The sequence below is a fragment of the Polyodon spathula genome, chromosome 3 (genome assembly GCF_017654505.1).
Source record: "Polyodon spathula isolate WHYD16114869_AA chromosome 3, ASM1765450v1, whole genome shotgun sequence".
Taxonomy (NCBI): domain Eukaryota; kingdom Metazoa; phylum Chordata; class Actinopteri; order Acipenseriformes; family Polyodontidae; genus Polyodon; species Polyodon spathula.
Genome location: NC_054536.1, coordinates 53772420 through 54060777, shown reverse-complemented (window position 1 = coordinate 54060777; position 288358 = coordinate 53772420). Strand labels below are relative to the sequence as shown.

Sequence of the window (288358 nt, the reverse complement as noted above, 5' to 3'; positions counted from 1 at the left end):
ATTTGAGACTGGGTTGGAGGTTCACCTTCCAGCAGGACAATGACCCTAAGCATACTGCTAAAGCAACACTCGAGTGGTTTAAGGGGAAACATTTAAATGTCTTGGAATGGCCTAGTCAAAGCCCACACCTCAATCCAATTGAGAATCTGTGGTATGACTTAAAGATTGCTGTACATCAGCGGAACCCATCCAACTTGAAGGAGCTGGAGCAGTTTTGCCTTGAGGAATGGGCAAAAATCCCAGTGGCTAGATGTGCCAAGCTTATAGATACATATCCCAAGAGACTTGCAGCTGTAATTGCTGCAAAAGCTGGCTCTACAAAGTATTGACTTTGGGGGGGTGAATACTTATGCACACTCAAGTTTTCCGTTTTTTTGTCTTATTTCTTGTTTGTTTCACAATAAAAAATATTTTGCATCTTCAAAGTGGTAGGCATGTTGTGTAAATCAAATGATACAAACCCCCAAAAAATCAATTTTAATTCCAGGTTGTAAGGCAACAAAATAGGAAAAATGCCAAGGGGGGTCAATACTTTCGCAAGCCACTGTAATCAATTTTACTTACAGGAGTCTCCCCTTTAGGTTACAAGCTATCTGTGCCATCACTACCAAGACTCTTTCCAACAGATTCTCACAAAGGTTGTGAGTAGGAAGAATATTATCCTTACTAGTTTGGACAGCAAATGTGGTTTCAGTGACAAGCTGTGTAATGACTTAACATTGGTATGATAAAGTGACCAACATTTGGAGATGGGTAATGACAAGTTTATACTACCCTGTTTTTCCAAGAATTAAATCAATTACTGACTCTGTAAGAAGTTACAATATCATTGACAGCATCTGTCGTAATGTTTAAATAATACAAGGAATTAAAAAGGACTTCCTCTTTCGCCTTGGCTGCTTCTTAGTGGAGATTTCTGTTGTCGTTGTCAAGGTTGAGGATCCTTTAATTGGCCGTCCTCCGACACACCAAGCTATCCATCACAGTGTTCAGCTGTCATGGCTTTATGGTCAGAGGCAGAAGCTGGACTCCAAAGATGGCACTTGTGGGAGGTTTCGTAAAATTAATGATTTTCAAAACCACTAATAATGCCTCTGAGGTCATCGTTACTTGGATTTACAGGCATCATAAAGTTCTCTGAGGTAAATCCCTTACTGATGACTGCAGTAAGATTGGTTTATTTAAGCTGCTCTATAGGCATCAATTACTATTCTTTCTTATTGCAAATATGCCTGGTTGTTGCGTGCTCGGAGTGTTAAAAGCGAGCAAAGAAGATGTTAACATGTATTTATTAATTTCTAATGCCTTTCCTTTCCAGGGGGACTTCACGCTTCTACATTACTAGTGTGATCGCAGGTTATTGCATTTTAATTAAAAATAGTAACATTAACACAATTAAAACCAGTAGTTGGGATAGAATTTGAACCCAGGGTATATTGTTCTTTTGGAACTGGAGTGCTACAGTACAACACAGTCTAAATAGTATGAAGCTTGTATGTTCATGCAGTTTGCTCTTCTTTGCTTAAGTTCACCCCTTGAGAGTGACACACTCTAAATTGATCTATAGAGGCTCACTGGATAGGACAAGGGGTTAAAACAGATTGCAACAGCAACAAAAAATATATTTCTAGATAAAGTACTCCAGTAAGTTTTTGTTCATGAATCCAATCCAATTTGTTCTGTTAAAAAAAAAAAAAAAAAAAAAAAAAAAAAAAAAAACAAGTATCAAAAGGACAGTTTATTCTTTTGTATTTTTTTTTCATTCAATAGTACCATTTGTTTAAATGACATGGATCAATTAGACAGGTTCAATGATAACAGCATTGATAAAATCATGTGGTAAGCTAATCAGACCTTTTCTACATCACTGTGGAATGGCTTTTCCAAGTTACAATAGTCCTACATATGTGCTCATCGTTATGCCAAAATAAATCAGATCTAGTTAGGATTAAATTTTGAATGGCAGTTTAATCTAAAGTAATTCCTGTAACACAGAATGACTTTGCCCAGATACATTACCATTCTATGTAGTGTCTGGGAACAGGCAAATAATGTAACACTTTGTTATATATTATTGTCTAACATTAACACTTTAAAACTCAAAGAAAAATGAAATAGTTTTTTCAGAAATAACGGTTGGATTACTAAGTAAAGCATTTTGGCCAGCATTAGCCACAAATCACCTAACAAGTTATTCTTAATGTCTTGCTAAACTAAAATTGTTTTAAATATGCCAATCACTGCTTGAATGAATGTTTTTCATGATGTCATACTCAGATACTGCAAGAATCTCTTAGAGTTATAGAACTGGTGTTTTATTACGTCATATAACACCGTGTAACAATTTTTTTTTTTTTTTTTTTTTGTTCCTGGGTAGTAAGTGTTATTTCCCAATTGCTTATGCTTCAAAAGTATAGAAAATGGCTATTACTCCCCACAAACTTTGCTTTTGTGACCAGGACAGGTAAATTTCAAAATATCACTATTTCCAATGAGAAAATGGGTGCTTTTTTGTCTTTTCGTTCACATAAAGTCAGAAAAAAACTAAACAACAAATTAACATATTTATACTAAAGTAATACAAAAATGACTACAAGAGACTGTAAATTTACAGTATAAATGTAAATCTTGAAAAACTACTCACTTCTAAATCTTTTGTACTCATTTTTGTATTACTTTAGTATAAATACATGTTAATTTGGATTCATATGTTGTTTTTTTCTGACTTTATGTGAACAAAAAGACACACATTTGCCCGTTTTCCCATTGGAAATAGTGATATTTTGAAATATCACTGTCCTGGTCACAAAAGCAAAGTTTGTGGGGAATAATAGCCATTTTCTATACTTTTGAGGCATAAGCAATTAGGAAATAACACTTACTACCCAGGAACAAAAATTGTGTTGCATAGTGTAATCAATAAGGTACACTATGACATGTTCTGTGCTTGATATTATGTGAGCATTTTAAGGCTCAAGATAATGCCAGTAGCATTTAACTACCATTCAACCAGTAAGGCAACAACTTTACCCCTGCCACTATATGATTTACGTAAAACATATTCTAAAATAAATTATAATAGTATTATTTTCATGTAATATTTGACCACATAAAAGTACTCATGCACAGTGACTTACAGGAACAATATTCAGGTGTTTTCACTTTTCCTAATATCTGCTTGTATAACAAACACACTTAAAACATTTAAAACAATATTCTTGTCTAAAAAGTTAACATTCAGTTCTTGAAGAAGGTTCTGCTGCATTAAATCTAAAACCTTAAATTATTCAGCATAGAACGCTGCCTGTTTAGAATAAATCACAGTTTGCACATATCTCCTTTGACTTACAAATTAAAGGAAAAGTGATACTGCAGTGTATATTTCATCATGAATATAATTTAAACAACATTTCAAGTTTAATTTCTTCTATCACATTGTACAGCAGTTCTTCCTTAGGGCTTCTTTAGGGCTTTCATTTGACAGCTGACAAACTCAGACAATATCATTCTTATCACTATTTCTCAACTGTCACTGATTGGGCTTTTTTAAACTGAATATCCTTTTGAGGCTGAAAACGTTAATTTACCTACTGTAAACCTGGTTCCCTGAAAGAGAAGATGGCTAACAAACATCGATTATAGGATATACGCCTGCCCATTGGTAGGTGTCACTGAGCTGTTACTATCAGAGCTGCCGATAGGCCCCCTTCCCCCGATGACCTCCTCGGTCCTGCCTACCGAGAAAATAAAACAGTCATGCAGGAAAGGATCGACCTCTTTTCGCGACAAGATTGTCATGACGACTGACGCTACCTAGCGGTTGTGGCCATCTTCTTTTTCAGGGAACCAGGTTGACGGTAGGTAAACTAACGTTCCCTTTCAATTCGAAGATGGCCACCAAACATTGTTTTATGGGAAAACAAATACCACAGCCATCGCGAGGGAGGGAAGAAAGGCAGCACACGAGGGACGCCTTAGCCCTGCCTGACCAACGGTGTGAGCGTGCAACCTCAAGGACCCTTGTGCTCATTGAAGGCAATGAGGGATTGTGGCAAAGTGGTTGGTAAGGGGAACAGATGTCGCGGTGATGCGGTGCAGGAGTGATGAACAGACAACAGTGATTCAGTGAATAAGTGCTTTATTGCTCTTTTCCAGGTCTGGCGACCGTCAAAAATAATAAATCCCCGGCAATACACAACAATGTGTAAAGCACGGGGATAATGAAAACAAGGGCACAGTCCTGAACAAAAACAACGGTACGGTCACCAGTCCTGGGTGATCGAAAACGTGCAGGTGCTCAGTGCAGTGGTGCTCCGGATAGTGCTCTCCTTTCGACGCTCCGGAGATGTGCGTTAACTGTCTAGTGCTGAATACAAAAACAGACAGTTACACGGACAGACACAACAATACAAAACACGAACACAATCCACTCTGAGAGCTCCTCTCTCAGTCCTTCTCTCTCTCAAATCGTTTAACCCAAACGAAGGAGAAAATCAGCGTTACCCTGGCCCCCATATGTAATCCCGCATGATATCGAGATAAACGGTTGCAGCTGCCTTATTACTTGCAGCTGCCTCTCGTTTACCTTTCAAATCAATACGGTCTTACAACAGAGTTGCGCTTCCCTCCAGGCTGACCCACTTCCCTGACCCGGAAACGAACTGTCAGGCCAGCCCTTCCAGATACTTCTCCTCCCGTTCTTTAGTGCCCTCACAGGTCGGGAGGAAGATTCATCACCAGAACTCATCTTTCCATCAGAGGGATCTATAACATTAAGGTGGAGAAAGTATGCAGCGTAGCCCAGCTAGCCGCATCATAAATCTCAGCCATGGAAGGCACCTCTAAAGAGGGCCCATGACATAGCCACACCTTTCGTGGAATGTGTGGCTACCCGCCCAGGCACAGTCGAGACTCTGTCTGCAATCCAATACGACAGTCGCTGCTTCGAAAGGTGCTGTTCCAGGGTCGGTGTCCCGTGGCAGACAAAGAGCTGGTCAGAATTACGCAACGCTCTTGTCCTATCCACGTAGCATCTCAATGCCTAAACCGGGCAGAGGAAATTCTAATTCCTATCCTCCTCCGAAGTAAACAGTGGTGGATGAAAGGACTCCAGTTCCACAGACTGATTCATGTGGAAGGCTGTAACCACCTTGGGGAGGAAAGCAGGGTTTGCACACAGTGACACTCTGCTACCATCATCCCAAATAATGCAGGAGCTATGCACAGACAGCGCCTGCAGCTCACTAACCTGCCTCCAGTACAACCTCAAGGCTCCATTTGGGGAGAGTTTCCCTCCTAGGAGGGCACATCCGCCGAGCACCTCGGAAAAACCTGGTAGCCAAAAAATGCGTGCCCGGGGACACTGAGTCCATAGTGGCATGGCAAGCTGAAATCGCCACTAGATATACCTTCAGTGTGGAAAGTAATCTACCAGCCTCAAGCAGATCTTGCAGAAACTGTAAGATGACAGGCATGGGACAAGAGATTAAGTCATGACCGTTAGTACTGCACCAATCCTGGAAATATTTCCACTTATAGGCGTACAGCGACCTAGTGGAATACGCCGTAGCATTCTGCAAGGTACCCACAAACGCTTCCAACAGCATAAAGGCTTACCAGCTGTCCCTTTCAGGGGCCAGACCATAGCTGGAGCCTGCCCGGCTCCGGGTGCCAAAGCGTGCCTCTCGTCTGGAGAGCTAGGCAAAGCGAGATCTCTCAGGGCAGGCCGTTCAATAGCAGGCACAGGGTCGAGAACCAGATTCTCCTGGGCTACCTGGGGGCCACTAGGAGAACTGATGCCTTGTCTGACCGGACTTTTCCGATAAAGGCCGGGAGTAATGGCAGAGGCGAAAACGTGTAAAGGAGCGCTCTGGGACATATGTGGGCTAGGACGTTGACATCGAGTGGACTGCCTATACAGTGGAGGGAGTACCACAGGAGGCAATGTCTCATCTCCACCGAGGCGAAGAGATCGACCTGCACCTTCCCGAACCGTTCCCAAATGCACTCCACCACCTGAGGGAGGAGCCGCCACTCTGACGGGTGCGGACCCTCCCTCGAGAGGAGGTCCACTTCCCAATTGTCCACGTCCGGGACGTGCATCACCCGAAGGGAAAGCAAGTTCTTTTGAGCCCGTCAAAAGCCTGAAGGCAAGGCGATGCAACTCCGGGGACCAAAGGCCACCCTGGTGGCTGACATAAGCCACCACTGATGTGTTGTCCGTGCAGATCAACACATGCTTGTTGCGCACCATAGGTAGGAAGCGCTGGAGAGCAAGGAGAGCCGCCTGTAAATCCAGCATATTGATATTCAGGGACGTCCAGAGGCCTGACCAGGACCCGCTGACTCCTTTGCCTTCGCAGACTGCGCCCCAACCTGAGTTGGAGGCATCCATCATCACTTCCCAGCGATTGGAAACTACTCCCATTCGGATCCCTTGGCACAGGTAAGAGGTCGTCCTCCCCCAGTGCAGGGCCGCCAAGCACGCAAGATACACTGTCAGACAATGGTGTCTGTTGCGCTTGAGAGGCATATGAAACGCATTCTGCCACGCTTGCAGTGGGCGCATGCGCAGTAAGCCCAGCTTGATGGCTGATATCGATGCAGCCATCAGACCCAATATTTTCTGACACAAGACAAGAGGTACCCTCGATCCATGTCGAAACAGGGAGAGGTGGTGCTGGAGAGCTGCTACTCGCTCGTCCGACAGGTATGCGCGCATTGTAGTGGAGTCCAGCAGGAGCCCCACATACGTTGTGCACTGCACCGCCGTCAGTCGACTCTTGGCATCCTTGATGGTGAGGCCGAACCTCACCAGATGCTCTGTCACCAGCGCCGTGTGAGCTACCTCTCCCTCTGGCGACTGGGAACAGCTCACAGTCGTCGAGGTAGTTCATCACTTTGACCCCTTGCAGCTGAAAATACTGGAGTATCTGACGATTAGTCAGCATTTGGAACCTCCTCTGCCCAGCAAGGCTGCCACTTCGGTCTGAAGCACCGAGGACTGAATCAGATCCGTCGTGAATGTAGTCATGACGCTGCAAAAAGGAGGGGGTCCCAAGCGAAACTGAAGCCTGTAACCATATAGCACAGTTGAGAGACCCAAGCATCTGAGGGGCAAGCGTGCCAGTAGTGCAGCTGTTGTGCTGTAAACTGGGTCCGAGGCTGCAAGCCTTCAGAGGCCCTACTGGAGCTGCTGAGACAGGGCTAACTGAGGTGGCTGCCTAGGGTGATTGCCCTGAAACCACCTTCTAGGGTGCTGCTGAGTGGACGCCACGGCCTGCCCATCCTTCGCGTTGTGGGAGAACCCTGTCTCTTGCCTGTGGTGAGGCCTGTAGGTGACGCTTAAGGTCACCCAGCGGGGCTGTGGGGACTGGCACCGCAGCCTTATCCGCTTCAGACGCCCTCGCCTGTGACAGCCACAGCTGTCTGCGCGGGACCACTAGGCCAGCCAGGCTCCGGCCCAGGGCCTGTCCTTGCAGGCCAGAGATCTGGAGCAATGTGAGCAATAACAATTGCAACTCCATGGCCATCGGCTCTGGGAGCGGTGTGTCACACAAAATGCGATCCATAAAAATCAACTTGCCACCTAATTATTATTATTTATTATTATTTATTTCTTAGCAGAATTGTTACAAAATATCACAGTACAAAGTATCACATTACAAAATATCACATTGTAAAATATCACATAACAGATGAGGGCAGTTATAAAGGTACAATAAAATCAGTAGAAAATAAGTTAAAATTGGAGCAAAATAAAGAGTACAGTAAATAATTACATTTGAGAGTGAGTTCGGCTGAGAGCAGTTAACTTATAGTAAAATATTTGCTTATATGAGTAAAGTCCATTAAGAGCACATAGTAAGTACGATAAGTGGATGATGTACAAAAAACGTCAGTATGGATACCTATAAGAGTAAGATCAAATACAAGATATAGGTATACGGCAAGGTATGGAGCAGTTCAGTGCAAGTATGAGCTGATGCAAGTACTGGAACAATTAGGTGCCAATATAGTCTGGTTTAGTTGAGAGCTGTGACGTTTACAGATGCTCTCTGAACAGATGTGTCTTGAGGAGGTGCCAGAAGGTGGTCAAGGACTGAGCAGTCCTGATATCCATTTGTAGGTCGTTCCACTACTGAGGGGTAAGGGTGGAGAAGGAGCAGGCTCTGGAAGCGGGGGAGTGGAGGGTACAGCTAATCTGCCGGAGGTGGAGGAGCAGTGGAGGTGAGAGGGGGTGTAGGGAGAAATGATAGTCTGGAGAGATGAGGAAGCAGAAAGATCAAAACAGCGATAGGCGACTTGGAATTGGATCAGAGTGACAATAGGGAGCCAGTGGAGGGAGAAAAGACAAAGCGAGCAGGAGAGTTTTGGATGAGCTGGAGTGGACAGATAGCAGAGGCAGGAAGGCCAGCCAGGAGGGAGTTGCAGTAGTCAAGGCAGGACAGTACCAGGGCCTGAACTAGGAGTTGCATGGAGAAATCGGTGAAGAAGGGGTGAATTCTGCATATGTTGCTGAGGAATAAACGACAGGAGTGTTCCAGAGTAGAGGTGGGCTGAAAGTAGGAGAGGGAGGGGTCGAGGGTGACACTGAGGTTCTTGGTGGATGAGGAGGGAGAGAGGGTGGTTGAGATTGAGAGATCAATAGTGGGGGAGGAAGAGGGGTAAGAAAAGGAGGTCTGTTTTGGAGAGGTTGAGTTTGAGATGATGTGAGTGCATCCATGAAGAGATGGCTGAAAGGCATGTCGAGATATGGGAGGAAATGTCAGTCACGGGGGGGAAAGGAGAGGAAGATCTGGGCATCAAATTATATGAGAAGCCATGGGCGGAGATGAGGGGACCAAGGGAGCAGGTGTAGAGAGAAAACAGAAGGGGTCCCAGAACTGAGCCTTGGGGAACACCTGTCGAAAGACAGCAAGAGGCAGATGGTGAGCCACACCAGAACACCTGGTATATGTGATCAGAGAGGTAGGAGGAGAACCAGACAAGAGCAGTGCTGGAGAGTCCCAGGTCAACGAGGAAGGACAGGAGACTAGTGGTTGACTGTGTCAAAGGCTGCAGAGAGGTCGAAGAAAATTAGGATAGAGGGAGGCAGCACAGGCAGAGAGTAGAGTGTTAGTGACGGAGAGAAGAGCAGTTTCAGTGGAGTGTGCCAGCCGAAAACCAGATTGGAGGGGGTCGAGCAGAGAATATGTAGAATGTGCTCAAGGGTATGGTAGTTCTGGAGGGATGAGGGATCAAGGGAGGTTTTTTTAAGATTGGTGTGATGGAGACCTGTTTTAAGGCAGAGGGGAAACAGCCAGAGAGCAGAGATGTATTAAGGGGAGAGGAAATGAAAGGGAGTAGAGCAAGGGCAGCAGCCTGAAAGAAGTGAGTGGGAAGGAGGTCCAGAGCACATATGGTTGATTTATGGCTCTGGTGCAGGGAGCAAAGATCGGAGTCTGAGAGGGACGAGAAGGAAGAAAAGAAGGGTAGATTAGTAGGGGTTGCAGACGGTAATGGGGAGTGAGTGAGCAGAAGATGGGGTGGATAGGGAAGGAGGCAAGGTATTGAAGAGTTTACTTATGTCTGTGATTTTGGAAGAGAAGGAGGAGGCCAAGTCAGCCGAGACAGAGGAAGGTAGAAGAGGGGAGGAGGAAGGAGAAGACAGAGAAAAGTTTATGGGATTGTTAGTAGAAGACTGAATGATGGAGTGGAAGTTGGAGCATTTGGCAGAGGTGAGTATAGAGAAGGAAGTGAGGCGTGAGCGATAGAGGTTTTGATGGAAGAGGGGGTTGGCAGAGTAGAAAGGGATGGGAGCGACAGAGAAGGAGATAAATTAGTGATCAGAGGTATCGAGGAATGACCGAGAGCGTGGGGGAAACCAGTCCCTGATGAACAGTACTCAGATAAAAAGAAACTTATAAGAAAACAAATGCTACCCGTGATGATTTAACACCAGCACGATACTTGTTTTGTTACGTGTCTGTTTGGCCACTGCCGTTTTGTTACTAAAGTGTTTTTGTTTTGTTTAAACTTTTTGTTTTATAATTAAACATGCACCCTAGCACATCATACCCGTAGTATAGTGTGAGAGTCTATTAATTCTCTGGTCTGACGTCACCTGCATGCTATCCTGCCACACTTAGTGTCAGAACGTGGGATAACACACCTCCAGAGACTCAGGCCAGGAAAAGCACTGCGGGTACAATTGTTATTTTTTTTGTGAATTGTTTTTGGAAGGAGATGGAGAGGGAGAAAAGGGACAATGGAGAGGAGCCTGAGCGTCCAGCTCCCATAAGGGTGGAGCACAAAGAGCGAAGGTCCAAACAGAAGATGTGGGACTGGATGATGGACCCTGGGGTGAACTCTGAGGAGGCCCTCCAAATGGCGAGCAACCTGATGTGGGCCAGAGATGGGAAGCAGTGGCAAGACTGGGAGTGGCAGTATCGCCCAGCGTCTCTCCCAGACATAGCAGCCATGGTGTTAGATTACCTGGCTGCAGATATCGGAATCGACCTGCTGCTTCCACCTCCACAGTAGTAGACACATCCATGCCAGGGCCCAGAGAAGAGCCGCACCCATCCCCAGTGATCAAAGGAGAGCCGCACCAGTCCTCACGACTGAAGGTTGGTCGAGAGCTGTGTGCCTCAGACAATGGCTTGCAAATTACCCTAAATCAAGTCAGCCGTGCCCTACTGCAATTTGGCAAATTGTTAATTCAACACAACTCGCTCATGTTATAGCATTAACCTAGCAATAACTGAGCAATAACAATGATCATTCTAGTAACTCATCATCGACCTCCCTTCATGTAGCATTACTGTATACACAATCTTTGGCAATAAATCTCTCCAAATTAATGATTTTGTCCTGGACTCAGAAATAGATATCCTGACTTTAGTTGAGACATGGCTATATGAGACCACACTTTTAACTCTCTTGTTTAAATTAATCAACTAGTTTTGATTGACCTAGTTGGTAAGACAAAATCCACTACATATGCCTTAGACCCCATACCTACTAAACTGCTCACAGGCATTTATATCTAAAATGAATATACTGCCTTAAATATTATTAATAGCTTGCTTTCATCTGGCACTGTTCCTAATTCCTTCAAGGATGCTACAATATGACCACTGCTTAAAAAAAATATATCCTTGATCCCCAAACCTTGAACAACTGTAGGCCTATTTCAAATCTCCCCTTTCTATCTAAAGTCTTAGAGAGAGTGGTAGCTAACCAACTAAATTCCTTCTTAGCAGAACCTGACATATGTGAGAAATTTCATTTGGGTTCCTCCCTGGACACAGTACTGAAATAAGAGTGGTAAATGATCTGCTTCTATCTATAGATACAGACTCACCCTCAGTTCTTATTCTCTCAGACCTAAGTGTAGCATTTGATACTACTGACCATCCTATCCTGACTGAACATCTTGAGCATCTTGTTGGATTGTCAGGCATTGTATTGTCTTGTAATAAATCATATCTTTTGAATTGGCAACAATATGTTAAAATTTGGGAAGATACTTCCTGTCTATCCTAAGTTGCATGTGGGGTCCCACATGGTTCTGTTCTCGGACCAATTTTGTTTTCTTTATACATGCTGCCCCTGTTCTCCAGAATTCCAAAGTATGTTCTATCACGATTGCAGCTTGTACAAAATGCTGCAGCCAGGGTTCTAACTAGAACAAAAAATGTGAGCACATTACTCCTGTGTTAGCAGCCCTCCATTGGCTCCCGGTCCTTCTCACTACCTACAGTATAAAGCTTTAAATGGTTTGACTCCAGTCTGTTTGAAGGAAGATGCAGGGTTGCTGACTGTCACAAGGATTATAAAGCAAAAGACCCCCGGACCCTGGAATGCTCTCCCTTGCTCAGTGAGAGACGCACATACTTTGGCAGTTTTTAAAAGGAGATTAAAAACTCATTTTTCTAATACATCTTTCGCACTTTAAACCTGATCTGTTCTTTTTATTATTTTGTTTTACTGTTTTTGTTTACTGTTTTTATTGTACTTAATAGTTTATTGTACTTACGTTTTTCTTCTTTGTTACGCGCCTTGAGATGGATTGCCATGAAAGGCGCTCTATAAATACATTTTGATTTATTTATTTATTTTTATTTGATGACCTTCTTGATGTAGCTTTTCTTTTTCAACCTGCTGTACAGTTCCACAGAAATTATTTGCTTTCCTAATTCCTTAGCTTCTCTTGCTTGACCTGGAACAGGAATCTTTGCTGTCCTATTTACTCGAGCACACATTCCTGTGTATTATAATCTCCTGTGGCGGAGTGTCCCGCCCCAATATATAAATGGTTTTATTATTATTTGTATTATTTTGGTTAGTATTATTTGTAATATATATATTTGTGTTTTGTGCGGACGAACGGAAGCCGTCTGATATTATTATTTGTTGTGTGAGACCGGCGAAAAGCCGGTATCATAATAGTCACATGAATGGGGTTAAAAATCCCCACAATGGGCCTCAGGATCTCGTCACGGTATCTCTGTGCATTCAAATTGCCATCGATAAAATGCAACTGTGTTCGTTGTCTGTATCTTATGCCTGCCCATACCATAACCCCACTGCCACCATGGGGCACTCTGTTCACAATGTTGACATCGCAAACCGCTCCCCCACATGATGCCATACACGCTGTCTACCATCTGCCCGGTACAGTTGAAACCGGGATTCATCTGTGAAAAGCACACTTTTCCAGCGTGCCATGGCCATCAAAGGTGAGTATTTGCCCACTGAAGTCAGGTCAAGACCCTGGTGAGGACAACGAGCACGCAGATGAGCTTCCCTGAGACGGTTTCTGACAGTTTGTGCAGAAATTCTTCGGTTGTGCAAACCCACAGTTTCATCAGCTGTCTGGGTGGCTGGTCTTAGACAATCCCGCAGGTGAAGAAGCCGGATGTGGAGGTCCTGGGCTGGCGTGGTTACACGTGGTCTGCGGTTGTGAGGCCAGTTGGAAGTACTGCCAAATTCTCTAAAGTGACGTTGGAAGTGGCTTATGGTAGAGAAATGAACATTCAACTCTCTGGCAACAGCTCTGGTGGACATTCCTGCAGTCAGCATGCCAATTGCACACTCCCTCAAAACTTGAGATATCTGTCACGTTGTGTTATGTGACAAAACTTCACATTTTAGAGTAGCCTTTTATTGTCCCCAGCACAAGGTGCATCTGTGTAATGATCATGCTGTTTAATCAGCTTCTTGATATGCCACACCTGTCAGGTGGATGGATTATCTTGGCAAAGGAGAAATGCTCACTAACAGGGATGAAACAAATTTGTGCACAAAATTTGAGAGAAATACGTTTTTTGTGCGTATGGAAAAAAATCTTATTTCAGCTCAAGAAACATGAGACCAACACTTTACATGTTGCGTTTATATTTTTGTTCAGTGTGTGTGTGTGTGTATATATATATATATATATATATATATATATATATATATATATATATATATATATATATATATATATATATATATACACACATACACACACACACACACACACACACACACACACAGTACCAGTCAAAAGTTTGAGTACACCTGCTTGAAACCAGGTTTTTCATGACTATCTATGCTTTTAACTATAAACTTGTCTATAAACAATTCATGTTTTATTGTATGATACATGTACTTATATAAGCTGATAGTCATAAGTGAATTGCATTCAAAAATTGCATTTTTAACTGAAAATGTAAATCGTGTCAATTTCAATGAAATGGTCACCCAAAACAAGGGGATTTCAGTCTGAAGCCCAAGTCAGTTAAAAGTCTGAAATGTGTATAACACTGTGTTAGAACACTGGCCTAAGTATAAAAGTGTCTTTGTTAGATGTTCTCTGAGTTAACTTGCACGTTACCTAATTAACCTTTTGTCACCCATTATTGTTAACAGGTGAAGGTCCATGATTACTATAAATATAGGTAGCATAGGCACAAGTTTGTCATTCCTGAATGTAAGGGAGCAGAAAATGGCAAAATACGCTCAGTTAAGCAAAGAAAGAAATGTAGGTCAATCTTAAAGATGAATCGCAAGAACTTTGCAAGTGTCTGTAACTGCTGTGACCAAGACCATCAAACGATTTGAAGAAACTGTCACTCATGAGGACCGAACAAGGTTAGGCAGGCAAGGGTGACCTCAGAATCAGAGAAAAAGTTCATTTTAGTCACAAGTCTGCGAAACTGGCGATTAACTGTCCCTGAAATACAAGCTCAGCTAAATGCTACTAAAAGTACAGATGTTTGAACATCAACTGTTCAGAGGAGATTGCGTGAAGCTGGCCTAACTGGAAGAATTTCTGCAAAGAAACCATTGTTAAGAGTGCAGAATAAGAGGAAGAGACTTGCCCGGATGTTTGAGGAGTGGAAGTCGGTCTTATGGAACGAGGAGTCAAAATTTGAAATATTTGGGTCCAACCGCTGAGTATTTGTAAGACGCAGAGAGGGTGAGCTCATGTGTTTGGCATGTGTGGTTCCCACTGTCAAGCACGGAGGAGGCAGTGTCATGGTCTGGAGTTGCTTTGCTGGTAACAGAATTGGTGACCTTTACCAAGTCCATGGCAAGCTCAACCAGCATGGCTATCAAAGCATACTTCAGAGGCATGCCATTCCATCAGGATCACAGCTAGTTGGGCAGTCCTTCATTCTTCAGCTGATAATGACCCGAAACATACCTCAAAGTTGAGCAAGAACTATCTGAAAAAGAAGTGAAAGGCAACTAAATCTAATGACCTGGCCTGCCCAGTCTCCGGACCTCAATCTCATAGAACTTGTATGGGACGAACTGGACAAAAGAGACAAAGCACAACTACCTACAAGTGCCCTACATCTCTGTGGATTGCTGCAGAAGAGCTAGGAAGACATGTCGGGTGATTTCCTGCTGAAACTTGTTAACCGAATGCCTCGTGTTTGTGAGGCTGTTATTAAGGCAAAGGGTGGCTATTTTGAGGAATCCAAGATTTAGAGACAATTTTCAATTTTCTTGAACATTGCTTTGAAACTCCTTATATTTTGTTTTGTATATTGTAACATGTGTTTTCATTTTCAAGTATTTACAGAAACGTATATGACGTAAAACATTGTCAATTATGAAAAAAACTAATTTCTAGCAAGTGTACTCAAACTTTTGACTGGTACTGTGTGTGTGTGTGTGTGTGTGTGTGTGTGTGTGTGTGTGTGTGTGTGTGTTCATATATATATATATATATATATATATAATATATATATATATATATATATATGGATGCACACACAAACACACTCATGGGTTACCCAATGTCATAAATCATGAGTTTTTGCAATATCTTTAATAAATAAAAAAAAAATTCATAATTATTTGTATTTCATACAAAAAATAAATCACATTAATGAAACTGTACAGGTCTGCTGTGTGACTGCATGTACTATTCGTCATGCACACAGTGCTGTGCAGTGATTATATCATGTGCCTATGCAAGCTAAGCGTGAAATTAAAATACTACACACTGTAAACAAGAAAATGGATATCTCTAAAAAAGGCTAAAATTGTGTCTGCAGCAGATTGCATAATACAGTATCCAGCAGTAGTTTTACACAGTGATAGAGGTAAGCTTTTCTGTATGCACTGCAAAGTTACTGTAGATCACTACTGAAAATTGTCTATTGACAGGCATTTAGTGTTCACTGAAAGAGAACGGCAGAGCAGTATTATGACTGCTTTGGTTGCAAAGAAACAAAAAAATGAAGACTTCCGTGTTCCAAAAGTCCACTGAAAAGCTTGAAGCACGACCACATGTGAAATTATCTCAGTAATCAATCTAAAAAACATATACATATATTAATATAACATTCTGTCCACTACACCTCTATTTTAAAATATTTGAGTAGTATTACATTTACAGAGCTCTAAAGACACTACATATCACAAGAGACAAATGTAAGCTGTTATATTAATCATAATTCTGAAAATATTATATAAAGTTCAAAAAATGTAATTCTTTGAATTGTACAATTAATCTAGATCTGCGGTTCTCAAACTGTGGGGCGCGCGAGCTCTGTCTTTTTTTTTTTGAACAGTTTGGATGATTTAAAAAAATATATATACATATATTATATATTTTAAAATGTATTCTACTGAAAAATAAGTCCAGCTTTGCATCAAAGCCTCAATGTGTTGTATGCGGCCCTGTAAGCTACGCAGGCATCTTGAAACAAGACACCCTACCTTAGTATCTAAACCCGTAGAGTTTTTTCAGAGGAAGCTCAATGGGTTAACAGGACAAAAAAAAAGCTGCTGTAGTCTACAGCACTGTTAACATGAACGCTACGGAGGCTTCTTACTGGTGGTTTTATGCATTGCCAAAGCTGGTAAACCGCACAACATAGGTGAGAAACTACAACTTCCAGCTGCAAAGGATATGTGCGCGGTGATGATAGGAGAGAAAGCAGCATCACAGTTAGACATGATCCCACTTTCAAACAACACAGTTTCACACCATATTGAGGAGATGGCCACTGACGTAAAAGATCAACTCCTAGAAAGTGTTTTTCAGAGCCCGCATTTTTCAGTTCAGATAGATGAGTCTACCGATATATCCAATGCTGCACAGCTACTGGTGTATATTCGTTTTTCTACAAAAACAGAATTAAAAGAGTAATTTCTGTTTTGCCGTCCACTTCCAACACGAGCAACTGGTGAAGAACTTTTTAAACTACTGAATGGTTTTGTCCAAGACACTGGCCTTTATTGGGGACGTTGTTTTGAAATTTTCAGCGATGACGCAAGGTCTATGACAGGACGGCATAGCGGGCTTGTGACAAGGGTACAAGAAGTGGCCCCCACAGCAACCTGGAATCATTGTGTGATCCACAGACAGGCATTGGCTGCTAAGAAGATGCCGAAGGAGCTTAGCAATGTTCTTTCTGTTGCAGTGAAAACTGTAAACTTTATAAAGTCATGCCCAGTTAATTCAATGATTTTTGCCATTTTATGTGAAGAGATGGGGGCAAAATTCACAGTTGTTACACGCAGAAGTCCGTTGGCTGTCCAGGGACAAGGTGCTGACAAGACTGTGAACTGTGCAAGAACTATTGCAGACAATAACTCTCCACCTGTACAGCATGTCAGTGACACTTGTTGGATATCCTTGTTGTCATATCTGGCTGACATATTTGAGCGACTAAATTCTCTGAATGTGTCACTTCAGGGATGAGATGCAAATGTTTTCATTGCTAATGATCGGAGGGCAGCATTCATTAACACAGTATTTCAAACGCACTACATGCACATATATAAATAATATGATTAGTGTGTGTAGAAACTCCACTAAGAATAGACGGGATACATTTAAAAGGCACGTTTCTATTTGCAATCAGACGCACGATTGACAGCAGTGACATAGATGGTATGATTGGTCAAACGCCACAGGGTAGCTCAGATAGTGCAGACACTCACAGGGCTAGCATCGATACAATTCATGGTGGATCTGGTTCTGCAAATATGCTAGACCATTTAAATACATGGATTTGTAATATAGAAACAAATTAAAAACATGTGGAAGACATGACTTTTCATTGTACAGATTTAGTTTAAATTGGATTACATTTATACCATTTAAAAAAAAAAGCTTCATATTAATTATGTACATTCACATTACCTGCTTTTTCAGTGGCAATGCATTAATCCAATGTTCTTTCTTTACAAATTATTAATGTGTAAAGTGATATTACGCTTTTATTACCCCCAAGAAGTACTACAAAAATTATGGCATAATGGGTATAATTATAATTTTGTAATCAACAAATAAATGCCCATTAAAATGTGCTATAATATGTTACGTTTTTGTACATTATTAACAAAACCCATGCATTTAAAATGATGCCTAAGCATTTTTTTGCAGTACAGAATGTCTCAGTGCCACGTCCTCCTGACAGTCTTGGCAGAGTGACAGATGTGTTTTTAGGGGTAGGGTCTAGCGCAGTGGTCTTCAAAGTAATTTGGACATGGTTATAAAATGATCTTGGCTGTTTGCATAGGTTCTTATCTTAAACACTGCCTTCCCGAAGAAGAAAAATCTAAATCAAATCCATATTTGGTGTGACCACCCTTTGCCTTCAAAACAGCATCAATTCTTCTAGGTACACTTGCACAAAGTCAGGGATTTTGTAGGCATATAGTCAGGTGTATGATTAAACAATTATACCAAACAGGTGCTAATGATCATCACTTCAATACGTAGATTGAAACACGATCATTAACTGATACAGAAACAGCTCTGTAGGAGGAATAAAACTGGGCGAGGAACAGCCAAACTCAGCTAACAAGGTGAGGTTGCTGAAGACAGTTTACTGTCAAAATTCATACACCATGGCAAGACTGAGCACAGCAACAAGACACAAGGTAGTTATACTGCATCAGCAAGGTCTCTCCCAGGGAGAAATTTCAAGGCAGACAGGGGGTTTCCAGATGTGCTGTCCAAGCTCTTTTGAAGAAGCACAAAGAAACGGCAACGTTGAGGACCATAGACACAGTGGTCGGTCAAGGAAACTTACTGCAGCAGATGAAAGACACATCACGCTTACTTCCCTTCGCAATCGGAAGATGTCCAGCAATGCCATCAGCTCAAAATTGGCAGAAAACAGTGGGACCCTGGTACACCCATTTACTGTCTGGAGAAGTCTGGCCAGAAGCGGCCTTCATGGAAGACTTGTGGCCAAAAAGCCATACCTCCGATGTGGAAAAAAGGCCAAGCGACTCAACTATGCACAAAAACACAGGAACTGGGGTGCTGAAAAATGGCAGCAGGTGCTCTGGACTGATGAGTCAAAATTTGAAATATTTGGCTGTAGCAGAAGGCACTTTGTTCGCCGAAGGGCTGGAGAGCAGTACTCGAATGAGTGTCTGCAGGCAACAGTGAAGCATGGTGGAGGTTCCTTGCAAGTTTGGGGCTGCATTTCTGCAAATGGAGTTGGGGATTTGGTCAGAATTAATGGTCTCCTCAATGCTGAGAAGTACAGGCAGATACTAAATTACCAATTATTAAACTACCAAATACTACAGATAATAAATTTGGGGCCAATCAGATGTCTCCCTGATGGTATCACGCAATACCATCAGGGAGGCATCTGATTGGCCCCAAATTTATTCTGCAGCATGACAACGACCCCAAACATACAGCGAAGTCATTAAGAACTATCTTCAGCGTACAGAAAAACAAGGAGTCCTGGAAGTGATGGTATGGCCCCCACAGAGCCCTGATCTAACATCATTGAGTCTGTCTGGGATTACATGAAGAGAGAGAAGCAACTGAGGCTGCCTAAATCCACAGAAGAACTGTGGTTAGTTCTCCAAGATGTTTGGGCCAACCTACCTGCCGAGTTCCTTCAAAAACTGTGTGCAAGTGTACCTAAAAGAATTTATGCTATTTTGAAGGCAAAGGGTGGTCACACCAAATATTGATTTGATGTAGATTTTACTTCAGTTCACTCACGTTGCATTTTGTTAATTGATAAATATAAACTATTAACATGTCTATTTTTGAAAGCATTCTTACTTTACAGCATTTTTTCACACCTGCCTAAAACTTTTGCACAGTACTGTGTGTATATATATATATATATATATATATATATATATATATATATATATATATATATATATATATATATATATATATATATATAAGTTTTAGTGGCGTTGTTCTTGACTACTTGACTCAAGTCTCAGGCAGTAAATGTTCGTGCTGCGCTTATTCGAGTCTCAGCAGTAATTGTGCGTGCTGCGCTTATTCTTTAAATAATTTATATAAAATATACAATGTTATACCATGAATAAACTAAAATAAAAGAGCATAGATAGCATCTCGCTTTATTTCAATTTGGCAAATTTGTCAACATTACTCCTGTGTTAAAGGTCACTCATCTCCAGTAACTAAATATACTACGGTGTTTCCCTTGTCTGGTGAAATTAAAAAATATATATAGAGAAAATTAAATTCTAAATACCGAAATGTATTAATTTTCTCAATGACAGTCGACGAAATTCCATGCTTACCCGACAAAGTATTGACACACCGCCTCTGCTCACAAATGATTGGACAGCTGTCAGATCTTTTACATTCCCATTGGCTACTCACTCGCCTTCAATGTTTATGCAGAATACCAATGAACAGCCTCTGCTTGATTCTGATTGGACAGCTGGGTCAAACTTAGCAGATATTTGACTCTACTATTGGTTAAACTTACTGTCAGTACCTGCAACTGAAACACACAGGTTATGTCCCACCCAGCTAACTTATGAATGGGCTACAGCAGAGAAAATGTAGATGTTCATATTGATCGTATCGCAGAGGCCCATCAGGAAAAAATCATATGTCGAGTACTAAAAGCACAGCATAAGCGAGCAGCACTGTCAACAGACTGCTGCGACGCTTTTGTTAGAAAACGTGTTTAAAGTTTTTTTTTTCTTTTCCCACGCTGCGACCCACCAGAAATGTGTTAACGACACATCATTTAAGAACATCAGTTGCTGCCATAATTTAAGAATGGTCTGGCTTCGCGAGCACGAATTTGCCCGCGGCCACCACTTTGAGGACCACTGGTCTAGCGTAATAATAAAAAAAGATCTTTCAATTTAAAATAAACAACGTAGCTTATAATTATTTTTTTTTAAATGAAAAGTTCACATTTTTGTGACAAATCTTATTTTTGTTTTTTTATATTCTAAAAACTTAAAATCAGTAGAGTGCAAAACTTAAATCTAAAATAGTTCCTTTCCGGTGGCCTTAGTCGAATTTGGTGCATAAATTTTAGATATGTTTAAGTTAAGTAAAAACTATTAATAATAATCTATTTGGGATTTTGTTTGATGAAGTATAAAACAATGTTTGCCCACCCTACCTAAATGGCAACATGCATCTGATGTACTAGAACTGAAAGCTGACCTACAGGCTGTAAATTACAACATTGTTTCACAGGCTATTGTAAAGTGCTTGAATAACTTTGACATTGATTTTGATGATGTCAGTGCATTTCTCTATATTTGCTGTTTTAAAAAAAAAAGCATAATAATCTGTAGTGATAATTTATAAAATAATTCTGTGCACATTCTGGAAAATACGATAGTTTACCTGTGACACTGCCCTGAATGTTAAAGAAAATTTCCACAATTTTCACTGGGTCTTAGCTGTGTGTGTTGGATGAAAAACATTAAACACCGGAACACCTTTAAATAAGTTATGCACTTGTCTTTTTTCTTTGATAAATGAAAATATAGTTAGTTGCATGTTAAGTGCATGCACAAACTGAAGGACTAGCCTTGAAAAAGGCTAAAATCCCCAAGTTACCCAATATCAACAACAAAAAAAAAAGTACATTTTAATGAATTATATTCTTTCAGAAAAGGAAAGAAACCCCTCTCTGAAAAGGGTTTGATTCTGAGCCAAATTTTCTGTCTGACCTCCATACTCACTCATGCACCAGAGATTACATTAGTCCACTGTGTCAGAGACTGGGTCACACTGATCCCTCTTTCTTAGCCCATGGATTGGCGCTCAATCTGTAGACTTGAAATAGACAGTTAGTACTGCTTATTGGAGCCAGGAGCTGATTAAATACATTTTTGTACATATATCTTTTTCTCCAAATAACAAATAGCAAAATTACTATATTCCTCTTATGGCCATATTCATTACGAACGCTTGTTTGTATTCTGCACATCCTTAATAGTTTACCCCTAGTAAACTATTAAATGGGTTAGCATCATATTTTGCAGCAGTACTTTAAAATAAGGGCTGCAAATGTAATGTAAATGCAATTCAATTGCTGTAACATACATATATACATTCTCTAGTTATACAGATAACAACAACATGGCCACAGATTCATAATGCAGTACTGTACAGTTTAGTATACAGCTGCCTTATCCAAAGGATTGAAACCAAATTAGATTGCTCTTGTCATCCAAGGAATTGAAGGCATGGTTGACTGAAAAAACAAACAGAGCTGCAGTCCCCAAAGTAAATCAGCAAGGGGTCTGTATTGGTAATTCTGATTAGAGCATTTTAATGTATTTTAGGTGGTGTACAATAAAACCAGAATTCTAAAACTTGAGCGAAAAGATATTCCTAAATTATTACCAAGAAAAGTTAAAGAATATTGTCTCATTACTATCAGCTAACATATTCACAACAGAGATTATCACAGACAATGGCACAGTATGGTGGTAAATGGACATCAATAAGGGTGTGCCAATACTCAGAGTAATTCCTTTTAGGACATTTGTTAGCAGGTATTACATTAAACCAAACAACCCTATTCATTAATGTTAATTCCACAATAACAAAGGCCACCTTTTTCCTCACCTTTACAATAAAATACCAATTAATTGCAATTAACTTCTGAACTGAGTGATTAGAAAGCTGATTAGAAGTGAATTTTCCTTTTACCCGGGGAGCTGACATTTTTACTGCTGTACTGCGGCTGTAAACTGACAATGAAAATAGCAACCAATTAATCTCGTACATTCCGCAGACCCACCTTAAGAGCTGCCGCTGTGCATATTGGGAAATGAATTTCCTCGTCGAATCAGAAGTTCAGCCTTGCCCAGGACTGCTGTGCTATCCCAGTAATCACTGCAGAGTTCACTGTAAGGAAATGAGCAATGATCACAGAGAGAGAACAACATATATAAATTGTCTAAATTATTATCCAAATGCTTTAGCTTCCTTTTTTGTGGCACAGTAAGAGTTGTCAAATGTATTTTCAAAAATATAAATACAATCTCAAGGTGTTTTTTAACCCAAGGCAATTGAGTCCTCCAATGTGTCTTTCTGCTACTTTGCATGCTTCATGGGACATCATGGTGGCACCTGGGGGCTGTTTAAGGTGTGATAAATGTTCCAATTCAAACCTCTGACGTGAAAGTTCCTCATGAATAGATCACCTCATTAGAAGCAAAGACTTGCAAACAAAAGCTATTTGGCTCAACCTGTTTAAAGACTGTGCTCTTTATATTCTCCTTCTGTGTAATCTATATTAATGGTAATGGTTTTTACACTACAGAAATAACTGTGTCTTGAAATGATATAATTATTGAACACTAGGTTAGCTTTACCTACCATATTAAAATTAAATGCATTTAGTAGGAGAGCTAGGTATTTCTTAGTTTCAAGGTCTTTTTCTGCTTTAGCAAATGGAAGTAATCTATGTTCAATCTGTTCTCAAAATTAAAACTGGATTAATAAAAATTAAAGTTTGAAAACATATGGTTTGATATATAACCACAATTTAATTGTATGTCTGGATAATATTATTGGAGTAAATAAAAATTATTGATCTACATATTACTATTACAATCCTACGCCATCATGGTGGTACACTGTTAATTTATTACGGCTTTTCCTGCAAGAGGGCAGCGTCGCTGGTAAGGCTGGTTATCGGCAGGAGGGAGACTCAGAGACAGATCTACGGTTAAACACCAAAGCACACTTTTATAAAACCAAAATAAAAAAGGTTAAACAAAAAAATAAATAAGAAAAACAAAAGAAAAACTCACACCTAAGCATCGCTATCACGAGGCAGTAGCCAAGAGCACAGCCTGCTACTCCCAGCTCTTTTCCTAATTACCTCCACTAAACAAACCATTTGGCTTCCTTTATATACCATGTGGCTGGCTTGATTGATGACCAATTATTCAATCAAGGCCTAGCCACATTCCACATGTATATTTGGCAGGGATGCAATTAACACCATTTATATGTGCAGGGCTTCCACTCTGTCACTCTCCTATACCTGTATTATATCTCCTTTACAGAACCAAGTGCATACATTAACACAATCAATGTGTAAGCTTTTATTTAGTAGTAAGTGAGTGATCTGTATCATTCATACAGATCAGTGTGTCACTGACAGAGTTAATGCCGAAAGGAGCATTTTTACTGGACAACACTGGTAATGGAACTGCACTAAGAAAATAAAAAAAAAAACACATCAACGTATCAAACATATATTAAATGTTAACCTATTTGTGTGGTTCAGGGAGTGGTACTAGGCCTGTGCGCCCCATCATCTTCTTACACCAATTAAATCTATTCTATTAAACCTTAGTCACCTTCACCTAGTTGTCTTGTGTTTTTCCATTCAGGTGTAAACCAAAGCGGACTGCAAGACCCATTGATTCCGCTGTAACGAACAAAAGTATTACAATGGAATACTCACATCAACTTTCTTCAGACTCCGAGGACTCCCAGGATTTTTTGTCTGTAGCAGATCATTCTCCTCCTCAAATCAGGGTCAAATCACTCCTCCATTTCAGTCTGCGTTCAGTGGCTCTATGATATCCGAACAGCTGCCTCCCAACCAAGATTCTCTTGGTAGTCCAGCTTCCCAAGGAGCTAATCCTCGGGGTTCTAAATGACTCAGTGCTCAGGATGCACCTCCAGAGCAATTATACTGGAAGGACTGGACTTTAAATAAATTTATAAAGTCCCTTCTTGAAATGCGATTCCAGCAGGTAGCGATCAAGAATCTCTATCTCTAACTCCATCTCCGCAGAACCTGTCTTCCCTCCTAAAAAAGCACCCTAGCTACGCTCAGCTATTCAGCAGCCCCAACCAGACAGAAGGCAGTCAGCGTCAGAACAGCTCATCCCGACAGCCAGCACTTCAAAACAGCGGGAACCTGCTTCGGTCAGATCAATGCAACAAGAGCACTCCTTGATTTTTTAGGAGATTAAAACTTTTATGCAGCCATGCAGTTTTTTCCTCTATTCCTGCAGTTGCACCAGTCGCAGCTACAGTTACTTCCGGTTCAGCTCTAACATTGGTACCTTCAGAAGATCCTCCCATCTTCAACCTTGCCACTGCTTTAGCTTTTGTTTCCTCCTCCCCAACCACAGCCAACCAAATTCAATGTAATATAATTGAAGGCAAGGACATTAATATTGTTTCATTACTAATGGTGACATCTGAATTCCTAGATTACAGAGTAGTGGATTACAAAGATTTGTCAGTTACATTATAATCCAGAGATCCCAGATTAGTTAAAAATTTAACATCGGGGGAATTCATCCTTGCTTTCTCCATGTTTAGAGATGTGCTATGCTCCGTTTATCCTAACCGCAGAGCTGAATTAGACTCCTACGAGTATTATATCGTGGAATTGTCTGTTAGATACGGAGGGAATATTTTCTTTGAATATCATAAAGCGTTCTTGGCAAAAGCAGCAGCTACATTGGCATCTGATAATCATATAATCAATTGGGCTCAACCTGATCCAAATTTGTTTAACCAGATTTTCGGCGGCCTCAGAGCTAATGAATGTGGGGTCTGCGCTTCCACAGTTCACTCCACATCCCTCTGCCCTAAGGCTGCTACAGCATCAACTTCTAAAGCAGCACCTGGTACCACTTCTAATTATTCAAACAGATCCTACTTTCCCAGTCCAATACATTCCTCAGCTCTATCTAATCAATCCACAAGACAAGACAAATACGGCCGCAGAATTAGATTCACAGGAAGAAGACAAATTTGAAATAACTTCAACAACAGTTTCTTTTCAAACAGGCAATGTAATTTCAATTAACATGTGCAGCACATTTTTAAGAAATAAAAAATGGATTTATAGTTGGCCCATTTTTAGCTCCTCCTTTTCCAGTCTGTAGAATTAATCCTATTGGCATAGCAACTCGAAAATGTCGGGGGAAAAAGCATCTTATCATTGATTTATCAGCACCGCTGGGTTCAAGCATCAGCACTATCAACTGTTTATTCCTCAAGAACAATTTTCTCTTCATTACATTACTATTTCAAATGCAATTCACTTAATTAAATTAGCATGTCATGGTTCCTGGCTTGCTAAAGCAGATACATCAGATGCATTTAAAGTAATGCCAATCCATCCTTCTCTTCACCACCTGTTTGGTATAGGCTATGAAGGAAAGTTTTACTTTGCCACTCAATTAACTTTCATTTATTTGCATTTATTTGCAGAAAATGACAACTTGTCAAAATAACAAAAAAGATGCAGTGTTGTCAGACCTCGAATAAAGCGAAGAAAATAAGTTCATATTCATTTTTAAACAACACAATACTAATATTTTAACTTAGGAAGAGTTCAGAAATCAATATTTGGTGGAATAACCCTGATTTTCAAGCACAGCTTTCATGCATCTTGGCATGCTCTCCACCAGTCTTTCACATTGATGTTGGGTGACTTTATGCCACTCCTGGCGCAAAAATTCAAGCAGCTTGGCTTTGTTTGATGGCTTGTGACCATCCATCTTCCTCTTGATCACATTCCAGAGGTTTTCAATGGGGTTCAGGTCTGGAGATTGGGCTGGCCATGACAGGGTCTTGATCTGGTGGTCCTCCATCCACACCTTGATTGACCTGGCTGTGTGGCATGGAGCATTATCCTGCTGGAAAAACCAATCCTCAGAGTTGGGGAACATTGTCAGAGCAGAAGGAAGCAAGTTTTCTTCCAGGACAACCTTGTACTTGGCTTGATTCATGCCAAAGCTGCCCGATTCCAGCCTTGCTGAAGCACCCCAAGATCATCACTAATCCTCCACCACATTTCAAAGCAGATTTGTCTTTGTGAAGGATGCATGAATCAAGCCAAGTACAAGAGCAAAAAAGTGCAATTAAATTATAATTATCATCATTAATGAATTTGCACTTAAATGATTTTTTAAGCATTTGCAGTACTTATTTTGTTTAATTTACAATTGAGACAGAGATACTATTTTGTTTTTTTACAGAAGGGGAGACCTAGGGGCACAAAAGCAGGATTACTTTGTACATGACATTGCCAAGTAATTTGACAAGCAATTCCTTCTCACATCATCCATCATCATATTATTAGGGGATTTTTTAAAATTTTTTATCAGGGACTGAATTAAGAATTTGTGTGTGATCTGATATTTTATCAGAAAAGAGGCAGCTTTATGTTTTAGAAAAAGGCTTTGTGCAGAACCTCACGGCAGTGTATGTACTTGAAGGTAGGCTACATCAGCCTAAGAACAATAAGGCAAATGTTTCACTAAAATCTAATGAGTCTAATAGCCTGCCATAATCTATAAAAATCACTCATATTTTACCTGTGATTATTTGTATTACATTTCTAAAATCTGTTTTATTCAAAATCCAATAGATTTAAATGTATTGTAAAACATTGCTTTGCACTTGTTTAATTTAGACTCTAATAATAAAGTACTTTACATTTTATTGGTAGGTTGGAACTTATTGGAACTTCACTACTTGGGATGCTCATAAAAATTAGTATAGATTTTAGAAATCCTTTACCACTCTGTAAACAGCAACAAAATATTGTAGACTGCTTTTTCAAATCATCCACACTCTCAGTCAAATCAGTACATAAATAAATAGCACATTACTAAGGTACATGCTACTTTTATGAATGGGTCCCTTGTTACCCTTTGAGTGGGCAGTGAGATTTGTAATGTGAAGTGACTGCAAACACTTTTTAATGAATAGTCATTACTGACCTGCAGTTTTCTCTTTGAAAAAGCACCACACCCTTGTTCTTAAACAAATAACACTTGCACACATGCAATTCATCACTATTGTTTTAGATTTAGATTTGTCTACTTTTGGGATGTATTTGTTTTGCACCTTTAGTACTACATTTAAAAAAAAAAAAAACAGCCACCCTGTTTCCATGGATGTTTTCTCTATTTTATTCCAATCTACTTATGTTAGTCTCTGTTTCACACCTTCATAGTTTGCTTTTCTAAAATTGTAAACCTTATTTTTAGTCATTACTTTTTGGGTTTTAAAAAGCACTTCAACTGAGACCATGTTGTGGTCTGAGTTTGACAATGGTTCTCTGACCACTGTTTTAATCATTCTGTCTTTGTTATTTGAAGACTAAACCAAGCTCCCCTCTAGTCCATGCCTTGACAAATTGTGTTAGGAAGGAATTTGTCGTTTCCATTTCAATTTCGTTTGTATTGTTCCCCACCAGGTTTTCCCATTTTATATTGGAGAAGTTGAAATCCCCCATTAATAAGGCTTATCTAATTTCACTGTATAATAGATTATTTTGCTTGGTGCCTGAAGTTGGTGATCTATTGCATGCCCTTATTATTATCCCCTTTTAATTTTTGTCCAGTGTTCTAACCCTTATTGATTCTTTGTTGTTTTTTTTTTCTTCCAGAACCTGGGTGTGAGGCGAGAGTGTATTAAATGGAATGTCCAGACAGTAATTTATGTGTACAGAAATAAAATAATTTATTTTTATTTTCTATACACAACAAAAGGATTAAATAACAAACAAAAAAACAAAATGGTGTGAGGGAAGGAGTGCAGGGGTGAAATCCAAAACAAACTGATGACTCGTCTTTAATTTGTCTTCGTGGTGACCATAAACAAAAAAAAGACAAAAGAAATGTTAGTATTTCAAAAATCCCGCTGCACAAAACCAGTCTCTCCCTTCACCCGTTACTCCTCCTACTTTATTTTCGGACCAACCCCGAACACAGTAGTACGTTCCCTTTAGTATGTAATGTCCCGCCTCTGTAGTCAGTGGAACACCAATCCCCAACCGACACGTGTCCTTCTCCTTCACTTGACTCCAGTGGCTGGAAGTTACATACTCGTACTTCCGCCCCTCACCAAGGTGCCGCCCCTCAAAAGATGACTTTTGCCATGGTCACGAGATCTTGGTAAGGGAAGTCCCGAGTTGGTTTGATGCCATCTACTGTCGGGAGGCTGAATCACAGACTGAAAACCCTTTGACTCATCACACTGGGCTTCAAGAATATTTTTTATGCAAAGCGCTACCCCTCAGCCTCTTCTGTCCTGCCTGTCTTTCCAATACAGTGTATACCCACTAATATTATATTCGTCTCAATCACTCTCAGATAACCAGGTTTCTGTAACACCCATCACATCATAGTTACTGGTTAGTGCAATGACTTAAAGTTCTAACATTTTGTTTCTGATACTTCTAGCATTTAGATAAATACATTTAAAGGCTGTCTTACCTGATTTGTTACCCTTGTTTTGATGTAGACTCCCTTCTGTATTTTTGTTGGTTTCTCCCCCCTTCTTTTCTAGTTTAAATGCTTCTGAGCCTGCCCGAGGATCCTTTCTCAGAGTAGTTTGGTTCCCTTTTTATTTAAGTGCAGTCCATCCTGCTTATATAGATAGTCCTCGTGATAGAATGTGGTCCAATGTTCAAGGAAGATGAATCTTTCCTGTGTGCACCAAGATTTCAGCCATGCATTTAGATTATTTCCAGCTGTCCGTATGCTCCTTTGCAAGGAGCCGGCAGTATCCCAGAAAATACCACAGTTTTGGTCTTGTCTTTTAATTTCCTTCCTAGATCTCTGAATTTGTTTTGGTCTGTCTCTTCCAATGTTGTTTGTACCGATGTGGATGACTACTACCATTTCCTGTTCATTCAGCGATGTATGTGACAAAGACAACTGGAAGGCAGCACACTGTTGTGGTAAGGGGGTCCAGACTGAAAACTTGCTGTGCTTCTCAATATGGAGTCCCCAGCAATCATGACCTCTCTTCTTTTTGCTGTCTGGCCATCACTGTAGGTCTTTTCGTTTTTTGTTCATGAGACCTTGTGATACAAGATTCAAGCATAACGGCTATCATCTAAAAGCAGTGTTCAGGTTCCAGACAGTACTCTATGTTATTTAACTAATTTTGTATTTTTCAAAATGAAGGCTGTCCTACAAGCGACATTGTCTGCATAATGCCAATCGCTGACAGAAGACATCTCTGCTAAACCAGTTGGCACACTATTGACATCTCTTTGCCGTTGGTAAAGCCTTAGAAATATTTGCAACACAGTTGAACCTTTAAAAATAAACACATCTGAGTATATATTATTTTTTTTAGCTGACAGCCTAAAAGACAAAATAGGCCTCTCTAGTGAAGGAAGATCTGAGCATTTGTGCTTTAGATGTATCATCTGTAAAAGTAGAAATAGATACACTCTCACTCGAAAATCTTACATCAGGAGGTGATAGTTTTATAGCCCTGGGAAAGTCAAAAAGCTTCCAAGATTAATAATTCCCTTTTTATAAGCTGTCAAGTGCTAAGAAAATCTGATGTGTTAAATCATTATACTCATCTTGTATTTTACTCAACAGCTACCACCTTTTCATGTTACTCCTACTAGCGTTGATATTTGTCATAAGCCTTTTTCTAACTTCATCCCTTGACATGTCTAATGGAATTTTTTTTTTTTTGTTGTTGTTTAGACAAATACTTGACTCTAAATAAATCACTTTCCTACAAACATATTTTTAAATGTGTTGGGCTGCCATGTAATACAATTCAGTTTCTATTCAAAACCAAAGATACTTAGCTTTTATATATTTGTCTGCAAAGAGAAAATGCTGGAAAATTCTGTTTGTCTGATTTGTATATCCTGAAGAGACATTCTGGGGCTTCAGCATAGAATACATGTAAAACAGAATGTGTATTTAGTGGTTATACATTAATTTAATTGGCTCAACAAAATTTCAAGCAACACACTATTTGGATCTCTGAATGCTTTGTGGGATTAATAGCCAAATCATTTTAGAGAATAACACCATTAATCAGACACATACAAAATAAATACAATGAGATCAAATGAGTAGAAAGTAAATTATAGCCCACTTCTCAATTTTGTAGCCTCATTTGGCTTCCAATAAAAGAGAAGGAGTTCAAAAAACTACAAGCACAATACAAAACACTTTGAGATTCTTCTTAAATAGGGGGCCTGGGATTTTAATGAGACTGTTTCAAACTCAGTTGTGCTTTAATCCTGTTTCACATTGTATTAAGGAGGCCAAGTAAATTTGCCAGAGGGCTATTCAACAAACAGTGGCTGAGATGGAACCAGAAATCCCAGATTAGAAGAAAAACTTGATGTACTCAAAAGAAACAACTAAGATGTTTACAACTTTTAATCACATATAATTGCACTGATGTTATACAAAAAAAGAAAATTGGTAGAATCAGTAGTTTACATCATTGACTTTTTTCAAGCCAAATGTTCAAATGATTTTTCTCTTGCACAATCTTTAAAGCACAGTAAATTGTTTATTTTTTTACATATTCAAACAAATGTATTGTCCAAATAAACTTCTACAGAAATTACTTTATTTAAAAAAAAAAAAAAAATGTGAAGAATATAATTGTGATGGATTTGTGAAAAACAAAAAAAAAAGCTTTCCTAAAAACCTGGGGCCTGTTCCTTAAAAACAATTTGTGACTATTTGCAATCATAAGCACCTCATAAATAAAAAATTGGATTTCATAAAACTTTCACATTGTCTGAGACATCGCCAATCGACAGCCATACAGCAGCTGCAAGCATACATTTTCATTGTAGATCATACAATGGTGCTCATACTACTAGCTCATTGTCAAAATGGCAGAGAAATCCGAAGGGAAAGAGTATTTAGACCGGTCAAATCCTCTTAATATATATACAGACTCAGAATTAATATCAAAGTACCGATTGCCAAGAACGGAGATAACTATAACTAATCTTAGGGGAGTCCAATGTATTTTTTAGATTTAAACAGAAACAAATATAAATGGATTTTATTAATCTGTTTTAACCTAACTTAAAGATATTTGAAATGATTTTGAAAATTGAGTGTGACTTGTAACTCAAGTTAATCAACTGAAATTTTTACGCGTTACATGTAAAAAAATAAACTTTATTTGAATGAAAAATTATTATTATTATTAATACATACATATATATATTATATATATATATATATATATATATATAGATTATGTGTATATGTGATACACACATACATTATTATTATTATTATTAAAATAACATTTCAATTCAAATAAAAAAATGTACATGTGCCGCATTTTTAATTCATCTGAATTCTCCCAGAACTCCAGTTGATGGTAAAGGAGGTGTTTCCATGGTTTTCTAAGTACCAGAGTTATCACGCGAGTTGGGCAGGAAATACTTAAAAAATCTGGAATTGATCTGATGCAATCAGAAACCCAGAGGCAGTGTAAACTGTGCCTGCTACTGTAGTAGGACTGTTCTTTTTTTTTGTTAAACATTTTTCGTGCTTTTTTTTTTCCCCAAGGGTTTAATAAAGTAACAGCCAAAATTGTTTATGCCGGACTTGTTAGAAAGTCTGTAACCAAACGGTTGATTGTTATTGTCGATATGTTGAAGATATTACTAAAGACACCTACCATGCAGGTATCGCATTGTCCATAAACAAAACAAAACATTAAAATAAATGAGTTCTGCACCGTATAAAATGGAGCTGATTTACCAGTGCTTCCTAGTCTAATTGATTAGAAGGCCTTCTTTGTTGTTGTCCAAGTTGTAGATGCTAGTAAAACAAGTTACTGTAAATTAGGTACTATTTTAGAAGACAGATTTCATTAAGTAAACATTTATTGGAATCTTTTTGGAATTAAAAGTATAAATGCAAAACCATGTTACATTTTTCTTTGTGACTGTGCTATGTGAAAAACCGCTATTTTAAAACCATCAAAATGTCCCCAAGGTAGCAAATCCGTTTAATTTATTACCAGCCACAATGTCCCGTTATTGGTATGTTCCTACTCCATACAACATTTTTGATTGACATTTAGTGATATAATTTCCTCCCAGCCCATATTCAGACTTTAGAATTCAGGCAAGCCCTGATTTCAGGCCGGACCAGAAAATTGGGACTCCCCTCTGAATTGGGAGCCAACTGGAGTAATAAAAAAACACTGAAATGGAGGTGGGGGGCAGGGCAACTCGAGCACATACCCGGGTTATATGGTTCATGGAAATGTTGTATAACTTCAAGAAATTTGCCATAGATGGATCTCAAATACCAATTTTGTCCCCTGCTATGAATGACCACGTTGATGCAGGAAAGTTTTTAATTCCATTAATATTCAAGCCATCTCATATGCCAAAATGTCTGTGTTAGATGCTATCAGTTGATACCCTGGGAGTACAAAAGGCAGTTTCATTTGGGTAAATTGTAATATTGCCAGTGGAGATATTGGTGGTGAGTTTTTGGAAGACAGTGGGTAAGATAATAATAATGATGCATTTTATTGACAAGTTGTGGTAACATAACCATTTATCTATTTTCATTATTGCTTAGTTAGACGGATAACAAAATATGTGTTTACTTACGTTGGATTAAAGACTGCAGGAAGTTTTGTTGTCCGCTTTTCTTTTTTGCTTTTTCCAATCCTCTGCAATACCAGCAACAGTGACTTCACCCATTATATTTAGACAATGTTTTCCTTCTTATTAGGGGTCTTTTTCATCTCCCTTTGTTTTTCCTTCTTTTAATTTTATTCTAATTGCTAGGTCATTGGTCCTCAAAGTTGGTGCCTGCGAAGCCATGCCATCATGCCCACAGCAGCTGTTCCTAAATTATAGGTTGTGAACACATTTCTGGCAGGTCATTGCGTATTTGATGTCAATTGTTTAAAGAATAAGGGCAGCACACACAATTATTGCCTGAGGCTTGGCCTTATCAGAGTGAATCAAGAATAACCCCACGAAACTCATATATATATGTGTGTGTGTGTGTGTGTGTGTGTGTGTGTGTGTGTGTGTCGGGAAAAGGCAGTGTTTAAGATAAGAACCTATGCAATAGTCAGCTTGCCCGCAAACAGCCAAGTAAGATCTTTATGACCCTGCCAAAATTACTTTGAGGACCACTGTGCTAGATTGCTAGATCTAGCAATGTTTTTTCTTATTTCAGGTAACATTCTCAGCTTCACCCCTTCATTAGTTCAGGCAAATTGCCAAATAGAGCAGATTTGTGTTTGCCAACTATTTCTATATTGTATCAATTTCTTCTTTGTAAAAATAGTTTTTCCTTTGCACCCCTTCCATTATGTAATTACCTAATCAATCATTGGGCTTTAAAACAATGGCAAGTCATCCTGGATAATGGTCTCTGCTAAGAAATAAATATTATTATTAATATAATAATAATAATATAATAATAATAATAATAATAATAATAATAATGTGTATTACCGAGTGTGGAAGGGTGGTGGGCAATTCACTGACACACAGGAGACAGAACTTTACTTGAAACGCCACTCCAGCACACTGATTTTTGGCCTGCAGAGAGCGCCATTGTCTGTGGCCTCAGTACCGGCAACAGTTACCAACACAGGTAGACAGTCAGGTTGATTCGCGGGTGCTCAAAATAATAATGACAACAAAAGGCCAAATGAAAAGGGAAAATAAAACACAGTAATAAAACTACAAAATAAACCTCGTTGCGACCACATCGCAATCGCAGGACTATTATGAAATGGGTTCCTGGGCCTCTCAGTTTGGCTTAATGGTCCAATTACCTTTTTGGTTTGAAAAAAATATCTTGTTGTTAACTAACATGAAACATACAAAATATTATTATTATTCAATACCAAAAACTTTATTATATGAGCCGCAGGAAAGCTATTTTAGGTAAGTAAAAATAAATAAATTTAAAAAAAAAGGTTTCTTGATCAGATGTATCCTGCCTCTGGCCAAAAGAACTCCAACTGAAAGGTAGTTTCCCCCCAAAAATAATGACTTGTTCATCATCATGTTTTCACTTCACTTTTAAAGCTCAATAATTAATAGACTATTTCAAAATAAATCTAATTATGACATGATTATTTTCAAAATGGTCCATGAGGGGTGGAAATATTCAATACTTTTTAATCATGTAATGCAGTTTTAAATGGGCATAAAATCAATGCCAATATTATGAATAGACCACTTTACAATATTACAGGCTTTGATCTGCGTATCTTTCAATTCAGTAACCTAGCATAAAGTAACAGCAAAATAAAACTAAAAAAGTTTCAAAGAAAGTACAATGTCTCACTTACCAAGAAACTGTATGGGAACAGAAACAGAAGCTTTTCTTCATCTGTAGAACGAAAGCAGAGGTGCTCCAGAGCACCGACTTCTCCTTCATTCCAGTAAATAATCTATTCCTTTCAGGGGGTTTTGATGTGGTAGGCTTCCATATCTGCTCTGGGGTATTTTTCCTTTGGGAAGGTATTTGCCTCAAGGGAGAAGCAGACTGGAATTTAAGTTGAGTTTCAGTCAAGTCAGTACTAGGCATTGGTAGTGGCTGTGAATGAAATAAGAACTTATCCTGTGTTGCTTTAGTGTAAGAACTACAGGGAAAGTTACTCTTATAATTGCTATTCATTTATCTAGAGTGGTGGGAGGTGGGCAGGGTTCACAGCAGTGGTTATAATCCAGTGTGTTCTGCTGCTCTTACACATACAAACAATATATTATCTCTGTTAATCCAAAAGGTATTCTAGTTTGTATTGCAGCATATCATGTGGAAGTAACTTGCTAGCAGGTATTAGCTGTTTTCAGTTTACAAAATCTGCTTCTTATACATGCAGATAACCCTGAACAACCCCCTTAAACCAGCATATATATATGGGCTGACCAGCTGTAGCAGCATTACTTTCCTGAGGCTGTAAACATTTGAACAATTGCAAGATTTTTTTATTTCCGCATAAACAAAATCCATCAATTCTTGCTATAAAATGATGGCAAGTATTGAGATTTAGTTCTTACCCTGGGATGCTTAGTCTATCCACTGACATGCTGCAGGTGCTGTTGAACCTTTGAACACTTCAGAAGTGAGATTTTTAAAAATGTCACTCACTTTTGTTGGTTCACTTGGCATTGTTTTTCTTCCAGCAGGACAGTTAAAATTCTGAAAGATGGCTTAATATAATGTTGTGTAATATTAGAAGTCAATTATAAAGACATTGCTTATTCTCTACCAATGAAGCTTCATCAACTTACTTGTGGATGAGCCATGTACTCCAATAAAGCAGAATAGAACAATGTTCTTCTGTGTGTGTGAAAAGAAGCCTGCATTGTTTTGTTATTGATGTGTTTGCTTAAGTTTTTCACAAACATAATGACTGTAGAGATTTGCATTGGCTAATTTCTTGCTGTAAACAACAAAATGTATCCTTGGGAGGTTTAGCTAGAAACTCAAAAGTTTCATCACCATTGATTTATACATAGGGCTTCTGATTTTTGGTTTTAACTGATAAAAAAAAAACACGCCCAATACAAAAAAAAAAAAAAAAAAAAAAAGAAATCAGTACATATCTAATAAATACGTTGACATGACCCCTTTCCCTGTAAAAAAATGAATAAAAAATACCTACTAAAAAAATAAAACAAATTCAAATTCCCAGTGCAGTTCTGCAAAGTCCCGCCATCCTGACTTGTTTCAGATTGATTTGTTTGGAATACTTAAACCCAACCCAACTACTTGAGTGTCAGCAAATTCCTACATTTCTATTGGATTCTATAGATTTAAAACAAGATCTTCTTGCTCGAGAGATTTAAAGCTATATTACAGGATGATAGTACTTACACGCTTGTGGAATTGAAAACTGAATTGCAAATTGTGGCGAAATGTAAAAAAATGCCTAAATGCACAAAACCGCCAGAAAAATATGCCCGTAACCATACGGATTTCATTGTGGAAGACAGCAAATGAAAGAAGTATAATTGAAGTGTGCAAGTACTGTTGAGTTACTATACATATTGTTACAGAAAAAAAAAAAAACACTAAAGTAACCGAAAACAATAATTTTATACATTATATAAAAAGTGAAAGCCCCGAAGAAAGATGATTTACATATAATTTTAATTAATAAAAAACGAAAAACAGAAGCCCTAATTATAGATGAGTGCATGCGGAAATTCTGAAAAGTCCAGCAGCTGTGACATCACACAAATGATCTTAATGCAATCCACCACCTAAAGAATCTTAATGCAATCCAGTACCCAAATGAGAAAATAAATCTACCAGTAGGAACATGGTTTCAGTGAATCTCAAGTGCAGGTTTGCAATCAATGGCAGATGCAAAAGATTAGACGTGTCTGTCATCAGCTTTTTCCAAATATAGCCAATGAATTCCTGGAAGATACAGAACACACTGTTTTGCAGCACATCATCTTAGATACAGTATCTTGGTTCAGTCACCAATGATTAATGCAGAGCCAGAGAAACCATGGCAGCTCAAAATAGTTGAAATGCATTGACCTTGCCCCACCAGGAGACAGATAAAACCACAGGCTCTCTTTCTGACCACATAGGGATTTTTACAAGTATTTCAATTCATCCATGTCCTCTTTTTTTTTTAATTGATCTTCAAGTCATTAGTGAAATAGGGCAACTTAAAGGCACTAAAAAAGACTAATGTTGGTGTCCAGTTTCCAACCTATTGAAGCAGTCCATCATTGCGCAGAAACAGTAGCATTGTTAAATAATGGATTAAAGCTGTGATAAAAAAAAACAGTATAATGAATAACAGGAACAGTTGTATAATAGTATATCAATATAATTTACAGGGCTAATTGCTTTCAATATCCTTTATTTCTATAACTGAATTGCATAGCACATATTATTTTCCGAATAGCTTTTGCAGTTGAAATATGTAAACATAACTAAATAGTGTTTTTTTTTTGTTGCTTAAAACATATTTTTTCAGTTGTAGAAGTCTACCCAATTACACACAAATTGTTTTTCTTATGTATTTTAAGGCATATTTGTATAGAAAAAAATATTCTTTAGAAAGCACTCCATACATCAAACCCATTTCATACTGCTATTACAGTCATTACGGTACAATTGCATACACTCTGCAGTCAGCTTATCTCTCCAAGGGGGAAAAAGAATGAAGAAAACTAATTGGTAAAGAACTCTATTTTATTTTATTTCATGTAATTTTGTAATCCTGACAAATACAGTAAAATTATCGTTCCCTGAAATGTACCTTTTGTTATTTTTTTAAAATCTTGGTCCCTGTTTCTGGTTTCTGATTCCTGATTGCTAGGTTCTAACTTCCATGTACATTCAAGACTAACTACGAGATGACAGTTACCAATTTAAAAAAAAAAAAAAAAAAAAAAAAAAAAAATTGATATGCAGCCCAAAAAATGCTTGTGGAAACACACTTTTACTGCACTGAGGTTTTACTTATCGAATTTACCACTCTAGTTATGATGGAGCTGTATGGGAACAGTAAAATTGTCATTTTTTTTTCATGTCAGAAGACGTTAGTCTTTTGTAGTCAGTCAACCAGAGGTACAAACGAGTCAACTGACACGGAAAACCTTTTGAGGTTTTCCAACAGGTTCGAAGCAGTATATATATATATAGGTTCGAAGCAGATATTATATATATATATCTATATATATATATATATATATATATATAATTTAAATTCTATACGACACTTATAAATTCTAGGAATATGGTAATTAAATTGTGATATTATTGAATGCAGCATCAAGGCACTGGCTGTTATTATCAGATTTGATCAGTAGTCAAGTGGTTGCTTAGGTGAGTCTAGTCCAGACTGCCAGAGCTGTTCAAAAGCTGGAATCTGGGGATACACATAATGTAGCTCGTCAATTTTGTGTGAGCCCTTCTTGTTGTTTCCAGATTGTGGTCAAGTTACCAGACAACTTCTAAGACATTGTGTTTGTCAGTGTTGTAACCCTTCATCACAGAGCTTGGTGTTGCACTGACTGAAGAATGGGACAGGATGAATCAAGATGTCATCCACTGCCTGATCAGAAACATACCCCATTGTGATGGGCTGCCCACCCCTTTTATATATTTATGTATTATTATTATTATTATTATTATTATTATTATTATTATTATTATTATTATTATTATTTATAGTTTGGTGTATTTATTTGCATTATGTATTATTATTTTGAATTGTGTGCTGTGGCAAGGATGGGGTTAATCCAATTAAAAAAAAAAAAAAAAAAAAAAAAAACCTGGTGAAGAATGTGGCTGGAGCCTTAATGAGGTAATTGATTGATTGATGTGTAGTTAAGGATCCATCCACAGTAAAAAAGGACCCATTCAGGGCTCATTAGGTTGGTTGGAGAGACAGAGTGCCAAACAAACGACTGCTGCTATTTCTGTGAAATTGTTACAAAAATTGTTTGATCTTTTGTATTTAGTTTTGGCCTGTGTGCCCTTTCATTTTGTTTGTATTTTACTTATTATTTAATAAACACACGCCTGTGCCCGTTTCAGCCCCGTATACCTGGTTGTTGTGTGCTGCTTCCTGGATGGTGACGTCACCACCCACGCCACTCAAGCCATCTTTACCACACCCATCAATGTAGAGAGTGCATCAATGCTAGTGAAGACCGTACTCGATACTGACACATTCACATATACCATTCTCAATCTGTCTATACTTGGGGATTTCTGTTTTCCATGGGTCTTGTATTTAGATGCATGTCACCGATAATACAATAACAAAATACTGAAATTGTATTATCGTAGGTAATTGTGTTTTGGAAAATGTCAAGTCTGAAATGTTGCTCCTTACATTTCTTTGAGTAGTTTATATGTTATCTTACTGTGTTGACATGTACTGTACTTGTTTTAGTCGACTTACTAAGGCGTTTTTTACTTGGTACTAGTCTCTTTCCAACCCTAAAAACAGTTCTTTATTTGAACCCATATTGATTAATATTTGCAGCATGTGTGGTTGGTGTACAGGCACTTTTAATTTTGAAACTGTAATCTATCCAAGCGTTGAAAACATGATGCCATCTCATTTTAGATCTCTTCATGAAACTACTTACAAAAAAAAATCTGTTAATCAATAAATCCAGAACAAATTATAAAGAAGCCAACTGACATAAACTTAAACACTAATGTAACAATATCTGTAATTATAATTTGAACAAGTGATTTGGGATATTTAGTGCCCAATTTTTACCAGGTACAAGTATATTTTTTAATAGAAAATATAGGTTGTAATGAGTATTTGTTATATAAAGCATATAAGCTAATTTTTTCCTTTGGTAAAATGTATATAAAGATTTCTGTATATTACTGGTTGAAGAGGAAATTAAATGTTAAATTGTCAGCTTGCTATAACAAATACAGTGACATTCACCTGGTGTCTTGGCTTGTATTTTTGTTGGGTCCTCATTTTTTGAGTGACAAATGCTGCTTTTACACTGAAAGATTTGCAACAGTATCTACACATTAGTGAAATATACAATACCACAATGTAAACACTTACTGTATATAATAACATTAAAAGATGGGCAAGCATCTGTGTAAGGGTTATATTCAGTAAAACAGGTTTCTCTTTGGCATTCCTATATTCCCTCAAACACAAATGTTCATATCCTATACACAAAAAGGAATCCAGCTACAGCCCCATGATACTAGCCTATTGTCCTTATGCTTGACTCTGGGTGGCAAGTCCTTCAGATAAGGTCAGAATTACCAATGCCTGGTGACATAAAGAAAACACTTCACATGAACCCTTTGATTCATGCATGGGACCATGTTGATGGGAAACTCTGAGAGGAGACCACAACCTGACAGGAACAAATTCATGTTCTGTGAACATTAACCGACCACATACTATGCAGTTTATTTGGTAATCTTTTCTAGTCCCATACTGGCTAAAAGAAGAGTGTGTTTTCAAACTGTGCGTTCAAATTATTCTGGCAGACATCTGTAGTTTGATAAAATGCTGTGGCACTGGCAGCGTGAAGAACTCTTCCTACTCAGTTTCTGGTTTCCATAGAAACCAAAACACTGGCTCCACCCTTGCAAAGTCTAGCCAGTCCTTTCCTGAAAAAGTACATACTATGTGTGGCAGTGCAAAATGTACAAAAGGATTCAATTAACTGTTTGACATTCAAACAGGCCAAAGAGAATGCAGACTCAGCATGAATGGGGAGGGGGGCATATTAAAAATAAAAGAGTCTCAAATTTGATCATCTGCTGCAAAATGCTGCTAGGTGTGATTAGGGTGGCTGCCAATTGATCACAGCACTATGCATTTTTTGTGCTTTTTTCTGATGTATTTTTATATATCAAAATTATTTAAAATAACTGAAAAATCCATTGGCACAATTTGTATTCATGTATTCGTTAATGTTATGTGTTGTTAATGCAGTGAAAGTCAATTTTAAAAAAAATATAGCTTATACTGTACATTAGATGCTATGCCTTTTATTGTCAACAAGGTTCATTTTAATGTTAATCTGACTAGAAGACTGTGTATGTGCTAAAGGAGGGGGAGGTGGCTGGTAGTTCTGCAGCTATGCAAGCTGATACCATGTAGATCATCCCCTGATTGTTGAAACCTGGGAGAGACCCAGGCCTGTTTAATTGAATGGGTGTCTAGGATTGATTGCAGCAATGGAGTTTGATGAGGATCAAGGGGAGGCATGTTGGGGTAGAATAAAAAAGCACAGTATGAGACATGAACAAACAACAAACACTTCAATAAATTAATAATACTGTAGATATGGACTACTAACACTATTTTATGTAACAGTAGCTTATTTCATGGTACAATTTTCATAATTTTTTTTTGTTAAAGGAAAGGTAAATGTTGCACTTGAACTTGATATCAATATTATTGTTAATAATTTTCTTCTAAAGTCTGAATTAGATCTGAGCCTTTTGAGCTTTCCATACTCAGTAATTTACATTTTAGTATAGGTTCTAATATGACACTGGTAAATGCATTTTTGGTTTTGTAAAGCCATGTGCAAGTTACATGCCAAATATACTTGCAACTAATAAATCATGAGCTTGTCAACTTATATTTGCACTGCTTTGTGAAATTTGGCCTTAGTATTTTCTAATTGTATTTTGGACTAGCAACACACAATTGTGACATCAGTGATTGCAGCCCATTTCCAGTCTATTTCTGTTGGTTATTGTTCTCAATTTGTACTTGCACTCACTACTTTCATCCATAACGCTAAACTCTAAATGCAAACTTAGGGTATAATAAAGTATGTCTGGGCTGCAAGGCATTTCAATGTGTGATGGAATTGAACTGCACTTTATGATTTTTACATCATTTTGGGTACTTTTTGTTCTGTAAGATTTGTTCACAGTCAGTTAGAGACCTTTGGGTTTTCTTTACCCTCCTCGTTGAGACTCTCTCCCTGACAATATCAAAGCTATCCACTGAGGGCTGTTCACACTATAACGTTTATTCACGGTGTTTTTTGTGCCCGACATTTCGCTGCTATTTTTGTATTCAGACTTGTGCGTCAAATATCACAGGCAAGATGGGGGAATGTCTGATTCTAGCAGTGCAGAATATCTTGTTCTTTATGATAAGCAGCACAGGAAATAGCTTCATAAAAAATAAAGACAGAAATTATGGCAAAATATGAGGAAATTGGAAAGTAAGCACTATTGGTATGTTAAAATAAGCACAAAACAAAATCATGTATCTAATTGTATCCAGTAGAATACCCAGGTAAGTGGTATTGTATTTACAGCAAATTAAACTGTCTAAAATGGTTTTATGTGTAGTTTTTCCCCATAATGTAAAACACTGTCAGTGCTGTCTGACATTACTTCTGCATTGACAGTACCATCTACCTGCATTTACTGTATTGTTTATTAAAAAAAAAAAAAAAAAAAAAAAACACACAGGATGCAACCAAATGACTGATAGTCTTGTACTTCTACTTTTGTTGCCAATAACATTGTTGAGATTATTTTTTACCAATAAAGCAATTTGAGATTATAAAAAATATATACAGTATATGCCTGCTCTTGCACAAGATGCTGGTACTCCTCTAGGGTTTCCCATTACTCGTTATTATAGGGTGAATCCACATTCTTCTCTTTCTTTCTCTTCTCCTTTGGAGCAATAACCATGCAGCAGCTTGCACCCTATCCACATTGCTTTCAGATTAATGCAAATTTGACAAACCCAGGATGGAAAGACCAAAAAAGCTATCTAACAAGGATGAGCAATGCTTCAAGATAATGACTAGAAAGAAGACACGCATTGAATTGACAACTGGCAGAGGGCATCAACAGTCCATAGTCCAATTTCTGTGTTCTTGTGCACATTTTAGCCTTTTAGTCTTGTTCCCCTTTCTTAAAAGAGTCATTCTTACTGCAACACACCCTTTAAGTCCTGATGTCAAGAGTGACCTTCGTACTGTTGATTTGATGGACAACCGCCAAAGGGATGCTGGCAGATCCCCTTAACCCGCAGATCATGTGAGAAAATCTCTCAACCTGACGGCGTCTTCTGACATTTTTTTTTGTTTTGTTTGTTTTATTTTTTCAACAAGAAACTGCTGTTCCTGCTCTGGTCTGCATCTAGGAGGTGCTGGAAATCCCACGATGACACCACGTGTCACAAAGACGGCTGGAGTGGGGGACGTCAGACCAGAAACAGGAACCAGGAAATAAACAAAGAGATGGAGTTTTGGAGAAGCTGAGCACTTGCTTTCGCTTAGCATTTAATGAAAGAACAGAACAGTAAATAAAAAGGCTGTAACAAACAAAAACACAGGACACGGCACATTTGCCAAATTAAAGAGACGAAACAAAATGGACTAACACTAAACAAACACGGTGAGCTGATATTTTTAACAATTATTACTATTTTTATTATTATTACCTCCGTCTCCAGTCCCGTTCTCCACTCACCGAACACACAACTCCGAGTAAGTGAAAACATGCAGCTTTTATGCAGCTGTATCGAGACTCGATTGCTAATCAATCATTCAATTGGAGTCTCGGTACAACTGCACATGATTTAATAAAGTGCAATTCCCTGCGCTCATATATTATTACTAAATACAAATATACATTTTAAACACTCATGTTACACAGACCAGGTTTATGTACCGTGTACCAATGGCTATACACCAACATTAACACACAACATACAACACAAAATACACACAGGGGCGGGCACTTTGCCAAACAGCCGCTACAGACAGTTAATGGTATTACATGGCTGAAGCTGTGTCTTATTTTGAGAGCCACAGACAGGCCAGTCCTTCCTATAGCCTCAGTTGTGTTGTGCCGTTCAAAACAGTCCTTAACCACAGTGAATGGATGGATAGGGGCAGTGTTGAAACTCACCCTTCCATTGAAAGAATAGTGTCTGGCATGATATCAAGATAGAAAATGACACATAGATGTTAGTCCTGTTGTCATTTGTTAATCTAATTCAGGACCTAACTGTTACCACAGTCAATTATCTTGCCACTTTATTTCAATCACATTAACTCTAAGCAGTAGCCTATGTTTAAAAACCAGGGATCAGACATTAAACTGTTAGAATTTGAAGATTATCCCTTTTAGTTCTCTCAGACTTTTAAACAGAGTACTATATTGGCAAACTTATCAATGGCAGATATGTTTAGTACAACACCAGAGAAAGCTTATAAGTCCATGCTGTGAAATCAACCTCTAGTACTTTATTAATGCAGACAAAAGTGTGTTATTGCATTTATTACTATACAGTACATTGCACTGAACGCTGTCTACATTTTCTGGTGTTTTCAGCATCGCTGCATTTAAAAGCAAAAGGTAACGTTCAATAGTTTCAAGCCAATGTACTCCTGATGGTCTCTCCATTGGCATTGTAAATTGTACATTGTATATTTATATGTGCTCAGACTACTGTACACAGGTAAATTGATTTAAACTGCCGTGGTGTGCACAAAACTGTTGCCAGTTGTGCAACTTTCCAGAAATAAAGAAAAAAGCTATAACAATCGTTTCATTCAAGCATGCACTGAATTATCATACTGTTATATTCCCTGTGTGAAACACAACATGCAGATGTGCAAAATACATAACCATACGGAAAGGTACAGTATATTATTTTCATTTCTCATTTACAATTGATTTTGTATTATTGTCCTTGCTTTGAAGCACACTTTGATGGACAACCCACTGTTTTATCTGTCTATGGATCTTTTAATATACTTTCTCACAACTAGCCAGCACAACACAAGGCACTCTGTTCCTGTTATACAGCACCTCACAGATCGAGAGAGAGATTGTTGACTAGGATTGATTCGCTGTCTGTCACATATCCCCCCGCTCAGAGTGGAGCCGAAGGAACACTCAGCCGAATCTACTTTCTCCATTACACCCCCCCTTCCCGAAAAAGTAATCCGCATTTTAATGATCTTTCCCTGCAAGTGTGTCATAAAATACATGAAGTGTATATAAAAAACCATTGAGTTATCCTGGCGTTGCTATCTTTCATCATGCTTAACCATCTAAGTGGGGCGTGGTCAGTGACAAGATTGAATGAATGTCCCAATAGGTAGTAGCATTAGGTCTGAGTGGCCCATTTAATGACCATACATTCCTTCTCTACTCCATAGATCTGCTGGGACAAGACTGCCCCCAGACGGACATCCGAAACATCAGTGTGGTGTGATAAGGGTGGGGACTTGGTAGAGTCTTTGCTTAATAGTTGTAATGATCCCTTTTATATATTAATATTAGCTCTGCACCTTTAAGGTTTGGAGCTCTTGAGAGACTGATGTCAAACTCCACCTCCCAATGAAGGAGATGCAGTGTGTGTGCGTGTGTATGAAAAGAGAATTGAGCAAGTACAGCATGGCGGTTAATAGTTGTGCAGGGATATGGGAATAATATGCATATATTGTCTATCTGTGGTTTGTATACTCAGTTGTGAGGATGGAGTAACAAAGTATGTGATGGGAAATAAACTGAGGCCTTTACAAAAGTCTGGACTTCTGTGTATTCACTCAGGGACTCTTTCCTACACTGTTACTCTGGCAGAAACCTTATGTTATATCAAACGCCTCCTGACATTCCCCTGTCCATTTAATTATTTGGTGCACTCTTTTTAGTGAGATTCACTAGAGGGTTGACCACTCTGTGGTTCATACTCGGGGATAAATCGTCGGAAATAACTGGCCAACCCCAAGAGAGACCTCATCTGGGACTTGTTTTTCAAGATTACCGCATCCATTAAAGCCAGGGCTTTGGTGGCGACGGGTTTCACCTGCCCATGTCCCATAATAAATGCATAATATTGCATTTCAACTTAGGTAAATATTTCTATTTACCTATGTTGGCTGTCAGCCGGGCTACCCTCAGCGACTGCCGGACGATCGTGAGCTTAGTCAGATGCTCTCGCCAGGTGGAACTGTAGATAAGCACATCATCAATATACATTGCAGCATACTCACGATGCAGGCATAAGACCTAGTCTATTAGTAGCCCAAACCACATGGTTGTGAAATGAAACAGACCATCACCTTCCCCAGAAAGTGAAACAGAGCCGCACCGGTCCCCTGCAAGTGAGGGAGAGCCGCACCAGTCCCCTGTAATAATGGTAGACTACACGCCACTCCCACCTCTGCCGCCAGGAGAATACACACTGCTCCCACCTCCGCCACCAGGCGACTACACACCACTCCCACCTCCACTGCCAAGAGACTACACACCACTCCCACCTCCACCAGCAGGCGCAGAGCCTGAGCAGAGTTTATATAATATATATATATATATATATATATATTATATATATATATATATATAGTAACTAATCACTTTCTGTGCGGTAGGTCATGTGGCATCATACCAGCTAAACCATAGCATTTTCTTAGAATGATCTGCACATGTCAAAATGAAGTATAATATACAAGCAAAGAAGCACAATATTTTAAACAGAGAAACTGTGACAGGGCAGTGTCACTGCCCAGGATGTTATTGGCATGGAGAGAGACTCAGAACACAGAAAGCTGCAGTTTAAGCGCAAGGAGGCTGTGTGGTCCAGTGGTTAAAGAAAAGGGCTTGTAACCAGGAGGTCAAATCAAGGCTCACTCATTGTGTGACTCTGGCTGAGACGTTGTTGTAAATGACTCTGCAGCTGATGCATAGTTCGCATACCTTAGTAAGTTGCCTTGGATAAAGGTATCTGCTAAATAAACAAATAATAATGAATGCACACTTTATTTACAAAACAGAAGACACAAACAAGAACACATTAACAAAATAAAAAGGCATGAGACAACACGGACCTCCATGCCAACATGAACGCTACTAATTCCAATTACCACCTATGAATACTTATTTTATACACCCGTGGGGGCAGCCTGATTAATCACTTAATCATTTATTCCCTTGTCGGTTCCAGCCACATTCCTATGTATTTTGACAGGGAGAAATGTAACCCCCTCCCTGCCAACCCAACATTCCCCACAGCAACATATACACGTGCACTGGCAGGGCTTTCACACTGCCACACTCCCACAAGAACACAAGAACCAGTGACATTATTGCTAGAACAAACAAAGGTAAGAAGACAATTATATTAAATAGGACAATGTAAATTAGTATTGCTTTGTATCAGAAGCTATTATGTAAAATTGTCAGTAAATTGGCAGGTTATGTAATTGGTAGGTCACATTACATATATGTGTATGCAATGCAGAGGCCCCCTGTGCTTGTCAAATATACAGAGCACTAGTGTTTGCTTATTGTGCCTTTGGGATGGAGATATATCAAAGCCAAAACTCAGTGCAACAAAACATACTGCCAAACATGAACAAAAAGTGCAAGGCACCTGCATTTGGATGATCACGGACTTCAATTTTCAGATTGATTTTTCATGTTGCCTCAGGAGAGAGGGCCTCTTATTAATCAAAATATTGCGACTCAATTATATCTTAAGGAAGAAGGTACAATTTAGGATTAAAAGATTAAAAGGTTCATGTCATCATAACAAATGGTTGATTGGGATTTAAAATTATTAAAACGTGTGTAGAAATTGCTTTCAGAAACCAGAATATACAGCTGATGTTCATCAAATAGTTAATTATATTGCTAATTAGGTCAGCCCTCTGAAGGGATCAGCATGATTAAAATAATATCTGAAATACCTTCCCAATTAAAAATGAATACCTGCTAAATGAAAATGCGCAGTGAGGTATCGGCGTTTCAATGAATAATTTAGTTAATTAAGCATGGGTAGAAAAAAAATCTGAAACAAAGACATAATTCATAATACCCTGCCAGTTGTCATGTTGATCTATTTGGCACTTCCAATAAACAACTTTTTTGTTGAAGCACTACCCCATCTAAATGGATCAGGTCACCACATTTTATTATAGATGTTAGGTACCAATATGTTTAAACTTTTTGAAATACACTTGCTGTGAGGTCATGGGGTAAGGAGACATGTACGATAAAAACAAATTGTGGATATTAAACGTTGGCCCTGATACTTAGTGTACAGTGTGCTCTACGGCTGGCCCCAGCCAATCGTGGCTTTATCTATGTCCATGCTAGCCCTTGTGGTTTGTAAAAAGTGGTTGTGATACCAAAAAAAAATAAAAAATTGTAGGCTTGCTGTGCTTCTGTGATGGAGTGCCCAGCAGTTGTAAAACTGCATGGCTAATTTGAACACAAAAGCACATACCAACTACCGCTATAAAGCTCATGAATACATCCAAACTGCAGAATGATGCTGATCATCAGGGGATGAACAAATAACCTAAACTAGCAATCTTGCAATAAATTAACTGTTAAACACTAGTAAAACAGCTTTAGGTTTACAAATATCATATACAATGATGGAGATTGACTATGTATGTAGAATCTTCATGGATACACATTATCACAGAAATAATATGAGGCTGTGTGATCCAGTGGTTAAAGAAATAGGCTTATAAGTTCAAATCCCTAGTTCAAATCCCAGCTCAGCCACTGACTCACTGTGTGACCTTTAGCAAGTCACTTAACCTCCTTGTGCTCCGTCTTTCAGGTGAGATGTTGTTGTAAGTGACTCTGCAGCTGATGCATAGTTAACACACTATGTCTTGTATCTTGTAAAGCGCTTTGTGATGGTGGTCCACTATGAAAGGCGCTATATAAAAGTTATTATTACAATAATAATAGACTAGTGGGTAAATCATACAGACTTATAAGTATGTCAGTTTATGAATATTCTAAATAATTATTAGCAGTAAACTAAAGACATTAATACAGAATTTCAGTTGGCAGCCTTAAAGTAATTATAGCTATCAAAATAGTTCCATAACATTTCTATTCATTGTATAGGTCTCAAATGAGCAGTTTTTCACAGAAAAAGCTTGATATCTGGTATTACATTACTGTTTGTCTGTCTTTTACTTCCTGGGTCATTTCACCTGGAGAGTGAAATTGCCTCTACTCCTTCAATGGCTTCTTTCCTGTCAATAATTAATCAGCTGCATGACATACTTTGACCCATAAGACACTGCTGAAGTGAATTGACCCAGGGAGGACAAGTGGAAACAGATAACCCAATTATAAGGCATAGAAACTGAGGTTTTCCTTTAACCTAAAGTAGTTCCAGATATCGGCCTATATTCATAAAAGATGGTGGTAATTTCCGACCAGTAAAAAAAAATAACCAGGCAGTATTTAAAAAGTGATTAATAAAACTACGGGCTGGTTATTTTACTGGCCAGTAATGGTTTCAGATGTGATTTTTTCCATCACGGATAGTTACCAAGATATTTTATGTAACCAACTGTCAGCGGTATACAAATGAGCTGTGTCCCCTATTTAAGACGTCAATGGCATACACCGTCTGTTTACACTGTCATGTTATGGCTACGGAACATGTCTGGAGACGGGCAGGTTGTCTGAAATATTGAGATCTCAGATTTAAAAATAATAATAATTGCACACCCAGGTGCTGGATGTGAGAGAGAGGTTACGCTTTTTGATTTAAAAAAAAAATAAATAAAAATTGTTTAGCTTTGTGAGAGGGTGGTGAGTGGTGGCGGGTTGTGAATGAGTCACACAATAAAAAGGTTTGCTTCCAAACGTCTGTGTTTATTAATTTAAAAACAAAAACACAAAACAAAAGCAGGTCAGTTCCCATCAGTTGCTGTGCTGTGCTGTGCTGTGAAGTGGTGAATCGTGTGAGTGAGCTGGCTCTGTGGCTGCAGCTCCTGATCTCTGTTACTCCTCTGCAATGCAGTAAACAAAACACAACAAGACAAAACAAATGCAAAATTCAGGCTCTGGCTGTTTTGTACTGTCTCAGCGTAAAAGGAAGTACTCAGGTAGCAGCATCCCCTTTGCACTACCGAACTCCTCCTTGCAATCAGCCCAGCCCCAAGCTTTCTCCAATCGCTGCCTGCCCTGTAGCCGATCACAAGGGATTCGTTTCACATACGTGACACTATGCTCTTCCGCCAAGATGGCGACTTCTAGTTTCCACCTACCGTCGAATCGACTAGTCTATGGGGAAGCATACCATCTAACTTACGCCCATTCTGGTCGGGAGGGGGATTAGCAGCTCATATTTTTTCTCTTTGTCACAAGCTTATATGCACATACCTTCCTGAAAAATAACTGTATCCATCAAAAACATAATGTGCTGTTCCGGCTCATGATATTTAAGTATTGGCTGTGAAAAAAAGGATCCTTCATTTTAGCATAGGTTTCCTTTGCAGCTCACAAGAAAGTAGGGTTGGCAATGCTCCAGCTCCAGAGACCTGGAGCCAGCTCTGGGGCCTGGAGCTGGAGTGGAGCTTAGCCAATTTAGACAAAACAGGTTGTGATACGTATTTATCATTTTTGATTGACACAGACATTTTTTATATATTTGACCCATAATATTAATGTTATAGTTTATTACATATGATGTAACTACTGCTTGGAACTTTTTGTCTAAGCAAAATCTCCACAATGCACAAACAGCATCCCCAAAATGCTGTCAGGCTAAAATCTACAACCACATCGAAGTTGAATGTGTCAGAGTCTGCCTGCCTCACAAAATTCCATCAACTTTGAATATTACTAAGAGATGGTCAAAATTCAGTATTTAAAATATATGTATATTGGGATATAAATTTGTTAAGTTTGTTCATAGAATGATGTTTTCGCTTATGAGTTGTAACAATTTCATTTGTACTGTGTTTTTTTTTTTATAGAAACGTTTTTGTACTAACTTTTATACTTGATAACATTAATTTAAAAATCCAATTGATTTCTATGATTAATAAGTTTTAATATATTTTGTGATTAATTTGAAGCTATTAATATGTTTCAATATTAATTAAATTGAGTTATTAATCAAATTGATTCACCTTGTTACACAATTGATTTATTAATGTTTGGATATACTGTTACTTGATTGATTACGTTAGTGTATTATATATAAACCTGTGTCAGTGTTTAACATATATACACCTGTGATGTGTTTAATTAAGTTTATAAATAGAGGCTATTTTACTTTTTGTAATCTGTAGAGCCACTTTTACTTTTTGTGATATTAAAAAGACAAAAGTAGGGAAATGCGATGTTAGAGTTTTTGGTAACACTTTAGTTTAGGTGTTCATCAGGGGTGGCCACTTTCTGGAAAAAAAAAAAAAAAACTTGTTGCCCAAGTGACAAAATGCTAGAAAAATCTTGTCCTGTTTAAAATACTTGCCCTTCCCCATCGCACAAAACACACACAAAATAAGTAGACTATAACTTATATGGTTTTGGTTTAATTTAACAGTGAACACAATCAATCAGTTAGTGATTAACAGGGGCGGTCTAGCCTTGTAGCTTGATGGGTTAAATAGATTCTTCAAGATACACAAAAGGTTCCCTGTGACCACCACCTTACTTCAACAAATGTATAACATACTTTAAGGAAATGTTTCTTTCAGTGCAGTTAGGAACACATTTGCTAGTACAATTTTAGTAACATAGTAAGAGTACAACTATAATAAGCATGTGACAGGGTAGCCGAGTGGTGACGTCAGGCCAGAATGCAGGAAGAAAAACCAACACAGTACTGTAGGGCAAAAAGACACTGCGTAACTCTTTATTCTAGACACAAAAACAAATAAAACATTCAACAAAAAACACACAGAGCAAAACAAAACAAGCACATAAAAACAAAATCATGACCAAAAAATACCAATCACACAGGTCAGACTGGGCAGATTTTTAGACTATGGGGGCGGCCATGGTGGCAGGTCCTTCACCCCCCACTTCTTCGTGACTGGCAGCTCCCACTTCTGGGGCTTCAGCCACACAATCTCACGTAGCAAAACTGCTGCAGGGGGAGCTGGTCTCCTGACCTCCCCCCCCTTCTTCATGGCTGGCAGCTCCCCTCTGTTGGGCTCCAGCCATAGTATTTCCTGCTGCCATGCAGGACCGGCAGAGACCACTGGCGAAGCAGAGCAGGCAGCGACCCCAGGTGAAGCAGAGCCATCAGTGACTCCAGGCGAAGCAGAGCTGGCTGCAACCCCAGACAAAGCAAAGCTGGCAGTGACCCCGGGCGAAGCAGGACTGTCAGGTGAAGTGAGACTGTCAGCGACCCTAGGAGACACAACAGAAACAGCTCTCCTAGGCAAAGCGGCACAGCTTCAGGTGATGCGGACCAGTTGGCAACCCCAGGAGATGCGGAGCGGCAGTCAACCTAAGGCGATGTGGAGCAGCAAGCAACCCCGGGCGATGCGGATGTAGTATCCTTGAGCAGAGCGGGCGTTGCATCCTTGAGCAGAGCGGGTGTTGCATTCTTGAGCAGAGCGGGCTTGGCATCCTTGGACGTTGCAAGACAAGCATCCTTATGCATTCAAGGCAGGCATCCTTATATGGTGCTAGGCAGGCATCCTTGGCCGGTGACCCGAGGTGATGGTGGCAGCAGACCCTCAGAAGGCCATGGCAGAAGCAGAGCCCCTGGCCATGAAGGAGTCAGATGGGAGCTCCATTTCTCCTTGTGATGAAGCCAGGACTATTGGTGATGCTGGGGTTAGCCCTCTTCGCAGTAGCTGTGGCTGGGTGGTTTACTCTGTTCTCCCCTCAGCAACCTATGCAGAGGCTGTTGATGCTGCTTTTGCTGCTTTTTGCAGCTTTTCCTCCCCATCCTCTTCTTCCTCACTCCACAAAGTAATAATAAAAAAACAAAACAAAACCTGCAGTACCTGTTCTGGCCTGAGTCCAGGAGGTGCTGGTGATCTCAAGCTGGACACCAGGTTTGGAAGGGTAGCCGTGTGATGACATCAGGCCAGAATGCAAGCAGAAAACAAACACAGTACTGCAGGGCAGCGCCGTTTATTTAAATAACAAAACTAACATAAATTTTAAAACAAAACACTGTCACAGAGCAAAACAAAACAAGTACATGAAAAAAAAAAAACGAACACAAAATACCAAACACACAGGTCCGGCTGGGCAGAATGGTTTCACTGATCCTATGTTTCTTTTTTCTTTTTGTTTAGAACTGCCAGGCAGTTTTATGGCTTCAAAGCCCCAGTATCAGTACCCGTCTAAACGTGTTTAGTTCTCAATATGCCAAGTTTAAAATCAGCAACTTCAACAGTTCCACAGAAAAAGATTTTTTGTTTTTTCAAAAATGCATCAGGCGGTCATTGTGTTTAACGCACAAATGCCATTTTCGAAAATGTAGGAAACATAACCATTTTGACATATATATTGCGCTGTGACCGGAACGATGCCTACCAAGTTTGGAGTCTTTTGGTGAGACAGTTTTGAAATAAAAGCAGTCTGTTGTTAAGGTCGCACCGGTGAAATTTGTGGCAGCCATTTTACTATTGAATTGAATCACAGCAACTTCTGCTTTGCAAGCAGGTTTGGATGGTGACAATATATGCCAAGTATCGGATGAATCAGTTTCCAAAGAAGATTTTGTGAGGTTTCAAGAAGAATTGCATCTTACGGCCATTTCGGTTTATCACCAGTTTCTTAAAAGTCATTTGTATTGTTACAGTTTCAAGGATGATACTTGTGAAGTTTCGAGTTAGTCAAGTAAACCTTTTGTCAACTGAGGCAGCAGAAATTTCAGATGTAAACATACACCTGGCGGCCATCTTGTTTTATAAAACATAACCATGTTGACATATTTCTATTCCATTGTTACTGGGACAATAACTACCATGTTTGGAATTTGTTGGTCAAACGGTGTTCAAATAGTAGCAGTTTGCTGTTAATGGCGCGTTTCGATAAGATTTGTGGCAGCCATTTTGACATTAAAATTTATCATAGAAACTTCTGCTTCACAAACCTCATGCGGGTTTGGATGGTGATGATATATGCCAAGTTACAGATCAATCGCTTCATCGGTTCCCAAGAAGAAGATTTCAAAAAGTTTTATCAAAAAATGCGTCACGGCGCCAATTGCGAGGACACAGCAGCAACATTTTTCAGCATCTGACAGCCAATGTATCTAGCTTGTTAGCTGCCAAGTCAGAACCTGACCAGTCACACGGCCTCAAAGCAGCAGCAGTTTAAAGTTTTGGGAAGAAAAAAACAAAAAACAAAACAAAACTTTAACAATAACAATAGGTTTCCCAGCCTTTGGCTTGGAAGCCTAATAATACAACAAAACAAATACAACCTAATAAACTGCACAGGGTTGGAGGGGTACCCTGTTCTAACTCGCCCTGTTACAAAGCAATACTTGGGAGTTATTCAAAAATAGCTTCAATGAATTCAACTTCTGATGTACAGATGTTTTTGTTTTTTTGCATCACAGACACAAATTCATTGCCAACTATTACTGCTGCTTTGTGGAATTCTTATTTTCTTAATGTTCTACTGTAACTAGTTTTATAACTGCTGAACCCCAGATTTCTAAAGAACATGTGCATAACCTGTCAAGTTTCTCAATTTTTTATTTTTTACTGATTTTTTAAAAAAATCCACACAATTTTTACAGTATGCTCCATCAAATACTGCAGACATAAAATGTTTTGTTTTCTTTTGTTTATTTCTGTAATATTTATTTTACTTAATAGTACTATACTATACTATACTTATAATTATAAAACGGATTGTTAGAATGCTGCATACTGATTGGTCCATCAATGTTCCAAGCGATTACAATATCCAGCACAATGTCATGATTAGGAACTACTTAGGAACAAAGACAAAGACTAACCACGTATCACTACGCCATGAAAATCAAAGAAAACACCTGTCAAAATCCCTGCTGTCATGGAAGATACTGAAGACATGAAGGTGTCTTATCATATCTTACAGTTTATATTAATTTGCACTATGAACCAGTTTGCTATATAGAGTTTAAATATATAAAAAAAATATGTAAATATCATAAATAGTAAACTAGGTTAGCAAAACTAAAATCGAAAGAAAAAAATATTACATTTTTTGCCAGGGAAATTTGTCTTGGCAAAGTATAACGACAAAATGTATTGTCCCGGGCACCACCCCGGTCCATTGTAAGTGGTTATAAACAATCTATAAACACTTTATTAGCTATGATATTAACAATTCTAAATTATGAGTGGAAATAATAAGAATGTTATAGTACACTTTTGCCATTTTTTTTCTATAACACATTATAAAAATGTTCTAATATAGATTATAACAGTATTTATAATATACTATATAACATTTCATTTGCCCATGAGTAACAGTATCTTGTGAAAATGTCAGTCAACTTATAAAGCTATTATAAAGTATCTTATAAGACATGTTAATTACATATACTATAAGTATACAATTATGTAGGTTATTGTATGTTTTATAAATTGCCTTATTACAACTATATATAAATATATGAATCACCTCAAGTACCTAACCTCAGGTACCTTGGTTCCTTACCTTTATACAGTATATAAATTGTTCCCATAGCTGCCAATCTAACAAGGGCACTTAAAAGAACTATTGATTGATGATATCTATGAAAAATACAGCCTTATGTTTTCATGCTACTTTTTTCTGATTCAGTGTATGTTGATGTAAATTAAGTATTGCCATTAATAATAAATGTGTTTATTAGAACATAATCTTAGAATGACAATGACCAATTTTAACAACCCTTAGAACATATGCCATGGCAAGAAACAGTTGTACTTTATTATATGACACAAACATTTCACTGCTAATATTTTAAGTTATTTTCCATTTAACCATCCAGCCTTGCTAATATGACTCAAATTCTTAATCACACGTCATAGGGTTTGCAAAATATAGGGGTCTCTAATCTATAACATAACTATATATGTATGTAAAGTATATCAGAAATGCTGTCAAGTTCCCTGTTATACTGTTCACTCTATTAATAGACTAGTGTAAACTAAAGTGATAACTATTATAACTATTCTAATCTGTAACATAATTAGAAATGTATATAAAGTAGATTTTTTATAACTTATCAATAAACCATTTTCAGCACCAAATCTAAAGTCATGTATACCTTTATAATTATGGTAATGGCAAAACAATATTTTCTTAAGTGTAACTTGTTTTACAATTAAATGTTTTCTTTTGATGTTTTCAGCAAAGATGCTCCCAAAGTGACCATGGATTTAAATATGTAAACTATTATCTATGCAAACTTTCAGTTTGACCGTCAAAATGTATTCATTTTTAAGAAAGACAACCTGAATGTTTTTTTTTTTTTCTTTTATTCAACTGTTTTTTATTAGTAGTATTTAAAACAGTAATAAAACATCAGCTGGAAAATGAGTACTTATGTCAAGACTTTGAAACCTGAATAGCAAAATATGTTGTACTTACAACTTGAAAACGCACTCACTTATATACATCTTACATTGGCATCTTAACGTATATAATTACATGTAAGTATGGCTGCCTCCTAAATATTTTCCTCCTTGTTCCTATGTTACTTCCAGGTTTTCTTTAAGTTGGTTCTTTTGCCTTCTCATTCATTTTTTCCCTGAAAAAAAAAGAATACACAATACATGCATTAATATTATTATTATAATCTCCAAAGATGAATTCTATATATCCTAACATTGTTTCAAAAACATGATAGAAGGTTAATGACCACTACAGTTGAACTACAAAGATACATACTGTATGTGTGTATTCAGAATTGCCTCCCAAACCCAGTAAATGTAGTTAACCCTGCTTTAAGCCATTATCTAGCTTAGTCACTGTTTACATTGCTTGAGAGGTCAGTAACTTTATAATAACAAAACTGTTGTATGCCTGCTTATTAAGAGACCATGGATTGGCCTGATTTTCAAAGGGGCAAAATGAAAACTAGGTCTCAAAGTGATTTCCAAAACCTGATTTATGTAATTAAATCACATTCTTTATATTTTGGGTTTTGGATACATGACACATTTATCTAATCCCTTTGAATATACATATATATATATATATATATATATATATATATATATATATATATATATATATATATATATATATATTAATATATATGGAGGTTACACACAGTATTGTTTTACAAAGTTTCTTTGCATAAATAAAAAAACAAAACAAACAAAAAAAAAACCTTTGTATTACTATTATATTACAATATGACACTACAATTATCCTAAATAAGATAGAAGACAAGGCAAACCAACCACCAAGAAAACGCTAATACGCTCCAAAAGAAGAATTTACAATTTCTGTAGTGTCGTTGTAATATATAATAATAATAGTACTAAGTTGATTTTATGTGAAGAAACTTGTTCACGTTGTAAAATAGTACTGTATGTAAGAGCATTTATCAGATAAAATATGTTTATTTAGTGTTTACTTAATGTTTAAATTAGTGTAGACAATTAGGGATTTGGAGATTCAGGCTTCTACTATGTTGAACTGTTGGTCCCTTTCAATTTAAATGACAACCATTACCGAATGGGAAGAGCCTCTCTGACTGTCAATCCCTATCAGGGCCCTGCTGTGAGGGGGAATTCCCTCCCACCTCCTGTTGAAGAGGGAAGTCCTCATCGCCATTTAGCACATTGCCATTTTCTCTCTCATCACACTGAGATAGATCAGATTGCTTTTGCTTTCTTGAACCGAAATTGGCTGATTTGTTGGTTTTATCCGCAAATTAAAAACAAATTTTCCACGTTAAAATCACGCTTCAAGCGTGTCTAAGAGTGCTCTCATCAGTTTTTCAGACTAGAGCTGGTTTCGACCCCTCTTAATGGATTAGAGAGTGGCCATTGCTCTTTCACTACAAAAGGCCTTGTGTAGTTGATACATCGTGTGGAGAGCTGTTTTGGTGCTGTAAGAAGACCCCAGGAGCTTGTGGCGTCGTTCTCTACACCTATTTAATCGGTCACAGCGACCAATAAAAAAAAAAAAAAAAAAAAAAAAACAGCTTGGGCATAGCGATCCTGTCAATCCTCAGGCTTTCCTAACGCGGCTGCGTTTGCACTCGGCGAACACCTCGACTGAATCGGCTGCATACCCGGCATCGACCGCGTTTTTTCCCGCCAATCGCAAGGTTGAGAAAACAGCGCCTACCAGGTCCCGATTGACTCGGCACTGGTGTAAACATCTTCGGCGTTGCCTACAGATCAGCCCCGACTGTGCCTACCATTTGCACCAACCTTGGAACAGGTTGACTCGGCACCAACTGTTTTGGCATCGACAGCGCTTTTCTTGGTGCCGTTTCCGGCACTGATTGATTCGGCACAGGCAAACCTCTTCGAGGCCGTCTACAACCCGGCACCGACCGCGCTACATGTCGGCATCAACCTCTGCACCGATTGACTCTGCACCGACCTCTCGGCGCCGACAATGCTCTTTTTTGACGCCGATCCTAGTATCGATTGATTCGGCATCGGGAAATAGCTTCGGGGTGTCTATAGCCTGGCACCAAATGTACATACACATCAGCGCTGATTGACTCGGCACCGACTTGGCACCGACTCGGCACCGACAGCGCTCACCTTGATGCCAATCACGGCACTGATTAATTCGGCACCGATGAATCTCACAAAAGCGTCTACAGCCCGGCACCAAGCGCACTACTATTGCCACCAAGTGCAGCAGTTCATCTGCGAAACCTTGCCAGTCGAATCAATTGGGTCCTCCTCTGGGTTCCACCAGTGTGACCAATGCGTGGCGAAGCTACCAAGGCAGGACGAGCACTGGTCCTGCGCCAGATGCCTAGGGCCAGAACACGCGGCCAAAGCACTGACTGGTGAGCTGGACTACTCTCCATGTTAGAAGTTCTTTAGGAGAACTAAGCAACAGAGAGCAGCCCTATTGCCAGCAGAGTTTCTCTCCTCCAACCAGGGGAGAATGAGATCAGAGGTCATCCAGGACACCCCCTGCTACAGTGACTAGGGAGCTCTCACACTCATCTGGGTCACCCTCCCCGACCCCACCACTGGAACAGAGGTGCAGAACCTCTCAAGGGAGGCAAGATGGTCACCGCCGAGGTGGTACCACTTGAGGGGACGCTCACCAAGGGACAGGTGGTCGCTGCTCAGGCACCACTGACTGACCTAATAGGGGAGTTAGGTCAGGCATCAGGGAGGTCGTTGGAGGCGCTGGTGGCCACCCGCCGGCATTTGTGGTTGACACAAGCCAAGGTCGTGGAGACCAAGAAGGAGGCACTACTGGACGCCCCCATTACTTTTGGGGTGACCATTGATGTGAGCCTTGAGAGGTCCCACAAGGCCATGGAGGTCGTCTCCAAGTTTCCGCGCCTTCCGGCTTACCATCAGCACCAAAGGTGGCATGGGCAGACTACTAGGGTGAAAGGGTCTGAACATTGCCCTCCACCCAAGAATAGACCCAAGAATAGCAGGCAGAGGCAGAGGCAGGGTCAGCTGCAGGGGACCACCGCAGGCAGGGGATAACTGGTTCTCCGGCTAGAGACCGAGGCCAGGGCCTAAGAAAGACCTGCGCCCTCCCATGCCCAAGGGAGACTGCCCCTTAGTGGCCCCGTCTGCCACCAAACCCCCCCACAACCGGACTGACCAACGGCAATGACCCATGGCAAGGCTGCACCCAGGACTCCTGGGTGCTATCGACAATGAGACACAGATACGCTCTACAATTCCGCATAGGTCCGCCACCATTCAAGGGTGTGCTCCCCACCACCATTGAAACAGTGAGGGCAATACTCCTTCAACAGGAGATTGACAATCTTCAAAGGAAGAATGCTGTAAACTTGGTAAGCCCAAGCGATGCCCTCAGCGGCTTTTACTCCAGGTACTTCCTGGTGCCCAAAAGGGATGGCAGTTTCAGACCAATTATGGACGTCAGGGTCCTCAACTTGTTCCTCATACAGAGGAAGTTCAACATGTTAACAGCACAGCGTATCATCCAGTCCGTCCAACCGGGCAACTGGTTCACATCGATCGATGTGCAAGACGCCTATTTTCCCATCCCGATCCGTCCCGCGCACAGAAAATATCTGCGCTTAGCCTTTCAAGGCAATGTGTACGAATTCTGCATGCTGCCTTTTGGCCTCTTGCTGTCGCCTCGCAGTTTTTCAAAGTCCATGGATGCAGCACCGGCTCCACTCAGGCTGCGGAGTTTTCGAATCTTGAACTATCTGGACGATTGGCTAGTTTGCACGCATTCAAAAGCATGCACAGAGGCGCACACAAAACAGGTCATAGATCATGTGACAAAGTTAAGGCTCTCAATACATCAACGGAAGAGCAGCTTCGTACCATCTCAGTCCACAGTGTTCCTAGGGATCAAACTGAACTCTGATGCATGCTTGCCTCACTGTCGGAAGACAGGATTCTGTCATTGGTGTCCACACTCTCTCTATTCAGAGAGGACGCTCTCCTACAGGTCAGAATATATCTAAGGTTGTTGGGGCTGATGGCAGCTGCCTCGAAAATCATTCCACTAGGGCTGCTGAGAATGCGCCCACTTCAAACCTGGGTAAATACGCTCAACATGCACCCGGTCCGAGATCAGTACCGGCTGGTGCGAGTGTCCAGACAATGCCGGAAGACACTGGAGTGGTGGCTCCATCCCGGCAATCTACCCCTTGGTTCTCCCCTTGGGAAGGGAAGTGATCACTACAGACACCTCCAGTCTGGGCTGGGGAGCGGTCTGGAATGGGAAAGGAACAAGAGGTCATTGGAAGGGACATTGGCAAGAAGCGCACATAAATAAGCAAGAGCTCCAAGCAGTGAACATGGTGATATCTCATTTTCGCCAGCAGTTAGTGCACAAACACGTGCTGGTCCGGACGGACAATACCACAGTGGTAGCCTACAGAAACCATCAAGGCGGCCTGCGCTCACCAGGCCTTCACCACGCAATGCACAGACTCCTGTTCTGGATGCACAGAAACTTGCGTTCCATCAGGGCAGTTCACCTCCCTGTTGTGTAAAACAAGGCAGCAGACCTTGTGTCCGGAAGAGCTCCAGGCAGTTCAGAGTGGAGGCTGCATCCTCAAGTGGTGAAACAGATTTGGGAGAGGTTTTGACCGGCACGAGTCGACCTCTTTGCCACAGCCGAGTCCACTCATTGCCCCCCCTATGGTTCTCCATGGAGAGAGACGGGGGCCCCCTGGGAGTAGACGAGCTAGCTCACTCCTTGCCACAGGGGCTATTGTATGCGTTCGCTCAGCTATCATTATTACCCATGACACTAGAGAGAATCAGGGTGGAGAGAGCACAAGTTTTGCTGGTTGCATCCAGATGGCCGAGACGCCCCTGGTTTGCTCTCCTCTCTAACAAGTTGTCGGATCAGCCGTGGCAGCTCCCACTGTGCAATGACCTCCTGAGCCAAGTGGAGGGGCTATTATGGCACCCCAACCCAGCCCAGCTCCAACTCTGGGTCTCCACGGCTGAGCTGGGAGACTGTGCATACGGCAACAATAGCCCGGGTGCTTCACAAAACTGGCCTTTATGGGAGAGTGGCAAAAAGAAAGCCATTGTTGAAAAAAACTCACATCAAATCTCGGCTACAGTTTGCCAGAAGGCATGTGGGAGACTCTAAGACCAAGTGGAAGAAGATTCTATGGTCTGATGAGACCAAAATAGAGCTTTTTGGCCTAAATGCTGAGCACTATGTTTGGCGCAAGCCTAACACTGCACATCATCCTGAGAACACCACCACCATCCCTACCGTGAAGCATGGTGGTGGCAGCATCATGCTATGGGGATGCTTCTCTGCGTCAGGGCCTGGAAAGCTCATGAAGATAAAGGGCAAAATGGATGCAGCAAAGTACAGTGAAATCCTGAAGGAAAACTTGTCTGCAAGAGACCTGGATTCATCTTCCAGCAGGACAATGACCCCAAACATACAGCCAAAGCCACACTGGAGTGGCTTAAAAACAAAAAGTTCAATGTCGTGGAGTGGCTCAGTCAAAGCCCAGACTTCAATCCAACTGAGAATATGTGGAAAGAGTTGAAAATTGTTGTTCTCCAAAGGTCCCATCCAACTTGACGAAACTTGAGCAATTTTGCAAAGAAGAATGGGCAAAAATTGTAGTGTCCAGATGTGCAGAGCTGGCAGAGACTTATCCAAATAGACTCACGGCTGTAATTGCTGCCAAAGGTGCCTCTACCAAATATTGACTCAAAGGGGTGAATATTTATGCAATCAATTATTTTCTGTTTTGTATTTGTAATTAGAACATTTATAGATTTTATTTTTTACTTTGACATTATGGACTTTTTTTGTGTTGATCAGGGGCAAAAATTCCTAATTAAATCCATTTTGATTCCATGTTGTAACACAATAAAATGTGGAAAAGTCTAAGGGGGGTGAATACGTTTGAGAGCCATTGTATCCACCTGTTGAACTCAAAATATAAAGAATGTGATTTAATTACATAAATCAGGTTTCAGAAATCACTTTGAGATCTAGTTTTCATTTTGCTGCTTTGAAAATAAGACCCATGGTATCTTAATAGGTAGGCCTACAGCATTTTGCTACAATAAAGTTACTGACATCTCACCTAAAAGTAATGTAAACAGTGACTAGACTAGGTAATGGCTTTATAGCAGGGATAACTACATTTATAAGGTTTGTGAGGCAATTCTGAATACACACATACAATATGCAGTGGTTCCCCTACCATTCTACAGGCAAACCATTCAAAAAAGGCAGCCAGCAGGCCTAGAGGATTGGAAAGAAATATTCATAATTGTGCCAGTGAAGTTAGTTTTCAGGTCAGTTTTAACGGAACAGGCTCTGCAAGGCTCCTGCGCTGCCTTGCCTCCCCACCTCCTACGTAACGTGACGTATTTGGAGATCATATCATGTGAATGACCCTGTGATTGGACTGAAATATGATTGGCTGTGAAATTATGACCAATGCAAGAAGTGGCCAATTATCACATCGAAATATGATTAGGTGAGAAATGATACACAACACAAGAAGAGGCTTATCATTTACAGGCAAGTTTCATAACGATTTTTTCTCTCACCAACACAGTTACATTTTAAAATAATATATACATAGCTAGCACAAGTAGCCTAATTAGTTTGATTCCAGATCAAGCAATTACATTACAAAATATAATTTATAGCTTATTAATATTTTAACGTTTGCATCATCTACAGTGAAACTTTAATGATGACGTGAATATCGTGAGCTAATTAGTATAAAATGTTGGTTGGATCATGTTATTACCATTATCACCAATAGGTAGCTAACTAGATAAGTTACTAATTTTTGGGGAAATGTTGAAGCTACATCGCATACATACTATGTAATGATTCAATTTTATCGAAATTATTACATACTGACATTTAATCGGAATTAGGCCAGACTGTCTGAAAGTATTTAATGCTTGTCTTGCTTTCATACCCTTCGAATTCAGAATGTCACCCAAAAAACGGAACGCCGATGGTCAGTCAAAAATACTGTCCTTTTTCTCCTCGAAAGGGGAGAAAAGTGCAAGGGTTGATGGAGGGGGGGAGTAAGTAACTCTCCTGCAGCAGAGACCGCAAGTGGAACTGTCTCTGCTGAAGACATGCAGTCAACCAGCAGCTTTGGAGCTATTAGCTCAGAGGAGCAGTGCAGCAGTGGATCTGTTAGGTCAGCATGTGCGTCTGCTACTGTAAGGAGCGAGTCTCACAGTAAACATTGCCCCTCAGAATGGAATGAGGAATGGGTAAAAGACCCCAGTTACAGCCCCTGTCTGTACAACACTGACCATGGTATGTTTACAATCTGTAAAAAATAAATAATAGGTTGACAAATTTGTAAAGGAAATGCTTTGTGTAACTCACGATTATACAATGTGAATACCGTAAATTATCAATGAAGAAGTACAATGCTGTTAATAATCTATATGGGAGAGTATTTTCACTTATGTTGACACTTCCTCCAAATATCAATTTTCAATTTGCTTGCACAAATTAAGATTTGTGTGTTGAAGTATCAATGTAAAGCAAATCAAACTTGTTAAATATCAAAGACGTTTGTTTGAAACGCATCCTGGAGGTTTGACTTATGTTGTCACTTTTAGGAATGTTCTGCTGACTGTGCAGGCAGCACAGACAGCCAGTCAAAAGAGGCACATCTGAGAGACAATGTATTGAGGTTCCCTGTAGTAATTACAGGCAGGATGCTCTAAATACACACATGGAGTTAGACCACCACATAAGATGTGTCCGCATTCATACAGGCATGGTCTTTGGAACACTCTCCCCACTTTGGTGCTTGATGCTCCCACCTGCTCACTTTAGATCAACTCTCAAGAACCACGTGTTCACTTTTGCTTTCTATGCTCTTTAAGCCTGACATCTGCTATTAGCTGTTGTGTTGCTGCTACTGTTTCATGTATTATGTTACTATCATGTATTATGCATGTTCCACTGTATTTAATGTATTATGCTTTTTTTTTTTTTTTTTTTTACAGTATATCATGTATTATGCATTTCTCTGTATTTAAAGTATTATGGATTTTCCTGTTGTTACTGCATCTTTTAAAGTGCTTTGTGATGGTGGTCCATTATGAAAGGTGCTATATAAAATAAAGATTGATTGATTGATTGAAGGGTAAAAGGCCATGGCTTTTTTTTTTTCTCCAAGACACGAAAAACAAGTTACACAGATGACAGCTGTTAGAAGTTATAAAAATATACTTTATATACATTTATGATTATGTACTAAATTAGAATTGTACATCACTTTTAGTTTAGGGGTTGCAAAATATGTTATTCATAGCTTATAAATTGTTAATATAGTAAACAGTACTTTAATAGGTAACTTGACAGCATTTCTGATGTACTTTTATATACATGTTACATGTTAAAGATTAGAGACCCCTATATTTTGCAAACCCTATGACGTTTTCATAGGGGTTGCACAATATTGTATTACTATCTCATAAATGAAAGACTTTGTAATTAAAGGTTAATGGGAAAATATTTCACCAAAGAGGTTTGTAATGACAACAGAGAGGGTGACTGTCACCAGTGTGGTGAAGGGTAAACAAACTATGCGTTAAGAGTATTCATAAACTTTAAGATGACAACATAAGGTTCATTTTGAAGAAATTGTAAATGTGTGATTGTGACAAAGTGCCCGCCCCTGTGTGTATTATCTGTTATGTGTTGCGTGTGGTGTGTTTAAATGTTGGTGTATAGATATTGGTACACAGGATATAAACGGGTCTGTGTAACACAAGTGTTTAAAATGTATATTTGTATTTAGCCACGAGGATTGCACAGCACTTCACGTGCAAGTAAAGTAATATGTGAGCACGGGGAATTGCACTTTATTAATTCACGTGCAGTTGTACCGAGACTCCAATTGAATGATTGATTAGCAATCGAGTCTTGGTACAGCTACATAAAAGCAGCATGTTTTCACCCACTCGGGGTTGGGTGTTCGGTGAGTGGAGAATGGGAGAGAGAGTAGGAGCGTTATAATTTCAATTGTTATTGCGTTCTGGTGGGACCAGCACGATACTTGTATTTATCTGCTCACCGTGTTTGTTAGTGTGTCTGTCCATGCATCGTGTTTTGTTAAGTATAGTCCGTTTTTGTTTGTCTATTTATTTTGACGTAAAGTGCTGTGTCCTGTTTCTGTTTGTTTGTTAAACCCTTTTATTTTGCAATAAACCGGCGCAAGCAGGAGCCATCATCATTTCATTTCATCCTGTCTGTTGTGTATTTCGTTCCTTTTCCTGGTTCTGATGCCTCCCACTTCGACCGTCTCTGTGACAGTGATTAAGAATTTGAGTGATATTAGCAAAGCTGGATGGTTAATTGGAAAATAACTTAAAATATTAGCAGTGGAAATCTTTGTGTCGTATAATAAAGTAAAAATGTTTCTTGCCATGGCGTATGTACTAAGTGTTGCTAAAATTGGTCATTGTCATTCAAAGATTATGTTCTGATAAACACAATTATTGTTAATGGCAGTGCTTAATTTACATCAACAGACACAGAATCAGAACAAAGTAGTATGAAAACAGGCAACATAAGGCTATATTTTTTCATAGATATCATCAATCAATAATTCTTTTAAGCACCCTTTTCAGATTGGCAGCTATGGGAACAAATAATTTATAAAGGTAAGGAACAAGGTGCATTGTGGGATGCTTTAAAATGGTGAATGAAAAGTTCTTGAGGTGATTTATATATTTATATATAGTTGTAATGAAGTAATTTATAAAACATACAATAGTCTACAGAATACTTATAATATATGTAGTTAACAAATCTTATAAGGTACATTATAATAGCTCTATAAATTAACTGACATTTTCAGAAGATATTCTTATTAGTGTTATAATCTGTATTATAACATTTTCATAGCATGTTATAACAAAAAAAAAAGTCAAATGTGTATTTGTGGAAGGGTGGTGGGTAATTCACTGACACAGGAGACAGACAGGTGAATTTGGCAACACCGCACAGGTGCCCAGTTTTATTTCAGGGTGCTATTTTTTCTTTAATCCCGCAGATGGCGCTGTGGGTCCGTGGTCTGATTTACCAACGATGGTAAACAGAACCACGGGCATACCAAGCGATGGTACACAATACCGGCGCCCTTGCAGGTGCTTCGAAACAATAATTCAAAAAACAGAAGGCACAAAGAAACAGGGAAAATAAAACAGTAACAAAACTACAAAGAAAAGGTGCTGCACCGTGCAGCGATATCCCAGTTGCCGCTGGCCGTGCGACCCAGATCACCATCCTACGCTGCCGGCTAACTAGCCTGCTCTGATATACTAATCAGGGGTCTGCCCAAGGGTTCCCCGCCCTCAATGTCTCGCTCTGAACCTCCGTTTCTTTCTCTCCCACTGGTTCTCGGTTGTGGACCAGCGCTTCTTGCACTGCCGCCCTCTTCCTGCAGCCTTGTGAACGCGCCAGCAGAGTCAGCACAGATCTCTCCCTGTTACAGTATTATAACAGTCTTATCTCTAATCATACATTACACTGTTTAATAACATAGCTATTAACATGTTTATAGCTTGTTTATAATTAATTATAATGGATACCTAAACTAAAGTGTTACCTGGTTTTTAACCCTAACTCTGCATTCCCTCCCACCTCCTTACAAGCTGTGGAAGGGGCAAGGCAACACAAGCAACCACAGGCAGCCACCATCAGTTAAAACGAACAACATACAACTCTCTTCAGCCTATTTGCCTAGCTGATAATTAAAAAAAAATCGGTTCTACTGCTGTCGTGTAAAAGTCAAAAAGAGAGAATCAGCTTGGTGTTGTAGGGCCTTTACCAGGAGGTCAAAAGTCAAAGGTTTCCCACAATCCTTGTATATGCCTTAATCTACCTGTGATTCTCAATCTGATTTAGATTGGGACTTTGACTAGGCCATTCCAGAACCTTGATTTTATTCTTCTTAAACCATTCTGAAGTAGATTTTGATGTGTACTTTGGATCAATATTGTGTTGGAACATCCAGTTACACTTTAAATAAAGTTTTGCAGTGGAGGGTTTCAGATGATTGGCCAACATCTTTTGGTATACTATGAAAACCATTTTACCATGTGTTGAAACTAAACTTCCTATGCCATTATAGGAAAAACAGCCCCATAGAAGGGTATTACCACCTCTATACTTGACAGTCGGTATGGTGATGTTTTCTTTGTAAGTCTCACCAGACTTTCTCCAAAGTAACGACTATCAACGTGACCATATAGCTCAATTTTTGTTTCATCACTCCACAAAACCTTTGACCAGAACTCATATCCATCGTTCAAATACGGTTTTGCAAACTGTAAGTGATCGTCCTTGTGATGTTTTCCTAAGAGTGGCTTTTTCCTTGGCCTGCGACCATTGAGACCTTCACCATGCAATACTCGACCTGTGGTTGAAATGGGAACCCCAGTCCCACTTGCAGTCAATTCTCTTTGAATATCTTTGGCTGTCAATCTCAGATTGTTATCAACCTTCATCACAATTCTTCTACTTAGTGAAAGAACCTTCTTTCTTCCAGATCGTGGGTAGTTGAACAATAGTTGAAATTGGGAGACTCAAATGCTTGGAAATCTTCTTGTATCCTTCTCCAGCTTTATGACAAGAAATCATTTTTTGCCTAAGGTCTTCAGATAGCGCTTTACTTTTTCCCTTATTGGTAATGACAGCAATCATCCTATGCCTAACCCTTTTATACTCTCTACAAATGTTCACCTACAATCCAGCATTTTCTAGACTTTTCTAGAATTAGGTTCTGCATTATCATATTGAAATGTCTAGCACCTTGTAGACAATACTATCATAGCATCAAAGGGTATGAATACTTTTGACTTAGCATTTTTTTTTTTTAAATGCTGAAATAAATAATTGTAGACATCTATTTCTTGTAACATTTTTTTTCCTCATCCACAAAAGCAAAACTTTTGCTACAATTATTTTCCTAAAATGATTTGTTTTTGAGAAATGTCTAGAAATTATAAATTTTCATTGGGGTATGTAAACTTTTAAGTACAACTGTATATATTTTAAATTAATGTTTGGCAGATATGGGCTTTAAAAATCTCAACTCAGCCAAATCCATATGCAGAATGTGGCTGGATCGTAATTGATTCATTAATGATAAAGAATAGCCACATGCTTTAAAACAAAGCTTGTCAATCACGGTCCTGGGGACCCCCTGTGGCTGTTGGTTTTCGTTCCATCCGAGCTCTCAATTACTTAAGTAGACCGTTAATTGAACTGATAATTTGCTTAAACAGACCTTTTTACTTGTTTTCAGCTCTTGAACAGTTGCATATTTCCAGTTAGCTATAACATTTTATAAGTAACTTGAACTGTAACTTTTATCTGTTTGAATCTTTTATTTATTTTGTCATTTAAGAAACGTGCAAAAAATGCTGCAGTCTTGCACCTCTGCATCTGTGTGGCAAAGTGGTGAATACGTGCAGGTGAGTGCAGTGCAGAGCGGATTAATGACACAGACGAATGATTTACAGGTGCAAATGATTTTAATGTCCAGAGCCTTATAGCGAACCTACAAACACTAATAGTGTTGGAAGTGGTACAGCGGCGTGTATCACTTCTGATTATAATCCCAGGGGTTTGACCCGTAACCCCAAGTCCGGTTCTTTCACCCACACAAAACACAAAACACAAAACACAAAACACAGACACAATTCAGGCAATGCGTGATTTTAGTGCTAGTGGTGCAAAAAGACAGTTCCTGTAGTGGAAAGGTGAGTGGTGATGTCCGGGTTTTACGCTGGCCTGCGGCTGCAGCTCCGGATCGTGCTCAGTATTCTTGGTGAGAAATGACACACAAGACAAACAGTGTTAATACACAGACAAGCAAAACACTCATGGTTTTTAGTACACACAAGACAGGCTCCTTCTAGGTTATTTGGCTTAACCATATGCAAAGGAATAGATCTCTAAAGCCACGCCCCCCTATTTATACCCTCGCTCATGACCCCTAGGTTAACAAGCACATCCGCTCCTCCAATCCTCTGATGCCACGTCATCTTCCGTCCGGGTCAGTGAGCTTGGGTGCCGTAGTTCCTCCCCTTTCCAAAATGGCCGACTTCCACCTACTCTACGGAATAAATTGTCTTGCCATTTGCTTAAGGTTACTCTGTTCCTTCTTTCTAGTGTCCTCACAGGTCAGGAAGATCTCTGTCAAAGTTTGCTGTTCTAGCTGCTGGCCAGCCTTGACTGCAACGCTACCCTTGTTTTAGCTGAAAGTTCATACCAAATTTTTCTAACCATGCTATATGGCTTGTTACAATTGTAAATTGTAAAGCATTTTGTATGTATAAACAAACTAGGTGCAATTATATTAATCAGCTAGTATCTAGGACATCATTCCTGAAATTAATAGCATATAGTAGCTAGCCTACAGCATAATTGGAAAAAGGTTAAATAAACTTTGAATTTAAGTTTCTCTTAAATATGTTAATCAGCTAGGTATAATTTAGGTTACTGGCATCCACTGGCAATTAAAATGTTGGAATATAGAAAAATGCATTTAAACTGGTTAATAATAAAATGCCTGGTCAGCTGCAGAGAGGCTAATCCTTCTGAACTTGGCTACAGCAGAGAGGAAGGATTACATTGTGCTGACAGCAGCTCTCCAGCACAGCTGCTGCCAGCAGCCGGGGGCTGGACTTCTCAGTTCTCAGTTACATCATTGCATGTGTCAGGGGAGAAGGGCAGACCAACATCGTCCAGCATCACATCGACACTGCTGGCCCTCACCCGCAGGAAGCTGCTTAGAAGATTCTGCAACATTAAAAAGGGACCCACTGCAGCAATACCTGGTTGGCGGTGGGGTGTGGAGGTGGGGGGTGATGGAACGGATGGATGTCCTGGGCGAGTTCCCCACTTTCAATAAGGGGAACCAAATTGTACTTGTTGCAATGGTCTTTTTTGCCAACTGGATCCTGGGGAACGATATTATTATTATTCACTACAACAATCGTAGGAACTTTTTTTTTTAGTAACAATGCAGTATTGGTACAGTTTTAAAAAAAATAAATAAATAAATAAAATAAAATTCTGTTACATTTTTAATGTTCTGTCGACTTGGGCACAAGAAAGTATTTTTTACTGTTGTTTAATCCCACTGGAAATATGTATTATGCGCATGCAGGCCTTTTGTTATGTGTATTCTATCTGTAGCATACAGTAGTTCAAAATAACTTTACAGTTAAAATGAAAGGCAGTAGTTAATGCATGCCCCATGAATTAGCGTTAAAGTATGTACAGTATTTATTGAAAGTACTGATGACTTCAAGGTACTGTTACATTCTACTCACATAGAAGGTGTATTTTTAAAGCAACAACAATAGAGCTTCAATACATTTGCACTTATGACTGATTTAATTGAAACAGCAATTGATTTTTTGGTTCCTTAACATGCCAATTAGTCACATTTCAATAGTCTGGACTTCCATTTAACTGGAAAACTACGAGGCAGCGCACATGTCATTGCAACCTTGGGAAAAAAAAAGAAAGGAAAAAATACATTCATAGCCAACCAAGTTGAGCGTTTACTCGATTAGGTTTTAGCACATCAAACTGTTCTTTTCGACAAAAGGTCCAAAGCCACTGCTAAATTTAATGCAACCATAAAAAGGTCAAATAAAGAAGTCCAAAAAAGATTCTGGGACCTAATGCGCAGAGCAGCAGCTGTGATGCACAGTTCACACCACAGTCTCTGCCCAGATAACAAGCTAACCTTGGATTAACATTGAAACAATGTTGATAGTTTTATTGATTCAGCATTGACTGGCAATGTTGATTCAACACAATTTTTGCTCATTGAATCAATGTCAAATCAATGGTGTCTATATAAGTTTCAATGCTGAAATAACATTAGATCAACCAATAATTTGTGCTGAAACACTGTTGGATCAGTGTTTTGTAGTCACTTTTGATAAAAGCATCTGCAAAATGATTAAATAATAATAATAACAACAACAACAACAACAACAACAACAACAACAATAAATAATAATAATAATAATAATAATAATAATAATAATAATAATACAGCATGCCTATAGAAAAATAAACATCCTTAATTCACTTCAATATCACATTGTATTCTCTGATGCAATATTAATATTCATATTCTTCACATGCAATATTAGAACATCTCTGTATGTTTGTGAAAAATCATAATACAAATGTTAAACATTGTCATGTGTTCATTATATTCTAAACTTAGCTAGACTCAACTTAGAGGTCCATTTTTGAATTTTCTGAACAAGGTACTGTTGTCCACGATAAAGGAGTCATGGCATGAGCCAGAGTACTTGGCAGCTACATCAGTAATAATACATTGAACATCACATACAACTTGCACAGTTAAGGAATGATGATGTTTTCAGGTTTGGAAAGCAATTACATTCCTTGAGTGCAATCTATTACACCTAGTACATTTGGGAAGCCAGACAACTGATACAATTTGTGCTTGGTTCTATTCTGTTCCATATCCCCAATTTGAAATGTTATATACACCCTTACCCTACAGAAAAGTGCATCTGTGACATCAGTCAGATGCCGGATCTGTCCCCAGCTGTATGGAACACTGGCAGCTGGTGTGCACCGGCTGCTCAAAGGCAACTGGTGAAAAAATTCAGTTCAGCACCCCCTAAACAAAAGGGGGTGCTAACAAAGACTGGCCATTAACTAATTAAATGAAACCCTTTATAAATTGGCAGGGATGGGGTTAAATTCCCCTACCTGCCTGGGTTTATTGTGTTCAGGTGGCTGGTGTTGATTAGTTGATTAGCATAATTAACGATCAATCAGCGCCCAGCCACCTGACATAAAAGGAGTCCTCAACTTCCCATTAGAGAGAGGAGGGTGCTGAGGAAGCAAGTTGGTGGTTGTGTTTGCTGTTTTTTTGGTTTGGTGAATTTTTTGATCCAGTGAAGGCATCGCCCAGCCTGGAAATCTTTATTTTTGAAAGTTTTGTTTTGTGTTTTGTTATTTAAATTAATATATAAATATCTTTATTTTTGCCCTTGTGTCCTTTTATTTTGTGTTTATTTATAATTAAAGTATCATTTTTTTAAACTGCAGTCTGTCTCTGGGCCTCTATCCACTCGCCAGCCTGTCACACCACTTCGAAGGACTGTAAAGAAGAAATGCAAAACAAAGGGGGAGGTGGTACAGAGCACGCCACCCAGAGCCCCCTGGTCGACAAAGGACAACATGTCGCCAGCAGACGCCACATGGGCTTGCTCCAGATTAACGCGAGACCGGACCAGGGCCCTGAACATAGCTCTGCAGTCAATGAGACCCAGTATTAGTACTATTAGCAGTATTGTTGTTTTTGGAAAATGCATTATATTGATGCAGGGCAAGAGATAAGAAAGCAAACTACATTTCTGGCTCCTTTAAAAAGTATTCTTGGAATTAATGAATATCCTTGCCTTTTTATGCTCTTATATGTTTAATGTGGCCTCTGTGTTGTAGAAAACAGTGGTAGTGATTTTCAAAGAATTTTACTCCAAAAATGAAAGTGCAATCAAACATTCACTATTCAATAAAAAAACAAACAAAGAAACAAACAAACAAAAAAACTGGATCCATTGTACTGTAGTTAACCATTGAAAAGAATCATTTCCCAAAAAGGTTCTAGTTTGTGATGTCCTTTAGCATTCATACTGAACCTGGGACTTATTTCCAAGTGTCAGTTTTCATTTCACTGATACCTTTTCATGGAGACCCTAATGATTATTTGCAGTTTTGACATTAAGCTCTGTCTAGACTGCAATCAGTTGGTTGGCTGTCTCCTTTGTTCTGGCAGTCAGTAATCGCTCAATTCTGCTGGCTAAATGACCAACTATATACTTTCTGCTCACGTAATAATCTTTACACTTGCTAGCATAATGTAAAAATTGAAAATGTCATGTCCGAAGAAATCTTGCTGAAGGTGAGGGTCCCTTAGGGCATGATACAAACAGAACTATTTCTGTTTTAGCAAATATTGAACAGCTCTGTGCTGCACACTTTAATTATTTTAGTATTTTCTTCTGAGAATGCATATCACCAGCAACAAGGCTTTTTTTACCTGAGGCCTTTATTTTGATATTAGGACAAGGTCCCATCTTAATGGCTACATATACAATAAAAATAGAGGTATCACACTATGATTGTAGCACTGTTATTCCTGAAAAAAACTAAATTCTCCTTGACCCTGTCCTTTATTATTACAACAAACTTCACTGCACTAGTGGGTGTCATTTTATGGTAATTAAAGAGTGGCTATGGTCAGGGCCGGATTAACCCATCACGGGGCCCTAGGCAAACATTCAATTCTGGGCCCCTATCTTCTTATATGAATCACAACAAATACTGTATATATATATATATAATATATATATTATATATATATATATATATATATATATATATATATATTAGCTTAACTCACTCCCGTCTAAGATCTGTCAAGTCAATCACTTGTTACTGCATAAATTCCATCTAGGATATCCAGCATATTTCCAATAACAAAAAAAGCATTACAAGCTGGACGATGTCTCCTGAGCTCACTGTGCTTTGGCTACTTGGTTGAAGAACACATATGCCAATTTCAGCACAAATAGTGTTAATTTGTATTCTCCTTTTGATACTTTTCACTGCCATCACATAAGGTGTATGTATATGTAATTCAAGCTGATTGGGTAAGCTGCAAGCAATATGAAATATGCCAGATTTATTTTGGTTCAAAATGACTGGCATTTTTTTATTTATTTACGTTTTAGTGTTAAAATGCACTTTTTACTGACTGGCCTTAATCGACAGTTAGCAACCTGCAGTTTAACATGGCAAACTTTGTTTTGGGCCCCCCATGTCTTTGGGCCCTAGGCAGGTGCCTAGTTTGTCTATGCTTTAATCCAACCCTGGGTACGATAATATTTCATATAACACGCATCATACGAATACAGTTTGAAAGCAGGTTGACATCTGCAGAAGCTAAACTTAAACTTCCAAAAAGATAAAAAAAATAAAAAATTAACATGGCCTTCAAGCCACTAATCTATGGCACCTGCATGATGAAGGAAATCCAAGAAAACCCAGCGGAGCTAAACTAAGTATGTGTAAATTGCTGCAAGATCCAGGACTTGCTTCAATGAGTAAGTATGCTAGAAATGGAGATGCACGAAATGACAGCAACAGGAGTGTGAGGAGCTGACACACCCGAAATTCTTGGAAGTTTGCACCCCTAATAGACAGAAAGCCACCATGGAGATAGAAGAGGGTTGAAACAGCTGGATTCAGATAGGCAGAGACAGGGAAAGAAGGAAACATATCAAATACAATGAAGAAATCAAAATGTCAAACAAATTTGACCCACTTCAAAATTGAGATGATCAAAACCAGCTTCAGGAGAATAAAAGGAACAGCATACATGGATCCCATATACACTGCTGGCCAGGCAACCAAAAAAAGGGAGGTCATGATTGTTGGGGACTCCATATTGAGAAACACAGCAAGTTCAGTGTGCAGTCTGGACCCTCTTACCACAACAGTGTGCTGCCTTCCGGGAGCATTTGTCACGCACATCCCTGAGAACGTGGACAGGCTCTTAGAACAAACAGGAGATGACCTGGTAGTAGTTGTCCACATCAGTACAAACAACATTGGAAGAGACAGGCCAAAATCCTTGCAAAACAAGTTCAGAGAGCTAGAAATTAAATTAAAAGACAGACCAAAACTGTGGTATTTTCTGGGCTACTGTCGGCACCCTGCAAAGGACCATATGGACAGCTAGAAATAATTAATCTAAATGCATGGCTGAAGACGTGTTGCACATGGGAAGGCTTCGCCTATCTTGATCATTGGACCACATTCTACAGCAAGGACTATCTATATAGGCCGGACAGACTGCACTTAAATAAAAAGGGAACCAATCTACTCGGAGAAAGGATCCTTGAGGAGGTTTAGAAGCATTTAAACTAGAAAGTAAGGGGGAAGAAATTAACACAATAACAGAAGGGACACTAGATCAAAACAAGGGCAACAACTCAGGTAAAATAGCCATTAAATATATTTATCTAGATGCTAGAAGTCTCAAAAACAACTGCACTAATAAGTAACAAAGATATGATATGTGTTACAGAAACTTGCTTATCAGAGAGTGATGGAGACATATATAATATTAGTGGCTATACAGTATTTAGGAAAGACAGGCAGGAAAGAAGAGTCAGATGGGTAGCACTGTACAACGCTATACAAAAAAAAAACAATGCAGAATCAATATTGGTGAGAATAATGGACAAAAATTCAAAGGGAATAATAATAGGGCCATGCTATAGACCATCAAATTCAGATACCAAACAAAATAATCTGTTATACAATGACATTAGAAATGCTTGTATCAAAGGAGAAGCCATACTAATGGCAGATTTCATCTTCCCCTATATAAAATGGGAAAACCCGATGGGAAGCATGACAGTCGAAATTGAAATGGTAGAAATGACAAATGACTGCTTCCTTATGCAATTTATCAAGGCACTGACTAGAGGGGAAGCATGCCTTGATTTAGTCTTTTTGCATAACAAAAACAGAATAACTAAAGCAGAGGTCAGAGAACCATTGGCAAACTCAGATTACAACATGGTCTCATTTGAAGTGCTTTTTAGTGCATATTTATAAAACTGAAACGATAGCAATACATTTTTTACTTTCCAACAGCAATCAGTTTAGTATCAGATGAGCAAAAGCAACTGAACAATGTAGATAAATAAACTTTGAAAACAACATTTTACAGAAGTGCACAGCACAAGAAGTTATACAAAAAAGTAATTTCTTTTTTTTTCGACAAAAGGGTATTCCTTTACTTGGAGTCTAAGGCTGTTCACAATCAACACAGATAATGCGCTTCTCCATGCCTCCTTTCTGCACAGGGCACAGCTGTCCAAAGTTTTATTTTTATTGCACTTGCCAACCTGGCATTGGCGTCTCTACCAGCTCTCAATGGGGTGCCAGCTTCAGCAGTGGGTACAGGCTTGGCAGTCTCCCTCTGTTCCAAATGCTTCTTTAGAAGTTCTTGTGCTAACTGTAAAATAAATTCTCTCCTTGGTAAATTCTTCACCGTGCATTAGGCCGCCAGCCTTCAAAAGGCTGATTAAAAACAATAGACTGTCAGTCATTCACTCAGGCAGAGAGTAGAGACTAATCTGATTACAGCTAAACACATTGCGGATTGGTAAATAAAAATAATAAAGTAGAATACCATTTTGTATAATCAAAATACAATTGTTTTCTGTGGGGCAGTCAGTGTGACTCCCGGGGGCTTTAGGGTATAATGTAATATATCTCCTTTATTTCTGCACTCCCACATTTCATGCTTTGTGAGAATATTTAATACATATGAACAGAAAGGTACATGAACGTGCAACCCCATATGTGTTACCCGACTGGAGAAAATTACATTTTAAAACCAAAAACCACCAAAATGACCATTGCCGGGCTTCTAGCTCACCCTAGCAACTGAGACCTGCCATGCAAAGAGTTCCAATGATTTATAGCACAAAAGAGATGTTTTTATGTATTTTGGGTAAGGCAATAAGTGATCCCAGACAAGGAGAACTGTACAACGAAATTGTTACAGTGTATATTAACATGTGCAAGGCTGCGTGTTAGATAGGGTATAAAAGGAAGTGTGTGAATGTGCTTCCGAGTTCTGTGTTCGGAGTTCTGTGTTCTGTGTGTAACTGTGACTGAATAAACAGCATTTGATTTTGAACAGTCCTCCTTGTCTGGGCTCACTTATTTCTTTACCCAAAATGTGAGTTTTAATATAAACATATTTTTTGTGTACAGGATAAGGGAATCAATTTTGTTTGTTTGTTTTTTTAGAGGTTTTTCAATTGTTTTGAATTCATTTAACTTCTTACAAGAACAGGAACTTCAGTGACAGACTGAGAGTGCTAAAGAAGACCGGAACACAACCAATCAAAACGTTGAACTTCAGGAGAGGAGTTGGGACCAATGAAACATTTCTGATTGACAGGGTTGGATTGAAACCACCAATGTTGTGAATGCAGAAGACATTTTGACGGAATGATCCAATTCATAACGGCTGTGAAATAAAAATAACTGGTCAAAACTGATATGTTAAGAAGAATAACAAAACAGTTATGTTGAAAAAGATATTGCAGGAATACGTACAACAAAGCAGAAAGCTAGATAAAGCAATGCATTGTCTTTTAAACCCTACAGCCTACTGTGTGTGTAGACTTACATATGGGGCCCTCCTACTACACAGGTGAATACAAAATAAGTTTCACAACTTATGTGCCTCTATGTTACTTATCTACTGTATACAAGAGTTATTTTTTAAAAGATAGCTAGTTTCTCAAGGTTTCACCAATTCATGTCTGACTTTCTCATGATTTGCCCAGTTTATTTGATTGATGGATCATGTATTGTAAGGCTGCAATTGAACTGATATTGCATGAGATAATTACACAGTAGCTGACGGCTGAGCTTAATTTGTGTCATGGTGTAATTGAATCATGTTTGTTCATGCTCTGATTCGCTAAAATTAGTTTAAATGTTGTATAAAATATGATAACCATATCCAAATAAAGGGTATTAATATGCAGTTTAACAGCATGGTCAATGCTTGTTTACAATTGTTTACAACACAGTTCAAAAAAGACATGGCAATGACATCTTAAAAAAATGAAGTTAAGTAAAAAAAAAACACTGAAAACAGGAAAACACATCAATAGAGAAGCATTGGTTTTATACTGTAACACACACACACACCTTAATTGTGTGGTTACAATTTTTTCTACTATTGAAATAGAATGCTTTATTGTTTCCAAATCTGTACTGTCCCAGTGAAATATGAAATATATGTGGACTTGCCTACTGTATACATGAAATGACAATTGCAGGCATCTTTCAGTTATGGTGCAGCATATGCTTTTGTGTGCATCATTATCTGTACACAACAGTGAGTTTTTGGAAAGAAAGACATTGTACAAGGAGGTTAAGTGACTTGCTCAGTCACACAGTGAGTCAATGAGTGAGCTGGGATTTGAACCACTGGACCACACCACCTCCTCCGTGTTTTTGTTTTTATATTTGTTGAAGGGTTGATTTGTATAAAATCCAGTTTAAATCCAGTCAGACATTTAAAAAGAGGTGAAAACTTACAGTATAGGAACAGCAAATCTCACTAAACCCATTTAATATCAGAAGGTGACAAGTTTTTTTTTTTTTTTTTTTTTAAAGATTGCTCACTGATTCACCCACGAGACAACTCTAATAAAAAGGTAAAGTAACATTAACACCATAACTTTTAGAGGCATAACCTCCTAGAATTTTGTCTTCAGGCATTGTGACAAGCAGGCTGTAGTGGTGATGTCAGACCTGGAAGAAACACACAGAAATGTGAATTGCGCTATTGTGCAGTTTAATAAATGAACAAAATAAAAAGGTTTTAAACAGAAACAGCACAAAGCATTTGAGGCCAAAATAAATAGACAAACAAAACAGACTAAATGTTTGGAACTTGGCAAACAAGATAATCAGTTTACTAAATTTGTTAAATTAGAGATGAAATTGTAAGCATGCAGTAATAGCACCTGGTAGGTAAAAATAAACCTACTATAACAATGAAGTATTTTAATACTTTAAATGAGCTATGCACATTTCCACAGCAGAGACTGTGCTATTATATATATTTTCTATTGTTGTCTTACTGTCCCTTACCTGTTCATGATGTTTGAAATCATTGATTTATTGTTTGATGAATCTGTACTGAGGTCATTTGACTATGAGTTCAGGAGCTGATCTTCAGTCCAACTAATATGTGTGTGTGTTTTGGACACTAGCTCTATTTGTCAAAATCATCTGATTTGGTATGTTAACAGAATGCATATTTTGATGTGATTGCCATGGTCTGAGCATCGGCTTGTAGGGTTAACTCTGCGCTAACTGTATTGTTGATAAATCACTTATAGCAGCAAGCACAGAACGCAGCGTGTTGATTCTTTTAATCATTCACTTATCAGGAATGTAGCCATTCCAAAGGGTTTAGAATTTATATAACCTAAGGCATGTTATATATTGAACCCTGCAAGGTTAATCAGAGTTGTTTATTCAGAGTAAAATTATATTTAAATGTTTATTAAGAGTAAATGTGTGTGGCCTAGTGAAACTGTTCTAAAGCATGGTAGCTTGTTACTATCATTACTGCTGAAAAGCGTGGGGTAGAAAAAAGAAAGGATATTTAGTGATAATTTTAATAAATAGAATTTAAATGAATAGAATGTATTTTCTGTTTTCCAGTCTCTCTAAATACATTTTCAAAATGTGTATGTGTATGAATATTTTGAAAAAAGGAGAATAATCTGATGGGTTGTGCCATGCTGCTTTATTATTATTGGTATTATGTTACTAGTACTGTTAATACTGAGTTACTGAAAAACATTTTATGAACTTTAAAATAAAAGTGATGTTAAAAGAATGTTTTTATGCTGGTGCAAAACAATTATTCTGACAAAGATTTAACAATGATCATAAAGAAAAATGTAATAATTATACTACTGTTCATTTGTACAACTGTAAAATGATGTGCTAATGTACTGATGTAAAGAGAAAGCATGTAATTATGTTTTGTTTTGCTAAACTGGCTAGAGCTGTATTATTGATAAATCACTTATGGCAGCAAGCATAGAACACAGCATGTTAATTCTTCTACTCATTCCCTTTTAAGGAGTATATCATTTTGGAGGCTCTTCTGGGAGTGAGTGTACAGAGGATGACTTAATGCAAATGAAGGCTATCTCAATTAAACATTCATATCTGAAATGACCCAGTTAGCAGACTGTCGGGATCAGTTGTGCTCAGTGATTATCTAAGAATCTCAGGACCTAGGGCCAGACCAAATCAAACCCTGATAGCTCTTGTGAAAGAGTGTCTAAGCGATAATATCGCTAGTTTCCATATCACATTTTCTTTACCCTGAAACCAAAACTAGACATTTCCAATCCGCGAAAGGAGCAGAGACGGATATCACTTGTTTGGAAAGCAAAAGTAAGAAGGCACCAAACAGCAGCTGTCGACCAATCACAGCTTACATTCCGTGAAATAACTAATACACGCACAAAACCCTGGCGTGCATATATATAGTGATTATTTTAGAGGTAATGTTTTCTTACAGGCATTTATCTCTGCGTGTGTTTTATTTGTGTGTGTTTCCTATGCAGTTGTTTTCTGCTATGTGTTTTCTTTGTGTGTGTCTCCTATGCAGTTGTTTTCTCTGTGTTTTCTTTGTGTGTATTTCCTATGCAGTTGTTTTGTTTGTTGACGAGTTTGTATTCGAAAGTTGTTTACAAGATTGCTTATGTTTTGTGCAACTGAATGGGTTGTTTTGCAGATGTTTATTATTGTATAGGTTATATCTATGTGTACAAGACACCAATGAGAACAAAACCAACACATGAATACATATTTTCTGCAATCAGAATCAAGTGGCAATATTGTAAAGCTAGCATAACGTAAAATATGACCTTTGTTCATATGTTGTTGATGTTATTAGTAGTCGCAGTAGTGCAGCTAAAGAATTTATACAACAAGGCACTTTACATACAATACTTAATATATAGTACACCAGGCTGTAACAATAAAAGCAACCAGATTTGGGGTCCATTCCTATTATCCATTTCCAATTCAGTTTTATAAACAAATCCAATTCTAATACAACCAATTCCACACAGTTACAATTCCAATACAGCACTGGCTTAGTTTACTTATAAGTAGGAGTTTGAATAAAAAAAAATAAACTGGAATTGATCCCAACCCTGCAAGCAGCTGTGTTTTAACTGTAAATGGCTGCATTTCCAGAAAATCACTAAAACCATTTAATTATACAATCATATAGCATATAGTGGTACACACCCTATATGGAAAGTGCTGTTATTCTACCTTATTCAGCTGTTGTTAATGTAGAATACACCTCTTTTTTCCCAAGTGCAAAAGAAAACTCGAGTCCGGTTCAGCAGAGAGGACGAAGACATCATCATGGCAGAGGTAGTGAAGAGATGGGACGAGCTCTTTGGTATGCCGAGCCTTTCTCTCACTCGAGGTGCCAAGGCCCATATATGGCAAGACAGCAACACAGGTCTCGGCATCCTCGAGTGGTGTAAGAGATGGTGAGGACATCCGCAAAAAACTGACTTACATCAAACAGAGCTTAAGAACCAAAGTGGCTGCACAGCTCACGTTCACCGCACAGAACACCACACCGGAACTTACCCCCTCTGTAACAACGTTTGCTGTCCCTGATGGGCCACAAATAAGTGAGGGGTGTCGATGCTCCTGATGTTGGCTTGGTAAGTGTATAAAGGTGATTAGCAAATGTACTCATCACAATATGAGGATTTGATTTTAGTCTACACACACACACATGCATACATACAACTTACGTTTTGGGGAGTAACTATTCACGAGTATGCTGAGTGAAACGTGCATGCATTCCATATACATCAAAGCTGTGAATTACAACATTAATAAATACTAGCCTGACCTTTCACCTGTTTTTTAAAGGAGAAATAAAACTAACATGGCATGATCCCGGGACCTGTGGCATGACGCTGGTGATTTTGCAATCTGATGTTGTCATTTGCATGTTGATTAGATACGTATATGCATGTTCCCATGGATGGTGGGAAAGGTAGCTCTGAGAGGTCCATGCGGGTACATGTGAAGCCATCTTGAGGCAGGGAATGCAACTTAAAAGTTTAAAAAAGTGGTCAAAATGTAAAAAAAAAGAATTAATACACACACCTTACGTAAAAATTTGTAGCAACACATGGGAACCTGTAACACGATTAAATAAAAAGGCCCTTATGTGCTTCAAATGTCAGCAAAGCGGATCAGGGGAATGTTGTAACCATTGTTATAGATATGGCAGTATAAGGGGGATTAAGCCTTACAAAGTGGACTCTTTAAATGAGCAGCGGCACCCGTGGGACAGGGAGAAACTACCCACACTCTCCAGTCCCACCACTGTGACAGCTGTGGAGAAGAGAAGCAAGAGAAACTTTTTCAAAAGTTTGCCAAAATGCTCATTGGGGAACACACAAAAACACATGCAAATCTCTGCAACAAATCAGGACACAGGGTGTCTCATCAATTCTTCCTTGTCTTGAGCAATCCCAGGTAAATCAGTATCCCAAAGTAACTGCTTTAGTAGGGAGACAGTGTCTTGTTGAGTGTTATCTACAGGGACAGAAAACTCAAGCACTCTGGGACACTGGTTCTCAAGTGTGCATCATTGATGTGCTGTGGAAGGAAGAGCACCTACCTGGGGTAAGGCTGAAACACATTGAAGAGATAGTGGAGTCACAACACATACTCAAGATTATAGCTGCAAATGGAATGACAACGCCATATCAGGGATGGCTAGAGATGGCATTTAAATTGGCATCAGAGGACATCAGCGCTAACGGACTGACAGTATCAGTGCTGGTAATGAAAGGTGACACTTATGTCACCCCATTATATGCTTCAATGTCATAGAACAAATAGTCAAGGACTGTGAATCACAGACTGTGTGTTTGGGGGGGGGGGTTTGACTACATAACAGTAAACAAGACGGTGAGAGCTGCTTTTCCCAGTTTAAAGAGACACAAAATTTAGGCATCCGTAGACTTAATGAGATCGGAGGACACTCTACAGACACAGTCAAGAGTGGTGAAGACAATGTCAATATACCTAAAAAGACTGTCATCCAGATAGAGGTTAGGATTCAAACACAGCCTTCTAAGAGGGATACCACCCTGATTTTTGAGCCTGTCATAGAGCCCCAAAGGATAGATGGCCTTGAATTTTATGACACACGTGTGAAAATCCCAACAGGTGTAGTTCCACATATAACTATAGATGTAGAGGATATTACCAAGCATGACATTATCTTGAAAGGACGAACAGTGCTTGGCACTTTGCAGCTAGTAAAAACAGTACTTCATATTAATACACTGGAAAATGTCCCCATTATTGCTGCTGTTAATGTATTGTACTGTACAACCAGTAGCGACAACATAAATGGAGTAAATGACAGGCAGTGTAAAAAAACATAGGATCCGCCTGTTGAGATTAGCCACCTTACGAGCCAGCAGCAGATTGTCTGCAAAATGCTGATGGAGGAAGCTAGTGTCTTTTCCCAATCTGACGATGATACCAGTTTGTGACAGACAGCAAATGAATCCGAGTCAACAATCTCTCTCCCGACCTGTGAGGGCGTTGTATAACAGGAACTGTGTGCCCCGGACTGAATGGTTTGAAAGTTCATTCCAGGGGCAGTTGGAAGTCAGCCAAGGGGGCGGAGCCACAATACCAGAAATTATTGCCTTAATGCGGTGTGTCAGTCATGGATTGGAGGATACGTGATTGCACTCGCTACCTAAGGGGATATGATTGAGGTTATATCAGGGGATGTTTCTTAGCAATCTGTTCCTTTGTTATGGTTATGGACAGACCTTTAAAAGGAGCACGGAGATAAAATAACAGTGAGTGTTTCGTGCTTTGTTTGTTTGTTGTTTTAACTGTTATTGTTTATCATGGTTAGACGGCTAACACTAGACGGGAGTTGTTGATAAAGGCCAGCACTAACCCGGACAGCACTGCACTAATGTTCACTAATAAATTATATTTCACCACTTGCACCAAATCACTCACTTTGGACTTGTGGTTTAAACAGTGTAATACACATTGCTGTGTTTTGCCAGGGATTATTATTTATGGTTGCCAAACGACTGGGATTATAAAAACAAGTAAAGAATTGTTTGGACCGCGAACTTTGTTGTTTGTCATCTGTTTACACATTGCATCACCTCTACACCTGGGTGACTCCACACGCGGTGTCAGAACACGGGATTATGGACGTCACTGCACTATGCATGCTGTTACATGCACTGGATAATAGACAAGAGGCTGTGGAGAGAAAGGGAGAGGAGAGGTACGCAGTGCTGATAGAGAGAGTCAGCAGCAGGAAAGCACCCCATGAGGGCACGGTGGAGGATGACTCAGAGGGATACCTGATCGTCTTAGAGCGGTTGGCTTCCACAGCGTTATCACCTTGGGAGTACTGGGCTAGCCAGCTCAGCCGGTTTAACCACTTCAACACCATGACGTATGCACCTACTTCAAATGAAAACCCACTTACAGTATCATGCCGTACCTGTGTACTTCAAGTTTCCCATTCTATTCTATGATCAGTTTCTCAGTCTAGCGTTTCAGGTTTCATTCTCTAAGGCAGTACTGTGGAATGTGCAATGAAAGTCGGGGGAAGGTCAGATGGCATTTGTATCCAATTGTGTGTCATGTAGCGATTCCAATCTACCTGTGGGTGTTTAGAAGACTGAGATATATTGAAGGAAGCCATTCAACTTTTAAGTATATATAGATAGTGTTTTAAATTATTTTTGTTTGTTTTATTATTAGTTTTACTTGTAGTTTATATAGATTTTAGCAAAAGCTAAACATGGTAACATACGTGGTCTTTCTATAATGAGTAACGGCGGTGAAGTTGGTTTGGAGGATTTTGACCAGCAACAGTGATGCTGATTTATCACTCAGCGATGATGATGAAGAGGAGATGGAGCCAAGAACAATACAAACAAAAGAGCATGCAGCTACTTTAAAGGTAAGCCAGCTGCAAACGGGAAGCTGTTTGGTTTGAAATGGCAGTGCTGTGACGAAATACTGGATACAGGCAATGAAGCAGGCCTCTGTGGCAGCCAGATCCATCATGCACACACATTTGTGACTATCCCTTCAACACAAGGGAAGCAGAGACTGAAACAAAGGTGCAGGGTCTGCTACAAAAATGAAAACAAAAAAAAAGACACAAGAAAAATGTGCAGTGGTTGCAAAGGCAACACCGGGTTTTGTTGTACTAAACATTTCAATAAATGGCACATGTTTTGATGTCGTTTTTTTTTTATTGATAATTAGTCTTTAATGATTATTATTGTTATTAGCGTTATTAGCAACGTTTTTGTTTTCATAGTTCAAAAAAAAAGTTTAGATCATTTATTTATGTTCTAGTCATCATATTTTTACATTTTTTAGAAATTACAGGGTTGAAAACATTATTATTATTATTATTTTCAAAATCTGTTACCTGGGAAGAGGTTTCATTTTTATATCTGGAGTTGAAGTGGTCAATCGGGGAGGCCCAAACAGCCTGCTAAGCCATGACCAATGAAGAGGCCGGCCAATAAGACCTGGTCAAACAGCCAATCCTCCTGCGACTCAATATCATGGGGGAAACGCATCAAGTATGATTTAAGGAGTACCTCAGGACACCAGAGAACCGCCCTGGGGTGGATGCCCAGCAATTGTGGCTTAGCTCCCTCAGAAAGAGGGGGGTACAAATGGGTAAAGCCATTGTCCTGGAGCAATTATGCCATGTTGTCAGCGCCGAGACCCAGGCGTGGATACGGTGCCACAATCCAGCTACCCTCGAAGCTGCAGTCAAAATGGCAAAGGACTTTTAGGCTCCCTAATCTCCTCCAGGACCAGACTGCTGGCACCTCCCTCACCACCGGGCAGCATGGAGCTGACTCCACCTCCACCACAACCCTTTCCTCGCTCTGGAACCCAGTCCTCCCAGACCACCGAAACCCATGGGCAGCCTAACCTCCCTACCATGGAGGCAAGGGCTAATCTGCCTAATCTGGGCTAATCTGGAGCCCACTGCCTTATCAGCAGCAGGACAGATATGTAGCCTCAGTGCTTTCTGTCCCTCCTATCTGTTCCAGGTGCCAACGAACAGGACATGTGCTCCTCAGCAATGTAAGTGCAATGCGGCGACACGGGTAAGAGACGGGGAAATGGTCGGGAGGAGCCTTGTATTGTTGATGTGGTTGTCAGTAAGGTGAGTAACCGTGCATTAGTGGACTCAGGGGGCCCTACTCATAAAAATACTAGGCGACTACCATAATAAAACAAATTTCATTTAAAACTAACGAAAGTCGCCATTTGCTATTCATAAAATGATCTGAGCAAACAGGCGACTGTCGCAAAGCATTTTATGAATGGGTGTACAGTACAAAATTCAGGACATGTCATAATTAAAAAAAAAAAAGTCTTTTTTAAATAACTACTTTGTACTTTCGTAATGTTTGGCAATGCTGGTAAACACGTAAGATTTACATTCTTAACTACAGGACCAAAAAACTAAGAAAAGAAACTAAACAAAAAGCATTGCAGGAGGACGTTTGAATAATACTATAATTCTAATAATAATAATAATAATAATAATAATAATAATAATAAATAATAATAATAATAATAATAATTTTTGAAAAATGTTCTTCTTCTTCTTCTTCTTCTTCTTCTTCTTCTTCTTCTTCTTCTTCTTCTTCTTCTTCTTCTTAATCAATCCTGCTTAAAGCATGGAATCAGTCAGGATCGAGTTTATGTTTATGAATCAGTGAAAGTTTCATGCCGTATTGCACACTGTACATAAAATTGATTGTTTTGTGGTGCACGAAGTAAAAAAAAAGACTCCCTTTAAAACATTGATTGAGCCTCGACTGTCAGCCAAATGCAGCGGCAAAGAAATAATAATAAAGTATGGTAAAGGAATACTGCATCTTCCAGTCTCCGCTCTAACAGAGGAGTTTAAGTATGCCAAAGTATGACTGGAAATGACATTAGTATAGTAACGCGATAAATGCGCAAGGGAGGCAGCACCTGTGTTGAAAACTCGAAGAAGTGGGAGGCAAAGGAAGGCGTGGAAGATGCTAAAGCTGCCTTTCGAATCAGTGATATGTGACCAGTGTGGGGTCATTGCTCTGGCCCCACTCTAGGTCCGCACTTCGGTGCCACATGTCCAGTATATTGAGAGGGGCCAGAGTAACATCTGCCCTGGATGGCCCAGCAACCTTGCCCTCTTGGTCACACTGCATTCCCGACTCTCTCTCACCAAGCCCCAGCCTCGTCTCGTTGATGCACATGGAAGAAAACAAGTCAGCTTGTAAGGGGAAAATCTCACAAATCCTTTCCCCTCATTTGTCTGCCATGTTTACATGTGAGGTCGGGACTGTATTTTTAATTAATTGTTTATACTGTTGCCAGATATGTATGCTTTTAGTGTGGGGTATGCCACTGTTTCTCCATGAATACAGGAGCTGGCCACCTGACCTTGTGGCTGCCATGACACACTGTCCAAGAAAGCTGTCCAAATTAAGGTCTGCCCACACCCTGATTCCACTCTTACCTGCTTCCGATACCAAATAACATGCCTCCACATTGCACTTTATTTCAGGGGAGCGCAGACGGATATGTCCTGTGGGCTGGCACCTGGGATAGATAGGAGGGGCAGAAGGCACTGGAGTTACATATCTATCCCACTTCTGATAAGGCAGCGGTTCAGGACCATTGAATCTACCCCAGCTGGAGGCCAGCTGGAGCCTCTATGGCAGGAAGGTTGGGCTGCCCATTGGGGTCCTCCAAATCATCTGCCAGTCAGATCGCAACTTCCAGGGTGTCTGGACTGTGGCACCATAGCCAGGTTTGTGTCTTAGCGCCAACCAGAACTGTTCCATGTCGATGACTTTGCCCATTTGTACCCCCGTTTTCTTACAGGGGCAAACTCACTAAGCACTAAGTGGTTGCACAACCACCCTGTGGCAGGTCTTTGGTGTCCACAGGTACTCCCTGAAACGCACCCCATGCATTTCCCTCATGATGTGAAGATGCCAGAGGATGGTCTAATGACCAGGTCGTACTGGCCAGCTTCTTCATTGGTCATGGCCTGGTAGACTGCTTGGGCTTCATCAATTAAGTAGGAGCCTGGCTGGCTAGCCCAGTATTCCCGAAGCCATGATGCGGCAGTAGCCAGCTGTTAAAAGAAAACCAGGTATCCCTCCGGGCTGTCCTTCGTTACACCTGCGCTTTAGGGGGCGCCATCACAGGTCCTGTTGGTAGTAGGAGTGCGTTTCTGATTCCGATCCTCTTGATCAGAACTGCATACTTCTCCTCTCTCTTGCTCTCCGCCTCCTCTCATCTCTGGTCCAGTAACTTTCAGCAGCATGGACAGTGCTGTGACGTCCATAATCCCATTTCTGAAACCACCTGTGGCAAAGTGGCTTGCAGTGCACAGGTGTAGTTGGTGCAGTGCTCAGAAATAACACACACAATACAGTGACAGTTCAATAAAACAGCTCCTTTATTTAGCTGGGTTACGTGTCTACAACACTTAAATAATAAGCACGGGCTCTACTCAGCCATGTGTATCGATCCGTGCAAAACAAGGGTTTCAGTCCCGAAATAATATGACACTTTATAACTACACCAAACACAGACACGATCACTTTTCCAGACAGTGAATGCTCGAGTGCAGGTGGGGTGAACACCAACAGTTCTTGAAACAGTGGTGCAGTGTAGTCCAGGCTTTGGTGCTGGCTATTACTGACAGCTCCTGGTTTGTGCTAGTCATCTAACAGTGATATATGACAAACAGTTAGCACAATCAAACAAACAAAACACAGAACACTCACAATAATTAATTACTTCTGTTTCCTAAATGGGTCTTGTCAGTAACCATAACGAAGGAACAGATTACGTCGTCACACCACCATTATACCCTTAGTCACGCCCCTTGTAATAGCTAGTTCAATCAAGTTTCCTACAATCCATGACACATCGCATACCGCATTAGGGTGATGACTTCAGGCACTGTGACTCCCCCCCCTTCCTGGATGGTTGGCTTCCAACTGACCCTGGAATGAACTGCCAGATCACCCAGTACGAAGTACACTGTTCCTGTTATACAGCTCCCTCGTAGGTCGGGAGGGAGATTGTTGACTAGGATTCATTTGCTCTCTGTCACACAGCCCCTCATTTATTAGAGTTCCTCTACAGTGGAATCCGCAAGGGCTAACCACATGGACTGCTCAATTACAGCCCCATGTCTATCAGTCTCCTTTTGTTTATGGATGGTTTTAATGAGTACTCATGTACACTGTTAATAAGCAAGTATGGACTGTACTGGAGCATACAGTATGGACTATACTAATTAGTAATGGACTATGTTATGAGTAACAATGGACTGTTACTGTAGTAAATAAAAAATTAAATAAATACAAAAAAGGAGCTGTTGGAGATGGAGCGGAGTGTATATACATGGAAGCTGAAATATTGAACTGTAAGACAAAGAAAAGGACTACTTGAATCTCATTAGGTAACTGTAACAAAGTGCCCGCCCCTGTGTATATTATCTCTAATATGTTGCGTGTGGTTTGTTAAATGTTGGTGTATAGTCATTGGTACACGGGATATAAACTGGTCTGTGTAAAAATTTAAAATGTATATTTGTATTTAGGCACGGGATTGTACATCACTTCACGTACATTTAAAGTAGTTAATATGTGAGCACGAGGTTGCACATAATTAATTCACGTGCTGGGATTCAAGTGAATAATTAATTAGTAATTGAATCGCAGCACAATAGTATATATAGATGCACGTTTTACTCACTCGTGGTTGGGTGTTCGTGAGTGGAGAACGGGAGAGAGAGTAGGAGAGTTATCATTTCAATTGCTATTGCGTGCTGGTGGGACCAGCACGATACTTGTTTATTTAACTCACCGTGTTTGTTTGTCGATCTGCTCACTGTTTGTAAAGTGTTAGTCCGTTTTTGTTTGTATTTTTATTTTGGCATAGAGTGCCGTGTCCTGTTGTTTTCTGTTTGTTAAAACCTTTTATTTTCAATATACCGATCATTTCAATTCATCCGTCCTGTCTGCGTATTTCATTTGTTTTCCTGGTTCTGACGCCGCCCACTTCGGCCGTCTCTGTGACAGTAACACAAAGAATGTTTGCAATGTAATGCATTACATTTTCTTTGCAGGAAAAAAAATGAAATAGTACAGAAGTTTGCATGTATCATGCTTTAACTTTGACATTGTTACAGGATAAGACAAGTATAGATCTAATAGACACTTCCTAGAAGTTAATGTTGGGACAACACTTTAATTGCCGGGGAGAGTGTAAGGAATAGAAATACAGCTGTATGTTTAAAAATGCTTTTTTATAGAGTGCTTGAATAATATCTGTGAGTTTTGGATACTTGTTCTATTTGGCGAGATCATCTCATTAAGTCTGTGTATATTTTTATTAAGAGTAAATGTTCGTGGCCTAGTGAAACTGTTCTAAAGCAAGCCTACAGTTATGCTGATGGTAGTTTGTAACTATCATTATTGTTGAAAAGCATGGAGTAAAAAAAAGAAAGGATGTTTAGTAATAATTTAAATTAAAAGAATGTGTTTTCTGTTTTCCAGTCTCTCTAAGTGCATTTTCAAAATGTGTATGAAACGTAGGTTTACAAAAGGAAAATAATATGATGGGTTGTGCCATGCTGCCTTATTATTATTGGTATTATGTTACTAGTACTTGTAACACTGAGTTACTGAAAAACATTTTATGTACTTTAAAAGAAAAGGGCTGCTGTAGAATGTTATTATGCTGATGCAAAAGGATTATTCTAACTGAAAGATTTAACAATGAGCATAAAGAAAAATGTAATAATTATACTACTGTTAGTTTGTGTGACTGTAAAATGATGTGCTACTGTACTGATGTAATTGATTTGTGTTAGAGCTGTATTATTGATAAATCACTTATGGCAGTAAGCACAGAACACAGCATGCTGATTCTTCTAATCATTCCCTTTTCAGGGGTAAACACTTGCATCCAATTCAAAACTCTTGTACTTGCCTATCGCTTTCTTGACCTTTCTGCTCCCTCTTATCTCCAGACTATCATTTCTTCCTACACCCCCTCTCGCCCCGACTGCTCCTCCACCACCGGCAGATTAGCTGTACCTAAGGTGACCAGATTGTTAAGTCCTTAAACTGGGACTGTATGGAAATAATCACTTCCAATGTCCAAGCTAGGGGGAAGATCTCTGGTTTTTATTTTCACTTTGGCAATGTTTGATCTAATATCATATTGAAAGTGAATGCAGAGACTCATGGTGATAATCAGAGTGGAATATTTTGCTTTCAAAACCTTTTTTTATTTGTCTTTATAATGTCATTTCTACACAACAAGTATAGTTATTACATTACACAGTAATAGTGCTGTAACATGTTGTAAGCTGACAGGCATCACTTAAAACGGAGAGGAACCTGTTAATCAATGATCATGAAAAAGCATCTTCTGGTAATCTAAATAATAGAAAACGATGCATTTTGCCAAGTCTAACTTCTTTGTTGATCTTGGCTGAGTCAACAGAATAGGCTGAGACAGGGATGAATGTGTAATAAGATTAAATGGTATTCCTGTTCTGATCAAATGAAATGTTGCCACTTCTTTACTTGCGAAAGGAATACTATTTAATCTTCCTTAATATAAGCATAAGCATTAGCCTACTTAAAATGCGCAGAGAAGTTTTCAGATTGTCTGGAGACGCTTTCTCATTATCATTGACTGGTACTGAAAAACTGCACAGACAAGGCAAGAAATGCCATCATACAATCAACACGTTTTTAACAGGTACCTTTCTGTTTCAAGTGATATCTGCCAGCTTGAAACATGTTAAAAGGGAACTCTGGAAACTATTCGAGAAACTTAAAGGGATCCTCAATAATTCGAGCCCTGACATTTGCCTCTTTTGCTGAAGGACAACATATGTTTTTATCAATGTGTTGTTTTTCTTCTATTAAACTAACAGCTATGATGAAATAATACTTATAACATACCTTATATAGGTATCACACCTATGCAACAGACAGCATTCGTCTTAAATATGAGTACTTAATTGTTTCTATTTTTTCCTTAAACTTTGCAGGATATACGTCTTCTATAATACATTTAACACAGAAATACAAATAAGGGTCATCAAATTAAAGAGATGTATTCTGCCTCTATGACAGCTTATTTACATATTTGTTTTAAAGAAAGATCAAATGAAACTAGGACATGGTTCTTTTTTGTAACTGTTTTAAACTATTTGTATCATATTAAATACCTACTCTATCTCTATTTACTATCAATGTAAATATATTTTTTTAAAGAAAATAAATTGGCACCGGGCACCATTGTACTGTATTGTATTTAATTATTGCTATAAACAACATAACATGTATGCTTAAATAAAAATTGTTATGAAACTTGTACAATATTTTTACAATGCGAATTTCACAAATAAGAAAATAACTCGTTCATAAATTATTTTGTATTATTCACAAACATACGTTTCTGTGGTGAACTGAAAGTGAATATAGATTTATTTCAATAGAAAATATGTTTCCAAATACTTTTGTCATGTTTTTCAGCCCCTCCTATTGTTGTGGTGGTCTATTTTAATGCACAAAGTGTTCAAACCACAACCAACTTCAGTGCACTGCGTTGTAAACATGGCACGGTAATGTGACATTACAGCGTTGATTTCTGCAACTGTCACCTATGAAGAAAAGTGATTTGCACACAGATATACAAATATCATGGATGAAGAGATGAATTCCAACACAATACAATGGTATCTGTATGAGCCGTTATTGTTAGACTACATTAGTCTAGCCTCTTCACGCAGCGAGAGTGATGATTCAATCGAGGATAGTCGCCAGTTCGTTTTAGCAGCAGTCAGTGGATAAACTTACCCGCAATTCTCTGTGATTGCAAATATAAGAACGTTGACTGTTCAGTAATTCTCCAGATTTTCACACCTCTGTACAGCCACTTTTAATGCTACTGGTCTTTCAACCTTCTTTAGTCACACCCCCCCACCCCCCACCCCTCACTTCCACAGCCTGCTTCTCCACCCTTGCCCCTCAATGGTGGAACGACCTACCCACGGATATCAGGACTGCTCAGTCCCTGACCACCTTCCAGCATCTCAAGACACACCTGTTCAGATAGCATCTGTAAACCTCACAACTCTTGACTATACTCGACTATATGGCACCCAATTGTACCAGTAGTAACTTGCATCAACTTGTACTTGCCCTGAACTGCTTCATATGTTGCTGTATTCTACTACTGCTCTTAATTATAGCTACTTCCTGTAGCTTGTATTTGACTTACTCTTATAGGTATCTGTATCTTTATGTTTTTTGTAATTGTTCTTATTTGAAATCATTCTTATCCATTTATCCTACTTACTACTTGCTCATACTGGACTTCACTCATATAAGCAAAGATTTTAAATATAAGTGAACTGCTCTTAGCCAAACCCGCTCTTAAATGTAATTACTTACTGTATTCTCTATTGTTTGCTCTTATTTGAATTCAATCTTTTTGCTACTCCTTTTTTTGCACTTTACAACTGTGCTTATCTGTAATGTGATATTCTGTAATGTGATACTTTGTGCTGTGATATTCTGTGCTGTGATATTTTGTAACAATTGTAAGTCACCCTGGATAAGGGTGTCTGCTAAGAAATAAATAAATAAATAAATAAATAAATAAATAAATAAATAATAATTCAGCAACATGATTTCTGAAGGTCACAGAAGTATTTTATTATCAACATTCTTTTACAATGGGATGTTTGGTTCCTACTTTAGCCAGATATGATGTTCATCTTCCTATAAACTCTTATCTCACTTGCTTGCGCAAGTCAGAAAGGTGCAGCAAAGACAACACATTATGAATATTTAAAACGTCTGTATTGTTCTGTATAGGTGCCATGTTCTATTAGTCAGTGTAAAATATACAATTTGTTAGCTGCTTTGATTTCAAATTTAAATGCAACTGGATTACATTGAGTCAATGGCTCAGTTTACATGCAAAAATAAAAAAAATAAGTCTCACCTTTTTGTCGTGCTATTTTGATAGTACCTTTCGGTAATACCACTAATTAGCTCGTGAACATACGATATGGCTTTTGAACTTGCTGGCTGCTTTGTAACATGAGAAGGCGATTTACCCAATATTTTTAGCTATACCATGTTTTGGCATTTGCTGTAGGGTAAGGAACGTATGCAATATGTGCACGATAAGTCACATTCTTGCAGCAATATAGAGAGAATTTGGAGTTTCTTAACTGCATGTAATCCAAGCCAGTGTGAGCTGTTATTAAAGAAGGCATAAAGAAGGTATGTATGTATCACCTGAATCGTCAGTTTAAAATAAACAAAAATCGATAAATGAGGGAAATTTGAAACAAACTGAACAATAAATTGAAAGATTCCAGTCCAATTTAGTGACCTAATTTACTTTTTTACATTTTCCTATATATAGTTGTCAATTACCCAATCCACAGTCCCTAAAAATTTCTCGACCAGCAGAAAAATCCTTGTTAACCTCCTTAGACTAGGAGTTCAGAAGCTGATCTTCAGGTTAGCTGACAAGTTTAGTCCAACATGTAACTATTTCTTAAAGCAGCTCTGTGAAAGGAAAATTTTAATATATTGTAGCGATCTCAGTTAACGCAGGCACTTGCATCACACAGGCGGAGGGCGGGCCCGGACCCGAGACCTCTTGCACTAAAGCATAGCACCGATACCACTGTACAAAAGAGCCGGCTCCTTTGCAAGGAGCGTATATCGGGCTTTTGACACAGCAATATGTTTCCAAGTTCTTAAACTTGAATATCTGCTGTAACAATATAAACAACAGAAAGCATCAGCTATGAAGGCTTCATTTCTTCAACATGCACTTAAGGTCATAATGATATTTGAATATACTCTTATCAAAAAATAAATTCTTATTCAATACTTGTCTTCTGCCTCTTAAATTGATTTTTGGTTTTGTATTCACCATTATTCCTACATCCAGCTGATCACGTGCAAAGCAATGAGGCCAGGATCCCTGCAGAGAAGACGGGCAGATGAACCAATCAAAATGCTGAACTTGCCAGTGGAAACCCAGAGGAGGAACAAGTGAAATGTAGCTTAATAAAAGGTATTGACCTTGTAGGATGGGCAGTTTATTTAGACACAGCAGAGGATACTGTCACTGTCACAAGAAGACTCCACAGGAACAAAAAAGAGTTCTACATTATTCACGGAAGAGTTATGACCAATTTGTGTACAATAAAATATAAAAACAATCATGATTATACTGAAAAAGATAGCAGGAATACATGCAACACAGAAGGCAGTAAGAGAACATAATGTGTTTTATTGTAAACTTCAGCCTGTTCAGGAACAAATTCATTCACGTACAGAGGCACTGGAACAATTTGTAAAGTGGGGGTGCTGAAAGCCATTGAACAAAACTGTAACCCCTGTATACAATGGAAGTCATGCAAAGCCAGGGGGTGCTTCTGCACCCTCACCACCCCTAGTTCCAGCGCCCTTGTTCGCATATGGTATTAACCTCTAAAGTAAACCAGGCGTTTGCTGTGTTTTTTTTCTTTACTGTTCTTATTTAAAGATGATACAGGCAGATCTGTTTTTCTGAAAGTCTTTTCATACAGTAGTTACTTATTTAATGAGCACTTTGCAAAAACTGCGGGAAGATTGCACAGCCAATGCTATTATGTGCAGTAGTGTTTTATTAAAAACAGAATCGGAATATTTGTTTTGTGAAGAAAAAAAGTACATTCTCACATCTCAAGTTGTAAAAAAAGAAAAAAAGTATGGTATTTTTTGTCATTATTTACAATTTGAGGAGAGGGCTTTATCTTTCAAATGTGATGTTGCTGAGCAGTATGGAAACTTTTAATTTTACTTCAAGTAAGAAGCGGTAAAACAAATGAGCTGTTTTAATAATATGAAATTCATGTGAGGACTGGGTGGCTGGTGGAAAAGTGTACCACAAGAATATAACAGAATATATTGCAACCAATTAGAATTACAATTAAGGCATTAAATAACCAGAAATTACATTATTCAATTGTACGCAGAACAGATAAAGTGTATGATCATTTTAAACCATAGTACTTCAAATTTAGCCTGAAGTCTTTATTGTTAAACAAAGCAATGGAATGGCATTATACACCGAGTTCAATTAGCAGGTACAAACTCACCACATTAGCAGTATACATATTGGAAATCTTATCCATGAAGAAGAGAAAGGTTGCATTCATTAAGCATTTGTGAGCTTAGCTATCAGAATAATATGAATCAATATCCTTAAAGAGACCCAGGCCTTGCTCCATGAAGTTTGCAAACATATTATTTTTTACCCCAGAACTAAATCCCATAAACATCTGCTACATAAGCTCTGATTCGACGCTTGCCAGGTTTAAAGCTATTTTTAGAATGCTTAGCCTGGAGAGCTGGTATGCATTAACTGCTTTTTATCCATATTGGAGCTAGCTTATATCAGTGAGCTCATGGGAAGTTTTACATTACCTACAATAACCTGAAGATTGTGTTAGCCAGTGTCATAAACTACTATCAATTAGTCTATGGACTGCAGAAGTGGTATTGATGAATAAGACAGAGGCTTATGATTCTGTGTGGATTGCTGTAGACTAAATGAAGATTAAAGCTGCCTGCACTCCTTTTGGAGGAGTGATGACACATCCCTTAAACTGGTTCTCAACCTTCCATCTGTCCAGGGGTGACTGGCAGGTGTAAATAGCACAAAGACTGATTTTACTACAGTACATTCACTGCTATTCATTCTACAGTATGTAATTCACTTAAACCTTAGATCATGACCTGTTGAAATTGCTCATGACTGATCTTCAATGGACCACCAGTCTCATCTATCTAGATGATATCATTGTGCTTGGAAGGATGTTCTAAGAACTCAGCTAGATGAAGTTATGAAGACGTTACCAGGATACCATACTGAAGCTAAAACTAAGCAAGTGTGCACTGTTGGAACATAAGGTGAATTATTGAATTGCCACTAATATAAAAACCATTACAGGCACATTTTGAAGGTCCTCATAATCCTATAATAAGTGCATAGTAAGTGAAAGATTATAGTCAAATGCAATAGGTGGTTAGGAGTGCGTAATAAAATAAAAAGTTAGTTTGGTAAATATTGGTGTCAAAATCATAATTTCTGGGGCTCCCGAGTGGCGCATCCAGTAAAGGCTCTGCGTGAGTGCAGGATGTGCCCTATAGCCTGAATGCCGCCTGTTCGAGTCTGAGCTATACCACAGCCGACCATGGATGGGAGTTTCCAGGAGGCGGCGCTCAATTGGCTGAGCGTTGCCGGGGGGGGGGGGGGGGGGGGGGGGGGGTCTATGTCGGCCAGGGTGTCCTCGGCTCACCACGCACCAGTGACCCCTGTAGTCTGGCTGGGTGCCTGTGGGCTGCCCGTGAACTGTGTTGTCCTGCTATGCTGTAGCTCCTGGGTGACTGCATGGTGAATCCACAGTGTGTAAAGAAGCGGGCAGCTGACGGCACATGCTTCAGAGGACAGCGTGTGTTGATCTTCGCCGCTCCTGAGTCAGCGCAGGGGTGGTAGTGGTGAGCTGAGTCTAAATAATAATTGGGCATTTAAAATTGGCAGAAAATAACAAAAATAATTGGCAACTACATTTTAAAATACATAAATAAATAAATCAAGAGTTATCATCTACACCATGTACACAGACAGACATACTCGATCAGTGTACAAGGATCCCTGTTTTTTTTTTTTTTTTTCTTTTAGAAAAATGAACACTGTTCATTCATGGTATAAACCCTGAAAGTCTTCTGATGTCAAAGATTGCTTGGGGCTGGTATCTTATTATATAATTTGCAATGTTTAAGACATTTCCTTCACAAAATAAATACAAAGATCTGAAGCATTCAATATAGAGCACATGCTTTCAGTTTATATGCATAACATTGAAAAAAGGCATTTCTTTTTCTAAACACATATTTCTCAAAACACACAGTAAGTTTAATATCGCTACTGATGGATTCAGTGTAACTTAGCATCATTTGTTTGCCTAGCAGCATGGAGAAGCCCAAGTCACAATAGGTTAGGAAGAGGTTTTGGCGGGAATTGTATGACACGTTTCTTAAACAAACTTGTTTTGCCAGGGTCACCTCAGTGCAAACAATGTTCATGGTAGCTTGTTGCTAGAACTTGCTTTCCAAGTATAAGTAGCATGCAACATCTGGTGCAGAAGGGTAGTAATGTTGGAGTATTTGTGCATAAACAGAAGCAGCTAATGATGGACAAAAATCTATAAGAATTCCAGTGAGAAATGAGCACACAGGGTTTATTCTTTCCTTCTTCCAAATCAGAATCATTTATTCAAGGAGGCATGTTGCGTTCTGTTTAATGTCACTGAACAGCAAGGTTTCCCCTACTTTACTAACGAAGCCTTAGCTACAGATCACTAAACTTTGTTTTTTGTTCACTTGCCCTGGTTTCCATAGACACAGACTTCTGTATGGATTCGTCGGCAGTCTGCAAACCTAATGACATATGTGCTATGATGTAAAATGAGGAAAACCAGACTCTCTCAAATCTAATTCATACAAATCAATACTTTCAGCCCGCTAGATCATGTCTGATTACTAGGTCAAGGAATACACAACCAACACCATTTAATGCTGCCTTAGCTGGGATGTTTATCACAGTAGAAGAGAACCTCAAATAGAAGACTGTGTTGCAAGCTATAAATCAATCCACACGCAGGATCGCTTGGATAACAATGATCATTGCAGCTCTTAATATGCATTGGTGAAGTATGTTAGGTGTAAACTGCATTCAGTAATATCTACTGTAATTTCTTTAAAGAACAAAGCATTTGTAATGCAGTAAGTAAGACTCATGGCAATGGTGTTCTGAATGGTGTCTCTCTAGATGCACACCATTACAGGTAGAATATTAAATATGGTGCTGTACAATGCCAGCCGAGTGGCATTGTACTATAATGTTGAGTGAGTAAAAATTAGCACCCTATACTATATTTTTTATAATGTATAATTAAATAAGAACAATTCTACAAAATTGCTGTTTTTAATGTGTCAACATTTCTATCTGATACACACCATCTATAATTGTTTTATTCTTCTCTGAAAACTTGCCTTTTATAGTTTACGAATGTATAGTTGATAAAAAAGAAATAGCTAAGTGATTTACTTGACATGTAGGCTAATGACTGTATTGGTTACAAGTCCAGTATATTAAAATGGGTATATATTTTAAGATAATGTAGATATACTTGGGAGCATTCATAACCATAAAACAATCAATAGTGCTGAATTTAGAAATACTAAAATAAACTTACATAACAAATATAATAAAATACAATAGGTTTTTATATAGCGCCTTTCATAACAGAGTTATCACAAAGCACTGAACAATTAAAAATAAGTCAAATCAAAAAGGTAACTTTTTAACCTACTTTTAAAAATCAAAAGCGAATTCCAGAGTCTGAGACTGTGATCAACTAGTCTTTTTAAATGTTTAAAAAATAAATAAATAAATAAAGAAGTAAGGCTATAAAAACTTGCTAGTGAAAATAATGTACAGCCGCAGACAAAACCAACACTTAATATAATGCAAGAAAACATGTTAAATACAGGCATTAGTGAGCATTCGCCACAGACTAATATGATTAATTGCTGAGTAGAGGAAATAGGATTTTATTTGCACCAGTTTCAGCTAATGCATATTTTACATTTTGCATGATTCTATTGAACTTATATCACATAGTTTTGGCATGAAGGCACGCATTAGCCTCATATTATAAGCTCAGTAATTACAGCATGGGCCTGCTGCATTGAAGGGCACAAGCCTTGATATTGCCCTCACCAGATGCCAATCCCCTGGCCTCAGCCTGGTTATAATTTCTATTTCAGAGACTAATTAAGGGATTCAAAGGACTTTTTAGGATCCTGATTTTATGCAAAATCCACTGATGTATGGATCTTAGCATTTCAGGACTGTAAATTATGCCCCAAATTAGAGCACTATGCCAGTGATGTCTATTCTGTTGAAATGGCTGTTATCAATAAATCTTTTACAAAATCTTCACATTTAGCTGCTCTAATTACCAGTATTTTTAATTTGAAGTAGTTGCAGTAAATTCAAGGCTGATTATTTCAAACGTCAAAGAACAGTTTGAAAATGTTACTGCCATCAACAAATCAACTTCCTCTAACATGTTGTTTTTAAAAACTGGAATTAATATATGTTATATATCATTTTATATTATGATGACTTTTACATTGCCCTTTCGATATACAGTAGCACTCAATTTCAAACAAGTCTTTCACTTTTTTTTAGGATGGTTGTATAATTTACTTATGTTTAAATAATATAAAGCTTTTTTTGTCATCATTTTACACAGATTTGTGAATATACTGTGAGGAAGCTGTCGTTTTGGTACATGGTTATTTGTTCTTGTTAGAAAGAATCTCAGTTAGACAGCACATACCCTACGTTGAGTAGGGCAGCATGAGAGTTAGCAGTTCTACAATGCAAATAACTGCTTAATAATAATAATAATAATAATAATAATAATAATAATAATAATAATAATAAAGTCAAACAATATAAAAGAAAGGGATTATTGTTCAAATAACATTCATCTTTAATACTTTTCCATCACATTCCTTTACAGACACTTTAATGTTAAGTACTAACAAATATCTGCAAATAAAAAAAAATAACATTGTCATTTGTTTTTCTTAAAATTTTCCCATACAGAATATCTTATAGTGTTGTACCCATCATTGGAGTACAGTAGTTATTATTACAAATGTAATGTACAATAAATACAATTCATGGTGACCAAAGTACAGTATATATATATATATATATATATATATATATATATATATATATATATATATATATATATATATATAATATTATTGCATCATACTACAATCCCCTAAATGGGAGTGCCTAATAAGCAGCATTTCATATACATTAGTCAGTGCAATTCAGTTTACTTGCTGACTGCTCACGGTCATTTGACATAAAAATACAAAAATTCGCAATGTTTACATATTGTCTAATAAAATGAAAATACTGCTGTAACCAGCTAAGTATAAACTCATTACATTCAATTTAAAAGACCATTGTAAAGTTACATGCTGCATTTACATTTGACTTGACTTAATCCCAACCCTAACCCTGTTAAAACATCCTATGTGCCACAGTAAATTATATTCAATACTCTCTAATGCCTCTGTAATAGTCTGCTCTTTAAGTCTGTTTCAGTGCTTTGTGCCAATGCAAAGAGCAAAAACAAACATACATTTCCTGAAATACTTTTCTGAAATCCAAATGTATATCTGCCTTTATAACAAATATTTCAGTTTTATACACAGGGAAATCTATTTTGGGGAAAAAAAAAAAGTGTGTGTATGCTGTTTTTTTTTTTTTGCACGACTACAATTAATGCCAGTTTTAGTCAGTAAATCAATTTAGAGACTTCTGTCACTTTCTTATACAGCTCTGGCCAAAAGTTTAGCATCACCTAGAATTTTAGGATTAACATGCTTTATAAAAAAAAAAAAAAACAAACAAACAAACTATGTGAACATAACGGAGATATTTTATTTAACATCATGTAATCAAAGAGGCTCCAAAATGATATTGTTGCAAAAGTCTACTGGAAGCCATAATAGTAATACAATATTTCATGTTACATTTTGAAATGTCACATTTTTCAATTTTATCACTTTTTTAATTATACGGAAAACTACAAAGAAGTATGTAGTTCATAGCGATATGTGTTACCATAAGATTATTCAGCAGGTTTCATTCGACTTTATGAAGCAAATTAGTTCGTTCTATTGGGTGAGGCAAACCTTTTGGCCTTAGCCGTATATTCCTAAAAGGTGTGTGTGCACTCAAGTGCTGGGTCGAGAGTGGGGCTGCAAGTCGGGTCCTGGGAAAAGAGGATGAAGGCAAGGGTGTAGATAGAGAGCAGAAGCAGCAGCTGTCATAGCTGGGCTAGGAGATAGTAAGGTGGGAAGAAGGGAGCTGTGTTGCATTGGATGAAGGGCCAGATGGGCTGGGTGGAAGGAGGAAGCTGGAACAAAATGCAAGGGGTGACCTGTCAGCAGAGCAGCTGGGTGGGCAGGAATCATTGCTGGAGCAAATGGGGAAAGAGAAATGGGAGTGAAGTGTGGTTGAGGGAAAGGGTGAATGTGAGCCAAGGGCTGTAGGTTGCCATGGGGGTGCAGGGCAGATGTAAAGGCTGCCACTGCATGGTGGTGAATGAGTGCCTGGCGGATGCTTGTAATGGGGTTGGGTTGCTGAAGAGGGATTGATTGAAAGGCTGACGCAGGGCTGAAACTGGATACCTCAGCAGAAGATGGTAGTACCTTTACGTGCTTCCCCAGCAGCTGCTGTTGCATATGCTGCTGAGCCTGGAGCTGCAGCAATCTGTACTTGTCGATTTCATCTGGTGTGAAGGTTATAGGCAGTTCAGTTAGAGGTGGCAAAACACATTTTGAGTTCTCAAACTGAGGCTCAGTTTCTTCTACGTTCTGCATTTTAGTCTTTAAAGGATATTGTGTGGAGCCTTCCCTTGAAGCAAAGTTTATTCCGGTATTTTGTAACTGGGCTTTCTCCTCCTCAGTGGAATTAACAGAAAAGGAACATGCCTCAGGTAGTCCCTGAATACCTGGGTAGTAGTTCTGTACACTGAGTTCCTTTCCTTTAGTTTGTAGCAGTTGTCCTTCAATCAGTACCACCTCTGGGCTCTGAAGATTGCATTCTGTGACTTCCCCTTCAGGAAGACAAGTCTCAGTCTGTTTAAAACCAATGAGAGCTCCAATCTTATTGTTTTTAAGAACCTCCTCTTTATCTCTGCTTTTATTTCTATTGTGCTCCTCCTTTGTGGAATTTCTTTTGGCAGCAGGTAATTTTCCAATTAAGGGTAATGCTGGTGCATTGGTGAGTAGTGATGGGGTACTAGACTTAAAGCAAACCTGGGACTGATCCTTCAGTTTTACAATGCTTATATTCAATGCCTTTGATGGCTGTGTCTTCTCTTCATAAGGTTTTTTGGGCTGGAATTTCTCAAGAAGATTTTTATCTGCATTAATTTTATCAGTTGGAAACCTTCTCTTAGGACAATTAAGTTCATACTTTCTGCTGCTGCTTTGTGTAGGATCTCCTGTTTCAGTTTGGTGTTGTCTTCCAGTGTCCTTAACTATCTCTCTGTTCTTAGCTAATGGGGGGTTCGAGCAATACAACCTGTCTCTTGAAAATGACCTAGACCTCCTCTGACTTGACTTCCTGTCACTGTTGTTGTATGAATGTCTATATTTAGATCCAAATTTATCAGAACAATGACTTCTACTAGAACTGGAACTTAGATGGGAACATATTTTCCAGTCACTACTGTGACCAGAAGTGCTACTGTGTGAACTACTACTTCGGCTGTTTGTCCCATGCTCCCTGCTTCTTTTCCTTTTCCTGCTTCTGTTGTGTATGTAGTACTCATCATCATCATCATCATCATCATCATCATTAATCTTCTCAGATGAGGAATAGTTCTTCATTTTATGCAGATGGGTACTCTTGTAATCTTGATGGGACTTTCTGGCTGAACAATGATGTGAGTTTCTGCTTGTGCTATCATCACTGGATCTACAACTGGAGTAAGTTTTGCTACAGCTGGATGTATATGTTCTGGAGTAACTAGAACCTCTTTCTGAGGATGATCTGTTAGATGAATCAAAAGAGGATGAATATCTCCAAGTCTGAGAAAATCGTTCCTCGCTATCAGTATCAATTTCCAAATACCTGCTATAGGAACTTGACTTATCACTAACAGACTTTCTGTACATCTCCTTTTTAGAATCTCCAATATTAGACATAGAGTCCAAAAAATCATTCTTTGACTTGAACTGACTGCCAGTTTCAGGTGCTTCTTCATAAAAGTTTTGGCCCATATCCTCTGAAGGAGAAAATGGATTGTTATTTTTTTTACTTTGCTCTGCCACATCACTTTCATTTGAGCATTCATCATTTAGAGATCTCTTTCGTTTCTTAAAGTCAAACCTTTTTGCTTTCACACTTTCATTCTGTGTCGCATCACATTGTATATACTCTAACCCTCTTCCACCTTTAGATTTGATATTGTGCTTACAACTACTGCTTGCTTTGTTAGCAACTTCTAATTTTAGTTTCAGGGCTTGGCGTGCTTTGGAATGTTTCATCTTCTTTGGTTTGAAGAAATCTGACTGATTTGTTTCCTGATTGTGAGTTTGCCACTCAACAATAATTCCTTTGCTTTCTTCATCCGCAATGTCTATGTTACAGTAATCTATCTCTACTGACAGTGTGCCATCTTGTACAATATGTTTTTGTCTGGAGTGTTTAAAATCAAAATATAGTGGGTTGCAACTATATGAAATGCAGGGTTCAGTCTTAGTATGAAGTAACAGTTCAGTTGGCCATTTCAGCATCGTCGATCCATCTTTATTTAGAACATCAAGGAATGGCCCTACTGTTTTAGTCAGTCCACCTGAGTCCCCACAGGCCTGCTTTGAAGCACACTCATCATCTGCTACACTTTTATTGCCCAAGGATTCATCTGGCTTGATCTTTTCTGAATCAAAATTCATTTGTGTGCCTGGCTCAGTACAAAGGAACTCAGTGAGAAACTTTCTTTGTTGATCGCTTGAGTCTCCCTCAGCATGTGTGTCTTTACTGCTGTGATCTCTTGTTGCAAAACATCTGCATGAATTAGATTCATTACTGTCTAAATCTCCCTCAGGACCGTGGCTTGAGTCAGTATTTTCAAAAGATCCAGTGAAGACTATGAAGGGAAAATCTTCCTTGTCAGTTATGTTATGTGTGCTAGGACTTTGGTAGAATCCAGGGTCTTTCCCCTGTTTATTTTGTGTTTTGTTGTCCATTTGTTGCTCTTTTGGTTCTTTCTCAGGATGTCCTGATGTCCTGTCTGCAGGATGTCCTGGTGAAGGTATGTGAGCTCGAAATGTTTCAGCTGTTTGCTTTCTTTTCTGACTTTGTAGATCTTCTCTATCATTGGCCTCCTCTGTGGTGTCACTGAAAACTGATGCAGATGACTCTAGCTTCAGCTGGGTCTTTTTAGAAAAGCAAAATGAGACCCCCGCCCTTTGGTTGTTGTAATCTGCACCTAATTGTATACCAATCTTTTCAATTGATTTGTGCAATCGTTCTCTGGTGACAGGAAGTTCCTGTGGGTCCTGTGGATCTCTAGTAAGTAGGTAGCGATTCCCATTCCCATCATCCTTGTCTGTGAATGTTCTCTCTTGCTGCTTGTCTTCTGCGGCAACTGTGGTGGCTCTAAACATTGGACCACTTCCAGGACCACTGCAAAAAAGGAGTAAAACAGCAGTTGTTTCAACAATACAGAATGTGTTGTGTAGATATAATTTGAACATATGTTTTAATGTGTTTGGTAGTAAAAAAAAAAAAAAAAAAAAAAAAAAAAAGCCACAAAAAGAAAAATGCACTTTTCCTGAAACGAAATAGCTTGAAGAGAGACACAATAAAATCAGGGCCCTAATTATTACACATCTAGGAATTATGCTCATAATATTATTAACATATTTATTAGTAGTTCAAACAGAAGGGGAATATGTAATACTGCTTTGATGTATATATGGTTTGTATATTCATGCATTGGTTAAGAGAGATTGTAGACTGGAAAGCTCAAACATAGTTTTAGACAAAGACAGATTACTCAAATGTTTTATATAGATTTGGTTACAATAGTTCTGAACTTGAAAAGTGCCATTCTTGTGTGTAATGCCAACTCCTAAAATTGGTCATCACTATGGAATATTACAGTATAAACATATTTGATTTTACTTACTATTTTGAAGAGTGTCAGTTATATTGAACAGTTTTAAATATGGTGTATGGTAACATAGGCGGTGTACTATAAGCACCAAACACTGTTAGCTTGAGACAGAAACTTGATTGTAATTGGACACGTCATGAAGGCTCAGAGCAGCAACCTTAGATGTGCTATGGTTCATTGGGGCTTGTCACAATGGTGCAGCTATGTTCAGACCAACCTGAAAGGTTTATGTGGATGCAAGGAAAAAGAGTTGCCTTGAGTTGTCTGATAGTTATAAATAGGCTGAACAAGGCCACACAGTTTGATTGCTACATACACTTAAAACTCCATGAGTGAGAATCATCAGTACATGCTCAATAATTCAACTGTTTTTAAACAAATGAATACCCATAGATGTGTCGTGTAGTAGTTCATGGTAAATCATATTGATGGAAGCTTATTTTATTATGTTATCAGGATAAACAATAAAAACCTAAAAATTACTGATTTACTGAAGCATTAAGGTACGACAGGGGGTGAGTTAACATGAGATAACAGCACACTTTGAGCATTATAAGCCTTTAACCTCTCAGTGTGTGGTTATGTCATGTTAACCCACTCCGTGGAGTGCCTTAATGCTATTATGAATCAAATTTAAAATTACTATATGTACTTACTTTTTAAATTAACACAGCAAATAAAAAAAATAAAAAAACATATATGTTCAATAACGGTAAATATCACTATGTGCAAAAAAATAGTTCCAGTGTAAATTAAACAATTTGTTTAAACATGTATATTTTTATATATTAACATACGTTTAATTATACATATAGCATGCAGTTATTAAAATGTTAAGAACATTTCTGTATATCAAATACATTAACCTGTTATGCTAATTCATTAATGGCCATATATAACTTTGTAAATTACATAAATAAATCTGTTTTTAGCTTCTCCAGGTCTGCAGGTGTTATTGGGGGATAGTGTATTGCTTTGTCATTTCCACTTCATTTCAGTTTTTTTTAATTACTGCTACGAAATGCTGTACTGCTCTCCATCTTTATTTCTTATGGAAACATAAAATTCCCTAAGGAGACTGCTAAGTTCTTCCTGAGAAAGTACATTAAAGGTAACAGGTGTACCTTTTTTTTTTCTTCAAGCCAGTTTTGCATGATGTTCACAGCCCATTCGAAAGCTTTTATTGTGTTTATTTTTCTTTTTCGTTCAAGTTCGAGTTGATTTAGTGTGCCGTTTTTCTTTTAAAGTAAAGTTAATTGCTGGTACTGGTGTCACAGGAAATAAGTTAGCTGAGAAATAGGTTAGCTGGGAAATAAGTTAGCGTTTGCCTATTTGAGCCTTTCTATGCATGCGCGAATCTTAGAACTTAAAGGAAAGGTTCTCTGTGGAGAGTCATCTACAAATACAGAATGACTAAAATGTGTATTTTTTCTGAGAAAAGAAACAGGCATTGCATTGCAGTAATCTCTGTTTAACTATTTTTCCATCTTATTTATTGAAGTATATTGCAGACAGTATTTTTTTGTTTTGTTTAAAAAGATGACATTTATCGGAAAGTATATTTACATTTAGTTTTTATTATAAATACATTTTATCTTCAGGAAATTGCTTGCTGTATTTTGGTAATTTTCTTTTAAAGATAAATGAATATTTTAAAAGCATAATTTTGGCAGTATAATTTATGTCTATGCATAGTTAAAATCACTACTTGTCAAATGTGTATTTCCTTTAAAAAATGTTGACATTGACTCCAATAAACTCCATGTGAGAACTTGCTCTTAACGTTATTTGATTTGTTTTAATTATTATGTTTTACACCACATCTCATTAATCAAATATAAATATATCATGAATATAATATAGATATCATACAGCATTCATTGCATACCATACAGTAACTTATGTTTACATACACTTCTCAATAACAAAAATATTTAAAAAATACATTATTAAAAAAAACAAGACACAATACATGTACACAATTCAAAATATACAATACAAAACAACATATACAATAAAAACAGGTATTTAAGGATAGGTATGGGAAGGGAAGGATATATTTACAGAAGGTGTGGTTTAATTCCATGCTGGTGTTTTTTTTTAGGAATATACCTAAACTACCAGTGTCATTCATATGGACACCACCCCCCCTAAAAAGCCCGACCTGATCATATTTAATTTCAGTAGGCTAAATTGAATCCCCTTACAAAATCCAAAATGACATTGTTCACCCAGTTACATGCTTTGTTTATTTTTGGAGATGCGTTTACATCTTTCCAAAGACGTCGCTGGGTGATGCACAAGAAAAAAAAAATGTTGTATTTGGAAATTGCGCTAATCTTTTTTCATTTTTCTAACTAATTCCACACTTTTCAAATTTACCTAAATCAATGCCTCCATAATGAATCACCAGGATATCAGGCTTAGATGAAGGGGAATTAAAAAAAAATGAATCATAAACAAAACAAAACAAACCAAACCAAAGCGACCTAAGCCTACTCCGTCTGAACCAGCGGACAGAGGAGTTTGGCAGCTGCAGGTAATTTTTTCTTTGGTAACTTCCATGAAGTTCGTGTGTGTGTGTGTGTGTATATATATATATATATATATATATATATATATATATATATATATATATATATATATATACACACACACACACAGTACTGTGCAAAAGTTTTAGACAGGTGTGAAAAAATGCTGTAAAGTAAGAATGCTTTCAAAAATAACATAATGCAGTGAGTGAACAGAAGAAAAATCTACATCAAATCAATATTTGGTGTGACCACCCTTTGCCTTCAAAACAGCATCAATTCTTCTAGGTACACTTGCACACAGTTTTTAAAGGAACTCGGCAGGTAGGTTGGCCCAAACATCTTGGAGTTCTTTTGTGAATTTAGGCAGCCTCAGTTGCTTCTCTCTCTTCATGTAATCCCAGACAGACTTGAAGATGTTGAGATCAGGGCTCTGTGGGGGCCATACCATCACTTCCAGTACTCCTTGTTCTTCTTTACGCTGAAGATAGTTCTTAATGACTTTTGCTCTATGTTTGGGGCCATTGTCATGCTGCAGAATAAATTTAGGGCTAATCAGATGCCTCCCTGATGGTATTGCATGATGGATAAGTATCTGCCTATACTTCTCAGCATTGAGGAGACCATTAATTCTGACCAAATCCACAACTCCATTTGCAGAAATGCAGCCCCAAACTTGCAAGGAACTTCCACCATGCTTCACTGTTGCCTGCAGACACTCATTCGTGTACCGCTCTCCAGCCCTTCGGCGAACAAACTGCCATCTGCTACAGCCAAATATTTCAAATTTTGACTCATCAGTCCAGAGCACCGGCTTCCATTTTTCTGCACCCCAGTTCCTGTGTTTTCATGCATAGTTGAGTCATTTGCCTTTTTTCCACGTTGGAGGTATGGATTTTTGGCTGCAAGTCTTCCACGAAGGCCACTTCTGACCAGACTTCTCCGGACAGTAGATGGGTGTACCAGGGTCCCACTGTTTTCTGCCAATTCTGAGCTGATGGCATTGCTGGACATCTTCCGATTGCGAAGGGAAGTAAGCATGATGTGTCTTTCATCTGCTGCAGTAAGTTTCCTTGGCCGACCACTGTGTCTACGGTCCTCAGCGTTGCCCGTTTCTTTGTGCTTCTTCAAAAGAGCTTGGACAGCACATCTGGAAACCCCTGTCTGCCTTGAAATTTCTGCCTGGGAGAGACCTTGCTGATGCAGTATAACTACCTTGTGTCTTGTTGTTGTGCTTAGTCTTGCCATGGTGTATGTGTTTTGACAGTAAACTGTCTTCAGCAACCTCACCTTGTTAGCTGAGTTTGGCTGTTCCTCACCCAGTTTTATTCCTCCTACACAGCTGTTTCTGTTTCAGTTAATGATTGGGTTTCAACCTACATATTGAATTGATGATCATTAGCACCTGTTTGGTATAATTGTTTAATCATACACCTGACTATATGCCTACAAAATCCCTGACTTTGTGCAAGTGTACTTAGAAGAATTGATGCTGTTTTGAAGGCAAAGAGTGGTCACACCAAATATTGATTTGATTTAGATTTTTCTTCTGTTTCCTCACTTTGCATTTAGTAATTGATAAATACAATCTATTAACATGTCTATTTTTGAAAGCATTCTTACTTTTCAGCATTTTTTCACACCAGCCTAAAACTTTTGCACAGTACTCTCTCTCTCTCTCTCTCTCTCTCTCTCTCTCTCTCTCTCTCTCTCTCTATATATATATATATATATATATATATCTCTCTATATATATATATATATATTATATATATATCAACATTTTCAAAAATAATGAAAAACGTAATATTGAATAAGTATGAACAAAATCTCACTAATAGCTTATTGCAACACAGTTCTTCCACTGGACCTCACTAATTTCACAGCAGATGTGTTGTACACATGTCCCTCTCCAATATATCACAGTATGAAGTTGTTTGCTGTTGCTTCTTGAAAATAAATAAAAACAAATACAGTGGCTCTTTACAAGAGCTATAGGCTTTTATGGCCAAGACTGGTCAAAGTGTGCACGTGACAGCAATATCCGTACACTCCACAAATCTGGCCTGTATGGTAGGGTTGCAAGAAGGAAGCCATTACTTAAGAAAGCCCACCTTGAATCCCGTTTGAAGTATGCAAAAAAACACTCAGGAGATTCAGTAGTCATGTGGCAAAATGTTGTAGCTAAAATTGAACTTTTTGGCCTAAATGCAAAACATTATGTATGGTGCAGACCCAACGCAGTGCATCACCCAAAGAACATCATCCCTACTGTGAAGCATGGTGGTGGCCGCATCATGTTATGGGGATGTTTCTCATCGGTAGAGACTGGGGCACTTGTCAGGACAGAAGGGAAAATGAATGGAGCAAAGTACAGAAAAGTCCTTGAGGAAAACCTGCTGCCCTCTGCAAGAAAGAAAAGAAACTGGAACAGAATTTCATCTTTCAGCATGACAACGACCCAAAGTACACAGCCAAAGCTACCCTGGAGTGGCTAAGGAACCAAAATGTCCTTGAGTGGCCCAGTCAGCGCCCCGATCAAAATCCAATCAAAAATGTGTGGCATGACTTGAAGATTGCTGTCCATCAACGCTCCCCAAGGAACTTGACAGAGATTGAACAGTTTTCTAAAGAAGAATGGTCAAATATTGCCAAATCTAGGTGTGCAAAGTTGGTAGAGACCTATCCCAACAGACTCACAGCTGTAATTGCTGCCAAAGGTGCTTCTACCAAGTATTAAGTATTATTGGAGACTTATCCTATTATGATCTTTCAGTTTTGTATTTTTAATATATAATCTTTCTCTCAATAAAAACTTAAGTGGAAAAAGTCCTTATTCAAATGTACGAAACACTGAGGCACTAAGACAACAAAATGTGAAAAAAAAGTTCAAGGGGGTGTAAACTTTCTATAGGCACTGTATATATATATATATATATATATATATATATATATATATATATATATATATATATATATTATATATGATTGAGTCTCGCACCCCCCTCCTGGATTGCTTTGCTCCCCTCCTGTTGAGAACCACTGGGTAAATGTGATGGACTAGCCACCACAACACCTCATACCAGCTGCCCATGCACAGTTCACCCTGAGTTGCGTGATCTTGAAGACCCTGATCAACACGAACCGAAGACCACCAAACGACAAGCCTGGCCTCCCTCCACCCAAACATAGCAGCATCAACAACAGTGAAAGCAGCACAGCAGCACAACTCCGGAATAAACCGCTGATACTCACATCGATACACATGGTAACTCCCGAATGCCATACACCTTCCACTTCTTAATAATCGTCTTGACCATGATCCAAGGCTCTTTTGAGCAAATTATTATTGTAAGAAGCAATAGCAAATAACTTCATACTGTGATATATTGTAGAGGGACATGTGTACAACATGTGTAGGCCCAAAGGAATTATTTTTTTTTATGCTGTAGTTGCTAATCTACATAAATAGCATATAACGACTATAGGGCTTATATTGGGCTTACTGTAAAAAAAAAAAAAAAAAAAGCTGCAGTAAAATTACATCAAAGTTTGATATATGAGAAAGGGGCATGTGTACAACACATCTGCAGTGAAATCAGGGAGGTCCGATGGAAGATTTGTTTTTTATACATTTTAATAGTAAGCAGCAAAAATGTCTGTTTTCAATAATTTAAACAACATAGAATCGTCCTTTGACTGTGTTACAATAAGCTGTTACTGAGATTTCTTTCATACTTATTAAATATTACATTTTTCTTTCTTTTTGAAGATTTATGAAAGTGTATTTCATCGCTCGTTTTATTACAGTGCAGTTCTAAATCTCTTGAATCAGCCTCTGATTGTGAGATAACTTGACTGGCATTTCAAAACTGGCTGATAGCTTGACCGCTGATATAACTGCACATCAAAATAAATGCATAATGGTTTTTTGATACAGTATGTCAACACATACAAATTATACATGTATTTATGTCTCTATCACTGTATTATTTGTACAAAGAAAACCTAATATAAATATCTGCAATGATTACAAATTTACATGGCCACATCTTTCTAAACTGGGAATTAAACTTCACAGCTATTATTAAATAACAGATATGTCGTATTAGATACTGTTATATTTTAAACAAACATAATTGCCCATAAACATAAATTGCACAACAAATAATACATTATTTCTGCTTATATCATAACTGATATACAAAATAATACATGTATTGTATTTATTTCTCTTTCGCTAATACTTGCGAAAATATTGCAAGTACATGTATGAAGAAAACCTATAAAGTAGCTAGCGATTAAATGTAATCTTTGTAAACCACATAGCCTAGTTAATCTATTATTAAATAATAATATGAAAAACATGTTATTAATATTACAACGACATGTTTCTGATTTTTACCACATATACTGTAGCTTTTAGTAATGATCCTGACAACATTTTTAAGAGTAAAACAATTTATTAGACATATTGGAAAGATCACAATAACATTCTGTTCTGAATTAAAGTTCACAGAGAAAAAGTCGACTTCAACCTTGCCTTTAAGTTCTAAGATTCGCGCATGCGTAGAAAGGCACAAAAAGGCGAACAGTAACTTATTTCCCAGCTAACTTATTTCCTGTGACACTGGTACTTTGTCAGATTTGGGAAATTGATCTTCATTCAAGTCGTCAATTTTTTTTTTTTTATTAATGCTAATTTACAGATATTAAACATTATAGAATAATGGCGTATGAATTTAAATACAAAGCTTTTGGTGATACGTCTGCATTGAGAGGCATTAAAGTATGGCTGATAGAATGCAGCTAACTAATTAGAAATCAGGATTTTTCCAAACAGGTTATTGTGTTCTATATTTATTTCAATGTGTTTGTTACATTAGCTCAAAACAGTACTCAACTAATTAGGCAGTGGTTCCTGGGGACTAATTTTAGGTTTTGGCACAAACCATACTGAGGCTACTCACCAGTTAAAAAACAGAATTTCTCATTAGCAATTGTCTGAGCTAAAAAGGTACCCTAGTTGCGTTCTTGGCTGAAGGTTAATTTGGTGCTTTTATGAGCTGGCAGATACCACACCTGCAAACAATTAATAGTTGTGTTTCTGGTTTCTTCAAACGCACAATAAATATGCACAGGTCAGGTACAGTCTGTATAACGTGATCCAGAAAATTATGCCATCGCATTATCAAATGCATTTGCCCATTTGCTTTACATACAGTGCATATAAGCATTTGATATAAGCATAATCTCTACCTCCCTTTAAATGTTAATTAATGTTTGCTACAAATCCAGGAGATTTTCAATTATGGACTTGCTATCAGTGTACGCTCTGTACTATTTTTCTGCTCTGTTAAATGAGTGAAAATAACAAAAGCACAACGATAAACTAAGTGACTGCAAGTATGAAATGCAATTAGGATCAGCAATGAGCAATTCACGTTACTTGTCATGACTGTTTGAAATAAAAAATTAAGCAAAACACAATCAGACTCAAGATAAGAAAGTAAAAACAAGTGACATTATTTTGGAACAGCTTTTAAAAAAAAAGGTAAATTAGGAAACAGAATTGGTTCAAAATCAGTTTAATGGGACGTCATGTGATCAAAAATAAAACCTTAAAACCTAAAACTTAAAACCTTAAAACTTTGTAACTACACAACAATTTAATCAATCTAATAACTAGGTAACCTCACATGGAATTGGGTTATTGTGTTAGAGACACTTAAAAAACAAAAAAAAACAAACAAACAAAAAAAAAAACTGTTCAGCTGTCACTACAACACCCCAAAGTGGTTTGCTTAGTATTGTCAGTTACAGCACTCTGATGTTTCTTCAATGAAATTATAACCTGATAAGTGTGTGTGTGTGTGTGTGTGTGTGTGTGTGTGTGTGTGTGTGTGTGTGTGTCTATATATATGATTATCATTACATGAGAGTAGATGTTAAACTTCATGCTGATTTGAACTCGGCTCTCGCCAAGATAAGCACCAACTAAGACGTAGCTTTACAGTAAACTAATGTGATCCATCTGCATCTCTATCCATTTGCGTTGCTTTCCATCTGATGATGCAGATATCCTTCAGTTGGTTTTGATTGCTGAAGTATAATACTGGCTCAAGGGATCAGCTTATATTGCCTCCCCAGGACATCGGCACACACAGTGGGCACCTTCCGTCCTCGGTGTTTCGCCAACTAGCCTACCACACCTCAAGAAGACTCAACAGTGATTCTGGCATCTCAGCACCACCCCCCTCCATCCCCCACTCAGCTCAGCCAATTGAGGCTTCTTTCTGCTGCTTCAGATAAGTTCTTCACTGTGCGATGCAACTCTTGGCCACTGAACACGACATCGCTGAGAAACCGGGTTGTAGAATGTGTCACAAATCCTCAACAACCCACCTCCACTGGGTAAACTCGGACTCTCCATCCTTGCTGTTCCACTTCAGCAGCTAGTTGAGCATACCAAAGTTTCTTCCTCTCATACGCCTCATCCACAGCATCCTCCCATGGCACTGTTAACTCTACCAGATAAACAAGGTGTGCTGATCCAGGTTAATAGGTCGAAGGTTAGTGGTGGCAATCTCAGGTGGAAAAATAAGCCGTTGACCAACATCTGCCAGGATCTTGCAGTCTCTAGCAGCTTCCAGTTGTCCAGGGCCAGGCTTGGTTTTAACACCTTTTCTTGGCAGTTGCTCTCCTGGATGGAGGAATATTGTCTTTTGTGTGTAATGCTTTGATGGAACTGGTAACTTATTGGTTAGGTTACGCTTGTCTTCCAATGCTAAGGCCAAACACCGCAGCACCTGGTCATGGCGCCAAGTAAACTGTCCTTGGCTAAGACCCAACTTACATTGTGTCAAAATGTGCCTTAATGTTGCAGGTTACTAACACAAAGGACATGAGGGATCCTCACCCACCCAGAGATGTAGGTTCTGTGGTGATGGGAGCACATTGTATGTTGATCTGATGAGGAAACTGATCCTGCTCTGTTCCATTGTCCATAGGTCTTGCCAGTCGATCTTCCATTGTTCCACACTTTCCCATCTCATCCATTATCCCTGCTTGACCTGGAAAACGGCCTTTACACACCTCATCCTCTCCTCCTGCTTTTGCAGCTCATTGACTACCAGCTTCCTCCATTGATCTGGGGTTGCCTTGAATCATGTAGGAGGAGCTGAACTGAGACCAAAACCTCCTTTTCCATGCCAAACTTGCCCCATAATATCTCCAATTCGAAGGGCAGCCTTAGCATCTTCCACAGCTTTCTTTGCCACCCATTTTCTTCCAGTTTTCAACACTGGTGCTGCCTCCCTTACGCATTTGTCACGTGAATCTACTAATGTAATTTCCAGTCAGACTTTGGCGCACTTAAACTCCTCGGTTAGAGCAGAGATTGATAGCTGCAGTATTCCTTTACCGTAAAGTTCCACTCTGCTGAGGCAGTGTGGAACTCCCAACTATTTTCTGACGTATGAACTGATTAAAGCTTCCAACTTCTCAACTGTTGTCAGGGAAACCTCCTACACAGTCAGTGGCCACAGCAGTCTTGGCAGTAGACCAAACTGAAAGCACAAGAGCTTCAGTTTGCCCAGTAAAGCACTGCTGTCTATGCTCTTTAACCCTTCCACTGCTTGTTGTCTAACTTCTCCCACATGAACTGTGTCCTTTAGATCCCTATCATACCATCTCCCTAGACTTTTCACTGGCTTCTGGGACACTGTTGGTATTGCCTCGCCGTTAACGTAGAACCTTTTATCTACTACTTTACCTTTACTTATTGAGATGCTGCTTGATTTAGTGGGCTTGAATTACATTTGTGCCCATTCAATGTTATTGGTTAATTTGTCCAATAACCGAATAGTGCAGGCTACTGTTGTAGTCGTTGTTGTCATGTCATCCATGCATGCTCGAATTAGTGGTAGCATTCCAGAAGCCAAGCTCTCTTCTCCCACTACCCATTTTGATGCCGTAATAAAATTACTTCCACTGCTATGGTAAAAGCCAGTGGAGAAATGGTACATCCTGCCATTATTCCAACTTCTAGGCATTATTTAAGAATTAACTCTAAGACTTGCTCTTTACTGGATCACACATTTTCAATTCACTATATTACTATTATTTTTAATTTGGGTTTGTCTTTAGCACAATGGTTTTCAGAGCCGCTCATAGATCTACAAATGCACTTGAACACTCCCTGCCTCACAGTGGTGATATTGACTAATGTGCACTAGGGGTTAGAATTAGATTATAAAGCTAATTGACCTTGTGACCTAAACTGGATCCAGGCCCCCAAGCATCCAGAGAGGAAAGACATGAGTATTGGGAAACAGTCACCTCTACCGCATAGTTGCTGCATAATTATGTTTTTTTTCTTAACACCCGCATCTCAAAACTTGGATAAATGAAACATAAAATAGAAATGGAACACAGTGATTGTGTTATCACTTTGAGTACTAACCATTCAGACTGCTTCCGCAGCTCAGCCAGCTGATGGAGACGCTTAAGTGCTTTTTCCTGTTTCTTTTCATCTTTCCAGGACTTGGAAGCAACATTGCGAGCAAACTCCCTTTGCTTTAATTCTTTCAGCCTCTGTTAAACAAAAAAAAAGTTAAACAAAAACACACAATAAAAAAACAAATCAAGGTATGGCATTGCAATATAACCAAGACCTACATGCAATTTGTAGTTTCAAAGCCCTACTTTAAAAAATATCATTTTGTGTAATCTGGAAGTTCATTAAGTATGTTTTTATGAAGTTTAAAGGTTTAGTGTCTCTTTTTCTTGTCCAATCAATTTACATTATAACACAATACTGTGTATTTTGTTTATGCAGGGGTTAGCTTATGAGGTAATTCCATATTACTTTCCTTTTAATTATGGATTAAAATGTATTGTTTCAATTGCATCAAATGGATGCAATTAGTAATTACTAGTCGAGAACTCTTATTTAATGAAGACATCCTAATGTTTCAGATATGTTTAATGAATCACATATTTGCTGATTTTTTCTGAATAATGCATTATGTGTAGGGCTTGCTCTTTTCGGTTTTAACCGATAATGACCTAAAAAAATACATTTTTTAGAAAAGGCACACAGGATGGAAAGGCATTGTAATGATCCAATCATCATTTTTGCACTTTGCAGTCATTACAGAGAGTACATCTGTGTGTGAATAAAACAAAGGTGCGCTTAATGTCGGTTTGAATACCTAAACGTTTTATGTTGTTACAATGGGGCGTAAAACAAAGTCAGTAAGCCAGTATATAAAGAAAAACAAAGATTTCCCTGAAGAAACCATAGAAGGAAAGATATAAATTGTATTTCTATTGTTTCTGAAAAAAACTTCCATAATTTCAGTGAATTTAAGCTTATATAAAATTAAAAACATCGTAACTGCAGTGGTAACAAGAATAAAGAAAAAGCAAGAGGAAGAGCAAGCCTTGGCTATGAATTTCTATACAAATTTGCGAAGTCCTGGGCCGATATAATGTGCTTTTGTTCAGATTCTGTAAATTACATGGTTAAGCTGCATCATGACCTGTAATCCACTTATCCCGTCTTTAAAGGAGTATATTTATGGCACCCCTGCCTCTTGTTAGATACAGTGATAAAAGCTGAACTCAATTCAGATTTCTTTAAAGATCTGATTGATTTTGTGATTTATGCTGGTGCCTTATACAAGTATGCATGAGACATTAAGCAAGTTTACTTTTCAACCTAACACGAAACGGGTTGCACACCAAAAGTGATCCCCTCCGTCACCATGTTCCATTGGTTCTCTTTAACTGAAGTCACAGAGCGCTTACTGTAATACTGGAGACCACTGACTAAGTTTCTGTTGAGCAATGCAGCTACTGGAGCCAAATGTAAAAAACCTTCCGAGGAAAAGAGATGTTTTTTTTTTTGCATAACAGAAAATGTCACCCCTCTGATTAAGTCAGACAAGATTTTAGAAAGTGAAGGGACTCATGTTCACCAAGTTTATGCCATTCTCTGTGTCAGAATTAAAAGCCTGCTTCAACAAAAATGGGCAGACGGCTTTTCTAAGTATGTGCTCTGTTAAACTGACAACTATTTGGTGTATGTGGGTTGAAACCATCTTTACAAAGTTCTCACAGTTCTATGTTTACCAAGTGACATCCCATAACAAAGCACTTAGATGCAACTTTGTAAAATGATGATTTATTTTGGTTTCATGAACAGTATGTAAAGAGCAATTTTCGAGAAGTTTTGATGTTTTAAAATACATGTTTTACTGTTTTTCACCTGAGGGTGATCAAGCGCCACTGTATAGCTGAGGAATACGTGCTGGCATATTGAAGAGGGCAGTGCTAGCAGTGGCCAGAAATAGCCAGCAGTGTTTTGATTTAGGCCTATGTAAGAAAAATGTTTGAGCTGTGTTTATTTTCTATCCCCGGAAGTAGCCGATTATGATAAACAATAATAAAAACCGGAAAAACACTCCCTACCACATATAAAATAAAATATAAAAAATTAAAATGTAATGTAATGTAATGTTATATTACATTAAGGGACAATGAAATGTAAACTGTTTTATACTGTTTCCAATAAAAGCAAGAGGTAAGAGCATCTATAAACAACGGTACAATTGTAGCTCTACAGTGCTTGTATCATAATTGTTTAATATGTAAAACAAAATACAGAAATACACATTTTTGAAAGCACATCAACACAAAGTATAAAATGCACGTCTATATTATGTAACTAAAGCAACCCACTCCACAGAAACTTTTCCGCTTGTTATTATGTCAAAAAGGGGGTGAAGAAAATGTGCTTGCCAAATATTTCCATAATTGATGTCTGCCATCTCTAAGCTATCACTGCATACCCCTCAGTAGTGCACACATATATGAAGCCTACAGGGTAGCTTCTACTACCTGTCAAGGAAACAAACAAAAAGGCAGTTTGGTTCTGCAAAAAGCAAGGCGAGAAAAGCAAAGCCAGTTCAGTACTGTTACAGTCGGTATGACAGTTACCAAAGCAAACACATGGGCACTACAAACAGAATACCTAACTGTGGATGATACTTTTTTAAGACTAATGATGCAGGTGTCAAGGAAGTGGGGAGGGTAGACACACAGAAATATAACTATAGACTAGTTTAATGGAACTCACTCTTCAGACTGTGCTCCAAAAATTAGAAGCATGTTTCCCGCTGAAAATGATACATCACAAAAAGAAAAAGAAAAAACAAAACAAAACACAAAGTATAACCAATGCAAGGTTGTGTGGGAACAAATGAACATAAACAGATCAGTACAGACCATCATAAATATCCTATCTGGGTTATTTCTGTCAGTTAAAGTGAACTATTGAAAAGTAGGTACATTCTTATATAGATAGTGGGTTACAGTGTATGTCTGTAAAGCAGTACAATAACATTGGAGGACATTTTCCTACTGTATATTATTTTATCATGTATATTATTTTCTCAACAACCAAATAGAGTGTAAGACAATAGATATGTGCTGCATTTGTCTGAAAAGCAAGAAACAGAACATTTTCAACAATCCTTTTTACCCACAGCTAATGATGAAAAACAATTGTAGTGTAACCAGTTTTATGGCCGGAACATCGTATCATTGTTTACATATGTCTTAGGATCTCTGGGAATTAAGATACCCATATCTTTGTCAATGCTTCCTTCTTTATGATTCCCCATGCAGGATTTAACTGCACCCCTTTCTCTATTACAGTATATTTAAAGCACGTATGCTCCAGAGAGAATCTGTGGTTGCTGTATTTAAGATGAACAACAAACAAGATGGTCTGCTTCTTCTGTGTAAATTTCTGATTTGAGTAAAAAAAAAAAAAAGAGCATTTATAACAAATAGCTTTGAAATCATTTTCACTATCATAGTCTCAATCTGAGAAATTACAAATGTTCCATTTAAATGTAATGGGGTGGTACATACAGTAAAATGAACATGTGTTTTGGTAAGCAAAATTTATTTTAATATAATGTTAACTCTTAACTGTTATGAGCTTAGTCACATCAGGTTTTCATTTAAACACAAGGTTGCAATTGTTTGAGTAAATATACTTACCTGTACTTTTAAACAATACGAATATTACCTTAAACTACACTTCTAAATCTCTACTAATCTTTACAGGGGAAGCTTCATAATGTTACAATACATTTTCTCTAGCCTGATTGTAAACAAGCATTTTATAGGCTCTATGTTCCTGACTTTACTAGCTTCCAAGTGACTGTGACATCAGACGCTTTTTCTTCTCTGCGTGACAAGGTGCTGTTTTTTTCATTAGTCAAACCTTGATGATGGAATCATTTGAGGATATACAGACAACAATTAAAATGTGCAACATATTGCATATTGATAATTGCATTACTGTAATTTCATAAAGCTTCCTATTTAAAGATACATTAAGGCCAAAAGGGGAAAAACCTGATCGCACCAAGCCACGTAATGTGTGTGTTCAGTACGGCCGCCCTCAGCATCAAAATAACACTCTATTATATAAGACTAATTAGGTGAAGCAGGCAATTCCGCAATCAAAAAATTTCTGACTATGTATGATTTTAAAGCATAGCTGTATGGTTTATAATACAGCTACATTATTCTGATGTTCCTACAACCAACTGTACTGTATTTGTTCTAGCTACAAACTAACTGCGTGATCTGTCCCTCTGTTCTTTTTTTTTTACTGTTTTCTTTCAAACTCGAATTTAACAATAATGCCTTAACCAGTATTGTTAAATACCAGAATGTCATGTTACAAAACATATATTCTGTAGGCATTACTAAAATCATGGTGGAGGATAAGCCCTCATTGTATTACATGTATATGAGACATTTTCTTTTGTGTGCCTCAGAATATCGTTCCATCTATTCTTAATCCCCTCCATCATTCTTATAATAATGCCTACACTCTAGAAGTAAAGGCTCTCATTAGAACATTGATTTGCCACTGTGGGGAGACCTTTTTAGGTGCTTCTAGAACCTTTTTTTACATGGACTCTATATTCTCTATTTGCAGACTTTCTTTTTTGTCATCTATAAAACATTGTGGCAAAGTGCCCACCCCTGTGTTTATTTTGTGTTATGATTTAATGTTGGTCTATAGTCATCGGTACACGGCATATAAACGGGTCTGTGTAACACGGTGTTTAAAATGTATATTTGTATTAAGGCACGAGGATTGCACAGCACTTCACGTGCAAGTAAAAAGTAATAATATGTGAGCACAGGGAATTGCACTTTATTAATTCACGTGCAGTTGTACCGTGACTCCAAGTGAATGATTGATTAGCAGTCGAGTCTCGGTATGCCTGCCTCATTTCACCCAAGGATGCCTGTCTCGCCTCACCCAAGGATGCCTGTCTCGCCTCACCCAAGGATGCCAGCCTGGCGTCTCCTGGGGTTACCTGTTGGTCCGCATCCCCTGGGGTTGCCTATTGCTCCGCATCGCCTGGGGTTGCCAGCCGCTCCGCATCGCCTGGGGTTGTCAGCCACTCTGCATCGCCTGGGGTCACTGGAACTGCTTCGCCAGGGGTTGCAGTCAGCTCTGCTTGGCCGCAGGGGTCAGTGTGGCTGGAGCCCCACCAGAGGGAGCTGCCAGCTATGAAAAAGGGGGGAGAGGTCAGGAGACCACCCTTCCCCGCAGCAATTTCGCTGCAGGAGGTATGGGGGCTGGATTCCCCCTAGAGGGAGCTGTTGGCTTTAAAGGGAGAAGAGGTCAGGAGACCACCTTCCCCTGCAGCAATCTTGCTGCCGGAGATCTTGGGGGAGGTCTGGAGACCACCAAACCCAGCAGTTTTTCTGCTGCTGGACTTGCCCTGGCTGAAGGAGTCAGTCTGGGAGCTGTCAGCACGTCTGATGACAGCCGCACCATTGGCAGCATTTCCGCTGCCAGTGGTACAGCAGGAGGAGAGATTCACTCCACTGTCAGCACATCTGCTGACAGCATGGCCAGTAGCAGCCTGGCTTCTGGCAACATTGCCGCCCATCAACCCCTTAAAGTCCCTGTTCTTGACCCAGGAGTTTGAGAAAGACTTTTGGGATTTTAAGGGGGGAGGTGTCCATTGAAGCCATGTGTGCTTTGCACAAGGGGAGGTATATGTGGCAAAGTGCCCGCCCCTGTGTATATTTTGTGTTATGTGTTGTGTTTTAATGTTGGTGTATAGTCATCGGTACACGGGATATAAACGGGTCTGTGTAACACGAGTGTTTAAAATGTCTGTTTGTATTTAGGCACGAGGATTGCACAGCACTTCACGTCAAAGTAAAAAGTAATAATATGTGAGCACGGGGAATTGCACTTTATTAATTCACGTGCAGCTGTACCATGACTCCAATTGAATGATTGATTAGCAATCGAGTCTCGGTACAGCTGCATAAAAGCAACATGTTTTCACATACTTGTGGTTGTGTGTTCGGTGAGTGGAGAACGGGATTGGAGACGGAGGTAATAATTAAAAAATAAGAATAATAATAATAATCGTTAAATCAGCTCACCATGTTTGTCTGTATAGTCCGTTTTGTTTGTCTCTTTTGTTTTGGCAAATGTGCCGTGTCCTGTGTTTTTGTTTGTTACAACCTTTTTATTTTCTGTTCTGTTTATTTATTAAATGCTGAGCGAAAACATTCATTCATTCAAAACAATATGGTATGATAAACCACAATTTACAATCTGACTTTATCAGAAGGGTTAAAAAATCAACTCTTTACAAAATGTTATTAAATATTTCTTTGTCCTTGAAAATGATGTCTGCTTCTTGCTGCAGACAAGTCTCCCACATCACCTTGCCTTTTATATAGACTATGGTCAGACGACTGTGGCAAATTAAAGCTTGCTTTTCAGAGTTCTTAAAATAATCACGCAAATACGAGGCCCGCAATTACTGGCAGCTTTAATAAATTAGACAGAATATTTAATAGACCTCATTTGCAAAATCTCCTCTGCTCCTTTGACAAATATTAGGAATCTAAATGACCTGTTTGTTCAGATTATAACTCACACAATCACTGTTTACTTCAGTTAAAGAAGCAGATGCTGCCAGATTCCTCAGGTCATTTTGAACCCCCAATCTGTAGAACAATGATGCACATAGTCAGATGAAGCTATTCTGTGAAATTTGAACTGACATTTGTACCTAACCATGAGCTCCTGCATTTCCAAGATTAGCAGATGTGTTTGTTCCAAATTACTTTCTAACTGTCTCAGACACATAAATAGCTTTTGCATATCTCACTTAAGCAATAAATTAATTTAAGTCCCGCACAAACTACCAGCAAACGGAAAACAAAAAAACATATGTAAAACAAATGTAATAAAAACATGTTTTGTTGAAATAGATAAGTACAAGTTTTTTTTTTTTTTTTTTTTTAAAGCAGAGTGTACTATGCACCTTTACCATGCAGCCTGCAAGATAAATGTACCTTATAAACAGAGAGAAACCCCAAGACAGGTATACAAACATTTCAGCAAAAAGATATGGATGATATACTGCAAGGATCAGCTTTAAAAGTAGGGCACAGTTTGACTTATGATTAATGTAAAGTATCCAGGAGGTAATTAAAAGTAATATTATCTTCCTCAGTGCAGGTATGTTTTAAATAGGGCACCATCCGGTAAAGCATATGCAGAAGTGGAAGTGGCTGACACTGTCAGTTTAATACATGCCCAGTTGAATAACTTTTGCAGTTGTTTCGTTAGTGTTTGAATGAACAAAATGAAATGGGTTCAGGTTCCTTCAAAATAGTATAAGCATATTCTTAGTAGTAGATTAGTCCAATGTATGCATGAAACAAAGTATTTTATCAGGCTTACCTTTAGAAGTCTACCACAGTAACCTATACCTTTAGGTAGATAGTAGATATCCTGCTGAACCAAAGGTGGGTTCAATTGTCTACCACGTAATTCTTGTGGTGGAGAGCACTGATGCTATTATACAGTGAATTTGTATATGAAGAATTTTTTTAACATGTTTTACAGTACTACTTTGAACCCTAAGCAGTCCATTTATTCATCGCTTTTCAGGTGCATCAGGTCCAATTTATTTTCACACGTGCTGTTTATTTTACAGGAGTGCTGTGGGAGTAAGTGGGTCACCCCTGGAGGAACCATCACTATTTAGCACAACTCTGTCCTGGTGGGCCAGTGTCCCTGCAGGTTTTTATTCCAACTGCACCCTAAAGTACTTTATTGGAACTTATAAGAAGCTTAATTGGTCCAATTAACTAATTTAGGGTATGGTTAGAACAAAAACCAGGAGGGACACGGGCTCTCCATGGCCTGAGTTGTGCACCTCTGAGTTAGATCCTTATAATAAACCCCACTGCCTTTTACCTACAGTAATGTATTCTCCAGAACACTGTCTGTTCATTTACCCAACAGTGGTGAACTTAAATAAAAAAAACTCCACATTAAAGGAGTAACACATTTTCAAAAGCTTGAGCAAACGTGCAGATTTGACTTAAAAATACATAAGAAACTAACTGCCTATAATATAATAAAACAAAATATATTCCTTTTAAGAAAACATCAGTTAAACTTTTGTTTCAACCAAGCAATAATGACTTTCCTTTGCTATAGCATGAGGAAAGACAGAGCTGTCTAAATGTTGACATGACTGAAGAATTGACAGTTTTAGGTTTGCACTTCTCTCTCTCCAGTTCCAGTTAATTTATATTATTCATGATGAGAACTTGAGACAGGTTCTACACACCTGTTGCGATTTAAAGAAAAAGTGTCCTCACATTGTATATAATATTAATTTAGTGTTTTAATTTGTATTTCCATTGAAATAAACACTTTTGGCTGATTTCACAACCTTGGTTAGCACTAATCCTGAACTACCTAATGTTATTTTAGGTAAGGTAGTCCTAGATTAATGCTAATCTGGGTCTGTGAAACTAGCCCTAAATGTAAGAACTAGCAATTAACAAAAATGTTAGGTTACTTACTGTAACACTGGTTCCCTGGAAGTGTAGACGACCACCACTGACATTGGTATGGGATATTCCTGCCCTTCGGGCTCTCTTTACCAGAGCTGCCGAGAACGCCTTTCCTGGGATGATGCAATCAGACCTACCTACCGAGTGAATTTCACATTCACAGGAAGTTCATCCTCTTTTTCCATCGAACCCGTGAGGGCGACCGAAACAACCTTGTGAGTGGTTGTTGTCTTCTCTTTCAGGGAACCAGTGTTATGGTAAGTAACCTAACATTCCCTTTCAATTAGAAGACAACCACCACTGACATTGTATGGGATAACGTATACCAAAGCCGTTGCGAGGGAGAAGGAACGGCAGCACATGAGGGATGCATAACACAGCCTAACCCAGAGGTTAGCGGTGAGAACTTATACCCTCAAGGACCCTTGTGCCTACAGAAGGCAAGGCAGGGTCTACAACATTAAGGTGGTAGAACCTGTAGAAAGTATGCGGCATAGCCCAGCTAGCCTCAGTACAAATGTCAGACATCGAGGCACCTTTGAAAAGGGCCCAAGATGCAAACAAACCTCTAGTGGAGTGTGCGGCTACCCTACCAGGTGGGGGTAAGCCAGCACCATCATACGCAGTCGAGACTGTGTCCACAATGCAGTGTGGCAGATGCTACTTAGAGAGGGGCATCCTAGGGTCCATGTTCCATGACACAGACAAAGAGTTGGTCAGATTGTCGCAGAGCTCTTGTCCTATGCACGTAGCATCTCAATGCCTGTACTGGGCAGAGGAAATTCAATCTCTCATCCTCCGTAAAAGTAAACGAAGCGGGATGAAAAGACTCCAGTTCCACAGATTGGTTGACGTGGAAGGCTGTAATCACCTTGGGGAGGAAAGTTGGGTTGGTGCGCTGCGACACCCTACTGCCATCTTCCCAAATACGCATGCGGGAGCCCTGTACAGACAGCGCCTGCAGCTCACTGATCCACTTAGCGGAGATGATAGCCAAGAGGAATGCTGTCTTCATAGACAGAAACTTCAGCTCTATGGAGTGTAAGGGTTCAAAGGGGGTCTTCGTGAGAGCCTCTAGTACAATATTAAGGCTCTATTCAGGGAGTCCTCCTAGGAGGGCATAATTGGCGTGTGCCTTTAAGGAAACGGGTAGCCAAAAAATGTGCAACTGGAGACATAGAATCTACAGGGGCATGGTAAGCAGAGATAGTCACTAAATACATACAATACAGACTTTCGAGAAAAGCCAGGAGCAGTGGTATAGGCGGGAAAGCGTACAAAAACGTTTTGGGCAACATGTGTGCCGCTCAGCACTGGGAGGAAGTCGTGGAGAGCAAGGGACACTACTTGCAACTCCAGCATGTTTATGTATTGGGATGACCAGATGTCCGACCAGAACCTGCGGACTCCTCTGTCTTCCCATACCGCTCCCCAACCCCGATTGGAGGCATATGTCATCACCATTTAGAGGTTTAGTCCTACTCCCATTTGCACACCTTTGCACAAGTGAGAGGGAACTGAGGGGCGTAGGGCTGCTCAGTCGACGGTGTCTGTCACGTTTGGCATTGAGGTGAAACGCATTGAGCCACGCTTTCAATGGGCGCATGCGAAGTAGAACCAGCTGAATGGCCGAGATAGCTGCGGCCATCAGACCCAGCAGTTTTGGCACAATCTGAAGATGACCTGCCATCCTTGTTGAAACAGAGAGAGGCACTCCTGTATAGCTGCAAACCTGTCGTCCGACAGGTATGCACGCATCGTAGTGGTGTCCAGCCGGAGCCCCAGGTATGTGGTGCACTGCACTGGTGTAAGCCGACTCTTTGCATCGTTTATGGTGAGGCCCAGCCTGACCAGATGCTCCGTCACAACCGTCGTGTTGGCCAGTGCTCCCTCTAGTGATTAGTCGTCGAGATAGTTTAATACTCTAATCCCCTGCAGCTGCGGGGGAGCCAGGATTGCGTCTACACACTTTGAGAATGTACTCAGAGCTAGGGAGAGGGCGAATGGCAGCACAGCAAACTTGTTGTGCTTCCTTGAAAGGAAAAGCGCAGGTACTTTCTGTGCTCTGGATGAATGGGAACATGAAAGTATGTGTCCCTTAAGTCCAAGGTGGTAAACCAGTCACCCAGCCGGACGAACTGGAGGATGTAACAGTGCGTCAATGGTGGAGTCTACTGGGGGGAATCCCGTAAGGCCAAGCTTATCCACGCCTTCTAAGGAGGCGAGCGGTGTGGCCTGCTTTAGCACACTGGGTCCCGAGGCCGAGCAGTCCCAGGAGGAGCATACCTCCTCCAAAAAATCTAGGAAGGCCGGGAACCTCTGGGGGTGGGGAGCCAGCGCCTGTGTCCAGAAGATGGACCTGTGCGGTTTAGCCACTGGCATCCAGTGGACCTGCAGGAAAGCTGCAGCAAGTCCCATGAGTGATGGAATGGAGCTGGACAGTGGGTGATACTGGCTTCTGAGACACTCTCAGAACCAGGCTCTTCCTCAGCAAGGTTCTCAGCCACTTGCATCTCCAAGGAGAAAGAAGCCCCGTCACCCAAGGCCGCTATGGACAGCGTGTCTTCTTGTGCCAGCTGAGATGAGCCTGTCCACCCTTCCTGCACTCCCATGGGAGAGGGAGGGTATGGCTATTGGACCTTGTGGTCCAAAATGTCTCTCACCTGCTTGGAACGCTTCACCCGTCCGCTTGCGGAGATGTGGAGCGAATGCAGGTGGCCTTTTCATCGGGAAAACCGGACAGGGGTCTCTGGAACAGGTCATCTGGAGCGTTCCGAGCCGCTGGCCATCTGGCCACAGAGGACGCAGAACTCCTCTCTAGCCGGGCCTCCTTGAGTCAGGGCTGAAGGGCCACACAGATGCTACATGCCCCATCCCTTTCAAGGGCCATGGTGGCATGTGGCACGCCCAAGCAGTGCACGAAGAGGGTGTGCTTCTCCTCCTGCGGGATGCTAGTGTTGCAGGCCGTGCAGGGATGAGACCCCAACATAGGCCTGGCCTTGCACATCAGTAATGGGGCACTACATACACTGCGTCAAACACTGGAAGTGTCAACGTAGTGTGTACAATCACTGGTGTTGCAGCAAGGGTATTAACCTTGCGCACCTTGTGCCGAGTACCCTGTTACACTGGGTAGTGCGCAGCACTATGTGTAGGTTGACTATTGGCTATGCAACTAATGCAACATGCACCCCGTGCACTGTTTGCACTGTGCATCTCAAGCGCCATGCATATCAGGTACTACGTGAACTGCATACTGTGCATAATCACACTAGAGTGGCAGAGGTATCAGCACGTGTGCACACGTGCACTGTGCAAACCGAGCACCACACACACCGAGTTCTAAGGGCACAAAGTGCACTGTGTGCCATTCAGCGTTGTTGTGCACTACCACTGAGGCGCTAGGCACCATGTGTCGCTTATACTAAGCACCCGGGCTCCAAGATAATACTATCACGGGTTATGCGTGCGCCGCGGTACCGCAGCACCGGGGAGGCCGCTACGCAATGTGCCTACCCTAACCGCGTGGTCAACACACACACACACACACACACACACACACACACACACACACACCTGGTCAGCGTGTAGCGTGTACCAGGGGAGGGGGGACACAGGCCGAAGCTGCGAAGGGCAAGTTTAAGAAGACAGTTGCATTGTGAAATACAGTTTGTTTACAAGACACGACTCACTGAGGTGGCGGGCCTGTGCAGCCATACATGTACATTTGTACACTCAAGAAGAAAAGACAATTGTGATGAGTCAAAGGGGTTTCGGTCTGCAATTCAGCCTCCCAACAGTAGAAGGCATCAAACCAACTCGGGATTTCCCTTACCAAGGTCTTGTGACCATGACAAAAGTCATCTTTTTAAGGGGCGGCACCTTGGTGAGGGGCGGAAGTACGAGTATGTAAATTCCAGCCACTGGAGTCAAGTGAAATTAAGGATACCTGTCAGTTTGGGATTGGTGATCCACTGACTACCGGGGCGGGGTTTGCATACTAAAGGGAACGTGCTACTGTGTTCGGGGTTGGTCCTAAGGAATAGAGGCGGGGAGAAACAGGCTGGAGGAGGACTTGGTTGTTGTGGACTGTGTCACGAACGGGGGCTTTACTAACTGGTTCTTTTCTGTTTTTATTCCTTTTGTTTTATTTTTTGGATTAAAGCAGAACGCGACGAGGACTAAGAGGCTCCCGTTCCTTTGTTTTTGATTACTCCCGCACTCCCTCCCTCACATCCTTTTTTATTATTTTTCTTTTTTCCTCGTGTAATATTAAATAAAATTTTAATTGTTACACGTAAATCACTGTCTGGAAAATCCATTTGTACTCACACGCCTCACAACAATCATTCATGGATGACTGCACAGGCAGTCGCTCACATACGACAGACAGATAAAAGAGCGGCCTACCATGCAAGCGAGGAAGCCTCTGAAGGACAGAAAGGACTCTGTCTTTTAAGTCGTTGATTCCAGGAAAGCGGCAAGCTGGTTTTCAGCACGAATGCAAGGGAAATACAACAAGACTCAATTCGAATCGAGAAGCTCTTTCCTTATCCACACTGAACTAAACACAGAGGTCTTATCTTACCGTCTTGAAAGGTAGAAAGAGGAGGATCTTCCTGCAAATTAAGCGTCATCACAGGAAGAGGCCTTCTGGCAGCTCTGGTATAGAGAGCTCAGCAATACCTACCCAAAGGGCAGGAATATCCCATACCAGTGTCAGTGGTGGTCATCTTCGAATTGAAAGGGAATAACATATACTGTAAATAGTATAATTGACGTATCATATAATTTGTCTTAAAATGCTATTAAAATTAGTTAAATTTTCATGTCAATTAAGAGTGATCTAATTCAGAACAGAGTTATCATTTGCTGTAATCAATGAACAATTAACACATTTAATGAAGATAGTTTATAGTGACAAGTACCTCTGGAGAAGAGTAAATAAACTAATAAGAAAATGCATAGCAGACACTTCTATAGAGCAATATTTAATAACACAAGACAGAAAAACATACTATTTGGGGTGTGTAGCAAAGTTCCCACACCTGTGTGTATTTTGTGTTGTATGTTGTGTGTTAATATTGGTGTATAGTCATTGGTACATGGGATATAAACGGGTCTGTGTAACACAAGTGTTTAAAATGTATATTTGTATTTAGGCACGAGGATTGCACAGCACTTCACGTGCAAGTAAAATGTAATAATATATGAGCACAGGGAATTGCACTTTATTAATTCACGTGCAGTTGTACCGCAACTCCAATTGAATGATTGATTAGCAATCGAGTCTCGGTACAGCTGCATAAAAGCAGCATGTTTTCACTCACTCGGGGTTGTGTGTTCGGTGAGTGGAGAACGGGATTGGAGATGGAGGTAATAATAATAATAATAATAATAATAATAATAATAATAATAATAATAATAATAATAATTAAAAATATCAGCTCACCGTGTTTTGTCTTGTGTTTTGTATAGACCGTTTTTTTTGTTTTGGAGAAAGTGCCGTGTCCTGTGTGTTTTTGTTTATCTTGCAACCTTTTATTTTCTGACTGTCTGTTCATTTATTAAACGCTGAGTGCAAGGAAGTGCTCAGCTTCCCCAAAACTCCATCTCTTTGTTCATTTCCTGGTTCCTGTTTCTGGTCTGACGTCCCCACTCCAGCCATCTTTGTGTCAAAAGAAGTGGGATTACCAGCGCCTCCTAGACGCAGACCAGAGCAAGGACTGCAGTTTTTTTCGGAAAAAAAAAAGACGGTTGTTTTTTTGTGTGTGGGGAAAAAAAAGGAAAAAAAAAGAAAGAAATGGGGAGAAGTGGGAGAGGAAAGTGGCAGCAACGTATGCAGGATGAAGAGGAACTAGAGCCCAGGAGGGAGGAGACTGAGCCTTTCCCATCCTCTGAGGAGATGCTGAACTGGGTGTCAGACCCAGAGTGGAGTGGGGAGGACCTCCCACTGATTGTTCATCTGCTGTGTGCCAGAGATGGGGAACGTTGGGAATGCTGGGAATAACATTTCTACCCAGTGCCCTTCGTGAACCTGGCAGCTGTGGTGAACAACTACTTGGCTGCCGATATGGGACTGCCCCAGCAGTTTGCATTTCAAGTGGGAGGAGCCACGTCTACCTGCATCCTCATTGGGCTGAAGGGGGCCTACTTGCAGCTCCCATTTCCACCAGCAGAGGAAGAATGCCAGCTGGTTTTGCCTCCAAATCGAGAGGAGCCGTCTCCATTGCCAGAGGTAGAGGAACAGTTGATGCTGTCCCCAGCGCAAGAGGGAGAGGTCCCACCGTTGTCTCCAGAGCAGGAGGGAGAGCCGCACCAGTCCTCTACAAGTGAGGGAGAGTCACACTAGTCCCCTGCAAGTGAGGGAGAGCTGCACCAGTCCCCTGTAACAAGAGTAAACTACACGCTGCTCCCACCTCTGTCGCCAGGAGACTACACACCTCCGCCACCTCCATCAGCAGAGGGTGAATGCCTGCTGGGTCCCTTTCTACCAGCAGAGGGTGAATGCCTGCTGGTATCACTTCCCCCACCAGCAGTGGGAGAGGAGCAGGAGCTGCCTCTCCCTGCACAGGAAGAACCAGGAATAGATGCTGGCGGTCGTCAGCAGCCCTTGCATAGGCTGCTGAGGGAAGCACAGGGAAGAACCGCCCGGCTGGAGTGGCCAAGAAGAGGGCCAACACCTGCACCCCAGCTTGTCCTGAGTCCCTGCCTCGCTTTGCCCAAGGATGCCTGCCTCGCTTTAACCAAGGATGCCTGCCTCGCTTCGCCCAAGGATGCCCGCCTCGCTTCATCACCTGGGGTTGCCAGCCGTTCCGCATCGCCTGGGGTTGCCAGCTGCTCCGCATCATGTGTTCGATGAGTGGAGAAAGGGATTGGAGACGGAAATAATAATAATAATAATAATAATAATAATAATAATAATAATAATAATAATAGTTAAAATATCAGCTCACCGTGTTTTATCTGTATAGTCCGTTTTGTTTGTCTTTTTGTCTTGGCGAAAGTGCCATGTCCTGTATGTTTTTATTTGTCTTGTAACCTTTTATTTTCTGACTGTCTGTTCATTTATTAAACGCTGAGCGCAAGGAAGCACTCAACTTCCCCCAAACGCCATCTCTTTGTTTATTTCCTGGTTCCTGTTTCTGGTCTGACATCCCCCACTCCAGCCATCTTTGTGACAGGGTGTTATTAAATAAATCCTGAAGATTAGAGTGGTTTACAATCTGTAAAATTGCCTGGATTATATGAAAATTAGGGCAATGCCAAAAGAGGCCTGAAAAATAAATGTCAAAAGGGAGTAAGACCACTTATTACACAGGAATTTGGTTTTCATCTGTCATTGGGCTATTTTCTTGCTTTTGTGGATGGTCAACAAGACTCCCCCCCCCCCCCCCCCCCCCCCCCCCCCCCCCCCCACCCTTGAAGTCTAGGTATGCCACGGGGTTGCTGTAAGGGTAAAGACATACAGCAAATTAAATATACAATTCGGGCCACCACTCTGATTTAAGACTTTAAAAAAATCATGTTAAATAGGAAAAACAGCCTTAACAAACAAGCAATAAATAAATAAATAGAATGGGTTCTCAAATCCGTATAACGAAATTGTAAGTAGAAATCAGCCTGGATTGATTCAGCACTGATTAAATCTGAGGATGAAAAGAGCAACAGCTCTGATTTACTTGACTGTCAGGGATACTGTTCATCACACTGGATATTCTTCATTGTTTATTGATAAGCTTTACTGGAGCAGGGTGTTATGAGAAAAAAAAGGCACGTCTAAAATATATCAATCCAGATTTCCTTATCTAATGCTTAGATAAAGCAAAGTCAGACATATCAGGTTAACAAAGCTGAAGGAATGTCTTTGAAAGGTGCTTTTCAATTTCTGCATATATAACAACAACAAAAGGTTTTTTTCTTTCAATAACAGGAAAATATTAAAAATACAAATACCTTGACATTGACATATTTTACATCTGGCCACTGTGTGTAGAACTGGGGTCAGTGTTCAATCATATTCCTGTTGGGACGGGGTCTAGCTTTAAGATCCCAACAAGAAAAGGAATTGTGTCAGCAGGACCTCTCTAGTACAACAAGAGTCACTGAAGCCGTTTTCACAGCACCTTTTTATTTTACAGTTTTGTTTGGCAGTATTTTCTTTTACACCACCATGTATCGTCACCTGGCTGATAGCATTGTTGCTACTTGTCTGTGGCATTTTCTGTTTGCTGCAACAACAACAACAAAAACCCTGTTTGTCTGTGTGGCATGTCAATGTCATTTCCTGTGTCATCACTAATTACTATGACCATACAGCTTCAAGCTGTTCCTCAATTGTGGGAGAAGTACCACAGTTGATTGACAGACACAATGCACTGATATTATTAACAACAGCATGAAGCAAGATCATGCAAAATCAAAAAGCCCCCAGTGGGAATTCAAATGTATGATGCGAGTTCATGATAGTACATATCTATAATGGATCACATAGAAGGTATAAACAACTGAGCAATAACAGACATATGATTAAGACACCTAGTACATTGAACAACTTTCTAATAACTATAAAAATCAAACTACCATGATAGCTTTCAATTCTTATATACATGGGCAGCTGCCTGTCCCCTTTAACATTGCAGATAGACTCTTTTCCTCTTTCCTAATGCATACCCTGAATACTCATTCCTGAATAAGGCCAAGTGAAAGTGAGAATGTGATACAGTAAGCCTTCTGGGTGAGAATGAACTGTGAAACACAATGTTTAATTAACAATTTCACCAGAGATAGCAGCCCTAACATATAGCACTTGCCATTTAGCAGCTGCTAGGCTTCTTTGTTTTCCAACCCTGTTCTCTTCTTTGCATGTAAATTGCGGGATGTCAATTATGCGGATTAACTCCCTCACTTACCTGCTTGTGAGCATGGTCATAGGAATTTATGTGATTGTCAAACTCCTGGTGTTTATGGTACTGCTTGTCACATAATTCACAGTAGAAATTAGCCTTCAGATCCTCAAGAGCTTTTGCTATGGCTTTCTCCTTTTCAGCATAATCCTGAAGGAAGGAAAAAAAAATAATATTGATAAATTGAATTTTAATTGATGGGTCATATATACAAGTAACGTATCCCTTATTTTTGAAAAAGCGACATATTTGCCATATTGAGACATTTCAGACTCATGGAAAACATCCTGCTACAGCAATTTTTGTAATTTCACCTATCTTATAGTAAACACAGGTACAGGAACAAAGTTGGTGGATGTAGTGTTGTAAAACCATGAACCCTTTGCTGCCCAGTGTCCAATGTATTTGACACTGAGATATGTCATCTTACATTGAGAATGGGAACATACCCTTGGCAGTAAAGGGTTAAAATTCTCGTACAAAGTCCTCCTGACAAATTGAAATTTAATTTGAACAAGAACAGCTGGGGTAATTTTTGATATGAGTTAAGCCCAATAATTACCAGAAGAATATTGATCCAGGCTGTAGGTGTAAGGTCTCGCAAATTCAAAAGTATGCACTAATAGACATGGACCTGCTAAAGGGATAAGAGTAGCCCAGCACAAGCTCTAGGCAAAACACAGATGAGTAGTGCACTGTATATCAAAGAAAACTAGATAAACTATGAGGGGTACATTTTAAGCATATTTTAATAGCTTGGTGAAAAAATTATCCAGTTGAACCTTGATCACAGATGCTAGGGTGTTTTATAGACATACACACAATTGTTCAGTATACAGTACAGCTGGAAATGTAAACAGTTCAAAACCATGATAATTAAAAGTTGCTTTGTTTCTTTTCCAGAAACCATGTGCACTGATTTTTAGCATGGTTTGTTATAAATAAATAAAATTAAATCATAGACAGTAAATTAGTAGAATGGATCCAACTGTGCAACCAGCTAAGCACTAACAGCCGCTGTTCTGACACAGCTTTAAATATGAAATCAACAGAACTAAAGTGCAAGAGTAACTCCTGGGCAGCAACACAGTCTGCTTCTCTCAGTTTTATAGGATAGCCTTTTCCTTTCACTTCAAGATGAACTTGGGAATTTCAAACAGGTATTCACAGTGTAAAGATTGATCACATCTGTATACTCCACTCCTCTAGTACTATACCCAGGGCTCTTCAACCATTTTTTAATGGGACCAGATTGGAAAAAATGGAGTCAGTGGGCTAGAGGTATTTTACTATGCACATTTTTAAGCAATAAAATAAATATTATATAACGTAATGTTTGTATATTGAACAAGACTTTAATACTTTAATAATAGAACAGTGTGAACATTTAACGGAGTATCATTACATCACACATATTTTTAAATGTATGTTACATATTAATAGTATAACTGTTATACTATAATATATACTGTAATATACAGTCTGAGAGCTAGAACTGTGCAAATGTGGTTGTAAGTAAGGTAAAGATGTGCACACAAAAAAAAACTTTCATCATACAATAATTGAGTATGCCACTTAAAGAAATAAACTTGAGTCTGTTTCTATTCCATCTCTGACACAAAAATGAAACCTTGACTAAGTTAAAATACAAACAGATTAGTCCTGTGGAAATGGATGGTATAATTTTTAATGCATCCCAAAAAACAATCGAAGACTGCAAGATCGCACAAGAGCTCCACAAGCACGTTGTTCAGGAAAGTTTGTAAACTTTCTTAGCCTAGTGGTTCGCAATGTAGCAAGATTGAATTCTAGACTTTAAGGAGTAAAGTATTTCACTTAAAGAGGTTACATAATCTCCTGTGGGAACACAGTGATAAGGTATACTGACTAGTGTGCTGAGGAGCTGCTGTCATGAATGTGATCTGCAAGGTTTGTATAGATTGTGTGAAGAGTTAACACAATGCTGACCTCCCCACATAACCCTGTATATTTCATAAATCAGTTAAATTACTGGATATGGTTTTAATATAGATTGGTAAAGGTGTGAACATATTTTATCAAAACTACCTGTTGTTCTAATGGACATTAGAATTATTCCACCTATGTCTATTGAAAGTTCATCCCATAATGAGTAAGAACAGCTTTGCTCTATATAATTTACACATGGGAAAATGTAACTCATTAATTTCAGGTGGGCCTACCAAATGTGCCACGCCCTTGAATAGTATTCGTTTGAAACCTTTGTTGTCACAACCAGAATTAAGAGTGTGCAAAAATAAACCACTCACTACACCTATATGTGTGGATACTATTGTCTGAGATTAATCAGTTAGTCACATAATTGGTTTGAATATTATCACTTATGTGATACTAATAGCTATTAGTTATTCCAAAAGCATGAACATGAACACTCAAACAGTGCTCCTGACACGAAATCCAAAGTTCTGACACACAAACCAGTCTTTGAACTGTGACAATCTGGAGATCCAGCCTGCAACCAGCTGGAACAGAGATACCATTTTTGGATATTCTAATACATGATAACTATTTTAGTGTTTGCCTTGGTGTGGGAGTCCGCTGCCTAAGACGTCTAAAATCCTAAAAGTACTTGTAATCAAATCTCTAACTTAGCCCCGATTGCTCACCGGAGAAAGAGTTGGATGAACATTTGAAGTTGACATTAATTGAAATACATTCAATTTATTGAGTTAGCAGCGCCGGAGTTTTGCGGATAAATATCCCAGACATAACCGGACGAAGAGCGCACATATTGGTGGAGGAATTGCTGTTTCAGTGGAATACCTAAATAGTTAATGACTCATGTTTTTGCAAAGACAGTTGTTTCGTACCCTGAAGTGGAGAAGAAACGCGAGGAAGGCAGATCCCGAAACCTTGACCTATCCTTGCCAGCAGGAGAGCCTTCGAGCGCCTGCATTGTTGAAGACACAGATCAGCTGGGAGAGGCAGTGAATGTCCATTAAGTATTAATTGAGTATTGTTTTAATCCTCTTATGAACTCAAGAATAAGCAAACCTTAACCCTCCGACATCAAAAGGATGTAAAGCACAGGTCTTTAGTAGTTGTTTCCCCAGAGAAAGTCAAGAACACCTTTCAATAGCTGAGTAAGACCGATAGCAGCCAAATGAAGCCGAAAAAAAGGGACGTAATACAGATAGCCCCATGCACTACAGAGATAACATGGACACAAACAAAGGAGATAGTTGCTTCTGCATTCAGCACTCAAAGAAAATCACAGACATTTGCAGAGCTTTTTGAGATGCTGTAGTAATAAAATAATGACTTGGATCACATTATTGAGGAGTTTGGTGATAAAATGAGTGATCAGGAGAGGATTTATCAGTATGCCCGTCAGTATAAAGAGGTATGTGAAAAATACAGTGAACAAGGGATGATGCTTGCTGGAGATACAGTACTAAGTGTCCTTTTGCGATTCAGTGCCTTTTAAAACTGTTTTACTCAGAAATTCTTTTTTTTTTTTTTTTAAACAGCACATGTAAAATAAACAGCGTGTGTGAAAATAAATTGGACCAGACGTGTCTAACAAGCGCTGAACAAATGGACAAAGGGGTAAATCAAAATTAACTTTTTGTTTTAAGTAGACTGTAAGAAAAGTATTATTGCTTTCAGTTCATGCTTTGAAGTTAATGAACACTATAGTAAATCACATACACTGTATGTGATTTATACAAATTGATGTGGGTTTTACAAGGCAATTATCATTCTGCGTTTAGGGCTAAAATATATATATATGTGTTACTAACGATGCCTGTTAGACTAACATTCCTCTTAAATAGCTGTCATGAATGCCGTTGTAAACTTGAAGGGAATCTCGCATAGATTGTGTTGGATCGGTGATCAACCAGCAGGAGTGGGGTGTCGTTGTTTAAACTTTCTTTTCTGTACTGTTTAGTTTACTCTTCCTTTCTGTATTATTTTAGTTTAGTTGTTGCACCTTTAATTTTTCCTTTATTTCTAATAAAACTGTTACTTTGTATTCACCAGAAATGTTGTCTAGTCTGATTATTTTGATCAAGGTGGGTTATACATGACTTGAATTCAAATAAGGTATTTTATTATTACAATTTAACCTAGTTCAAATACAAATATACCTTGCACACTAGAAGAGAGAACAACAAAAGCAGTCACGCGAATTTCAAAGGACGTGCTTCCCCCACTAAGAAAGCTTCAAGCAGGAAACGAAGCGCGCTTTCCACACAAGAGAAAGAATGCTGTCAACATGAGACCTGAGGTGCCACACGGAAAGACAAGTCTCTGAACTTTGACAATCAGGAGAAGTGCTTCTGAGGGGAAGAGGTGAGGTCTGAAATGAAATGAAAGCTAAACTGCTCTGAAGAAAGTTTCTGAAGTCATGGGAGCATAATTGTTCGAATTCACGGAAGGTGGGGAAGAACCAATGTTCTGAAGAATAGCTAAAATCATCTTTTGAAGAGAGCAGTAACTCTTGCCCTGCGAGAGACTGAAACAGTAAATGGGACACTGCCTTTACCTGAAAGGTCATGTACTAGCCGTGCAGAAGAATTGCAATGAGAACACTTCTACGAAGTAGATAACTTTTCAAAAATAAATCTATATATACATATTCAGTAACAAAAGGACCAAACTGTGCTTCTTTGTCTTTTTATTGTCATATGAGTTCTCAGGAACAGCTGATGGCACAATATTGTGCATACCAATAAACACACTCACGTAATGTCCTTCTGGGCAGTCTTGATGGAGCATTTGTCATGTGATAAGTCATTGTCGATGTCACTACTGATGTCATGTATAACATCATATCTGATGCGATGCATAGGCATAATAGGGATGAGTTAAGGTTTTGTGCAACTTTAACGTCCCACTTCCTGACTTTTGTGATTTTAAACTGCAACCTTAACGTTATTTTAACAAAGCTTTTGTTACTACAGTGCCAATTTCTAAAGTCCTACACACGTGGAAGAAAACATGTTGTACAGCAACCCATGAAGTGGAGACCACACAAAAAAAAGCAACCAGCCTGGTATAATGCAGGTGAAACAGGGGTGTTCTAAGAGATCTACGTAAAGCACTACATCCCAACACATTTTTTGTTTTTTCACCCAGTCAGGGACATAAAAATGACAATATCATAAAAATTGATTTAAAAAAAGTACAGATAAAGATACGCTGGGTCCTGACTATGGTATTTGCACTCAACGAGCATGACTTTACAGTGCAGTGTTTCAAATGGTTTTGTATATTGGGCATTTACATTTTTTTTTTTTTTTATGACAGCTAATCAATATATTTTTTTAAATTCTACACATTTCATATTATTTACACCAGAGCATCAAAGTGCACGCAAAAATAGGTGCTTACAATGGAAAGAACACTGCAACGGTCATCCTGCCACAATTATATATATAATTTCCTAAAATAAGGTTTTAACATTTGTCAGGCTTCAAGATATTATGCTATAAATATTTTGATTCATAATGACCTTAGAAATAAACTGTTACAAATTGGTCTGGCTTCTATGTTGCTGTCACTTATTTTGAAGATACACTTAGCGGATAGTGCTATTTTACTAGCTTGCGTGAGATACATTTATATCAATGTTAGTGCATGCAGGTAGTGCATTCTGTTTAATTAGAATAATGTGTTCCAATTCTTGAATAGACTGTTAAAATGTAAAAAATCCAATATGTATGTTTGTTTTCTTCTTACAGAAGCTCTTTCCATTTTAATTATGTGTATTCCTTGCTAAACTTATGTAAAGAATAAAGCCCTGCTCTCTCTCCTTACATGACAAAACACTCCAAGGTAAAAGGACTCATACAGAATGATGAATGGAATGGTAAGCGAGGCCTGGGGTGTAAAGTAACTCTTTTGATATCATTTCCTTATCTTTCAACCCATTTCCGCAACTTTCAATATATTTACTGTTCTCCTTCAAAACATCAACAACTATCCTGTGCAACAATATTGTTTTTGGCTTAATGAATTCCCTCCTGTACTATTTTTGCACTTAATTTTGTTGTTGTTCTGCTATGCTTTTTTTTTTCTCTGTGATTTGAATACTACCTAAAAGCATTGATAAGGCAATTGCCTGGTCAATCTTTTATATGTTTTTTAATAAATTGTGACAGCTGTTAAGATTCATTTTGGCCCCCTTAACAGCATGTAGCCCCATTTAGACTTCATTTATCATTCATCCAGAGGCTACTCAGGTTAAAAACATTGTTTATTGATGTTGGTTTGGGAATCATGGCTTCTAATGATGTTCCTGACTGAAGTCCAGACTGCCTGTCATAAAGACGGCTGTAGTGGGTGCCGTCAGACCAGAAGCAGGAAGAGCCCGGCTCCCTCTGGTGGCGGAGGCGGGAACGGCGGCCTGGCTCCCTCTGGTGACGGACATGGGGACAGCGGCCCCTCCCCCTCTGGAACAGCGGGTGGGACCAGCGGACTCTCGGGAACAGCAGAGGAGGACTGTGGACACTCCGGTAGCGGCAGTTCCAGCTCCTTTGGCAGCAATGGCTGCAGCCCCTCCACCACCGGTGGTGGGGGCTGTGGCTATTCTAGTGGGCTCTGAGGCAGGGCTGGTACCTGTCGTAACAATCGGGTGCGCCTCCGCTGGGCTCCTCTCAGCAGCACATGTATAAGCTGCTGTAGAGCGTCAGCCTTCTCCCCTTCTGGCTCCCTGGTCCATGGCTCCTCCCCTCTGGGCTCTGGGAGTGGCGGCTCCTCCCCTCTGGGATCTGGCAGCAGCGACTCCTCCCCTCTGGGCTCTGGCAGCGGCGGCTCTTCCCCTCTGGGCTCTGGCAGCGGCGGCTCTTCCCTCTCTGGTTCTCGGGACAGTGGCTCCTGCCTCTCTGGCTCTCGGGACGGAGCCTCCTCCCTCTCTGGCTCTCGGGACGGAGCCTCCTCCCTCTCTGGCTTTGGGACGGCGGCTCCTCCCTCTCTGGCTCTCGGAACAGCGGCTCCTCCCTCTCTGGCTCCTCCCCATACTGCATGGGGCAGATAGCCACCATGTGTCCATACGCCCCACAGCCGGGGCACAAATCCACCGCGAGGCTCTTCAAAAAGACCTCCCAGCTGTCATCCTCGACCTCATCCTGCTGTTGCGGTTTGTGTTGCCACTTTCTGCTCTTCTTTCCCATATCTTTTTTCAATTTATTTATCTTTAAAAAATGTAAAAAAGCAAACAAACAAACAAAAAAAAAAAACCTGCAGTACTGCTCTGAGCCTCCTGGAGGAGCTATATCCCACTGCTAACAACAAGTGTGACAGGCTGGCGAGTGGATAGAGGCCCAGAGACAGACTGCAGTTCAAAAAAATAATACTTTTATTATAAATAAGCACAAAATAAAAGGGCAAAAGGGCCAAAACAAAGATATTTTGTTCCATGCCAATCTATAAAGGGCAGAGCTCTGCTCTGGCACACACATATTATTACGTTTTACCTGCATGTGAAGTGCTGTGCAATCCTCGTGCCTAAATACAAATATACATTTTAAACACTCGTGCGCATAACCCATATGTGAACAGGGTGGCTTTGCAGGGGTGACGTCAGACCAGAAACACACTCCACAACAAAGACTAGCAGATGAAAACTGAGGCTCTATGGCGGTCAGTATATTTACTAATAAACAAACAAACAAAAGATTTAAACAAAACACACAACACTGAAAATAAAGGGCACGTTGGCCAAACAAACAGACAAAACAGAAAACAGACATGGACGAAACAAGTACCGTGCTGGTTTTCAGCCAGCACGCTGTAGCAATTGCTATATGATTTTAAATTAACTCCCACACAACACACAACCCAGAGTGGGTGAAAACATGCTGCTTTTACGCAGCTGTACCGAGACTCGATTGCTAATCAATCATTCAATTTGAGTCTTGGTACAACTGCACGTGAAATAATAAAAGTGAAATTCCCCGTTCTCACATATTATTACATTTTACCTGCACGTGAAGTGCTGTGCAATCCTCGTGCGTAAATACAAACAGACATTTTAAACACTTGTGCTCGTAACCCGTATTTATATCTTGTGTATTTTATACATAAACACCAACATTAACACACTACATACACCAATAAACAAATAAGGGGTGGGACACTCCGTCACACCATATTATATCCTGTGTATCAACTACAATACACCAACATTAACACACCACACGTAACATATAACACAGAAATACACATTGGGGCGGGGCAACATTGCCACACTGCCAGAGCTGGAATTCGGGAATTCACAAAGATGGATGTGTGACACCTCCTGTTGTTTCCACATTGTGGACATGTTATCAAACCATTGGTTTGTATACCAGACATCAATCAAGGTCGTCGGAGGTCAACCACACCACATAATGGTTGATATCTACATAATGTGGCACAGAGGAATCGGCCATCTACTGCACATGAAGAATTTCACCGCTAGAGGAAAACTTCTTGCCACTCTACCTCTGTCGCTAGAGGGAAACTACCTGCAGCTCCCTCCTCTGTCGCTAGCGGGAGACTACCTGCCACTACCGCCTCAGCTGCTAGAGGAAGACTACCTTCCGCTCCTGTCTCCACCGCTAGAGATTACCTGCAACTAACGCCTCCACCTCTAGAGGGAGACTGCCTGCCACCACAGCCCCCACTACTAGAGACTACCTGCCACTACTGCCTCCACCACTAGAGGGAGACTACCTGCCACTTTCTATAGTAGCCCAAGGTCTTCGCTGAGGCGGAAACTAGCTCTAAGGTGGCCTCGGAACCTAGTGTGCCACCGCTCTGAACTAGTGAGCAGAGCTCCACGTAAGCACTGATGGGACGCGATGTAATTTGCTTGCAGGTCCCCTGGATGGCAGAAGCCAAACCATACATGGAGGAGTATGTTCCTCCTGGGATTGTCCGGTCACGGTGCCAAGTGTGCTGAAGCAAGCCTTGCAGCTTGCCTCTTCAAGAGCAAGCTTTGGGCTGGACCCTTGCAAGTCATATTGTGGCTGTCGCAAGCGAGGGTCCCCGACGCAGATAAGGCTGCACTTCTAGATGCACCAATATCTCCGGGGCAGCCGTGGAGAAGATCCTGCAGTGATCCTGCCAAGAATGCTAGGCGTCTTGGCAAGTGGCCGCGCTACTTGTTGGCAGGCTCCTCCGGCGCAGACAATCACCAGGACGTTTCCGGTTCCCACGACTCTGCCACAGACTACTTCTTGGAACTTTCTGTCTGAAAAAAAAAAACTATTATAACGCACAAACAGCATCCCCAAATTGCTAATTGAACTAAATGATTTAGCGAAAAGGTTAAAACATGTTCCATTTACACATCGAAACAAGCTGACCGTGTTCGAGTGTCTGCCTCACGAAATTCTGCCTTAACTAACAGATGGTAAAAAAAATGACATGCTTTGGAGATATTGTTGTAATTTGTTAAATGTGTTCATAGAATTATGTTTTCACTTATGAGTTGTAACAAATGCATTTGTAATGTGGACTGTTTTGAGATGCAGACGTGTTTTTTTTACAGAAACGTTTTCATACTAACTTTTGTTCTGTACTTGATAACATTCATTTAAAAATCCAGTTGATGCCTATGATAAATGTGTTTTGTGACTAATTTGAAGCTATTATTATGTTTCGATATTAACTAAGTCGAGTTATTAATCAAATTGATTAATCTTGCTACATAATTTATTATAATGTTTGGATATACTGTTACTTGATTGATTACTGTCTTGTTCACAGTCATCTTAAAATAATGCTATAATATGTTTTGTTGGATTCTGTTCTCTTTGGTTGCATGTTCTTTTTCTTTGGGGGGGGGGGGTCCACTTCACAGTCTTGCACTAGGCCCCTGTAAATCCTAGCGCTGGCATTGGACTACCCGTTGCTCTCGCCTCCACTGTGAGCAAGAGAAGCCCCGCTGTCTCCAACACGAGAGGGAGAAGCCCCGCTGTCTCCAACGCAGAGAGGGAGAAGCCCCGCTGTCTCCAACGTGAGAGGGAGAAGCCCCGCTGTCTCCAACGCGAGAGGGAGAAGCCCCGCTGTCTCCAACGCGAGAGGGAGAAGCCCCGCTGTCTCCAACGCGAGAGGGAGAAGCCCCGCTGTCTCCAACGTGAGAGGGAGAAGCCCCGCTGTCTCCAACGTGAGAGAGAGAAGCCCTGCTGTCTCCAGGGGTAGAACCATTTGGGGTACAACCATTTGCCTCCATGAAAGCTCATAGTGTACTGAGGCTTGAGTTTTACAGAGAGAGAAGTGCCGTGGCTGGTTGAGTCTATGGGACAACAGCCAGACCAACCTCAGCAGGCACTGCATTTGCTGTTGAGGGGAGCCTGGTGAAAGCCAGATGCACATTTGCATCCGGAGTGCCCAGTGTCGCCTTCCAAGGGTCCGGCGCTGCTGTCGCCTCCTGAGGGTCTGCCGCTGCCATCATCGCCTGGGGATGCCTGCACGTTACCTCCCGGGGATGCCTGTACAAAACAGCCTGGGGATGCTTGCTTGTTATCACATGGGGATTTGTGGTGTTCACCAGCAGCTGTTTCGCTGCCGGTGTATCCTGTGCTATTTTGTGTATTTTGGTGGTGGTTGACAGGGATGCAGTTAATTCCTGTCCCTGCCAAAAATATATGAGAATGTGGCTGTCCCAAATAAAATAATTGGTAATAATTGGGAGCAGCCACATGCTATAAAAAGAGAGCCCAGAGCTCCATTAGAGAGACGACCAGGGAGCTGGAAACAAGGAGGTTTTGCTGCCAGAGAGAAAGAGAGAGAGAGAGAGAGAGAGAGAGAGAGAGAGAGAGAGAGAGAGAGAGAGAGAGAGAGACACACAAACGCCGGCTTTTCCCGCTGTCATGTCATTGCTATGAGATTAGCATCACTCCTATTGCTGAAACACTCAACATTCTTTTTTTTCTTTTTTTTTTTAAAAAAACACTCAAAGATTGTCTGCATTCTGCAATTATCCAAATTAAAACGCAATGTACAATGGACTTATGGACCATGTAGCTTCATGTAATTAAGGAAATTATGCATTTAGCCGATAAGCATTTAACCGTATCATACAATCATAGAAAATGATACACTAAAAAATTGGACCAGCTGCATGCTATGCAATTAAGAGATTAATGCAATTATCCAGTATGCAAATAAGTGGAGTTGACTTTGCCAATAGCTAGATAGATAGAAAGATAGATAGATAGATAGATAGATAGATAGATAGATAGATAGATAGATAGATATGCAATTGTCTCTGTCGATTCACGCCAACCAACCGGGAGTGGTCAAACAAACCTTATATCCTTATAGTTCAGGATTGTACAGATAAAACTTGGTCGCACACTTTGTGATTATTTTTAATGGCCCACACTACTCAGAAGTACAAAATTAATTTCAATATTCACCACTTGACGAAGACTCTTGACGAAGTCGAAACGCGTTGTGGACGTGGATGCTGAAATTTTTATGTCTTTTTTTTTTTTATGTTTGTTGCCACCACTAACCTTCGACCAGACATTGTCTTGTGGTCTGGATCAGCACGCTTTGTTCATCTGGTAGAGTTAACAGTGCCATGGGAGGATACTGTGGATGAGGTATATGAGAGGAAGAAACTTCGGTATGCTCAACTAGCTGCTGAAGCGGAACAGCGAGGATGGAGAGTCCGAGTTTACCCAGTGGAGGTGGGTTGTCGAGGATTTGTGACACATTCTACATTTCGGTTTCTCAGAGATGTCGGGTTCAGTGGCCAAGAGTTGCGTCGCACAGTGAAGAACTTATCTGAAGCAGCAGAAAGGACCAGCAATTGGCTGTGGTTGAGACGAAAATATTCTGGATGGGGATCTCAAGCACAATAGAAAGAAAGCAACGCTGATAATGGGTAAGTAGGCGGGGCTGAGCTGAGTGCGGGATGGAGGGGGTTGATACTGGGATGCCAGAATCACTGTTGAGCCCTCTTGAGGTGCCATGGGCTAGTCAACGAAACACCAAGGATGGAATGTGTCCACTTGAAGACCCCAGAGATGTACTCTACTTAACTCAATCCAGAAGGTTGTCATGCTGATGAGCTGGGGAGATTGCACTGGGTTGATCCCCAGAGCCAGTATTGCAGCCGTGGTGTGTGCTGATGCGCTGGGGAGGCAAAATGAGCTGATCCCTGGAGCCAGCATTACACTTCAGCAATCAACACCAGACAGAAGGATATCTACATCATCAGATGGAAAACAACACAAATGGATGGAGATGCAGATGGATCACATTAGTTTACTGCAAAGCTATGTCTTATGTGGCGCTTATCTTGGTGAGAGCCGAGTTCAAATCAGCATGAAGTTCAACATCTACTCTCATGTAATGGAAATCTTCACCACTTGACAAAGACTCTTGACGAAGTCGAAACGCGTCGTGGATGTAGATGCTGCAGTTTTTATGTATTTTTTTTTTAAATGTTTTTTTAATAAAAATTAAACTTTGAATGACTGTCATTGCACATGTACGTTTAATAAAAAATGAGAGAATAATAATTCCTCATATGTATTAAATTCATTAAAAATGTACAGATCCCTTCTACAGTGGTTACAGCAGTTTTCAGCAGTGCCAGAGACTTACGCAAATACTATATATATAAAACGCTATTTCTGCCTTCCATTAAAATGAATAAACAAGGAAAAGTGCTGCTAATTCTATTGCAAATTCTAATTGGGAATACATTACCTTGATGATAATGAGCATTACTAGTGATACCATAGAGACCCAAGGCTTCCCCGAGACAACAATTCATGTGGCTGATTACAGTCTGATGCTGTTTCATGATTCCTCCAGGGGCAGCAATTAATCCTGTGAACTCATCACAGCTGTATTTATTTACAAAAAGGCATTGCAATAAATGGCAGACTACAGCCGGCTCTATATCCTAGCAAGAGGATGCAGACTTTCTTCAACATATCTGACAGCTACTGAGGCTCCACTTTCAATTACGGTCAATAAAGTGTGTCGTCTTTAACCCAAAGTACAATTTTACAGGCTATGAATCTTATAAATGTAATTGTATAGCTCTGAAGTGAAAATAATGTCTTTAAGAAAACTCCATTCCTGTTAAGAGTTGGGTTTATGAAATCAAATTTGTTATTAAATGCTTGCAAAAGAAACTAGATTATGTATTTTTTTAAAGGATGGATACAGTGCTATCATTAATTTTACTGTTATTTCCTTAATTTGTAAATGTCAGTCTTAAGCAAAATTTTAACATTGGTGTGGTCATCCTTTCATGATGCACATATTAAGCAGCGATTTAGTACAGACCCAGCCAACAAACATGTTTACACTTAATGAAGCATTTTACCAAAGCCCTCATTTTTGGAATATAAATGAATTCACTCATTTAAAATTGATAGCTCCACAATTCAGAAACAACCTATGATGCTCTGTGAACTTTCCACTGATAAAGCTTTTAAGCCTTTATTGTTTAATGCTTTAAACTAGACTAATGCTCTCACCCAGGCGTCTCAGAAAAATTAAGCTGTAATAAAAGGTGTGTCTGCTGTTCCCTTTCAATTTGAAGATGACCACCAACATACTTTTGGGATATACCTGCCACAGATCAGGTATTCATTGAATATTTTACATGCGAGCTGTCAATAGACCCCTCTGGGGAGTGACGTCCTTGGTCCCGCCTTCTAAGAGAACAAATAGTCACTCCACAGAGCTCAGTTTTACTGGAGTTCCCTGGAATCAGTAAACTCAGCTTCTGTGAACTGAGCTATAATCGCTGCACAACTACTACTCTTTAATTTTTTTCATCAGTATCGGTGCTCGCCACCCCTTGATGTTTCAGAACCCTCTGGGCCTCAGAATAGTGCCCTCAATGCTTTGGTAATCTATTATTTAGATGCTCCTCAGTGCTTCGGCACCTTTCGGACACCGTGTGCATGTAGTGTGATCATGATGGCGAACATACCAAAGTTTTGTGCCTGCACATCGTGCAGCAGGAAGCTTCCTCCAGAGGACAGGCACCTCCTCAGTGTCTGGTGCCTGGGCATGCAGCATGCCTCCTCTTTCTTGGGAGATGCTTCCTTTTTTCAAGATTTGTGCATATCTTAACAGGTTTACTAGTGCAGTTTCTCCAGCTAGCTCGACTGAACCGCTTGCAGCGCTGGGAGCCCTGGTCCCCCCCATCCTCCAATTATCCCAGAGCCCCTCGCAGAGTATTCACTGTGTTCAGGCTCCGACGCCTCATGCCCGCAGCCACTCTAGATCACCTGCATCGAGCACTGAGCTGGCAGACAATCAAAGCAGGCACAGAGCATATCTGATTTAAAGGACCAAATGGCTCAAGTCCTGGAGTATTTGACTAGACAGCTGGCCAGAGCCCCTGCTCCAGCACCGGCTCCACCGCTAACACCTGCCTCAGAACTGGCCCTGCCTTGACCGATGGACACCCCAGATTTTTCAGAACCAGACCTGGCTTTGGCCAAGGAACACCAGGACACGATATTAATCGTGGCCTCCTGGGGTGGTAGCTCCTTCCTTCAGGATGAGGAGGAAGGGGACACCTAAGAGCAAACCTTCAGGGTGAATACCAGCTCTAAGACAACCTCGGATGCTGGGTTTTCCCCTCTTCCAAGCTCAATCCCAGCGCTTATAGAGCGAGCCTTCAAGTTCCCACAGGTACCTTGGACAGCAGCACATGAACCACTAACGGTCAATGCAGGGTAACAGTGGCCAGCAAGTCACGCTCCTGGCCAACACGACAAGCATCCTTAAGGCTTGCCTGGATGGCATATTGCAGTCAATGCCTCTCCCTGAATCGGTGGCTTCAGAGCTGTGCTTAGTATAAGGCACACTGCTCCAAATTACCAGCTGCCAAGGACATACCCTGGGTCAGAGCCTGGCAAGCCTGGTAGTAGCTCGCAGGCAGCTTTGGCTATCCCAAGCAAGGGTCCCTGATGCGGACAAATAGGCCTTGCTGGACGTGCTGATATCTCACAGCCATATCTTGGACCAGAGGTGGAAGAGATACTACAATGCTCCCTCCGAGAACATGAGGTGTATCGGCAGGTAGCCTCGAAGTTCCCTTCCCGTGCTCTGGTGCGGGATAAAATGAGATGCTGGCATCCGTCCATGGAAGTCCTGATCCCCACTGCCCTGCTTGGTGACCTGAGGCATCACCTTCAGGCTTCCATGGCAGCAAACAGCCGGACCTACACGCAAAGACAGAGGACCGCCGGAGATGGGGGACACCAACGCAACAGTGCTCCTGGTGGCAATTTCCAAGCAGGGCCTGTGAAGGCTTGTTGCCTCAGACCCACCTTTTTACAAAAGAACAGCTGCAATATTGGTGTGATTGCACCTCAGACACTTGGCTGCTCACCATTGTACAAATCGGTTATGCACTTTAGTTCCCCTTTATATCCGTGAACGACTCTCTCCAGGCCTCAACCTTCAAACAAGAAGTAGCTGCATTACTTCTCAAACAAGCCATCTACCTTGTCAAACCCACCTCCCAAGAGGAGGGGTTCTACTCAAGGTATATTTTGGTGCCAAAGAAGGATGGTGGTCTTCGCCCCATCCTGGACCTGAGACACCTCACCATTACATTCTGCCATCTATCCAGCCGGGTGACTGGTTTATCACGTGGACATATCTTCGCCTTTCAGGGAAGTGTCTTTGAGTTTTCCATGCTGCCATTCAGCTTCTCCTTAGCCCCCCGCTCATTCTCAAAGTGTGTAGATGCCAACAAGGGTCAACAGTACAGTGGTTACATCGCTTAGCCTTCCGACTATTAACGTAGGCAAAACAAAACCTGCTATCCCTCCGGGCTGTTCACCTTCCCAGAGTAATGAATTGGGTGGTGGACGACTTCTTGTGGTAGGGTCCTCATCCATCAGAATGGCGGCTCCACCCTCAGGTAGTGGAGCACACTTGGCAGCAGTTTTGCAAAGCCCGAGTCAATCTCTTCGCCACAACTGAAATGACTCACTGCCCCCTACGATTCTTTCTCCACTGCTTCGGCGATCAAATAAGCATTTATGCCATAACCCATGAGTGGCCCAGGATGCTCTTGGATGCATTCCCTTCACTACCTCCTGGCCTTCCTAGAGAAGGTCCAGAGAGAGTATATGACAGTTCTCCTGGTATCCACCAGATGGCCCAGGAAAATTTGGTTTTTGACTCTCTGCCAGCTACTACAAGGCAAGCCCTATGACATTCCGCTATGCCTGGATCTTCTCAGCCAGACAAGAGGTACTCTCTGGCACCCAGAACTGGGCAGGCTCCAATTATGGGTCTAAACCCTGAACAGGACACGGTCGTAAGTACACTGCAAAATGTAGAGCCTCCTCCTCCCGGGGTCATGATCCTATCACTTGCCATATAGCAACTATTCAACAATTCCTACAAAAATTCCTGGAAATGGGAAAATCCCCTTCTATATTGAAAGTGTCCCTGGCAGCCATATCTGCATGAAACATCGACTCGGTGTCCCTTTCCTGGCAACCCATTTTTTGAAGGGCGCTTGCTGGTTACGTCAACCTAGAAGGGAAGTCCTCCTTGAGTGGAGTCTAGACCTTGTATTGGAGGCTCTCACTAAGGCCCCGTTTGAGCCCATTCATTCCATAGAGTTGAAACACCTTTCTCTGAAGACAGCCTTTTTGTAAGCCATCACCTCTGCCAAGTGGGTTAGTGAGCTACAGGTTCTGTCTGTGCACAGCTCCTGTACACGCATCTGTGACGATGGAAACAGGGTATCGTTACGTACGAACCCCGCATTCCTCCCTAAGATGGCTAAAGCTTTCCACTTAAATCAGTCAGTGGAGCCGGAAGCTTTTCACCCCCCTCCATTTTTTTCGAGGACGATCAAAGACTAAACTTTACAGGTGTAACCCTGGTTACGGATGTCAACTACTAACCTGCGAGGTCGCATCTGTCGCCTTCGCGGGTTCGATGCAAAAGAGGAGGTGAGCTCTGTGGAGTGATTTGTTCCCTTGGAAGGCGGGACGGAGGATGTCACTCCCCAGAGGGGCCTATCAGCAGCTCTGATATAAAATGCTCAGTGAATACCTGACCTGTGGCTGGCATATCCCAAAAGGATTGTTGGTGGTCATCTTCTCTTTCAGGCTACCAGGGTTACATCCACAACCTAACGTTCTTTGCATGGGAAACTAAACAAACAGGGACGTACAAATAAAACTAAATTGAAATAAAATAAATCTTGTTACAATTTCATTTAGGGGTGTAAGTAGGAATCTGAAGGCTTAGAATTTCATTTCCAGTGGAACACTTCTTGTCTGAGTAGATAAACATTCAGCGTTTCTGTTCAAACTTTTGTATTTTTTATTTATTTTTTTTACCATAAACAGTGTAAACAAAACAAATACACACTTACAAAACCATTTTAGTCCAAACCAGTCATGTCCAAGTTAAATCAGTACTGCAGGTACGATCCAGCACAGCCAACTAATTTCAAACAGGCTGTTTACTTTTTTTAACGCAGTTAGAATTGTAGACCCGAATAGGCACGTTTTCTTTCTTTTGACTCTGTACAATGTATAGGCAAGTCTTCACACCACAGAGACAGAGAATGTCGGCAGCAACAGCTGGCATGTTGCAATAAATGATAGCACCCCGTTTTAGTAAGGAAACAAGTACCACTATTTTTAGGCATTTATAGTGCTCTGAAATATTATCTTCTTAGGTTTATTTAATATTTAATCAGGTCAGTGAATTCCTAATTTGATTCCATAACCTACCAGGAAAAAAAAATATAAATTCTCAGTGATTTAAGTAGACCCTTAGTCATACCTAAAAAATAATGGTATTTTCTAAGTACTATAAGTACTGTAAATGGAAAACTGCTGTTAAAAACTAATGAAATAAAATGTTATTAGTTAAAAATGTCCAAAAACAGGTTATGCTTTTGAAAAGCAAAACTAAGGTGCCAAACAAAATAAAAAGGCAGTTGTCAACAAAAGTCATGCAAATGCAGACATGTAGGAGTAAACATTTTTTTTTTTTTTTTTTTTTTTAACTCGAATTTTATCGTTGAACACAAGCAGGGAAAATATGAAATGCTATGTGTTTTGTGTCTAGTCAGAATAAGAACATTATTTTGAAGTGAATATTTCCAAAAGCTAATTTGTTGAAAGTGGAAAGGAGATATTTATATCAGGCAGTCAAAAATTACTTTTAACAACAGCAAAAGAGTGCAGTTCAAGTTAATCAGCTGCAAGACAATTAAAGCTTGCTGATGTGCACTCCCTGTATGATATGAACACACTCAGCAGGTCTGGAGTAGAGAATTCAATTCCAGACACTTCCCAATTCCGTGAGTTTGGGATTGATTATTATTATTTTTTTTTTAATCCCTTTATTCCATTTTTGTGGAAGCGTAGGTTAATGCACTCACACGACAAAGGAGTTCCTTAATAACGGAAAAAAAAACAAAAACATAAAAACATTGCAAATAAAGAGAAGTCATGTTGCTCTAGCTCCAGTGCAGAACAAGTGAGTAATTTTATTGTCTAAGTAGGGCGGCCCAGCTGCCTGCTCAACTCAATAATATGGTTATTTGAAAACTTACCTAGTAAATACTGCACATTTTAAAAAGAAGCAACATCACACAATGACAATCTGAGTTTTTCTTTTTTCAGCCCACAGTCTACAGTCACCACCGCCTTGCTATTTAATTATGTAAGTTAGCCATTTGTGCGCTGAATGCTCACTCACTGTCAGCAGCCAGCTGTATTCATAGAGTTAATCTCATGACAATTGGATTTATTTTGATGTTAAAGGGTACCTGTACCCAAAAATAACAAAGCTCTCCAAGTGCTTCGCATATCCAATAAATAATGCACTGATTTGGTTTTAAGTTTAGCAATGTTTTCAATATCTTTGTCAAGTTTCTGGGTCAAGTAACACTCAAGAGAGAGCTGACATATTGGAGTGTTTCAGGCAGTAATGTGATGTCAAGTCGTTGGTTTCCCCGATAGGCCCAAAGTTACATACATGGGTTTGGGATACAGCAGTAAAAACCCATAACGTGTGACATGGGGGAGTGCAAAGCTTTCGGGTGCTTGAATAATAAGAGCAAAAACTAGACAAAGTTATTTTGTGTGCCAAAGCCTATTAATTTAGAATGGGTGATCATAGTAAAAAAAATGGCTATGTAATTTGAGAACGGGGAATATATTGAAAACCTTTCCATTTGGTCGAAATACTGTAGTGGGTGAGGACTACTTTTAACTTGAATGTTACAAAAGGAACGTGCAGGCAGAGCTTCTGGAGTATGAATGCAAGACGAGGCTAAAACCTAATATGATGCCAACAATATTTGTCCACAACAAGATGGAAAAGTCAACAGGAAAGGCCAGCATCATTATTTAGCGTGAGAAAATCATCAAAAGGTAGGTCATTGTATATATCTCAATTGTATTTATTATAAGGAATAAATTACATCAAAGTGGGCAAAATAAATGATGAGACTTAAGGTCAATGTCACCAGAAGCCAGAGATACTAGAATTACAGGCTTTTTATTGCACAGTTTGATGTACTTTGTTATCATTTGTAGCCGTTTATAAAAGCTTGAAAAAGTAGAACACTTGTATGAATTATAGAAAAAGAGAAATATTCTGCTTTCTCTTTGTTATTGTTTTCCAGTTTGGAAATTGTGTTATGCTTCAGGTTCACTTCACTTTGCCCTGCCCTACTGATTACATGCTCTTCTGCCCTGCCACAATGACATTTGCAATTTTAAAAGTACAGATAGTTTCTTAAAAATATGAATACCTTTTAGATGTTGCAGTAACTACAGAATTACAGTTGTATAATCTCATGATTACAACCCTGTTCTTCATTTTTCCTTCCAAAATCCATGCAATATCTGATAAAGAAATCTATAAACTGCACTTTTAGCTCATGGAAAGATAATCTCTAGAGTTCAATGAGCTCTGTGGCAAATTTTATAGTGGATGTTTTTCTTTTCTTCAATTGAAAAAATCCATAATGTAATTCTAGCAAATGCTGTCACAAGTACTAAAGATCTGCTAAACGCATACCAGTAATGCTTAACATTGAAAATTTGCTTGTGTTACACATGCATAATGAATCAACCTGCTCTCTTGATATTAAAAATAAAAAAAATAAAATCAATTTTTTCTGGAGCAGTTATGGGGAAATCTGGTATGTTCTGTCCAGTAGAAAATATTCTTGTGCAATTAACTATAATGCAAACAGTCACAAGAGTAGTATAGAGCTAATAAAGACAGCAAACATATTATCAGGTATACATATTTTCACTTGATGACACAGCCATAAATAGTTAACAGATTGTAACTTGGGGCTCCCAAGTGGCACATCCAGTAAGAGCACTCAGCTGGGCTTGCAGGATGTGCCCTGTAGCCTAGAGATCACTGGTTCAAATCCAATATATACCACTGCTGACCATGGATGGGAGTTCTCAGGGGGCAGTGAACAATTGGCCAGGCACTGTCTGGGTGGGGTAGGGGTTGAGCCAGCTGGAATGTCCTTGGCTCATTGCACACCAACAACCCCTGTATGCAATTCAGAACTGTATTGTCTCCCAACACTGTAAGTTCTGGATATGGCTGCACAGTGGGGTTGCAGAGGACTTGTCTTCATCTCTCCCAAATTAGTTTGAGCCAGCTTGAATAATAATTGGACATTACAAAATTGGGAGAAAAATAGAAAATGAATAAAAATGATTGTTCAATAATAATAATTTGAGTTTTTTCTGAAAGAAGTTGAATGTATAATTTTCTTCTTTGCATAGTTCGAGCTTTCCAATAATTGATTTTTTAATTTTATTTTGTATTCTATGAATATGCATGACTAGCCTCATATAATGGCAATACATACATTGATAAATTATTTTGGAATAAGAACTAGTAATAAAACCTTAGGTGAGAAATCTACATGCTAAGCAACACAACAGCATTTAGAACGACAGCAGATTTAATTGCCAAGGTTATAAAGTGTTTTGTGTGACAATGTCTATACACATTTAGAGTACAAACATAAATATTCATATGGTTGGAGTTATGCCCCCTGTACATCTTGCATATTTGCTCTAACTGGTCTGTAAAGTGAATGTTGTAATTATACAGAGCTTGTCATTCATAATCCTACAGCTGTTAACATCCCTCTGAACCTGTGCCTGGAGCAAACTGGTAGGACAGATGAACCAATCAAAAGGCTGAGCTTTTGGAGAGGAGTTGGGAACCAATGAAATGTTTCTAATTGAGAAGGTTGGACTCTAAGAGCCAATGTTAAAATCCAGAAGACAGTTTGAAGGGATGACCCAGTGCACAGCTGATGTGAAAACAAAAATAACTGGTCAAAAACTAAAAAATAGAAAAACAGCTACAATAATGTTGAAAAAGATATTGCTGGAATACATACAACAAAGCAGGAAACTAGGGAAAGTAATGCATTGTGTTTTAAACCCTGCAGCCTGTTTAGTATGACTTCTCATATACTTTTTCTAAATTGTGTACAGTTTCTTTAGTACAGTTTAGAGAATGACTGTCTATGATGTTTTTGGCCCTGTCCACACTACAGAACTGATTTAGGGAACCATACTCAAAAACTTTTAAATTAATCCAGCTCAAAGCGTCCACACTAAAGTACCGTTTCATATTTAGTCAAGTTTAATGAGTACAAACACTAATAAAATTGTTTGGTTACAGTTCCTAGCAGCATAATGGACTGTGGGACTTTATATGACATTATCTCACCATTCACTGGAGCCCATGCCCACGGGAGACATTGTGCTTCTTAGGATGAACTTTATGGCTTTGTTTCTTAAAAACACAAGGTATGTTTGATCAATACATTTGATAATGTGTGAGTTTTTGTTTTGAACTCTGAAGTTCTCTTTGACCGATTTCATCGCTGATATCAATGTGCCTTGATTTCAGCATCTGAACACGATCCAACATTTTACAACAAGCCTCAGAAATTGTACACAGTGCAGTGGTTTTGATAGTCACAAAACATTTTGGGATATTGGAGGATTCACACAAACTGCAGCTCGGTATTACAGCGTCCACACTTCTGACAAACCACAGTACCTGATATGATGTAATTCAGAACTGGACTCGAGACTACCCCTGAGGTGGTCTTGAGTCCAGTTCTCTAGTCTGGTACACTGCGTAGTGTAGACGCTAACCGTATTTAGCACTTTTAAGCCTGTTTAAAGGCATAGTGTGGACAGGGCCTCAGTTGCTATAGGAGCCTTACTCTCAGTGTGTGTACAGCAACTTGTATGATTTTTATTTCACAGTAATCTTTTCTCTGATGTGAGACTGGATACAATTGTAAAATATGACCAACAGTGGAAGAAATTAATTTCCCTCAAGAGTTGCCAATAAGCAACATGATGTGGATTTACCCAGGGGGGTAAAATGTTATTGTCTTATCAGGGAACAAACCCACTGGGTCAAATTATCCTACCCTGCTCTCTTATTTTAATATTTTATATGCAAATGGAAATAGAAGCATACTGTGTCATGTTCCCATGATACCAATGCTACAATTGTGTACAAAATATAATCACAAAACATACAAAACATATAAGAAATAAAGTGTCAGCCTGATGATAAACAGTGGATACCTCTTGAAAAATTTTAACAGACATTTTTTCTGCAATAGTTGGGGAGTAGCAATACCAAATGAAACCAGAGGGCCAACCTTTGTTTTTACATCTGTTTCATTTAATAATTTTTGTTTGCCTGCTATAATCATTATTACGGGCCATCCTTTTACTGCACTGAAAATCTTTTACTGGCTCCTGATAGCACTGCTGCAGGACACGTGGTCTGATTATGGCTATATCATTGGAGAGATTTTGAACTACAACACATGACATAATAAACATAGGTACTGTACCAGAAAGATCAGCTTTTCATCTATAGCGTTGTCTTTGAGATACATTTAAAATCTATCAAAAGTATCAATGTGACGGCCGAGTCACCAAACAGACCCGCTTGGGTTCTTTACCCTTCTCAAATCACAGACAACACAAACGAGTTTGAAAGAAAAATAGCGCTGATGCAAAACTTTAATAAGCAAAATAAGCAAAACAAAGACAAAACAAACACCTAACTCTTTCAGAGTACTGATGAAACATTTACTGCAAATTCCTAACTATCACGCAGGATGGATACGCCGTTTACCTGCCAAAAGACACACAAAATACAAACAAGTTCCACACGATACCTTTCTTCAACATGTGTGTGTGTGTGTGTGTGTGTGTGTGTCTGTCTGTCTGTCTGTCTGTCTGTCTGTCTGTCTGTCTCTCTCTCTCTCTCTCACACACACACACACACACACACACACACACACACACACACACACACACACACACACACACACACACACACACACACACACACACACACACACACACACACACACACACACACACACACACACACACACACACACACACACACACACACACAACTGGCTGCCTCTCTTATATACCCTGCACCTGGTACTAATTTACAATTACCACCAGGTGCAGGGGATAACTAAACAATAAGACAATTAAACAATTACATAATTAACCAATTAAACAATAAAAACCCTTAGAAAACCCATTCACCCAAGTGTGCATTTTCACATGGTTTTTAAAGCAGGGAGGATTTTAACCCCCTCCCTGCTATCTCACAATCAATTACAAGCAAAAAGGCTAAATATCTACGTGAATGTAACAATGCAAAAAGTCACATACAATACTGGTATATCTTTTGTCTGTTTTCCAAAAAGAAAACATTAACAGGGATGTCAATAGCATTTTTAAGGACCAGGAAATTTGTATGAGAACAGAGCAGTTACACAGGTCAGAATTGCAGAGCCTTCTTTAACCAAGCATTTGCTGTAACAATACTGGTTTAAACACCTTGACTAGTTTAGAAAGCTCCTTGCTCTATCAGCCAACACTCTCATTAATTTGCACCAATTTCCAATGAGCAGCAAGCATCATTAACACAAGCAGATGAAGTATTCCAGCCTTGCAGAGCTGCCCAGTGTGGACTGGACAAGTCTACTGGGAATGTTTACCCTACTGATTCAGAAAGGAACTTCCTGATTCCCATCATTAAACACAGTCTCTTTATATAGCAGGCAGAGCATGGCAACATATTTGTGTCTGGGAAGTGGGAAGTGGATGGAAGCTGTACAAGCACCATTGACACAATATCAAAAATGGATTGTCGGCCTTGCTTGCATTCCCTCTAGGCTAATATATTCCCTTGCGTTATAGTTGTAATACAGCACTGACAGTAAGTAAAAACATGTTCAGATTTTAAAGAACGCAATTGTATGTTTATAACTATGCATACAGTTTGTTTCACAAGGATTTTGGGGATTACTGTTTTTATTTGGAACTGGTGAGAGCACAGATAGATTAAACTAGCAGTTTTCAACCTTTATCTAAAGCTGTACCCCTTCTGTCTGGAGGTTTCAGCTGTAGCCCTTTACAATGTGCATGTTACAGTTGCAACAAAAGGCAGAACAATCTGATTAACAAATTTATTTTTTCCAATTTATTTAGTATATAATTTATGTTCCAACAGTTTGGGACTGACAACTACTGGTTTAGGACAGCATACCACACAATAATTACTTATAATTGGAAGACTTTGGGTGCACAGAATCAAAAGACAGTATTTTGGAATCTGGTCGGACACACAGTATTCATTTTCTATTTGGCAAACTTATAAATAATCCAAAATAGTCTGCACTGTAAATATTTATGACGTTACTTCCCATCTCAGTATGATTATGTGTACCATTTAAAATGTTTAAAATATCAAAAACATTAATCTAAAGATAAAACTATAATAACTATTTTTAATTAAAGCCAACATACAAATGAGTCAGAGGCTTGGTATAACTTTCTGTTGCTATACACTTTCTGTAGACTCTTGTGTTTTCTTCCTTGTTTATTTTTTTTTTTTCAAAAAAAAATTGTCGGTTTTTTAGAAACGATACACAGAATAATCTGGATTTACTCTATTAAACAACAAAAACTATTTAAACCAGCTGCCATTAGCGTTACTTAAATAAATATAAAAAAAGTCAAAGTTTGAGTATTGACATTTTTTGTTCACCGATTAATCATCTTTTAATATTAATTGATTAATCACACATGTTTACTAGTCATATGAAATTGTATTGAAAGCTAATTACAAGTAATACCAGTGGCGTAACTTTGGTTTCAAAAGTGTGTGTGTGGGGTGTGGGGGGTGGGGGGGGGCAGTTTCTGTAACATGCATGAAGATTATTCTATCCAAGTTACATATACTTGTTACAATTAAAAATAAACATTCATTTCATTCTGACTGTCACAGCCACTCTACGACAATAAGATCAAATAGAAAATATTGTTATAGTATTGAGACCATATACATCGGAAATGGTATCACAATTGAAAAAATTCCCATTGAACAGGAAAAAAAAAACAAAACAAAAAAAAAACATGTAAAAACAGTTCTTTACCACCGGGCTCTGCTTTCTCCTCTCTGCTTGAGATCGCCCATAATGCATTGCCTCAGTTGATTGGTGTTTCTGCTGGGTCCTAGTGGTTATACAAAACATTTTTGAGAAATACGTTTTAGTACTGCGGCAATATGAGTGGGGCATTTCCCCAACATTGAAAAAGTAAGGGGGCAATGCCCTGTGTACATTACACCTATGAGTAATACAAAGTATTTACTGCACTTGTTTCATAATGCCAGCTAATGTTTAATTTACATATACTTACTGACATATAATTTGACAGTTTGAAAATATTTGCTTACATGTAACTGAAAGCTAGCCAGAGTGAGTCATTTAAAATTTTAACTTAATTTTTCATTTCTGTTTTTGATATACCATAAACTGTTAATTTTCAGATTCTCGTCTATCAGACAAAAAGGTACCGGCACAAATTAACCTCAGCCCCTTCTTCATTCTAGTGGTGTTCATAGCTGTTGTAACAATGTTGAAAGCTATTGATTACTAAAACACACTTGAAACTCATAAAGGGGAAAGGCTATTGATAGAAAGGACATTTGCTTGCCTTTCATAGGCATTGTCTGAAGCCTGCCCTTGACCTCCACAGGAGAGATTGAGCTTTTGAAATTAAGGGTATGAAGTTAGTTGCCATAGTATGTACACTGCAATTTGGTAAAAACTATTTTTAAAACTGTCTTCTGTCTGGAATTTTCAGATCAAGAACCCCTCGACAATTTTTGTTCTACTGAATGGGACCATAGTTGTAACAAAATGTAGAATACTCTGATTAACAAGATTTTTTTCCTATTTATCCTTTATATAATTTATGTCACAGAAGTTTGGGACTGACAAACACAATACCAAACAGTAGGCCTAATTCTTAAAACTTTTAATTACAGGTCTTTAGATGCACAGAATCAAAAGTCAGTATAGTACAGTATTTAGGGAATCTCTTCGGAAACACATGTATTTCAGCAAAATTATAAATAATCCAAAATACTGTAATCTGCACTGTAAATGTTTATCATGTTACCATTGACTTCCCATCTCAACATAATTATGTGTGCCTTTTAAAATGTTTACGACACTGAAAACAAATTCAACCTGACGATATTGCTGTTACTGAAATGGAGCCGTGCCAAAACCTTTATTAGAACGCTTCACAGACTGCGATTAGCACAAATGTTGGACTACCTAATGTTACCTAAGTTAAGGTTGTCCAAGACTCAAATCAAAATGTAACAGTCCCGTGAAAAATCACTGAGTTGTTTCTTGTGGCCTTTCTTGTATTGACAATATCATGTGAGGTAGCCTGTGCATCTTGTTTACCACAAACTTTAGTGATATCATTGATCGTCAGAACAGCACATAATTACTTATGCATAACTACAGCGTCAATGTCTGTAACCAAGATGGCAACAATATACAATGCCATCACTGCATGATTGCGCTTTGTCAACTAGCAACTGCTGCAATGATCTCAAAAACAGTTGAGGTTCTGTACTGTACAGTATATCACATTGATGCTCCATCCTCTTCTTTGTCACAAGAACGTATGTTGATATCAATCTTTTTTAATCAAATTAGAAGTATCAAGTTATGACTTTGACAATGCATATTTTCAATTCCAATAGGGTACAGTTTCATAGATACAGAGGTATATAGTGTCAACATGTGTCAGTAATCTGAAATGACATGCTCATATTGACATGATCGATTACAACTAGAAACAGGTATTGAAAATATTAATGCAAAGTAGACACTTTTATGTGATAAGCCATATTTAATACTAGTATGTTAATCATGTATGCTAATGGTGTTATGGTCGTTGTAATAGTTTGACTATGAGATCAATGAACTGTATACTATTCATGTATATTCATATCGCTAACCAATAGCCTTTCCTTTCTGTAATATCAGATTAGTTGTGAACCCCTTTTTATTCTTAAATAAACTGTTTTATATTTCTGACACATTGTGTGAATGTCGTTTATTGTCTAAGGGAATCAGAGTTCTAAATGTTCCCAAACTTATGGTATGTCTCAGTTATTAACATTTGGAACGTGGAAAAGTGGAAAAGTGCTACATTAAACTTACCATTCAAATGTTAACTGTAGCAAAAACACATTTAAACATCCAGGAAAAAATAGGTTAACGTAGTCAATGTTTTTATTTTATTTTAAACAAAATGCATTTGTGCAGCTTGTTTAGTCATTCAGACTACTTTGGATTGCTTTACTTAAAAATAAGATGCTCCTAGTACAATACCCATCGTTGCTTTGAAATCTGCCTCAGCTCTGTCTGGATACATTGTTGGTACAGTAATTGTGCCTTCTCCAAAACCAGCACGCCGTTATGGAGTGTTTTATCAAAATCAGCAGCAGCAGCAGCTTTGCATACAGTACACTGGTTTGTACTACTCTGCAGCCTTTTGTCTCCATTGCAGATTGTTGGATTTTTTTTGTGACCTTATTTCAATATTGCTGACAAATCCCAATACGGTATTTCCATTGTTGAGGATACATATTTCCATTGCTGAGAATAATACAGCTGTCAAGTGTTTAAAAATGTTTGTAATGGTTTCTTTCAATTGAAAGTGTGGAATGTTTGTGTTTTACAGTTATTACCATTTCAGTAGTTTAAACTTGCACTGGATTGTGGTTTCACTGTAGGCATGGTTGCGCCCAGTCTAACTCCAGCTAAAAGTGGAATGTTCTGTTGACCGGACAGTTATAAGTTTGCTGTAATATAAAACTATCACACATTATCCTCTTGTAAAAAAAGAGCCGACTAAATCCTATTACAAAAACTTTTTCCATGCAACAGCGGCCTGCCCAGTCATCAGATCTCAATCCAATTGAGCATCTGTGGGATGAGATGGAACGAGCTATTCGGAGTAGAAATCCACTACCAGCCAACTTGACACAACTGTGGGAAGCAGTGGAGTCAACATGGGCCAGCATCCCTGTGGAACGCTTTCAACACCTTGTAGAGTCCATACCCCGACGAATTGAGGCTGTTCTAAGGGCAAAAGGGGATGTAACTCAATATTAGGAAGGTGTTATATATATATATATATTATATATATATATATATATATATATATATATATTAGCATATATATGTTATGGTTATTATATTAATTAAACCAGGCTTCACTCTCTGCGGTTCGTTGCCCCTTTAAAATGCATTGAAGAGTTGAAGCACACACTTTAATAATACAAAATAAACAAAACTAAATAAACGCCTAGCTCCTGTGGAGTGCTAACTAAATTTGTAGGAACACCCCTGTCTAACTCGGGACAGTTAAGCTGTTTGCCCGACACAATACCAAACATGCAGTTAAACAAACAGGCAGTAGGGCAACCACCTTCCTGCTTCCTTCTACTCAGCAGCCCTGAACAAACTGGCTGTAGTCTTTTTAAACTCTGCACCTGGCACTAATTCACAATAATTCCCCGGTGCGGGTGATAATTAAAGAATAAAATTAAATTAACCAGTTAACTTATAATAATGAAACAAATGTGCGCCTGCACGTGTTTTGGGCAGGGAGGAATTTAACCCTCTACCAGTTCACAATATATATATATATATATCTATATATATATACAGTGTGTGTGTGTGTGTGTGTGTCCATAAATGTAACATAATTAATGATTAAGTTGTGTTTGAATGGATGACTTGAATTAACTGCAACATCTCTTTTGATTACTTTGCAGAATTCCGTCCGGTAGAATAATGGGCTCCAGGGCCTTGCTTTGAAATTACTTCACTTACAGTTAGGAACTGCAGTTAATCTTTCAACAAACTTTGAGTACCCAGTTAAAATTTATAAAGTATTAATGAGAGTTCCAATTATATATATATATATATATATATATATATATATATATATATATATATATATAGAATCTCCCCGCACTGACGACACAATTGGTTCCTGAAAGTTGCCTTGTAAGTCGAAGCGTCGTAAGTCGAAGTACATTTTCCCATAGGAACAGTGTTATAAACTGGGGTTACGTTCCTGACTCTTTAGCCAGATACTATAGTTTTATAGTTTATTGTACTCATGAAATATTTATTTAACTCTTTACACTCAGCCTGGTGATTACTGAGACACCTACCTGGCTTGTTTAAAAGTACAGACTGGGGGCTTTCCAATGACGTAGTCAGTGTGTGTATGTGGTACTCCTAGCAGGAAATACAGTCGCCTGAAGTTAAGCCCCTCATCATGTGACGGAGTTCACAGCTTAGGTTTTGTTTTGAGTCAATTGCTCTTATCAGACATTGTTAACAGCAAATCAATTAAAAAAAAAAAACAGTTACATGCATAAAAAAAAAAATAAAACACTAGACTAACTCAGAGCGACCACGACAGGTACTGCAGTTTGGACACCGAGCATGCGCACATGATGCATGGCTCAGGTCTCTCCGTGTTGTAAATGCCATATCGATGTCGTAAAGTCGAAGCAGGGTAATAATGCAAAAGAGTCGTAAGTGCCATGAGTCGAAGAGTCGTTAGTCAAGGATTGACTGTATATATACGAGGATAGCGTGTATATATACAAGGTGCAAAAGCAGGAGGAGAGGATCAGGTGTGTAAAGGCTGTTTCCCAGGCCAAGCAGGGAGAAGGGATGAGATTGGAAAGTGTGGAACAACGCAAGATCGGCTGGCAAGACCTATGGACAATGGAACACAGCAGGGTCAGTTTCCTCATCATATCAACATATGATGTTCTCCCATCACCACAGAACCTAAACCTCTGGGTGGGTGAGGATCACTCATGTCCTTTGTGTTCATTTTGACAGGATGTAAGGTGGGTCTTAGCCAAGGACGGTTTACTTGGCACCATGACCAGGTGCTGTGATGTTTGGCCTTAGCATTGGAAGACAAGTGTAACCTGACCAATAAGTTGCCACCAGTTCCATCAAAGCATTACACACAAAAAACAGTATTCCTCCATCCAGGAGAGCAACAACCAAGAAAAGGTGTTAAAACCAAGCCTCACCCAGGCCAACTGGAAGCTGCTAGAGATGGAAAGCAACGCAAATGGATGGAGATGCAGATGGATCACATTAGTTTACTGTAAAGCTACGTCTTAGTTGATGTTTATCTTGGCAAGAGCCGAGTTCAAGTCAGCATGAAGTTTAGCATCTACTCTCACGTAATGGAAATCATAATTATATACACACAGTGCCTATAGAAAGTTTACACCCACTTTCACAATGTTCACCTTTTGTTGTTTTATAGCCTGGAATTAAAATGCATTTTTTTTCATTTATCTGCACATCCTACCCCATAACTTCCAAGTGAAAAAACATATTCTAGAAATTTGTAGAAAATTAATTAAAAATAAAAACTGAAATAGCTTGGTTGGATAAGTGTCCACCCCCCTGTAAGGGCAATCCTAAATTAGCTCAGGTATAACCAATCGCCTTCAAAATCACACACCAAGTTAAGTGGCCTCCACCTGTGTTAAATTGTAGTGATTCACCTGATTTCAGGATAAATTCAGCAGTTCCTGTAGGTTCCCTCTGCTGGGTAGTGCATTTCAAAGCAAAGACTCAACAATGAGCACCAAGGCACTTTCAAAAGAACTCCGGGACAAAGTTGCTGAAAGGCACAGATCAGGGGATGGGTATAAACAAAATAACAAAGGCCTTGAATATCCCTTGGAGCACGGTCAAGACGATTATTAAGAAGTGGAAGGTGTATGGCAACACCAAGACCCTGCCTAGATCAGGCTGACCATCCACTGGATGACCAAGCAAGAAGGAAACTGATCAGAGAGGCTACCAAGAGGCCAATGGCAACTTTGCAAGAGCTACAGGCTTTTATGGCCAAGACTGGTCAAAATGTGCATGTGACAACAATATCCCAAGCACTCCAAAATTTGGCCTGTATGGTAGGGTGGCAAGAAGGAAGCCATTACTCAAGAAAGCCCACCGTGAATCATGTTTGAAGTATGCAAAAAAACACTCAGGAGATTCTGTAGCCATGTGGCAAAAAGTTTTGTGGTCTGACAAAACTAAAATGGAACATTCTGGCCTAAATGCAGAGCATTATGTTTGGCGCAAACTCAACGCAGCACATCACCCAAAGAACACCATCACTACTGTGAAACATGGTGGTGGCAGCATCATGTTATGGGGATGTTTCTCATCGGCAGGGACTGGGGCATGATAGAAGGGAAAATGAATGGAGCAAAGTACAGAGAAGTCCTTGAGCAAAACTTGCTGCCCTCTGCAAGAAAGCTGTAACTGAGATGGAAGTTCACCTTTCAGCATGACAACAACCCAAAGCACACAATCAAAGCTATACTGAAGTGGCCAAGGAAGAAAAAGGTAAACGTCCTTGAGTGGCTGTGACGGAGAGCGAATTAATCCGAATCAAAAATCTCCCTCTCGACCAGTGAGGGCACTGTACAACAGGAGCTGCGGGCTTCCTACTGAATGGTTGGGCAGTTTATTCCGGGGACAGTCGGGAGCCGGCCATTCAGGACGAGGGCGGTGTTACGTTACCTGGAGTCATTGCCCTAGTACGGTGAGCGAAGTTTCAGTCATGAATTGGAGGAGACGTGATTGAACTAGCTATCGGAGGGGGCGGGGCTTAGGGTACTTTAGGGTGACGTGACGTCGTAATCGGCTCCTTTTTTGTGGTTAATGGGAGGAGACAAGGACGGAATCTTGAATGAAGTGTGGGTTCATTGAGGAGTATTGTGTTTGTTTTGCCAGACGGCTGATACGAAGCTGGAGCTGCAGCAAGAAGCCCGGACCTGAAGGCGCACGAGCACCAGCACTCAGAGCACCGCACCTGCACCAGAGCACCCAGTTTGGAGACGTGTTTTTGTGTTTATTATTTCGGGACTGCAACCCCTTTGTTTTGTAGCTGGTAATACCCATTGCTGGGTAGAACCAGCTTTATTATTTTGGGTCCAGTTTTCACTGGCAATACCCATTGCTGGGTAGAGCCAGCTTTATTATTTGAAACCCGGTTTAAAAAGGGCATTAAAAGAAACCTGACTGGTAGACTTTGTGTTTGTCCTTTGTTGGAGCACCTCAACTCACCTATACACCGGAGCACTACAAACCACTTTGCCACAGTGGCCCAGTCAGAGGGGAACTTGAACAGTTTTGTAAAGAAGAATGGTCAAATATTGCCAAATCAAGGAGTGCAAAGTTGGTAGAGTTCTATCCCAACAGACTCACAGCTGTAATTCCTGCCAAACGTGCTTCCACCAAGTATTAACTCAGGGGGGTGCAGACTTATACAATTATAATCTTTCAGTTTTGTATTTTTAATATAGAATTTTTTTTTTTTTCTCAATAAAAAACTTTTTTTTTTGACCCTTAACAGTGTGGAGTATGGTGTGTAGATAAGTGGGGAAAAAAATCCTCATTTAAATGAATGACACAACAAAATGTGAAAAAAGTTCAAGGGGGTGTAGACTTTCTATAGGCACTGTATTAATCTCACATATCACACAGAGCTCTTTATCATTTGCCATTTTATAAACTGTCGCACAACTTCTGGTGAGGTGGTAAATAAGTGCAAGGTATTTTTGACATTTCTAGTGAATACGAACATCTGATTTTAAAACAAAAAAATATTTGTTGAAATATTCTGATATTTGTCCCAGCACTAATGTATGTGTGTGTGTGTGTGTGTGTGTGTGTGTGTATATATATATATATATATATATATATATATATATATATATATATATATATATATATATATATGAGAATACTTGAGAATAAAAAATACATAAAATGTTTCAACTGTGTTAGGGATTGCAACATATTGAACTGAGGCATTTCTAAATTTTTATTTCACATTAGTAATTGTAAATTGCTTCACTTTCAGATTATTATTATTATTATTTTTTTAATTCCTATTTTAAGGAAAATAATGGCATTAATGATTTGGCGATCCAAAGTCAATGTTTGTTAAATTATAATCCTATTTGTTATACAAGTCAAGTCTGGTGCAAAATGAACTCATTGTTACTGAAATGTATCACACATACTGGTAAACTCTATACCAGTTAATTCGACTATTCATTAACAGCTACATAATATTGGACAACAGTGACTGCTGAATGGCACATGTTATACATTGCAGAGAAAACAGTGAGCTTTAAACATTTAAACTGAATTTAAAGTCAGTCTGTAGTCATGATCCAGTAAAATTTGTCTACTACTTTAGATAACAAAATTGATTTTATCAGCCAAAACTACGAATACCCTAAAATTACAAACATCTGCTGTGGCAGTGATTTTTTATTTTTTTTTTCAATCTAAAATTATAGAAACTGCTATGTATTAATAGTGCAGTATATTCAGTATATTGTTATTGGATGCTTCAACATGCTTCATCAGGATTTCCAAGTTTAAATGTATATAATAGGTTGTTTGATCCAATTGAGTTAATAGTACTGAAGTACCGAGAAAAGAAAAATGGCTTTTAGTTACAAAGTGGAAGCAGTAATGGAAAATAAGCTGAAAATGATCCACAAGACATGGCAAGCCTTTTTATTCTACATGCCTAATACAATTTTTTAGAGTTTATTCAGTAAATCACCTACAATTTATAACACAGAGCATTTAACCACAAAGTTCATGAGTAATCTACAACAGTTCATGTAATTTGCAAATAATTTGAAGCTACCTGTATCATCCGTTGAGAATAACTGCAAGCCCTGTAGCCTATAACCCGATCAGATCTACAGCTGAAGGACAGAACACAAGCTGGCAATAGAACTGCACTGACTGTGGAGCCAACGGTCTGCTATGTTTCTAGGTGGATTATTTCCTAGAAGATTATAGGAAAGAGCTTTGCTAGTGTACAGCAGAAAAGGAAATAAAAAAAAAAAAAACTGTGCATTCTACTTCAATGTACCATGTACACCCAGGAAAGCTGATTGGCAAAGTAATCATTTTTAAAGAAGGTATGTCAGAGCACATAAATATAACTCTATTATAATTTATACCCCCATCTACATTTTCTAAAGATAACACATTAACAGAAAATAAGAATACCAATGAGAGGGCCATCAGGGTGATAAAGCTGTTCTAATGAAATGCAGACAAAGATTAAAAAGAATTAAAAGTGACAAGTAAAATCCACCAAAGGACAGCCTTCAGCTACTGTAATCAAAAGATTATTACTTACCTAGTCGATTAACAGCTGTCTGCCTATTTTTCTGTTGAGTGCTGCATGAGTGACTATGAGTGACAAAGTGTCAGTTTTGTTTCATGTCTTGGGTGACAAGGTTTAAAAGTAAAAGATTTTTGCAGAACAAATCTATTTAAGTCATAGTTCCCATCAATGGGCTCTACTATGTTCTAGTGGACAACAATGGGGTTTATGTGTCCTAAACAGGGCCAGATTAAGCCATACATAAATGACGCTACAAAGTAGAGCCCCCAGCAGAACTGGGGCCCCTGCAAGGTCGCCGTTTGTTTGGGACATTTTACAAAAACTGCATGCGGGCGGACGGGCCCACACACACAGGAAAAGAGGTGTACAGAAACTTGCTTTTTGTTATATCTCTGGTTGTTTTGATAGATTGCTCCCATTATATCACTCACACAGACCATTGTATACTATACTGAAACTTCTAGGGCCGGTTGCACAAAATGTCTTAAATGGTTTTAAGACCACTTATTGGACTTAGACTTAAAATTTGAGCCTGGTCTTAAATCCAAGTAAATATTTAAGCCTCCCCTCACCAGGCTTAAATGTTGCTACAGAAGTCAACATGGCAGCACCACTGATGGCTTTTGGTGAATTTTTTAATTAAATGGCATTTCATAGGGAAAGAGTATTTAAGGACAGACACAATCCCTGTAGAGAACTTAAATAACATTGCAGTTTTTGAAAGACTGCGTTTCCACAACAAGGACGTATTAACTTTAGTGGAATTGTTAAAAGATGACTTGGAGCCAGCAGCTAACAGAAGCCACAGCATCACCACAGTCATTCCAATTAGTGTGGCAATTCATTTCTATGCCACTGGAAGTTTTTAAAATGTTGTTTAGAGACTTCACGGATTCACAAATTGTGAGCCAGCAAGATTAAATAGCCACAATCGTAGTTTCACATTCATTTTATGTTTTCTGCACAAACAACAACCCTTGTCCAGACATACACTATTGTAAACAAGTCAAACTTTGATACATGTATAACAACTTAGTTTAAACTAATCTGTATGGTTTTTGCCAGATTTGTTGCCCAGCTGAGGTCAACAACACAAAAGTTAAAAAAAATGTACATGCAGCTTTTCGCAAAATATAAACAAACTAAACATTTCAGTAAAAAAAAACTGGGCTGTGAAAGTTATCTAACAGTTAATTTTTTTTTTTTTTTTTTTTTAATGAACTTCATTCGTGACTTGTCTGTAATCATAACAGCCACATACACATAGGTTGCCTGTGATGAGTCAAAGGGATTTCGGTCTGTGATTCAGCCTCCCGACAGTAGATGGCATCAAACCAACTCGGGACTTCCCTTACCAAGATCTCGTGACCATGGCAAAAGTCATCTTTTTGAGGGGCGGCACCTTGGTGAGGGGCGGAAGTACGAGTATGTAAATTCCAGCCACTGGAGTCAAGTGAAGGATAAGGACACTTGTCAGTTGGGGATTGGTGTTCCACTGACTACAGAGGCGGGACATTACATACTAAAGGGAACGTACTACTGTGTTCGGGGTTGGTCCGAAAGTAAAATAGGAGGAGTAACGGGTGGAGGGAGAGACTAGGTTGGTGCAGCGGGATTAAAAAAAAAAAAAACACTAACATTTCTTTTGCCTTTTTTTGTTTATGTATGGTTCGCCCCGAAGACGATTAAAGACGAGTCATCACGGTTTGTTTTGGATTTCACCCCTGCGCTCCTTCCCTCACACCATTTTGTTTTCTTTTGTTATTTAATTATTTTGTTGTGTATAGATAATAAAAATTAATTATTTTATTTCTGTACACATAAATTACTGTCTGGACATTCCATTTAATACACTCTCGCCTCACATTGCCATTACACAAAATCATGATAAAAAAAAAAAAAAAAAAAACTGATTTAAGAATACAGTATTTTCAAGCACGGATAGATCATTGCAATAACAGGTGTTTGATCGGCTTTACACGAAGTTGATAATTACACAGCTTCACCAAACGGTTTTAAGGATGCCACGACGATGTATATACGATTTCACTTCATTTCAGGTCTCGCCGTGTTGTAAATGCCATATCGATGTCATAAAGTCGAAGCAGGGTAATAATACGAAAGAGTTGTAAGTGCCGTGCGTCGAAGCATAGTAAATCGAGGATAGCCTGTATATATATATATATATAAAGACGAGTTATCACGGTCTGTTTTGGATTTCACCCCTGCACTCCTTCCCTCACAATTTTTGTTTTCTTTTGTTATTTAATTATTTTGTTGTGTATAGATAATAAAAATAAATTATTTTATTTCTGTACACATAAATTACTGTCTGGACATTCCATTTAATATACTCTCGCCTCACACGTGGTGTCAGAAGTGAAAATGGATCCAGCTACAGTTTTGGCAATGTTTAGGGAGCAGGAGGAGAAGTGAGAGGAGAGAGACACGGCACCAGGAACAGCTCGCCCAGTTCTTTGGACAGCTGGTGGAAAAACTATCAATATCAACATCAGAGAGAGCGGTCGCCCGGATGTTTGCAGCTCAGCCAAAACTTCAGAAGATGACCTCGGAAGATGATCCCGAGGCTTTCTTGATTACTTTTGAGAGAGTGGCAGAGGCTGCAGAGTGGCCTAGGGAACACTGGGCCATGAAATTGGCACCCTGCCTGACAGGGGAAGCTCAGGCAGCGTATCGAGCCCTGACGGCCACGAATGCAGGGGACTATGTTAAAGTAAAAGAAGCCATTCTCTCACGCCTCGGGATCACGGAGGAAACATACCGGCGCCGTTTTCGGGAATACCAGCTGTCCAAGGAGATGCGGCCCCGGGTTGCGGGACAATATCTTTTAGATCAGTGCACCCGGTGGCTGCGGCCAGAAGAACATACACCCCAAGAACTGGTGCAGAAAATAGTTATAGAACAGTTTGCGTCTATACTACCGCCAGGGAATCGAGAGTGGATTAAGAGGAATCGACCTACCACTCTCGAGGATGCCCTCCTCCTGGCGGAGGCCTACGAAGACGCAAACGAAGGTGCCGGGTCAGACCCCACTCCTGCCCCTAAACTAACTCGGACCAACCAACCAATGAAGCCCAGAGGGGGTAACCAGACCTTCAGACCATGGAGGTCGAGGTTAGCCCCATCCTGGGCGAGAGAGAATCCCCCTAACCTGCCGGTCGCGGACTCGCAGGACAGATTAACTCCGTTGATGCCTCCTAACCAAGTGTGCTACCAATGTAATGAGCCTGGACACATTGCCAGGAATTGTCCAGTAATGAAGGTGGACCTGGCGACAAGATCCTGGTCAGCAGTAACAGGTAGGAACACTGGGGAATGTCGGGAGGGCCCTTATCAGTTAAGAGTACAGGTCGGGGGAAAGAGTACTTACGCATTTGCGGACTCTGGGTGTGCACAAACATTGATTCGGCAAGCTCTCTTGGATGGGGTAGCCTGGGAGCCACAGGGTAAAGTGGCTATCTCCTGTATTCATGGAGAAACTCGGGTTTATCCCACCACTAAAGTTAGACTTATTGTAGGTGATTATTCAGCTTACGTTAAAGTGGCTGTAGCGCAATGTTTACCATACCCTGTTCTCCTGGGAAGAGACTGGCCGTTTTTTGATCGTATTTTAGGTCGGGAAATGGTCTTAGTTTCTACCAGGGGACAATTAAAGCAACAGGAGAAAACAATTGGCGAGATTTTTCCGTTGCAATCCGATCTGTTTAACCCTAAAATCCGCCCAAGAAAAACAAAAAGAGAGCGTCGGGTGGAAAAATATGAGGGAACTCTGAGACGACAAGGGGAGGGGTCTGACACAAAAGTAAACCAATCGCTTAAACGGCAAGGAAAGGGAGTAGGTATTCAGTGTAACCGGGGCTGCGAGGTTACTGAGGTGGAAGGTCATGTAATAAAAGACACTCCTCTCTGTGTACCTAACCATTGGGACCGAGATATTGACTTGGGATATGAACAACAAAATGATCCCACATTACGGTATGCTTGGAAACAGGTTAGATATATCGAGGGGAAGGATATGCAGGAAGGACAACCGGTGGTATTTCCGCATTTTTCTGTATCTGGGCACTTATTATATAGAATAACCCGGGCTCCCGGGACGGGACAGCTCGTAAAACAGTTATTGGTTCCTAGGCCTTTTCAGTCAGAAGTCATGAGATTGGCGCATGACATTCCATTTTCAGGTCATTTGGGAACTGAAAAGACTCAGGAACGAATTCTGGCCCGGTTTTTTTGGCCTGGGGTTTATGGTCTTGTGCGGAAGTATGTATCGGAGTGTCCTGAATGTCAATTAGCTGCCCCTAAGTCAGTTCGCCCCGCACCTCTGGTTCCACTTCCAATTATTGGGGTACCGTTTGAAAGGATTGGTGTAGATTTAGTAGGCCCTCTGGAGGGAACAGAGTCAGGATATTGGTATATTTTAGTAGTAGTGGACTACGCAACGAGATATCCAGAAGCTGTTCCCTTACGCTCTATGAATGCAGTAGCTGTAGCGAATGAATTGGTAAAAATATTCTCTAGGGTGGGAATCCCGAAAGAAATTTTCACTGATCAGGGCACTAATTTTATGTCAGACTGTATTCAGCATCTATTTAAATTAATGAAAATTCGTTCAATTAGAACCTCAGTTTTTCATCCTCAGACGGATGGGCTTGTTGAACGATTTAATCAGACTTTGAAAAATATGTTGCGCTGCTTTGCAGATCAAGAAAAACGCAAATGGGCTAAACTGCTTCCCTACTTGCTCTTTGCAGTTCAAGAGGTATGTGGCAGAGCAAAGCTCTGCCCTTTAAATTGGCAGGGATGGGGTTAACTTCCCCTACCTGCCTGGGTTTATTATGTTCAGGTGGCTGGGGTTGATTAGTTGATTAGGTTGATTAACGATCAATCAGCGCCCAGCCACCTGATATAAAAGGAGGCCTCTGCTTCTCATTTGGGGAGAGGGAGTTGAGGAAGCAGGTTGGTTTTTTTTGGGTTGTTTAGAAAGTTTGAATCCAGTGAAGGCATTGCCCAGCCTGGAAACTGTTATTTTTGTAAGTTTTGCTTTTTATCTTTTTTGTGTTTAAATTGCTTTGTTTTGGCCCTTGTGCCCTTTCATTTTGTGTTTATTTATAATAAAATAGTTATTTTTTTGAACTGCAGTCTGTCTCTGGGCCTCTATCCACTCGCCAGCCTGCCACAAGGTACCACAATCCTCAATGGGGTTTTCAACTTTGAGCTTTTGTATGGTCGGCAGCCGCAGGGTATCTTGGATCTCATAAGAGAAGGCTGGGAAGAACAGTCAAAGGAGTCTAAAAATGTAGTAAAATATGTGTTGCAGTTACGCGATCGCTTAGAATTAGTCGGTCGATTGGCACATGACAATCTCAAAGCGGCACAGCAGAAGCAGCAACAAAGCTACAATAAAAATGCAAGAATTCGGAACTTTCGACCTGGAGATAAAGTGTTGTTATTGTTGCCCTCATCGGAATCTAAGTTGTTTGTTAAATGGCAGGGTCCCTTTCAGGTTATTCGAGCCATTGGTAAAGTCAATTATGAGATCCGACAGCCTGGGCGTCGGAAAGAAAGTCAAATTTATCATGTTAATCTCCTGAAACCGTGGAAAGAACGGGAAGTCTATTTTGGATTTTGGACCCTCAATTGAGCCAGAGTCAGCAATTGAGGTCCCGATGGGGGAACAATTAACTCCTGATCAGCGTGAAGAGGTAAGCAATCTAATTAATATGTTCAGTGATGTGTTTTCTAACGTGCCTGGAAGAACGCATTTGATCGAACATGCTATTATCACTCCGCCAGGTCTAAGAGTTAGACAGAGACCGTATCGCATTCCAGAGAGTCGGAGAGATTCTGTTCGAAGGGAGGTGGAGTGTAGGTTGAAACTTGGGGTAATTGAACCTTCCCGAAGTGAGTGGTGTAGCCCAATAGTACCAATAGACAAGCCAGATGGGTCACTACGATTATGTATCGATTTTAGGAGGGTGAATGCTATCTCCAAGTTTGATGCATATCCCATGCCTCGAGTAGATGAACTCTTAGACAAACTGGGGCAAGCTCGGTTTATTTCAACTCTGGATCTGACGAAAGGATATTGGCAAATTCCATTAACGAAAGCCTCTCGTGAGAAAACGGCATTTTCAACCCCAGAGGGTCTTTTTCAATTTTGTACTATGCCGTTCGGACTTCATGGAGCGCCTGCTACTTTTCAGAGACTAATGGACAAGGTTTTACAACCTCATCGAGAGTATGCAGCTGCGTATATCGATGATGTAGTCATTTATAGTTCTTCCTGGAGAGAACATTTGACTAGATTAGAAGCCGTCTTACAGTCTCTGAGGAGGGCGGGGCTCACAGCGAACATGGCAAAGTGCGCTATTGGAAAAGAAGAAACTAAATATTTAGGTTTCATAATGGGTAAGGGTAGAGTGAAACCGTTGGTTTCAAAAGTCCAGGCTTTGTTGGATTCACCGGTACCTACCACGAAAACCCAGGTGAGATCACTGTTAGGGTTGGCTGGTTATTACCGCCGCTTTATTCCACACTTTTCCACTATAGCCGCCCCTCTCACTGATCTCACTAAAAAGAACGCTCCAAATAAAATTAAGTGGAGTGCAGAGTGTCAGACAGCCTTTGAATCTATTAAAACTAATTTGAGTCAGGCCCCAGCATTAATAAGCCCGGATTTCAGCCGAGAGTTCGTCCTGCAGACAGATGCATCGCAGACTGGTCTGGGGGCGGTTCTGTCCCAGGAGAGAGATGGTATAGAACACCCGATACTATACATCAGTCGGAAGTTACTGCCCAGAGAACAGAGGTATTCGGTAGTGGAGAAAGAATGCCTGGCAGTGAAATGGGCAGTGGAATCTTTAAAATACTATCTTCTGGGACGACCTTTTTGTACTCATCACAGATCACGCTTCTTTAAAGTGGTTAGACACGATGAAGGATTCAAACGCTAGGATTACGCGGTGGTACCTGGCGCTCCAACCCTTCGCCTTTCAAATAAGGTATCGTGCGGGTAAGTTACATCAAAATGCTGATTTTTTTTCCCGGGAGGGAGGGAAAAGGGAAGGGTTAGAGGTTTCCGAGTGTTCCTTCGGCTCCACTCTGAGGGGTGGGATATGTGATGAGTCAAAGGGATTTCGGTCTGTGATTCAGCCTCCCGACAGTAGATGGCATCAAACCAACTCGGGACTTCCCTTACCAAGATCTCGTGACCATGGCAAAAGTCATCTTTTGAGGGGCGGCACCTTGGTGAGGGGCGGAAGTACGAGTATGTAAATTCCAGCCACTGGAGTCAAGTGAAGGATAAGGACACTTGTCAGTTGGGGATTGGTGTTCCACTGACTACAGAGGCGGGACATTACATACTAAAGGGAACGTACTACTGTGTTCGGGGTTGGTCCGAAAGTAAAATAGGAGGAGTAACGGGTGGAGGGAGAGACTAGGTTGGTGCAGCGGGATTTAAAAAAAAAAAAACACTAACATTTCTTTTGCCTTTTTTTGTTTATGTATGGTTCGCCCCCAAGACGATTAAAGACGAGTTATCACGGTCTGTTTTGGGTTTCACCCCTGCGCTCCTTCCCTCACACCATTTTGTTTTCTTTTGTTATTTAATTATTTTGTTGTGTATAGATAATAAAAATTAATTATTTTATTTCTGTACACATAAATTACTGTCTGGACATTCCATTTAATACACTCTCGCCTCACATTGCCATTACACAAAATCATGATAAAAAAAAAAAAAACTGATTTAAGAATACAGTATTTTCAAGCACGGATAGATCATTGCAATAACAGGTGTTTGATCGGCTTTACACGAAGTTGATAATTACACAGCTTCACCAAACGGTTTTAAGGATGCCACGACGATGTATATACGATTTCACTTCATTTCAGGTCTCGCCGTGTTGTAAATGCCATATCGATGTCATAAAGTCGAAGCAGGGTAATAATACGAAAGAGTTGTAAGTGCCGTGCGTCGAAGCATAGTAAATCCAGGGTAATAATACGAAAGAGTTGTAATGCTTTCGCAACATTCACGGCAAGCATAGTAAATCGATGATTTAGCCTACTATCCTATATATAATATATATATATATATCATATATATATATATATCTATATATTATAATATATATAATATATAGGATATATATATGAGAATTGTGTGTTAATTATAATGACTCTTAACACACAATGTTAATTATGCTGATGCAATATTAGTCAACACTACATCCCTCCTATCTTTTTTAAAAAATAATACTGTGAATTGAAAACAACATACTTTAATTCAGACTTCTTAATTCTTAATAACTAACCAACAGTACTGAATGAAAAAACAAAAACACTTCACTGTTAAATCTACATGACTATTCCTGTTCCACGTTTTCCACAAAACCAGAAGAACAACAGCAATAACAAACAAAAATGTCCTTTGGTATAACCCTCAGTGGTTTCCCAGTGGATTTTTGGGTAACATAGTTTTCCAAATATCAGGGTAGATATATCGGGCGTGAAGTGTGGTCAGTGGTGGTGTTTGGTGTGTCTCGCAGGAGATTGACAATTTGTCAATCTGTGAAGTGTGTCTCCCTATTATTTCAATAAGGGAGCCATGCACATTCAGAAAATCTATTGTGACAGTGTTTTCTTGCCTGTAGGGTAGCATCAAAAATTCCCAGCACTTCCAATGGTTGTGAGAAGCCATATGGGAATACTTTTTTGTCGAGAAGCACAAAACTTTGGTGTCTAATTTCAGGGTTTTCCAGGTTGTTTTTTTTTTTTTTTATGACAGCTATGCCTACCACTATTGCTATGCTCCAGACATACGGTCACGGCATCTACTACTACCACGACACCAGCAACCTGCAAAAGCAAGTACTAGCCATCGTAACACAGACATGCAGTAAATGTTACACCTGCCCTTTTGGCAAAATGGTTGGGAAACAAGTCCTCTGAGTATGTGAAGAGGATCAGGTCAGTACATATGAATAACCCCCCAGCAGGAAAACTTTCCTAAAATCTCTAACAAAGATAATTAAAGGTTACGAGAGCTTGGGGATCTGCTACTGGAACTCGAGACGGCCAAAGCGGATCCACACCTACCAGGCACCAATTATTTAGGCACCGCTCGTGGAGTGAACCCCATTATGGAGAAACTGACACACACCAAGAAGAAACGGATCTCGCAAGGCTCAAGATATAAAGAGAAGAATAAAGTCGCCTTTCTCACTTTTTCATTCTTTTCAAAATTTATCCATGGTCTAGCTAAGACTAGAAAAGATCCTAGCTTTGCATTTGGTGTATCAGTTGCGTCTAGTTCAAATCCTTCAAAGATTGATAAACCAGTCACGAGTAGCACAAGAACACCTATCTCCGTGCACAAGACAGAAGTGTCTTCTACAACGTCCACCCTGTCATGAGTGACCCTAAAACCCATCTTCCCTTATACAAGGTGCAAGCACCTTTTTTGAGTGAAAGCTGTATGCAGCAGAGATGGATGGCTCTTTGATAGAAACAGCTTAATTTATTTAAAGTCTTCCCACTGATGATGGGAATGAGAAAGTAGAGATGGGAGCCCACCTCACAAGATTTAAGTTTTTGTGCAGGAATCAGGCTTTTAAAGAGTCTCACCCACACTTTTGGTGGCTTTGACAGACTCACGGAAAGCAGAAACTGACCCAAGACAGTCACAACTACCGGAAGCAGGCTGTTCTTTGGGATACAAGTTGAACATTTGTGAAACTGCAACAAAATACTGTAATGACTGTAATGTATTTTAAAAGAATATAAAGTCAGCAGAAATATTAATCAAATTGTGAAAACACACCATTCAGAAATGTACTCTGTCTAACTACTCTGTAGTCTATGAGAATATTGTAGGATTCAATATTCCTGTTTATTCTAGTATAACAGTAGAAAAATATTTTTAGTGAATGTGTAAGGTCAGGCCCACCTGCTGAAAGTTCCAGATTTTATAATTAGACTCAGAGTCTCAAACATTTTGATGCGAGAACAGAATGGCAAATTCTATGGAGCACAGTTAATATGCCAGAAACAATTTAACTAAAATAGGTTAGTAGTTCTACTATAGTAAGAACAAAAAATGATAGTATTTAAATAGAAGACACTGAGATTTTACAATAAGAAACTTAATATAATAACCTTTAGTAAATGCATGAAGGTGTTAGTCTGTATCAAAGCATAGCAGTCCTAAGTTTTAATATTCAATTTTGCATTTGCTGCCAGGAAGGTAGCTAATTTAAAATTAACCTCTTGCCTTCTGTGTATACTCCATACTGTGTATAATGGAGTAAAATTAACCCTTAACTTTTCATTTATTCAGCACTTGTCAGGCACGTCAGGTCCAATTTATTTTCACACGTGCTGTTTATTTTACACGCACTGTTTAAAAGTTTTTTTTTTTCAAAGTAAAACAGGTTTGAAAGGCACTGAATTGCAAAAGGACATTCAGTACTGCATCTCCAGCCTAGCCCCATCCCTTTTTCGCTGTATTTATCACATACCTCTTTATAGACATGCATACTGATAAATCCTCTCCTGATCACCAAACTCCTCAATAATGTGATCCAAGTCATTATTTTATTACTATAACATCTCAAAAAGTTCAGAAAATGTCTGTGATATTCTTTGAATGCTAGATGCAGAAGCAGCTGTCTCCTTTGTTTATGTCCGTGTTATCGCTGTGGAGCATGGAGCCAGCAGATACGCCCTTTTTTCAGCTTTATTTAGCTCCTATCGGTCTCACTTGGCCATTGAAAGGTTTTCTTTTCTGGAGAAAAAAAAGACTAGAGACCTGTGCTTTATGATTTTTTGATGCTGTCAGACAGGTTCTGACATCGGACTAGAAAAGGAAAGTTGTAATGTCGGACCTGGTCTGACATAGGACCGCAAAGTGTTAAAGATAGGACTTGTCAAAACAGAGGAAATAATTAGATTTAATTGGGTTTTCTGACATATTGAATGGAGAAAAAACTCTATAAAAGTTGAGGTGAAAACCCAGTCAAGTATCAATCAACTTGGCACTACAAGCTGACATGATCCCTGCTCTAAATATCTCTGAAAAGCTGTTTGCAGTTTGGTCATATTCAGAAATTTCTGCCTTTTGAAGACAGTTCTTATTTTTGGCATATATTCTACACTACACTTCCATATACTGGAAGGTAAGCATATATTTTAATTTATATCTCATTTATATTGATTCATTGCTATAAGGTATAGGAATTATAGCTTTCGAGAGTGATATATTGAATGTTTTAGGATTTAGTTGTAGGTGCTTTAGCTTTTTGGATGGCTAGCCTAAGGGCTAGGCATATGATAACCGTATTTGTATTACTGTATTGAAGTATTAATTCTATTAAACCTGTAAAGGCACTGGATCGCTCAGATTGCCCATTGCTTGGGATTTGTGGTGGCCTGCAGACACCCAACCCATTTTTAAACATTTAATAAACAGAAGGAGCACTATTACTGCTCTGATTTGTAAAAAAAAAAAAACCTTCAAATTAAATTAGTCTGTGTGATTTTCTTGATTATTAAAACATTGTCTGGATACAAGCAAGCCCAGTTCACGAACCATACACTACAGGAGTCCAAAATATCTCTGTCCTCCTTAAATGTCTCCTGGAAGTTTAAAAGTCTCTCCAAGCAATAAAAGAAGTATGTGCAGAATTTGACAGCTCGTTCTACCCATGCAACCAACACAATTAGGAAGGTAGAGGACCCAGACAGACAATGTCCACTGCATAAGAAACCTCATCCTCTTAAGAAGTGTTGTCGCTTTAGAGAGAAAACTATAGAAGAATGTAAAATCATGCTCAAGGAATACAGAGATTGTTTCTAATGCTGCACTTCTATAAATCAGCTGTTAAATGCACAGAGCATGACAGCGACAAACATGTGACCGCTGTGCATCCAGATACCCCTAAATCAAACCTGCTTGGTTTCCATGCCCGCCTCAGGATACAGCTGGGAAGAGGAGGAAGAGAGCAGGTCACCACCTTCAATCACATCTAAATGTACTGAGGTTTGTGGAAGCTTCAGCGGAAGATCCTGCTCTTAAATATTCCCAGTTATGAGTGTATCCCAAAGGACACTGGACCAGACCTAACAAACAGCCTTTTTGGAATGCTAATCCATTTCGGAAAGGAGCCTTTTGCTATAACAGCTGACATCAAGCAAATGTTCCACTATTTTTTCATTCGAGTAGACCATGACTCTGGTACTGTGACACTGACACTCACATCTTTGGTAATAGCCCGTCACCCGCAGTGGCCATTTATGGACTCAGAAAGACAGCACAGTAAGGAGAAAGGGAGTATGGTACCAACACTAAAAAGTTTGAGAAAGATCTGCCCAAAATAACACAGGAAATGTTAGCTGTCACTAACCTGAGGCTCCAAAAAAGTTAAGCTAAAATATAATTCCTAACCCTATAGCAATGTTTCAATATAAATGAGACATAAAATCAAGATTATCCTTACCTCCCAATATATGGAAGTTTAGTATAGAATATAAGTAACGACAAGAGCTGTCTTCAAAGGCAGAGGCTTCTGAATACGATCAAACAGCAACCAGTTTTTTCAGAGATCCTCAGAGAATGGACCAAACAGCTTGTATGAAAAAGCTGAATGATGCCTGACTGTAGTCTTGCCTTGACTTTTATAAAACTTTTCCTCCACTTTGTGATTCAGAAGACTTAATTAAATCTAAACATTTGGTCTATTTTGGTGGCTCTTATTGTTAAGTGAATAATATATTTAAAAAGTCCTGGCAACTTTAAAATTAATTGGATATGATGTCATGTTTTCTACCTTTCTAATCTCTAAAATATATGAGGTAATCTTCAAACTGATAACATATTACTCGATGTACATAGTTAGTATATATATATATATATATATATATATATATATATATATATATATATATATATATATATATATATATATATATATATAGTAACATGGCAGGGAGGGGGTTAATATCCTCCCTGCCAAAAACATGTGAGAATGCACATTTGTTGTTAATTGTTTCATTGTTAGTTATCCCCTGCACCTGGTGTTTATTGTAAATTAGAGCCAAGTGCAGAGTATTTAAGGGAAGCAGCCAGTTTGGTCAGGGCTGCTGTCTGAAGAGCCCGGTTGTGTTCAATTGTAAAAAGGTAGTGTGAACCATTGTGTTTGATAATTTGTGCTTGTTTTGTTTTCGTGGTATATGTCAGGTAAACAGCTTAGCTGTCCTGCATGTTAGTAAGGGACCTGCAACTGTTTAGTTAGTGCTCCAAGGGAGCAAGGTGTTTGTTTTCATTGGTTTGATTTATATTTGAATAAAGGTGCACGAAAGCACTTTAAAAAAAAATCAAAGTTTATATATATATATATATATATATATATATATATATATATATATATATAGATGAGAGAGAGATGTTTTTAATATATAACACCAGCTGTTTAATTACTCCAACCTGGGTCTAAAATATAGTTTCCTAATGCTTTTCTGTGTGTTCAACAGGCTGGATTTATTTCATGTATAAATGTGCTTCAACAAAATGAGATTGGCCACACTGTCAGAAATTTGCTATGAGCCTTTGTTTAAAACCATTACATGTTACAGTCACATGTCCACTGATTTTCATTTTAATCCAGACTATAATGAATGGCCTTGTCTCCAGCCAGAGTTACTTTTTAATTAATAAGCAACTCTGCTGTAAGCACTTTCCCAAATTCATTGCATTAAGTCATACTTCTGCTAGATTCAGGAGACGCTCAGACCGGTATCTCTACAGATAAGACAAGCTTACATCCAAATTTCAAGCAAATAAGCTTTCTTTAATTTTATAGATAGGTAATGAGAATAAGACATTTAACATTGTTTTCTTGTATAAAAGATTCTACATAGAGAAGGAACCTTGAATTGGAAACATCCAACCAGTAAATCCCTGCATAGATGTAAATATTAACATTGCACGCTTGTATTTTACAGCAGTATTCTAGAGATTTATTGTGAACTTGTGCCAGCACCTTGGCTTTGCATTATAAACAGCAATAATAGTGGCCTCTACAGCCCTCGCTGTAAGATATATTGATAAGATCAGTTGTTATTTATGTTTGGTTAATCTCAGTGCATTGTAACATGCATGTATAAATTAGTATTTTTTTATGTTCTAGTTGAGAAAGGTACACTGACTGCGCATTGTTTCTGTATGTTTAAACCTGTCTAATTTCAGGTATTCAAGACTTAAGCAATATTGTATTTCTCTTTGTTTCCTTTTAGTTTCACACCATTATCATCAACCCATAATGGAAATTGTTACATTTTCAATAATACATCAGAGTTCAGAAGTTCATCTTGTCTTCATGTCAATTTTTGGAATGGTGTTTAGCTCTCTGTGTAGTCATGCAGTGTCACGTGCGATGAAGACAGAATTATTAAGTCCAAACGGAAAAAGCCGATACTTGTGCACACTTATTTTAAATTTGATTCACAGTGTTCCACTAGAGTGGAAGCTGATTGGCTAATGGTACTGAATCATTTCCTAATGACTGCTTTAATGATTGTCTTCTGTGCATGTTTTGTACCAGTGTCATAATAGGACTCCTTATTAACTGCATCTATAATGAAATTACTGTTGCCACTGAATGCATTTGATGAGGTGGATAATTATTGGGCAATTAAATGATCAACCGAATTCATTAGCACAATTCAATTCCAGAAATATTAATAAAATGTTTTCAATATTGCAGCTTATTACAAGAAGACCGATTTGCTTCTTTGTTATTGATATTAATTTTAAATGTTCTAGACCAGAAGTACCTAGAAGCTCATTATACTGGATATAGTGTTTTTGAGATTAAGAAAACTGTTACTGCCATACATATTGTTTGTAACTAGTTTGTAAAATCAATTTTACTACAAAACAACTTTTTCAACTTTTGAAAACCGATAGCTAAATTCAACCTCACTGCCAACTTAATACATTCAAAGAATAAGGCAAAAAGCACACAACCACAGTTAAAAATCAGATTGTGTTTATTGTTTCTTCTATGAGATTTTATTCCCTAGAGGTTAAATGTTTTTTCTGAGGAAATTAAAATTTGCAACAAAACTTATCTGCTTCTGTTTGTTCATTACTACCACTAAATAAACAGTACAATCCTATAAGCTTAAAAAGTCTGTGAGTGTGCAGTAATGGCTTTCTGTAAGAGATGTTAATTATGTTATTAATTATAAGGTTTGCATTATGTGTGTGTGTCTTTTATAGTTAAGTTGTTTTTTCATTGTTTAAATTGTGTGAATGTGTTCTTTATAGTCGTTTTAATGTGCTTACTAGTTCAGTTGCTTTAATATGCTTTTATATTAACTTTCTATATAGTATTGTATAAGTTTTGAGTTCTTTCACTTCTCATCGGCAAAACCAGCTATGTGCAGTTTTGCACAGCCTAACACGACTCAATTACAGATGGATGTCTGAGCTAAACATCAAAAGGCAGGAGACTAGCAGAGATAGTATGATATGGAGGAAGGTACATTAAAAGACAAAATGGATGTGCCCTGCTCAATGTAGCACATGGCGGACCATAAGGTCTGAGAGAACTGCCCCCTTTCCCACAGAGGAAGTATGTGGTAGGCTTGCTGTATGTGATGAGAGAGCAACTACCTCAATTACTGGACAAAAACTAGTCGGGTTGAAGGGGAGTCAACAATTGATTACAAAGGTATAAATATCAAACATTGTTTAGTTTTCTTTTCATCTCTTTTGAATTGACTCCATGATACAAACATTTTTTTCACTACAGATTGGTGCCAAAAACCTGGGATTCCTGAAAATCAACCCTCAACGACATTTCACGATGTGTGGTTTCAGATCGGTCAACATCTTCAGGTGAGTCAGTTTTTGAATAATCACACATAATAGTGAAGGAAAATATTAGTGAGTCGAGATACTCAGGGTAGAATCTCTCAGTGGAGATTTCCCATGGTAGAAAGAGAGAGTTAGATTCTGATTTTCCAAGTAAGGGACTTACAAGAATCCACCGACAAAATAAAAGAATAAGTAAAGAAAAAAAAATAGCGGCAAATTGTAAATCCCAGTGAACAGACAGGTGATGTTAAAATCCCAACTGTAAGACCCGTTGAGGCAATAGGGTCATGCGAATTAAAATCCTTGGTGAAGAATATCCGACATTCCAATTTTCCCTTTCCAGTCTGTCTGACATCATCAAAAAGACGTAAAGCACAGGTCTCTAGTCATTTTTTCTCCGGAAAAAGCTCCGGAAAATCTTTCAATGGCCAAGTGAGACCGATAGGAGCCGAATGAAACTGAAAAAAGGGCTTATCTCATAGCCCCATGCATTACAGAGATAACACAGATAACAAAGGAGGTAGCTGCTTCTGCATCCAGAGCTCAAAGAATGTCATGGACATTTCCAAAGCTTTTTGAGATGTTATAGTAATAAAGTAATGAGTTGGATCGCATTATTGAGGAGTTTGGTGATAAAACGAGCGATCAGGAGAGGATTTATCAGTATGATAAATATAGCGAACAAAAGGTGGGGCTTGGTTGTAGATACAATACTGAGTGTCCTTTTGTGATTCAATGCCTTTTAAACCTGTTTTAGTCTGTAAAAAAAATAAATAAATAACAGTGCGTGTAAAATAAACAGCATGTGTGAAAATAAATTGGACCTGACGTGCCTGACAAGCGCTGAATAAATGGACTGCCAAGAGTTAAAATCTCTTAGTATAAGTCCTATTGAGGCAAAGAAGAGTTGTGTAAGGTTATCCTGGTGTGTGAGCCCCATGGGCAGGTAGGCCTTTGCAATCACCTCCCCAGACTATTTCCCAGGATTAATAAATAAGACTTGTCGCTGAGAGGCTCTATTGTGGCACTTCAGAGTATTATATACAAGGGAAAATAATCAAATTAAAATGCTAATGATATTTCATATGTAGAACAAGAGCTAATCAAAGTGAATCAAACACTAAAAGAAACAAGAAAAAAGACTAAAAGAAACAAGAAAAAAGATTGTATACATTCAAGTCTAAAACTGAACAGGGATTAAACGCATGGTGGAAGGAATCTGGCAGTAAAATGAATGATGACAAAACATAGAATAGATAATAACTATAATATGCAGTTTCCAAAGTAGAGTAATGGTAATTTTAAGAAGTTGTTTATTAATTATTGTTTGGGTTAGACTGGTTTTGCTTTAGCAAGGAGATAAAGCAACATCTTAGAAAAATAAGGAATTGAAAATTTGTTTATTAATGATCATTTAGTTCAAGTCTGAGCTGAGCAGAGAGATAACATTGTCTTTGAATGGAAAACAAATGAAAACAAATAATATTGAAATAGAAACTCAGTACTATAAATTACCGAGTTATGTTACTAGCATCAAACTGCCTTTATGCTGAAGTCCGTCGTTTTGCGTTTGTCTTGGTGTATTTAACTGTGTGTGAATGTTATGTGCGCGTGCACGTGTGTGCGGAAATGCATAAAATGTGTTTACGAATTAGCAGAGAGTTTGGCAGCTATTAGACTCTGAGATAGAGACAGAATCTGTTTACAGTTTGAGAATGGAAGCCAGTTCCTGTTTAGGCATAAAAATAAAAAATAAAAAACACAAAAAATTGAATGACACTTAGCTTATCAGCCAATTTATTAGTGATGCCGCAAATATGGCACTAAAACATATTACAGATAACAGAGTTAAGTTTGAGTATTGTCTGGTTTCACAAAAGATAATTTTAAATGATTTGTAAAACATGTTTAATATATGTTATAAGCTACGGCAAAATACAAAGAAAAAAAGAAGCTATTGTTCTAGATGTGATTCTTAGCTGAATACTGTTTTACAGACAGAAAAGGATAGAGCCAATAGCAAGCGCTGGCTGCAGGAAGAAAAAAAAAGAGTGGTGGGCTTGGTTTTAAAACTGCTAATGGATAACTTAGAGAAGAAAACAATTCTTGGAGATTTGTTAAATCTGTCACAAAGCTACCGGGCGTATTTTTTACTAAAAATATTCTCGTGATCACAACGTAGTTGTTAAACTCTACGTACAAGTGTTATTGTGTTGTTGCTATGGGGCAAACCAGACGTGGTTTAGATTATGGCAAATAACATTAATAAGGCTTTGGAGTATTGTTCATAACATTAAAGTTATTATTTTATGAATTTGATTATTTTGACAGTTGAATAACACCATGGTTCAAGTTAAATTTAAATTTAAACCCAAAACTAATTTCTTTTGAATGAAATAAATAAAGCAGGACTGAATTTTGAAAGTTTTAGAAACTTTGCTATTTTTCACCAATTAACAAATTAACTTGTAAACTTTTGAAAATGTATAGAGTAGTATTAATCATACTAGCACGTTTTTAAGAACGTTTTAGATCTTAAAAACGATAAGGTCAAAGAGCACCGCCCCCTTTCCCACAGAGGAAGTATGTGGCAGGCTCGCTGTGTGTGATGAGAAAGCAACTATCTCATTTATTGGACAGAAACCAGTCGGGTTGAAGGGGAGTCAACAATTGTTTACAAAGGTATAAATATCAAACATTGTCAAGTTTTGTCAGTCTTTTCATCTCTTTCAAATTGACTCCATGATGCAAACACTGAGCTGTACTGAGGCCTTATCCAAAGTTAGTTTATACCTCGTGCTTATATGATTGTATTGGAGGTATACCTTTCTATATATATATAATATATAATAATAAAAAAAAAACAAACATTTGTCAGCTTAATTTTTTCACTACAAGTCCACACTTATGAAGCTGCATTTTTGCAAACCAGTGGTATGCACTGTGCATAACGTGCATTCGACTGCAGGCAGCAATGCCCTGATCAACACTGCTCACTGTTCATCTGATGTGGTGACATTATCGTTACAATGCACACCACCAAACTCACTTGCAAGTTTAATTTGAAAGTGGTTTTAGCAATTGTATTCTATGTTGTTATTCTTGGTGCAGCCTCTAAGAAAAAAAAAAAAATGAAATGGTTATTTTAGCTTGAATCTTTACTGGGCTTTTGAAAGTAGAAAACAACAGAATTTGTTGTTTAGAAATAGGTGACTGTGACTGAAAAAAAAATCTTTTTTTCAAAATTTGGAAAAAAATATCCTCTCTTCCAGTGCGTACTGGCGCTCAAGCTGCCATTTATGAACAAAGAAACCTCACAACATAGAATAGAATATTTTTTTTGTGCTGGAGGGCAGAAGAAACAAAAAAAGAAGTACTGTGCAAATGAGGGTATGGTGGGTAGTTGCAGATTAGTAAGATTAATCAACTACAACAGAATAAAAGTGTGTCACTTAGAGGAACAACCTGAATTAATTGCTGAATTTTGCAGAATGATATAAACTTTAGAAAATGTATACATATTCTACCTTATCATGGTTTAAGAACACTTTCTTGTATTAAATATATCCTTGTATTGTTTATTTTTTTACTTTTGTACATCTAAATGTATGTGAGCAATACCACTCAATAGGGTGTGTAGCAGTTATAAAATGGCCATACGCTCTGGGTGCATTGAGGTGAAGCTGAGTGCCTTCACCCACCCAGGAAGTTGTCACACGTGACCCTAAAATCTTCCCTTGTACAAGGTGTGAGCACCTTTTTTTGAGTGAAAGGTGTACTTGGCGGAGATGCATTGCTCTGATAGAACCAGCTTAGTTTTTCCACTGATGATGGAGATGAAAATGTAGAGATGAGAGCCCAGCTAACAGGTTTAAGTTTTTTGCAGTTATCAGGATTTTAAAGACTGTCACCCACACCTGTGATGTGCATAATGGATAAAGGATCCTGTGGTAGCTTTGACAGACTCACTGAGAGCAGAAACTGACCAAAGACTGTCACTGCGACGATCTTTGGGATACAAATTGAACATTTGTGAAACTGCAACAATGTTAAAATATCGTAATAACTGTACTTTTAAAGAATATAAAGCCAGTTCTTGGAAACTGGCCAGACTTAAGACATGGGCTCTTATCTGAGAGCTGCCGGTGCCAAGGCCTATAACCTTGGGAGGAAATGCAGAAATGAGGACCTCATTTAATTAACTAAAAAAGTGTTTAGTGAAAGTTCATATCAGAAAAGTAGTAACTTTAATTGGGAAGAGGTTTGTAAGCCAAAAACACATAGCCTCTTCGGTATTGTAAAGAAAAAGCAACCTTTGGATAGGATTACATTTGAAACTAAAGAACAAGTGTTGCACTGTGATAGAAAAAAATTGAATCTTGGTTATAAAACTACAAAGTGTTATGAAATTCAAGAAAGAATGAATCCCGGTTATAAATCTCCCTCCCGACCTGTGAGGGTGTTCTGTAAAGGGAACATAGTGCCCCGGACTGGTTTGTCTGACATTTCATTCCAAGAAAAAGGTGGAAGTCGGCCATCTAGAAAGGGGGTGGAGCTATGGTACACCAAGTCATCACCCTAGAAGGAAAGTGATACGGCAACCGTGGATTGGAGGAGAAACTGTTGCACTCGCTAATCAAGGGGACGTGACTGACTGTATAAAAGAGGACATGGCTAGATGATCTGTTCCTTTGTTATGGATAAGATACAACCGCTGAAAGGAGAACTATAATTGTACCATATATAATTGTATTGTTTTGTCATGTTAATTATATACTTGTTTGTTTAGATGGTTTTCATGTACCGGGAGCTGTCGCTGAAGACCAGCACCAACCTGGACAACACTTCACAACTGTACACAAATAAATAGTTTTTCACCACTTGCACATTAGCACTCACTATGGACTTGTGAGTATGTGTGTGTGTGTGTCTTTCTGTGTGTTATACTGTTATTTCGGGACTGTAAACCCTTTGTTTGGAACAATGCAATTCACATTGCTGTGTATTGCCTGGGATTATTCTTTGTGTTCGCCAGACCAGGATTATAACAATAAATGTGTTTAGATCGTGAACTTTGTTGTCTGTCTTCTGTTTCGTAATTACATCACCTCTACACCTGCACACTGCAAATCATTTTGCCACATGCACCTATTTAAGTTTTACTGTAAAAGAAAACAGATATTAACAGAAAAACTGTAAAGGAAGAAAACAAGCTTTAATTTAATTGGCTTGAGAGTGTGTTCACAGTCAAGATTTGTATTTAGAAAATGAGCTAAGCTTGATATGGAAGCAGTCTTTAAGCTAAACACAGGTATTCTAATCTAATTGAAATGGAATACAAGTGTAAAGTTTTTTTACTATAACACAGTATTATAAAAGAAAGACTGTTAGGCCTACAAATTAGACAATTTAGTATAAACTGTGATCTAATTAAAAACCATTGGTAGATGCATGAAGCTACAAGCTCTTATCGGTAAACCTACAGAAAAAAAAGGCCCCTCGGTTTGTGTCTGCATCAGCAGTTCAGCATTAGACCTTCGGAGATAGGGAAAAAATGAGTCTTGTCATTCAAAGCGGGATTTTGCTGGTTGGAAGGGTGATTGGGTCTGTGTGATTATCCTTGATTAAAGGTTGTCTAAGGCATTATACTGTAAACCAGTACACGAACTATGCACTTTAGGGTCTGAACCATCTATATATCTCTGTTAGCCTCCCCTGGTTTCTCTGATCAAGAACCAAAGTAGTGTTTAAAGTGACAAAGTGCAGTCCTTTTGTAACTAATGCACACCCTGTCATGTGTTATTGTGCTTATACAATTACTTTATGTTCATTTTATAAATTTTTTATTGAATATCACTCCACCAGTGCAAAATAGCCCCTATGCTTTGGCTTAGAACTTATTACTGCTGAATAATTTTGTTATTTATTTTTGTAGCTATGCCAATGTGTACTTATTTTTATACTGCATCTTGAATGTATTGTTTTTTCTGTAAAGTAAAACAAAAAAAAAAAGTGAGAATAAAACTGCCTACCTACATGTTTTATACACGTAGGGTATTGTGTTTTATACACAACTTGGTATGCAAATTTGATAACTAAAATGACTGTTTTCCCTTGCACCTTTACATTTTTATTGCCTAGCCTTCGTTTATTTTCCCCACTAGTCCTCCAGAAACTCAACGCATCACTTGATCTCAAGGATAGGCAGGCAGGATAGATGTTACTCATAGTCAATACAAACACAACGGTTTACTGCACTTTAATACACACTGATGTCTGCAATTACTGTACTGCGATCTACTTGAATACTTCTCAAACTGACTTTATAATTTGAACCTACTTCTTTTTTGTTTTGTTTTGTTTTGTTATTTCATTCATGATTTAAAGTGTGAGGAGGCAAAAAATAAGTTCTGGCCCAAGCAGTAGTGCAAACTTTCCTGCACGGTCCTGTGATCACTAATAACCAATCAGAGCACTTACTTTACCCAAGACATTTTATAAATTCCTTTAAACAAACTGCAGCCTTTTTTGCCTTTTATTTTTGTTCCTGTGAAACCAACACTACAGAAAAATAGACTTGAAATAAGTACATGGAAATTCAACCAAGGAATGATAAAACTCGAGACATACTGTAGTGTGAGAATATATTCTTACTCATATATTATTCTATTTGTAATACAATTCCAATAACCATATTACACTCAGGCTTGATTGAAGAATAACTTAGCACTTGCATACACATCATTAATTTTACCTGTATGCATCTGTGACCAAGCTAGCTGCAGGGGTGACGTCAGACCAGAAGCGAGGCAGGACACAGCTGAGTGCAGTGCAAAGGCGCTACGCCACATTTTAATAATACACAGAAAATTAAACAGTTGAACAAAACAGCACAAGGCATTTTGCGCCCAAATAAATAGACAAACAAAACGGACTAACACTAAACAAACAGTGGATGAACAAACAAGTAATGTGCAGCCCTCCAGCATGTATTAGCAATTGTTATATTAGTGATAATTATCTCTCCCGACTACCGATATTCTCCACTAATTAATCATTCACTTGAATCTCAACATGTGAACTAATTTGCACAATCCCCTGCTCACATACTATTTCAATTTCAAACAAAAACAACAGCAATGACCATTTCGAGTAAATAACTGAGAATCTAGCCTAAAGTGTTTCTCAGTGTCTTCCCCAACCCGTTAGAACCACTGCAAGGCATGATCTGCTAAAGGCTATACAGTATCTCCTGTGAGCAAGTTCAGACATTTACATATTTTGGTTTAATCTTTACAAAAGACAATTGAGAAGTGGCTTAAAAGGTACAGCTGTGGTTCCATTTAGTGCAAATCCAGCTCTGATAACCTTCACCAGTCTATTACTCAATTCAGATGTCAAAACAAATTAGCGCTTTCCATGTGCAATGAGGATCCGATTAAGTCCTCTTGCACTCGGCATCTCAGTCCATTGAATTGAATTGGATGTACGCAAAACTCAAACCCTATGGTTCAAAGACGAACTTACCATTCTACTAAAAAGAGCAGGCTTTGCAGTGACAGGCCCACAGGTTTTATCTACAGATAGCTCACTTGACACTACCAGTGATGTAGCTTACAGAGGACATACATATCAATGTACAAGATGCACAAATAAAACACAACGACCTGGTCTAACACACAAATAAAACACAACGACCCGGTCAAACACACAATGGTCAGAGAATTTCAGCACAGTTCCTGGTCTGGGTAGAGTGGTTGACTGTCAGTCTTTTGACATGTGGCCTTACAGCAGCCAGGAGGTGTATAAATGGGATCTTTTTATACCTAACCCCCTGCATAAACACACCCTGCTGATTAAGATCCCACAGCTGGCAACCACACACAGCAGGTAGGCTCTCTCGGGAGCATCAGATTAACTATTTACAATAAATACACACAACATTATTTACAATATATGCTCACAAAACCCCATTTTTCATGTGCAGGTCTGTTTGTTATTATTGAATCTTCAAGTAAAATAAGCTATGTAATGTTAAGTCAACATTTTACTTCGCTATTAACCCCATACAAAATGTATATAGTTCCCATAGTTGAGCACTATCGAAAATATGTATTACAATACGTATTTTCATTGCATTTGTATTTTGTAATTAGTAATGCAAATTCCAATTTAGAAATTTTAGTAATATTTTGTATCGAAAATACATTTCTTGAGTATTTTGCAATTTCTAAATACTCCAAAATACATTGTCAACAATAGTTTCAATATTAACCTGCAGCTACATGAAATTTAATTATAGTAATAGTCTGTTCGCACCACTTTGTCACTTCCCGCCACTTCGAGGCCAAATAAACGAGATACAGCACAGACATTGATGTACTTCACGTGACATTTTTCAAGATAAGGATATTTTGTGTCATTTAAGCGGTAAAGTGGTAAAAAAAATGTATAACTGTATAACTTGGGAACTGCAAATAATTAATTACTGTGTTAAATGACGATGATTACAAGTAGTTAAATTTACTTTTGATAAATGTGTCTGTGCACTATAAAAGATTTATCACTAGTGTCAAGTTTTTTATTTTATTTTCCATTACAGGAGGGGTGGTGATTATTCCTAAACATGTAAAGCATACAGTGGCTCTCAAAAGTATTCACCCCCCATGGACTTTTCCACGTTTTATTGTGTTAAAACATGGAATCATAATGGATTTAATTAGGAGTTTTTGCCACTGATCAACACAAAAAAGTCCATAATGTCAAAGTGAAAAGTAAAATCTACAAATTGTTCTAAATTAATTACAAATATAAAACAGGAAATAATTGATTGCATAAGTATTCACCCCCTTTGCTATGACACACCTAAATAAGCTCTGGTGCAACCAATTGTCTTTAGAAGTCACAAAATTAGTTGAATAGAGTCCACCTCTATGCACTTAAGGTGTATCACATGATTTCAGGTTAAATACACCTGTCTCTGGAAGGTCCCACAGTTGGTTAGTACATTTCCTAACAAAAACTACATCATGAAGACAAAGGAACTTTCAAAGCAAGGTTCGTCAAAAGCACCAATCAGGGCTAGGATATAAGAACATTTCCAAGGCATTGAATATCCCCCGGAGCACAGTAAAGTCCACTATTAAGAAATGGAGAGAATATGGCACAAATGAATCTGTCTAGAACAGACCATCCTCAAAAACTGAGTATCAGGGCGAGAAGGGCACTAGTCAGGGAGGCCACCAAGAGGCCTATGGCAACTGAGTTACAGTCTTCCACGGCTGAGCTGGAAGACACTATGCATATGGCAACAATAGCCCGAGTGCTTCACAAAAGAGCATTTATGGGAGAGTGGCAAAAAGAAAGCCATTGTTGAAAAAATCTTACATCAAATCTTGGCTAGAGTTTGCCAAAAGGCATGTGGGAGACTCTGAGACCAAGTGGAAGAAGATTCTATTGTCTGATGAGACCAAAATAGAGCTTTTTGGCCTCAACGGTAAGTGCTATGTTTGGCGCAAGCCTAACACCACACATCATCCTGAGAACACCATCCCTACCGTGAAGCATGGTGGTGGCAGCATCATGCTATGGGGATGCTTCTCTGCGTCAGGGCCTGGAAAGCTCGTTAAGACAGATGTCAAAATGGATGCAGCAAAGTACAAAGAAATCCTGGAGGAAAACCTGCTGAAGTCTACAAGAGACCTGGGACTTGGGAGAAGATTCATCTTCCAGCAGGACAATGACCCCAAACATACAGCCAAAGCCACACTGGAGTGGCTTAAAAACAAAAAGTTCAATTTCCTGGAGTGGCCCAGTCAAAGTCTGGACCTCAATCCAACTGAGAATATGTGGAAAGAGTAGAAGATTGCTGTTCACCAAAGGCCCCATCCAACTTGACGGAGCTTAAGCAATTTTGCAAAGAAGAATGGGCAAAAATTGTAGTGTCCAGATGTGCAGTGCTGGTAGAGACTTATCCAAATACACTTATGGCTATAATTGCTGCCAAAGGTGCCTCTACCAAATATTGACTCAATGGGGTGAATACTTATGTAATCAATTATTCTCTGTTTTGTATTTGTAATTAATTTAGAACAATTTGTAGATTTTATTTTTCACTTTGACATTATGGACTTTTTTTGTGTTGATCAGTGGCAAAAACTCCTAATTAAATCCATTTTGATTCCATGTTTTAACACATTAAAATGTGGAAAAGTCCAAGGGTGCTGAATACTTTTGAGAGCCACTGTATCTTAAATTTTTAGATCTGGGAACTGTAGTTTCACAGTGGTATAGTGGTTGGCCCTCAGGCAATCTCTAGCCTCCTCTCAGTTTTGTGAGCGTCCTTTCACAACTATCAAACAACAATCTGAGAACACTCACTCACAAACAGAACAGGCAGTACAGTGGCCACTCCCCCACATATTTACATGTATAATTAGGCCTAATAATAAAATAATATATTAAAAACTATGGGCCAAATATTCAAACACCTTGCATGAGTCACAAGGGGAGTTAGAGATTTTTTTTCCGCAAGTCCTTTTTGCGTTGGAAAAAAATGGGTTTGTGAATTGTTCTATTGCAAGTGCTTTTTCTTCAAATTTGGGGGGGTATCATGAATAATCCTGCAAGTTCACCACCACGAGCATGGAAATCACTTAAGACTGGTTACACTCCCCTTAATTATTTTGCAGGAAGTATTTCAGGACAATCTCTGTTTGTAGTTAAAGAATGAACGTGGCTTTCAGACAGATATTTTTGCAAATGCTAGCACAGCAATAGAAAAAGAGAAAATAGCATGGGGGCAGAATGTACAGACTTGTCTATTGAAGAAGCCCTTAGACGATTGATTTTTTAGTTGAATTGAACCTGATGTGCATAACAGGCGCTGAATAAATGGACCGCAAAGGGTTAAATATCCCAAAGTACAATTGGTGGCTAAAAACTGTCCCCGTTATAAAAAACGTAATTCCAGCTATGGCTATTGCATGGTTAAGCATCCCAAAGTAGAATAGGTGGCTAGAAATGGTCCCCTTTATAAAACTGTAGTTCTGTCTATGGCTACTGCATGGTTATAAACCATCTACAATGTTTTATTAACACCCTATACCATAGTTATTAAGCATCTATTATATATTTATAGAACATTAATAAGCAACACCTTCATATAAATTGTGTATGTCCAGGCTATTCTATTGCCGACAGTAGCCGGGAGATCCCAGTGGGCGGCGTACAATTGTTAGAGCACCGCTCGGAGAGGGGAGGCACACGTTTCGGAGGACAGAGTTTGTTTTCACTGCTCCTGAGTCAGCACGGGGGTGGTACTGGTGAGCTGAGCCTAAAAATAATTGTATATAACAAATTGGGAATAAATAATAAAATAATTGCCGATTTACTAAATTAAAAAAAAAAATTAATAAAAAATGAATAAATAAATTTTAAAAAATAAACAAAACCATCACACACCCTACACAAACATTGGTTTGACCCATGGTATACGTTGTAGTAATTTCTAGCTATAGCATTATCATTGCTGTGAATGCTCCACAACCTGCAGTTTGTGGAGATTGCAATAAATAAATAAATAAATAAATACATACATTTCTGTTTAGGCTAGATAGTTGTTAGCTTGGTTTGTTTTTAATCTGTATTAATTAAATTCTATTCATTGAAAAAAGGAAAGAGAGAAACAGACCTTTATTATTGTTTTTATATATTTTTTAAATAGGGAAAGTTAGCAGGCAATGTTCCTACGTGGGGGTAGGGGTACAGGCAGGCATGAAGATGTTTAAGTTCAAGACTAACCCTAAATAAAACGTTGTTCCTGATATTAAGCAGTAGCATAATCGGAAGCAATGGTATTTAAAAATAACAGAAGCCAGTTTGCACTTCAGTGAAGTAGGCCACAATATTTATTTTCTTTGAGAAACCTGTTTATTGAAATTAATATGCAGCTTTCATATTGAGGTTTGTTGTGTGCTACTCATTCAATCAAACCAAGTAATGTAGGAATTTGCTTGTATCGTTCATGATGTTTTTCAACTCAAGTGTGCTTATTTCATTTGTGTATAAAAAAACAACAATAGTCTCAGTCCTTCTTTTGCAGCCAGTGTCATCTTTATGGTATCACATAAATGGTAAAATAATGTAATGTCCCTGGCAGTGGACTGTATCTGTTTAGCACATGCAAGAACTTGCAAAATGGATAAAGGAATTGTAAGAAAATGGATTTGAGAGCAAAACATTTAATGACATTTTTAACTTTCATAGCTGAAGAGGTGCTGGAGCTATGCCTCGTCAAGCCCAAATAATGAGTCTTCGTTTTACTAAAAGTGCCGATGGTTATATACCTCGAAAGAGAGTTGCAGTTGATTTCTTGTGTTAATTTATGTTAATTTATTAAAATGTGCAGTGCTAATTGCAGATTCTCCACACTCACTTGCAATTTTACACAAAACATTCTCAATGCAGCAGAGTTGCAAGAAAGATGATAAAATTCACAAGACCTTTGAATATTTGTCCCTGTGTATTTGAACAATTTATTTAGATCCTCTTATAAACCAGGGACACGCTTTTTAATTAAATTGTATTTTGTAATTCATATTCCTGTATAAATGTCGCCGGCTCCCAGATGCTCACCTCTGAGTGTTTACCTCAGAGACTGAACATTCTAACCGCGAAACAAGGAAGCTTGGAACAGTAATTGTCTCTGAAGAGTCCTTTATCAAAATGCTAAAAACTCCACATATTTCCTAAAGAGCAGATTTGAAGGGTTACACTTATAACAATCATCCAAAGTTAAGGTTTAGGTTCCAGGTTTAATTATAGAATGCCTTCCCCCTACTGCTGATGATATAATATATATATATATATATATATATATATATATATATATATATATATATATATTAATACATAAAATATTTCTGAGAAAAAATACATTTCCTGAGTATTTTTCCCAACCATATTAACTCCTAGAATACAAATATTGGGCAGAAATCCCATAATAGGGAGACGTTAGTGAGGCCTCAGTTTTTCCCTGTGTTATTGACAGTGTGTTGAAAATATGTCCTTATTAAATGGCCTGTCATGGGCTTAATAAATTATAAAAGAAGCTTTGGCTCTGCATAGGTAATTAGCACTGTAAAAATGCTTTTGTCTTTTGATGTGGGTGCACAAATTATACATCCAAGACAGCAAAGCTGGAAATGTCACTGAATCTAAATAAGAATGAGGTTAAACAAAAAAAAGTCAATGAATTTTAATGGCAAAATAAGAATGGCTTACATCTTCTAAAGATGTTAAATTATGTATATTCACTGTAACACGATTAACGTGGTATTGAAAGCTATTGTTACAACCATGTTTAGCCAGAGGTGCCACACAGACTACTGCATGTCACTGATAACTTCTTCAACTGTGCACAGCATATATTGTCTCTGTCTTGACATCATAATCTATAATTACATTAATTAAATATATCAAATACAGATGATATATCTGGTGTTCTGTAAGAAAGAAAGTATTGTATGGCAAATTACAAAGTAAACTGTAGGTTCCCAGGATTTAAATTCATTCTTGCATTTCTTTTTTAGTGTCCATATTTCTGCCGGGGGTATTTCTAATTTTAACTATTTCTTTTCCACTTTGTTCTTCATTAAAATCTTCTTACTAAGTATTTCTTTTCCACTTTGTTCTTCATTAATATATAATTATATATATATATATATATATATATATATATATATATATATATATATATATAGTGCTGTGAAAAAGTATTTGCCCCTGTTTGATTTTCTGCATTTTTGCATATTTCTGACATTGAATGTTATCAGATCTTCAACCAAAATCTAATATTAGATAAAAGGGACCCTGAGTGAACAAATAACACAAAATGTTGATACTTAATTCATTTATTTATTAAAGGAAGTTATGCAACACCCAATGCCCTTGTGTGAAAAAGTAATCGCCCCCTTAGACTCAATAACTGGTTACACCACCTTTAGCAGCAATAACTGCAACCAAACGCTTCCTGTAGTTATTGATCAGTCTCTTACACCACTGTGGAGAAATTTTGGCCCACTCGTTCATGCAGAACTGCTTCAACTCAGTGACATTTGTGGGTTTTCGAGCATAAACTGCTCGTTTCAGGTCCGGCCACAACATCTCAATGGGGTTTAGGTCTGGACTTTGACTAGGTCATTCCAAAACTTTAAATTTCTTGTTCTTCAACCATTCTGATGTAGACTTGCTTGTTTGTTTCGGATCATTGTCTTGCTGCATGACCCAGCTGCTCTTCAGCTTCAGCTCACGGACAGATGGCCTGACATTCTCCTGTAGAATTCTCTGACACAGAGCAGAATTCATGGTTACTTCAATGATGGCAAGTCGTCCAGGGCCTGATGAAGCAAATCATCCCCAAATCATGACACTACCACCATCATGCTTGACCGTTGGTATGAGGTTCTTACTGTAGAATGCAGTGTTTGGTTTTTGCCAGACATAACGGGACCCATGTGAGCAATGGTTTTCGTCTTGCTACTCTGCCATGAATCCCATTTTTGCCCAGCGTCTATCTAATGGTGGAGTCATGAACACTGACATTAGCTGAGGTAAGAGAGGCCTGCAGATCCCTGGATGTTGTTCCAGGGTTGTTTGTGACTTCCTGGACGATTTTACGCCTTGCTCTTGGAGAGATTTTGGCACAACGGCCTCTCCTGGGAAGATTCACTACTGTCCCAAACTTTCTCCATTTGGACAATATGGCTCTGACTGTGGTTTGTTGGAGGCCCAGAGCCTTAGAAATGGCTTTGTAATCCTTTCCAGACTGATAGGCATCAAAAACTTTTTCCCGGAGGTCTTCAGGAATTTCTTTTGATCATGAAACGATGTGCCTCTAGAATGTGATTGGACGAGCAAGATTCCAGCTGTCTGTATATTGGATGGATACGGACATTTGGAGCCTTGTCACATATTCTAAATTACTGTGCTGCCTCACAGAATTTAAACTAAGTATCGGAACCCATCTTGCTTACACTCATTTACACATGTACAGCTGTAACTATGAAAATAAGTGACTAATTACCTGCAAAAAATCCCAAAGTGTTAAGCAGACATGCCGATTTAGATGAAGAACGATTAAATAAACTGGAAGACAACAAAACAGAAAAAAATACCAAACAAAAATCATTGTCTTTATGCTCCATCGCCCTGACTTTGTCACTTCAAATAATGTAGTTTGTAAACACTAAATTAAAACATAAAAAGACACTTGTGCACATTATCCACCCCTCTCTGACATAGATCTTGAACAAATTACTGAATCCAAGAGATGGTTGAATTTATTTTTATTGCTCACGTCTGTTCTGCTCAGTGTGTCTGCACTGACAGGAAGAAAAAAATAACTGAGTGCTGTCTCAACTCCGCCACCTGGTGTGTTTCTGCAATGACAATGTGCACACTATAAAAAAAACAACAACTTTCTTTTATGTTTTAATTGAATTAATTGACTCATCTTAACTTAGTGTGTAGTTCAAAGTTACACATGAGACTACTTTATTTGGCGTAAGGTTATTTAATAAAAAACATTCATAATTTTTCTTCAAATCCACTGTTTTACCTGGATTATAAATGCAATAAGGCATTTTAGGGCATGCATATACATGGAATATATACAGACTTCCCAGGAATTGGCGTATATGGATGCCCAGCTGGGCCTTATTGTGCACACACACACACACACACACACACTATATATATGTAACCCAACTCTGGTCACTCTGAGCTACCAGAGCAAAACAAGCAATATTTAGAACTTATTTACTTGTCTGAGTAGCTGATGCTGACTTGGGGTTTACAGTAGTATGCATACAAGAAGATCCTGGTTCTCAGTGGTTGATGTTGAGCTGACTGGTATTGCCCTATTTTTTTAAGCAGATATCTTCAAGAATGAATAACAACGACTATGGTGTGGTGCCTGCCAATATGCCGCTTTAGTATCTCCCAGGAAATTTAAATATCTGTCCCGTTTTTTTTTTTTCTTTTACAGCAGTAATATGCAGCAATATATTTAAACAGTTAAATACACACACAACTCCAATGAAGCACAGAGTTGATTGTACATGAGGAAAAAAAAAAATGGACCCAACTTAATGTCAAAGAGCACTATTGCATTTAATACTTAAATATCTGGTAGTGTTCTTAAATATTATCAACACAATTAAACGTTTAACTGCATTTGTTTAGATTAGTTTTAATTCTCAAAATCAACACTTCAAAATAACCCCAGAAAATAATAATAATACCTTTATAAATGACAATTGGTTTTGGTTTCTTTTTTTTTTTTATACCAGTTCAAAACTCTATAATGTGAGTTCTGCAGTAATGTAAGGAAAATAAAACAGGTTCCACTCTTATTCTTAACAGCTTCTATAAACCCAAATTTCCCTAAATTAAACAATAACATCCATACATAACACATTACATACCATATATCATCCAAAAAGAAAAGAAAAGCAAGTCCTGTGCAATGCAAACTTGTGTGAACTTTGTTCCTTTTGGTCTATATGGAGCTAGCATAACTAGTTGGGGCCCATACTGTCTTTTTGTGATTTATTTTCCATTGGTGCACATTAACATTAATCAATTGCTTCCACCACCTCGTGGTATTTTCTTTTTCAGTCACAAGGAGGACTTTTTATTTTATTTATTTATTTGCTACTCGCAAATCTCCTTCGTAGATGTTGTGGATAGGAGCAGACAGAAGACACGGCGTTCCGAAAAAAAATGCACAGGCAGGTTGCAGAAAAACGTCAGTACGATGCCTTCAGCACACACACACGCCTCTTCAGAGTACGCGCCAGTAACTGGAATTATACTAGTCAGGCCGTCACGCGAGCTCACTTGACTTGCTTCAGTCCAAGCTGGTAATTAATTCCATTTAAGCCAGTCACGTTGATAGTCTTAATAAAATTAATTTTGCAATTCTACATTTGCAATTCTAACCCTGAAGACAAATGTCATCCAAACCCAGGACTCATTTTCTGCTGATTTGACAAGGGTTCTATCTGTGTAGAAGAAACAGTTTGACCAGATATGAGACGTTCCATATTGTATGGCCTACATTGTATGGCTCTACGCTGTAGAGCAGAAGTTCTTAGCTGAACCAAGGTGGTGGCTTCATTGCCCCTGCTCACATCTAGGGTGTGCATCATCTAATCATAACACAGTGGTTTGATCAAACTATAAACTGCTATGACAAGCCACAGCTGGGGTTTTTAGGGCATAGTACAGTATCAAGGACTCTATCTGGATTGCAATATCACTGTATCAGTGGTCGATGCAGTGCAGGGTGATTTCCCAGTTAAGTGTACTGAATACTTTTTAAACCACTGCTGTGATCGAATGGGTTTAAAATAACTTGTTGTTCTGACTTCATTTAAAACAAAGGGAATGTTTTTTTTTCCTTCGGAAAACACACAAAACCTTACACTCCCTAGGGTACTTAACAGTTTAAGTGCTAGAATTAGCCTGAGTTTAGTTATTCTTCTCTTTCTGGGATGCTATTGCAGTTACAGCTTAATTGAGTATTAAATTGTTCAAGTAGGCTATGACTTTGATAGATCCATAGTCTTGATCTCTATCTAAATAACAGATCAAGAAGAAATACATGCTGCTTTCTTCTAAATATTGCTTCTGTTCTAACCTTTTAAAAGAATGTTACTGGCTGAGGCAGCAGCAGAAGCAGTAGCAGCAGCAGAGGATAAATGTGACTAATCTCGCACACATTTAATTAGTCTCGGACTGATTTTCTTTACCTTTTACAGGGTTTTGAAATTGTGTTTTGTTTAAGACAATGACTTGGTATTATTCAAAAAGCAGGATAGATTTTAGATTAATATAGTTGTTACTATAGATTTATTCCTGTGATTAACTTTAAACATTCATTGTGAAGGAAAAGGTTTGCATAAGTGCTATGGGCTTCCCAACCTGCAATAAAATGCAAATCGTGCTTCTGAATAATACCATATAAAGGCACAAAATGAATATAATATATATATATATATATATATATATATATATATATATATATATATATTGTGAACGGGCTCATGCACGCCGAGTAACCAGACCAGGTAGTTCAAACAAAAGTCATGGCTTTTTATGTGGTTTTCACATGTAGTTTCAGCAACTCTTCAGTGCAAATGAAATGAGATTCCAGAAAAAAAAAATACTGTTCATCCTAGCAATCCAGGAAAGCATCAAGCACAAGTCCAGGCTGTTCAGCAGCCTTCACACTGCTATATAACAAGGTTGCCACGTACAGTTCCAGGATAAGGAAAACAGAATAAATAAATAGAATTTGACACTATGGTGTCAAACCATAGGTAAAGAGAAGGCTGTAGATCCACACAGCCTCCCAGTAGAATGAAAGCACAGCGGACAGGGCAGCAACAAACTTCAGCCAGGCCTTCAGGTCAGAGAACCAACCTCAGTGAATGAAGTGGTGCTCTTTTATAGGGATCTAACCAACCAGGTAATTGGTTTCTATGGGCTACAGGTGTGTGACCAATCTGGCCTGATTAAGCTCAACCAGTTTCAAACATTGACCCTTAACTAGCGGCACGTGCAGCCTGTTGCCCAATTAGTTCCTTGACGTCATGGCAGGCTGGTTCCACGGCCGCCACTGGTCCCACTGGTGATCAATTGAGGCTATTGAGGGCTTGATCCCCGCCCACAATGAGCACCTCCTGATGGTGACAGTGGGAGATTGCTCACAATATATTTACTCTAACTTGGGCTATTGTACAAAATATGATTGCTGCAAGAATACTTCACCAAAAATATTTAGCTGAAGTTTAGCATTATAATTAAATACAGATCACTGTTTTATACTTTTAGACAAAAATACCCACTTAAAAGTGTTTAGCAACATCAAAATAAAATTGGATAAATACACTTTGTACCTGTTTATTGGCCACCAATGTCAGGATGGGTCAAATTCTTAATTTTAAAAAAATATATATAAAACATATTCTCATACCAAATAAAGTTAAAATAAACCATTTTTAAAAAAGAAATACAAATTGTGACAGGGGATACAATCCTTCATGTTTGTTCCCACATTTTTTTAAATTATTAAAAAAAAAACACAGCTCTGCTCATCTTTGAATGGCATGCTTTAGTTTGTTTTTTTCATGTTTTCCATAATATTATGGAGCAAAAAAAATTTTTGTTTACTCAGGCCATTTAGTTTCAGTATATTTGATTGGATTCTCCAAGGTAGTTTCATAACACAAAGGACTTGTCTCATTTTACTCTTCTAATAGTAATCCAGCTAGAGTTCTAGACAGTGAAATCAAGAAAAATAGCACACACAGTGAACAAAAGCAGGGGAGCTCTGATCCTAAAATAGCAGCTGCCTTTAGATCATGGAAAGCATTGATCTAAAGGAAAGCGTTGATCTTATTAGGTTAACAATAAGACTACAAATTATGAAAAAGTTGTAAATTATTTTAATCTGGAATCCTTGATCAAGTAACACTTCAAATACATAGAAACAAAAACGAGAATAGAGTTGCTGTCAGTGGCAATAGTGTAAACACAATAGCAACTATCTCCAGTTTGAATGACGAGTTGAAGAAATTAGCCAACTGAATGCAGCCTGATTACTTTCAGCAACGTTATTTCAGCAGATAACAGTAACAACACAGGACAGAGCTCTCTTTTTTAACAAACAAATCCAGGAAGAAGGGATTGAATAAACTTTATGAACACGCGGTGAACAAGTTACTGAACAAACCGTTCAAATCAGCATTAACATATGTAGTCTACTAGATATTTGGAATTAGTAAAACTTTTTTTTTTTTTTATTTCACTAATACATTTTAGGACCTAATGGTAACTTAAATACTGAAACACTCAAATCCTAATTTAAAAATAAAAAGTTAGCTGTACTTTTATTATTTTACTTGTTTTACAAACTATAGTTCACAAACTATGTCCGCTTTTGTGTACGAGGAACCTGAATTGAAGGACAGCTCCATCTGCAGCTACAGCCAAACATTTGAAAATCCTAGTGGTTTGCAGTGCGCAGGTGTAGAGGTGATGTGATTATGAAACAAAAGACAACAAAGTTCACGATCCAATGCCGTTTATTTTTAGAATCCCGGTCTGTCGAGCGCAAAGAATAATCCAAGGCAATAAACAGCAATGTGTATTGCACTGTTCCAAAAGAAGGGTTTACAGTCCCAAATAATAAACAGTTTGAAAGAATAAACACAGCAGAACACACAGTGAGTACTAAAGTGCTTGTGGTGAAATACAATTTATTCGTGCAGTTGTGCAGTGTTGTCCGGGTTTAGTGCTGGCCTTAAGCGAAGGCTCCGGATCGTGTTAACCGTCTAATTAGAAAAAAAACAAGTAGATTTTTAGACATGACAAACAAACAAAACACTTCACAGTTCTCCTTTCTTGGTTCAGCTTAACCATAACAAAAGAAATAGATCACCTAGTTATGTCCCCTTTTGTACTGTCAGTCAAGCCCCCTTGGTTAGCAAGTGCAACCGTTTCTCCACCAACCCGCGGTTGCCACATCGCTTCGCTTCTGGGGTGATGACTTGGTGTACCATAGCCCCGCCCCCTTTCTAGATGGCTGACTTCCACCTATCCCTTGGAATTAATTGTCTGACCATCCAGTCTGGAGCATTCTGTTCCCTTTACACAGCGCCCGCACAGGTCGGGAGGGAGATTTATAACCAGGATTCATTCTTTCTTGAATTTCATAACGCTTTGTAGTTTTCCATATACTTAATGAAATATATACAGTATATATATGGTGGTGGTGATGTTATGGTGTATGAGTGTTTTCATGGCACACATTGGGCCCCTTGATAAAAGTGCAGCCATGTTTGAATGCCACAGGATATCTGAACATCATTGCCATTCAGGTGCATCCCTTCATGGCAGCAGCGTACCCATCTGCTAATGGATGTTTCAGCAGGATAATGCCTCATGCCACAAGGCTAGGATTGTACAGGAATGGTTCTACGAACATGACAGTAAATTCAGCTTACTGCAGTGGCCTACCCAGTCACCAGATCTCAATCCAATTGAGCGTCTGTGGGATGAGATGGAACGAGCTGTTCGGAGTAGAAATCCACTACCAGCCAACTTGACACAGCTATGGGAAGCATTGGAGTCAACATGGGCCAGCATCCCTGTGGAACGCTTTCAACACCATGTAGAGTCCATACCCTGACGAATTGAGGCTGTTCGGAGGGCAAAAGGGGGTGTAACTCAATATTAGGAAGGTGTTCCTAATGTTTTGTACACTCAGTATATATATATATATATATATATATATATATATATATATATATATATATATATATATATATATATACAGTGGCTTGCAAAAGTATTCAGACCCCTGACCAATTCTCTCATATTACTGAATTACAAATGGTACATTGAAATTTCGTTCTGTTCGATAATTTTTTTTAAAACACTTAAACTCAAAATCAATTATTGTAAGGTGACATTGGTTTTATGTTGGGAAATATTTTTAAGAAAAATAAAAAACTGAAATATCTTGCTTGCATAAGTATTCAACCCCCACACATTAATATTTGGTAGAGCCACCTTTCGCTGCAATAACAGCTTTAAGTCTTTTGGGGTAAGTATGTATCAATTTTCCACACAGTGTCAGAGTGATTTTGGCCCACTCTTCTTGGCAGATTTGCTCCAGGTTGTTCAGGTTGGTTGGACGACGTTTGTGGACCGCAATTTTCAAATAGTGCCACAGATTCTCAGTGGGATTGAGATCAGGACTTTGACTGGGCCACTGTAGGACATTCACCTTTTTGTTCTTGAGCCACTTCAATGTTGCTTTGGCCTTGTGCTTGGGATCATTGTCTTGCTGACAGGTAAATTTCCTACCACGCTTCAGTTTTTTAGTGGACTGAAGCAGATTCTATTGCAATATTTTCCTGTATTTTGCCTGCTGATCAGAAGCATCCGCACAGTATGATGCTGTCACCATACTTCACTGTAGGGATGGTGTGTCTTGAGGCATAGGCAGTGTTAGGTTTGCGCCACACATAGCGCTTTGAGTTTTGGCCAAAAAGCTCTATCTTGGTCTCATCAGACCACAAAACCTTTTCCCACATCGCAGCTGGGTCACTCTCATGCTTTCTGGCAAACTCCAGATGTGCTTTCAGATGGTACTTTTTGAGTAACGGCTTCTTTCTTGCCACCCTCCCGTACAGGCCAGTGTTAAGCAGAGCTCTTGATATGGTTGACTGGTGCACCATTACTCCACTCTCAGCCACTGAACTCTGTAGCTCCTTCAAAGTGATTGTTGGCCTCTCTGTGGCTTCTCTGGGTGAGGTGATGCAGCTTCCACTTCCTGATTATTGATCCAACTGTGCTCACTGGTATATCCAAACACTTGGATATTATTTTGTACCCTTTCCCTAATCTATGCATTTGTATTACTTTATCTCTAACTTCTGTAGAATGCTCTTTGGTCTTCATTTTCCTTCAGATTCACAGCCTTACCAATGATCCTTCAACAGTGGGGTTTTTATGCAGAAAATGTGACAGCAACTTTAATGGTTCACAGGTGGAGGCCAATGGTAAGGTAACTGTGTCCTCGTTAGGGCAATTTCTTTCATCGGTGCAAACTGGGAGCTTCCACAGCACAGGGGTTGAATACTTATGCAAGCAAGATATTTCAGTTTTTTATTTTTCTTAAAATTATTTCCCAACATAAAACCAATGTCACCTTACAATAATTGATTTTGAGTTTCAGTGTTTAAAAATAAAATAACAAAGAGAACTAAATTTCAATGTACCATTTGTAATTCGGTAATGTGAGAGAATTAGTCAGGGGTCTGAATACTTTTGCAAGGCACTGTGTATATATATATATATATATATATATATATATATATATATATATATATATATATATATATATATATGTCTCAATCCTAAAATTCTGGGTGATGCAAAACATTGACCATAGCTGTAAGTAGAAGATTTTATTTTAGCACTGAGGTATTATTTCCCCTATTGGAAATAACCCCACCACGACATCGTCCATCACTGGCATACTGAACTTATACTGCTAGCAGACCACAAGTGGAACCCTCAGCAAACCGCATTACTTGTGGAATATTGAGAAAGATATTTGTATTCATTAGCAACAAAAACTAGTGCTGCATAAAATCACGAAAGAAACAAACAGAAACACTTTAAATATATAATTTTAACATATCCATTTTCTAATAGCAACAGAAGAAGGCTCTGACAGGGTTTCAATTTCTACTGCTTAAATAATGAATGGTTCTAAACTCTCAATCAACCCTGTCCGATATCATTAAAAAGGCGTCAAGCACAGGTCTCTAGTTGTTTTCTCTCAGGAAAAAGCAGAGAAAACCTTTAAGTGTCCAAGTAAAAATGATAGGAGCAGAGAGGAGCCAAGAAAAATGGGGGGGGGGGGCGTGTCTGAGCAATACACATAGCCCCTGCACCACTGAGATAACACAGACACAAACAAAGAATATAGCTGCTTCCACATCCAGCGCTCAAAGAATGTCACAGACATTTGCAGAGTTTTTTGAGATGTTCAAGTAATAAAATAATGACTTTGATCGCATTATTGAAGAGTTTGATGATAAAGCGAGTGATCAGGAGAGGATTTATCAGTATGCACGACTATGAAGAGGCATGTGAAAAAAACAGCAAACAAGGGGTGGGGCTTGGCTGCAGATGCAGTACTGAGTGTCCTTTCCAATGCAGTGCCTTTTAAACCTCTTTTACTATGAAAAAAAATAAGCACTGCGTGTAAAATAAACAGCACATGTGAAAATAAATTGGACCTGACGTGCTTGACAAGTGCTGAATAAATGGACCGCTAAGGGTTAATGGTGGAACAATATGAAGTTAAAATTGAATTCAAAAAGATGAAAAAGACCGAAAATAACATAACGTACTAGATTTGAATGGGCATTTCTGTGCTTTATGAGCGGAAGTTGTTTAGGAATGCACAAGCAAGCGCAGTGAGCTGGGTACCACTTTTTATCCGCATACCTGAAAGTAACACTACACTGGCATAGGGAATCTGGTCGTGGATTTGTTTACGAACCTACTCTTAACGCTAACAATAGTAACACTAGAATCACCAAGATGTGCGGCTCCATTTTAAAACGGCTTCAATATGAAAATAAAAAACAAACAATCGGAAACTTAATATTTTTATTTATGAACATCATACATAACATTTTCAGAGCAGAAACACGGTCTTTACATTGAAAATTACACTTTTTAATTTTTTTTTCCAAAAAAAAGCACATATACGTAAACACGACTGTAATAAAATAAATTTTACGCGATAAACTTGTGTAAACAGGTGTAGAACGCTGTATGCATATATACAATTATAAAACATAAACAACTAGTTATAAAAATAGCATAAAACAAAAATACAACATAACTTATCCAACGTGAAAGCGCTTTGAGTGAAACAGAGTTCAAAGGCTGTCTGTCTGTTCAGAGTTATATTACAGCTTTCTAAGTACAATCTATGCAGAAAACACACTTTTCAACTGTACCAGTGCATTTGCCACAGACTGCATTTTCACAATAGGCGCAGATATCAAAAGTTCTGTTTTTATTGTGTTTAGCAACCCAAGAATAAGCACTATGTTTTTTCTTTTTTTACACCTGTACACACTCAGGGTGGTCAGTCTGCCTGAGGAGTGGAGTGGAGTGCAGGGGGGCTTGCACGGCTTGAGCTGTTGGTGGTAACTCTATTCAGAGGACAGGCAGACAAGAAAAAAAGTAGCGTAGCTATATCACACTGTATTGTGATTCAATGTGCATGTTGTAGAATGTAGAATGATGTTCATTAGTATTTCAGCACTCAACAGGAGTGTATAATACGTTCTTTCACAATTACTTTGATTTTATTACAAAGCCCAGACTAAATTGTCAGCTATATTGTATTGATTTCAATATGCCGCATAAACTGCAGGTCTGGCGGTTGCAGAAGCAAGTGTTTCTAACTTATTCATTTTTACAATTCTGCAGCTGAAACACCGTATGGGTATTTAATTCAAATATTTAGTAACACTTAATAAAGGACATGAACAAGATATTCACATACGTGGAGATATTTAAATTTGAGTTACAAAAGACCTTCAAAAAGCGACTATGGAGGTGCTAGTGTTAACATTGTTGGGTCTGCCTGTCATCACATTTCTTCTCAATTCTGTGATGTTCATTGCGTAGCTTTCAAAAGCACGATTATGCAATCAAGGATCACATCGTCATTGAAACTTGTTAAACTCTGTCTTTAATACTCAATCACTAACTAATAAGGCTCTGATTCTTAATGATTATATATCCGACGAGAAACTTGACTTTTTATGTTTAACAGAAACATGGCATAAACAATGTGACTACTTTCTACTAAGTAGTGCCAATATGTTGTGGTTTTGTGGACTTCTGGTTGGGGTGGTGGTCTAGCTGTTTTTCATCTTTAGCTATTGTATAGAGGTTAGTACCTGTTCCAGATTTTAGCTCGTTTGAGTGTCTGGCTTTTAAATTAAGATCTCCTCAGCCCGTGGTTGTAATTTTAATCTACCGCCCTCCTAGTCTCAATACTTTATTTTTATCTGAACTAGTTGGACCTACTCTGTCCAACTTTTAATAGAATTCTGCTCTTTAGGTGATTATAATATTCATGTGGACACTATGAACCGTTCATTTGCTGCTGACTTTGTGAGTTTATTGGATTGTTTTGGCCTTGTTCAGCTTGTCAGTGTTCCTACATGTAGTCATGGTCACATTCTTGATCGCATCATCTGGTGGTTTGTCAGTTTCTGACCTCCATTACCCTTGTCTAATACCAAGCGTGTTATGAAATTTTGTAATTTAAAATCACTAAATACAGTTCTGTTTTCTGAGGCAGTTGCCATTCCTTCCCCATCTGAATTCCAGACGTGTTCCTTGGATGATATGGTCAAGTTTTACAATCATTCTCTTAGCGACATCTTTGACCTTTTTGCTCTTTGCTTTTTGCATAATTTTGTCGCTTTTCTCCCTGGTATACGGATGAGTTACGCTCAATGAAAGCAGCAGGACATTTATGGAGGAAGACTGGTCTTACTGTTCATTTGTCGGTAATGCCAGTGGGTAATGTCTATTTGCCGGCATCTAATGATCAGTGCAATAGTTTCCTGGATTTCATTCAAAACAAAATTGACAATATTAGATCTAAAATTGTGTCTTCACCCACTGTTGCTGCTTTAATTATTGATCGTCCTGTTTTCACTGGGACTATTTACCTAATTTTAGGTCTGTCTAAAAGATACCACCTGATCTTCAGACCCTGATCCCACTTCCTTATTCAAATCTTGTTTCTCAACCGTGTGTCCCTTTGTTATTAGCATTATTAACAAATCACTGCCTCTTTGTTATTAGCATTATTAATGAATCACTGAGATCCTGAATTGTTCCTTCACCCCTTAAACTTGCTGCTTTTACTCCTTTCTAGAATAGGTGGTAGCATCTGAACTTCAGTCACACCTAATGCTTAATGAGCTCTATGAACCTTTCAATAAAGTTTCAATAATTTGTTGTTATGGCATTAGTTTTCATTGCTATGCTGATGACACGCAAATCTACTTGCAGACTAAACCTGATACTGCTTTGGCTGTTTCTGTTCTTAATAACTGCCTGACTGAAATTAAAACTTGGATGCAGCAGAATTTTCTGCAATTAAATCTTTTTTATTAAATCAAGACAGAGGTCTTGCTATTGGGTTCTCCGCACCAGCTGCGTAAAGTTGGTGGTTTTAGTTTAGTTATTGATGGGTTTGAGATTAGTCTGAAGTAAAAAAAAAATCTAGGTGTTAAATTTGATTCTACATTGTCTTTTAAGGCTCGTGTTAGAAATATCTGTAGAGTATCTTTTTTCATCTACAAAATATCGCTCTCCTTAGATTATCTTGGTCAGTGTTTGATGCAGAGAAACTAATACATGCCTTCGTTTCATCAATAATTGACTACTGTAATGCCTTGTTTGCGTGTTTTTCCATTAATGTTCTTAATAACTAAAAATAATCTCCTTTCCGTGCCAAGAACAAAATTACGAACTATGTGAGATTGTCCCTTTTGCTCTTTGGCCCCTCGTCTCTGGAACTCCTTTCCAAGGTCTAGCAGGGACTCAGAGTCTGTGTCCATATTTAACCTGTTAAACCCCTTAGCCTCCTACAGGCAATTTCCACCTAGAGGGCTATGGCCTTAAATAAATCATATTATCTTCCAAAGTATAGACAGCACAGGCATGGTTAAGGGCTTGAATTCAAGGTAACCCCCTAGCCATTAGGTCTAAATTAGGTCAGATTTGATATAAGCCTTACTCAGTACCACACTGGAAGGAGATATCCAGAAAAAACATAAAAAACAAGAAATGCTTTTCATTTATTTATATTCTATCATAATTTTTTCATCTTGTAGCACATGAAAAGAGCTAGATTTTTTTCCAGTGCTTCCCCAACATGTCTACTACACTGGATAAAAAACTGATTGAATAAAGGGATCAAATTCTACATGAGTTTTTACAAAGCTAGGCCCAAGGGTCCCCAAACCTCTCCAAACCTCTCCAAAAATGAATATTGTGTAAATCTTTATGGCCAGTCATACACTAGTTTCTTGAGCAAGTTCTAAAAGGGAGGTTACCTTCTGGCACCTCACATACTATACATTGCCACATGAATTAGATTTTGTAATCCTCTTTTTTACTTATTTGTCCAATATTCCATTCAAAAGGTGGCTTTTTTGGAGAGTTTTGGGGTGCTGAAATGTATCCATGATGAGTATGCATGGCAAATACTCTCAGTTCATATGCCACAACTGTCAGACGCATTGCTCTCACATAACTGTGTGTTTCTGCAGAAGAATGCTGCTACTGAGATTTTTTTGTAGCTCTGAGTTTTCAGCACTTGAATGTATTTTTGTTACTCACTTGCTTGAAAGTATGTAAATGTCAAGAAGCAAAATAATGAGATTTTTTTTTTTCAAAATAAAGTGGTTATACTCATTCAAGCACTGCTGACAGGTGAACTTATGTTGATTACTGGATAAAGGCGTCTGCTAAATGTCTACAATAATAATAATAATAATAATAATAATAATAATAAATAATAATGAGATTGCAGAAACCTTTGGTGCTCTAAATCAGGCTGCCAGACTGAAAACACCTCACATGCAATAATCCAAATCAATGAACATCAATCAGAAAATAATAAAGACGGCCTGGAAGCAACAATTACTTCTTGCAACTTGTATTGCATCGTAAAGATCAGGGACTGTATACAGCAGCACAGCACAGATGAGACATGGTGTTGCTCTTTACTATGCAATAAAAATTGTTAAAAAAATGTATTTCTATGTGCCCCTTGAGAGTCAAATGGTTGCATTTTCTAATAACATTTACAGTAAAAATGCATATTGAAAATTACGCATAATAATAATAATAATAATAATAATAATAATAATAATAATAATAATAATAATAATAATAAATGCAGAGTGGATCCATTATACCTACAAATCCTGAAGAGGCTCCAATCCATCTTCAAATGCTGCTTCACAGATGCTGAATCAACGCTCTCCAACCCAAAAGCTGATCATTTTCGCCTTCACTTTAACTATTATCCATCTCCTCCAAAACTTCAAAAAGACTGAATCGACTTCTTTTGGGATGCTTTGGAACACTGCTCACCATTTTGTTCAATTTTATAACCTTGATCCTATGTGTGTAATGCTGTGCTCTCACTTGCAAATATGTGTCTTGTTTACTTACGCACATTAGAATACTCTTTAACGGATTAGGCTGCAAACAAAGTCAAGGTATGATTGGACAGCTTCTGACCTCCCCTACAACGTGATCAGGGAGATTTCACCATCAACAGATACAGGTAAGAGCAGAGCAGCAAAATGCACAGCTAGTCGATCAGAGTTGTTTTTGAACCGTGAGGTACTAGACACATTGCGAAGAGAATATCTCACTAGTGAAAAATTCCTTCATTGTTTGACAGTAGGAAAACAACGTTTTTGATATTGAGTCAGCTTTTTTTTTGGCTATTTTGCTTTTGTAATAATATTACAGATGATTTTTGAAATACAATGTGTAATTGTAGTACCATATTCTGCCCGCGGAACAGAGGGGTGTACGAGGTTAAATCACGCCTCAAGACCCAGTTTTATTTATTGGCTTACTGTACTATATAGTTTTTATTGTATTGTTTTATGTATGTTTATGTATTTTATGTATTGTATGTCTTTTTAAATCTAAAGCACTTTGGGATTTAGTTCTCAAAAAGCTCTGCGAATGTCAGTGATATTCTTTGAGCGCTGGATGCAGAAGCAGCTATCTTCTTTGTTTGTGTCAGCTTCATTCGGCTTCTATGGGCCTCACTCTGTCATTGAAAGGTTTTCTCTGCTTTTTCCAGAGGAAAAAACTACTAGAGACCTGTGCTTGACGTCTTTTTGATGATTAAAATCTAATTATAAATAACAAAACCCTGAGTAATTATTATTTCAGTAATAAAAGACAGCTTTATTTTTTAACATTTGTTTTTGCAGGGAAAAATAAATTGCAATTAACACCGGTGTAGTGTTATTTTCACATAAGCGGTAAAAAGTAAACAGCTTCTGCTAAGAAAGCAGGGAAGTGCCCATTAAAATGTGGTACGTTATGCTATTTTCAGTCTTTTAAATATTTTTTTTTTATTGAATTCATCATATTTTTTCACCGATAAGAAAATAGTATGCAAATATTTATCATTTGCAATACATTAGAATGTCTATATTTTTTTTCTTCTGCAACTTTGAGGTTAACTAATTTTGTCTTGTTCGTTGTGAATTGTTTTTTTCTTTTTAGAGAAATTGATTGTCTGTTTCCAGTTTAAGTTTGCAAAAAAATTACGTATAATTAATGGTAAATGGTAAATGGTAAACCTCTGTTTACAGTATCTGTAAACCACAAAACTTTTGACCATACTGGACTATATGGCACCGAATTGTATCAGTAATTGTACTACCATCACCTTGTACTTGCACAGAACTGCTCCATACTTTGCCGTATTCCACTATTGTTCTTTCTTATAACTATTTTCTGTATCTTGTACTTGATTTACTCTTATATGTGTCCATATTCACGTTTTTAATTGCTCTTGATTGAAATCGTTCTCATCCATTTTGGCTCTCTCAATGGAATTTACTTTTACTATAAGTTTAACTGCTCTTTGTCAAACTTGCTCTTAAATGTATTTATTTACTGTATTCTTTATTTTGCCCTTATTTAAATGTTATCTTATTTTCTCCTGCTTTTCTGTACTTTATAACTGCTCTTATCTGTAATGTGACATTTTGTAATGTGATACTTAGTATTGTAACCAGAAGATGTTTAAAGACACTGAATAAGCCACACTGTCAAACATGTGCTTTAACACATTGCAGAGGCAAACCAGGCTTTAATTCAATGATGTGACCTTAAGAAGGTTCCGGCTCACGGTAAAAGTAGGTGTTTGGTATTTCTGACCCTTCTTTCACTGTTGTCTTTCACCTGAACCCTGTCTGAGGATGCTGCATACCTTTTCAAGCCTGTACCTGTTGTCATAATAAATACATGTATACAAACAAGCTGTTTTTAGTACACAGCAGTTTAAATATGTATCTATATAAATAAAATGCTGATTACTTCTTTTAGTGGCCACTCCAAAACAACCATTCTCAGATAATTATTTTGTACAGGTCCTGTTCATTGTTTGAAAGGACTGGGACATCAGTAACGTTCTAACCTTTTCCAAGCTAATGCCTTTGAGAATCCCAATGGCTCAACTAACATCTATCTTCTGCAAACTTTTGTCAGGAAACAATAGAGCACTAAAATCCAGGGCAATCATTCTTTTAGATCACAAGATTTACAAACGAGCACACCTCTCACAGCTCCCAGCCTTTGTCCAGATAGAGGATGACCAAATTAGACCCCCAACATACTATATATATAATTATAATCCATAATATATAATCCACATTATTCAGAGACAGCATGTTATTGTCCTCGGACAGCAAAGCTGACGTTTCAACGTGTGTATGTATTTAAAGTTCTACATTTCTACAACCTTTTGGTTGTCTTCCGCAAAATATCCACATCTGCATTATTACAACAGCTAATTGGAACTGGACAAATGTAACTATACAAATGATGATAACTTTAACTGGGTTCAGTGTAGAGCATTTTCCAGAGGAAGGTGTAAATAAAGTGTGGACTTTACTGTTAAAAAGAAGTCAAAAAAGGCAACACATGACCACAAAGATCTATCAATCAGAGTCAATAAGACAGTGCTAGCAGCTAAAGACCCAAATACGGAATCAATTCCAAAACAACAGCTGTTTTTACAGCAGTACAGAGGTCAGTAAGAATAGAAATGTCAAAACAGGAGGCCTGCTTTGTAGGATATTCTAACAGTAGAAGTCTTTGGATGAAGCTGTCTGATAAAAAGAAACAACAGCAAAATATAATTGTTTTTAGGGGCTGATTTTTTTGTCAAACTAGACAGAATATCTTCAGAGCCACAGAAAACAAGCAAGATTACTAGTGGTTAAACGGCACCTGATTTATTTCGCCATGTACTTTGCCCACATCATCACAATTCTTGTGAGCGGCACAGCTCTGCACTGCTCCTTGACTGTTGCTAAATAAATCAACATGCAAGGCTGCTTATATTAAAAGCCACAGATCATTATAATAATGAGAAGAGGAAATGCCCCAAGGTGGTCTGTCATTAGTGTTACCAAAGTGAGACCCTGGTAATTAACATCTCATGAATGAAATAATTTTGACGGCACCGCAGAGAACAGATCATTAGCATGAAACATGAGTTTGCAATATGATTGGTTCAGTGACCCATGAAAGAAGTGACAGAAAGTATGTGCTCAGCAGTTTTGCTACAACTGGCATTCAGAACTGGATCTGGTTTCTGTCTTGAGAACACCATCTAAACCTGTCACACTTTCAGATCAGGTACACGTGTGTCAATTTGTAAACACTGCTAAAAGACCATGCAGTTTAAGGGGGAAGTCAATTTTAAATGATGAATATATACCTTTTCATTTGTGATGAAATCTCTGAAAAGAAGTGTAAGAAATGCAAAATGCTGTGATGTATGGTATGTGAGTGAGTTGTTTACTTATTTCCTTCACACATTGGTTTATTGTTTTTACTTAACATGAAAAAAGAACACTAACCAAAAAATGATTTACATGATTAGTCTCAATTTGATAACTTAAGATATAAACTGACTACTTCAAGACACAGCAAACACATAAAGACGAACCAATATCAAGCAGACAGTCCTAACTGCGATGGTCCAACAATCCAATCTGCAATCCAACAAACATACACTCAGTAGCCACAAACGTCATTTTTCACTTAACTTGACTTGGGGAAAGTGTACTGTAACAGGACAAATATTATTGCTATAAAGCTATAAAGTATACAGAACATTCTAGAATTCTACATAACAAGACAATCTCAGAATGCTGGGCAATATTTGTACCCCTATCAAGCCTGCATGTGTTCTGAAGTCACACCTGATAAATTGAAAAGAAAAAGAAAAACAATTTTTAATGGGTAGCAGAAACTTTCACACATTGTCCCACATGTTCCCTCATGTAATGCGTAAAGCACTGCTAAAGCTTAATGCAAAATACCATGAAATGTATTACCTAAGAATAAAAAATTAATACAGATGGAGAACAAATCTATTAACAATAGCAATTAAAATGTAATTAAAGTGGATGATTAACCAAAGACAACATAATGAACAGTGTAATGACTCAATGTGATATGGCAGAGGTTGACACTGAGGTGTATCCATACTGTAGTTAATGAGGATGACTTTATCCAGAATTCTCTTATTAATTTTTCCTACACATAAAAACTGCACACTTAGGCAAAGGTAAGATGCATTATACATTTTGTGATAATACCCATCTACCCTTCAGTGATGTAACCATTATGCAAAATACTTAAAGTCTACCATGTGTTAGGAATAAGCTATTATTCAGCCAAACTGTGATACAAAATTGCAGTAGATATGTTTTCTTTTGTTAATGTAGCTGTATACAATGTACAGTATTTATTCCCTGAGTGACACTATTTATGCATACACACACCAAGAAAGGGTCTTAACCACTATGCAAAATAACTTGGATATATGCATTTGTGGTTATAGTGCTTGTAACCTTCTCAGTGACAGGTGTCAGAATCTGTAACAGCAGTACAACACTGCTTGTCACTATAAGAATTCTCTCACCATGCACAATGCTTTCCAGATTCCATCACACGCTCTACATATACACATCAATGACATGAAAACCCAATAGCGCAAATCTGTACTGTATGTGTGTTTACATGTGTGTACTTTTACCTACAGAATATTTATCATTTGTTTACGGTATAAAACCCCTCTAATATGAAAAGGTCCATTTGTGTATTGACTGAAAGTGTTCCAATTCCACGTTTTTTTTTCAACATTTTCAAAATTTTAAATGCCCAGCCTATTTATTAAGAGTCTGCAATTTTCAGAGCATGTTTAATTTCATTTTAATAGTAAATGCAACCAGATAATTGAAATTATGTTTCCTTTTCTTTTGCCAAACCATCCTGTATATGATTAATCTTGAAGGTATTTATGCACAGCAAAGCTTTTTCCAAACAGAGGTGCCGACCATAAGGCTATTTATTTATTAATGTCTCTGCAGAGTTAAATTATAGTTAACAACAATGACATATAAATCATGTACACTTTGCTCAATGATGCTCATAGAGACAAGGTTGGTCGCACACTCAAAAATCTTTTCTTCTTTCAGACCGCTAATAATTAAATGAAGATTCCTCTTACATTTTGTTTTATTATTTATGAAACAGACACAACATGTTTTGACACATAGTGTGTCTTCATCAGATGTTGCAGCGATTGTCAATTAGAAAACACAGCTGTATCATATACAAAGGACACCAATCAATCCAACAGTTAATCATTAATTGGATGACAGCCAGAGACATTATTTAAAGTTATAGGTGACAATTTTCATCTATCATAGTATTCATTAATTGAAAATGGTAGTCCATATATAGTGTCATTATACAATAATTAAACTCAAACCCCAATATATTAAAACACTTTAAAATACAGCCATATATTCTTCTATATGTTACAGATCATATTACATAGTTAACTTAAACAGTTATTCGATAGTAAAGATTGGAAGACATTGGAATGCAATTTTCAACCCTGGACAACTGAAGATTCAAGTTGGCATAAATATTTAAATATTCATCTTGCACTGTAACCTTGTACAGCACTGCCCTGTAACACCTGTAAGTCACCTTGGATAAAGGTATCTGCCATATAAATAAACACAAAAACAACAACAACAATAATAATAATATAAACAGTGTTAGCAGGGACAATCGCCATGAAGATACTGTCTGCAGCGATGTTGGGCAGAGATATAAACCCAGTGCAACACACCAGGTATTCACACTTACCTGTTTGATTCTCCATTCTTATGTTTCAGGTAAGACTCCCTGTTAAAACAGTAATATGAGTTTCCCCACAAGTCAAATATGTAAATAATGTTGAAGTTGATTGTTATACTTCCACGGCTGAGCTGGGAGACACTGTGCATATGGGAACAATAGCCCGGGTGCTTCACAAAACTGGCCTTTACGGGAGAGTGGCAAAAAGAAAGCCACTGTTGAAAAAACTCACATCAAATCTTGGCTAGAGTTTACCACAAGGCATGTGGGAGACTCTGAGACCAAGTGAAAGAATATTCTATTGTCTGATGAGACCAAAATAGAGCTTTTTGGCCTCAATGCTAAGCGCTATGTTTAGCGAAAGCCTAACACCGAACACACAGTGTAACAATTTTTTTTTTTTGGTTCCTGGGTAGTAAGTGTTATTTCCTAATTGCTTATGCCTCAAAGGTATAGAAAATGGCTATTATTCCCCACAAACTTTGCTTTTGTGACCAGGACAGTGATATTTTGAAATTGGAAGTGGAACTTGTTGGATGAAAGTGTGCAAGTCGCAGATCAGAGGAAGTGTCACCAACCTTTTTCCAGCTTCTTCACCCATCAAGATGGGCTCTGCTTCTTCCACAATGTGACCAGTCTGTTCGAGGCAATCAGAATAGCCTGTAACCAGAATGAGTGGCGCCTCTTCATTGACAACCCATCCAGGAGCCTCAAAGTCGTGCTGCTCCATAATGGTAACAAGTACCCATCTCTTCCCCTGGCTCACTCGGTGCACCTCAAAGAGGATTACAACAGCATCAAGACCTTGCTGTATGTACCTTGAAGTATGACGAGTACAGCTGGGAGGTCATCGGAGACTTCAAAATGGTGACATTCCTGATAGGTCTCCAAGGCGGTTTTACCAAGTTTCCCTGCAATCTTTGCCTTTGGGACAGCAGGGACACCAAGGTGCACTACCACAGGCGGGACTGGCCACAGCGGACCGAGTTCTCTGTGGGGAGGAACAACGTCAAGTGGGAGCCACTGGTAGACCCCCGGAAGGTGCTGATGCCACCACTGCACATCAAATTGGGCCTTATGAAACAATTTGTCAGAGCTCTAGATAACGAGTCGGCAGCCTTCAAGTACCTTCAAGACTTCTTTCCTAAGCTGTCTGAGGCAAAGGCCAAAGTCGGTGTCTTCGTCGGACCACAGATAAAGTAGATCCGAGAGTGCAATGAATTCCCCAAGAAGCTCACTAGTAAGGAGAAAGCGGCTTGGAACAGCTTTTGTCGCAGTGGTTCGGGGCTTCCTGGGTAATCACAAGGCCGAAAACTATGTGGAGCTGGTTGAGACGCTGGTGAAGAAATACGGCACAATGGGCTGTAGGATGTCCCTCAAAGTCCATATCCTTGATGCTCATCTTGATAAATTCAAGGAGAACATGGGAGCGTACTCGGAGGAGCAAGGCGAGCGCTTCCACCAGGATATACTGGACTTTGAACGCCGCTACCTAGGACAATATAACGAGAACATGATGGGAGACTACATTTGGGGGCTGATTCGTGAAAGTGATTTACAGTATAATCGTAAATCTTGAAAAACTACTCACTTCGAAATCATTTGTAGTCACTTAGTATAAATACATGTTAATTTGGATTCATATGTTGTTTTTTTCTGAGTTTATGTGAACAAAAGACAGAAATTCGCCCGTTTTCTCATTGGAAATAGGTAAATTTCAAAATATCACTGTCCTGGTCACAAAAGCAAAGTTTGTGGGAAATAATAGCCATGTTCTATACTTTTGAGGCATAAGCAATTAAGAAATAACACTTACTACCCAGGAACAAAAATTGTATTACATAGTGACATCACCCTGAGAGCACCATCCCTACCATGAAGAATGGTGATGGCAGCATCATGCTATGGGGATGCTTCTCTGTGTCAGGGTCTGGAAAGCTTGTGAAGATAGAGGGTAAAATGGATGCAGCAAAGTACAGAGAAATCCTGAAGGAAAACCTGCTGAAGTCTACAAGAGACCTGGGACTTTGGAGAAGATTCATCTTAGTGGCTTAAAAACAAAAAGCTCAATGTCCTGGAGTGGCACAGTCAAAGCCCAGACCTCAATCCAATTGAGAATATGTGGAAAAAATTGAAAATTGCTGTTCACCAAAGGTCCCCATCCAACTTGACGGAGCTTGAGCAATTTTGCAAAGAAGAATGAGCAAAAATTGCAGTGTCCAGATGTGCAAAGCTGGTAGAGACTTATCCAAATAGACTCATTGCTGCCAAAGGTGCCTCTACCAAATATTGACTCAAGGGGGTGAATACTTATGTAATGAATTATTTTCTGTTTTGTGTTTGTAATTAATTTAGAACAATTTGTAGATTTTATTTTTCATTTTGACATTACAGACTTTTTTTGTGTTGATCAGTGGTAAAAACTCCTAATTAAATTCATTTTAATTCCATGTTGTAACACAATAAAATGTGGAAAAGTCCAAGGGGGTCAATACTTTTGAGAGCCACTGTAAATGATGACATTTTTTTGGTTTCTTTTTTTATCACTCTATCATTCATCCTTGACCATGACACGCTTGAGTGACTATGACTGAAGCATATGCACTTAATTACCTAATTAGTGAGACAGTTGATAAGACACTGGACATGGAGTGGTCTCAGCTGTTGAATTGCAAACTTTAATAAAAGCAATAAAGAAAAACACAGAAAAAAAAAAACAATATGCCATGTCTGTAAAGAGAGCAGCGCTTTTGCCCAATCGGCATGTTGGAGGCTGGACTAGGGCAGCGTACTCTGGCTCGCCGTCTTTGGTGCTTACAGCCAGCAATTCCAAACCTGGTGAGGCGGTATAACCAGACACACTCTGTCAATGACAGGCCACGAACTGGGAGACCAAGAGTCACGACACCTGCCCAAGATCAACAGATCATTTTGCAGCATCTTCGTGATGTCAATTGTTAAACAGCACAATAAAAAGTCACTGCACTGCTCTAAAACAGATCACATCTAGTGAATTTTATCCAAATATAAGTGATACGTTTCTTTTGATGCTCAAGTATAACTGATAAGTTTCTTTTGATGCTCAGTATATGTTACACACATAGTCAGGATTCGATCAATGACCAACAAAAATAACCATTTCACAATTTGAGCACTGACAAATTATCAAAGAAAGAAATTAAAAATTATTTCGGTCTCTGAGGAAACAATTTTGATCAAATTGCAAAATGGAAAATGTCAACCAAGCAAAGAGTGAAACACGAAAGAAGAGACAGCTTATTCGATCTTTGAGTAAACAGATATAATCAAATTGTGAAATGCAAAATACCAAACAAGCAAAAAACAGAAACACAAAAGAAGAGAGACAGCTTATTCGGTCTTCGGTCTGCTGGTGGATACAATCGGAATTAATTTCAATTGTCCGATATTTCATTCCTAACTTGTGCCCAAGTGCCCAAAGAAAACAAACTTTCTTTTAGTACAGCAGCAGCAGCTGCTTCTGGGGCTATGCAAGGGTTCATTTTTGTTAAGCAAAAAAAAAAAAAAAAAAAGAAAGTTAAATAAATTAATAAATAAATAAATAAAAACATTTAAGAAGGCTTTGTTTTTGTCAAAAAGCAGTCTCCATCTTTATTCCACAAGCGCGGCACTGTCTGGTGCTGATCAGGTCTGCAAAACCTGTTTTCTAAAATGTGTTTTCTAAAATTTCAAATTTGTAGAGTACATGGGATATTGTTGTCACATGCATACTTTGACCAGTCTTGGCCATAAAAGCCTGTAGCTCTTGCAAAGTTGGTAGCCTTTCTGATCAGTCGCTTCTTGCTCGGTCATCCACTTTGGAGGGACAACCTGATCTAGGTAGGGTCCTGGTTGTGCCATACACCTTCCACTTCTTAATAATTGTCTTGACCGTGCTCCAAGGGATATTCAAGCCTTTGATATTTTTTTATATACCCATCCCCTGATCTGTTCCTTTCAACAACTTTGTCCCAGAGTTCTTTTGAAAGCACCTTGGTGCTCATGGTTGAGTCTTTGCTTTGAAATGCACTACCAAGCAGAGGTAACTTACATGAACTGCTGAATTTATACTGAAATCATGTGAATCACTACAATTTAACACAGGTGGAGGCCACTTAACTTGGTGCGTGATTTTGAAGATGATTTGGTTACACCTGAGCTAATTTAGGATTGCTATTACAAGGGGGGTGGGCACTTATCCAACCAAGCTAGTTTTTTTCAGTTTTTATTTTTAATTAATTTTCAAAAAAATTCTATAATATTTTTTTCATTTGGAAGTTGTGGGGTATGATGTGTAGATAAATGAAAAAAAAAAAAAAAAAAAAAAAAAAAAATGCATTTTAATTCCAGGCTATAAGGCAACAAAAGGTGAACACTAATAGGCACTATATATATATATATATATATATATATATATATATATATATATATATATACACTCATTGCATTGTTATAGGCATTGCATCACGACAGGGTCCCAGTTACTGACTGGGTTCGACCCTCAGAGGACAGAATGGCTCATATGAAGCCTTGACGTAAGGAAGAAAAGGGAATCTGAAAGAATACAAATAATTGTTAATTATGAGACTCGAGCACTAAGAGTATGAGGGTCACGTCCCAGGAGGATAAAAGAGGAAGTAGGACAGAGCCTTCTTTCTTAAGTCAAGATATAGCGCATGAGCTGTGAAAGACTAGTGTGGCCAGTGGTCCCCCTAGACCACACAAAGAACCTATGGAGTTACTGGAACTCTAAGTCAGGGAAGTGAGACTCACTATCTCCCCAAAAGATGGACCACCAGCTCCAGGCTGAACCCACACCTGTGATGAAAAAACAAAGACCGCATACCAGTGTATAACATAAAAGCAAGAAGAGACAAACAATGACAAAAAAAATTATAAAAAACAGATGAGTGCAGGATGCACCCTATAGCCTGGAGGTCGCCAGTTCGAGTCCAGGCTATTCTAATGCCAATCATAGATGAGATTTCCCAGGAAGCTGTGTACAATTGGCCTAACATCGCCCCAGGGACGAAGGGTTAGGGCTTAGGTCGGCCAGGGTGTCCTCGGCTCACCGCGCACCAGCGGCCCCTGTGCTCTGGCCGGGGCGCCTGTGAGCTTGCCTGTAAGCTGCCCAGAGCTGCGTTGTCCTCCGATGCTGTAGCTCTGTGGTGACTGCAGGGTCTGCAGTTTGAAAAAAAGTGGTCGGCTGCCGGCAAACGCTTCAGAGGAAAGCGTTTGTTTGTCTTCATCGCTCCTGAATCAGTGTGGGGTGGTAGTGGTGAGCTGAGCCTAAAAATAGTTGGATATGCCAAATTGGAAGAAAATAATAACATAATTGGAGATTACTAAATTAAACAAAAATAAAAATAGATGGTTAGTGGAACAAGCTGTATGCACCCACTCGGCAGAGAAGAAAAAAACCTTCCATTTGGGGAAAACCTCTGGTGGTTCTGGCAGACAGGGTGCCCCCACTCCGGGCATGCTAGCTATAGACTGGTGTACTGCAGTGATATCAGATGGCAGCAATTGGATGTATCCTGAAGGAGTGTGTGGTGTAGAATTGAAGAGAAGACCTGCTTTTCATGATGAGAGCGGAGAGGTGGGAAGGTGCCATCAGTAGTGTGCAGTGGCCTGCTGCAGAGAGCAAAGGTCTACTATAGCGGTGATCTGTAACTGTGTTTGGTGGACCACCATCAGTAGTGTGTAGTGGCCTGCTGTAGACAGCAGAGATCTGCTGAAGCGGTGGTGATCGCTGAAGTGAGTGAAAGGAATGTCACTGCGAGATATGAGTACATTTTAACTGTATGAAGCACATCCTAGGGATTGCAGGAGGTTGTTGCCCAATTTTCTTCCGTCGGGAATTTTGATAGGGCATGGATATTGGTCTTTAAGTGCTAAAATGACTTGAAGCTGAAGATGAGGCTGCTTTCAGCAGAGATGTAGAATGCATTGGTCTGAGGTTTCTGCAAAACCTACTGATTTGATCAGGAGCAGTCTATGAGTGTATTGTCCATTTGACTGAAACATTAATAATCGTAGGACATGGTTCCCTTATCTGACCGCTCACATCAAATGCAATATTCACCTTCCAAAGGGAGAGGGCATGATGTTGGATGGCTGCTGCTGATTGAGAGCCTGAAGTGAATGCTGTAACCAAGTTATATTAAGGAACACTGATATTTGGGACCGGGGGGCGGGGCCAAGGCTGCCTGAGCAGTGGTGAGCACAGGATCCAGTGATGTGGAAAATACAGTGACGGTAGGCACATAAATTTAAGTGATTGTCCGTGCCACCTAATTGTGGACAGCACATTTGCAAATTGCTGCATGAACTGCTTCATATATATATATATATATATATATATATATATATATATATATATATATATATATATATATATATATAGATGCAGCTCTGTCATGGACTCTTTAGCTGAAGATAACTGCTGGGCTTCTGTTATACTTGCTGACTGCTCTGGGGTGGTGACATAGGTGCTTGGAGCTGGTGCTGCTGAGCGTGCAGGGGTGGGGCGGCAAGTGGAGCTGAGACAGACTTGCAGAAAAGTTGAAATAATGCACCCACTTGCTTCAGATAGGATTTGTATTGCCTTATAAAATAATGTTTTTGAAGAAAAGCATGGCAGTGAAGGAATCTTGTGTTTCCTTTTGGAACGGCGCAGCTGGGAAGGCCCTGGGTCACAGACCGAAACAAAGGAAGGAGACGCCACTGGAGGGATCAGAATGTTCCATGGATTCTCGGGATCGGAAGAGGAAGAGGTAGGTAGATCCATGCTTGGTGTTGGGTCCGTTCTTAGTTCGGTAATCAAGCTGGGAAGTCGTGCTGTGAATTTTCAAAGCTGAGTCTGTAAGTCATGCTGCTAGGTCAAAACCAAATTGGGAAGTTGTACAAAAGAAAGTTCAGAGCCAGATTGGGTAGTGAAAGGTTCAGGAGTCGAAAATGGAATCAGGGAAGTCAAACAGGCAAGGTTTATTCACAATAATCAATTTGGTTTCTCTCTCTCTCTCTCTCTCTCTCTCTCTCTCTCTCTCTCTCTCTCTCTCTCTCTCTCTCTTATCTCTATATATATATATATGAAATATATATCGATATATATATATATATATATAATGTTCTAGATAATAGAGAGATATAGTATTTTATATAATATTTTTACGTATATATTTGTTTTCTTTTTCGACTCGACAAAACACAAAGAAATCCTTCAGTTACTACTGGTCTGTTCACTGTTTAAATAGGGAGTCAATGATGACAGACAAGTGTACTAATTCCACTAAAGCTAACATAAATTTTTTAAATCTCAAGATTAATCATGATTATTTTTTTTTTTAATCGCCTGACAGCCCTCCATATATATCAACTATATATATATATATCAATACGGTGTTATTGCTTTTCTATCAGAAACTGTCACTCAAGCTGAATAAAAATTCCATAATTGCCACATCTCTTACAACTTGTCAAGGAGAAATACAATTTTCACAGTCATCAAATGACATAAAGACAACAATGACTTCATGCAATAAAGATATGTAGATAAATGATTAAAGTACTTTCTGAGGTGTTGATATTTTAACATCTTTGATCTACAGCAATTTTCTGTGCTATTATCCCTAGGCTCAGATACTGCTGTTTATTATGGGGGCTCTGACATTACTCTTGTCAGTCCATTAACCTGTGATGGCGGTGATGATTTGACAATTGCATGCAGGCAAAATGAAAAGCCCATTACAGTCTTGATTGTTACTGTGCTGAGAGGTCATGCTGCATACAGTAGCTCTGGAGTTTATTGTTGCAGGACACGTTACGTTAACAATCACTAGTTTTAAAAGGCACTTGTCCATTCCATTTGGTAAGAGGGAGTCACGTGCAGTCACAGGATACCATCTAGTGACACCAAATTATTCAGGTATATTTATGCAGCCTAGTGGTAAAATGCTACTAACGTATATACAGAAATTCCGTTTTCCATTTGGATGGCTTTAGGACCTGTTTTGTAGCAGAGTAGACTCAGAGGGAGGAGAGGTGTTCTCATGGCCAATGAGGCGTCGTGTGTTAAACTGATCTCCCGAGAGCCAATAGAAATCGTTACATTTATTGAATGCAATACAGTGGCTCTCAAAAGTATCACCCCCCCTTGGACTTTTTCACATTTTAATGTGTTACAACATGCAATCAAAATGTATTTAATTACCACTGATCAACACAAAAAAGTTCAGGTCAATTTTCTATTTGTTTAATATTTCTTTCTTCACACAGTCCCACCCAGTCAGATATTCAGGAAGCCAATCAGCTGCGGTATAGGTCTGATTGATGGAAACGATCCTCGCAGGCATGTGTGTGTGTGCTTTTGGTAACAGCTAAGTAAAACAATTCAATTAATTTAGCGACGGTTCACACAATTCACACTCACTTTATTGAATACATTGCAATTTAGAGAGGTGAGTTACTAAACCTGACTTTTCTTAAAGTGTCCCTAGATTCTGAAGCCTGCTGGTAACCCTGCTCTTTGATCAGGTGAAAATCCCGTTCCAGTCCATTGTCAGACTCTGTCCGACATTGCCGTAAACCATGATCTAACACAGCATGTGTTGCGTTTAAGCTGGAAAAAGCCAAGGCAAGGTGTTCCCTAATTGTCTCTGATCGGAAAGAAGGCAGAGACAGCCAAATAGACCATGTACAGGCTGAGCAAAGCCGAATTGAACAGATGGAGACTGAGACGCACAGAGTGAGAATGGCGCAGAGAAGATAGAGAAAGTCAAGGCAGCCTGAAGAACTTGTACAGGCTGAAAGTACAGGTGAAAGCATTTTTGATGATGATTTTGATCAATCTAATGACGAGGAAGTAAATATTTCTCTTACTGAGGACTCTGAGGAAAGTGATCACGAACCAGACCTGCAGCCGGAGGGCGAATGGAGACGCGCATCGGTAAGTGAAGACGCTTTCACAAAACTACAATTTACTGTGCTAAAAAGGGGATATCAATGGAGTACTACTTTGAGAACTGCATTGGTGTTTTATCACCTTTTTTTCACAAACGCTTTGTTTACTGAAATTGTAAATGAAACCAATAGATATGCGAGTGTAAAACTAACAGGACCGCTGAGTCATAATAACTCCTGGAAACCTGTTACGTTACCAGAGATGAAGGCATTTTTTGGTGTTCTGCTGAACATGGGACTGAACGTAAAAACGGACATAAAAGACTATTTCTCAGAGGAATGTGCCAACAGAATGCTGTTTTTCAAAGATGTATTCAAGAGATCACGTTTCTTGCAGATCTTTTGGACGCTACACCTTTGCCCTCCCCACCCAGGTGCCTCAGGCTGCTTTTGTTAGCAGAGGACAAAAGGTCAGGAATGTGGTCAGCTACATAGACACAAAATGCTGTGAGCTATTTATCCCAGGTAGAGACATTTGCATTGATGAGAGCACCGTTGGCTTCAAAGGAAGGATTATCTTCAAGTGCTACAGTCCTCAGAAGTCTACCAAGTGGGGGATGCATGTATTTGTTCCAGCTGACTGTGAAACTGGTTATGTCTCTACTATTGTTACTTGCTTTGGTAGCCCAACAACAGACTCCATGTTGAGACCTGACATGCCATTTTCATCAAGAATTCAAATGGAATGGAAAGCCACATTTAATTTCCAACAATGAATTGAAGAGCACCAAAGACTGTGCAGTGTGCAGTAACAGAAAGACAAAACATGCTCAAGGTAGCCAGGGTTACACCCAGGTGACTGTTTTGAAAGACACCATACTATGGACACATACAGATAATTTCTGTCACTAAATGCCTTTTTTGTTTGCAAACCTCGCCTGGTGTAAATAGTTATAACATTGATGAAAAATAGTTTTTTGTTATTTTTTTTTTTGTTTGTAGTAGTGTGTAATTGATTTGTAAAAAGTTTTGTACCTGTCTGATTATTCTAAAGGTAATATAATCAAAACTCAATTTTGTGACATTTTTGTTACTTTTTTTTCAATGTTCAAGCCTCGCCGACCTAATAATATTAAATATATATCATAGTATATATCTATATATATTATATATATATAGATTATATATATAATAGTTTTTGAAACCATATCCCATGGTAAACTAACATGTTTTTTGTTCAAAAATTTGGTACTGTTGTCTTTGTATAGGGTACCATTTGGACTTGCACTGCTTTGTTACTTGTTTTAAGCAAATACAGCCACTTTATTTCAATTTGAACAAAAATTAATTGGACCGGACCGGGCCAGCCTGACAGCCGCAGAATAAATAGACTGCAAAGGGTTAAAGAAAACAGTGGGCTATGGCAAAAATGCAGCTGTCCTTTCTTGTAAAGGTAAACAGTTCTGTATTTTGGCGTTTCTATTGTGGGGGGAGGGGGCTAGTGGTAAATCTTATTCAGGGATATATTTCTATTCGGTAATAAAAAAATACTATGAACTAAAAGGCTCAAAACAATAGATGGGACAAGTCCCTTGTTAGTAGCTGCCAGTCTGCTTTTCATTAAACAGTTAACATCAGTTTTTCTTGACAGTTTTTGTATATTCCATATTCAGTTTGGTATTTGGACAAATCTTTTGAGATGGATTCGGTATTCGTCCGAATCTCAAAAACTTAGATTCGGTGCATCTCTAATTTGTACTAAACAGGGTGCGTCTCAACCTAGTGTGTGAACATTCATTTCATGTATGCCATGTATCTGTAACCTTTATAGCTTGGACCCCACTTAAATCCATGTTCAGTGAGTGATGTATTGTGATGCCCTCATAAAAGGCTAATTTGGTAAATTGTGGTAAGTGCATTGTCAAGTGTAGGCATAATAAAGCATAGGCAAGCATTGTAAATCATATGAATATAAAATATAATTATGTTCCATTTGCCACAGTCAACTTCTAAAAGGTCTAAGCTGATGTAACAATTTTTGCTAACAGCATATCAGTAAGATGGTCAATTATATATTTAATCCACTTCACGAGTATTCTGTGAAATGTAGTGTTTATATGAAAAAAGTGGGCTTTTTTTACGAAAGGATGCAACAAGTAAATAACTTGTAAAAAAAAATGGTGTGGAAATATAGAGCAGCTGCTAAAAATGTGGTGTATGTACAGAATGATGTTCACCTGGCATTCCTCCCGCACCCGCTGTCAAATTTGCACTTTGCCATCATTAATCTATTATAATGATATTGAAATATGTTCAAATGAAGAAAAGAGCATGGAATTGGGCAGGATCTGGATACTAAGCGGGCACAAATATTATAATGTGATGTAAGGATTTTGCCTTGCACTTCAGCAATTGCTGACCCTCCAAAAACTTTACAACTGTTTTTACAAGGTGCAAGCCATTGTAGAAGCGAGTTACTAAAAGCTGTATAGAAGCATACACCTGCACAGACCCATCATTGGCTTCAGGATGAATCACATATTAAGAGGAGAAGGGCAAGACTTTGTTTGGGATGCCGGAGGGTGCGGTGATAAAGCGTTATCCTGTCACTCCGCAGGTCATCCTAGACCTAGCAGCAGAATTGAGGGATGAGCTGGACCCCAGAGTCAATCTAGAGATCGTTATCCCTGCACATGTGAAAGTGCTGTGTTCTCTGCACTACTTAGCCTCTGGTTCCTTTCAAACCACAGTTGGAATGTCTGGACAGATAGCCCAATCCATCTTTTCCAGAGTGCTAGGCAAATTTCTGGATGTCATGCAGAAAAGGGCAGGCTAATACATATAATTTCCTAAGGACACCAGCAACTCCAAACAACTCTGTTTCATGCTGAATGACATCAGCTATAAGGACTCTCAGCTCCTTCTTAGAAAATGTTTCTTTTCTTTTCTGTTTGCCAACAGGTCTTTGCTGCCCGTCCTCTCACATATTATTTGTTTTGGTTTGTATTTTTTTGCTCCACAAATGTCATACAGCACCTACTGCTCTCTGTACTCCTATCACCTCTGGGCTGCAAATTTGGCCTCTAAATAGACCGATGCGCTCATTGAGACTCTTATTATCATAATTGCAGATTATTATTTGTGTGTGTTGAGTAATTTGCATTGTCCTTAAGCTTATATTGGCACAGTGCAAAATAATTGCATGGTCTACTATCTGATGTGGGAAATACAAAAGGACACCAAAGAGATAAATAATGTCAGGTTTGTTTTTACCATCAAAGAAAATTATACAAATAAAGTTTTGGAGTAAATAGAGTAAATCTAGCCCCATATTTAACCCATTGTGGTCCTATGTCAGACCCTGTCTGACATCATCAAAAAGCACAGGTTTCTTGTCATTTTTCCTCCGGAAAAAGCCAAGAAAACCTTTCAATGGCCGAGTGAGACAGATAGGAGCCAAATGAAGCCGAAAAAAAGGCGTATCTGATAGCCCCATGCACCACAGAGATAACACGGACATAAACAAAGGAGACAGCTGCTTCTGCATCCAGCACCCAAAGAACGTCATATACATTTGCAAAGCTTTTTGAGATGTTATAGTAATAAAATAATGACTTGGATCAAATGACTAATGATTTGGAGTTTGGTGATAAAATGAGTGATCAGGAGAGGATAAATTGGACCTGACACACCTGACAAGCACTGAATCAATGGACTGCAAAGGTTTAATATTCATTCACTTATGTCACAAACTAGCAAGGACCTTCATATGGTCATGGGAAGGTTTAGCAGTTGCTAAAATCCTCTTTAGTTAACTATATTCTACAGACAAATTTCAGCATTCAATCAATCATCATCTTTACCACATTCAGAAATCATTTTCCATCCACTGTTAGACCTGGTTTTCAAATTCAATCTTTTCTTTTTGAATTTGTTTATTTTTTTTATTAATAGATTTGTGATAAATTGGTTCTCATGAAAGTTTCTCAATTGAGAGAAATAGACTTGGTTATTGTGAACAGGCTGGCTAGTGGAGACGTCAGACCCGGGACAACACACGGTACTGAGGGTGAAATGTGAATGAAATGTGCTGATGCGCCAGTTTATTGTAAAACAGAAAATAAAAAGGTTGAACAAAACAAACAGCGTGGTGGCCAAAACAAATAGACTGACAAACAAACGGTGGACAAACCCCAAAACAAGTATCATGCAAGTCCTCCCACCTGAGTAGCATTTCTTTAGCTTTTTTAGTTTTTAATTATTTTCTCCTTCCGGTTCTCCACTCCCGAACACACAACCCAGAGTATATATACAATTGTGCTGGGATTCAATTACTAATTAATTATTCACTTGAATCTCAGCACGTGAACTAATCTGTGCATTCCCCGTGCTCACATATTAATACACATTTTATCTGCACGTGAAGTGATTGTGTAATCCTCATGCCAAAATACAACTATACAATTTAAATCATGCATGCTACATAGCCCCATTATATCCTGTGCACCAAAACCAATTATTTACAAAAAATAATAGCAAAAGCAGTGGAAATGTGATGACACAATGTTGCACTGTGAGTAAGCCATCTTGTATATCATTTCCTTTTTGAGTATTTAACTAACTGACTGTTCAAAGAACCTCACTGGTCTCAATGGACCTCACAAACATCTAATGTATAGGTACATTTGATACACCAAAGAATAAGCATTATTTTGTCCACGCACAACATTTGTGATGCAAGAAATGTAAATGTGGTATTTCTTACATCCACTAGGGGCAGTGTTGCATGGGGACAGATTAATAATTCCACACCGATGTACTCTGCACCAACTGAGCCTTATAAAAACCAAGCTCTCTTGTCTATGAAAGGCTAGTGTATAGTGCATTTTTCTGTGTCCTATATCTTTCTTACATTTCCTGAAATTCCCTATTTCCTGCAGCCTTTTAGTCATGATTGATCCATCTGTTGCTTGTTTCTCATGCAAGGTTTCTGACCCTTTTCCATTTGCCTCTTAGTCTTTTAAATCAGAACACTTACTTTGTCTTTCATCCACATCCACAGGTTAGTTGTTTTATCCCTTCTCATTAGATACAGAATACATCTTTCTATACTTATTTGTTTTACTGGCAGTCTTTCGCGCAATCCTTTTATTTAGCACCCAGTTTTCAGAACCACAGGTCCGTGTTGAAGTCTTTTAATTGGGACTCAAAAAAACTGACTTACCATGCAGTGCGCAGAGATTGGTAAGTTGCATCTGACTTACATTTCTCCCAGCCAACAATAAACCATCAAAAACAATAAATTAGCATTAAGGGATTTATACATGTGGTATGTCAGTTTAAATATTTCTGTATGATCTTTCATTCTTTTTTTTCAGTCTGTCTTGCATTGGCAACTCTTAAAAACACATTCCTGTTGATGCTTTTATCTAATGATATTTTTTAAAGAGAAGTGCACATGCATGAACATGGAAACTCAATGGGCTTCATATCCTTTCACTAGTTCAAACTGTGAAAGGATTTATTGCAAAGGTCATCAGTGGCTTACCTAGTAAACGCATTGTCACAATCAGTGCTGGTTTATCCATGCAATCAGGAGTTCACTGGTTTGAATCCCTGTCTTTCCTATCTACTTACTTAAATACCTAATTGGGCAGTTCAAACCCCAAACTTCATTTTTGTTTGTTTTTTAAGCAGTGTACAAAATCCGTTGCATTTTAAATGTCAAGATGTTACATTCAAAATAAAATTCAGACAAAGAATGAGACAGAGAGACAGATTACCTAGCAACCTCCAGCAAACACAAAGCATTTGTGATAGACGTCAAAAGTACTGAATGATAGCCCGCATGGTTCCTGAGTTAGAAACCCCATGAGAATGTATTCATTGAAAACATGATGCTTGTCACAGGTTCTTTTTTCAGCAGCAAAAAAAAGAAAGTTGTACATAATTTTTCAGCACAGTGTTCAAAGCCTTATCAGAACTTCCTGGCTTAATAACAAAAGATAAGAGGTATTGGGCCAAATACAATATCTGATAAGCTACCATGTTTACCACTGCCAGGAAATTCTAAAAAAAAAAAAAAAGGTTCTCTTTCCTCCCCGTATAATAGGTCTATTTCCAGCGTTGTACTTCAACATCCATTTATTTCGAGTTAGTGTCCAGGACTGTTTGTATGTTTAAATATTTATTGCAAGCTTCGTGTGACAGAGCAAGAGGATAATTGTTGCATTTATCTCATCCTGGAGACAGAAGGGTAATGCACTTCAGCTCCCAAGACTATCAGGGTTATACAGGAATGAAGTGTCCTGCCCTCTTGCCCTGACCACAAACTAATCAATGTACGACTTCATGTCACAAGCTATCATAAAATATTGGAAAAGATTACTCTTCTTATCTCAGCTGACCGAAAATTACTTTTAAGAAGCAGAGAATGCCGTCAGTGACCCAGAAAAAACAGCAAGAGATAAAGCTGATGTTCAGGTTAAGTCTGCTGTTTGCACAGATAGCCTGGGGCAGTGTTGGCACTTTATCAGTTTCTATGGGCTCAATATGTCATTTACTTGTATCTAATTTTTCTTCATAGTGCGATCTGGATTTATTTGACGTGTTAGAAAATAAGTCATTTTATGACTTGAGTAAATATACAAATGAATGCGATAAATACCCTTTCTCTCTCGCTGTGACACAGTGTGTAGCCAGGACTTTGACTTTATTAGTAATTTCTCTTCATGAGACATATTTTTAAGGTCAATTTGCTACACAATACACAGTTTTGACACTTTTCTTTTCATAGAGTAAGCTGTTTAAGTAGGGTAGTTATTATTATTATTATTATTATTATTATTTTCAGCTTATTATTATTATTATTATTATTAAACTGTGCCTGTTTTTCATTATATTTGTAGTATGGGGACGTTTACAGTACATTTGTATACAGTAGCATCCCTTCTGCTATAAATATATCACTTGACTAAAGAAGCCCATATGATCCCCTTTTCTCCCTCCCTAACCTTTACAGCTGTTAACAAAGATAATGTGCATCTTCAGTGCGTTTCATAAACTTCATATTACCTACCTAGGACCTTATTATTAACAGAACAAAAACTGCACACTAGCATTTTTTGATGTTGCATGAGTCTCTCTCAAAGGAGTTGTTTATATAGGAAAAGGAGTTTTAGAAAGATTCAAATACAAATTGCTCCTCATTTGCTTTATAGTATTTATTGTTTCTTTAATGCTTTTTCCTCCAGAAAAAAAAAAAAAAAAAAAATTCTGATTAACTTAGCCCATTGGTGGGCTTTCTTTTACCACCTTGAGAAGGAAAAGTGATGTGTGCCTAATTTTACTTAATGGGTTACCACTTAAAATATTATATTAATTATTATATTATGCATCCGGATGTCCAGAGCCGAACCCTCCTGCCCGCAATTCTTTCCGAGGAGTGAGGGAGAGATTTTAGAAGACCAGCCCTAGCTGATCGTCTGAGTAGAGGTAGAGACCTATACCCTCCTGCGTTCGAGAGTAGGAGAGACCAGACCCTCACGCCTCCAGGAGAGGGAGAGACTGAGACCCTCGCTTCCGAAAAACTAGGCAGGAGGTAGAGACCGGCCTACCTGTCTCTAGAGAGGAGCGGGAGCGACGCCGTCTCTAGACCTGGGACCGACGACGCTGTCTCCTCCAACAAAGAGAGCGCGGGGCCGCGAACCCTCGCCTGGCGTCGGGATTGTTATTAAAGTATATATACGCCCCTCCGCCCCTCTCTGGCTCTGGGAGCGACAGCAGATCCTCATCCCTCTCTGGCTCCGGGAGCGACGGAAGCTCCTCCTCCCTCCCTGGCTCTGGGAGCGACAGCAGATCCTCCTACCTCTCTGGCTCTGGGAGCGACGGCAGCTCCGCACCCCCCTCTGGCTCTGCGAGCTGCGGGGCTCCCTCTGTCTCGGGCTCGAGCGGCGGCAGCTCCTCACCCTTCTCTGGCTCTGGCGGCGACGGCAGCTCCTCCCCCCGATCTGCTCTGGGAGCGACGGCAGCTCCTCCCCTCTCTGGCTCTGGGAGCGACGGCAGCCCCTCACCCTTAGCCTAGACCCTCGCTGCCGGTCGAGGGTAGGTAGAGACCGTACCCCTCCCCCTCGGGCGTCAGGAGGGGGGAGAGACTAACCCCGGCTGCCAGCCGGAGTGTTTCGCTACCGCTCGGGCTCTGAGGGCTGGGAAGGCGTTGGGTGGTGGTGTTCCTCCCCCTGTTCTCACCTCTCCCCATATCGACGCCACAGCTTCTCCTTGATCTCTGAGATCGTGGGAGGTCTGGCAACTGCCTCACCTCTCTGGCTCTGGGAGCGGTGGTGAAGGTGGTGGTGCATATATATATATATATATATATAGGCTGGCCGGGTCCGACGGTGGCTCTACTAATATTCTCTGGCTATATATATATATATATACTTTTGACACCAAATGTGGCAGGCTGGCGAGTGAATAGAGGCCCAGAGACAGACTGCAGTTCATATAAAAAAAAATTAGCTACCGATCCCCCCCTGCCTCCGAGAGGAGCGTGAGTAGACCGGATACCCCTCGCGCCGTACTCGTCAGTGGGGATAACCGAGACCCCGGTTCACTGTCGACCTCTTTCGGAAGGAGGTAGATACGCATATACCGAGGCTCCGAAAAACAAACACCAACCTGCTTCCTCAGCTCCCTCTCCCCAAATGATAAGCTGAGGCCTCCTTTTATATCAGGTGGCTGGGCGCTGAATGATCGTTAATTACAGCAGATCAACTCCTCCAGGTAGATACGTAGACCACTCGCTGTCGTCTAGGAGGAGGAGACCGGTAGGCCTACCTCATGCGTGGCGTCGCTAGTACGGAGGGAGAGCTATAATAGTGTGCCGTATAGGAGGTTCAATAGCACAACGGGGCACTGCCATACACTATTTCACGTGGAAGTATAATACCGTGAGGATATATATATCCCTCTATAACCTTATACCGAAGCTGGTAAAAGGCAAAATCACGGCATATTGTGGTCTCTCGTGTTTCAACAATTTCGTCCATATATCAATCAATTGTTATTGGGAAATAGTAGGGGTGTGCCAACACTTTTCCAGGTAATTAATAAGTATTTGTCAGCAGGTATTACATAAATCCATTTATAGTGTGTTGATTAAAAAACAAGAAATGTTGACTTTCTATCACCCTTACAACTGAGTACCAATCAAAGGCAATTAACTTCCGCATTGAATGTTTTAAAAACCAGTTGGAGGCAAATTTTCCTCTTATCCAGGTTGCTGAGAGTTTTGATTGTACTACCGTACAGAGGCTGTAAACTGACAAAGAAAATATGTTAAAAACTAGTAAATGCAACTGATTTGTCACACAAATGTGTCCGTTCCTAAAACGCAACTCAAATCCATGGTCACCCAATGCTCAACGGATTTTCACCTGTCATCAAATATTAGAACATAAGAACACAGGAAAGTTTACAAACGAGAGGAGACCATTTGGACCATCTTACTCATTTGGTTGTTAGTAGCTTATTGATCCCAGAATCTCATCAAGCAGCTTCTTGAAGGATCCCAGGGTGTCAGCTTCAACAACATTACTGGGGAGTTGATTCCAGACCCTCACGATTCTCTGTGTAAAAAAGTGCCTCCTATTTGTTGTTCTGAATGCCCCTTTGTCTAATCTCCATTTGTGACCCCTGTCCTTGTTTTTTTTTTCAGGTCGAAAAAGTCGACATTGTCAATACCTTTTAAAATTTTGAATGCTTGAATTAGGTCGCCGCGTAGTCTTCTTTGTTCAAGACTGAACAGATTCAGTTCTTTTAGCCTGTCTGCATATGATATGCCTTTTAAACCTGGAATAATTCTGGTCGCTTTTCTTTGCACTCTTTCTAGAGCAGCAATATCTTTTTTATAGCGAGGTGACCAGAACTGAACACAATATTCAAGATGAGGTCTTAGTAATGCATTGTACCGTTTCAACATTACTTCCCTTGATTTAAATTCAACACTTTTCACAATGTATCCGAGCACCCTGTTGGCCTTTTTTATAGCTTCCCCACATTGTCTAGATGAAGACATTTCTGAGTCAACAAATACTCCTAGGTCTTTTTCATAGATTCCTTCTCCAACTTCAGTATCTCCCATATGATATTTATAATGCACATTTTTATGTCCTGCATGCAGTACCTTACATTTTTCTCTATTAAATGTCATTTGCCATGTGTCTGCCCAGTTCTGAATCTTGTCTAGATTATTTTGAATGACCTTTGCTGCTGCAACAGTGTTTGCCACTCCTCCTATTTTTGTGTCGTCTGCAAATTTAACAAGTTTGCTTACTATACCAGAATCTAAATCATTAATGTAGATTAGGAATAGCAGAGAACCTAATACTGATCCTTGTGGTACTCCACTGGTTACCTCGCTCCATTCTGAGGTTTCTCCAATCAGTACTTTCTGTTTTCTACATATTAACCACTCCCTAATCCATGTACATGTGTTTCCTTGAATCCCTACTGTGTTCAGTTTGAGAATTAATCTTTTATGCGGGACTTTGTCAAAAGCTTTCTGGAAATCTAAATAAACCAAATCTAAATATGCTTTGCAATTATCCATTATTGATGTTGCATCCTCAAAAAAATCAAGCAGTTTAGTTAGACACGATCTCCCTTTCCTAAAACCATGTTGACTGTCTCCCAGTACACTGTTACCATATAGGTAATTTTCCATTTTAACTCCAAAGCATAGGTATACGAAATGCTTAATAACCTAAGAAATACACACGTCTAGTAGTTCAATTGTTTTATATATTAGGACAATTATGAAGGGTTTAGATTTATAGAAAAAAGATCAAGGCTTAAACAATGATGGGCTAACTCAAAACTTATCATCAAGTCATCCCCCAAAACTCTCCTGTGAGATATTTCGACAACTCTGTGTGCAGCACTGGAAGTCCTGCCTTTTACTTGACTTGATTACCTGTGGGCTTGCACAGTTATTCCCATCCCATCACTGCATGGCTCCCTTTTGTCTCTGCTGAGCGCTATTTATAATGGAAAGATTATTTAATATACTCTCTTTACCTTTCGTGCCTCGCTGTAGAAATCCTCTCTTTATTAAACTTTATTATACGCCTTATGTGTGCAAAAGTCAAACTTGCTATTAATGCAATGATCTCTGCACTGTATTCTGTGCTTAACAGCCCTATGGTACTGTGTGTTATTTATTTTTTACACAAAGAAGAGAAATAATCCCTTGACTATGGTAATACCTCTTATCTGATTTGGGGAGTTGATTGAGGGCTCTCTACCTGTCAGGACAGAGGAAGGAGAATTATGCAAGAGGTTCCTCTGATTTAAAGGGAAACTAACCTTGCTGAGCAAAAGACATCCGCAGTAAAGGTCTCCCACTGGTTTTATGTGATATGTGTCTGTTTTTTTAATGTAGTGTTGTTTACAACAAGGACCAAGGTGACCCCTAAAAGGAAAGCTACAGTTGTATGTGGTTAAAACCGTGGCAGGGTTAGACAAGTAAAATGACAAGTAAAATCATTTGGAACCCATATTTGCAGGTTATTTTTAACTGACAGTAGTTTAGATGTCTAGCTCATATAAAATAAGTATTATTTGCATCCAGTATTATCGTATGAAAGGTCAGCAAAAGATTTTCCAGTATGGTGAAATAAATTATCTAATCGACTTGAAGAAATGGTGGCTGGCTAATCTGACTAGCTGAAAAATTACAAACTAAACTTACTTTTTCAACCTAGATGTGACAAAGCAACAAAAATAAACAGAACAACACATATGAATGTATTATGAATTACAGTAATTATTTGTAATTGTGTCTGCATACTTATTAGCAAGGTGCAAATCATTGATCTAGGTTTTGGCTCCACTGGTTATTCTTGTATTGCACACAAAATCATTATTATATTGCACATCAAAATAAGATGAACTGGATGCAATTAAAGTATGAAAAAAATGACAAGCAGCATATCAAACGGTATTGTCTGTTATCTATACATCTTTAGCCTCAAATCCATGAAATCTCATAAACGCATTTTAATTAATACTATATATAAGGTATAAACCACAACGGGCCGTGCGGTTCCCATTATATATACCACCCCAGAAGTGGTATATATCATCGGAACCGCACGGCCCGAATTGGTTTATACCACTTATAACATGGCTACCTGTCATTTGTGGGAAGAAAAATAATAACAAATAATTAAAACACATTTAAATTAAGACAAAACCAGAAACTTTTATTGTGTATATATCCACAGTGTAATATAGTCCCAAATTTTTTTAATTAATTGTTTGCTTATTAAAAAAATAAATTGCACATGTTCATTTATTGTGAATTTCTGCATCAAAAGTGCCATCTCATGAGAAACTAAAGGGCTGAGCACAAACTGGATGATGGGCGGAGTTTCAAATTACAATAAGGAATTAAGAAGAGCAGCTGCGGTAGAGACTGAAGCCGGATCTTGATGTGAGTTTGTTAACTCGTTATATGCAAGCATTTACTATAAAGTTTACACATATTCTAAGTATGTTTTCATTCTTTTGGATCTTAAAATGTGTTTTTGTTATTTGTCAGACACCAGATTAAGTTGACGATCAAACCAGACTTTATGCACCAATCCGACCGCGGTGTCAAGGGACAGTACCTCAGTTTCCCGCAGATGTTTAAAATCCAGGCCGGTAATTCGGGGGGTCGTGTCTGGCCTTGTCGTTACCTGCTTTTATAAGAGTTTCCCTGACTGACATGAATACATTACTGCTGGTTTTAAACTCGCTGTCAGCAGAGATGTTGAACTTCTACTGTTAAAATATGTGTTTAGTCCAACTCAGCTTTATAAAACTGGAGACTGAGTACTGGTCCTTAGTTTAACTTCTTGCACTGGCATAAAATGCCCTTATGTTGTTGAGATTTTTTTGGATTTATTTCCATAAAATGAATGTCAATACAGAATTTTTTTTTTTTTTTAAGTACATTAACCAGCCGGTGCTTTAGTTTAGTTTAGTTTTGTTTTGGTTTTTTTTCAATCTTTGTTTTCTTCTATTTAATTTAGCTGTTCCTCATCCTGTTGTATCTGTTCTTGCTGGTGCACTTATTTTATTTATTGTTATTTTTTTGCAGATGGACTGCTGTCTCCACACAGAAAGTTGGTGTTCTGCCAGTTAAGTGGATTTTCATCCACAAATATATTAAAGGAAATAGGTGAAATGCCACACATTTTTGGCAGTGGTTTTGTAACTAATAACACATAAAATGGCAGTTTGTCATGGAATTTAGAATGTAGGGGTGCGTAGTGATTCATTTAGTGTGAAGCGGCTCATTAGTATGCAAGCCATGGTATACTCTGTATATCCGCCCGGTCATGTGATGCTGTTTAACCAATCAGAGGTGGTTATTTTTCCAATATATATATATATATGTTTTTATATATATATATACACATACACACACACACACACACACACACACACACACACACACACACACACACACACACAGTGGCTTGTGAAAGTATTGACCCCCTTTGGCATTTTTCCTATTTTGTTGCCTTACAACCTGGAATTAAAACTGATTTTTATTTGGATTGCATGTAATGGACATACACAAAATAGTCCAAATTGGTGAAGTGAAATGAAAAAAATAACTTGTTTAAAAAAATTCTAAAAAATAAATAATGGAAAAGTGGTGCGTGCATATGTATTCACCCCCTTTGCTATTAAGCCTCTAAATAAGATCTGGTGCAACCAATTACCTTAATAAAGTCCACCTGTGTGCTATTAAAGTGTCACATGATCTGTCACATGATCTCAGTATATATACACCTGTTCTGAAAGGCCCCAGAGTCTGCAACACCACTAAGTAAGGGGCGCCACCAAGCAAGTGGCACCATGAAGACCAAGGAGCTCTCCAAACAGGTCAGGGACAAAGTTGTGGAGAAGTACAGATCAGGGTTGGGTTATAACAAAATATCCGAAACTTTGAACATCACACGGAGCACCATTAATACTTATACTTATGTACGCTCAAGTTTTCTGTTTTTTTGTCTTATTTCTTGTTTGTTTCACAGTAAAAAATATTTTACATCTTCAAAGTGGTAGGCATGTTGTGTAAATCAAATGATACAAACCCCCAAAAAATCAATTTTAATTCCAGGTTGTAAGGCAACAAAATAGGAAAAATGCCAAGAGGGATCAATACTTTCGCAAGCCACTGTGTGTGTGTGTGTGTGTGTGTGTGTGTGTGTGTGTGTGTGTGTATGTATGTATATATATATATATATATATATATATATATATATATATATATATATAAACATATCAAATTTTTGTCTGATCTGCATTGTTTTCCCCTCTTCTGAGACCACAATTCTGCAAACAATCACTATAACATGAAATTATATTGTCACTATATTTTATAAAACTTTGCAACTACATGTTAAAATGTAGCATGTTTTTTTTTTACACAAGCTCTCGTCACGGGGAATACGCGAGAAAAATCCTGTAATGGCGGACAACATTTTTTTTTTTACTATGTTATTGTACTTTAGGACTTAGCAATCAAATCAACAATGCTGAATCTCCTTTCAAATAAAACCACAGTCATCCTGGTGTACGTTTCCTTTCTCTTGGGCGAGGTTAACTCTATAAACACCCAGCTATGGCAAGCCATTTTAACATTTAATCCTCAATTGCTGATATCACAAGGAATGGCATTTCTGATATCAAGAATGGAGTTTTGATATTAAGAATGGCACTTTTGATATCAAGAATTGTATTTTTGATATCAAAAATGGCATTCTTGATATCAAAAATGCCATTCTTGATATCAGAAATGTCATTCTTGATATCAAAAACGCCATTCTTGATATCAGAAATGCCATTCTTGATATCAAAAATGCCATTCCTGATATCAAAAATGCATACTAATGAGCATCCGGTTTTAATTTTTTATATAAAAAATGCATACTAATGAGCATCTGTTTTGAATTCTTGATATCAGAAATGTATACTAATTAGGTGATGAATTACACCCGGTCTGTACGTCTGTTTTGTGTTTGGCAAAATGTCTGAGAATTCTCGTGACATAGACAATGCTTTACGAGCAATTCATAGAAAATGCACTTCCAGGCAGGAATGGAACTCGCAAGGCTTATATAGTTTCAAATAATTAAGACAGAAGAAGTAACGTTCAGCTAAAGCATTCTGAATGCAGAAAGTTTTTTTTTTAAATATATAGGTTATACAATGTGGTATGACCATACAATAAATTGTTAAATCTCTTATTCTTCATCTTTGAAAAGACCTGCATGTTAAAGTCACTAACTCTGATGCTTCATTATTGTTAGACATGTCCGTTCTGGCCCGTTCTATAGATGAAAAAACGTACCTTAATACAGCAGAAATATTATCAACACTATGGGCCTTGGCATTCTTGGCATACCAAGGATAATGTGCTTCCAAATGTGTCGACCGGAAGTCTCTGTCTTATTAGTATGTGTTTTTGAAGTCCAAAACTAAATCTGGATGTTCATTAGCATGCAATTTTTGATATAAAAAATTCAGACCAAATGTTTATTAGCATGCATTTTTGATATTGGAAATAGAATTGTTGATATCGGAAATAGAATTGTTGATATCAAAAACGCCACTCTTGATATTGAAAACGCCATTCTTGATATCAGAAATGCTATTCTTGATATCAAAAACACTATTCTTGAGATCAAAAACAGAATTGTTGATATCGGAAATACAATTGTTGATATCAAAATAAAAGGTACCATTTTTGATATCAACAATTCTATTTTCGATATCAACAATTGCATTTCCGATATCAACAATTCTATTTTTGATATCAACAATTCCATTTTTGAATCCACAATTCTATTTCCGTTATCAAAAAATAACACTGAGAATTGTTGACATCAAAAATAGAATTGCTGATATCAGCATTACATTACTGATATCAGTATTACAATTGCTGATATCAGCAACTGAGGAGTAAATGTTAAAACGGCTTGACAAAAAATTTAAAAAATGTGTAGTATTTACATGTGAGTTTACTTTCAGGAGTTTAAGTGTTCAGTTTTAGTAGTTTAATCAGTTCAGTGTCTTATCTACCTTTACATTTTTAAATAACCGTATTATTGAGTTGAGCAGGCAGCTGGGCCGCCCTACTTAAGACCGTGAAATCACTCTCTTGTTCTGCGCTGGAGCGACATGACTGTTATCTTTACTTGCAATGCTTGTATGTGTTTTTTCATTATTAATGAATTTATTGAATAACTCCTTTGTCGTGTGAGTGCATTACCTCACACGTCTCCACACTCGTAATTATTAATAAAAGCAAAAACACAATATTAGTATTATTACAAATCGTGGAATTAAAAAAAAAAAAAAATCAATCCCTAAATCCTGGGATTGGAAAAAAGTGTCAAGAATTGGATTCCGTACTCCAGACCTATTGAGTGTGTTCATATCATATAGCGAGTGCCCATCAACAAGCTGTCTGGCAGCTGATTAACATAAACAGATGACTGCACTGAACACTTTAACATGTCAACATTTTGTTAAAAGTCATATTTGACTTCTTGATATAAATAATACCTTTCTACTTTCTTAAATTTAGCTTTTGTAAATATTCACTTCAAAACAAAACATTGTCTCAGCTAACGTCTTAAAATTTTTTTTTTAGAGTTTTCTCTCTACATCTCTGCATTTGTTGGAAGAAATGCTTGTCTTTTGTTGAACTGCTTTTTGATTTTGTTTTAAATTGGAACATTAGTTTTGTTTTTCAGACGTATAACCTGTTTTTGGACTTTTACATAGCATTTTTAGTTGGTGCATTTGCACCGCGGTTAACTAGTTGTACTTTATTGTGTTTATTTTTAATAGCAGTTTACCATTTACATTACTTAATCTAGTAATTAGAAAATATCATATTGTGTCCTGTTTTCATAGGTATATTATGACCCTATCTCAGATGGGGGTACGCGGTAGACTAGATTATTTGGAAAGGGGTACGGGGCCTAAAAAGTTTGAAAATCACCGGTACAATGAAAATAACAAACAAGTTACAGCTCTGCAAAATCTTTGAAAACCTAAGTAACCCATATGCATACCTGCAGTGACATTTGTTGCTATAAATAGGACCACACAAACACTGCATGTCCCCGGAATTTGCTGCTCTGCTCACTTACACGATGAAAAAGCTGGTAAATGTATTCCTTTTTTGTCGAGTATGTTTTTTTTGGCAGGGAAATCATCTTTCGGTGTGAAGTGAAGACCCAGTTACACAAAAAAAAGGTCAACCAATAGAATGTCAGCAGAAGCTTGGAAGAGGCAGTTGCCCTAGCAACCAGTAGCCGCACTTAACCAGGGTCAGTTTAAATGTTTGTGGAGCTGAAAAAAATCTAGTGGCGGTTGGCCATTTTAAAGTCATTTTAATTGTTTTTTCCCCTCTATTCTTTGTTTGTTGCTCCAATATTGAGTTAGTATCATTATTGTCTACATCTCAGGTCATTTTGATTAAGATATAGTTTCAAAACAAACAAACAAAACAGCAATGCAATAGGCCTACAGTAAAATGCACCACACCCCATATTTTATTTTGGAGATGATCCATAATGAATGAATGTTTTTACATTTTTAAACACATTGTTCATATGTCATATTTTATACAACAAATACTATAGTCACAATTATACAGTAAGCCTGATAGATCATTGGAAACTGAAACAAGCACTTACTGGCTACTGAAGAGGCCTTTAATTCTCTAGAAACACCCTGCATTTACATTACAAAACATTTAGCTTACATCACAATTAGCATGAGTTTGTGAAACACTGTCCTCTGCTACAAAAAACAGGTAAAACTGTTAAAAATTGTATTTATTTCAAAGTATTTTACAGATAGATGGCACAAGGCATTTAATACAAGGGTTTAATATCCACCAACTCACCCAACCGGTCATTAATCAACAGGAAATGCTCCTTGCCTTGGTCGCCATTGCTTCAACAAAACTAGAATTCTTTAGAATGATTTCTACATATACAGCATGATGTTGTGTAAGTAAATGCATGTTTGCAAAAACCTGTTATAATCCTTGGGAGAGTTTGGGGACAATACTGGGTTAGCAGGGACCAGGAGAACATTCAAGTAAGAAGCAGTGAGGGACAATTTAATTTTTTTTTGTTGTTGTAAATTTACAAGGTGTCATAATCAGAATAGAGAAATTTAAACATTGCAACATAATACAGCTGTGTGTATCAAAAGGACAACCTAGTAAAAAGTGGCCAACCTATTATAACATTTAACATGTTTAGACAGATCTGTTTCATTGACAACCAGGTAAACAATCACACCATAATGCAGTATCGGGAACATTTGTTTGACAATGCAGGATTGTTCAGACAATGAAAGGCAGTGAAGCAGAAGAGCCAATGTAGTATACATTCTGAAAACCAAAGCATTTATGTGCAAGAAAAAAGGATTAATCAAATTAAAAGTCCAGGTACATAAATTGACTCTCTCGATTCAATTCCGGCTATGGGCCAATAAAGAAAAGTTCATTGGACACTCCAATACATTCTGTTAATCATCCCATATCTTGAATAATTACAATCTATTGACTAATGGTCAACCTTTTGTGTATCCAGCCTGGTCCACTAGGGGCATTCATATGAATCATATATTCAGTGGGTCTGGCCTTCACACATTCCAGGATCTTAAGGAGACTTACTCTCTTCTTGGCTCCTCGTATTTTATGTATCTATAGCTTAGGTTAGCACTTCAAGCTTACTGTATACAATGGAATATAGCTATTGGCAACTTTGATCAACCCAGCTATCTCTCCTCTTGGTACTGTGTCCACTATTTATGGACAACTTAGGACAAAAGTGTGACACTCTAATGACAGAGGATACAGTATGGTCTAATATTTTTACAGCTTCTAAAAACACAGCGCATCAGCTTATACACTTTAAAACAATTCCCAGGGCTTACGTCACAAAATGAAAATTACGTCTACAAAATGAAAATTATACCAGACCCTGTTTATACCAATTGTAAGCTAGGTATAGCTGGCACCAACCTACACGTTCCCAGTAATTTCTAAGTTCTGGTCCCTTTCATCTTCTGTACTGTCTTGTCTTTTAGATTGAGACATATCCACTGAACCATGCTTGTCTCTCTCTCCCTCTCTCTCTCTCTCTCCCTCTCTCTCTCTGCAGAAAATTTTACTTGCAGGTCTAACGTCCACAAAATAAAAGCCATATTACACTTGTGGATAACTCCTAGCACTGCACAGGTTTGGCTGGGTATGTTAGGGACATTGTTCAATTAGAACACTCCACAGCTTGTATAAATCAAGCCTGTCCTGCAACACTTCAGTCCTAGAGTTTGGCCTCTGCCACTGGCCAATCTCTTAATGGCATAATTATACTCTCTCTGTTCATTAATTCATCCTTTTCCTTTCTTTTTCTGGGTCCTTATTTACAACTGAACTCTGATGTACTGACATATATAGTTCAGTTTTTTTATTTTGTTTTTGTTTCTCCATGTATTTTGTGTTTTTCTTTTTGTAATGTAGTTTTTCAAAAAAAAAAAAAAAAAAACAATTGATCACAAAAAATGACTAACTCACTCCAAAGGCTTTCATTCTAGTTTTAATGGACAGTGTGTCAGTACTGAAGACTTGAGTTTGCCTGTAAATCCAATTTATTTTTAGCAAACCAGAGCTATATGGTAACAATTAATATTATTTTTTTTTTTTTATAATTGATCAAATTTAATTCAGATTAGGTTCAGCTACTGTAAAATATGTATCATCTGTGACAAAGACAGAATGATTCTTGGTGATAACTCTCCCTCCTGACCTGTGAGGGTGCTGTGTAAAGGGAACAGAATACCCTGGACTAGATTGCCAGACAATTCATTCCCAGGTTTAGGCAGAAGTTGTCCAACTAGAAAGGGGCGGAGCTACTGTACACAAAATCATCATCCCGGAAGGGAAACGCTATGGAAGCCACAGATTGGAGGAGTGGTTGCAATCAGTAACCCAGGGTCCATGATTGATGGTATATAAGGGGACGTAGCAAGGTGATCTTTTCCTTTGTTATGGCAACGCTAAACAGGAAGGTGACCCATATTGTAATTGTGAGTGTCTTTGTTTGTCATGTCTAAAAACTATTTGTTTGTTATTATTAGACTGCTAACATGATCCGGAGCTGTCGCTAAAGGCCAACACCAAACCTAGACAACACTGCACTTGTGTCCCGATTAACTGTATTTGTACCAGGAGCACTATAACACTCGCTGTGGACTTGTGATCATGTTTGTCTTACATGTGGGTGTTTAAATATTGGAATTTTTATTTCAGGTACATTTATTTTGTTGTCTGTCATTATTTGGATGGCTAAAGTCATAACATATGTACTAGACAACACGCACACTTGATTTATAAAATTCCAACGGTTAATTGCTTAAGTAAATAAAGACAGTCGACAGAAAGCTTTTTGAACACTGGTCACTATGTACTCGCGGGGTGGGACTATGGGAGCAGGTGTGTCGTCTTACATGTGGGTGTTTAAATATTGGAATTTTTATTTCAGGTACATTTATTTTGTTGTCTGTCATTGTCTTGAGCACAACTAATTTTGATGATTATAAAATTCATATTCAATTGGCTGCGATTCCTAAATAAAGTGAGTCGATGTCCCACTTTTCGAACACTGGTTCCCCACAGACACCCCCCCCCCCCCCCCCCCCCCCCCCCCCCCCCCCCCGGTAACAGAATATAGTATTTTTATGTAGGCTGATGTGTTACTACAATATACAACTTATTACAGTACAATAACACTTGATGAAACTAAAGGGAAGGTTGAACTACCAGTAGCATTAAAAAGCATCTGTACAGTGGCGTGAAAATCTGGAGAATTACTGAAGAGTCAATGTTCATGCATGTTATCTGCTGACTTTTGCTAAAATGAACTGGCGGCTATCCTCATCTGAGTCATCACTTTCGCTGCCTGAAAATGTTAGACTAGGATTGTCACCTTTTTGCATTTGAGATGGTACAGCTCCTCCCCTTTTCCACTGTAGATAGCAACAGCTCCTCCCCTTTTTGCACTGGAGATGGCAACAGCTCCTCCCCTTTTTACAATGGAGATATAGTTTCCCATATGTCAAATTATCAGACAAAATGAGCCTCCCCTGAAGTAGCCCTTTTGAAGGGCAGGTGCAATTTCTCCATTGTATCTGATAATATGTGTCTCCCCTCTCCCTCAATTAAAAAAAAAAAGTTATAGAGAAGTAGCTGCATGGTTTGTTTCAAGTTATTGTTATATTTTGTTATTTTTATTTTTTTACACATTACCTTAACAAGTTTCTCTTCTTTAGTAAAGATGTATTTTCTATGCAGAGTTTCAATAATGGACACTTCAGAAGCAATTCATGTTCAAAGCACTTTTTTTTTTTTAAATTATTTTATTATTATTATTTGGCAACAGTACCAAAATAAATAAAGTAGCAGACATACAAATGTGCTCACACTGAATTAATAAACAAAATGTACATAATTAATAAAATATAGTGCAGTTCCAAAATATATAAAGTAAATAAAACAAAAAGTAATAGTTACAAGACGACCACTGTGTTACATAAAAATACAAATAAATAAAACGCAAATGTGATTACAAAACATGCACCCTATTAGTAACTCTATAATATAAAACATCTATATGGTGATAAATGATCTCAGAAAACTTTTCTCAAGATCCTGAGATAATTTAACTTGTGATCACAAAACCTTTTTTTTTTTTTTTTTTTTTTTTTTCTGTCCATGGCCTTAACAAGCCACCATAAAACAGAACATGTTGAATAAAATGTAAATAAAGTATTTCCCCAACAGCTTCACTACCATATGATAAGCTATATCACTGATACAGTGCTGCGAAATAAATAAATACAGAAATAATAATAAAAACAGTAGGACAGGATCTACCTTTGATATTCATTTCCTTTCCATTCATGTTCTTTTTAACAATAACCACCCTCCCCCCACAGACTATAAACATACAACATTTGCACTAAGCTTTAAATAAAATGTAACATTTAAACAAGTTAATTTCATATTATTAATGTTATTTCCGGCGGCAATCTACATTTTAGTTGTACACAAAGCCTCAAATATAATTCTGTATATGTGGAACTGTTACGATGCAGTGGAGCAGCTTCTACCAGCACAAACAATTTGGTGGAAGGATGGCACCGTGCCTTCTGGGACCTTCTGGGATCCCGACACCCCTCCATTTGGATGTTCATTAAGAGAATAAAAAAGGAACAGACCCTCAATTAACTGAAAATGGAACAGCTTGTTGCTGGCAAACTGCCACCAGAGGGGAGGGCGAGGTACCGCACAATTGACAGGAAAATTGAGTTGATTGTCGCTGATTACCTCAATATGCTACTATTTGCACAGCATTGCGCATAACTTCCCCTACTACTAGTTTCCCATATCTCAAATTATCAGACAAAATGAGCCTCCCCTGAAGTAGCCCTTCTGAAGGGCAGGTGCAATTTCTCCATTGTATCTGATAATATGCGCCTCCCCTCTAAATGGTCTCCCTCAATTAAAAAAAAATACATGGTAGCCTATTTGTATGGGAGCTGTTTTTTGCGCACCTCTGTAACTGTAATGGCGACTTTATTATTTTTGACCGCACTGTTTGTTAGTTCCATCAGAACCTGTTACAAAAGTGTTTTTTCTCAAATGATCTCAACATTATCTGTCGAGTAAAATGTTGTTAATTTACATTGTTCTATCATAAGCCTATTTGCCTTACCTTAAAAACAGGTAGTAAGCATTTATAAAACCTGTACTTAAGCAATAAAATAATAATGAAATAACGTGCATAACCAATCACCATGCTTGTTTTGACTTTATTTATATATTTTGGTACTGTATACCAAATAATAAAAAAAAAAAAGTGCTTTGAGCATAAATTGAATAATTGAATTGAATGAATTAAATGAATTGAAGCCAGGATTATTATTATTATTATTATTATTATTATTATTATTTATTTATTTATTTATTTTATTTATTTATTTATTTATTTTTGTTTATTTGTTTTTTTATTTATTTTTAATGTTTTACTTTCCAACTGAGCAGATATTAATATGACACTGGAACTATTTTTGCTAGAGGGAAACAGAATATCGTTTCACTTTGTTTTGACTTTATTTATTTATTTTGGTACTGTATGCCAAATAATAATAATAAAATAATAATAATAATAATAATAATAATAATAATAATAATAATAATAATATAATAATAAAAATAATAAAAGTGCTTTGAACATTAACTGCTTCTTAAGTGTCCTTTATCAAAACTGGAAAATACATATTTACTGAAGAAGAGCAACTTACCTAAAATAACCTGAAACAAACCATGCAGCCACTTCACTATAACTTAAGACCCTGAATGCATCTTGGGCAGGCAGCACGTACAGCTACAAAGTTGTGCGCGGTGATGCGCTGTAACGGGGCTCACAGTGGTGGTCTGTCACTGTAACGGTGTCCCACGGTGATGAGGTTGTGCTGTATTGGGTCACGCGGTGGTGGGGTTACGCTGTACTGGGTCATGCCTTGAAGGACGCATGGTAATGGGTTCATGGTCATAGACATGCGGTAATGTCCTGTAACCATTGGAGGGGACAGCATGGAACCAAGTGCCCAAACTCTTCACAGACGAGGCACCAACCTTGGTCCTCAAGGCAGTTGAGGAGGGTGTCCAAACCTCTGTCCCATGGAACTTGGGAGGCAGAGGGTCCCATCTCTAGCTTTACATCAAGCAGCTGGTGTTGGGCCTTTAGGCGGAGAAACTCGTCCGGGGACTCCACCTCATCCCTTGAGGCTGCAATCACAAAGGTGGGGTCCTCATATAGGCATTCCTGTGGTTTACAAATTCCAGGCAGGCCCTGCAAATTAAAGCCCCATCAGCTTCCAGCCGCCTCTGCTCCTGCTCCTATTCCTCTGCCAGTTTGTCCATTTATTTATTTTGTCTTCAAAGGCAGTCCTGCTCTGTCTCTAGGGAGCACTATCCCAACCTGACACCACATGTGAAAGGATAATGTCAGGGAAAACTGCAGTTAAAGCACTGTTGCGCACGTTTATTAAACAGACAAAACACTGGAACAAACAAACAGACATAGTGGCCAAAATAAAAGGTTTACACAAAAAAAGTACTAAACAGATTGTACTATTTAGATGGGGCAATGGCTTTATTGAATAGTCTCCAAAACAATACAAAAATCACAGCAGAAACACTCCTCCTCCCTCTGCACCAATTACCTAATTGGGAAATGGCCACATCCGTGATTGCTGGCAGGAACAGATTTAACCCCATCCCTGTCAACCTTACATTCTCACACACACATTATTTACAGCAACTATTGTATTTAATTATTGCTAAAAACAACATAAAATGTATACTTAATATTTAATATTTTTACAACGAGTTTCATAAATGTGAAAATAACTAGTTCACAAATTATTTTGAATTATTCACTAACATACGTTTCTTAGGGCACCTGAGGGGAGGAGCTGTTGAAACCTCCATGTAAAAAGGGGAGGAGCCTCTGCCATAGCCAGTGCAAAAGGGAGACGGACGCTGCCTTCTCCAGAACTGGAAGGGTTGCAAAAGAGGCAAAGGTCAGGGCTCGATTTACTGTGAGGCTGGAGGTGGAGTTGATCCCTTTAAGTTTCTCCAGATAGTTTTATTTCCAAATGTCCTTTTTAACATGTTTCAGCTCACAAGAACTTCTTAAAACAAAAAAGAACTTTGTTAATGGTATGATGACATTTCCTGCCTTGTCTGTGCAGTTTTACAGTACCAATCAATGATAATGAGAAAGTATTTCCTGGCAATCTGAAAACTTCCCTGCACATTTTAAATAGGCTAATGCTTATGCTTATATTAAGAATAAATAGTATTCCTTTCGTAAGTAAAGAAGTGAAAACATTTCATTTGATCACAAAAGGAATACGATTTAATCTCATTAAAGCTGTCAGAAGACACTTTCTCATGATCATTGACTGGTACTGAAAAACTGGATAGATTGGAAGTAATGGAATAGGTAGGAAATTCATTGTGTAATAAACAGGTAAAGTTTTTAATTGGTTCCTTTCAGCTTACAACATGTTAATGGGTGGATTTGGAAATATTTTAGAGAAACTTAAAGGGCTTGCCTACCTGGATTACTATTTACCATACTTAATAACTACTCCAGAACGAAATTCCTGTTTCTATAATCGGGGCTGCTTCTAAACAAAATTCAGAAAAGCTGATTGTCCCTAAAAAGGTGGGGGAGCTTAAGGGTAATGCAGTGGGCTTCATTTATTGCACAGTCAAAAGACAGACTATTTAACACATGTCATCATATTTAGGGTTTCCGCCACGTAATCTAAAATGTATGAGTCTTGTTTAATAGTAGAAAGTGGCTGAAAAATATTATTTCCTAGTATCTATTAATCGAAGTAGAAACTGCAATAGGGAATAAATATATTCAGAACAAATACCACGGCATATTAGATGTTAAGGAATGTTATATTTTAAAAAAAATAGATTATTTGAAGTAACCATTTAATACATAGAAATACTGAAATATGTAATGTCTTCATACAGGAAGGGCCTGGTTTACAGACTGGACACTGATGCAGTTTTTTAGGCAGAAAAGGGACTCAATTGACAGCCGTTATAAGCAATAATAGATTTTTTGTGAATTGAGAATCTCGGAATTTCATATTATTGAATTGCTACTGTGTAATGTAATAACTATATTTGTTGTGTATAAATAAAAATGTAAAGACAATAAGATCATTTATTCACAAAAAAGTTTTTTGAAAGTAAAATATTACACTCTGAATATCACCATGAGTCTCTGCATCCACTTTCAATATGATATTAGGTCAAACATTGCCAAAGTGAAAATAAAAATCCTAGAGCTTCCCCTTGGCTTGGAACTGTCCCAGTTTAAGACAATCTGGTCACCTTATTTCTAAGTGCTGGGACGGAACGGCCTTAATGCATTCCCATACCTGAGCTGGTGTCTCAATCCCTTGCTTAGCTATATCATCACAGTGACAGTATTTATAGACTTTTCAATTTTTAAAAAAAAAATTAAGGGGAGAGTGTTTGGGCACAATACATGCGGCCACGCATATTGTGTTCTTTCTTTTCCATTATGCTTATTGCAGCCATGTATTTATCTTTTAATCTTTAATCATGTACTTTCTGCCCATTTTGACAATTGTATGTAACAAAATGAATGATTCCTAATTTCAGGTTTATTGTCAGTCTTTAATTCTCTTGACAGTCTTATGGGGTTTATTCAACAAAATTATTTGAATCCAAAGTTCCTGTATAATTAAACTGAAAGGGGATTTTGAATGCTTCTTAAAATAAATAAATAAATAAATGTAAACTGCAAACCAATCTGTCATTTCTGATTCTTGTCCCTAACACTGCTTTACTTTACAGGAAAAATAAATACATACATTATTCAGTAAATATTTTGACAAACATTTTCAATGTGTTATTTCCTGTTGATAGCACTATTATTTTGCTTTGCTTACTTTTATAACATTTGGTAAATTAATAAAAAAAAAAAAAAAAAAAATCTGTTCAGAGTGGGTTCCCAAGTGTTGGCTAGATAGATAAATCATAGTGTTAACTCCCAAAATCATATCATTGTGATACAGCATGGAGAGCAAACACACATAAATACATCTTCTAATTATAATGTCAGTTAAAAATGGTATCTGGCAAAAATGTCTAAATTTAAACCAACAAGCAGAATTGAAACAAAAATGAAACTTCCAATAGGTAACTGACTGCAGTATTTGTACAATTATTTAGTGTTTTGTATTAAATTCCTTTCCTATAATGCTAAAGATCAAGATGCAGTCACTCCTCTTTTGTGTGACTGCAGCTAGTGGTTGTTTTTTTTCTTTTTCCATAAGAATACCCTCATACTCGAACAATGCACAGTCCTTAAATATCCCATTCTACCATGTACATGCCCCTTCAGTTACTCCTTCTACTCATAGATTTTAAATTGCTAAGCAACCAGTGTGTGCTAGGCTGGCTACTTATAAATGGTTGCTAATATATATATATATATATATATATATATATATATATATATATATATATATATATATATATATATATATATATATATATATAGATAGATAGATAGATAGATAGATAGATAGATAGATAGATAGATAGATAGAATCCGATATCTATCTATTTAAACATTATTGAGTTGGCCGAACCAAAATCTTCTCTATAAGAAATTAGCTTTAATCGTTGCCTAGGTCACATCTGTGTTGACGTGCCACGCATATACCCTTCAATATATATATATATAATATATATATTATAATTCATATATATAATATATATTATATATATATATATATATATCAGGGCCATATTTTCAAATGTTTACAAATCCTTAATTATGTACTAATTTTTCAAAGGTGAAAATTTCACAAATGTTACTAAGAGAAACAAACAGATATAAATTGTATCACAGTGTTTACTATTGCTGCCTGCTGTTTTGTACTTGGTCCTTCAATATCATTTTTTAACATTATGAAATGTAGTTTTTATTTATATATCTTTGGTTATAAATAGGGCTTCTGATATTTATTTTTTTAATCAATAAAAACTGATATAACACCGCCGATACAAATAAAATGAAATCAGTGTATAGCCATGTGGCAAAGTGTAAGCATTGCACAATGAAATATGTAGTTTATTGTATGTTTTTGTGTTAATTGTTAATATTGATTTAATTGTTTAGCTGCTATGGCGCTCTGCTGGGGACGATTACCCGTCTGCGTGGAGCAGCAGCTGAAAGCAATCAGCTGTTCCAGCAGGCAGGTGGGAGTGTCTCAACAGAGCGTCAGTATAAAAGCATGGCGATGGCTGTGATCGGGGCTGCTGCAAGGCCTGCCGTTTTCACGGCACCTTTTGAGTTATAGTTTGGGGTATTGTGTTTTATTTTGCACTTTTTGTACAGTTTGCTGTATTTGTCCTCTGTGCGTTACCATCGCTGGTAACATCACATGACAGCCTTTATTTTACTTTCGGTTTTTGTTTTTGTTAATAAATCCTGCGCGCCTGTGACGGCGTTTCAACACCACCTCAGTCTCTGTATGTTTGAACAGCGGCTACCCACATGTGTGACCCGAGGAAGACCCTGTCACAAGCCAATAAACACCAGAAAAACAAAGAAATGGTTACTCAATTCAAGTTGACCACCCCTTTCCCATTTAAAAAAAACAAAAAAAACAAACACTAATCCGAAAAAAATATACCTTTCCTAATGCAGTTGGGCAATGTCGCGCCTTCCTGATTTGTATCTATCATTGATTCGTTCTGAATCCTTTGAACCCACCCCAGCTACTGAGTGGCAGCAAATTCCTGCGTTACTATTGGAGACTCAACTTGCAAGATTTAAAACGAAATTACAACTAAAGGCTTGTTCGCAGGATTTAAAGCTATATTACAGTTATAGGGAGAATTTAAAAAAAAAAATTGCAGATTGGGGCAAAATGTAAAACAATGCATAGATACACAAAAACCTCAGAAGAATGTGCTGGTGAACTTAAGAATTTTGTTGTGGAAGACAGCAAAGGAAAGAAGGTACAATTGAAGTGTGCAAGTACTGTCGAGTTACTATGCATCCTGTGACAGAAGAAAACGATAGCTGAAAACAATAACTTCATACTGCACATAAAAAGCAACCCCCCCCCCCAAAAAAAAAGAAAAAAAAAAAATTACATAAAACTCAAATAGCTAAAAATAGGCACTGAAAAATGAAATTAATAAAAACAGAAAAACAGAAGCCCTAGTTATAAATCAGGTTTGGCCAGTTATTTTAATTTTATAAGACGTTAAGCATTGTTTCTATGCGAAAAACATTCATGTCAATGTTACTGCCTTCTGTGCACCCAATCTGTCAATTAGGAAACAAGTTAATGGTTTCTAATTACTTCTCTTGTAGCTGCATTTTGATTGGTTCATTTTTCCCTCATCTTTGCCATGGCTGATTTGGATTGCTGTATATTATTTAGATGTTTGGTTATAGTTTTGTAAAATTTGCAAGTGCTTTATATATACATACTGCAGCTATTTCATAAACTGATGACATAATTTAATACATAAATTATATTAATAGAAAGGTAAACAAATATGTATAAGTTAACATGTTCCACTGCTATAAAAAGTTGTTTCAGATATTACTATTCAATGTAATCCAGGAATCATATTTCACTGTAATTATCTAATTTACTAATCCTCTTAAATCCCCCCATATCTGATTGGTATGGGGGATATTCTCGTAAAACTGTTTTGTGTTATCACTTTTTGTGTGTGATAACATGGGCAGAGATAAAGTATTTTTGCTTAATATTTGATATACACATTATATAATTATCTTGTGGTATTCTTACACCAGTATGCACTCAACCACGAAATCTCGAAATGGTTTCAGATGCAGTTGTTCCAGAAACATTGCAATTTCTCTGTGTGTTTTCGCAGTTAAACATAATTACATTTTTTGTAAATTTTGCAGACATTTACTTTATATCGCAATGAACCTACACAGTACACAGAAACTTAAATATTTTGCTGTGTTATAATGATGTTGGTGCCCATGAATGATGTAGTTATGATTCAGACGAAATTCCTTTTTTATCCTGCCACATGTACAGCAGTCAAAGCATAGCACAGTTCCCTCCTCTTTCTGAATAACAAAATACTGGCTGAGTGAGGGTAAGGTTATTTAATCCCACAGTCACTGTCACTCAAAATATTGTTTCTTTAAAATGTAGAAATACTAAGAAACTAGTAAACAGTCTTTGAAAAACTTTTTTGATGAGAAGCCTTTCATTAGTTTTTTTTTTTTTGCATGTTGTACTTTTGTATTACCTCATAGATCTTCTAAGTCAATTGGGTTCAGCAAAGAAAACTGGATATGCTACATAAGAAAATTATTCCATACCATCAGCCAGTCAGTTTCCAGCTGTAGCGGGCTTCTAATCAACACTAGATGCCCACTGGAAAGCCAGCACATCAACTGCTAATCAAACTTAAAATCAATCCACACAAGTGCTGGGTTTTTCATTTTGACTTGCTGTATTTAAAGCTCAGTTCACGTCTATCGGACAGCAAATACTAAACAAAGACACAATTGGTCCTGATTTATTTTATTATCTACCAAATCCAGCCAATCAATATTTTGCAATTGATGAAAGCAACCAGTCCTGTACCTGCAACAGGTGAATCAGTCAATCACAGCCTGTCAGCTTGACTGGAGCTCAGCACCTTTCACCAACAAACTGAGACATGGACATTTTAGTAATATTGCTCCATTCAGATATCTGACACTTTCCAAAACTATAAACAGCTGTGACAAATAAAGTTATTTGATTTTTTTTCTCTAATTGTGTATGTGATTCTTTATGAACATGTTAAATGGATTCCCAAAGAAACGTAATCTTTAAACTTTCAATCTACCAGACAAAAAAGAACCTAATACAAAAAACACAATAGAAAATCAATATATGATCACAACTTGCCTATTATCAAGTTGTTGAATACACTAAGGCTTACTTCAGCAGTGTACATTTTTGTAAGCACTCCTTTAGTTTGCTGGGGTATACTTTGTTACATTTTACACTCGCATATGTGTATGTATGTGGAGGCTGTGTGGTCGAGTGGTTAAAGAAACAGCCATATAACCAGGAACTCCCCAGTTCACATCCCAGCTCAGACACTGACTCATTGTGTAAGTCATTTAATCTCCTTGTGTTCCATCTTTCAGGTGAGTTTGTTTGTTTCCTTGCTTACAGTGGCAGCCACATTTAATGCATCATCCCATTATTTTTACATTTACTGTTTTATCACCATATAGTTATTTTTCTAGAGACCTTTTTTTTGTTGTTATTTTGTTATTGTTGGTTTGCTAGTCTTGGTTTTATTGAATTCTAATGTCTGTATGATTGTCTCTTCATATGCTAAATTATTGAGTCAGGAAATATACAGTATATTGTTTATATTATATGCAAAAAATGAAATGTATTTATACATTTAAAAATTATGTTCGACACAGTTAAATGAATTACCAGATGTATAGTTAAAAAGTAAACAGTCACACCTGTTTCGCAGGTAAGTTAAGAAAAAGAAATATGGCAAGTAATATAACAAACTAGTGTTTTTATTAAGTAATAAGTAAGGACACTATGGGGGGGCGGGGTTTCAAACATCAGTGTTATTGTATCAAAACTTGTGGTTTTAAGCTTAATTGTTGCAGGTCATGTACATCACTTCCTGTCTCAATAACTAGAGAAGGGGAACTTGTTAATCAAAATGCATGTTAACTAGATCAAGATGAATGGAAGAATAATTTGCTGTTATGGAAACTACTAGCGTACATGGAGGCAGCTCTCCCACCAGCAAGCAGCAGCCAAATGGAAATAAAAAATAGGAATGTTTATTTTGTGCATAATTTGTAAACTTAATGTAAAATTGTGCATTTTGTCATCCAGAATGTACATTTATTCAGAACGCTTCACATATAAAATGCTGATTTATGATTATCTGGCATGTGGGTAAACAGTGGACAACACAGGTTTAAAAAAAAAATAAATCAATAAATAAATAAACCTTAAAATCCACTAGTAATTTACCCTCATTCAGGAGGATATTTTGCAACAGCTTATTATATATACAGCTCTTTTAATGTGAATTTTGCTTATAAAGAAAAAAAAATGGCTTGGTGGGAATTTATTTTTTCTACTTTTGTATGTATTTTAGTATGTACGATTGTAGGTTATACATAAATAAGTTTGAAGTGCCATGTTGTGTTTGTAGTTGTTATACATGTATACCATGTATGTAACATTTCATTATATATTTATTAAGCTTTTTAAAATTACAATATAACTCCCTAAAAAGGACGCATTGCAAATCCGCAATCACCTGTAAGAAAACGTTATTGTGCTGTTTTCTATACCAAGATTTAATTATTTACTCTTAGGTTTTTATTATAATTAAAATACAATTTACAGTAGTGGTCAGTTGTCATATACAGCGCTCCCTCGCTATAACGCGGGTCTTGGGAATCACAATATGAGCGTTATAACCGAGGAGTGTTATAAATGGGGGAGGGGGTGGGGGGGCGCTGCAGGACACATAACACACACCTGACTAAAATACAAAATAAAATAACTCCCTCTATGATGCATATATAGTGAAGCAAAACTGTAACTTTCCGTGAATTAACCATGTATAAAGCACCATGTAATCAACGCTATATTTTTTACAAAAAACAAAAAAAAAAGGTAAGATTCCCACTCATGGATCATTTTCATTTAAACAATAAATAGCCTGGCTAAACGGCAGTCGAGAGTTCAGTTTGAAGCAACAGACAAGCAAACCAAGTGGAAGTAAGAGAGCGGGATGGGAGAGCGGAAGAGGGAATAGGCTCACCCCAGGTTCGGCTGCAGGAGCGGGGCTGAAGTGAAGCTGAAGCGTCTCATCTCTGAGAGAAAGCCACAGCTCCTCTCACAGGAAAAAAGTAAATACATTAGGTTAGATAACCATGTAACAGGCCTAATATTTATTTATAAAACAAATGCTAAATATGATGTTTGTGCTTTAAAGTGCTAACGGAAGTTAGACTGAGAAGCTGTTTATAATTTGAACACAGGTACTGTATTTATTATAGAAATATTGCATGAATCACTAGTATAGGGAATTGAGGGACATGCTGCAGGAGCGTTACATCCAAGGTGCTTATAACTGAGAGCCTTATAGTGAGGGAGCACTGTAATGTACGTATCCAGAGTTCTGATAGGTTACGGTTGCAATGATAATTTCTTGTCAGTAACATTACACTGGGTGCAAATAACAGTATATCATTTTAGCAATACAACAAATGTTCCATAAGGTTAAAACAAGTGAATAACTCTCACTCATATGCACAAGTATAAAAAAGCTAAAATATTTTTATAATTACAAATATTAAAATGATTAGGTAGTCTTACAATGCTGACCTACTAACATGGTGTATTCGGTCTCTGAAATTATTAAACACAGTAGATTGTATCGCAATGTAAGGGTTATAATAGGAGCCAGGGAAATTTGCACATATGTTCCAGATGTTATAGGATGCACAATCACAAATCACCTGAACATTTAGTGAATGTTGGAACCCTTCCTGTTTACATACACATTGTGCTGCAGTGATTTGAGTGCAATGACGATGGCTCCCATTACTCTGGAAAATCCAGCAATGTCATAAAACTCCTTTAATATTTTGTAGCTGCTCTTTATTAAGTGGGATACCGATTTAATTGTTAATCCTCTTTATCAAGCCACCTGTGACCCCTTGGAAACGATCCAGAGACCCAGGATAATGCTGTCAACACCTTCATACGCGGGGGTACAGCACAGACCCTTCTCGTAGGCAATTCAAGGTCCTGCAGAGTCTGACAGAGGTTGACAAAATGCTCTATCCAAACGCAATCGAGATTTTTGATCATGATCTGGTAAATCTAAAAAAATAACCCTGGTCCTGTACACCCTCTCTCTGTGGCGTTGGCATCACAGTCAGGGTCTGTCAATCTCAAGCTTGCACTCAAACTCTAAAATTAAATTTGCTATAGCTCCTGCCACTCCCAGCAAATCCATGCTTTAGTCTGTTTATTCTATTTTTCAGTTTTAACACCAATGAACTTAAATACTGTTTCAAAGGGAGATATATACTTTTTCGTTAATTAAAACCCTCCTTTGCCATGCACAGATTAACTCCTGATAAATTATGACAATTAATATGGATTTCCTTTTAAATTCCCATGCAAACAAAATAAACAGTCGCAAGAAGCACTGCTCATTAAGCCTGTGCTTTCCATTTATAGGATGTGGCTGCTCCCAGCCACATTTCACATCATTGGCAGGGACAGGAATTAACCCCATCCCTGCCAACCACCACTAAAAAACCACAAAACACTATTTATAGGCAAAGCTCTTGCTCTGTCACAGGTACACTATAGTTTTTTGGAAAGCAGTAGATTAACCTACCAGCTATAGTTCTTGCTAAAATATGAGCTGTTTTTCATAAAAGAAAGCACATGGATATGCACTGAGCTTAATTCCTTTAAGAATATTTAAAGACTATTGTAAAATTATATTGCTCTCATTAAAGAAAGCAAATAAAAAACAAGCTTTTCTCTTTTCTCTACCGTACTTGATATGTAAATTCCAAAATGTATGAAGCCAATGACTTCTGTATGAACGCACATTAACGACAGTGCTTTGTTCCATTGTGACAAACCCTCCATGGGTGAAATTCTTATAAAAATCCTGTAAATAAATTAGCAATACATGTCATGGATCATTTGGCTTTTACTATTTTGTAATTCTCCATGCACGGTAGCCTTAAATTTGATTTAATTAACTTTACAGAGCATTTACAAGTAGCAATAAAGATGACAGGGATGCAGAGGAGGACATACTGCCATCTCAGAGTAATAGAACAATTTAGCTGAAAAATGTGCAATTCTGCTTATGCAGCTGCTTGAAAGCAACTCTGCCCACAGCACCTGCAAAGAACAGAATTAGATTAAGGTCCCAGCAGCAAACGAATGGGGAAAATCATTTCATTAATGTTTCATGGCATGTCTGAAGACATTCAGACATGTCCTCAGTGAACTGCTTGCATTTGATAGAATGACATGACCAATGCCAGACTGGCAGCGTCCCATCCTGGAAGTAGCATGTAAATGACGTTTGCACATCAGTGAGTTACTGTTACACAGGTAGGTCAGAGATGTCAACAAATGAATTAAATGTGACAATTCTTTGTGCTGTACAAATAGCAACACAAGATACTTTGTTTAATGATAGAAACTATGACCTGCGTGTTTAAAGAGGGACCTCTTGTGAGGAGCAGGCGCAGCTCTGCAGGAGTAGCTTGGACACTCCAGGGGAGCTGCGCTGTCAGTCACCTGCTGAAAAGTGGTCTCGGCCGTGGTTGGCTGACTGTGAATCCCTGATTGGCTGAGGGGCTGGTCCTGTGGAGCGTCCAACCAAATAAAAAGACACTGCGCTACATACCCAGGTTGCTGGAGGCTACAGTCGAAATGATGTAGGATTACTCTGGCAGAAAGATAAACAAAAAGACCGCTAAACAGCACTCAAAGAGGCAGTCGTTTATGCCCAGGATAGCAAGCCAAAACAAGTAAGGAAAATACTCAAATAATGTGACCCAAGTCGCTGTGTGCTACAGCGGCACTCGTCCATGCCAAAGAAAAGGGTTATTTAGGGGGATCAAGAGTGATCCCCACACAGTACAGTGAGCGATGTCTCGCGCCATTCTTCGACCCTCCTTCTAGTGGAGGTAGTGCTCAGCCACTTTTTATTTTATAGCTTTGTTTTGAAAGTGTTTTTGTTTTTGCAATTTTGTATTATCGTTTTTCCCTACTCCTTGTCTGCACTCCTGTTTGTGTATGTGACCTGGGCCCCACCGTTTCTGGTATGGTCACATGGTTTGTCGTGCTTTATTTCACTCCGCCCTAGGTACTACCATTATTGGTGCACTAGTGGTGGCACCTAAGCAGCGTTTCAAAGAAAATCTTCTCTGTCCGGCTCTTCAATACAGTGAATAGCCACACCTGTCAAAACCCTCTGTTACAATCAGCTTTACAGTGTTGTTTCCTGTAACGGAGACAGGGGCAATGGCATAAAATAATAAATAATTTTTTAGTAAATAAGGTACATATACACATTCTACACACCAAAATGCATTTGTGGAGTGTATGAATGGGTGATGATTTGACAGATTTAAAGAATAAAGCCTGTTTTATTGTTTTTTGTTGTTTATTTTTTCACAGGTTTCAATGCATTTACTAAATGCTTCTTGATCCTCTGCAGGACATGAAAACATAATCTGATGATTTTAGATACACTGTGGAGTTGAGTGGTGTTCCCCACTTTTAAAATTCAGTAAGACTTGCACATGAAAGAAGGGAGATTTTATTATTTTAATAAAATATCTTACTTTGCATTACAAAAAGAAAAATCATTAGCTGTTTTCAACTGACTCTGTTACAGACAGTTTTATGTATTATATAGGTAACACAATGAGTAAACAATATCAATGAATGCTGTGGTAAACCCCCCAAAATATACAAATACAATGTCAATATCCTTTCTTTTGAAAAGGATGGTTGGACGAATCAGGAAGACAGAGCTATCGCACGGTGTTTGTACAGTTTGGAAGTGAGAATCTTTGCATACACGTACTACAAAATCATTTTAGGACAGGTCTTGCTGGGCTTGTAAACACAAAATATGAATACTGTTACAACATTGCTCCTCAGAAAAATGTGAAAGCTGATAGTTACAAATATCAGAAAAGTTGTACTTATAAAGGACTTACTCTAATAGCTTCAAATACTTTTTATAATTATTTTTTTCTTTTATTCTCTCATAAAAAATTCCTTTGCCCTGAGATGAACATCCATTTGTAAATAACTATTTTTCAGTTTTCAAATCTTGTTCACCCCCAGTTTTTTTTTTTTTTTTTTATCATCGATTATTTAAAAGTTATTAATATCAATACTAACATCAAGATCTGTTTTATTTAAAGTAATATTCAATAATGTTCAGCAGTATCTGAACATTAAAATGCCACGAAACCCCCAATATTAAATTGAATCAAGTTGACATTAACTGACTTTTACAGCATACATCAAATCCAATATATTTTAGCATTAAGTAGACTGCTTGAAAAAGAGCATCCATTTGACATGGTTTTTACTTATATTTTTCTGTTTTTGATTTTTCAATAGAAAGAGCACTGCATATAAGTGGAAGAGAACCCTCATTTAACTAAAGATTATGATATTCATTATTTTTTTTTATCATAGTAGGCCTACTTAAAAAGATTTACATGTACAGTAGCATTATAATATAGTATAATATAGTTTAACCTAAAAGACTTATTGGGACTTGACCAGTAGGAGCTTATGGAGTGTGACGTGAGATATAATCTTTGTCATCTCTTCGAAAGAGTAGCCAGGGTAAGGCCAATGGGGCTACGTGTGACTTGCACTAAACAAGTAACTTGTGTTGTTCTTTGGTCACACATGCACATCTTCTACATGTCCCTTCAAATCTTGCCAACATCAAAATGCAGTTAAAAAGTTACAGTACCTGAAATACACTAACTGAAGCAGCAACACTAAGTTGGAGAACCAGTTCTTTTGTCATGATATATTCATTTTCACGAGAAGGAAGGTCACGAAAAGGTAATTTAATGCAGCTAACTAAACGACATCATACAGCTTTTTAAGAAGCATGCTGATCAGTCAGCAGTACAACAGCTATTTCCCATACCCTAGTGTTCACAGTAGGCATATTTTCCAATTGCCTATGTCGTGAAAGGTTTCTCAACGTGACAATTTGAAAAAGGTTTCCTTTAAAACATTAGATGATAAAAGCAGAACAGCACGAAGGAATTTAATTTGGAAAATGATCTCTTTAGCATTCAGAGAATCTCATTTGTTTCATGTCTGGTTCAATCTTTCCCATGTGTTTGAATTGCTGGGCTACAATACGGGATTATAGCAGGTATGTGTGAAACTAAGGTCGATTTTGATTAAAAAAGAGGTTTATAATAAGGGACAGTCGAGAGCTATTTCTAAGCAACCACATGAGCAGGGAAGGATCCTGCAATTTTCCACTGAGATATAGTTTTTCATTACACAGCAGTCAGCTGGATGATAATGCAAACAAGATTTCCATTCCTAGCTTTATTTATCAAAACAAGATACAAGCTACAAAAATAATTTGGTTAACCACGCATCCACTAATACCAGAGAAAAAAGGATTCTGCTTCACAGTGCCTCAAAATAATTCTGAACATAAGCATTCCAACTTTACACTCAGCAAGCTGAGATTTAAAGAAAGCTGTTAAAATTGCACAGGAAATAATCTCCTGTAGTAATTTTGCATTAAGAATGGGTAATGTCTTACAGAATTTATGATCATAAGACTTCCTTTTATATATATATATATATATATATATATATATATATATATATATATATATATATATATATATATATAGCTCTGGAAAAAATTAAGAGACCACTGCAAAATGATCAGTTTCTCTGGTTTTACTATTTATAGGTATGTGTTTGGGTAAAATGAACATTTTTGTTTTATTCTATAAACTACTGACAACATTTCTCCCAAATTCCAAATAAAAATATTGTCATTTAGAGCATTTATTTGCAGAAAATGACAACTGGTCAAAATAACAAAAAAGATGCAGTTTTGTCAGACCTCGAATAATGCAAAGAAAATAAGTTCATATTCATTTTTAAACAACACAATACTAATGTTTTAACTTAGGAAGAGTTCAGAAATCAATATTTGGTGGAATAACCCTGATTTTCAATCACAGCTTTCATGCGTCTTGGCATGCTCTCCACCAGTCTTTCACATTGATGTTGGGTGACTTTATGCCACTCCTGGCGCAAAAATTCAAGCAGCTCGGCTTTGTTTGATGGCTTGTGACCATCCATCTTCCTCTTGATCACATTCCAGAGGTTTTCAATGGGGTTCAGGTCTGGAGATTGGGCTGGCCATGACAGGGTCTTGATCTGGTGGTCCTCCACCCACACCTTGATTCCCTGGCCATGGCTCCAATAAATTTGAGGGTCCTTGAGTTTACGATATTTATTAAGTGGTCACCGAGAATTTTTTCCAGAGCTGTATAGAATATATATATATCTATATCTATAATATATCTATATCTATATATATATATATATATAGATATATATATAGATATTATATATATATATATATATATATATATATATATATATATATATATATATATATCCACTTGTATTTGCATTCAGAAGAAAATATGCTAATGTATTCCCTGGTCCTCTAGCTTTTTTTAATGTCTTTTAAATATTGGGTACTCCCCCTCATAAACACATGGAATGGGTGTCCAGGAAAAAAAAAAAAAAAAAGATATTAAGATATTTTTAGCTTCAAGTACAAATTCAAATTCATTGTCTGTGCTGTTTTACCCTAGAAATGTTCTCAACACTGTAAATGATATGCGCAGAAAGGAGCTTTATAGACAAAAAAGTGGAGCAGGGGGAATTATGTTGTGTAACAAAGTGCCAGACTATACCAGTTATTTTTTTGCTCCGTAGAAGCATATATTCATCCACAGATGTAAAGTGTATAATTTATGAATGGTAATAAAAGTAAGATATATTGATATACTGTACTGCAGATTTATACTGGAGGGAGTACCTAGTCCACAACTTCTGCATGAATCTTATCTTTAATCAATGAAGTGTTATTATGGCCCCTTACTATTGCAAAAAGCTATGCTGCTATGTATATATTTTTTTGTTTAGTACCCTTTAGGTGTAGTTCCAGTAAATACTCAAACAAAAAAGGCTTCCTAAAGAGTCCATTAAGCATGACCTGAAGTAATTATTGAGACATAAATAATGGCAACCTTTTTTTATACATTTGTGTGGATTAACACAAAGCTATAACAAATCAAGACGAAATGATCTCACTGCCATCAATAATAAATCTCCGGAATTAAGTAAAAATGCTGCAAACTGCTGCAGTATCATTAAAATAATAATAAAAAGAGAGTGGTGTAAGTGAAGCTTCTCTTGCTGCACAGCACCAACCTTTTAAAGTAGGAAAATTATTTATCCAGGATTCACAACCGAATATGGTGGGGGAGATTCTAACTTGTTTATGGCAGCACCTCGGATGAGTTGAGGTTCTAGGAAACAGTATTTTCCTCCACTTGGCTATACTACCACTGCTGCCTTCTTCAAGTCAGATACAGTTGCAGACAGAAGTATTGGCTCCCTACACAACATAAGATAATTCAAGAAATTCATTTAGTGAACACTAGCCACTGATTAATACGACAAAGACCAAAATACACATTTTCTGGCAGTAAACCTTCTTCAGAAAGGATCTGTCATGTAATGCCTCTTACCCCACCACTGACCCCTTTTTGCTCAGTGCACATGACTCAGATTTAGATGTTATAGTGACAGGCAAAGACAGGGATGTGAACTCAGGAGTCTGAATGGTACTCCAGAACATTAGGTTGTATAAGCAATCACACTGTCTCCCTGGAATGCATTTACAATTACAAAAAGTAATTGGATCTTTAATGAGGCTCTATGTATTCCCAGTTAGGTTTTTGCCATGTTCAGAATATAAAACAAAAATTATAATTATACTTTCATTATTATACTCAGCGGGTTCATTTAATGAGCAAGCAATAACTACGGAAAATGCAGCTTTTTTTATAAAAAGAAACGTTCAGTTTTATTGAGGTCTACAGTGGTGACCTGGTTTAAAGACATGAATCCAAGCAGGTTTATACTCTACACAGAAGATGGTAAGTAGTTAGTCAACACCATGAAGCCAATATTCCAGAAGATGTGCAAAAACTAATGTAAAAAGCTTGAGTCTCTCTCACCTAATATTTTTTTAAGTTGTCTTAGTCTTTTCATTAATTATCACTAGAATGAAAGTATTATCATTTTATACTAGTCACATAGATTTTTCTAATTTAATCGGCTTTAAAATTTAAAGTACAGTAGAGAACTGTTTGAACACTTTTACCCCTAAATTATGTCCACTTGACATAAATTATTCTTGTAATTAGCTGGTAATTAATGCGTTATTAATTATTTAGATCTCTCCTATTAACCTTCGAGTTGGCTAATAGAAATCAGCTATGCTGGACTATTTTAACAATGCAATATAATACGCCACAACAGTTGAGAATGCATCTGTTGCACTAATCAGTATTCTACTTTTAATAAATCGTGCATTTGCAAAATGGTAGAAAGAAACTCAAATACATATAGCCAGCTGGGCATCAAAAGAGAAAGAGGCCATTGACTGAAATCCTGGTTTTTACTTTGATAAACAACATTAGAATTGTTTTCTCACTAAAGCCATTATGATATTGGGATAGTAATGTACAGATTTGCGCAACCATTCAGTTGTGCACTGAATAATGCTAATGTTGTCAGGTTGTTTCAAAAATAAATCTGCATCGGTTATATCTCTTATTCAGCAGATGCTGCAGTGCAAAACCTCTAGCCATCCCTGTGCCATGAAGCATAAACTAGGATCTAGATCTTGTTAGTAGAAGATCATTTCATTGGCTTTTAATCATCTGCAAATGCACTGTAAAGAAAATGCCTTGATCAGTTGTGTTGCCTCATCAAATCTTTGAAATGCAATTATTCCTGATCTCTTCTGAGTATTCTGTTCTCATGGACTTAAAAAATAAGGATTTGGAGGTGTTTCCCATTCTTTTATGCCCCATATTGAACAAATTAGTCAAGGAATGAAGCAAAGGCTAAATGGAAATGTCCTTTACTGTACAGTTACTCAGTATCTGTACTGTACTTGTATTCAGTATCTCACAAATGAGCTGGCTTCTTCTGAAGTAAGGTCACCAAAAGCTGTTCAAGACCAGGATAGAAAGGAATATATTCTTAGATATTTGAAAGCCCACGAAATAGCACTGTTTGCTATTGTAATTCTCTCTGTGTTGGGGTTGAACTATTCATTGGACTGCAATGAATACAGTATACAGCATACAGTATGTAATGGATCTCCTCCTAGTGGCTGGTGTGCTCATAATATTGATATCAGCATGACACATACAAACCTTTTGACTACAGAACGTGTCTAGTTGAATGGTACGACGTTCGTCTTTGAACCGGTTCGTATCCAGCCATTGCCTTTCCACTCAGTTTAATAGGCCAATTCATTACATGTACACTAAAATACAACATCTCTGATTATACATTAATAAAAAGCAACAGCATATAATATATCAATGTTATTAATTTTCACTTCATGTAAAATGAAAAAGGTTTTTTGAAATTTCATTTCAAGTTAGTTGAATCCAAGATGCATTAGTTCACAGGTCCTAGATTTCAGGGTTTTTTTTCATCAACTTTCTTCTACTGAAGTGGTTAAACTGTCTACACACAAGCCAATTTGTGATTATTTTTTTGGATAGGAACAGAATCTTAGTTTTTTAAGTACCTACGCAACCATTATATTAAAATACTTGATAGAATAAGTGAATACATTACTGCAGCTTTTAAAATTTATGAACGCTTATTACTGCTTATTAATAGAATCTGAAATGCCCAACTGCTGTAATCCTTTTACCTTTCAGATGAACTGAAATATTCTCAAGCCAATGGCCTCTATTGCTAGCATTAACCTTGCAGGAGCACTACAATGGTATGCATAGGATCTGCTGGGGCTCACTGGAAACCCCTCTACTTACCCCCCCCCCCCACACAAACACACACACACACATATTTAGTCTGTTTAAAAAAAAAACTGAAGATTCAAAGTCAAAAGTCAAAGTCAATGCTTTGTGAATAAACAGTCCTTTCTTACATCCCTTCTAAGTGCAAAATTCTTGAGTCCTGAAAAACAAACCTCAGGAGTCAAATGCTGTTCAAGTTAGTTATTCTGAACTTTTGACACATTAAAGTGCTGTCAATGAAAATTAATCTCAGGAACAAACTGACCTTATTCCTCAAATGGATCAACATCCTAACTGTGATGTCAGAGGTCCTGGAATGGTCTTGAGATGTTATTTTAAAAGGCTGTGAATACAGCGTTCAGGCGAGGCAAAACAGAAATATAACAAATGCCTCCATATACTGAGAGGGGATGCTGTTATAGTTCATGCTCTTTTAAGTGTTAGCTTCTTTTTTGCCCTACCTATTTCGAAATATATGTTTTCCCAGAATGCATTGCAACTCTTCTCCTTATTGATCATATGCAAACTGCCTTCTTATTGTATTCTGATGCTGCATACATAAATTGCTAGCTCCTTCCTCTCCTTTTTTACTTATTGAATTTGTTGCCACATTATGCTGATGTGTTCTAAGCATCCTGGGAAACCTGGAATTCCTGCTTTTTGTACTGAAGTGTCAATGAAGTAGTTCTTTAATAGGTAGGTTGACAATCTCTGAGCAATAATGCTGAAGAAAATCTTGCCTTCTACGTTTAATAGGGAAATAGGACGAAACTGACCGATGCTTGTGGAATCCTTTTCTTTTGGTATAAAGACTCTATCTGCTCGGCACCATGCTCTTGGTACAACCTGTTTTTCCCATCCCACTTTCATCATTCGTAGAACTCCAAAAGCACTCTTGTATACTCTCTATATTTACCTACAATACTAGATTTACAGATATCACTAGTTTTACATAATTACTAGATTTATAAATTTACTATATTTACAAATTTACAACGGTATCAAGGGTTTTCGTTTTTGGCATTTACAGGAGGCAGTGTGGTCCAGTGGTTAAAGTACCTGCTTGTAACCAACAGGTACCCAGTTCAAATCCCAGCTCAGCCACTGACTCATTGTGTGACCCTGAGCAAGTCACTTAACCTCCTTGTGCTCCGTCTTTGGGATGAGATGTTGTTGTAAGTGACTCTGCAGCTGATGCATAGTTCACTCACCCTAGTCTCATATCTTGTAAAGTGCATTGTGATTGTGATCCACTATGAAAGGTGTTAAATAAAGATTATTATTTAACTGGTTTTAAAAACCACAATGTCTTAAAGCTTTCTCATCTAAGTGGATTGTACAATATTCACAGATAATGTGCAAACAGACTCTTCACATCTCTAAGTTAATATCGTTAGTGGTAATGGAAAATAGACAATGATGGTTGTATGGACACTTGGTATTAGTGAGCATGATAAATTGTATTGCACTGTGTGACAGAGACAGAATAATTCTTGGTGATGAATCTCCCTCCTGACCTGTGAGGGCGCTGTGTAAAGGGAACAGAATGCCCTGGACTGGATGTCCATACAGTTCATTCCCAGGGTTAGACTGAAGTCGGCCATCTAGAAAGAGGGCGGAGCTATGATACACTAAATCATCGACCCGAAAGGGAAACAATGTGGCAGCCACGGACTGGAGGAGGGGTTGCACTCGTTAACCAAGGGGTCAAGACTGACAGTACAAAAGGGGACATAGCAAAGTGCTATGTTTCTTTCCATGGTTTAAACCTGAATGTGTATTGTAATTGTGAGAGTTTTGTTTGTTTTGTCGTGCCTAAGGAACCACTTTGTTTCTTGTTATTAGACGGCTGTACACGATCTGGAGCTGTCGCCAAAGGCCAGCAAATACCCAGACATCACTACACCAATTACTCACGAATAAACTGTATTTACACCACAAGCACTAGGTCACTCACTTGTGTTTACGTTTTGTGTTATGTGTGGGTGTTTAAGATTGGGACTATTATTACAGGACCAACCCGTGGATTAAACCAGAGCAATACACATCGTTGTATTGCCTGTTATCATTATTACTTACTGTCTTTGTGGCATTAGACCATTGGAATACAAATAAAATATCACTGCACCTGGATTAATGTTGTCTGTCTGTTTATTGATCAACGCTGCACTCCTGCACCTGAACACAGTTAACCACTTTGCCACACACTGCTACAATATAAGTAGAATAGAAGGGTTTCTCAATGGAACGTTTGAATACTGTGTGTTTAAAGAAAGCATGGTTGTCTATTCAACGATACCAAGTAAGCAAGGGATTATTCTTTATCTCTTCATCTGTCCCAATACTTGTTGATGGCTTGTAAAATTGCTGAAAAAGCATAAAGCAATTGGCTCTGTCTGCTGCAAACCTTAAACTGATGAGATAATAGTCTTCATGTTGCTGGAAAAATGTAGAAAGTGATGTGCAAGCTACAAGTTACAGGCAACTTTGTTGCAAGCAACTGTATCAATGGACTGTTGATTTTGTAGAAGCAACATTACATCATAGACTAAATCAGCCAATGAAAGTGATGTAAAAAATCAGTTAACTAGCTTCTTCACTGGTAAGAAAAAAAATGTGAAAAAAGAGGTGACAAGGAATATGAAGCCGGTTTGGGATGTTGTGAGGGAGACTCGCTTTATCGCTTTTTTTTCAGGGTGACTCATTAAAAAAAATTATAGGTGGTATAGTCAAGTAAATAAGTGTTAATCGGTCCATTTCTGGTAGTTCATGACCATTTTGTCAGGGAATGCCATGAGATATAGTGGAGAAGCATTAAAGTTGACAAAAAATATGAATATTCCTTAAAAAACACGATTTACTGTTATGAACTGTTTTAAACATAATGTTGTGTTGTCATTATAGTCTAATATTAGAAATTACAAAAAAAAAAGCCAGTTAGAAAAGCATTAGAAAGTCCATGCTAAACTGCAGCAGTGTGTTAATGGTATGTTACATTTAAGTTCCAAGTTGTGTTTTCAGTGGTCATTTTGTCTCAAATAAAGGCTTTCATTAGATACAACTTAATAGTAACGGATAATACAAGTCCTACTTTTTGTTTAAAGCCATTTTAACATTGCAGTTCAGCAGATGCAACTTTCAAATATTGTTACACAGTTACTGATAACTTGTAGAAAACAAGAAAAGAGAAATGGCATAATTAGAATTTCATGTAGAAAGAGCCAAGTTAAATAAGGTGAGAAATATTAAGATGTGGTCTGGGGTCTGCAAAAATCTGCAAAAAAAAAAAACATCGGGAGAGTTTGTCTCCCGATATGAACAAGCATTGATTAATCATCTCTCTCTATACACAAACACACACACACACACACACACACACACACACACACACACAAAGGTGACTGGGGTCTGCAAAAATCTGCAAAAAAAAAAAATCATACACACTACACACACCACACACACACACACACACACACACACACATACACACACACACACAAAGAGGACACTCATTTGTCAATTTGTCAATTACAGATGATGTTTCTCTATATTGTTGATTATGCTTCGCATACCACCACACCTTGAAAATGCAGTGATAATGCATTAGAGTAGAAAAATGCAAAATATATATATTATATATGCAAAAATGCAATATAATAATATGTTATTCTGTGTTAAAAATATTTAACCAGGGTAAAAACTGTGAATCAGTAACATTTCATTTACAAGGGGGTATCAGGAAATTACCATTATAAAAACAAGAACAAAATAAAACATTACTTCTTCATTGACCTCACTATTATTGCACAATGGCAGATGAACTTGTACTGTATCTCTGTGGACATAATTTCACGGGGAGAAAAGAATATACTTTAAACATTATAAGGTTTTATATTAAGGTTGTGCTCCAGTATTTCACTGCAGCTTAGTAATTTATTTACATGTGCATTTCTTTACTTACAGTAAATATGAAATTTGTAAAATTTATTGAATGTAATCATCTCATGTATAGATGTCAACATTTTACTAGTAAAACTTTACTAAACTGAAATTATCTTTTAAAATAAAATCTCACATGAGAATGAACAATATTATAGGGAGGGCGAGTGGTTAGGTAAGACGGTGATATATTACCATATTCTACATTCAGTGTATCCCACAAAAAGCACTGTAAAGGCTTATCAAACAGAAAAATCATTCAGATAATAGATCTGAAAACTGGTGAAAACCTGAACATTTTTTTAAAACGCCCCCTCAAATATTTAGCAAAACCGTTGTTTTTTTAATGCGCACAATCATTGACATAAGGCTGCTTACTTTGAAATACTGTGTCAATACAACAGTGACAGAACTCTTTTTCCTTCAGAAATAATTAGACAGGCCTAGCGCTGAATTTATTAAATTGCCTAACAATGAATCAGAGATCACCTGCATGGTATGTTGATACAACTCCTCTTTAATATAATATAATGACCTCCAAAAAATGAATATAACAGACAGCTGTTGCTGTACCCTTGGCACAAGTGCTCTTTGGCAAGTGCAACACAGATGCAATTTAAACTTCTCTGCTTTTTTTTTTTTTTACAGCAACAATCCCTGCACCCCTGAAACATCAGGGTTTCACACTTCAAAATAAAAAATGGGCTAAAGTTAGCTTTCAGGGGAATTAAAAAAAAGAGATTAACAATTTCAATTAATTGACCACAGCCTCTTAAATGGTTTCCTGACAGATCACTCAGACAGTTTTCAAAATAAAATGGGTATGTTAATATAACTAAAAAAGACAATAAACACAGTACAGATATAATCTAAGAACCATCATCGCACACAGGCAAATACACCTGAAAAAGTCTCAGGAGGCTCCAGTAGAGCATACTGAAAATACAATGTAGCAGTATTCTGACCAGGCTTCATGGTTATATCCCATCTATTAGTTTGTATTTCTAGCCTGAAGTATGCATACTTAGCTAAATCAATCTGTACAAAGTGCACAGAAGTGGCAATTATAAAATGTTAAGCATTAGGTTCAAGTGCTGGCCCACTAGAAGTTGATGAAAAGTCCTGTATGTTTAAGGAACTGTAAAGTGAGAACATGTTACAAATGCAATCCATTAAAACAACTCCTTTTTTTATACTTTCAAACCCTAAGAATTGTAAAATTTAACTTATTTTATTCCAGCTCATTATTTTTTTATCTCACACCATGAAAATGCTAATTATTGCAGCCAGTGTAATCGAAACTAAGGTGCATTAATATAATATATTTCTGTATGTGGTATTGGACTGCATTTAGTGATGGAGGCAGTACCAAGTTCCATATTACATTCATAGGCTGGTACAACGGCAATGCAGGCTTCTCCACTATCAATGCCTAGGAAGTCTATATCCATTTCCCACTTTACAAATCAGTGAAGGTGTCTACATGGGTCCTGCACAATTGTCTGATAGTTTTTTTTTCGTTCTGTTTTAGTTTTTTTTCCCCAGGATGTGTTGTAACCATTGTTTCTTCAGTAACGGTGACCATTCTAAAAGACTGCATTTAAAACTTAAGTGGGCGCATGTAGAGCAGGCAACTTCCATCCAATCTTATTGAAAATCTCTGGGAAAATTCTGGACAAGATATTGCATCTCAGTTTTTAATCTTTTCGAAGATAACACAATAAGAATAGAAATTGGTGACTGTACAATGCAGAAAGAAAATCCCTTCTGCCATAGCATTTATACATTAAAACACTGTTTCTTCATTTTTTTTTAATCATCTTGGCCTTAGCACAGATAGGGTTTTATAATCATTACTCTGATTTCTTTAGGAGATTGTGGTTGAATTCGGCAGTCCAGAAAAGCCCATTCCCAGCTGAAAGGTCCCTAATATAATATTAAAATTATAATTTGCAAAGTGATCGATCTGAAAAGGTACAATGAAAATGATTTCAGTGACAGTATGCAATAAATTACCAGAAACGACAAGTGTCGTTATCAAAGTGTTTGTTTGCTTGGGTTTTATTTTTGGTTTTTATTGAAAGCCACTATCAGGATAGAATCGGCATAATTAAAATGTAATCTTAGTGTAGTTGAGCATGTAGTATCAGCTGAAGATGAAATGAGCATCAGTTAGCAAGCTGAACAATAAGGCCAAGTCTACACTACAACAGTTGACCAAAGGCAAAGATATGTTCTTGCTATGATCAGTTAGTTATACTTTCAGTAACAGGGGTTGGCAAATGCTAATAATAAAGATCTCTCTTGTTGGCACTAGTTCAGGTTGATGCTTTTTTTTTTTTTTTTTTTTTTTTTTTTTTTTTTTAAAACAAACATAATTTAATACTTGAAAACAGCAATTGATTCACATATTAGATACATAACAATCCGACCACAATTAACTACTGCAACTCCCTCCTGGCCGGCCTCCCTGCGTCGTCCCCACCCGTCCGCTCCAGCTCATCTAGAACTCCGCTGCTTGCCTGATGCTACTCTTACGCTACCCCACTGCTCCACTCACTCCACTGGCTCCTGAACACTGCTCGTATCCAGTTCAAGACTCTTGTACTCGCCTAACGATGCCTTGACCAAACTGCACCCAACATACCTCCAGACCCTCATATCTCCCTATACCCCCACTGACCTCTCCGCTCCGCCTGCACAAGAAGACTGGCTGTACCTCCTCTACGCTCCCCTGCCTCCAGAACCCGCTCCATCTCCACCCTCACCCTGCAGTGGTGGAATGACCTTCCTACGGACGTCAGGACTGCCCAGTCCCTGACCACCTTCCGGCGCCTCCTCAAGACACACCTCTTCAGACAACACCTGTAAAACTCAACTCTTCCTTTCTGGACAATATAGCACTCTGCCTTTAATGCACTTTAACTTGCATTTATCTGCTCCCTATTTTACTTTATTTTTTCTTTATTTATTTTTTTATCTGTAGTATTTTTGTATTTCACTTGCACGTATGAGAAATATTTTCCAGAGAGGTTTAGAGCAGAGAATCAAAATAAACATTTTGTTCTCAAGAAAAAGGAAGAAGCCAAACTGAGTTTAGGTGACTATAAAAAAGATTCACCTAGATAGTGTTATCATGTGGTATCCACCTATATCACATATTCTTAAATATTCTTAAACTTCCAGACTGTAGAATAGTCCAGTGAACAGTGTCCACTGCATGTGATCTAAAAATACTGTGTGGCTGACTTTTAAACAAAGAGAATGTTATTTTATTTAACACCCTCCAAAAGGGGCTGGGAGGTGTCTCGAGGGATGTTTAATTCTAACAGTCTTTTTCACTACATGTTAGCAGCCACAGATGTCTCTCTTGGTGACCACATTCCCTGCCATTCCTCTACACCCTGATGGTCAACATCTTGCAACAGCCTACAAACACGACTGTCCTGTATAAAATACATTACTTGCAAAGTAAAATCTGGTATTTGTTGAATTTTTCTTAACAGGAAACCTATTGGCTATTGTAAGCTATTTCAGATACAAATAAACTGTACCTGCACAGGCAGTAATCTGACTGCAGTTTGAGTGTTTAGAATAAAACATGACATCTGACACATTATTATTGTAGGTTTCCCTGATAATGTTCAATAAACTAGTAATAAACTAAACTTTTTTTTTTTTTTTAACTTTTTAAACCTTCAGCTTAATGTAAATGAAGCAGAGGGGAGACCAATTAAATGTAGGAGATTATTAAGTGTGTATGCTGCGCTCTAAATTTCATATGATAACCATCGGTTTATGGCTGCTGGGAAATGGTCCCAATGGAGCTGCTTAAAGACAATTCCAGCAAGGCCCAGCAGTCAGGAGACCTAATTGTGACTGAAGATCCCAAATGAAGCATAGAGCTCGCAAGATGAGCTTTGCAAGTAGAACATGCAGACTGACAAAAAAGCAGTAGACTTTTAGCAAAACATTCTGTTTTGGTGGTATTCTTAGGTTAGTTATACAGGAATGTTAGAACTGCTGATGGCCCTTAAGTTAACAAAAAAAAACAGTTTAGTCCTATGTTCCTATAAATACTAGAAATGCATCGTCTGGTCCTAAAAGCAATAAAACACACATGCACGTATGCACACACGGACACACACATATGTTTGCATTCCTTGATTTGTGGGGACTTCTCATTGACTCTCACTATATTTGTATTTACTATTTCTAACTCCAGTCAGATAAAACATCACACGGTGAAAGTCGACAACAAACTAAACATTTTGGCACTTTTTTTTTTTTTTTTTTAAGGCATATTTAGTTCTAAAAACGTGTTTTAAAAAGCGAGGACATCCCTACAACGCCATTTTTTCAGGAGTGACTATCTTTGAGGGGACACTTTCTCAATTGTTTTCTACACATTGATAGTAATACCTGTCCACACACACACACACACACACACACAGAAATACATTGGTAGTTCTGGTATTCAACAAATAAATACTGGCAGCTCAGATTACATAGCTTTAGAAGTGACATATAAATGAGAGTATTTCAATAATAGTGCTTTGCTGTAAGACTAGAATGTCAGGAGGATTGATGATGTCAGCCTAATAAAGGAAAAGGTGACACTCCTCACACTTCACAATGTAGCCTGCTTGCCTTCTCTATGAGCTGTGTCCATCAGTAAATATGCACACCCACATCTGATACTCTTTAATTCTGTGTGAAGTGAATATCATTACAGGTAGTGCATGGCTATTGATGTGAATATAATGAAGCTGCTCTGCAAAGCATTGTGGATAATGCACTGTTAATATAACATATTATTGGTATTGATTAGAACAACCCTTTAACTAAACTGACCAGGCTGACACAAGTATCTCTTAGTGTTCTCATTTAACAATAGTGAATTTTTTTGGTATACATTAAGTTATTCAATATCGCAATCATGACTGCTTGTATGGGTATGGTGAAGTAGTTATTATGGACTATTCCATCTATTAAGGGGAAAAGAAGAAAAGAAGCCACCACCCTCCGAAAGATGAACGGATCTGACAATGCCAGGATCAGCGGGGTAGACCATAATGAAGCCACACCATGCCCCCCACCACCACCACCACCACCACCACCACCACCACCACCACCATCAAGGGGACTGTCTGCATTAAGGTGTAAATTGGAGAAGTGGAAGGTAGGAGATTACAACTGGGATTGTGACGGCAATGCCTAGGTGAATTTACCTGAGATTTATATAGAAAGTGACCTAATAAAAAGGTTTCAATAATCCTAACGAGCAATCAATCATTCAATAATCCCTCCCCCCAAATATCAGCCTAAGCTTCCAATATATTTTATACCATGCCAATTAACAGGTAAATGAACATGTACATTCTACAGTGATAATGAAATCTACTTGGCTGTTTAAATACTGTTGACTAATGGATGCAGCTTGCACTAATACAATATTTAAGTTTTTGATGAAAAGTGCATTTTCCTTTCCCAGTTGATAGTAATTTTAGAAATAAGCCGTGAAATGTTTCAAGGCATTTATTGACCACATTTTTGATGTTTAGCAATGAAGTCTGACATTCAGTTTCAAAGGGACCAATATGTGGCCAATATTTCATTATAATTTCATCAAAAACGATATATAAGTTAACTTTTTTAATGTATTAATAGCACTATGTGTGTTTCCACACCTGCCATAAAATAGCTTATTTGTATAAACTTGCTTTTCAAATCTCACAGTATTGTTGAACCTGCTTATTGTGATAAATAAAATACATGTCCCACAGTTATCCTTAAATCAATCAAATGAATCCAGATTCCAGCTACATCAAAAAGACCTTTTATATTTTCATATCTGGTAACAGTAAAAGATTAATCTTGTTAAAAAAAAAAAAAAAAAAAAAACATGTATCAGACTGAATGATCTATCCATATATTTTTTTCAAAACTGATAAGAACCCACCTGCTGGAAGAAAGGAATACATTGATTTCTGTGCCCCTTTTACAATAGTGTTAGTAAGAATCCAGAATCTTTATCAGTTAAAGGCAACTATCAGAACTCAACATGCTGGATTAAAATGACAAAGAGTCATGTGCCAAAGGTTTTTCAGCTAGCAAATACAGTAGATGATACGACTGCAAAGCCAGATAGTTATGTATATTTGCTATGTGAGCGTCCGCCCAAAGCCAGCTCGTTGGTGATAAGAGCCCTCTGCTGGTGGGTAAGGACGTCTTGGGGGGGACAGATGGACAGGATATGTTCTCTTAAGTGATTATCAGGTTCTTTTTCCAGAAACATCATGCTGTTATACAGTATGAAAATGGCAATATTGAAAAGTACACACATGCGCGCGCACACACACACACAAGCACATATACACATATATATCAGATATTATATATATTTATATAGATATATATATATATATATATATATATATCAGGTAAATAAGTAACTATCTGAAATTAAAAAAAAAAATTACATATGAAGTACCTTTATTGTGCTTGCAATTGCAACATTTAATTTTTGCAGCCTCATTTTAGCCCTGCGGTCTATTGCATGCTATTCGGGAAGGAGCAACACGCTGTAACCACTCCTGTCAAATTCCCAGCACAAACTGGCGATCAATTCTGCAAGCTCACTTTAAATTGAACATGATAATAAATTATTTATAATTACTGGAATTTGTGAGATGTTAAAGAGTTCTATACACACAGAAGTCAAGAGGTTGGAGACATGAGGTTACAGATGCTACTTGAGTAAGTCTACTCTTTCTGCAATGTTTTGTTCTGCAATACAGTTAGTGGTAATCTTTGAAAACATGTTCTGGTTACTTTTATAACACAGCCAAAACAACATACAGAATGAAAAATGCCAGTGAATAACTTCTCTGTGGATTCAGATTTATGCATCCTTCTAAGTTAATTCTGATGTGCAGTATATATATATATAAAAAAAAAAAAAAAAAACAGCTTACAATTTGGAACAGCTACAAATGTCTGAAAGCAAAATCCACCATAAACTCAACCAAAGACCAATTAATACAATGCTATCTATAAAATGCCATAGACATGTAATTTCAAATAATTATGTTCAATTAACATTACAAAGGCGCTCAATTTGTGTTAGTCTTGCTTATTTAGCCATGAAATTCCATAAAGATGTTTAAATGTTCAACAATGTTGCCAATGGTGAAAGCACATACACAAATTCTTATTGCATTTCATGCTCAATGAATAGCAAGCATTTCAAATATGGAATCATGCAGCCATGGATATTAAATAATAAAGTCCAGACTATGCACCTTAGAGACATGCTGTTGACAATGCTTACCAGCTTAATAAAGGCATGGTACTTTAAATGATCAGACTAACCAAATACAAACCCATGTGCTTAATTATTGTGTCCTGTTGGAATGTTAATGTGAGCACCTCACTTAATGGCCTTGAAAAAAATTATAATAGTGAAACTGTGACATATGGAAAGGTCACTGTGCAACTGATTAAAAAAAAAAAAAAAAAAAAAAAACTTTTTGATAACCTTCTGTATTTCTACGACTGGGTCCTTAACGTTTTTAATTTGTTCACATTTAATTGGTTTTTACTGTCAGTGGCTATTCTACACATATTGTACCGGCACTGTATTTTTGAAAGCAATAACCCCCTCTGAGAGAAAACGTGTTTCGTGATTAACTGCAAAATTGGCTATACAAATCTACAATGAGTGACCAACAAAATAAATATATTTAAGTTCTTACCATATGGGTAAATCAACATTTCTAGTTGTTATTAAACTAGGTACTATTCTGTTCAAGTTTCAAAATGAGATGTTTCGACTGTCAATAAATTAATAGAAGATGCTTACATGCAGAAACAATAACTGGGGGCCAGACTTTAGAATTCGACCTTTGTTGTTTCTTACAGAAAATAACAATCCATCAAGTCTTTATTCTCGTTCTCTTTTCAAAATCTTCAGATATATTTATCTATTCTTAATAGAAAGGGTGGAGCGTAGGCTACTAATGGCCAACCGTACAGTACTTACATTCAGAAGTGGCACAAAAAATGTTTAAAAATGTTGTGCTGCCGCGTTCATTGCTGTGACAGTCAAATGTAACTGCGTGTAACTTTTATACAACGTAATGTGCAGTACCATGTTCTTTGATTGACGGTGTTAATAGGAAAATACTTTAAAATCACTGTAACACTAAAAGAAATACCCTAATGCAGAATACACCAACAATAACTTTCAGAACAACATCACCGTGTTTCGCTCTGCAGAGGAAAAGGATAGTGTGGGCAGGCAGTAAACGTGGGTAAAGCGGTAAAAGAATAATTACATTACCGGTGATTCACTGGCGGTAGTCTTGCAGAGGGGCCCCCTGAAAACTCCCTTAATGCTTCGGAAATGGCCATTGCTGAGATGCGTGGAGCTGATGACAAGGTAATAGCACGCCATACGGTCCAGTGTCTCCCATATGTAGAGATTCGGCAAGAGCGAGGGTTACTCACCAGCCTGGGGGGAATCAGCAGCAGCTGTACAAAACAGAGCGAGCATGAATCCTCCTGGCTTTTTACTCCTTTATATTTCACCGAAGACCGCTGCTGAGTCTGATTGTCCACTAACACCGTTCAACGATACGGTCCTTGCAAAGCTCTCCATCTGCCGAAATGAATATGCTAATCCTGTATTTTCCTCCAGAAACCACTTTCTTAGCACCCATACACTACTGAAGCTCAGCGGCACGCAGTCAGGGAATAGCCAAAAAATAACATAACCGTGCAGACAGTGGCACTTGATTATAATTCACTTCTTACACTCAACTGTCACTCTGCAAGCACCACGGACTCGGCTGTGGTGGCAATATGTTAAGATATTTAATTAAACATTTTAAATGTCCTGGATTGCCAAGTAAGTACAACAATGGTAACTGGTTTGTAGACACAACTAACTGCCCCAGATGCACCTGCAGGCAAAAGATCACACACGGGCTATACTTGGACAAATTAAATTACGGCTTGGTTTTAGGTATGATTCCTTCTTTTTGGCATGGATTACAATCCATACTTCTCATGTTGGATTTTTAGTTAGTGTATCCCCGTGCTCTGCCTAAAGCGCTCGTCTGGATCCAGCGTGATCTCTCTCTCTCTCTCTCTCTCTCTCTCTCTCTCTCTCTCTCTCTCTCTCTCTCTCTCTCTCTCTCTCTCTCTCTCTCTCTCCCCTCCCCAGTTGGCTAGTAAGAGCGATCAATCCTGTTCCAAAATAGGGAATAAAATGCAGGAAATAGAAAACAATCACTTTATCATCTCACTGCCATTCTCCTCGGAATCGTGCGTTTAACAGAACTGTCTCACTCGCTGTAAACAGAACCACTAGAGTAGGCTTGTGCCCCGCGCTGGAACTAAAAGCAGCTAAAGCAAAAAAAAAAAAAAAAAAAAAAACACCGCTGCTGTTTCACATGACCATGCCGCTTATTCTTATTTTTATTATTCTTATTATTCTTATTATTTTTTTCACAGTCCACAGCCTACCTCTGTAACGCGCTTTGTGATGGTGGTCCACTATGAAATATATAAATATTATATATTATTATTATATTATATTTATTATAAAGTAAAGACGTGATTGATTGACTTTTTGGGGTAATGAACAACAAAGAACAAATGTCAAAGTATTAATTTACTGACAGCACAACAATGTATTAATATGTTTAAATTATGTTTAGGTATATGACATTCACATTATGGGCTGTCTCTAACTGTTTGGCTACTGGATGTAGCCAAACACTAACTTGCCATCATTAATTTGTCAAGTTGTGTTCTGTCCATGGTGCTAAATCCTTGGGTAGGCCTGCACACTGCTGTGAGTTAGTAACCCTGTGTCGTTGTGCTCTGTCCATAGTGCTGAAACCCGTGAACACGTGCAGCGTTACCTCAAGCCTCTAGTTTGATGATCCCGTTTTGTTTTCAAATTATTTTAAAGTATTGATATTTTATATCAGTGTGGGATAAGTTTATGTGTGGAATATCAGAGTGTCTTTTAACAGTGCTCTAAATTGTCATTCTTTTTCAGTTCAGAAGTCTATATATACAGTATACACTGCTGAGCAAAAGTCTTAGACATGTTGCATTTCACCAATTTACTCAAAGCCTGCACTAGTGTTTTCTACTATTATAACAACCTTGACTTGATGAAGAAGGAAAAACATGAGTGAAATAGCTCGCATCACTTGATTTTCAGGGTGTGGTATCTGAAGCATAATCAACAAGTACAGAAAAACAGAGAAACATCAAACCCAGGACTGGAAGACCCAAAAAGCTGTCTAACAAGGTTTAACAGTACTTGAAGAAATATCTTTAAGGATTAGAAAAAAGACAAGTATTGAACTGACAACAGAATTGGCAGAAGGCACAGGCGTCATTGTCCATCAGATCAATCCATCAGATTCTTGAAATCAGGACTTAAAGGATGTGTTGCAGTAAGAACACCTCTGTTAAGAAAGGGGAACAAGACTAAAAGGCTAAAATATGCACAAGAACACAGAACTTGGACTTAATTTAGCTTTTATATGTAACTTACACTACTTACAGTACATATTTCATAATGTTGGCTAATGTTTAATACACATATACTTACTGACATGTAATTTGACAGTTTGAAAATAGTTGCTTACATGTAATTGGAAGTCAGCTAAAGTGAGACATTTAAAATATTAACTTAGATTTTAAATGTTTATGGCTTTTTATGGGTTGAGAGGGCTCCCATCTGGCTCTTATTAATTTGAACACTTCATTGGAAGGAGAGGGAGGAATAACTAAAAATGGAGGGTTTTATTTTTCTATTTAATCAATGGTGCTGAGGATGGGTTAAAAGTTTACAAAAACATTTTTAAAGTTTACAAATGAGAGGAGGTCATTTGGCCCATCTTGCTCATTTGTTTGTTAGTAGTGTATTGTTCCCAGAATTTCATCAAGCAGCTTCCTAAAGGATCCCAGGATGTCAGCTTCAAAAACATTACTGGGGAGTTGGTTCCAGACTTCCACAATTCTCTGTGTAAAAAAGGTCTTCCTATTTTCTGTTCTGAATGCTCCTTTATCTAATCTCCATTTGAATCAAATCACATGTAGTCTTCTTTGTTCAAGATGAATAGATTCAATTCTTTAAGCCTGTCTGCATATGACATGCCTTTTAAACCCAGAATAATTTTGGTTGCTCTTCTTTGCACCCTTTCTAGAGCAGCTACATCCTTTTTGTAACAAGGTGACCAGAACTGACACAAAAACAAATTGAAAAACACAAATACAAATCAAAAAGCACATCTACAAATTGAGAAACATAACTACAGATTGAAAAAGAAAAACACAAATTGAAAAACCCAAATGCAAAAAACTGAAAACACAACAAAACAAAAACATATAAAACAAATACAAAAAGCCCACAATGCAATGGAAGTAATTTCACGATGGAAATACATCATGATGGAGGCCACTCCCCCAGATAAACCAGCTCTCTCCATCTGTGTCTAAAGAAACAGGAAGTGTTTAGAAAGCACAAGTTGGGTCTTTAGTAATGTAGTTGGCCATGTTGTTTTCTTTCAGTGTTATTGATATTGCAACGGTAAGCCATGCGCTTGTATAGCACAGAGTTCAGTTGCGGTCATAGGCGCTGGAACAGTGGGTGCTACAGGTGCTACTGCATCTAGAGACTGCAAAATAATGTTTCTTGAGGTTTCAAAATGTGACAGATACACAGACAGCTTTTCATATATATACAGCAATAAGGCAGGACAGGGTCTGTGATATACTCTAATATCACCATTCCTTGGGTGCATTGCATGCTTCAGGGCTTCAACTGTCCAGGGCGTGGTGATATTAGGGTATATCTAGGGCTTCTAATTTTCAGTTTTAACTGATAAAACCTGATAAAACACCCCCAATACAAAAAAATAAAAAAATAAATGAAATCAATAGATAGCCAATAAACACTGGAAAAACTTTGAAAATAGTTAATCAGTTCACATTGACTTTACACTTTTTCCCATATGAAAATAAAATCTACAACAAAAATAATATTAAATATATTTCCCAGTGCTGTTGGGCAATGTCCAGCCTTTCTGACTTGTATCTGTCATTGATTCATTCTGAATACTTTAAACCCGCCCCAACTACTGAGTGACAGCACATTCCTACATTTCAATTGGAGACTTAGAGACTTGCGAGATTTAAAACAAGATTACAATCAGGAATGGAGGCTTGCTAGTGGGATTTAAAGCTGTATTACAATTAAGATACGCAAGATTTAAAACAGAATTGTGGCAAAATGTACAAAAATGGCTACACACAAAAACCCCAGAAGGATGTTCCAGTGACCATAGGGATTTCGTTGTAGAAGACAGCAAAGAAAAGAAGGTACAAGTGTGCACATACTGTCAATTTACTACTGTACATGTTTTGACAGAAACAAAATGCTCAAGCATTTTGGAAAGTAACCAAAAACACTAATTTCAAACAGTATATCAAAAATGAAAGCCCCCCCCCCAAAAACAATTTACTTAAAAATAGCTAAAAGAGAAGCACCGAAAAATACAATTAATAAAATCAGAAAAACAGAAGCCCTAAGTGTATATGCTGTCCTGCATTATTGCGCTTATATCACAATGGTAAGTATGTTTACCATAAATGATTGCACTTATAAAATGGATTAACTAACTAAATTGTAAAAAAAAAAAAAATATGCTGATTTTTTTCTGGCAAGCTTGTGTTGTTTGAGGACATAAAAATAACAGACATTTAAATCAAGATATTTAAATCATCAAATCACAGTGACCCAGAAGTAAACTTTGATCTCTGCATGTTGAAATTCCAATAACCTCAACGTCATCGCTTTAAACACTTTTTCAGATGCTTTTTGATAACAACTAGAAATCTACATGTAGTGAGTTGTGCAAAAGATGACGTATGTGGTGACGTCAGGCCAGGAAAGTTGATAGGACACAGACAGGACTGGTAAGTGAATTGCACTGCTTGCACGGGTTAATAAATGAACAAAATAAAAAGGGTAAACAAATAAGAAACACTGTATACAAAACAAATGTCACATTGGCCAAACGAACAGACAAACAAGCAAACAGTGGACAAACCGACAAAGAAGTAAAGTACTGGCTTGTTATTTTAACTTTTAATTAATTTATCCTTCTCTCTCTCTCTATCTTTCATTGAGGATTGTGGGAAGGGCTTGCAGAGAGGCGGAACGCCGGTGTGGTAGGACTGGGAAATGTAAAACTTAATTTATTTATTTATTTATTCAATTTATTGATAGTTATTTTGTTGTTCTTTTTTGGGGTGTGTGTTTGTTTGTTCATAGGTTAGTGCGTG

The 288358-nt window shown here is 38.3% G+C and overlaps 1 protein-coding gene across 1 annotated transcript; it reads right to left on the bottom strand.

The window, feature by feature from the left end:
* Window positions 1-101953: 101953 nt before the first annotated feature.
* Window positions 101954-283818, bottom strand: LOC121309102 (zinc finger protein 804B). Its single transcript, XM_041241985.1, has 4 exons — window positions 283329-283818; window positions 134466-134609; window positions 117071-117201; window positions 101954-105579 (listed from the first exon to the last, which is right to left on the bottom strand). Exons 1-4 carry the CDS (start codon window positions 283440-283442, stop codon window positions 102117-102119), a joined length of 3852 nt encoding a protein of 1283 aa, XP_041097919.1. The 5' UTR covers window positions 283443-283818; the 3' UTR covers window positions 101954-102116.
* Window positions 283819-288358: the final 4540 nt, after the last annotated feature.

Coding starts and splice junctions, on each gene's coding strand:
- LOC121309102 (XM_041241985.1), bottom strand. CDS start 283,442: ATGGCGTGCTATTACCTTGTCATCAGCTCCACGCATCTCAGCAATGGC. Junction 134,610..283,328: donor CTACCGCCAGTGAATCACCG/GTAATGTAATTA, acceptor TCCTTCCTTCAG/GATTATGCTGAAAAGGAGAA. Junction 117,202..134,465: donor ATGACCATGCTCACAAGCAG/GTAAGTGAGGGA, acceptor TTTGTTTAACAG/AGGCTGAAAGAATTAAAGCA.